Source organism: Culex pipiens, chromosome 2 (assembly GCF_016801865.2).
Source record: "Culex pipiens pallens isolate TS chromosome 2, TS_CPP_V2, whole genome shotgun sequence".
In the NCBI taxonomy this organism is placed as follows: Eukaryota; Metazoa; Arthropoda; class Insecta; order Diptera; family Culicidae; genus Culex; species Culex pipiens.
In genome coordinates, this window is record NC_068938.1 from 28,359,951 (window position 1) to 28,632,822 (window position 272,872).

A 272,872-nucleotide genomic window follows, 5' to 3' on the forward strand; every position below is an offset into this window, starting at 1 on the left:
TATAAAATCACTCGAAAACTGAACTTCTCACCACCTAGACCCACCTTCATGTATACCTATCGACTCAGAATCAAATTCATTCGATCCGTCTTGGGGTCCCATAAGTCGCTATTAAAAATTATGCAGTTTAGTTAAGTACTTCAAAAGTTATGCTTAAAAACGATTGTAACAAAAGTCCGGGAGATTGTAAAAAGGGTGGTTTTGTAAGAAAACCCGGCATGTTATACAAAGGTATTTAAAAGACCTTTCCAACGCGACCAATACATTTGCGATCTGACAACCCTGCGCGCACAAATATTTGACATCTGCTTGAAGTGAAAGGAGAATAAAGATATTTTTAAATAGACTTTTCATGGTTCCTTGGAATTGGACATTGATGATGGACATTTTCATTGGACTGGCCACAACCCGTATTGGTCTGTATTCCCCCGGAGATGTTCCGTTGAGCGGACATTGGCGGCACCGTATGAATATGAGCAATATTGGTGTCAAACTTCACGATTTTAAAAATCACATGTGAATATTACGAAAATGGACATTGTGAGTGGACTGGCGCGAATCCGAATTGGTCCGGGTTCCCCCGGACATGTTCCGTTGGAAGGACATTGGCCGCACCGTATGAATATGGGCAATATTGATGTCAAATTTCACGATTTTTAATATCAAATATGGAAATTACGAAAATTGACATTTGAAACGGACTGGCCACAACCCGGATGGTTCCGGGTTCCCCTGGCGATGTTCCGTTGAAGGGACACTGAAGGCATTTATTTTTTGAATGAATTTAAATCGTGGATTGTGGATGACTGTAGAAAAAATGATTTGAGTTTTTTTTCAACTTCAATATTTGTTATTTATTTATTTGTGCCGATAATGTCCCTTCAACGAAACATACCCCGAGGAACTTGGACTGATGCAGTTTGTGACAAATAAACTTTATATGTTCATTTTCCTAACTTCGATAGGTGATTTTGAAAACCGTGAAGTTTGACACCAACATATTCATATGATACCGCCATATCCCTCTAATGAAACTTCCCCCGGGGAACCCAGAACTACCTGGGTTGTGGCCAGTCCACTAAAAATGTCCATTGTAGTAATTTTCATGTGATTTTGAAAATTGTGAAGTTTGACATCAATATTGCCCATATTCATACGGTGCGGCCAATGTCCTTCCAAAGGAACATCCCTCGGGGAACCTGGAACCATCCGGGCTGTGGCCAGTTCGTTGAAAATGCCCATTTTCGCAATGTTCACATGTGATGTTGAAAATCGTGAAGTTTGACACCAATAATGCCCATATCCATACGGTGCCGCCAATGTCCCTCCAACGGAACATCCCCAGGGTAACCCGGACCAATCCAGGTTGCAGCCAATCCCGTTTTTTCGGAAATGATTACTTCTGGCTTTGAAGATTTTGGCAAATTGGTCATGCCAATAAATAAGAACAAATTTTATTTCGAAACGTCAAAATAAGCTGATACTCACCCCCGGTGGGGTTGGCAGTGACCATATTACTAACCCGTTTTATCAACGACCGGTGTGGGAAGGATGACTAAACTAAAATAATGGCGCTGTGGGTGAACAAAATAGTCACTCAGTCATGTGCGCACCGGTGGAGATGCTCTAAGCAAGCAAAATCTAAGTATAGAAATATGTACAGTCCAGACTCGATTATCCGAAGGCCACAGAAAAAAATCATTTAGGATATTCAAATCTTCAGATATTCGAATCACGAAAAAAATATATTTTTTCTTTGTAATATTTTTGATAGTCGAGCTTAAGTATGACCCCTAACTACGCTGATTGAAAAAAATGCATTTTGATATTTAATAGGCGATCAACTACAGTCCAGACTCGATTATCTCGATTATCTGAAGTTTCAATTATCCGAAGTTTGATTATCCGAAGGTTTGTACGGGTCTTCGGATAATCTTTAAAATAATAAAATGATTTATTTTTAATATTTCGTCACCAACATATTAGCCGCTGTATTCAAATTTGAAAAAAAAAAGTTTTTGTGTACTCATTGAATTAAAATTAGATATAAAGTTTATTTATCTAAACTTAAAAATCTTTCGAAAAATTTATGTATATCATCAAGTCATATTATTAATTTTGAACTCAAAAAAAATGTACAATGTTTTTGATGGTTATCGTCTAGGGTGAATCGGAACTACAGCCTGGATAGGGACAGCAGGTTTTATGTAATCGATCTGTTAATCTTGTTTAACTGTGTCTGTTCTATCCGAAACCAATAAAAAATATCCAAATATTGTATAGTAACAGACTAAAACAGCTGCCCCAATTCGCCTCATGAGTCCTGATTGGCCCAGATGATGGTAATTATTTGTTTTCAATATCGCATTAGTTTACGAAAATATACAGTTGTGCATTTTTTGCGGTAAATAGTCTAAGAAAAAGATTAGTTACGATAGGCACTACTTTTGTTTGAAAATTGGGTATAGAAAATCCAAACAAATATTTTAAAGGTTGGAGTTGTTTTTAAAATGTCCAATTAGACATTTTTTTGCATTTTGGGCGTTTTTCAATACCTCTGACTCAAGGCGGTTCAAAAAAAATAATACCAAGAAAGCAAAACATAAAATTGCTTCTTGGAAACAATAAAACTCCACAGTTTTTTTTATTAAAAAGGTCCTAAAACAATAGAAACCTGGTAATTCAACATTCAATGCAGACTAAATTAAACGTTAAATACTTGCGCTCTCGCTACCGATGAATCATCGGCGATGATAGCTTCGCCATCTATCAGCAAAAGCTCACATTGAAAGCTTCACAACCACCCAACGGTGACGAAAGCTTTTCGTTTCTTTTCCCCCCATTTTCGCCACAAACATTCAAAACAAAACGCTTCCCCCACAAATACAACCACGTTTGCTCCGATGCCGATACGAGGGGGTGTTGTTTGATCTGTTTCACCATAGAAACCGGCTCTGTGAGCGGTTGATTTCGTGTCACTCACCAAAATTTCCACGAGTTCCAGCTTGCACGACGCCCGAAGGCAACTTTCACTGTTGTTGTGGTTGTTTCGGTGGAGACGCATGGTGTGTTACGGGGGACACTCACACACACGCATGACTGTTGCTTCGTCCTGTAGGGTTCTCACAAGAGAGTGGCCTTTCCAAGCTACGTTGGGCGGATTTGCTGACACACGCGTCCCGGCAATTTGCGGCGGCAACTGGTGCCCCGCGGGGTGGAGGGGAGTTTGGGGGACAAAATGTGCCATTATCTCCATGTCCACGAAGCTTGACGTTTCAACGACAGCAGCTCAGTAATTTTTCGTTGGTATTTGTGTGCGGCTCCAATTTTGGGCTCAACTTGGGTTGGTGCGTGTGCGACGACTGTGTCTGTGAGTGAGTTAGGGGGGAACCCTTGTTGGGGGACACATCCAGCACATTTTTGGGGTGGATTCTTCTTTCGGTCTGGTCTGGAAGCTTGGCTCGTGCACTTGTCAGTCTACTTCCAGTTATTGTCTTGGACGGGAGTGAGTCATTGGCGGTTGAGGCCGGATTGACAGCAGGTTGGACGGTTGAGAGAAGTGGAAGGAAGAGCGAGTCCTGCAGGATTTATTTTACGCCAGATTAGAGGCCTACCGTTTTTTACCTCACAAGAAGTGAAAGGAAAAGTGACGACGACTGAATTCACGTGGAAACATTGGAGATTTTTCCTTTTCGCGTATCTGTGTGTGTGAGTGTGGAAGTTTGATTGTTGTGCGATGAAAACAGAGATTTAAGTGTTTTTGAAAAGTAGCTGCAGTCAGCGAGTGAGCGAGCGCAGGAAAAACTTTTTCCTTTTTTGTACAATTTTTGAAGGTGAACTTTAGCGGTGTAGAATTCGCAACGAACGGAAGGACTAGTCAAGGTAATTGTTTTGACGAAGGATTTGCGTTACCACGGAAGCCTTCAATTATGTTGTAAATTGTGCGGAACCGAAAGGAAGCAAAAACGCATAATTTATTCCGCGAAGGAGGGATTAATAATCAATGAAAAATGTGTGTTTGCATTTTGCTTTAATTTCAAACATTTTAACAATCCAGTGGATCTAGTTTATTTAATAAATCTGTTCGATTGGCAGAGTTTTCAATGTTTATATAAACGAGCTCACATCATCTGGACCAGACCCATAGTTTAACCATTCTCTTGATATGCGGTGTCCCATTAGAGATAAAAATTGTAAGAATAATAAAATTCATAGGGAATTACCCTGCCTATTGATATCTTCAATTCTTTAAATAATCCAATCTTAAAAATGTATTATTCTTTAACCTTCAAATTTTTAAATCATTAAATCTTCAAATCTTCAAATCTTCAAATTTTCAAATCTTCAAATCTTCAAATCTTCAAATCTTCAAATCTTCAAATCTTCAAATCTTCAAATCTTCAAATCTTCAAATCTTCAAATCTTCAAATCTTCAAATCTTCAAATCATCAAATCTTCAAATCTTCAAATCTTCAAATCTTCAAATCTTGAAATCTTCAAATCTTCAAATCTTCAAATCTTCAAATCTTCAAATCTTCAAATCTTCAAATCTTCAAATCTTCAAATCTTCAAATTTTCAAATCTTCAAATTTTCAAATCTTCAAATCTTCAAATCTTCAAATCTTCAAATCTTCAAATCTTCAAATCTTCAAATCTTCAAATCTTCAAATTTTCGGGTTTGTTAGTCTTTGAATCTTGAAATCAATCAATCTTGAAGTCTTCAAGTCTTGAAGTCTGAAGAACCTCCTGTTACCAAACATTTATTGAAAAGGAAATAGTTGCAAGGAACACCAAATCTCTATGAACCAGTTATTCACACAAATTGTAAAATTGTTATTTCGGTAAATAAAATGAATTGAATTGAAAACTTATAAAATCACATATTACTTGATTTATGTTAGGAGGAATGTTACCATAAAAAATGCAAAATATAAATGAATATTTTTTTCATTTTTTACTTTATTTCCAATGTTTGGCCTACATATTCAAAATTTGTAAAAGACTTTAAATGCCCTACTTAATTGAAGGGTTAAAAAATTTAATTTTATATAAAATAAATAGTTTTCAATCGATTTTGCATACTTTTTCTATTATTTTAAAGCTATGTATATTTTTTTTGCCTATGTGGCAGTGCGTGGCCGAATGGTTACGCTGTCCGCTTTGTAAGCGGATGATTCTGGGTTCGATTCCCATCTGCTGCAACCTTCCATCGGATGAGGAAGTAAAATGTCGGTCCCGGCCTTGGTTGTTAGGCCGTTAAGTCATTCCAGGTGTAGGAGTCGTCTCCATGCCATAAATACAAACAACACACCAAACCAAACCTACTCCGGTGGAATCGCTGGCGGCGGTTGGACTCGCAATCTGAAGGTCGTCAGTTCAAACACTGGGGTGGAAGGTTCCTTGGAGTAGAAAGAGGTTTGGGTGCTCTCCCCATTCAAGCCTTCGGACTCCTAGGTTCGAGCAGAAACTTGCAATAGAGACCACAAAAGACCCGGGGTCGTTAATGTGGATGGTTTGATTTTTTTTATTTTGATATTTTTTTGCCTCTTGATTTATGGGAATAAATGTTTAAGGGGATAGACGAAAACGAAACTATTGGCACTACGCCCCCCGGGGCATGGCCTTCCTCTAACGTGGGATTTCTGCTCCAGCGCCTCTGACGAGACAGGAGAAACCGGGACCGACGTTTTACTTCACCATCCGATAGAAGCTCAGTGGATAAGGCGGGAATCGAACCCGCGTCTCATAGCATCATCGGGATCGGCAGCCGAAGCCGCTACCCCTGCGCCACGAAACCCACAAGGGGATAGACAAAATATTTAAATAAAATTTGCATTTGCTTTAATACTTATCGGTATTCTGATCCAATCTTTTATTTTCGGAATAAATATCAACTTATTTGCTGAGCCCTCTATATTTTTCATCACAGCATGATAATTTCTTTTGAAACAGCTAATTATTTTTGAAACAGCTAAAACCTTTTGTTTCAACTATTGCTTGTCCAAATGGTATGATATTTATTACAAAAAGGGAAAATATCAGGTCAATTCACATTTTTAAATAACTAAATTTTAATTTTAATGCATGAAATTTGCAGACATTATTATTATATTTTTGAAAAATAATGATTGTTCAACAACAAATCAGCTTAGCTTACAGATATCAGACATTCGTTAAATTAAGATTATTTAATGGAGACGCATTGTGTTTTGTGTTCCATAATTTGATGAAAATTGGCAACAATTTTTTATTGCATACAAAATAAGTATGTCAATGTTGCTTAGGCTTCATCTATAAAGTACGTCACGCTAAAATCAGCCAAAATTTACCCCCCTCCCCCCCCCCCCCCTTTGTCACGCTTTCCCTATACTTATAACACGCAATGTCACACTTTCTCAGACCCCCCCCCCCTCCCCCCCTAGAGCGTGACATACTTTATGGATGATGCCTTGTGTGAATGAAATGGTCCTACCAGCTACAAAATTACGCGATTGAAATGTGATTGTTTTCAAATCACGACGTGTAATTTCTTCAAATGCGATAAAATTCAATCTTCTTTCACGATTCCATTTCCCAAAATCAATCCAATATCTGGCAAAACAGACATTTCAAATATCTTGTCACTCCGACCCACACATTCTCGGTACAGACAATTATTCCAGCTTGATGGACACAAATTTACTGCCATGCTGAGGACGCACAGGTTTTTTGTTTTTCGATTTCCAGGAACGCTTCAGCACTCTCAGACGGTTGTGAATTTCAGTGCTTGAGACAGCACCGAGTAGGTAGTACTTGTTGAAACGGGATTTCAACATCGAGAAGCGCGGGCATAATTTCACATCGAAAGATTCAGCTCAATGATCTGAACGCAATTCAATTTGTATCAAAAGTTGTCATTGAATTATTCATGATTTTGAATGATTGAAAATTTGGTGCTTGAGCATTTTCTACAAGTTTGCTTTGAAGACACTCAACAGAGCAAACATCATAAACCGAGCGTACTTTTTTTCTGGGAAATGTCGATGTAAGATCAATAGAGTGAATCCTCACAAGTGAGGAATATGGCATACATGTTCCATTTCTCAGGGTAACGGGTCGCTTGGAAAGCGTTTCCTCTACCCTTGCAGGTCGAAGATAATCCCACTGGATTGACTGACTGGCGCGCGCGAGGAGCTTGTGTTTTCTTTCACTACACACAGGTTCTTGAAGCAAATAGGTGGCCTTACCCCGCAGCCAGCGAAGAGGATTATCGGAGGATTTCCTTCGTTTTTCTGCCGCTGTAATCCATCAACAGTGACTTTAGCACTTTTCTTTCCATGATGACACTGAAGAGTCGTCAATGTCAACGTCATTGACTTTGAACAAAATTTATCTTAATTTTTTTAGAAAAGGATGATTTGAAATATAATTATAAAGTTGTAGTATATTTGATTGCGTTTCCATTTCCATGAAATATGGATTAAACGATCTTGAAATACTTTGATTTTTGATGTTCAAAACAAAGTTAAGCACTAGGGTGCCCAGAATATGGGATTTTTTTTCAAAACCTCGCTCCACAAGCTGAATATTGTTCCATGAGCTATTTTTGGACTCTGGGCCAAATATGAACAAAATCGGTCATCATTTAACCATTGATACTCGGAGGTGAAGTTTGTATGGGAAAAATCGAAAAAATGTATGGAAACCCCAAGTTTCTTACGGTTTGGTCTGCACGGTGCGCTACTTCCATCCAAATATTCCCAAATGTGAGATTATTATTGAAAATTTAATGCTCTACAATTTTGTAGAACACACCAAAGCTGTAAAACTCGATCCTGAAAAGTTATTATCGATTTAAAAAAGTCATTTTTGTATGAAAATCATTTTTTTCACCATTTTTAGGCTCGGGTATCAATGGGTTAATCTCATCCAATTTCGCTCAAAATTTACACAGATGCTTAAAATACCCCAAAAAACCGTTTTCCGCTTGTGGAGCAGGGGGTCATTTTTTCTGGGCAGCCTATTAAGCACCCATCAACCACCATCAATTCGTCAGCTCAATCCACCACTCTGGCTGTAATGGATTACACCACTCTACCTCGTAGCTTATCGTATACAGTGTAGCACCCTCGAGATCTTTTCACTTCAACCGCCACCGCACCATCAGAACATCACCAGCATCGACCGAGGTGACCTGATTTTACTCCTTTTTTCACCACACCACTTTAGGCGCGATAAGGATAAGCACGTGGGGACAAACAAAAACATACAAACTGAAAGGCTAGTTGCTCCCAAGTGATACATGGCTTGGAGAGGAAGTAGAGGAAAGGAAGAGACAGTACCCTCACGAGTCCTTGTTTGAAGAACTGATCATAATGAACCTGAATGACTAAAAATCGAGAAACAAAACAGAACAAACTTGAAGTGGTGAAGATATTGTCTGGAAGTTAAACAAGAAAATCGGGACACCAAAACCACTACATCAAGAACACTAGCCTGAAGCATTCTCCATTCAGCTCGGTCGATTTCGGATAACCGCCCCCGGGGGACACAAAAACAAGACACGGTTCTGGCAGATAGTAGTGCGCAACGAAGGATAACAAGGGAAGCACTATCACATACACTCACCCACAAACTCACACAGAAAAGCTCATTCAGAATCTAAAAATAGTTCGGAAAAGAAGCCAATCCCCCGCCACGACGAGTGGGGTTGTCTAATTGAGGGGATAATCTGGTAGGCAAAGTTGAACAGGGTCAGACAATGGGAACATAATACGGCAGCTTACCCTAATAAAAGCAAACTAAGAGGGAAGCAGGGTCCTGTTCCTTCATAACCATCAATGTAATTGTCATTGGCCTACCACCCGCCCGCGCAGCTGGTGGGACGTTTGTACAATAAGCGGATCCCCACCAAGATGGAAACCTTTCTGTTGTTTCTGCTGGTTTGGAAAATGAGAAAAATGCCGTGGACATTTCCAGCGGTGACCGTTTCCGGTAATTGAATCCTGGGGGAGCTGGTTCTATTTAGAAACCCTTTTCTATCGCATTTGACCCTCTGCCGCCATTTGTTCGCTAAAATTATTATTTTTCATGTTTCATAATTGAATTTTCAAATTATTCAAGCGTTTTACTCTTTCATAAAAGAAAAAAGCACTGCAAACAATTCAAAACATAAAAAACTGAAAAAAATATATTCAAAATTTTAGGGTTTTTAAGGCTAAAAAGTCTTTTGAAACATTTGCAGGATTTTAAAATTTTGAAAATATTTCTATTAAACAAGCCTAACCCGAAAAACTTCGTCTTTTCCTTTTTTCGTTTGTTGACGTTTATAGCTGTTTTCTTTATTCAGCCTCCTTTGATCAAAATTTGATTATACGTAACTTTTCCCATACAATCGGCAGATTTTCCGGAATCGGTTCCGGAGTAGCCAACGTTGCCACTTTTTGGCGTAAGAACCTTCCTTGGACTTTTACGAACCCAACGCAACAAAAAGCACATTGATAAGACGCTCTGTATTGAACTGATTCGCGTTCGAACAAAACCGTCGAATTTTTATATGTATAGATAAGATACCGGGCAATTTCATAAATGTTTCGTTTTCATCACTGTAAATCCGACAAATGGTTGCCGAGTTATCTCCTTTTGGAAAATGTTTGCTTGGCTGACACTTGGCTGATTTTTTAAACTTTTAGATATTTTTCAAGCCTGTATTTCAGCAATGACCGAGCCTCGTAGCTCAGTGGTAACGCTTCCGCCTCGTAAGCGGTTCAAATCTTCAAATCTTCAAATCTCGAAATTTTTATTTTTCTTGTTTTCAGGAGGTCATTTGAGCATTTTTTGCTTTGAAGTCACATTTGCGAATAGTGGCAACATCTTATTGAAACCATTATTTTCAGTCAAGTAAAAAGAAAAAAAAAGTGGTTTAAACATGTCCTAAGCAAATCTTCAAATTTTCAAATCTTCAAATCTTCAAATCTTCAAATCTTCAAATCTTCAAATCTTCAAATCTTCAAATCTTCAAATCTTCAAATCTTCAAATCTTCAAATCTTCAAATCTTCAAATCTTCAAATCTTGAAATCTTGAAATCTTGAAATCTTGAAATCTTCAAATCTTCAAATCTTCAAATCTTCAAATATTCAAATCTTTAAATCTTCTAATCTTCGAATCTTCAAATCCATCAGATAAAGAACTTAAATTAAATTAGGAAATGTATGTTTATTTACATACAATTGAACGAATCTGGTAGATTTCGCCGAATGTTGTTTTGTTTCACCGAATTACATAAAAAATATATATTTTGTCACTCTTCATGAATACTTGTATGAAGAAGAGGCAAGATAATAATATTATAAAACACTATCTTCTTCAAAAACAAAAGTTTTGCTCATGTATGAATGAATGCAAAAACTCACATAAGTAATTCTTATAATTTGCTTAAAAAATCATTAAATGACAAAAAATAAAAAAAAATGCTCAAGTTTGAAGAAATGCAAAACTCACATGAATAATTCAAATAATGTGACTAAAAAAAGAAAAAAAAGAAATCATATGCTGACAACTATAAGATCTGCTCATGTTTGAAAAAATGTAAAACTCACAGATTATTTCAAATTATAGCTTTAAAACAAAAAATGCAAAAACTTGTAGAAATTGTTAAAAATTAGAAGCTGAAAATTTAAACAAATCCACTTATATTTGAAAGAATGTAGAAACTTACAGAAATGATAATAAATTGTATGCAAAGTTAAAAAAATGCTCATGTTTGAAAAAATAACTGAAAGATTTCTTTAGATCTCAATTAATCACAATTGTTGTTGTATGAAAACGCATAAAGTTGCAAACATAACATACTTAAAAAAACAAAAAAAAATGGCTGACATGAAAATCATATTATTTTTCGAAAAACTGGTTCTGTTTAATGAATTGTTCGTTTATTGAGAGCAAATTTAACCTTCTCGGGGTTTACAAACATATAAAAATATAACTTATTTAAATCTTCTTCTCTATCTCTTCCCCAGATGCACTAACCCTACCATCAACGTCAAATTAGCGGAAAACAACGAAACAAAACCAAACCAAAAACACCAGCCACTGCCCCCGCCAAACGGAAACCGTGTGCCATCAGGGAATTTTAACGCCCCAAAACACCGTACCCACATCAACGGGTCTGTCTGGTGACCTGACAGTCTTCGCGGCTACCAACCCTCTACCTCTACCTTTTTCCCTAATCAGCACATATCAGCGGCCGTCAAAATTGCCACCCCGGCGGCAGCGGCCACCGTCGTTTCGGTGTCGGGACCGATCAAGATGCGGCTGAAAAGCGCCCGGAAAAGCTTTCGCCGCCACAAACACCACCCAGAGTTTCCCCAGCCGAGGTAACTGAAATTATTTATTTTAAAAAAATGAATTGAAATTAAATTTATTTAATTATAAAACAAGCAAGCTGAATTTTAATCGAAAGTGAAGTTAAAAATAAATTTCAATTCATTTTTCAAACATTGAGTCTACTTGGTTCACCGTGTAAGGGAGCAAGGTTTCGTTCGGGTCCAGGTCGTCCAGGAGTTCATGACTCATATCAAATCACGTCAAGTTATTGTCATAAATTTTCCCATAAAGTCAACCAGCTGTGTACAGAACATCGGTAAAAACTCACTTCCTCGATCCGGTTCGGTTGATGTGGGAACGATTTGAAATTGAATAAAATTGCGATGCTACAACAATAACGTCAACGAGAAGGTGATAAAAATAGATAAAAACCAAATGCAATTAAGGTGACCGTAACTCGAAAACGCCGAGGAGGGCTCGTTAAAGTCAGTAGCAATACGAACATGTGGGAAAATTATTATCCCCCCTCCTCATCTGATGATAACGAGTGGCAGCTGTCACAGCCAGTTATTGATTTCAGTGGAGGGGCGATAATCGTCCATTTTACCCCGAACGTCACAGCTGGTTTAGAGCTGAAAGATCTTCCCCGCGGTGTTTATAGCGATAATTAATATCAGCTCGAATTGGTCCATGTTTACACTCCATACAGCTTCGACCTCAATGGTCGACACGATGCGTGGAAATTTGATGCTTTGTTGACATACGTGCGAACGGGAAAAATAAACAAAATTGGTTGGTCCGGAGGGTTTTTTGGGGATTGGTCGAAATTGACCGCGAGTTGATCTATTAAGTTGCTGTTTTGCTGGAATAAGTTGTTGTGGCGAATGATTTAAATGGTGTTTGATTACCGCTGCCGATGGTTGATCATGATTGATGAGTTTTGGTGATTCCATGATGAATTAAGTTGGGTCGAACAATTTCAGTGGAATTTCTATCTCTATTCCATTAAGTGAACCACGTAAAATTTGATAATGAATTAAAACATACTTTATTGCTTGACCTGGTTTTAATAAAAAAAATTATGATTTGGTAAACTTAGTTAACAAAGTGCATAATTTTTCAGGTATAAAAACTAATCTAAAACTGATTAACATATTCAGTTTCTGCAGCAAATCCAGTAGATTTGGAACTGAAAAAAGCTGAATGAAATTCTGTTTTGGATAATTTCCTGTAAATTGACACAGGAACGAGCTCGACTACCGTAAACATTTGTAATTATAGCTCTGGACTCCAGTAACCAAATTTAACCGAACTTCAACTTTTAGAAAAAAAAAGAAATCTTGTTTCTTGACCAATGTTCAATGTTAATAGAATAAATTTCAAACTATTTTTTGATAGTATTTCCCTCCTTTAGAAAAATGTTTTGCATAATAGTGTGAGTTATTCCATTCTTTCAAAACTGAAAAAAATGATACACGGTAAAAAAAATTGGTGATTTTTAATTTCACATTTTGTCCTAAAACTTGATTTGCAAAAACACACTATTTTTAAATTTTTACATTTTTTGATATGTTTTAGTAGAAAGCAAATGCCAACTTTTCAGAAATTTGCAGGTTGTGCAAAAATTCTTTGACTGAGTTATGAATTTTTGAATCAATACTGATTTTTTTTTCAAAATATCGACATATTGGTCACAACAATTTTTCAACTTCATTTTTCGATGTGATATCAAATTTGCAATCATAAAGTACACCCAAAGTTAAAGAACGAGAGGATAGTCCTCACGAAAAGAAACGTGAGGAAAGTGCTATTTTGCGAGAGTATAGTCCTCTCGCGTGTTCATTCGTTCATTGGAACAGTTCATCCTATTGAGCGGCTTATATGGACAAATGACCGCTACTTAATCACCGAACCATGGTGGCCCATACGGCAAAGGCACGGTTCATTATGCCGAAGGTCTTGGGTTCGAGTCTCGGTACCGGTACTTTTTGTTGATAGATGAACTCTTTTTGAAGATGAACCCATGAGTAAAGTACTCTCGGTAGTTTTGGGATTTATCCTCTCAGTCCGCACACAGTACCATTTTACTACCGAATCGTGCTCTTTATCCTCTCGTATGCCGATGTCCAGTTCTGGGTGTACTTTAGTGAAATTTTGATAAACTGGGCCGTTTTCAAGTTAAAGCCATTTTTAGGTAACTTTTTTGAAAATAGTCGCAGTTTTCCAAACATTCAATACTACGCGCTTTTAAAATATTAGTCTTGGTTTAAAAATTTTGAAAGTATTTTTTTCGAAAAGATTCGAAAAGAAATTTCACAAATGTTTCATACTATAACATTGTAAATCGGACCAATAGTTTCTGAGATATCGACATTAGAATATGATGGGTTGTTTGGGTGAGACTTAGATAACATCAATTATTCTGTTTTTAAACACTTGCATGGCAATATCTCAGCAACTTAGGGTCGTATCAACAAAGTTCGAAAAAGCAAAATTAAGAGAATTTTCTCAGCTCTTCAAAAATATATTTTTCAAAAGTCGGCAAACATGTGCACTAATCAAAAAAAAAATTAAAAAGTGCGACTATTTAATAAAAGTGACCTAAAATTGGCTTTGATTTGAAAACGGCGCAGTTCATCGAAAACACTAAAGCACTTTTTGATTGCAAATTTGATTTTACTTCGAAAAATGAAGTGGAAAAATTTTTGCGACCAATATTTCGATTTTTGAAAAAATCAGTATTGATTAAAAAATTCATAACTCTGTCAAAGATTTTTTGCACAACCCAAAAATTTCTGAAAAACATATCAAAAATTTAAATAAAATTAAAAATAGGGTTTTGTTGCAAATCAAGTTTTGAGACAAAAAGTGAAATAAAAAATAACCAAAAATGTTTTAACCGTGTTACATTTTTTTTCATTTTTGTATGGACAACTGCGAAATTTGTATGGAAAATTATATGGACCAACTAATGATGCAAAATAGCTTCTTTGGGCATACCGAAGGCACCAAAAAAGTGTCAGTAGGATTAAAAAATACAAAAAAAATCTTATGACCGAAATTTGAGAGAACTGCTCTTCTGTAAGAAAAAGTCTTACTTCATTTTGTGTCAAAAAAAATCCAAACTATTTTTTCAATAATTTTTTTTTATTTGGTCCTTTTTGGTACAGGAATGGAAGTATGTACCAAAAAGGACCGAATAAAAAAAAATATTGAAAAAAATGTTTGGATTTTTTTTTGGCACAAAATGTAGTCGGACTTTTTCTTACAGAAGAGCAGTTCTCTCAGATTTCGGTCATTAGATTTTTTTTTGTATTTTTTAATCCTACTGAAACTTTTTTGGTGCTTTCGGTATGCCCAAAGAAGCTATTTTGCATCATTAGTTTGTCCATATAATTTTCAATTCCTGATATTTTTCCCAATCTTTCAAACATAAGCTGATTTTTTCCAATCCTCAAAACATACGCAGTTTTTCTGTCGTAACAATTTTTAAAACTTGTTTAGAAAAATCCTGAAGCCTTTTTCTTCAAAAAACCTCCAGATTTCAATAAAAATATATGTGAAATTCACTGAAAACCGTCTAAAACATCATTTATTTACTATTTTTAGTGTTGAAATTTTATTAAAAAAAATTATAAATAAATATTTGCGAAAAAACTATTGAAAAAACTAAAACAAAACATGCAACTTTATCAATCGTTCACACCAAAGAGCTGTTGAAATATCCAAAAAACTGTATTTTAAAAACATAATTTCTCTTCGATTTTCTGATCAATTGGACGAAACAGTTGTTTTGAAATTAGAAAATTCTTTCTAGAGTGTGGCATTTTTTGTCTGCAAACTACACAATAAAAAAATCTTAGTTACCGTTGCGTTTTGACACCCGTTGAGACTGGTCGTCTCATCGGGACCAAGAAAGTCGTCGTGTTTTATTTTGTAGTACCGTTCTCCCAGTGGTGTCTTCGTCCGCCGTCGTAGTATTCGTTTCGTTTCTTGTCCCGGACGTCCCCGCAGTAATGCACAACGTAGGGGACTGGACGATCGGGCCGAATATTGGTGGGGGTGGGGGGTGACTATGGGTCAAAAAACGATACACCTCTCGCATTTTCTTAATAACAAAAACAATTTAAATAACATTGAAAATCTTTCAACGTAAATATGTTCTTAGATAGTTTACTAACATTTTCCCAAAATTTGGTGGATTTTGATGAACACTACCTTAAATGCCAATTGTTTGAAAATTGACCCAATCTCACCCCTTAGAGGGGGTGTCATTGGGTCAAATGAAACTAAAATGATACTCAAATACAACGATATGGTAAAAACAAGTCATCCGACAGTGTTTCTTGTTCGAAGGAATCGTATTGACACGCTACAATGTTTGAAGTGGAGATTTTCAAGCATTTGGGTAGTTTTCGAGCAATTCTAACAAAAATATTAGAAATATGATTTTTCGAGAGGTCATTTTTGGCCAAAAACGTACTCCAACTTTAGACATCTGCCAAAATAACAGGATTTGTTCTAGGAACGAGATTTTTTCAGCGAAGTCATCTTAAGATGTCCCCAACACAACCCTTCCAAAAGAATTCATTTTCATTGAGAAGAACCTGAGAAATGGTAAAATCCGTAAAAAATCACTTTGACCCAATCTCACCCCCCAGACCCAATGTCACCCCCACTGACGGTATATCACATCTAGGAAGAGGTTCATTTTCAATGTCAGAAGAAAATGTTTAATTTTACTCCTGAAAATGTGTAATTTTACTACTTTTCTGATGTAAGGTTACTTTTTCAGTCTAAATTGAGGTAAAACTACATCATGAAATAGGTAATATTCAATTTTTCCAAATTACACCATCCAGATTTACACATTTTTTTACTATGTTTGGACATCTTTGAATGAGCTATAAAGTAAAAAATTTTCTGTCAAGAAAGGTCGCGTAGTTAATTGTTCAAAATTGATTTAAAATGCGTTTTAAAACCTTTGTGGTCATACAAAGGGCCATTATACTCAGAAAAATTAGCTTTATCGTTTTTTTTAAGCTTTATCGTTGTAAGCCATAATATCAGCAATTTAAGATTAATTTAGGACTCAATTGTCGAATTTTGAAATAAATAATTTCGCTTTTTGAAAAATTTCTCATTTGGTTGAATTAAGTTGTACCATCACTTGCAAAATCCACAGTTAAAAAAATTAAAATTTGGAAGGTGATTTAATATTACCTTAATTTAGACTGAAAAGTGGCATTGCAAAGGAAAAGTGGTAAATTTACACATTTTTAGAGGTGAAATTACACTTTTTTTTTCTAACATAAAAGAAGTGCTAGTTTCCAGATGTAATATAAACCATGATTTTTTTTACTGTGTATGAGTTATTTTTCTCTGCAAAGTGAATTGCGCCACATTAGGGTTGTCCCGTTCCATTAAGGCCGCACAAATCTTCCATTAATTAGAACCGGCTCTCCACACACACTCTGTCAGCAGCAATGGGGGTGAAGTTGGTTTCCTCACCACGACCTTCCCAGAATTGGTGTTAATTAAAGCCTTTGCTTGTTATAATTTGAGGAGTTCTCCCGTGTATGTAGAAATGGGGGAAGGGAGACTTCCCCTTTCAGCTTGATGATTAATGGAGGAAAGTTTATGACAAATTTATCTTCTCTAGTCTTGTGTAGGCCACTGGGGTTTCGATTGCACTGTTGTTGTGATGATGTACCAAATAAACTGACCTTAAAATAGGTAATAGGAAACGTCATCCATATCAATTAAAGTGCGCCAACATCGTCGAGGATTCCTCATATTAATTGCTTCAATTTATGGTTTTCATCAATCTTTATTCAAAACAAAGAATACGAAATTTTGGATTATATATTTTGCATACAAAAAAAAGAATCAAAAATAGAATGCACTCGAACGTGCTTATGGGCTGGGTGGTCGTTTCAATTATGTCGTAAAAATAATTTCGATGCATCGTCACGCCACGAATATGAATAAAGTAAGGGAGGATGACCTATCGTGAGCGTCGTGGGTGGGCGGAAAATGTTATATCTCGGTATCTGATAACAGCTGGTTTGGTCGTTTAGGGGGAGCTCGGAAATCAATATAAATTTATCTTACCTTCATTGTGCTGCAAATAGATAATCAAAGAATATGTGATAAAAAAAATGCAAAGATCGAATTTATGTTGACAAAAATACAATCTGATTTTTTTTTACCCTAAATTGCTTTAATGTTATTAAAAAAAAGGTTTTCATTTCAATACGTTTCACTTATTTTTAACTATGCCAAGGTGAATCCATGTTTGCCAAGAGCTATCATTCAAAATTCTGACAGTTGATAATTGCAAAATAATGAAGCACTTTGCAATTTCGTTTGCTTGTGCAGGATACACAATCAACTTGCACGCAGTTTTGTCTGCACGCAATTTCATTTATCGATTTTAAATATCTTTAACATGTTTTCAAGTTGTCATTAAATCAGTCATAGGAATAACTGTTTTCATTTGCTTTAAATTTGATTTTGTAAAAACGAAAAAAATCAATCACCCTTTTCAAAACATAGTACAGATATTGCTCTACATCTCACCCAACGCGAATAATAAACCCCAATTCGCCCCCTTAATCATGTTATATATGGGCAAATAAAGCGCCAAAATCAGTCAAATCAGTCAGGGTGTGAAGAACCATGCAACTCCACTCTCTGTAGTCATGTTAATTCTTTTTTTTTCCTGAAATTTTGAGACTTTAGATAAGTTTCAATTTTATAACTTATCAAACAGATCATCCACAAATACCCAACAAATGCGTATATCACTAAATTCAATTCTCTATTTTTGCCCCATCGTGTGCTGCTGGTCCGTCCTCGAAACGTGTTATAATGAGTCTAAATGATTATGATGTGTTTAAATGGCTTCATTCATACGGACGCATATCCGCACACAACGGAGCGGTTTACCACAGAGCACCACAACAATGAGTGGGTTCTTTTCATTGCGATGAATAGAAAAATGTTGGATTTGTGTGCTCGTGTCACGCAGCTTTCACGACGAGTGCAGATGAAAAAGTAGAGTGAATCGAGTGTTTAACAATCGCTCAAATTGTTAAGTTGAGGGTGGTTAATTTTCATTTAGATAATTTAATGGTTTAATGCTAAAACTATTTGTATTTCAATTTGTGTTCAAATATAAAATAAAATGTTAAAAAAGAAGAATATTTGATGTGGATTGTTTCGGTTGGATGACATCAAAATTAAAATATGATGTTTCACTTCATTGACAACTGACAATTTTTATGAAGATACTAATCCAGCTTAAGTTGTTAGTCCGGCCTCTCATTCAAAAAAAATGTATCAAATAAGTAATATTCAACCTTTCAAAAGACTTTGAAAAATCTATCTAAAATATAAACGTTTTTAAATTAAATGCTTTAAAAAACAAAAATCAGGGTACTTAACTAACTAACTTTATTGACATTCACAGTAAAAAATAATGTAATTTTGGAAGGTTGAATACTACCTCTTTTATGTTGTAATTTTACCTCAATTTAGACTGTGTTAACGCACATAAGAGCATCTGGTGCTTGGTTCGTGGCATAATCGGATCTGGACAGAACTGAAACTCGCGGGTTAAACTAATGCACAGTAATTTGCAATCAAAACTTTATTGCTCTTGGTTTCTGTCGGTTTATTGAACTGTACTGGACGGTAATTAGACAAGAAAACTGTAACTTTCTACATCTTGAGCTGTATTTCAGAACAGGACGGTTCTGTTCTGTCTGATCTGTTCTGTACTGTGTCTCGCGGAGCAATGGCCACTTCTCGAGAAGATTCTTGTGACCAAAGCTGGTAGTTCTAGCGGGAAATTCTATAACAATGCCAAGAACTCATTTGAAGATGCTTAGAATTATTCTGTAGTACTAGATCTAACTAAACTGATACAAATTTACAATCTGAACCTAATGCGTGCGCAAACAGACTGAAAAAGAGAAATTACACCAGAAAAGAGGTTAAATTACACATTTCCAGAGGTAAAATTACACCTTTTTCTGACATAAAAGATGTACCCCTTCCCAGATGTAATATTACCATGATTTTTTTTTCTTTGTTGAATAAGGACATATGAGACCCCAAGATGGTTCAATTGATGAGCAATATACTCAATTTTTGCAGATTTTTGTCACTAAAAAAACAATTGTAAGCCACAGAATCAACATTTCGATGAAAAAATAATAGTTTTGTTTTGCTGTGTTGTACTCTGGAATAATAAAATATTTTTAAAGTGGTTCAATCATTAAACAATTATCATCAACGGAGGAACATGCATTTTAAAAAGTTTTTAGTCGATTGTCTATCTATAAGTCTCTTACCATTAAAGTTTTGATTCCTCGTTTCTTGATCACCGATATTTCAGGAAATAATATGTTTTTTTTATGTTAAACATTAAAAATTTGGTAAAATATTTAGCCCTTAAAAAAAATTGAAAAGCTGGCCCAACATTTAAAAATGTTAAGAATAAGTGTTACCAGTTTTTTCTAAAAAAATATTCTTGACTTTAAAATTATCGAATACATTTGATTGAAAATAGAAAATAAAATAAAAAAGCATTGTTTTCAACATTTAAAATCTTTAGATCGTTACCATTTTCATTTTTTTAACGTGATCAGCGAAATTCAGAAAAAGGTCATGTTTGGGCTTTATCGCAGCGTTTTTTTTTTATTTGGCTCAAACTTTTTGGGGGCCTTCCCTATGACCAAAGAAGCTATTTTGTGTCATTGGTTCACCCATACAAGTCTCCATACAATTTTGGCAGCTGTCCATACAAAAATGGTACGTAAATATTTAAACAGCTGTAACTTTTGAGAGAATTTTCTGATCAACTTGGTGTCTTCGGCAAAGTTGTAGGTATTGTTGAGGACTTTTGAGAAAAAAATAGGTACACGCAGAAAAAATGGCCGATTTTTTAATTAACATTTTTTTTTACAAAAACTCAATTTCCCAATATACGTATTTTATGATTTTCGAGATTTTTTTATATGTTTTAAGGGACAAAAACCGCAACTTTTGAGCTATAGAGAAGTATGGTAAAAAAATCAGCGAGTCATTAATATTGGAAAAAAGTGATTTTTGGAAAAAATCAACATTTTTACCAAAAAAAAAACATTTGACCTCAATTTTTTATGTAAAATTGAATTTGCAATCGAAAAGCACTTTACAGTTTTTTTGATTAAGGGCTCCGTTTTTTAGATAAAGCCATCAAAAGTTTGATTTTACCGAAATATTTACAGTTTTTTGATTTTTAAAAATAGTGACCACGAGTGACCATTTCCGATTTTTTTTTTGTTTGAGAAGTTCAGAAAAATTGCTATGAAATTGTCTAAGAGACATTGATGATTGGACCTCGGGTTGCTGAGATACAGCGGCATAAAAAAAAACCGGAAAATTGAAGTCTCACCCAAACAACCTACCATTTTCTAATGTCGATATCTCAGTAACTAATGTTAAAACATGAAACATTTGTGAAATTTTTCGTTCTCTTCGAAAAAAATATTTTGAATTTGTTGAATCAAGATATTAAAAATGGTTTTTTATATGCTTCTCAAAAAAATATTATTCGATTTAAACATAAAAAAAAGAAAATAGTCTTTTTGGGAAACCAATATTTAGTGACAAAAAGTAATTTAAAAAATCATAAAAAATCGCTGATTATTTTTTTGTGTAGTCCGCATCCGAATCTTATTTCTATCAATGTCACCCCAGTTTACGGTACCCAGAAAGTTTCAGCCAGATAAAAAAATACATAAAAAAAATAAAAAAAGGCTTATTTAGTTAAAATATTTGCATCGGTCCAATAAAAAAAAAACAAATAATTCAAAACTGGAAAAAAAACTTATTAAAAAGCAAAAATATTATTTAAAATTAAAACATCAGAGCAATTTTCTCAGATCTGTATCTGAAGTGTCTCCGGCAATGTTGCAGGTGTAGAATTTTGGAAAAAAGGCACACTTAAACAAAATTATTGATTTTGTTTTTTAACTTCAAAAATCACCAATTTGCATCAAACATAATCATTTATTTTATTTTATGATTTGGCATAAATATGCCATTATTGATTTTTAAGAAGAATTGAAGAAAATTGTTTGCCCAAGTTCAGTGATTTATTCAATATCTTAAAATTATGGAATTATTATTTTTTTTAATTGATTTTTTTATTGAAATGAAGTTTTTTGTTTCTCAAATATATCATATTTTTATACTTCAATTCTAATCAAAATTTGAGATAAGAACTAGCTACTATTAGAAAAAAGAAAATATGTGTTATTCTTAAATCCTAACATTTGAATGGTTTAACATGTGTTTTTTAGATTTTTATTAGATAATTTAATTAAAGCCCCAATTGTGATGTTGAATAATCGGGCTATCCTTATATGAAAATATATTTTCTATTACAATTAAATTTCTCTTTTTTGCTTTATAAGAATAATCTCAAAAGAACTATTTGATTCTAAAATGACCTCATTTTTTAAAATATTTACCCACAATGTTGAAAATTTAATAAATTGCTTAAATCCAATACAGAAAATGTCATTCTTTTTATTATTGGAAATAATTGAAAATGTTAACTGATTTTGCTGCAAAATTAAAAAAAAAATCAGAATTGTTTTTCAAGTGTGTTTTTTTACCGTTAAATATAAAAATTAACATTGGACTTTCGGACCCTATTGATATACCTTGTACCAATCAAGATTTCATAAATTGTGTTCTTTAGACCCGTTTATTTGATGAACAAATCAAGTGTTTTTAAAGGGCCAATAAACATATGAAACACAATAGCTTATAGGACCATTAAAAAAACTATTGAAATATTAGTTACAAAAATATCAGATCAACCCTATTCCACTTCCCCAACACAATGCATTACTCTCTTTTGTATAAAAAGAACCTGCAAAACCCTGCTTTTCATCGACTTAGTGTCGCGCTACTCCTTCCGAGCTCTATAATCCATCCAAATGTGCGTGCGTGCTTGTGTGCCATATCGGTCATTTTCTGGACCGATTTCAAGCCCCCGTGCGTTTGCATGTATTCGGGACAACAAACACTCGGTCCGTCACGGTTCCGGCTTCCCAAGTGTGGTAGTAACCTGCTCGTAGTAGCTGGGGCAGCCAAATGGCCAACACTAGCTGCCGACGGCGGCGGGTGGTCAGTACTCAGAGTCAGTACGACGCGCTCTTCTTCTTCGGGTTGGCGGAGGGTAGTGGTCCTGTCATTGACCTAGGACGTTTATGGTTGATTGTTGAGATGTAGAAGTGTTTAGAGGTCAATGTTAGGTCACCATACCCTATTAGATGTAGACTTTCGGACCAAAACCGAAAATATAGAAAGCAGAAATAAGAAAAGTAAAATCCGTACTCTCGGACGTAATAATAATTCTGGTGAGCACGAACGAAAACGCCACCACTTCGATAGCTGCAGAGGTAGCAATAGCAACAGCAGCAACACAGTGGCGGATGGGAGGATTTTCGTTCGTATAAGCCGTGAATCTGAGAGTTTCAGCGCTGGCGTTCAGTCTGGCGAGAAGCGCGAACCGGTGCAAACATACACCGCCCGGTGTTCTAGTCGTCCGTCGGAGAATCGGTCGCTCGGGTTGACGGATTCAGTTCAGAAAAGGATTCGTGCGAGGTACAACCGGTGGTTTTGACCATCATCTTGATGGACTTCGTCAAAGTCAGTGGGTGATGGATGACTGTTTTGATTGTGATCATCAAAAGAAGGTTTTTTTTCCTTTCGAATAAATCAATCGACTAAAGTTGGTTCAATCGTTCAGTAGTTGAGTGATTTATGGGAAGTTGATACAAGTGAACTTCCGAAGATCTACGTGCCAACCGGTGAAGACTTGCAGAGGACATCGAGTGCATGACTGGCACAAAAAAGTTTCGAAAATTTTACGATCAGCTAAGAGGCGCAGCTCAACGAATATCTGTGAAATGATAAAAAAGATTTTCCTTTTTCTGTCAAAAAAAGTGACCTCCCCCACATTTCATTGAACGAACTGATGCGTGTGTGAATTTTTCTTCAAGTTGTGAAAAGTTGTTTTTTTCTCTTCACCGGGTTTTTATTAATAGATCCTCGTTATACATGGTGGTCACTGTTGTTGTTGGTTTGGTTGGAAGATTCAGTCTGTCGAATGGCAATAACTTTGCCTGAGAGACAGGCGTTTTTTCGCAAATGTTCGAGATATTTTCTTAGAGGGGCAGACGAATTGTGTGACAGAGTTTGGACTCGTTTTAGGTTAGGGATTTCGAGGAGGAAGAAAATCGCAGCAACAACTTTCTTCGCAGAGTTGAAAATGGTCAGGAAGAAAATCGCAAAATTTTACGACCGGAACATTGTTTAATGAAGCGAGGCAGCAGTTTGAGGGAGGAAAAGGAAAAAGTTTGTTTCAGTGGCGTTTTATTGGATATTAATGCGAGACAGATGGAGAGGGGGTCATTTGTTTGGTATCGCGTTTATTATTTTACAATAATACAAATTGCTCAACAAATTTGAGGTTTTGGAATCAGATGAGCAGTTTATTTTTGGTGGAACTGGAAGTGGCACTCAAATTATGGAACAAAAACACCACGCACGATTTTTGTGTTGAATTTCTGGGAACGGTACTCGGGCAGATTCAATTTTTGAATGTACAATGGATTGCCGTGAAAGTTGTGGAAATTTGCTCATTTTGCCTTCCTCACTGAGGTAAGGCTATAATCCTGCTCTAAAATTGAACTTTTTGTTTAAAGCTCGAAAACCCACCTTGATGTATACATATCGACTCAGAATCGAAAACTGAACAAATGTCTGTGTGTATGTGTGTGTGTATGTGTGTGTGTATGTGTGTGTGTATGTGTGTGTATGTGTGTGTGTATGTGTGTGTATGTGTATGTGTGTGTGTATGTGTGTGTGTATGTGTGTGGGTATGTGTGTGTGTATGTGTGTGTGTATGTGACCAATAATGTCACTCAGTTTTCTCAGCACTGGCTGAACCGATTTTGACCAAACCAGTCGCATTCGACTTGGTTTAGGGTCCCATACGGTGCTATTGAATTGTTTGATGTTTCGATAAGTAGTTCAAAAGTTATGTATAAAAATGTGTTTTCGTATATTTTCGGAAGTTGAATAAAAGGCAGTAAACTGAAACAAACATCATCATGCTATACATCGTTAGTTAGGTAATTAAAAGACCTTTCCAACGAATCTATAACATTGAAGATCTGGCAACCCTGTCTCGAGTTCTGACCACTTAAGTGATATTTATGTACTTTTTTGTAGCCGGATCTCACTTAAATGTATGTAAACAATGTCCGAATCCATCATCCGACCCATCGTTGGTTAGGTAATCGAAAGACCTTTCCAACGAGTCTAAAACATTGAAGATCTGGCAACCCTGTCTCAAGCTATGACCACTTAAGTGATATTTATTTACTTTTTTTGTAGCCGGATCTCACTTAAATGTATGTAAACAATGTCCGGATCCATCATCCAACCCATCGTTGGTTAGGTAATCAAAAGACCTTTCCAACGAATCTAAAACATTGAAGATCTGGCAACCCTGTCTGGAGTTCTGACCACTTAAGTGATATTTATGTACTTTTTTGTAGCCGGATCTCACTTAAATGTATGTAAACAATGTCCGGATCCATCATCCGACTCATCGTTGGTTAGGTAATCGAAAGACCTTTCCAACGAGTCTAAAACATTGAAGATCTGGCAACCCTGTCTCGAGTTATGACCACTTAAGTGATATTTATGTACTTTTTTTGTAGCCGAATTTCACTTAAATGTATGTAAACAATGTCCGGATTCATCATTCGACCCACCGATGGTAAGGTTATCGAAAGACCTTTCCAACGAGTCCAAAACATTGAAGATTTGGTAACCCTGTCTCAAGCTATGACCACTTATGATACCACTTATGAGCCCTTGAGTGATATGTGTGTTTTTTGTATTCCGGAACATAACGAAATTAGACGAAATTTGTGTGCAAACCCATCATATCACATATCACCCATTGTTGGAAAAGAGTGAGGAAGGCACCAACCACATAGGTGGATTAAGCTAGTTTTTTAACTTACATTTTCTGACGATTTGAAAAAACCATGGTTTATAGAACGAACTTAAAAAATACTTAAATACATAAATACTTAAATACTTAAATACTTAAATACTTAAATACTTAAATACTTAAATACTTAAATACTTAAATACTTAAATACTTAAATACTTAAACTCTTAAATACTTAAATACTTAAATACTTAAATACTTAAATACTTAAATACTTAAACACTTAAATACTTAAATACTTAAATACTTAAATACTTAAATACTTAAATACTTAAATACTTAAATACTTAAATACTTAAATACTTAAATACTTAAATACTTAAATACTTAAATACTTAAATACTTAAATACTTAAATACTTAAATACTTAAATACTTAAATACTTAAATACTTAAATACTTAAATACTTAAATACTTAAATACTTAAATACTTAAATACTTAAATACTTAAATACTTAAATACTTAAATACTTAAATACTTAAATACTTAAATACTTAAATACTTAAATACTTAAATACTTAAATACTTAAATACTTAAATACTTAAATACTTAAATACTTAAATACTTAAATACTTAAATACTTAAATACTTAAATACTTAAATACTTAAATACTTAAATACTTAAATACTTAAATACTAAATACTTAAATACTTAAATACTTAAATACTTAAATACTTAAATACTTAAATACTTAAATACTTAAATACTTAAATACTTAAATACTTAAATACTTAAATACTTAAATACTTAAATACTTAAATACTTAAATACTTAAATACTTAAATACTTAAATACTTAAATACTTAAATACTTAAATACTTAAATACTTAAATACTTAAATACTTAAATACTTAAATACTTAAATACTTAAATACTTAAATACTTAAATACTTAAATACTTAAATACTTAAATACTTAAATACTTAAATACTTAAATACTTAAATACTTAAATACTTAAATACTCAAATACTTAAATACTTAAATACTTAAATACTTAAATACTTAAATACTTAAATACTTAAATACTTAAATACTTAAATACTTAAATACTTAAATACTTAAATACTTAAATACTTAAATACTTAAATACTTAAATACTTAAATACTAAAATACTTAAATACTAAAATACTTAAATACTTAAATACTAAAATACTTAAATACTTAAATACTTAAATACTTAAATACTTAAATACTTAAATACTTAAATAATTAAATACTTAAATACTTAAATACTTAAATACTTAAATACTTAAATATTTAAATACTTAAATACTTAAATACTTAAATACTTAAATACTTAAATACTTAAATACTTAAATACTTAAATACTTAAATACTTAAATACTTAAATACTTAAATACTTAAATACTTAAATACTTAAATACTTAAATACATAAATACTTAAATACTTAAATACTTAAATACTTAAATACTTAAATACTCAAATATTTTAATACTTTAATACTTAAATAAAAATATGCAAACAAATTTTTTTTCAGAAAAGTTCAAATTTTTATTGAAAATTCAAGTGCAATTATCTGAAATAAATTTAAAAGGCCTTCCCTTGTGTATAGAATCAATTTAAGCATGTTTGGTTTTATTCAAAAATCTATTGAATTTTAGTGAATTTTCGATGTACAAAAACAACAATCTTACATTTTTTGAAAACTTAAAATTGCATATCAACAGTAAGGATATATAACGCGTTTTTCAATAGTTTTTTCATTGAAATGTAGAAATTCTGGCTTGTAATTTCAATTATTTTATTTTTCTTATTATGAAGTCTTTTGAAAAAATATATTTTTTACTCTTTGATTTTCCGGAACAATTTTGAGGGGGGTTTTGTAGCCCTCCCTTTTTAACTTTTATAAATATTTGCAAAGTAATTGGATAAAAATAGTTAATAATTTCTGAGTGTATCTATTTTTTAAGTGTCCTCATAATAACCTACAACTTATTTAGTCTCCTTTTGAATTTTTGATCGCCTTTAAAATTAAAAACAAAAATCATTTTTTTCATCAACGCCATTTTGGCCGCCATCTTGAATTGAAAAATTCTAAATCATTGTTGAGTAGTTTATGGGTCATATTAAACAATCAAATGAAAACAACGAAAGAAATGTTTTTTTTTCCTGTTTCGATTATCAGAAGTGAAATTTTTCCGAGGCCTTCGGACAATCGAGTCCGGACTTTATATACAAAACGATTTTGTATGGACAGCTGTCAAAACTGTTTTTAATTTTGTATGGACGATGCAAATTACCTTCTTTGGTCATAGGGAAAAAACTCCACTTCTAAAAAGTTCAAGCTAAATTTAAAAACACAATAAAAATCCAGTTCGGTTTCAGTGGAGAACTGTTGAAAGCAGCAATCATTTGTTGGCAGCAATCATTTGTTGGTTTTTTGGATAAAATTGTTTCTAAACTTGTACACTCTGGATCTTCCACCACTAGTTTTATTTGTTTTGATTTCTGTTTGATGATTTTTTTTATTCGATATTTCACGACAGATTTCACAGTATTTTTTTTCAAAATTTCCCGAAAATCAAAGTTTTTTAAAATGATAAAATTTACTGACGTTAGTAATTTGAGTATTTTTTCTTAAAGATTCAATATATTTCTCATTCAACGCACAACCATTCACAAATCTCTTTCCTGACTATAATCCTCAACGAAATCCGATTGTTCCGGTGCTGGCGCTCCACCCCGAACGCGGGAATTTATTTTCAATTATCCTTGGTACTTAACCTATAATTTAGTAGCACGTGCTATAGCTTCAAGATGATAGCAAATTATAAGAGAGAGTTTATTGGAGATTTTCTCCCAAGAAGTTTTTGCCTCATCAAAGTAGATTCACGTTCGAAAGCCTATTTATTACCCTTACGTCAATTTTAATGGCTTGTCCAGATACATACTGCACACACAAATCCATCAAAAACGATGGGAAAGGAAGTAAATAAGGAGGCACTATTTTTATGACCATGGCGTCGTCGTCTACAATGGATCATGACGACGACGACGTCAACGTCGTCGATGGATGGGAATACGATGATGGGGGGTCGATTGCAAAAGGTATTTATTTCACTGCCTGGAAAAGTTCATCATGTGTTGAAGGTGTGTGCTGCGCATCAGGTGGGCAAACTGTTGAATGTGGGGTTCGGGGGCTGGGGGTGTGCAAAAGGGGTTAATAGTGTTATTACTTAAAATTCATGTCATTAAGGGGGTGGAGTGTTGAGCGACGTTATCGAGCATTCGGAATCGATGGCTGGCGATCGAGTTGAAGGTTCGCTTCTGTTTGTAAAAGTTTTCCTTGCTCAATCTTTGTTTGTTGATTAATATTTGAAAAGAGTTTAAACAAATTAAAAGTAGAATTCAAATAATATGACTGGTAACTAGTTCAACATTTCAAATATTCAAAAAAAGAACACCCCTTAAAAAAGGTTTCCTTAACATTGACGTGGGTGGTACGATTTCCATCGGGTTCTACCCGGACGAAGGGACTCTCGCTGTACCAGTAATAAACTGGAGCTAGCTGGAAAAGGGCAACCGTTCTCGTCATTTGCAGAGTAAGCATCAACCGAATCGGGAAGAAGTGAGAGCAAATGTAATTAAAATCCGGACCGAAATGTGTGAATAAGTTGACTTTATGGCGAGTGGAAACTAATTAAAAGCAACAAAAAAGTGTCAAAAACCCCCAACTTGCCATGGACGTCCTGGACAAGTTGAACATATTCCGGCGACGCCGTAACGGAACCGGTGCCGCAGACCCGGAACCCGCTCCGGCATCGGCGTCCTCGCCCACGATAGTCCTCTCGCCGGCATCGCCCTCGGCCGGCGAGATTTCGACCTGCTCCAGCGGTGAACCAAGTACGCCCCACGGAACGTTGGGCACGGGGTTGAAGCCCAAGAAGAAGGGCAAACGTAAACGCACCGTTTCCGTCGTTCCCATCAGCGAGGTCACGGAGGCGTCGCTGGAGCTATGGCGAGCGCTTCCGCCCAAGATCCGGCAGGACCCCAGCATGGTGTCGTTCCAGCAGGTCGAGCTCGAGCACGCTCGGTTACATGGTGAGTTGTTAGAGAATAAGTTAGTCATTTTAGCTCTCATTTCTGCATAACCCTTGAAGTGTCTCTTCGTTAGTCATGCACGTTACATTCGCTAATTGGAAATGGTGTCATCTTACCGGTTCTATATTTTAATACTCGTCCTATAGCGTTCTTCAGCCATTCGCTGAAGACGCAGAAGATTATCATCAGCACGACCGACGTTGGAGTTGGAATCGTCAATAAAGTGTGAGACTTGATATCCTTGCTCCGATGAAATGAGTTGCATTACATAGGTTAGGGTAAATGAGACTATTTTTGTCACATTTTTTCAGGAAATTTTCATATTAAACCTTGATTTGATTTAAAATTAAATCAAATGTTTCAATTTTAAATTTGTCGTCATAAGTCTTTTATTGCAATTAAAATGTTTATTAGAAATATCTAAAACAGAACCAAAATCGATCCCCTTACCCTGTCAAAGTAACGGGTGAGAAGCTGAAGAAATTAAATTTATCCAATGCAATGTAGGTCGAGTGTGCTCAAGGGGGGTGCCACTAGCCGATGCATTTTTATGCAATGCGATGGAGCTCTATGCGCAATATGTGCATTTTAAAATATTGTTATCGTGTGTCATCTCACCATGCTGTCTGCTTGGAGGTTCATCTTCTTAAGTGATGCGTTACGAGCTGCTTAGAATAGATACTAGGAGATTTAATCAAATTTTGTTTGGTATTGATGTAATTTTTTATTTAATCAACAAAGCATAGGGACCATCCATAAACCACGTGGACACTTTTTTGGGAATCTCGTCCCCCCCCCTTCGTGGACAATTGTCCATACAAAAAAAAATCTTTTTTGTATGGAGCGTGGACAATCGCCATACCCCCCCCCCCCCCCCCCCTAAAGTGTCCACGTGGTTTACGGATGGTCCCATAGCAGAATAAATTGAAAACATCAATTTAACACCAGAGCAATTCTCTACGAAATCGGTCTTTTTTCTTCAATTTTAATTTTTGTATTTTTTAATCCGGCTGAAACTTTTTTGGTGCCTTCGGTATGCCCAAAGAAGCCATTTTGCATCATTAGTTTGTCCATATAATTTTCCATACAAATTCGGCAGCTGTCCATACAAAAATGATGTATGAAAATTCAAAAATCTGTATCTTTTGAAGGAATTTTTTGATCGATTTGGTGTCTTCGGCAAAGTTGTAGGTATGGATACGGACTACACTGGAAAAAATAATACACGGTAAAAAAAAATTTGGTGATTTTTTTATTTAACTTTTTATCACTAAAACTTGATTTACAAAAAAACACTATTTTTAATTTTTTTTATTTTTTGATATGTTTTAGAAGACATAAAATGCCAACTTTTCAGAAATTTCCAGGTTGTGCAAAAAATCACTGACCGAGTTATGAATTTTTTAATCAATACTGATTTTTTCAAAAAATCGAAATTTTGGTCGTAAAAATTTTTCAACTTCATTTTTCGATGTAAAATCAAATTTGCAATCAAAAAGTACTTTACTAAAATTTTGATAAAGTGCACCGTTTTCAAGTTATAGCCATATTTAAGTGACTTTTTTGAAAATAGTCGCAGTTTTTCATTTTTTTAAATTAGTGCACATGTTTGCCCAGTTTTGAAAAAAATATTTTTGAAAAGCTGAGAAAATTCTCTATATTTTGCTTATTCGGACTATGTTGATACGACCTTTAGTTGCTGAGATATTGCAATGCAAAGGTTTAAAAACAGGAAAATTGATGTTTTCTAAGTTTCACCCAAACAACCCACCATTTTCTATCGTCAATATCTCAGCAACTAATGGTCCGATTTTCAATGTTAATATTTGAAACAATTGTGAAATTTTCCGATCTTTTCGAAAAAAATATTTTTGGAATTTTCAAATCAAGACAAACATTTTAAAAGGGCGTAATATTGAATGTTTGGCCTTTGTGAAATGTTAGTCTTGATTTGAAAATTCCAAAAATATTTTTTTCGAAGAGATCGGAAAATTTCACAAATGTTTCATATATTAACATTGAAAATCGGACCATTAGTTGCTGAGATATTGACGATAGAAAATGGTGGGTTGTTTGGGTGAAACTTAGAAAACATCAATTTTCCTGTTTTTAAACCTTTGCATTGCAATATCTCAGCAACTAAAGGTCGTATCAACAAAGTCCGAATAAGCAAAATATAGAGAATTTTCTCAGCTTTTCAAAAATATTTTTTTCAAAACTGGGCAAACATGTGCACTAATTTAAAAAAATGAAAAACTGCGACTATTTTCAAAAAAGTCACTTAAATATGGCTATAACTTGAAAACGGTGCACTTTATCAAAATTTCAGTAAAGTACTTTTTGATTGCAAATTTGATTTTACATCGAAAAATGAAGTTGAAAAATTTTTACGACCAAAATTTCGATTTTTTGAAAAAATCAGTATTGATTAAAAAATTCATAACTCGGTCAGTGATTTTTTGCACAACCTGGAAATTTCTGAAAAGTTGGCATTTTATGCCTTCTAAAACATATCAAAAAATAAAAAAAATTAAAAATAGTGTTTTTTTGTAAATCAAGTTTTAGTGATAAAAAGTTAAATAAAAAAATCACCAAATTTTTTTTACCGTGTATTATTTTTTTCCAGTGTAGTCCGTATCCATACCTACAACTTTGCCGAAGACACCAAATCGATCAAAAAATTCCTTCAAAAGATACAGATTTTTGAATTTTCATACATCATTTTTGTATGGACAGCTGCCGAATTTGTATGGAAAATTATATGGACAAACTAATGATGCAAAATGGCTTCTTTGGGCATACCGAAGGCACCAAAAAAGTTTCAGTCGGATTAAAAAATACAAAAAAAATCGAATGACCGAAATCCTAGAGAACTGCTCACCACAGAGATATTGAAGATATTAGTTGAAGATCCTTTTTTTAAATTTTGACATTTTTTTGGTTCAGGTGGAATAAAAACTTGAAACCCAATTTTGTTTTTAGACATTTAGATTGTTTCAGCTTTAAGGTGAAGCCGTTGATCATTTTCGAAGAGAATTTATCATCACTATAAAATATTCTGTATTAAATTCAATTTAACGAATTTCAGCACCAAAAGGACTCAGCATGTGCCGGTTGTTGCCTTCTTGAAGCCACTGAAAGAATTTTTGATCTAAATCAAATGTGCTTCAAAATTTATATAATTTTGTGGCACAGTCATTGACGTCTTAGTTGGCAATCATTGATTAATGACGATTTCCATAACTTTACAAGGAATGGGATAATCGTTACCAAAAGGAATCAGCATGTGTAGGGCACTATTCTAAACAACTTGTTGAAAGAATTTTGTTAAAATATTGAAAGCGACGCAAAAATTATATCTTTGAACGAAAAATCATGACAATGATGGAAGTCTTCACGTTAAATAATTTAACTGATTCTGTTTGAAAATAAAATCTTTTTAAAATCATTTTTGAAATTTTGGCTAGGGAAAAATAAACTTGGAATTCAACTTGGTATTTCGTCAGCTGTGTGCTATCTTGTGACAACGACCATTTAGTACTTTTCGAGAAAATCGATTTTTAAAGTTCGATGATAAATATTTATAAAACTATGAATGGTAGAGCCAAACTTTTTGAAGCAATCGGTTCGTATACTATCGCTTAACAAACGCTCCAAGTTTCAACTAATTTGGTTACACCAGTCAAAAGATACAGTAAATTATGTAATCTAAAATCTGAAAAGCACGTGTCACAAGTGTGTTTCGAAAGTAAAATTGTACAAACTAAAATAGACATAAATCAATAGTTTAGAAAATGTGTATCAACATAAATTTGTGAAAAACAAGAAAAAATTTCCACATTTTTCAACACCATGTATGACGTGTCACAAGTGTGCACGATCATTTTGATGATAAATTGGTCCATGTCACAAGTGTGTATTGCGATATCCGGGAAACGGAAGCGAGTTTCCAAAATCGGGTTAAAGCATCTTGTAGTGTTTGTTAAGTATAGCAAAAAGTCATCATTAACTCATTTTCGACCAAAATGGTCTATGTCACAAGATAGCGCACAGCAGACGATTTGTAATAGCATAACCTTTAAATAACATGTCGATCAATTTTTAATGCAAAAAATGGAAAAAAGAGAAGATGGGGTACATTTTACCACAATCGATTATTACTGCAATAAGTAAATTAACTTGTGATCGAAATTTTAGTTTTTTTTTTGAGTACGTTTCAAAATTTTATTTAAATTTATGTATAGCATGATGTTGTAGATGACACCTTTTGACCAATATAGAAACCAAATTTCAAAGTATATCTAATTTCTTTTAGTTTGTGTAACGTAGAGTATGTTGTCAAATCAAATCAAATAAAGAATCCTTAGGTATTTCAAACATGATAATCGAATTTTTATACTTTAAAATTACCCGTATTCTCTCTTGGAACAACTTTGAAGTATTTATTTTCAAGAAACTCGCAGTTTGAGTATAATCCGTAAAATATAGTTTTCAATAATGTACAGTTTAGATTAATAATGTACAGTTTAAGTTTTTAATATGTAACAATAAAAATACTAAGTTTTCTCCTATAATTTCGAAAGTATGTTGAAGACTTTTTATTTTATATTTTCGTCTTTTGCTGAAATTTTGCTTGTGAATTTTCTACTTCAAAAAAGCCATCATTATTTTTTTATGCAAGTATCCGTACAATTATGCGAAGCTGGAGTTTTGAATGTCGGAAATTCTGTATCTTGAGAAGAGATTCTCTGATCAATTTGGTGTCTTCTAGGACTTTAAAAAAATATTTATATGGAAAAAATATCCGATTTTGTTTATTTTGCATTTTAAACTTCCCATTCCCATTTTTTTTATTTGTACAAAAAAATTTGAAATGTTTTACGAGACTAACAAAAAACATCTTTTGAAGCCATAGTGCGTAGTGGGACAAAATCTGGTATAGGAGATATGAGTTTTTGAAAAAATCGTGGATCATATCGAAAATCTGGGCAAAACAATGAGTAATGTTTTTTTAAAAGATAAATCGAATTTGTAATCGAAAAGTACGTAACCAATATTTTGATGAAAAAAATCTTTTCGTTATTTATGCATTTTTGAAATATTTCTTGAAAATAAATTATATTTTTCCTGCAATTTTCTCTCTGGATATTTGAAAATCGTGCAAATAAGTTTTTAATACAAAGCCTCACAAGGCATGCGAATCGCTGAAAATGATTTTTTTAAGTGTCACCCAATTTTTAACTGACTTTTCAATCTCAGAATCTATAGGTCCGTTTTCAATGCTTAAAATAAAACTTTTGTGAAATTTTCTGTTTTCTTGATTTCATTTATTTTTCAATATTTCTAATCAAAAGAACAGAAAATGCTGCAACTGCTTTTGTAATTTTAAACAATTAATTCGATTATTTTTTACAGAACTATGGAAAATATCTTAAATTAATCCAAGACTAATGCAAATTATAAATCTAGTATTAGTCCCCTCTCCTTTCAAAAACTGCCCCAAAAATCAATGGACTTTATTCTTTATCGTAAAACTTCGAATGCATTTTCTTGATTTCAAACTAACAAGCTTGTAGGGCGCAGGTCACCAATTTCATTCAAACAATATTTTTATATATATAGGGCACTTTTGATCTCTTATCATAATTTGAATTTTTTGACCGCGGATCGACCAAAGTCAAAAAACTTTAAATAAAAGATTTTGTTCAAAAATCATTTCTATTTTGCAAGTTTTGGACAGTAGCATAACTGAAACAATGTGTTCAAAGATCTGACTTCAAATTTGATTTTTAACGATTTAGTCGGGGATCGAAAAACTACAAATTAATTAGAAGAAAGTTATGAAATTTATAGGTGGAACCGTAAAATCAATGTATAACTTGCAATTAACAGTGGGAAACAATTGGGTAAATTAAAAAAAACTATTCTGAAATTCCATTCATTGTAATAACCTTAGTTTTAATTTGAAAACTTTTTAGTAAAAAAAAGTCAAGGATCTCCGTTTCTAAACGAAAGTCATTTCAATATAATTTTTCATGAAAATATTTGATTTTTCAAATTATGAAGCTACTAGTTCCAAAATATGTGATTATTCTTCGTCTGTCACAACAATGTCTAAAGCTGTTGAAATCATTGCTAAATTTTAATATTTGTATGATGAGCAGTTATATCATTGCGATTGATTCAATCAACTTAATTGCAAAACACACTTTATATAAGTCGTTCTTAGGCGCCACATCCGAACCATCTCTCTACCTTAGTAAATCGCACCAAAACGCAATTCATCTCATCGTCTGCAACGAAACATACACAATTTATCGCAATCACAAGGAGGATGTGCAATTGAGCGGAAGTGGCTGTGCGGAAATTAGAAGCACAATACGAGAATGGAGATCTGGGTCAAACACTCCAGCAGATGATGATGCAAGTGGGTTGGAAATTGAAAGTGCAAGTGTTGTGGGTGATGGTATGAATGTGGAGACTACTTGCCAAGCAAGGCTAGTGAACTTTGAAGAATTTGCTATTTTTTCTAAGTAAGCTGATTGAGTTTTCCAAATTCAATTTTCGTCTCCCTTTGACCGAAGCAACACGTGTGTCAAGTGAGGAAAATTGAATTGCATTCAAAATAAATCTGATTAAGTTTGAGTGCACCTGAACTCAAAGAGAGTACTCCGTCAGGGGAGATGAAATCTGTTTGCTGTAGAAATAATCTCAATGTAACTTTTGTGCTAAATCAACGATGATTTATATGCGACATCTGATTGCTTTTTTGCTTTACTACGCAATTTAGAGTGATAATAGAGCACATTTTTTGGCAAACCACGCGTGAGTATAATTTGAACTTCCAAGCAGACCGAGGCCATTGTGTGTCAATTTTGGGTTCTCATGACATCCGTTTGTGTCCATTCGTGGCTTTTTGTACTTGTTGGATGGATAAAAAAAAACGCCATCTGACCTGTTCCGGGCAAACATTTACTCTCTGAAGAGTCCCCAAATTCACGAGCATCCTAACAAAGAGAGCACCGAAAATTTCTTTGAATTCAAACCCGCTCGAAAAGGTAATCGAGCGTCTTCTTTGACAACTCTGTCAACAAAATCTCCGAGTAGCCTTTTAAATCTCATTTATGATTCAGTTAGTTGAGCTTGTTGTGTTGTTCTTGGCACGTGCTGGCCCGGCCTTTCGATGGCAGCCACATTGATTGATTCTGTTGACACAATGGCTTTTCGCGTGTTGTGCTGAGGAAACGGGTCAAGATTATTACGGGATAATCGAATTAGGGGGACTTGCAAAGCTGAGCGAGAAGCGCGTTAAGTCATGTTAGGTGTCAAATGGGGACATCGAATTTGACACTTGAGTAATACTTACGCAAAAAGACTTTTCTTTGAATATTTTATTTGAATGAATCTTTGTCCATTCCCAATGTTTAAAGACTGATTTAGTTTTTATTTTTTTTAGTTTTTTATTCATGCAAGTCTCAATACAATTATGCGGGTTAATCATACAAAATAGGCATGTCAATATTCAAAAATCTGTATATTTTGAAGGGATTTTCTGATAAATTTGGTGTCTTCGGCAACGTTATAGGATATGACCAGTTCCTGATTAATATGTTTTTATTTGTCACTTAAAGATAAATCCCAAAATCCATGTTTTTCTAATTTTAGATTTTTTTTTAATCTATTGGGGACTAAAAAAAGCATTATTGGCGTTTGGTGGGAAAAAATGTAGACATAATTTCATGAGAACAGTTGTTTACAATGTTGTCAGAAAAAACACATTTTATTTCAAAATTACGTTTGCAATCTAAAGTGACTTTACATAATTTTGGGTAAAGTGCTATGTGATTAACATTTGCAGGTGTTTTTTTAGATACATCTAAGTCGGTGTTTAATACTGGAAAACAGCTTCTTAAATTTTAATTTTAAACTTTAAAATAGATATTTCGTAAACTATTGGTTTGATTTGCAATGTAAAAAATGATCTTTCGTTATATATTTATTTTAAATTATTATGGTTCTCAGCAACAAAAATCCTATCAACAAATTTATTTTTATTTTTTGTGTGCTTCTCGTTTTTATTAAACTGAATTCAGATATTCCGGAAACTTCTAAAAATCCATGTTTTTTTATTTATTCCTTTAATTTAAAAAAGAAGCGATAAATGTAAACAAAACAATATTTTTAATTATAGAAAATAAGTATTTAAAGAAAAAAAAACAACCACGCTATCATTTTAGAATCACATGTCAAAGAATAGTAAGCTTCTTTTTGATATTTTTTTAGTATTATGATACATTTGCTTCGTTTTGTAGCGCGAGAGATATTTAAAGTCGATCGATATTCAAAATTCAATATTATAAAAAAAAGAGCATTTAAGATTTATTTTACTGAAAATGTGTTTTTAAAAATATTTAAGAAAATTCAAAATTGGTAATTCTATTTGAACTTTGAATTTTATGAATTACCTTAAATCTGAAGGTCACGAAAAAGTCAATAGTTGCTTTACAATTTCTTTAAGAGCTTTGGAGATGTGGTGTTAAATTTCACAAAGAAAAGTAAAAAATTGGGACTGATGAGCTTATGAAATTCAAACATTTCAATATGTTTGATTTCATTTTTCTTTAAAAGCTTTAAGGCTAAGGTCATTTTGATTTCATTTGTCTTCCATAAGTTGTGTTGTCTACGGAACTAGGAGGAGTCATGCTTATATTTATCAGAATCTTTATTTTATTTAAGGGAAAAATTTAACAACCTAAATTGAAATATGAATAATTTCCATTTAATGAATCCTAGGCACCATTACTTTTCACATGAAAATGTCACAAGTTTTGTTGATATACCCTCTACTGCTCAAATTATTATTTTTGGATCATTTTTATTTTTTTCCTTTGTCCAGGAAGTAAAGTTGCTACGAAAAACACTCTACTTCTTTGGTTTAATGTCTTTGCTTATTCTTTTTAAAGTATTTTATACGCATTTATCTTGTCTATTTCTTGTTTGACATTGGTAGTTTTAGGCTTATTCATGATCTCCGATTATATCTTTAGTTTATCAGCTGGTTTCTTAATTTTTTTGCACCTTTTTTATTTTTAGAGTTTTTTTTTACATTTCTTATATGAAACATAAGGTTTCAGTCGCAACAAAGTAAGAGACAACCAAAATTACTACATACTTTTTTACATAAAAAGTATAGGATATTCATTAGAAGTATGACCTCAGAAAAATATTATTACAGAAGTTGTTCGGTAACTGGGCGTTGTTAAACTGGGCTGCTTTTAACTGGGCGCTCGATAACTGGGCAGTAGCCCAGTTAAAATGTAGTCAAACGCCAAAAACCAAAACAAACCGAAATGACCGAGGGGTTAATGGATGCAAAAATTATGTTAAGTAAATAAAAAAAACTTTTTTCAAATTTTTATGTAATTTCAAGTAACAATTAAAGAAATATGAAAATTATGCAATGTAAATAAATTTAATCAACATTTTTTTATATTTCATCATGAAAATAAAATGCATCGGTAGTCCCCTCGTTATTTTTCGTTCAGCCCAGTTAGCGAGCAGCATTCGGTGCTGGGCTACGTTCTCAGCCCAGTTACCGAACAAGTACTGTATTTTGTTCAAAACATTGAAAAAGTCACAATAATCACCAAACTCAAGATTTTGTAACACATCATGAGTTACCCTCTATAGTCCTTTTTAAAATTTCAAAATATTGAATCTGATATTATTTTTATGTTTTTTAACAGGCGATGACCACGAGGACTCCTTCCCGGAGATCCAGCCCATGGAGGACGACGTCGAGGAGGAGGAGGAAGAAGAGGACGAGGACAACGGCAACGAGTTCATCACCATCAACGTGTCCAACGAGCACGGCCAGAGCAAGGAGATCGACCACATCCGGGAAAAGAAGGACATCCCGAAGCCGCACGTGCACCACCTGGCGGGTCACTACATCGGAAACATTACCCCGCCGAAGCACGACGAACTCAACGATACCGGCCAGAACCATTTGGATGAGGATCACCCGTTCCGGAAGTACTCGAAGATCATCTGTCTGTTCATTACGTGGCTGTTGATCATTTCATTCCTGGTGGTAAAGGACGAGAAGGTCGTGCTCGCGAAGCACCTGTCGGTTCCGGTGGGCAAGATCAGGCCGTACATTTTGAAGGATCTGCCGGACAGTACGCGGGTGAAGTTTACGTTTGAGGGGACGTTCCTTAGTACGCCGTTTACCAACATTACGGAGAACTATCTGACGTTTTACTTGCAATCGTTGACTTCCACGCTGGACGGAAATGCGAACGAGTCGTACGCGGAGGGTTCGGTGGCGAACATCAGCGACCCGTGGCACATCCCGATTGTCCATCCGTACCTGTTTGATAGTGCGCCGATTATCAAGAAGCAGCACATGTTCGACATCAGCGACAGTAACTTTGAGCGGATTCATCAGCAGAGCAGTGCGGTGCGGTTGATGGTCAAGAGCAACGTCCGGGCTAGCGTTCCGATCGCGGTCGAGTACGATCAGTCGCCGGTAAATCGGGACATTGGGGTGATCTACGCGGCTTTTGTGCTGATTTTCTTGTACGCGCTGATCATTTGGGAGATTGTGCATCGAACGTTTGCGGCCGTGATCGCTTCGACGCTGGCAATCTCCATTCTGGCCGCGCTGAACGATCGACCTACGATGGAGGATGTCGTGGGTTGGATCGACGTCGAGACGATCCTGTTGCTGTTTTCGATGATGATTCTGGTGGCGATCATGGCCGAGACGGGCATTTTTGACTACCTGGCGGTGTACATCTACAAGGTTTGATGGGTTTCTTGGGGAGATTTTTGGATCGATCTTGAGATTTCTTTTTATTGTAGATCACCAACGGCAAGATTTGGAATCTCATTCACTGTTTGTGTATTTGTACTACGTTGATCTCATCCTTCCTGGACAACGTCACAACCGTACTATTGATGGCTCCCATAACTATAAGGTAATTTTCATTTGATCATTTTGATATCATAAGCTCAATTCGATACCGTTTGCAGGTTATGTGAAGTGATGGACATGAATCCGGTGCCAGTGTTGATGGCAATCACCGTCCACGCCAACATCGGTGGAACGATGACCCCGGTCGGAGATCCACCAAACATCATCATTACGTCAAATCAGTACATTTTGAAACACGTAAGATCGCGTCAAAATGACGTCATCTTCTATACTAACATTCCTCCCCTTTCCCAGGGTGTTACCTTCTTGACGTTCTGCGCCCACATGATGGTCGGCGTGATCATCGTGGTCATCACGACCAACATCCACCTCCGGCTCAAGTACAAAAACATCAACAACCTCAGGATGCACGAACCAAAGGACGTGAAGGAGCTGCGACGAAACATCAAGGTTTGGGAGCGGGCCGCCGGCAAGATCCCACCGTACTCCAAGGATGCCAACATTGTGCGCGAGACGCTCATGAAGAAGGTGCGGCTGCTGCGCCACGAGCTGAAGAAGAAGATGACCAAGGCGTTCGTGCCGGAAGATCTGTACCGATCGACGCTGGAGGAGCTGCAAAAGGAGCATCCCATTAAGAACAAGGGACTGCTGATCAAGTCCGGAGTGGCGTGCGCCTTCATCATTGCGCTGTTCTTCCTGGAGTCGATACCGGAAGTGCGTCGGCTGTCCTCGGGATGGGCCGCACTGCTCGGAGTGATTCTACTGCTGATCATCGCGGACAAGTATTTTTTTTCAATATCTAAGGGTTCGTAAACAATAACTCAAACCTAATCTTTCAACAGAAACGACATGGACGCGGTCCTCTCGCGCGTTGAGTGGCCAACGCTGCTCTTCTTCGCCGCCATGTTCACCCTCATGGAAGCGGTCGAGCGGATGGGTTTCATCGACTGGATCGGCCACGTGACCGAGACGATGATCCTGGGCGTATCGGAAGACTTCCGCCTCGCGATGGCCATCATCCTTATCCTCTGGATCTCGGCCCTTACGTCGGCCTTCGTCGACAGCATCCCCGTAACGGCCATGATGGTCAAGATCGTGGTGGCGCTGTCGGAGAAATCGTCGCTTGGTCTTCCCCTGCAGCCACTGGTTTGGGCGCTGGCCTTTGGCCCCTGTCTTGGAGGTGGGTTCCGATTTGGGCTTGCCGGGGTTCATGCACTCACTATCACTCTTGCAGGTAACGGCACGCTGGTTGGAGCCTCCGCTAACGTCATCTGCGCTGGAATAGCAGAACAGCACGGCTATCGGTTCAGTTTCATGGACTATTTTAAGTGAGTTCCATAAAAACCAACAAACATAACCTCAAAATCATAACCAACAACATTTTATTTTTAGACTGGGATTCCCCATCATGTTGGTGAGTGTGATCGTGACGACCGGATATCTGATAATGGCCCACGTGGTGTTTGCCTGGCACTAGATGCACCACAACAGCAGTTGCTAACTATAAATTTGGAGGCATTTAAAAAAACCATCATCGATCTGAAACAAAGCAAAAATAAACACACGAGTGAAGCATAGCTAAAGCAACGAGTGGTGTAAAGTGACACGCAGTGAGGAACAACCGACAAATTTTTCGGTGTACACGTGGTTTTCAAACAATACCAAAACATCCCTAGGATGAGCGAGCGAGAGCGAGAGAGCGCGAGTTGTTTGTAGTTATATTGGAAGTAATATATATTCATATATTGATAATGTGCTAATCAGTGTTTTTCTGCTAATTCTTCTTCTAGTTAGTTTATCCAAAATCACGAAAAAATAAATCAAAAACAATGTTTCTTCTTTGTTTGTAATTCGCATCTATTTGTAACAAGTATGAGATTTTAGTATGATACGAATAAAGTTATAAAATATGAGAATCCGTCCCAATTATTTTATTCGAAATTTTCCACCATAAAAATCGAGTTCGTTTGTTTTATTCAATAAACGATAATTTTGAAAATAACTTCTTAACATTTCGGCAGACGCAAAAATTTTTTTTCACCATTTGTAAGCGAGGCCGTAAAACGCGACTTCTGAAAGGTTAATTTTCTAGTCATTCTTTAATTACGATATGCCCTACATCATCAAAAATGGTGCTTAAAGGTTCATTACAGCACTCAATAGAGTGCTGAAACAATCAAATTTTCAGAACATGTATGTTTTAGTTTTCATGTTGGAAAAACGCGAACGTCAAATAAACTAAATTTTAGTCATTTTGATCATTATGTCATTTTGAGACTTAGGTCATTTTGGTAATTTTGATGATTTAGGTCATTTTGGTCATTTTGTCATTTTGTCATTTTGTCATTTTGGTCATTTTGGTCATTTTGGTCATTTTGGTCATTTTGGTCATTTTGGTCATTTTGGTCATTTTGGTCATTTTGGTCATTTTGGTCATTTTGGTCATTTTGGTCATTTTGGTCATTTTGGTCATTTTGGTCATTTTGGTCATTTTGGTCATTTTGGTCATTTTGGTCATTTTGGTCATTTTGGTCATTTTGGTCATTTTGGTCATCTTGGTCATTTCGCTCATTTATGTCATTTTGGTCATTTTGGTCGTTTTGGTCATTTTGGTTATTTTTGTCATTTTGGTCATTTTGGTCATTTTGGTAATTTTGGTCATTTTTGTAATTTTGGTCATTTTGGTCATTTTGGTCATTTTGGTCATTTTGGTCATTTTGGTCATTTTGGTCATTTTGGTCATTTTGGTCATTTTGGTCATTTTGGTCATTTTGGTCATTTTGGTCATTTTGGTCATCTTGGTCATTTCGCTCATTTATGTCATTTTGGTCATTTTGGTCGTTTTGGTCATTTAGGTCATTTTGGTCATTTTGGGTATTTTGGGCATTTTGGTCATTTTGGTCATTTTGGTCATTTAGGTCATTTAGGTCATTTAGGTCATTTTGGTCATTTTGGTCATTTTGGTCATTTTGGTCATTTTGGTCATTTTGGTCATTTTGGTCATTTTGGTCATTTTGGTCATTTTGGTCATTTTGGTCATTTTGGTCATTTTGGTCATCTTGGTCATTTCGCTCATTTATGTCATTTTGGTCATTTTGGTCATTTTGGTCATTTTGGTCATTTTGGTCATTTTGGTCATTTTGGTCATTTAGGTCATTTAGGTCATTTAGGTCATTTTGGTCATTTTGGTCATTTTGGTCATTTTGGTCATTTTGGTCATTTTGGTCATTTTGGTCATTTTGGTCATTTTGGTCATTTTGGTCATTTTGGTCATTTTGGTCATTTTGGTCATCTTGGTCATTTCGCTCATTTATGTCATTTTGGTCATTTTGGTCATTTTGGTCATTTTGGTCATTTTGGTCATTTTGGTCATTTTGGTCATTTTGGTCATTTTGGTCATTTTGGTCATTTTGGTCATCTTGGTCATTTCGCTCATTTATGTCATTTTGGTCATTTTGGTCATTTTGGTCATTTTGGTCATTTTGGTCATTTTGGTCATTTTGGTCATTTTGGTCATTTTGGTCAATTTGTTCATTTTTGTCATTTTGGTCATTTTGTTCATTTTTGTCATTTTGGTCATTTTGGTTATTTTGGTCATTTTGGTCATTTTGGTCATTTTGGTCATTTTGGTCATTTTGGTCATTTTGGTCATTTTGGTCATTTTGGTCATTTTGGTCATTTTGGTCATCTTGGTCATTTCGCTCATTTATGTCATTTTGGTCATTTTGGTCGTTTTGGTCATTTTGGTTATTTTTGTCATTTTGGTCATTTTGGTCATTTTGGTAATTTTGGTCATTTTTGTAATTTTGGTCATTTTGGTCATTTTGGTCATTTTGGTCATTTTGGTCATTTTGGTCATTTTGGTCATTTTGGTCATTTTTGTCATTTTGGTCATTTTGGTCATTTTTGTCATTTTGGTCATTTTGGTTATTTTGGTCATTTTGGTCATTTTGGTCATTTTGGTCATTTTGGTCATTTTGGTCATTTTGGTCATTTTGGTCATTTTGGTCATTTTGGTCATTTTGGTCATTTTGGTCATTTTGGTTATTTTGGTCATTTTGGTCATTTTGGTCATTTTGGTCATTTTGGTCATTTTGGTCATTTTGGTCATTTTGGTCATTTTGGTCAATTTGTTCATTTTTGTCATTTTGGTCATTTTGTTCATTTTTGTCATTTTGGTCATTTTGGTCATTTTGGTCATTTTGGTCATTTTGGTCATTTTGGTCATTTTTTTCATTTTTGTCATTTTTGTCATTTTGGTCATTTTGTTCATTTTTGTCATTTTGGTCATTTTGGTCATTTTGGTCATTTTGGTTATTTTTGTCATTTTGGTCATTTTGGTCATTTTGGTAATTTTGGTCATTTTTGTAATTTTGGTCATTTTGGTCATTTTGGTCATTTTGGTCATTTTGGTCATTTTGGTCATTTTGGTCATTTTGGTCATTTTGTTCATTTTTGTCATTTTGGTCATTTTGTTCATTTTTGTCATTTTGGTCATTTTGGTTATTTTGGTCATTTTGGTCATTTTGGTCATTTTGGTCATTTTGGTCATTTTGGTCATTTTGGTCATTTTGGTCATCTTGGTCATTTCGCTCATTTATGTCATTTTGGTCATTTTGGTCATTTTGGTCATTTTGGTCATTTTGGTCATTTTGGTCATTTTGGTCATTTTGGTCATTTTGGTCAATTTGTTCATTTTTGTCATTTTGGTCATTTTGTTCATTTTTGTCATTTTGGTCATTTTGGTTATTTTGGTCATTTTGGTCATTTTGGTCATTTTGGTCATTTTGGTCATTTTGGTCATTTTGGTCATTTTGGTCATTTTGGTCATTTTGGTCATTTTGGTCATCTTGGTCATTTCGCTCATTTATGTCATTTTGGTCATTTTGGTCGTTTTGGTCATTTTGGTTATTTTTGTCATTTTGGTCATTTTGGTCATTTTGGTAATTTTGGTCATTTTTGTAATTTTGGTCATTTTGGTCATTTTGGTCATTTTGGTCATTTTGGTCATTTTGGTCATTTTGGTCATTTTGGTCATTTTGGTCATTTTGGTCATTTTGGTCATTTTGGTCATTTTGGTCATTTTGGTCATCTTGGTCATTTCGCTCATTTATGTCATTTTGGTCATTTTGGTCGTTTTGGTCATTTAGGTCATTTTGGTCATTTTGGGTATTTTGGGCATTTTGGTCATTTTGGTCATTTTGGTCATTTAGGTCATTTAGGTCATTTAGGTCATTTTGGTCATTTTGGTCATTTTGGTCATTTTGGTCATTTTGGTCATTTTGGTCATTTTGGTCATTTTGGTCATTTTGGTCATTTTGGTCATCTTGGTCATTTCGCTCATTTATGTCATTTTGGTCATTTTGGTCGTTTTGGTCATTTTGGTCATTTTGGTCATTTTGGTCATTTTGGTCATTTTGGTCATTTCGCTCATTTATGTCATTTTGGTCATTTCGCTCATTTATGTCATTTTGGTCATTTTGGTCGTTTTGGTCATTTTGGTTATTTTTGTCATTTTGGTCATTTTGGTCATTTTGGTCATTTTGGTAATTTTGGTCATTTTGGTCATTTTAGTCATTTTGGTCATTTTGGTCATTTTGGTCATTTAGGTCATTTTGGTCATTTTGGTTATTTTGGTCATTTTAGTCATATTAGTCATTTTGGTCATTTTGGTCATTTTGGTAATTTTGGTCATTTTGGTCATCTTGGTCATTTCGCTCATTTATGTCATTTTGGTCATTTTGGTCATTTTGGTCATTTTGGTCATTTTGGTCATTTTGGTCATTTTGGTCATTTTGGTCATTTTGGTCATTTTGGTCATTTTGGTCATTTTGGTCATTTTGGTCATTTTGGTCAATTTGTTCATTTTTGTCATTTTGGTCATTTTGTTCATTTTTGTCATTTTGGTCATTTTGGTTATTTTGGTCATTTTGGTCATTTTGGTCATTTTGGTCATTTTGGTCATTTTGGTCATTTTGGTCATTTTGGTCATTTTGGTCATTTTGGTCATTTTGGTCATTTTGGTGATTTAGGTCGTTCATATCATTTTGATCTTTTTGGCCATTTTGGTCATTTAGGTCATTTTGTTCATTTTGGTTATTTTGGTCAATTTGTTCATTTTGGTCATTTTGGTCATTTTGGTCATTTTGATCTTTTTGGTTTTTTTGGTCACTTAGGAGTTTTGATCATTTTGGTAATTTTGGTCATATTTGTCATTTTGGTTATTTTGGTCATTTATGTCATTTATGTAATTTATGTCATTTATGTCATTTGGTCTTTTTGGTCATTTTGGTCATTTTGGTCATTTTGGTCATTTTGGTCATTTTGGTCATTTTGTTCATTTAAGTCATTTTGGTCATTTTGGTCATTTTGGTAATTTAGGTCGTTCATATCATTTTGATCTTTTTGGCCATTTTGGTCATTTAGGTCATTTTGTTCATTTTGGTTATTTTGGTCAATTTGTTCATTTTGGTCATTTTGGTCATTTTGATCTTTTTGGTTTTTTTGGTCACTTAGGAGTTTTGATCATTTTGGTAATTTTGGTCATATTTGTCATTTTGGTTATTTTGGTCATTTATGTCATTTATGTAATTTATGTCATTTATGTCATTTGGTCTTTTTGGTCATTTTGGTCAATTTGTTCATTTTGGTCATTTTGGTCATTTTTGTCATATGGTCATTTTGGTCATTTTGATCTTTTTGGTTTTTTTGGTCACTTAGTAGTTTTGATCATTTTGGTAATTTTGGTCATATTTGTCATTTTGGTCATTTTGGTCATTTATGTCATTTTGGTCAAGTATGTCATTTTGGTCATTTTGGTCATTTTGGTCATTTTGGTCATTTTGGTCATTTTGGTCATTTTGGTCATTTTGTTCATATTGATCATTTTGATCATTATGTTCATTTTGATCATTTTGATCATTTGGTCATGTTGGTCATTTTGATCAGTTTTAGTCAAACCGCAGTGTTTCAAAAAATCGTATCTCTTAATATTGAAAACATCCCTTAACCATTTTTTATATATTATGTAAAATTTTCCTAGGAATCCGATAAAAATTATGTCAGACATACAGTAAGCTGTTTGGTCCCGAGACCTTCAAAACAGCATTTTAAGTTTTCATACGACCTTTTCAAATGTTAGGCTAGATATTTGAAACTTCTGTTAATTTTTCATTAAAAGCCTGTTTAATATCCTTCCATTTGCGTCCAAGACAGCTAAAAACGATTGAAATGGCGCGAAGCTATGATTTTTGGAAAAAAGTGTTTTTTTTTTGCGAAAATCGACGAAAATTGCCATTTTTTACCAACCTGACATGGCGTAGGTCACCCTATTGGCCAAACAATATAAATACGGGTAATATTTCGTCTAAAAAAAACTCCAGAAACATTTTGAACCCAATCGGAGAACTTTGTTTTCGAATCATGCTGTTTTCGAGAGGAAATTGGCATCAAGCAAAAATAAAAAAAAAAAAAAACAAAAAAATAGTCCCTTAGGACACCACGGAATAAATTTCTGTTTGAGAATTTGGAGTGGTATTGAATAGCTCCATCTTCCGGAAAATTTTCCCAAAAAAGTGAAAGAGCTTTTTGCTTATCACAGGAAATGAGTTGAATTTCCAAAACATCACGATTACAAACGTATTCGGAAATCGCCGCTGTATTAGTTCCAATTTCCCTAACCCACACACAAATCAAGCACTCACCCGAACACCAGCGCCAAACCAAGTGAGAATTTTCCAACCATAACCGTTCCCACAATTTTCCAGCCCGCTCACTGCTCACTTTCTCGCCTCATTTTACCTTTTTCCTGTTATGCCTTCACAGCTCACACAGCTGGTTTGAGTTCCTCCGGCCTGGAAAGCTCCGCTCACTCACTCCAGTCGGAAAATCCGACAGACCGACCGACCGACGAGTCTACTCACCAGGCGAATAGCCCCGTTCAATCGGTCGTGTCAGCTGCCCCACGAGTCTGCAGTCTGCAGTCTGGAGCTTCTGTGTCGCGACGCGTCTCGTAACTCGCCCTCTCTGCCTGTCGGTGTGCTTGATTTTCCTTTTGATTTTTTTTTTCCGGGTGGAAAGAGGAAAGAGCGCACGGTCTGTAATTTTTGCTGAAATCTGCTGATTTTTTTTTAGAAAGAAGAAGCTCGCGTATTATCAATTGCTGTCATTTGGCGTGATTTGTTGGGTGCGTGTGTGTTTGTGGACAAGTGGAAAATTTGGACTGGATTTTCCGCCCCGACAGAGGAGTGTCAGTCGCCAGCCCGAAACGAGGACACTCCTGGCGCGACGGGCAGGCAGTAAAAAGCAATGAGTTGTGAGCGTTCCAAAGTTCCAAGTCATCATCAGGACCGCCGGGATCTGTAATCAGGACTTGGCGCTGCTGCTCCACCCAAAAACAGAAGAAAAATGTGCAATTTGTCGGTGGTTTCGGAAGACGACGAGGACGACACGGTCTAGAAGGGGTCGTCACCATCAATCCGCGTTTGAAGTATTCCTCCGGCACAAGTGTCGAGTGAAATACGGTGTTATTTTTGGCCTCCACACCTCGTCTCCAAAAACACATCCATGAAGAAGCACTCAATTTAGGGGGACCCCGCTAATCAACGCCGCAAACGATCGGCGAAAAGTAAGTAATTTCACTCACTCACTCACAACTTTTCCGCCCGCCCATAAATCAATCGTCGGGACACTGGTGGCAGTTGTGTCTGCTGATAAGGGCCCTTATCGGTGCGGCACCCTTCTGATGGAAGCCCTAGCTGGGCCTTCTGTCGACAAGGCTGCGCCCGATAATTGTAACAACGCGAATTGGTTTTTTGCGGTTTAGCGAGTTTGACGACCTCGTCGAATGGCCTTTATCTTTAGGCTTGGGGCTGGGAAATAAAGTAAAAGCGAAACGGTTTTCGGTGGGGGTTTTCCTCAATTTTCCCGACCCTCCCCTGTGGGATGTAATCGTAATTGGTGTAACGCGAATTTCGGTTTTAATTTCCCGCGTGACGCGGTGTTTTTGCCGTGGTTACGAGTTTGAATGGGATTTCTGAACGCGTGGGGATTATGCTGTTTTCTTTGAAATAAATGAGATCTATGATTTAGTTTTTAAGAGAAAAACGACAATAAAATCAATCTCAATCTCGTTTACAGTTTGATGGAAACATTTTGTGAAAACGCTTTTTTTCAGCAAAAAAAGCGATTTGAAAAATAAAAAAAAACATCTGTATAATTTACATGAAAATAATTGCCTCGAGCTGGACTATGACTTCACCCTCTTAATGGGTAACTTTTGTCCCTGATCACGAATCCGAGGTCCGTTTTTTGATATCTCGTGACGGAGGGGCGGTACGACCCCTTCCATTTTTGAACATGTAAAAAAAGAGGTGTTTTTCAATAATTTGCAGCCTGAAACGGTGATGAGATACAAATTTGGTGTCAAATGGACTTCTATGTAAAATTAGACGCCCGATTTAATGACGTACTCAAAATTCCGAAAAACTCGTCTAAAACGTGTTTTTTGCTCAAAAATCACGTTTTAGACGAGTTTTGAGGATGCTATATCTTCTTTCAGGAGCAAGTTAGCACAATACTCTCTTCGGCAAGTTGTAGAGCACATTACAGAGCATTCGAATATGAGTCCGGTTTTGATATAGCATGAAACGTGGATTTGATAAATATCAAAATCCAAAAAAATGGGTTTCTTCATACAAATTTATATGGGAAATTGAAACGCTTTGCGCAAAGTGAGGACTAAGCCAATCGGTCCCAAACTTTGAGGAGTTGTTTAGGGCCCCAAAAGGAACTGAAAAAATGCTGTGCTGGAAAAACGATTTTGATATTACACCCTAATGATGCACTTGCACTATAAACGTGAATATATTCCTTCGTGGTTTTTAAATTCATCAACACAACTCACGTTTTCAAGAATTGTTTTTTTTTTTCGTGAAAATGAGGAACCGAGTAAAGTTTAAAACAGGGGTGCTCAAAGTTTTTGGAAGCCGGGCCAAATTTAAAGCCCAATTGAGCTTGCGGGCCAGATTTACTTAATAATTTTAATTTAAAAGACTGGAAAATACATCTATAAGTTTATTTTTTATTTATTTTTTGAACATTTTCGATGATTACAAATAATAGTTTTGTATTTATATTTCAAAGTGGTGACATGTAAACTGATCTACTTATGTAACGGGGTAATTGTGTCTTTAAATCGAATGTGACTAATGAAAAATCTTTTAGAACTAGAATTTCACTGATAGAAAATGTTTTCAGCAACCGTAAAGTTAAACTGCAGTCATTATTTTCAAAAAAAAAAACGACGAAATTTTTTTTACGAAACAACATTGATTCATCGAAAATTAACAAAAATAAAATTTATTTTTAATAAACCCGAACATGCCCAAATGATTCTGAACGAGGAGGAATTCATTTTTAATTGATTTCCATTGATTTCATTCCTTTTGGATTTTCCATTGATTTTTCGATTTTTTATAAATATTGTTGCTCCTTGTCTTTGAGTCAAATTTTAATAATTGGGGAGGGAAGGGTCGTTCGACAAAAGCCTTGTAAAATATTTAGAATAGCCTCGATCCTCCAATTTCAACATTGTGTCTACCTGAATCAGATGGTAGTCATCAGATTCGTTATCTAACTGTCATGAGTTCGAATCCCGGTTTCTAAATGTAAAGTTAGTTTGAGGATCAGTTCATGAAAGGGTCATTATGAATTTCAAATTAATCTAGAATACTTATATTTTTAGAACAATTACAGGTTTCTACCTAAGTCAAATAAATATTTTCAAAAATGTTTGATGAAAGTTTTCACGTTATTTATTAGTTTCACTCACATTGAACCGTGTGAAATTGTTTTATTTAAAAGCATTTTTTGACAAAATATGTGTGTCCTAAAATGGGGATCAAAATACTGATAATTCTTAGCTTTTTATTAACAAAAAACTAACTTAATCCACCTATGTGGTTGTTGCCTTCCTCACTTTTTACCAACATTTGGTGATATGATGGGTTTGGACACAAATTCTATCTATCTTATATATATATATATATATATATATACAAAATTTCGACGGTTTTGTTCCAACGCGAATCAATTCAACACGGAACGTCCGATCGAGGTGCTCTTTGTTGCGTTGGGTTCGTATGGTAAGTTCGTGAGTCCAAGGAAGGTTCATACGCCAAAAAGTTACAACTTTGGCCACTCTGGAACCGATTCCAGAAAATTTGCAGATTGTATGGGAAAGGTTAAAATCGAATTTTGATCACAGGAAGCTGAAGCAAAAAAGTCGAAAACGTCAACAAACAAAAAAGGCAGAACGAAAATTGTCAGGTAAGGCTTGTTTCTTAATAAAGAATACACAAATGTCACTTTTAAGCGGTCATAACTTGAGACTGAGCGTTGTCAGATCTTCAATGTTTTGGACTCTTTAGAAAGGTCTTTTGATTACCTAACCAACGATTGATCAGAAGATGGATCCGGATGTAGTTTACATACATTTAAGTGAGATCCGGCATTAAAAAAGTACATAAATATCACTTAAGTGGTCATAACTCGAGACAGGGTTGCCAGATCTTCAATGTATTGGACTCATTCGAAAGGTCTTTCGATTACCTATCCAACGATGGGTTGAATGATGGATCCGGATATATTTTACATACATTTAAGTGAGATCCGGCATCTAAAAAGTACATAAATATCACTTAAGTGGTCATAACTCAAGACAGGGTTGCCAGATCTTCAATGTATTGGACTCATTGGAAAGGTCTTTCGATTACCTATCCAACGATGGGTTGAATGATGGATCCGGACATAGTTTACATACATTTAAGTGAGATCCGGCTTCAAAAAAGTACATAAATATCACTTAAGTGGTCATAACTTCAGACAGGGTTGCCAGAAATTCAATGTTAACGACTTGTTGGAAAGGTCTTCCGATAACCTAACCAACGATGGGTCGGGTGATGGGTCTGGACATAGTTTACATGCATTTATGTGAGATCCGATTCGCAACTCTGACACTTTTTTATACGTAACTTTTGAACTACTTATCGGATCTTCAAACAATTCAATAGTGCAGTATGGGGCACCAAACCGGATCGAATGCAACTTATTTGACTCAAATCGGATCAGCCAGTGCCGAGAAAACTTGGCAAGAATTTTGAGCACCAAGGGGAATACGCACACACATACACACACACACAGACATTTGTTCAGTTTTCGATTCTGAGTCGATAGGTATACATGAATATAGGTCTACGAGCTGTTTTTCAAAAGTTCATTTTTCGAGCAGGATTATAGCCTTACCTCAGTGAGGAAGGCAAAAAATGTAAATGAAAAGCATAAAAATGTTTAGAATAAACCTTAATTTAAAAAAAGCATAAAATCACTTTACAAGTGGTCAACGGGCCATTTTACGTGATCATTCAAAATGGGTAAGCGGGCCACAAAAATCACTTCGCGGGCCACGTTTTGCCCGCGGGCCATACTTTGGTCACTCCTGGTTTAAAACCTGATAGAAAAACAAACAAAACAATGAAAAATCAAAAAACAAGCTGAGTTAGCCCAATTGCTTGCTGGCAAATAAGATTCAAACAGGTTTTTGTGCATATTTAGATTAATTATACCTATCTTGGAAACAATTGTAAAATGTGTTATATGTGAGAGAGCTATACCTAGAAACAAGAACTTGCCATACCAAATTTTCAACAGTTTAAAATTTGGATTAAGTTTAATTTATAATGTTTTATTATTGTTGTAATAGTTTTGTAAAGTTTAAGAAAATCGAACAGTTTTATTGCTATTCAAATAATTTTCAGACATATATAATTTTTTGCATTTTGAGTTTTAGAAAGTTTCGATAACATAGCTGTTGAAAAATAGTCCACATCTCTGCTTAGGATAGTAACTTCACACAAGTAATGGATAAACAATGAAATAAATGACGAAAATTTACATGATTAATAAATTAAATTTATCTTTTCATCCTATGTCACATCAGTTCCGTTTCATAATTTTAAACTTTTGTTTTTTTATTTATTTATTTGCGTTTAAGGACCACTTAACTCATAAACTTTTGTAAAAAAAAGTACGGCTTAACCAATAAAACATATTGTAATTTAAACATGAACAAAAAAAATTAAAGCTCAACGCTTGTTTAACAGAAAATGCAGTAAGGGCGTTCAAATAATTTTCAATGTTTATTTCGCACTCTTACATGAAATGGTAAAAAAGGATGTTTTTTTATGTTTTATGTAATTTACAGAACAGTAAAAAGTTGTTTTTCCACGATTTTTTCCTAGATGCTTAGATATTTTGGAAATTATTTATTCAAAATAATCATACTAGTGTAGAATGAAAATTTATAACATTTTTTTTTTCAATGTTGAAAAATGGTTTGCATTTTTTTGTATTTGTATTCGTTTCCCTATTCTTCCTAACTTTTTGATTTTATTGCCCTTTATCTTTTTAAGTCTTTCATTCGATATTCTAAATAAACTTAAAGGTATCCCATTCCATTCAAAATGAACATTTATCGTTAAAAAAGAAATCAAAAGAGATTATTAATGATTGGACATGCTTTTTTTAAGCAAACTTATTTGAGCAATTATTTTTTTTGTCCACTGACTTTTCGAAAACAAAATAAAGAGAAGGAAACAAAACTATTGAAAGCTGCGTTTTTTGTCGCAGTTGTTATTTATTTTTGGACAGATTCGCAGAATATCAGAGGGCAAACAAAAAAAATCCATAACTTCATACTTAAACCCTCTTACGACCATGGTAGCCCCAAAGCACCACCAAATTTCACTTAAAATTAAAATTTCTCGAAAACTGTCAAATGAACTTGAATATTTTTTCTTGCACAGTTTTATTTAGGTTGTCCACTGTTTTTATTTCCAGTTTCATCCAATTTGGAAAAAAAATGTGACAAAAAACTCAATTTTGCACTGAGCGGCAAGAGGTTAAATGTGAACAGAAGTAAATTAGCTGAAAAAAGGTTTCCTTATAATATATTTCCTTGCATACACAGAAAAAAAAATTATGGTAATATTACATCTGGGAAGGGGTACATCTTTTTTGTCAGAAAAAATGAGTAATTTTACCTGTTGTAATGTCACTTTTTCAGTCTAAATTGAGGCAAACTTACATCAGGTAATATTCTACCTTCCAAAATGACACCTTCCAAATTTACACAATTATTTACTGTGTAGTATAACTTTACAGCCCTTAAATCGAAAAGTATTTCTTTTGATTCTGTTCGTTTTGTTAGAGAAAAGTAAGCCGTTTCAGAAATGCAAAAAAGTGATTTTTAGGTATTGCTCAGTTGTAACATATAGTCCTGATTGCTTCAAAAAGATTCATTCATTCGCGATCACAAATCGAACGCGACGCAAAACTGCTCTGACCGTTTCCTACCGTTTGTCACTTCCACACCAATCGCTACTGAACACTCTCTCTTTGATCTTCCTCTCATTCCAATCGTGTAGGTACAGCAAACGGCTCAGAGAGACCGATTGTGCTATGTCGCTCAAAGCTGACTCGAAATAGCCTGCGATCGGCTTTGTTTTGATCATTTATTAAACTGCTTCAAATCAATATTATCACAAATGTGTTGCAATGTATGGTTGCGTGCTCCAGCCGGCAAAGATTCGTTTGGCGATGAGTGAGTGATTTCTGATCTTTGAGCTGAAAATCAAGACTCTTGAATAAAGTTGCTTGAAAAATAATAAATGTAATTTTTTGGAAGTCATCCAAGTTTATTATAATCTTTTATGAAGGTTTTGTAAATTTCACTTGTGTCCTCAAATCAATGCGCAGAGCTGCCAAATCTTTTTGATGTTTCTTGACATAATCATTTTCAGGTTAAGTTTCAAACTGTTATACCAAACATCATAGTTTTCTAAAGGGACGACCTAAAGAAGTGAATTTTTGATCGCAACTTGAAACACACAAAGAAGAAGTTCAAATCAAATCGTTTCTTTATTTTACAAACTGCAAAACCATTCCAACTGAAAACCTCCTTCTCACACCTCCCCGAACATTGATGCCCCTACCATAAATTCATAATGAAAAGCGAAGTCCTCAACGTTGAACTTTATCCGAGGTGATCCTGGCACACAAAGTGCAAAGTCGTCCTTTCCCTTCAGTTCCGAGGCTTCTTTGTTTACCGAAAGCATCCTCCTCCTTTGAACCTGACTCTGCCTGGTTGGTGGTGGTGGTGGTGCAAACAAAGTGCAAATGGCAACACTTGCAGTTTCTGCAGCGTCCCCAACCAGCTGATGGAAGGGAAATTAGGGCATCGCTGCCAGAGTGGGTGGAAAATGGGTGGTGGTGGGTGGGGAAAATCAACTTGTTGTGGAAACGATTTTTCGCCGTTCATCCCTCGCTCTCTCTTCATCGTGTTGTCACTGTCGAGCTGTCCGCTCGAGTGGTTTCTGTATATTCTGTATGCAAAACATTGACACAAACTCATTGGCGCACAGTGGGAAAAATTAAAATGTTTTTTTCAGTGTGTTTTGAAAAAAAAATCCCACTTGATTATTTCATAAAAAAATAAATTTGTTTTCCAAAGAACTAATAATACACTTTGTACTGTGTGCAATGAAGTGAGGTTGGGGCTGGGTGGTTCTGGCCGGAGACATGCCAACCTGACTGAAGGGGCTTTGCGTCGTTCATCCGCAAAAACCAGGACATTGGGGGTGGGCCTCTGACAAGCTGGTGAGTTACCTGCCGTCACACATCACCTGTGAATGTTTACGTGAGTGTGTGTGTGCAACTCGTCGTCACTTTTTGAATGGCATTATTCTATACGCCAATTTGAATAGCGCGGTTATTTTTAGATTTGAATAGCAAAACTTTGTCGGACTAAATAAATCTGCTGCAGGTGTGTTTGTGTGTGAGTGTCGTTGCATTCGGTGGAAACATGTTTTGGCGGTTGGTCGACGACACACACATTCTAGGAAAATAGATGTTTACGACCGGAGACCGGTGGTGACCGGGACGACCGACCCGCCGGCACAGTGGCCATCATCATTTTGAATGCTTTTATGTTAATTTGCTAGAAAATGTATGCCATGAAACCAAGGGAAGGATTCATTTTCATATGATTTGAATTTTTGTCGGAATACTCGCGAAAATGCTTCATTCAGTTGTTTACCATAAACAACCTACAACATTTGCTTGTGTATAATAATCGTAATTCTGCTTAGACTAAAACCTGCATTCATGAAAACATTATTTTGTTACGTAATACAACCTAATTGTGTATTATTATAATTTTATTAGTACTTTATATGTTAAAATGCCAGGACCCGTGGTGTAGGGGTAACCGTGGTTGCCTCTCACCCAGTCGGCCTGGGTTCGATCCCAGAAGGTCCTGGTGGTATTTTCGAGACACGATTTGTCTGATCACGCCTTCCGTCGGACGGGGAAGTAAATGTTGGCTTCGGTCTAACCTAGAGGTTAGGTCGTTAGCTCAGTCCAGGTGTAGGAGTCGTCTCCTTGGGTCCTGTCTCAGTGGAGTCGCTGGTAGGCAGTTGGACCCACAATCCAAAGGTCGTCAGTTCGAATCCCGGGGTGGATGGAAGCTTAGGTGTAAAAAGAGATTTGCAATTGCCTCAACAATCAAGACTTCGAGCACCTAGCTTCGAGTAGGAATCTCGCAATTTCGAGAACGCCAAGGCAATGCTATAGAGCGAATAGTTTGATTTTTTGATGTTTAATACAGATTCTCTGGCTCTTTAAAAAAAAACCTTACTTTTTTGTGCTTTGACTGTAGCGACCAATAAGAAAAGAATCTCCCAATGTTTTCAATGTTTCGAAAGATAGTTGATTTTTCTATATAGAAAGGGCCAGAAAGATTGAATAATATTGTATGGATACAGATCTGTGCTTATATCGTAAAGAAAATTTGGCGTGACTGGTTGACATTAATGGAACTTTTTTTTAATATGGCTAAAAATACAAAGGCAATTTTTTAAGAGAAAAAACCGATTTGAATTTTTTTCTTGCAATTTGAAAATCATCCATGAATTAGCCAAACACTTGGCAAAACATTCTAGTATCGGCTTACTGAAAACAAGTGTTTTTTTTTTTTTTGAAAATTCAATCTTCATTACAAATATTCTATCTAGAGCGTCCAATTTCAGGGTTTTAATTTCCCGGGAAATGGGGAAAGATTTTTTAAATCTCGGAAATTTTTGTAATTTTTCATAAGTAAAAAAGATCCTAAAACTGAGATTTTTCAAGATAAATTTTCACAATTTTGAAATAAAAAGTATTAAAAAGGTAAAGGAATAAGTACGGGCATGCCACTGGCAGAAAACTGCAAAGCAAAAATCATGGACTTTGTTGAAAGTTTTGGCAGTAGCATTATGATTAAAATTTATAATTTCCTAATTTTCAATGAATCTGTGGCTTCAAAGTACAATATATCAAGAAATGCTTGAAAGTGTCACTTTATTATTTAAAAGGGATTCATAAACGTTATAAAATGCTCTACGAAATATGTATTTCTTATTATTTTTAATTTTTGTATTCTTAAATCAGTCTGAAACTTTTTTGGTGCCTTCGGTATGCCCAAAGAAGCCATATTGTATCATTATTTTGTCCCTATATAAGTGCAGCTTTTTTTTTCAAAGTTGGCAAGCTGGGCACTTATTTAAAAAATGAAAAACTGCGACTATTTTCAGTTACCTAAACATAGCTATAACTTGAAAACGGTGCACTTTATCAAAATTTCATTTAAGTACTTTTTGATTGTAAATTTGGTTTTAAATAGAAAAATTATGTTGAAAAATGTTTGTGACCAATATTTCAATTTTTTTACAAATCAGTATTGATTAAAAAAAATCATAACTCGGTCAAAAATTGTTTGCACAGTCTGGAAATTTCTGAAACGTTGGCATTTGATGTCATCTAAAACCATTTAAAAAATAATAAAAAATAGTGATTTTTGCAATTAAAGTTTAAGTTTTCATAAGTGAAGTTAAAAATCACCAAAAAAATTACCGTGTATCATTTTTTGCAGTATAGTCCTAATTCATACCTACAACTTTGCCGAAGACACCAAATCGATTAAAAAATTCCTTCAAAAGATACAGATTTTTGAATTTTCATATATTATTTTTGTATGGTCAGCTGCCAAATTTGTATGGAAAATTATATGGACAAACTAATTATGCAAAATGGCTTCTTTGGGCATACCGAAAACCCCAAAAAAGTTTCAGATGGATTAACAAATACAAAAAAAAATCATCTGACCAAAATCTTGCTTGGGAATTGCTCTGCATAAATTTTTATACGTAAAATATATTTTAGGAAAATATTAGATATTCCACCCTTTCGGTTTTTGAGAAGATTTTCATGGGATCTAATTTATCTTGGATCGTTGGAGTGAGACAGATAGAGTATTTAATGAAATATAAGGCTGGTACAAATATTTTTAAAAGTTTTTGTCACCCCCCCTTCAAAATTGGCCCGAAAAATCAGGGGGCAAAAAAAATATTTTTACAATAAACTTCAAAATTTCAATGAACATTCAAGTGCAACCAACTGAAATCAAATTAAAATACATTCTCCTGCGTTTAAAATCATTTTTAGCATGTTTGGGTTTATTAAAAAATCTTAATATTTTTTGAAAATTTTCGATGCAAAATCTTTTTTTTTTCGATACAATTTTTGTTTTTGTCAGATCTTAGATTTTTTGAAACCTAATGATTACAAAACAACTGAACTAGTGTAAAATGCATTTTAAAACACTTTTTTCATTTAAATGTGAAGACTATGGCTTGTTATTTAAATTTTTATATTTTTTTATTTTTTTGCCCCCCCCCCCCCCCCCCCCTTGACAAAAACTTTTTTAAATATTTGCATCGGCCTAAATACAAACACAAACAAATACTATAAGTTACTAAGTAAATAATAACGGAATGTAAGTACTCATCACACATAAATCAAGGATCTTGAGCTTTTAGGAAATATAGCTAACATAATAATTAATAAACATGATATTTATTAAGAAAAATAATAAAAATTGATTAACATGATATAAATAAAAATCATGACATTGAAAATATGTTAACCAATTTTAAAAAATCTCAATCTTCTTAAAAGAAATAAAAACATTAAAATACTTTCAGGTGTAATTTTATTCTTTATTTTTATAAAAAATAATTGAATGAATTTGACAAAAAAATCAATTTATATATTTAGAATCCGGGAAAACAGAAACAAAATAAGAAAAAAACGGTATTCGAGAAATCTCAGATTTTGACAATCCCAGGAATTCTGCCCAGAGATTTCCAGGATAGACGCACTTATTCTCTAGAAGATATTTTGTATTTTGTAAGGATTTTAAGTGTCCTGGCCTTGAAGGGGGAAGGGTTTAAAAATTTACTCAACAGAACGTTCATGTAGTAGAAATTCTCACCCCCAAAGCGATTTTAAATGTTTGATAATGTATTATTTTAGAGATGAGATATTCCATACTAAAACAACATTTTTTTTAAATGAAAGTTTTGGGTACTAGGGGAGAAAATCGTGGCGTCAGAAATTAACTCAAATCACTCAAAGTTTATTTTGTGAGTGACTTTAACATTTTGGCCTGGTTTGACAGCTACATTGTCCCCAGTTTTCTGTGGGAGAGAAAAGGAGGCGAATACTTTATGAAAATCATACCTGTCAAAATTTCTAGCCTCAATATTTTGTCGCGAAATGCTTAAGCAAAAAAAAGTGAAAACATTTTCCTTTCGAGCTAAAACTACCTTAAACTTAGTTGCCTTAAAAATAAGATAACTTTTTACTCGTAAACCGTATTTTCAAACTTAAAATGAAGTGAAAGGCAAGCATTTTGCAATCAACCGATCTTTTCAAACCTCTTGAAGGCTTCTTAAAAATCCGTACAAAATACAGAAAACTAAGAGTATTACGGGGGGAGCTTCTTGAAAAAGACAATGAATCAAAACTTTCAACATAAAAAATGCAGAAGCGTCATTTAAAGAAAAAAAATTGCTGTTAATGTTCGAATATTTTCTAAATGAATCTGTCCTGTTAAAAGCGCTAACATGTGTACTTGTTATCAAACATCTGTTGACACTTTACACAAGCAGCAAGTTCTCTCGAAAGTACAAATCTTCATTAACACCGCCAAGCTGACATGAGAACATTTTCCCAAAATTCATACATCGCCGCACCCTCACCCCCAAAAAACAGCTGCTCCTCGTTGTGTAAGCCGAAATGGCACTCCGGGGGAAAAGTTTTCCCCGTTTCTAATAACTGGTTCCTATAGACTGGAAGTGTCTGGTTGGCAAAAGATAATGAGAATCAGGTGTCGTCGTACGATAACACTTTTACCCATCGCCACCAGGCGAACACAAAACTAATGAAACTCGAGTGAAATTAACATCCTCGGGTTGAGTTAAATTTAGGTCATACTGTTTGTTTATGGTGGAGCAGAAAAATCGATCAATGTTATCACCTCGGCACCTCCCGGGGTTGATACGTGATGCCTCCCCTTCCTCCTAGAGCCCAGAAACATGAAACAGAACCAGAAAAGTGCACCTCCTAGCCGTGTCTATGCCGGGTAGGTTCAAGGCTTCAAACGGTTTCACCTCGATTCCGGTGTATCTATAACTAGGCTCAGAATAAGGCCAAAGTGCCAAACATGAACATCGCAAACTAAGTGTTTGTGTTCCACCCATTCATGACCGAGCAAACAGACATCGGAAATGAGTTTATTTATCCCCTTCACCCTTCAGGTTGGCCCCCACCCTTATAGTATGTCAGCGTAAAGGGAGAGTTCCCTTGGCCTGTCTGTCCGGAGCATCGCGGGGGCAATTTTCGGGAATTTTCCCTTTCTGGAACCGCCCCGGAAGCTCCCCCCCCGTAATGGACAGGTGAAGAACGCCCGGGAAAACGGTGATGTAGTAGCAATTACGGGGAAAACGCCGACACGTCAGGGTTCAGAGTTATGAATAAAACAGCTGAATGGGAATTTGAGTGGAGGGGGGCGCATTGCGTGTTACTTTAGTAGGATCTCTACTCAATTTCCGGTCGTTGAGAATTCTGCTGTGACGCCATATGTTCGTTTCCAGTACACCAGGCAGGAATGTAATATTTAAGCATTCCTTGGCCGACTCCAGGAACCCCTTTTTTTTCGTCCGGTTATCGTTAGCAAGCAGTGCTTGGGGCTGGTGAACATGTTCTTTTTGGGAGCTTTGATTTCCCTTTTTCAAATCTACAGCCTGTCAGGCACCCACTCTAACTTATGCATCTGGAACACGTTTCCGTTGTAGAGTCAAACTGAGAAGGTTGATTAAAGGACATGAAATTCTTGTTTCAACTTTCAAATCGCTATTGCCTTACAACCTTACACTTTTGCGACCCTGACTGGTTTGACATGTGACATTTCCTTCCTTCCAGATCCTTTGAAAACACACATTCATATTGAAAACATGTGCCACGGCCTTCGGTTGCCCGTGATTTCTTCCTTCCCTCTTTGAAAGGTCTCTGGAGCAGTGACCACGTGCCTTTTGTAAGGATTCACTCCTTTTGCGCTACTCTGCGCGTGGCTTACGTCAGACCTGTGTTACCTGTGCTGTAGATTCATTGACGAGCGCCAGCAGCAGCTGTTACCGAAGCCTTGAACTCGACGTGACAAGCAGCGCCACGATACTATAAGGAAGGACCAAAAATATACTGAACTATTGGGTTTGAGGGAGAAATGACGATGCATTTGTCACACGTGTGCTCGTGATGAATAGTCGTAATGATTATGGCATTTAGTGATTTTGGGATAATTATGGAAATTTAATACAACTTTGTCGGAATAATCAGGAGTTGATGTATGGTTAAAAATTTAAGAAATAATTAATAAAAAAAATCGTTAAGCGTAACATTTGTTTAACTTTGACCAATCAGTCAATTTTTCACGTTTTACTCGTAGCTTTTATAAAATAAATTCATTTTGATTATTTAAGAAAGCTTTGAAGTCTTGTCTGAAGCAGTCAGTATGCAATTGAATGGTAGTTCAGGCAAAAGTTCTTCGATACAATAATAATGGCAACTCCAACAGTCGACTCAAAGTTTTAAAAGAAACTGTACAATAGGTTCACAGATATCAGAACGATTTCAATATTTCTGGTTTGAACTATCTTCTTCACAGGTAGGTAATTGCCTCTCTCCCAATCTACCTCCATCCCAAAAATTACCGTTCACTTCAAACAGTCATGTTTGAACCACCAGCCTCAGCACACCACCTCAGCAGCCATGGACTTCGACCGTCTACCGCTGGAGATGCGACAGCACGTCCTGAACTTTCTACCTGTCCGAGATTTGTTGCAGCAGGCCCTCGTCTGCCGAGCGTGGAACGTCCTCGTTGGAACATTGATCCCGAAGCGCAACGTTGCCGTTCGACTCCACCCGGGCGTAGATCGAGCATTGATGGTCAATTCCGTCCGGAAGTACAACTCGGCGGTGGTTTACTTGGTGGAAGATAGATCAACCAGCGATATGGAGAAGGTTTACGAGTTGATAGATGCTTTTAGGGGGAAGTTCCAGCTGAGCAAGTGGTACATCAAGGTGGGATCGTCGAGCAAACTGGTTGAGTGCTACGAAACGTTTGAGGATGTTTTTCGAAAGTTGTCGGAACTTCACGTTTCCTTCCTGCCGTTTCAACCCATCGATCCTCGAGACAGCTCAACGGCGTTCTATGATCTACACTTGGAAGAGCTTCAGGTTCTGCACTGGGAGGAGCCTCAAGTTTGTGCCTATTACTCAAGGATGCTGAACCAAAATTCTTCACAATTTAACATATTCGCGCCAAAGTTGCAGCGTGCAAAGATTCTGTTCAAGGAAAACTCTTTAAGTCTTGAAGAATCTTCGGGAAGTGAATCGGTGGTTCTTCATGGTTGTGAGAAGCTGACCTCGCTGGAGGTTCGCCTTTGTGACAAACCACTCGATACATTTATGACTCAAAATTTGGAATCCATTCGTCAGCTCAAAATCATAGATGCTATAAGACCTTCACTTGATTGGAACGGAATGTTCAAACAGTTGCAGAAAATCAAAACTTTGAAAATTCATCGTTGCCACATGGATGTGATTGCAGCATGCTTGAAATATTGCAAACTTCTAGAATTTTGTGAAATAATTACCATCGAGAGTAATGATTCGATTTCTAAAATTGCAAAGAACACTTCCAATTGGAAGTATTTGAAGAAACTGACCATCACGGAAGATAAAGGTGTTAGAACTGGAGAAGTTCTCTACGAACCTTGGTGACTTTAGCTCCAGAAAAAATCATCAATAAAGTCAACATTCAAAGATCCCTCTCGATTTATTTAGCTGATGATATCCAAAAACCCAAGTGTTGCGTAACATACTCATTAATATCACCGAATAAACATCAAATCTCATCTCGTCGCACCTCCTCGCCGAAATCATCAGTCAGCAGCTTTGCTTTGTGGCGCTCGTACGTCACAACCCCCGCCACTCGTTGGGAAAACCAATGCGTTTCTACGTAAATAAAAGTGAAAATATTTACCCACCAGCCAGCCACAGTGGCCGAGCTGGCCTCCCCGGTATATAGTTTTTGGATCGGTTCCAGCGCCATCCTGGCGAGCGGGTTGGATTTCGTTTCATTAGTCGCGCCGGGATGATTTTCTTTTTGTGTCTGGACAGAAACGTCTTTGTACGGAGTTTTCAAAGCACGGGGTGGAAAATCATGAGTCTGGCAGCAACTGGTTTACGTTAAATGTGAACTAAATGAGCTTTCTAAGTAGTTTTTCTTATTCATTTGAAATTCCAAACATTTTTTAGAAATGGGTCATTCCAAGTCAACTGGGTACACTTTTGGACTCGACCTTCGCCGATTTGGACCACACTTGGAGAGAACGTTTATCTATCGATAGTTAATAGAAATCCCAAGTTTGGTAACGATTGGACCATCGTCGATGAACGTTCCCTCAAAGTTTGGTCTAAATTGGTGAAGGTTGAGTCCAAAAGTATACTCAGTTGACATGGAATGACACAAATTTTGTATAAGTTCTATGTAAAAAATGCAACAAACAAACAACAAAAACAAAAAATAACAATAAATTGAAAACAATTTTTCAGGGCAATCCAGTTTGATCATTCAGAAGCAGGCCCAAAAGTAGATGTTGACTGTGTAAAATATATTTCTGGAGCAACACGAGAAAAGGGCAGCAAAGCATTCTGACAGTTTAAACTGTTTTGCTAATATTCAAGTTATCTTTAATTTTTTCACAAAACTCGAAGCGTTAAGGAATAGCTGGCTTCCCCAGCTACTTCTCAACACTGCGGGTTTTGTTAAATAGTTACTAGTTGATTCGGAATTTTCCAAATACTTCCAGCTGTCAAAATGCTTATGCGCCCTTTTCAAATGTTACTCCAGATTTGTGCATTTCGACACTGTCGTGCTGACTTGTCGCACGTCGCTTTTTGACATTACGCGAAAAAACGCGTTGTTATGTTTGACCATGAATAAATAAAAACTTCGATTGCTTCTTCGACTGGTATGCAGAATTTGATTAACAAAATAAATAAAAAAGAGAGCACACGTAAACAATAACAAACTCGTTTTGTTTGGTTGACCATTATGTGCATTGTCCTGAAGTTTGTTTGAATTTGGTTGCTGGAGTCCCAAATGTTTACGGTGGTCAAGCTATCACTTGTGTCAAATGCGTTCTGATTGGAAATCCCTTTGCCTTTTGTAGCATTTACATCAATTTTCAAGGTCTGTCAATATATCACGACAAATACACGGTTTTTTTCGGTTTATATTGAATATTGAAATGCCGAGACCGTGGTGTAGCTCAGTGCAGGTGTAGGAGTCGTCTCCCTGGGTCCTGCCTCGGTGGAGTCGCTGGTAGACAGTTGGACTCACAATCCAAAGGTCGTCAGTTCGAATCCCGGGGTGGATGGAAACTAAGGTGTAAAAAGAGGTTTGCAATTGCCTCAACAATCAAGCCTTCGGACACCTAGTTTCGAGTAGGAATCTCGCAATCGAGAACGCCAAGGCAATGCTGTAGAGCGAATAATTTGATTTGATTTTTTGATTGAATATCTCATGATTGAAATCTAATTTTTGGGAGCTGTGTAGGTCATAAGTTGAGGTATTGTGAGCTGCACAAAATAGCGTACTTAACTCAATTTAACCCAAAATGCACGTGCCAGAGCTGAAAATGTCAGGGGTCATGACGCGAAAATCGGCGACGCATACACGAATTTTTCAGATCCATTCACTGACCCATAAAACCGTGACATAAACAAACCCGACTCAGTCGTGAGTGCCCTAGCTCACTGAGCAGCTGCAATACGAGGCAGTAGTCGACCAACGCTCATTCGACGTTGCACGCACACACATAAAGAAACAAGTTTTTACATAAAAAGTTGGTATTTATGCGTGGAAATTAGAGCGTCCAATTTCCCGTCCCGGGAAAAAAAATCCCGGGAATTCCCGGGATTTCCCGAAAAAAAATATTTCCCGTTTCCCGGGAAATTTGTAAATTTCCCGGGAATTCCCGAAATTCAAGCGGAAGTTTACATTTTCCTAACTTCTTGGCACATTTTTTTTTAATGTACAAAAAAAAAATGAAAACACTCAATTTTATTTTATTTAATTCAATTTCATGTTCTTATAACTTATCAGTTCGTCTAAAAATTCACGTCATGGAATATTTCAGATTATATTAGTTTCTGACTTGTTTTCTGAAGCTTTTACAACTGGGATCTTGTTTATTCGTAAAGTAACACAAATTACGATATTTTGGAATGAAAATTAACTATTATAATTCTGGTTAGTTTTTTAAACGAAAATTGTTGTTATATCATCTGAAAATATGGTACCTCTTTTTGCCAAGATCAAAATTAAGTTTTTTTTCACGATTATGTTTACCATGGCCAAATTGAATGAAAATTGAAAAAAATATCATTTGATGTTTCAGAGAGGGTTGTGAAAGAAGAATTTGGTTAATTTGTTAAAATGTGTTTACAGTTTAATATAAAGAATTTACACTAACAGAGCGTAAGCGAAATTAATATGAAACTTTTATTGCTTTGAAAATTCTTTTAGCCGAAGTCATTTTTAAGCTGATCATTATAAAACTACTTCGTATTGTATAGAAGGTGTACAAAAAATGCAAACATATTTAAAAATCTAGCTCCAAATATTTAAAAACTTTGACTTGTGATTTCATAAAAGAAATATTTTTAGTGAAAAGGCAGTTTTAAGGTGAATTCAATGCGTAAGATTTGTTATGGACAAAAAGATTTGTCAACAAATCCATATTTTCTTCATAATTTTTTTTCATTTCAACGTCATCTCAATATTATTCTTTATCATGTTCTCTCAAACTGTTCACAACTCCATAATTAATTGCAAATTTATGGTTTTGAAGCATGGATTGATTTCACTCGCTGTCCAAACACTGTGATTAGAAAAATAATACTGCACAAAAATAAAATGATTTTTTTTTTTGCAACACTGTTGTACGAATTGGAAGCCTATAAATTTAGAAAATGTATATATTTTCTCGAATTATGATCATTAAATTGATATTTTATACAATTTTGTTGAAGAACAATTTTCGATAAATTTGAAATTTCCCGGGAATTCCCGGGATTTCCCGGGAAATTTGTTGAAAATTTCCCGTTTCCCGGGAATTCTGTAACCCCGGGAAATTGGACGCTCTAATATAAGTTATGGTTGTTTTGAGTGTTTTTCACAGTCTAGAACCATTCAATTGTTTAAAAAAAAAAAAAAAAATCAGTTGCAAAGTAACCGCCGACCTTACAAGTCGCATTCTCAACGCCAGTCCGCAGTTTGTGTGCGCGTCGCCGCTTTTTTTAAAATGTGCACCGTAGACAAAAACAGTGTGGTTCTGGACTTTTGTCAACTCCAAAACCAACCAAGCCCAAAGCTTGTAAAAAAATTTCTCGCAGACCTTCAAGTAAACCAAGAAAACTTGCGAGCATTGCAATTATGCAATAGAAGAAAAATAGCCGTGTTGCAGTTCGCCGACTCAGCAATGGCCTCGTCCATCATCGACAAACCTCTGGTATATCAGGGTTGCAAAATCCCGATTTACCTGGACAACAACGCTACGGAAGTTCGTGTGCTTGACCTACCTCTAGGCATAAGCAATGATGACGTAGTCAAAGTGATGAGTAAATACGGCGAAGTTTTGACCATCACCAACGACCGCTGGATTAACTTCTTCCCAGGGATCCCAAATGGAGTTCGGACCCTGCGGATGTTGCTGAAACAGCCAACGCCGAAATTAATCACTGTAAACAATGCTGCTGCAGCAGTGACGATTGTAGGCAAAAAATCGCTTTGCAAACTCAAAGCAAAGAACAAAAAATGTGCGGATTCGAGTAAAAAGGTTAACCAAAAAAGCAGTACACAACCGATTGAACCCGAGCCAAGCAGCAGCAGCAGTAAAAGCAACAATAGTAAACCAGAACAAAATGCAATGGAAACAAGTGAAATCGACGAAGAAGACAACGATGGATTCGAGACCGTGCTTTCTAAGCACACCCGCCGCCGAAATCGCTTACAGGCATATTTGGACGCGGAAGAAGAACTAACAAAAAAACGAAGAGAGATGGCTGCAGAAGAAACAGATGAAGAAGATGAAGATGTCATAAAAGCAAAATATTATAAGAAAAAGTGTTGTGAGATAACTTCTAAATCCCTGGAAGAAGAGGACGAAGATAAACTTGAAGAACTTGATAATTCATTCTTTAAATATTCTGCTAAATATTTGAAACATAGAGAGAAATCGTTAGAAAAAAGGCATGGTAATAATTATTGAAGTGATTTTAAACTCTGTAATATTTCCTCTTTCACTATCCACCTTGAAGAGATGAATGCACAATGGTGTAAAGTCTCTATAATAATAATAAAAAAAAAAAAAAAAATTGTTTAAAAATAGTCAAAATAGTGTTTAGAGGAATTTTACGAATCAGTCATACGGCATGAATTGAGTGAGTGTAGCTCATTTTTTCACGTCTCTCATTCTCCAGCAGCCGACCGGCACGAGTCAGGCAGCAGTGGTTGAACCATTGTTGGAATTCGAGCGAGAAGAAGGAAAGCATTTCTCGCTCGCGAACGAGGGAGAGAACTTGTAGTACATTTCTCTTCTCGCTCGCGCTCGCATTTTCGTTCGCGTTCTCGCTCTCGCCGCGAGCGCTCGCGAGCGCCTCGTGCTAGCCGTTTGCCCCAAGCTAGCAATTTGTTTATCAGGCTTATGAATACAAACCAGGCGATGGTATAGAGGTGTAACTTCAATCGCTGTGTTGTTTTTTTGTTCGTTTCTAAAACGTTCAACTTCTCGCGAACGGGCAATTCTGGCTCGCGAGAAAGCCCGTTCGCGAGCGGAGGAGAGCACGGGCAATTGGTGAGTTTCTCTCGGCAGCTCGAGACTCGCGGCGAGAACTCGAGAGAGAGAAAATTTTCTCGCGAGAGCTCGATAATACCAACACTGGGTTGAACGGACACAGTAGGCTTACAGTCACATGCTAGCAGTAAACTGACATTTTAGTTTGCTTCATGTGTACGCTGGGTTGGAAACATTTTGCAGGCCTGGCACGTGCGACAAGTTAGCACGAAATCAACGATTTGTTCGGTGAACTTTTTTGTAGTTCTGTACCAAGGGAGACTACTAGGCGAGCCAATAAAAACTTTCCAAAAAATATGTTCTAAAATTATTAAAAACCATTAAAATGTTGGTTATACTAATACAGTCCAGACTCAATTGTACGAAGGCCTTGGGAAAATTTCCCTTCAAATAATTGAACTTATTTTTGATTGCCGAGTCCAAGTAAAACCTCTAGACTTTAAAAAAAATCCAGAATTGTTCTTTTAGAAATTCCTTACTAATCTAATCTAATCTAATCAGACCCTAGCGCAGCCAATCTTTCGAAAGGATCCTGGAGAGTGCCTTAGGTTAGATGACGCCTAGCACTCTTCTTGTCATTTATTAACGTTTGTAGTGCGCCATTGCATTAGAAATGCATTGAAACATCACAAGCGTTAAAGCGGCCAGGCCTACTGCGTAAAGCCGTATCGCAGAGATGACTCGTAATTGGGTTGAGTTTGAGCACTGAGTGTTCGAACAACAACACAATTCTGAATCGACAGGGGAGGAAGAAGCGTGGGGACACACCACCATACGCTCCGAGATTTTGACTGTATTCGTTGGAAGCACCATGCTAAGAAGGTTTGGTACTCCGGGGCCCTCTGGGACGGGACATTGTATTTCCACGAATGCCCTGGACACTATTTGCCGTGGTTATAGCGCCACAACTCGCTCTTTGTAACAGTATTCCTAATTCCAGTCCAAGCTCACCAAGTCGTCATGGCCTAGTGGTTAGCATTTTTGCTTACCAATCCAAAGGACGGAGGATCGAACCCCGCTTCGAGCGACTTTGATTTTTCGTTCATATTCATCATTTCAAATTTCTGTGTTCTAAACTTTCTCGTTGGGAGCAGATGGGCATCGAACCCAGAACCATTCGCTTACAAAGCGAACACCGTAACCAGTCAGCCACGGCCGCTCCTGTTCTTTTAGAAATTCCTTACTAAATATATTTATCCATTTCCAAAGGCTTTCTAAAACTTGTGAAACTATTTGGACATTTGAATTAACAAATCTAGAGTTTTTTTAAAGTCCTATAAAATATTGTGTTTCACATGTTATAGAACCTTTTCAATAAAAAAACAACACCCACATGTTCGGAACACTTTTATGATAATTTGTCAATAGCATGCCAAAAGTAGCTTTTCTGTCGAACTTACTATAACCTTCATTTGGACATTATCTTGCTATTTCAATAGTAAAAGTAGTACTTTTTGAACAAAAAACTTCATTCCAAGACTATTTTGTCCAGAGCAGCAAAACACTGCCTCCAAATGGCCTGTTCCATAATTGTGGGATGTTATTGTGCCTCCCACAATTGTGGAACACCTGAATTTAACTGATATTTTCACAAAATGTTATCAAACCATGTATAAAACATCACTAAGCTTGAGTTTTATTGGTTTCAGTGAGTGAAGTCATTATTTGGTAATAAATATGTACTCCTGGAGAGGTCCAAAGTTTGTTTACACTCGTAAGAAAAAAGTGTTCCGAATTTGTGGATTTCAAGGGTCAAAGTAATTCTTCAAAATCTTCATATAAAAGTTAAAATTTGCTGATGTTCGATACAGCATTCGAAAGATCGCAAGAAAAGCTTTCAAATGAAGGTAAAAGCGAATCATTAAGTTCAATTTTCGATTTGCTATGATTTTTTGAACATTGGCCGATCTGGAAACCGTTCCGAATATGTGGGATGACTGTACGATTTTTTACTCAGCAAGAGTTGGTAGCCTTAGGTATGGCCTGATTTTTTTCGAGATATATTTGCATCAATTTATCTGAAATGGCTAAATATGTTTGTTTTTACAGTTACCTGAACATCTAATTTATCTCTAAATCTTGAATCAGAATTGCAACGTTCAATAATATTATTATGGATAGTTTGCTCAGATGCTTTCTCTAAATTTGCTCGTAGAAGGTTTAGATTGCAAGAGTAACTCTTGGTGTCTTCGACAAAGTTGGTTGGATTGACAAACCTAACATATTTTTTAGGAGACAACAAAAAGCGAAAAATATTATTGAAAATTTAGTTTTTTTTTTAAATTAACCCTAGTCATCTAGTTGGCACCCTAATTTACAATAATACCAAAAGTTGACCCTTTACCATTTGCAACATTACTTCTGAAGACACCAATGCACCCAAATTTTACTATTTATTCGGAAAATCAATTTTCGAAGTCGCAAATCCATATCTTGCAAAAGAATTTTCTGATACTTTAGCTTAGTAGTATGCTATTGGGATTATGTTTTGTGTTTTAGTTAATTGATTGTATCTCACCTTAGGCTTTCAAATTTGTTATTTAATCTCTAATTTTTTCAAAACTTAATGTCATTTTGTATCTGGGTCTATTATGCTTATATAATAATTCTAACAAAATATTTGAAACACTATCATGGCTTCATTCCAAACCCACTTCACTACCGTCATCATCGTCTTAGCTTACGAACCGAATATTTACGATTATCATCTTAACCCGGCGTCGTTCTAAAGCCGATGCACCAATATAAACTAACCCGTTTGCTCTCATCGCCGAAATCATCTCAAAATTTCCATCTCATTACTCTACCCAATTGCACACACACATACAAGTTTGTGGTACGCGCCACACACAATTAAAAGCATTAACGAGCGTTAATATTTTGCCTTCGTTTTTTGATTTATATTTCAGATTTCAGAAATAGCCGACGAGCAGGACCGCGACCCGAATCTACCGTCGTACAGGGATCATCGTCACTGCTTCGGCTGCTGCTGGACACACGGTGATCGTCATCTTCAGCCAAGATCGTCACATCGTCTGGGTTGACTTAGTTCGCGCTCGTTTCGGCATCGGTTTGGACACGGCGACGAATTCCACCCCGGGAGTCCTTTTCGCTCGTGAATAGTCGTGTCACGGAATCGCAGGTGGTTTCATTCGAGGGAGAAGTCACGAGGTCGTTTGTTTGTGAAGTGCATGTGTTAAAGTGTCGCTAATTAAGTTTGGAAAAAAAATCAAAGAAGAGCTTAGAAAATCAAGTGCATGGTCGGGGGCTCTTTGGCAGTGGTATTCCTGGCCTTGAATTATTAAAAATATAGAAGAAAAAAATGTAAAGTGAAGAATAAGCAAAGTTTGAAGAAAGCAATCGTCTATTTTGGCTCCAGAAGGGGCCTCGTGTGCGCGCCAAGCGCCTTAAAAGCCAAAGTTCATGTGAGTGTTAGTGTGACAAAGGGTTGTTGTTCCCGAGAGAGAAAGAGTGAGAGAGCACATGGTTCCACTAATTGGATTACAAAGTTGTACAGCAGCGGTGTGTGATCGATTGTGAACTTGCTCTAAACTCTAATCCCGCGCGCATACAATCATGTTAAAAAGTAAGTGGTTTGGTGGAGAAACAGGGGGTGAACGTTGCTAATGAGGACTAAAATAGTAGAATAAGTTAAGTTGATTTTTTGCCTTCTTAATATAACTAAGATAACTAAAGTAGATTCTAATAAGTATTATAGGAAAACTGCTTTGAATCACTTACACATCTAGGCTTTCTTTCTAGTATTTGTGAGATCATCCAACATTTTTCAAATAATTTCATCACATTACGTTTTGACATAATCTTGTCAAACATAACAAAAAAAAATATGTTGATAAGCACGAAACGAAACTGACCTTGCCTAATGGAAGCTAAACACATTATGATATTTTTGTACCGTCTGCTGAAGGTACATTAAATTGTAAGTTGATGTTATTAATGGAACTTAAAATTGTTGTTCAAATATTTCTCAGCATTTATTTAACATTGTACTTTAAACCAAAAAACATATAAGTTAACTAGCCAACATAATTTCTTTGTATAATGGTTGTTGATTGCAAAGAACTGTTCACTTTTCATTCAATTTATATAATTTTTAAAAAAAATCCTCATTGAAAATCAAATATATTGCACTGAAAATGTATAAAAAAAATAATAATATATTAATTTTTGGCACAAGTTGATTCACATACAAATTGATTTGATAATTTATTTGCACATTCAAGAAATTGATTAAATTTTGGGTAATTCTCCGCCAACTCACACAGCAGTTGCCCCGACCCCTCTTCGATTTGCGTGAAACTTTGTCCTAAGGGGTAACTTTTGTCCCTGATCACGAATATGAGGTCCGTTTTTTGATATCTCGTGACGGAGGGGCAGTACGACCCCTTCCATTTTTGAACATGCGAAAAATGGGGTGTTTTCAAATTTGGTGTCAAAGAGACTTTTATGCAAATTTAGACGCTAGATTTAATGGCGTACTCAGAATTCCGAAAAAACGTATTTTTCATCGAAAAAAACACTAAAAAAGTTTTAAAAACTCCGTTACATGACTGTAAAAATTTTTGGAACATGTCATTTTAAAGGAAATTTATTGTACTTTGTGTATATTTTTTGTAATTGTCTGCTCTACACTCTAAAAAATAGCCCTGCAAAGTTAGAAAAAACACGAAATTTTAAAATGAAAATTTTTGTTCTGAATGAAAAAATTACCCTTCTGGGTCAATCACAGACAACAGACGTTTTGGCTGGATCACCACCTTGTGTAAAAACATGCAACGGTTTTATCGAGAATGGCAAGCCGTTTGTGGCGCTGTCGTCGCAGAGGAGATTTGACAACTTTCCCGCGCTGCTACCGAACGTAAACAACAAAATTGAAAAGCACGTGGTTGGGCGTATTCTCATTCTCGTCAAAAGTTGCATGCCTCTTTTATTCGAGAAAATTGATGTGTAGATCAAAAATAGTTTTTGAATGTAGAAAGTATTTATTCCCAGTATTGCTTCGGATAACTTTAAGTTAATTTCAGAGCAAAAAAATAGTTTATTAAAAAAATAGCATCATCGAATCAAGTTGGTGAGAATAAGAATACGGCTCCTGCAAAAACTGTGGTGCAATGCAGTCTACATTCAGGCTTATTCTTGCAAGTGGCAATAGACTACGAGATGGCGATAGTGTATCACCCGCCACGATTTTCAAATTATTTTGTTCTAGCTGCTACGTCTGTTGTCTGTGGGTCAATGTAGATTCGAAAAGTACATTAAATTTCTCTAAAAATGAATTGTGCCAAAAAAATGTACAGTCATGTAACGGAAAATGGCAGAGTTTTTACAACTTTTTTAGTGTTTTTTCGATGAAAAATACGTTTTTTCGGAATTCTGAGTACGCCATTAAATCGAGCTTCTTCTCCGTCACGAGATATCAAAAAACGGACCTCGGATTCGTGATCAGGGACAAAAGTTATCCATTAGGACAAAGTTTCACGCAAATCGAAGAGGGGTCGGGGCAACTTTTCCCGATTTCGTGTGAGTTGGTAGAGAATTACCCTTTTATCAAATGGTGATGAAAGTATTATATGGGAACTTATTTGGAATTCTAAAGGACTGAACTTAGCATTTTTTTCAAGATTTTTAATTATTTTTTTCATTTTTATGAAACTTTGGCAACTGTACACTCTGAGTCTAAACAAACCATGATTTAAAAAAATATTTATTTTTCTTAAGCTTTTAATTTTTGTACCGATCTGTAGTCCCAAACTTTGAAATTTGTATAAAGATCAAATACTCATCAATTGATTGAAAATGCGTTTAACATTGTATAGTTTACCAGTTATTTTGTTTAATGAAAATTTAAATTTCAGCTTAAAATTATTTTTATTGCCCTCTGATATTTTGAGAAAAATTGAAGAGGTGATTAAAATTAGCAATGGTCAAATTTTTAGTCTTTTGTTCTTTTTGAAAAATTTTCATGATAGAAAAACACTTCAGCTAAATAAAAAAAATACCAGAAAATTCCCTTCAATTCTAATTTTTTTTACTTTGTACCATATAAATAGCATTAGAATTTTGTGAAAAATGAGTTTTCCTTAGTGTTGTCTAATTAGTCCTCATTTTTGAACTAGTGATATTTCTGCAACTTTTGATTCGATTCTCAATGTTAATTAATGTTTTCTATTATTGTCCGTTCTTTTTCATAAAAACAACACAAAATACAAACACGAAAAAAGCTCACTTACACAAAACAAGCCATAAGGCGGATTTTTCTCAGCTTTTCCAAATGTTTTTTACAGGGATGCTTTTCCTTCATGAAGTTTTTTTTAAATTGAAAAAAAATTAACATTTTTCGGAACATTTCAATTTGAACTGTACATAACTTGAAAACGGTGCACTTTATCAATAAAATTAAATTTTATAACCAGCTTGCAAAATGTATGCAGCTTTGTATGGAAAAAAAAGTAGCAAGGTTTAAGTTTATTACAGAGATGCAAGGAAAAATCGATTTGCAAAAATGTACAAATTTTAAATTTGATAAATTGGCCTAAAGTCATCACAGAGAAACAAAAAAAAAACAATTTTTGTTTGGCAATGTCAAAAAATCATAAATATTCAATGAAAATAAAAAATAAAGTGTTTAAAAATCGATCTTGATCAAATATGAAGTTAATTAAAGATTTCTAAGAAATCTCGATGATATAATCACATTATTTGTGCAAATTGGGGCAGCAATGAAAGCAAAAATGCTTAGATTTTTATTTATAACGGTTTAATATTGTATGTAAATGAAACGATTTTTTTTTTGCTGAATCAGCAGAAAAAAAAATGTTCAAATTCAAAGTCTTCCATGACATGATGTAGGGTTCACAATAACAATTAAAGTTTCAAAATTATGTAAACTATTGATTTTGATCAGGTGGCGTGGCCCTACAATATGAATTTGCCATGCTTCGAAGCTAGTTAGATTTAATTGCTAATTATTGATACTAGTATAAATGCACTCGAAAGATAACAGCTACTTTGAAAAATTATTAGTTCTTAGGTATATTTTCAAAAGGAATAAAAAGTCCAATCATTTTCAATCGTTTCACTCAAACACCGTTTCATTTTTCTATATATCCCACAGAGTGCACTTTCCTTCCGCAGTAGAGTGGCTGGCTAGTGTGTGTGGTGGAAAACGGAATCCGCACAATCGAAAACCTCAATTGGAAAAGTCAACGCAAAATTCGGAACCCATCGTAACGTCGGCCAGCGCCAAGAAAAGTGGTAGCATCGCAATTGGACTAGTATTGGTTGAATTGAAACAAAAAAACTGCAAATTACTAAAAGAGAGAAAGCAGCAAAATTGTACCCAAAAAATCAAACTCCCTTTTCTGGTTTCCTTCCTTACGACCCTAAATTTTGGTTTTTAAATTTGTTGCCTCGTAGCGTATTCTGAACAGCAGTATTTAGTGTTAAATTTTTGTTTGTATTGTTGCTAATCAAATATTCACGTCATCACAATCGAAAAAAAAAATCGCACATTCTATTGAGATCAAGTGACGTCACCAGGCTCACCTTAATCTTGTATGAGTGACCAAAGTTCGCACAACGCGTCCGACACAATAGAAGATCTTCCCTCTCACTCAAACCAACCGAACCACCAACCATCACCATCCCACACCACCGAAAAGCAATCATCTGACGAGCTTAACACAATAGAAAGCAACCAACACCAACACAGGACGGCGACGCCGGTTGGCCGCGAAAACCCGACGACGACGACGACGGCGGACCCGACGGAGGAGCATTCGCCGAAAATGCCGAAGCACCTGCGGCCACCGACGTCGTCCAATGCGTACGGCCGGATCGGCATGGTGCCGGAATCGGACGACTCCCTGCACAGTCAGGAGCAGGACCCGTGAGTGTTTGATTTGAACTTTGATTTTTTTTTTGTCGTGTTTTTTGTTTGTATCGGTGTGACAACTAACTCAGTAAAATTTGGTAATTTTCTTTGTGTTTTGTGTGTGATAATCTTGCAAAATTTTCTAATGTTTTTTCTAAATTTAATCAGCTGTTGTATATTTATGGAAAATTTACTTTAATGTCAGTGTCCTCTTCTCTGTGTGAATCAAACAAGTGTCGGTGTTGATGTCGATAAGCTAATGTGTTGGGCTTAGTACTTCTATGTTATTCTCAATTGGGCACCATCACCATCACTATTATCACGTAAGCTGCTAGTTGAACACATCATCAGTTCATAAACTATAGTATTGCGGCTATCAGGATTAATTATCATTCTGCTGCGATCGTATCCCGCATTTGCGGAAATCGCAGAGGTCCCTTAGTAGGCTCAATTTTGCCATGTCCGATCAACATGCTTGATTTCATACCTAAATAAGTCACGTGGTTGCAAAAAATCTGAAATAAGCAAAGCATGCTCGGGGTGACATGCTGGTTTTTGGTATCCTGAAATGACACGTGGTCGAAAAATGCGTTGCGCTAATCAAAGTGCGCTTTATAGTCGCAGCCAACCAATAGATCAGAACAGACCGCCGCACATTGCGCAGTAGCCAGACTGACGCTCTCTAGAACCGCAGAATGTTAACTTATCTTGACAAGGATAATACATTGATTGTTATATATAAAGACAACAAATTTACAATCGGATTTTCTAAATCTTTATTTCAGCAAAATTCTAAATCAATTCAATTTAAAAATTGAGTCCTGACATCATTTAAATAAATATTTACCATTAAGAAATTTTTAGTAGACCGCAGAATAAATCTTCCAATAATAAGCTTATTTTGTGTTTTAAAAATGTAAATATTTCGTAAAATTCGTCTTTTTAAATCAATTATGACAGGTTTCCAAACAAAATGCTATGTGTTTTTTGTCTTTTCATTACTATTCGGAGTCTTTTAAGAAATGTTCATCAAACTCCATCTAACATTGTTGCAATTTTTCTATGCTTTTTAAAAACTAAACCATGACCACAATTGATTTTTTTAAACTGTTTTCTAAAAAGAGGATAAATTGTGGCCAAAATCTAATTTTTCAGGTCTACAATCAATCATTATAAAGAATTTTTCCATTTTTAAGATTTATTGCATATGTGTCCTATGTGCATATTAAAAAAAATGAGAAAAACTTGTTCAAGTTTTTTTTATTCCAACCAAAATTAGCAATGAACGTGTTACCGTCCAATAGTCTCACTATCATAAATTGTAAGTAACGATTATTTTTTGGAATTATTATTATTATTATTATTATAATTATTGATTGTCTTAATTTTTTCCTCAATCTGCTGAAAATAGAATCGATTTTGTGTGGATTTTGTATTAATTGGCTGTATACTTTAAGTAAAAAAACACAATTAAGTTCATTTACTTAAAAAAAACCTCAAGGAAATTTGTCCCATCGTTTCACTTCTACGTATAAAAGGCCTTTGGGGTGACTCCATTTTTTTTTTGTATGGATTGAATAGTTCCCATGGAGGAAATTAAAGGAAATTTTGAAAAAGGTATCACGTGGTTTACCGATGACCCCTAATTTTGTCATTTTTTGAATAATATTTTTTTTACTTTTTTACCTTAAAATTAAAATTGCAAACTGGAATGAGCAGGGATGTTTAGATCAAATCCTGCAAGCAAATCCGGTAACTCTGTGTTGTCAAATTTGACAACATTGAAATGTTTCCAAAATCTTCCACATTTTTTTTCGATTTCGTTGCAAATATTTTCAAAACCGTCAACATTTTTCTCATAGCCGAAAAAAAAATTGATTTTGAAAACATTTCAGTGTTGCCAAATTCTACAACAAGGAGTTGCCGGATTTGCTAATAGGATTTCTATCCGTGTACAAAAAGAACAGCAGAATATAATGAATTTGTTTAACCACCACGGAAAAATCACAAAAATCTGAATAAAAATGTTCATCAAACTATGTATCATGAGAAAAGAATTTCTTATCAACTTGGTGTCTTCGGCAAAATTGTAATTTATAGGACTTTTTAGAAAAAAATCCCGATTTTTAGTTTGTTTTTAAATATTACTCAAAGTTGAATTTTAGATGATTAAAAAAGCATCTTTTGCGCTTGAGTTTAGGACGTTGCAAATATTGTAACGGAGTTATGCATTTATAAAAAAATGTATTTTGGGAAATGCATGAAAATATTGTGAAACATTTTTTTTATATGCATTTAAAGATACGAAATCAAATTTACAAAAAAAAAATAAGTTGCGCCGTTTTAAATTTATAGGATTTTTTTTTTCGAAAAAAGTTATTTTTTTTGCATTTAAAAAAAATCCTGAACAAAATGCAGCCCTGCAAAAAGCAATTTCGGAAGATTTCCTACAAATTCTTTTTTTCTTGTTTGTAGAGATACGACCGGCTGCAGCCTCTTAAAGTTAAAATTTTGTAAAAAATGATTTTTTCTCTGTGTCCCTTATTTTTCGATTCGCAAAATTTCGGAAACTAGCGTTTCAATTTTCAATTTAACAAAATGAAACATTTGTAAAATTTTCTGCTTTTTTATAAAAATAAACTTGAAATTAAAAATAAATAAATAAATAAAATTTCAAATTAATCTGAAAACATGATTTTTTTATAATTCTTGAGAACTACTCAACTGGCGGTAAGCAAAAACTGGGCATTTTTCTAGATATTTCTCTCTGATGAAAATTGATTATTTTTTTAAAATTAGACTCTACATTATAAATATTATAAATTGACTTATCAATGATTTGTCTTATTGAAAAGTATTGTTGGATTGTAAATGTCATATTTTTTTTATATTAAGCAACATCACCGTAATAAATTAGTTGATCTACAATGTTTTTTTTTTTTCTGTGAAATACAAGTTGAAATAGCAATGGAACGACTAAATTCGACAAATTCCTTTAAATGATATTGTCAATCTACTTACGATTTATATTAACAAAAGTGGTTCAAACAGGTGTTATTTAAAAATGTTAGAAAATTAAATTTGAATACCTAAACATGCAACAATGTTATTCCACATCGCTTCCAACATCCGCGAGCGAAATGTGATAAATTACTATGCCTGCCTAATTGAATGAACCTTTTTCGTTACAAAGAACGTACCTCCAAAAAGGTTAAGTCCCACTTGACCTGGGCCCCTTTAGCCGCCAACATCGAAAACAAAACCCCCAGCAGCACCAGCTTGGTTGTTGAGCACAATCAATCAACCGTTTTTCAGAAATGCAATTTGTCTAATTCACGTCGAGGAAGCTGAATGCGCGTTTCGACAATTATCGTCAGCGTCAGCTTTGCTGGTTAGAGACGTTTACTGGATAAACCTATAGGAAGACGAGTTAAACTGAATAAATTCATTTGGAATAAATACAACAATATTCCTGTTTAGTTTGAAAAGACACACAATACTGCCTTTTTCAGCGAAGAATCACCCAATGTGATCACTTTCTAAAGTGACAATTTGAGCATCCACCTTGTAACACACGACCGATGGTGCCCAATTAATCTTGTTCGTAATCAGTCACTTGCCGACCAAAAACATCTCGTCGTCGTCGTCGTCATTTCGTAACACGTATCACATTGACGCGCAGAACAAGAACCATCGCATAAGCAAGCATAATCTTCGTAGAAAATTTCCTGATGTGACAGATGATGTTGAGTAATTGAGCGTTAGGGTGGTGCTAAATGATTTTGAAATCCATCTTCCTAAAGAATAAAATTGTTTTCTTTAGCCACCCTAGTAAACTTCCCCTGGAAGCCGTTAAAAGGCTCACACAACACGTCTTATTAGTCAGGAAATTAGAACCGTCAAATTACCTTGTTCGGAACCGTCAGCCAGCCACGAGAAGCTCGATTACATTACGTGAGTTACGTGGAAAACTTGTTACGCAAAAAGTGGCAGACGTTTTTGTTTTGCTCCGTCAACACAACAAGGACTTGGATTTCTTTGAAATTCCAGCGAAAACGTAGGATCTTGTTAGCTCTCGACGGAAATGATTTCGGCGAAAAAAATCGCTGACTTTCCGGTGATAAGCGATACAAATGGCTACTGATTGAATTACTGAACATAATATCTGCCAAATGAATGTGAATTTAAATTATATAAATAAATTTTATTCATTTGTTATCTTAAAATTGATATTTTTAAAATTATTTAAAAATATTAATGTCTTTGTAATAATGGATATCTATGAATTTTGAACTAGATATTTCACAACACTGTCGAAAGTTATGGCCGTTCAAATAAAACTTTTTAAAGCTTTGTTGGGTCAGTAAAAATGCCTTCAGATTCTTTTTTATGAAAAAAATATATAATCCAGCCAAAGAATCATTATGTTTGAGGATCTGGCAACACTGTACTATGATCTGACTTATTACTTATTTATAGACAATGTCGAGCATAGTCAACTGTTTTAACTTCAGGAATCAAAATTCTGTCAATCGATTGATTGGTATTTGAATATATTTTTCTGGATTCACGACAAAAGGTCTTAGGGGAAAATTCTTATTTCTATCGACATTTTGACACCTTTCGAAATTTGATAAAAGTTACATTCAACCTTTTTCCGGTCGAAAAAACAAAAGTCGAATGGAAAAATCCCGAATCTCAAACGGTCAAATGTCAAAAGATTAAATGTCAAAAGGTCGAAAGACATAAGGTAAAATAGACAAAAGACGAAAGAAGACAAACCGTCAAATGGACAAGAAGGTGAAGAGACTAACGGTCGAATGTCGATAATGGATCTGTTCTTATTTTTGTAACATATTTACTTCCGTCATCATGGGTGATATTGGGTCTGGGGGGTGAGATTGGGTCATACAAAAATGCTTAAATTTGTATGATCCAATTTCACCCCCCAGACTCAATGTCACCCCTGATGATGGTAGTTTTATTTTTTTTCATTCTTTCAAGATGAGTATTTTATGAAATAAAAAAAAGTGTAATTTTTTCCATGATCTCAAACATGGCCAGTAGTTTGTCTCAAAAAAGGGCGATTTGGCGGAAACCTTTAGGCTCACCCGGATTTCAATAGGTTTTTGCCTCAGGAACAATGATTTCATACAACGAAAAATTCTCAAAAATGGTTTTGAACTCGCGATTTGCGATTTACTGAAAAATTGTCTGTTTTCATTAAAAATAACACATTTTGATCTAAAACCTTGAACATTGCGTTGAAAAAGCCCCGTATTTCACTTTAAATCATAGTTAAGAGTCTACTAATAAGGTTCTGTATTTATATTAATCCAGGAAGTTGTCATTTTTAATTGGCAGCATGTTAAAGTACTGACATTTTAACGAATTTTTCTCAAAAATCCATCTTTCAAAAATTTAGCACCATCATCTTGTATGTGACAATTTTCTGAACAATTTTGCTTTTTTAAACAATTAGTTTTTGTCACTCCAGTGCCAAGATACTGCTATTTTAGTAAAATAAAAATGGAGAATTTTCAAAATTCCCTATGAAAACTCAATTTAATACTCTCACCACTATTTCAGCTACTGCCACTGTTTGCAAACCTTTTGCATTGTTCTATAACATCAATTTACAAGCAAAATCTATAGTTTCCATTGATTTGACTATGTGACGTAAGTGCCATTACGAAGAAATGCATTGTAAATTAAACTCATTTAGAATAAAAAAAATAACAATTTTTCATGATTTTGATGATTTAAACAATGAACAATTATGTAAGTAATATTTTTCTGGGACACACTATTTGCCAGTTTTTGAACAGTGTTTTAAGTTGACCAAATTCTAATTTTTATGTGATTTTTTCAAACAAATCATTTTTTTGTATTATCTTGTGAGTTTTTTTTTCTGCAACTCTGCCATCTGATATTGTAGATATAATGTTGAATTGGTGAAAATTTAAAATTTACTTAAATATCTGTAAATCACTGAAATGATATATGAGAAAAAATTTCCGATGAATCGTTTAGGTTCAATATCTTGCAACCCTTTCAAGAGATATCTTTGAAATAGATTGCAATTAAAAATGTTTTATTAGTTAGGTAATGTTTTGTTTTAAAGAAGATTTGATCACGTTGATTTTATTCAAAAGAATCTTTGGTATTATGTCCATGAATACAATAATAAAATTGAAGTTGATGGAGGAATACAATTTGAAAATCACGCAAATTAATATTCTATGCTGCATTTGCATGTTTAAACATATCCTCAAATCCCCTAAAATTAACCTCTTCAATTGCGTCATCCCGTTACACAAAAGTCCACGTGTTCCACGTGGCAACCGTTCTCCTCCTTCCTGTAGCTTCTTCAGAACCCTCAAATCTCGTCCCAGGACATCCCGTCCCGTGCCGAATAATTATCCTTTTGCGTGATTGGATTTCCCAAAAAGGGGCCTCGACTAGCCAAAGTCAACGAACCTCTTCAAGTGTCTCTTTCCCAGCAGTCCACAAGGTGATGGCCAAACAGGATCAATATGTCAATCACGTGTCCACGAGGCCACTTGTTCTCGTCCACTTTTTTTTAAAGAAAATAAAATGACCCTCCCCTTCGTAGACGACCCACCATTATTGAATCATGGAATATTTACAAACATCTTCCAACGGCTTGTTCAAAATCAATTTAGCTCGTTTAGTGCTGAAAGGGAGGTCCGCAGCGCGATGTCCTTTTGTGACAACTTGAAGTGACACTCGACGGGGGACTTTCCAGCAGGGGTGCTTTTCTGGGAGGGGTAATTACACTTTTATTGTTAATGGGCGGGTTTCCCCCATTAAATCTAGGGGGAAAAGTTGTGAAATTACAACCGTTAATTATCTGGTCCAGCAGTTTGCTTTTTGAACTGGCGCCAACAAAAAAAACGCCGTTTCATAATCATAACTTTGCTAACAACTTTACAGCAAACTTTTCCGCCCGAAAATGGGTTTCCCCTTGCCGGAAGTCACATTGTCACCGTGGTCGATTACAAAAACTTGAGATACATATCTCGGGAAGTTTTTGGGGTTGGCCTTCAAAACTTTGTGCCAGGGCCAGTGACCAACGCCCCATTCTTCAGGGGGGCGAGGAAAAGAAAGCAAGCATATTTTTTATTGACTTTTCCAATCAACCTTTCCGCTGATAAGATTTCCTTCTTGAAAAGTGAACATCTTTACCCTACGGACCACTGGTGGGAGACTGGTCTTGGTTCAGCACGAACGGTTTTTGGGAAAGGGCCAACCTTACTATTTGAGGAGAAAAGGGGAAGGGTTTGAGGAAAATGGGTTTGTGTTTGCATAAGATAATTTTAAAAGTTTTTGACTGGAATGGATGGAATGGGGAGTTTTCTTGGAAGGATTTGAACGAATTTAGAAATTTTGAGGAATCTATTAATGAGTAAAAGTAATTGAAATTAAACAATTCGCTACATATTCGAAAATCCACTTTTCCTTTTATATTTTTTGTTTGAACAAAACTTATTTAAATCAATTCATTTTCAAAAGCAACCCTTTGCATAATTAGCATTTCCATTCAAATCTCCCTAGAATTTTGCAGTCTATTTGTCGCCCTGAATTATAATTTTTAAACATTATTTTGAATTTTTGAATTTTTTAGATATCTTTAAAGGAACATAAAGAGCATCTATTGAACTAAAATTTAGGATGGTGTGAAACGCTTTTTGAAAAATTAAATGATTTAGGATTTTTTGAAAATATGATGGTTTTGTTTAATATTGAACAAACTGTCATAAGCGTAGAATAACAAAAACGATTTTTCACCACAACATTTTGAAGCGATTTAATAAGCAGCAGTCAGTAAATTGCAAAAAATGACTGCTGAGCCGAAAAACAACCTAAGTTAATGTTAAATTCCAATAATTTTAGGATATAAGAAAAGCTTTTCACACTCATTGTCAACAACAACAAAAAAAAGGCCAACCAACTGTTATTTAATTGTGCTTGAAGCCCTCAGAAAAATCATTTAATCGTATTACAAAAATACTGCCAAATTTAAATTTAAAAAAATATACATTTCGTGATTTATGAAAATGATACTCAGAAGTTACTTTTATTAATGTGACAAATAAAAATAACTGTATTCTTGTTTGCGTTTTCATCGATATTTTTTAGCTATTTTTCTAAAAAATAAAGGAAATTTCCATAATGCTGTTTGCTGTTGCATTTTTTTGTTCTTGAGTACGATTTCGCAAATTATTTAGCGATTTTAAAATTTATTTTTTTGTTTTGGATGAAACTTTGTCCATTCATTCCCTATGTCGAATAAGTACATTTTAATTATATGTTTTTTACATGCAAAACTGCATAGAATATCGGAGGCAAATCATACAGGTACACTGAAAAATGCGTTTTTTTTTGTTTGGCTTTTTATTACATAAAGCTAAATTTAAAAAAAAAAACAATTTTTTAAGCCGCGAACAAAAATTCAATGATAGGGAGATATGGATTTTTGAAAAAATCGAGTTTTAGGAAAATATTGGAAACCTGGACCATATTAAAAATATTTTTAACGCAATTTTTTGGTAAAATGTACCGTTTTCAAGCTCAAGCTATTTTTAAGGTATAAATTTTCAATTAATTTCTTATTTTTTGCATTTAAAAAAAAAACTTCTTGGAAGAAAAGCATATTTAAAAAAAATTATGCTAAGGAAATTTCCTACAACTTTCTCTCAGCAACTTTGAAAATCGGGCTATTAGATTCTTAAATACAGCCCCACAAAGAATTCGAATCTATGAAACTTATTTTTTAAGTGTCAGCTAATTGGCCAGTTATTTTCAACTGACCATATCTCGGAAACTGTAGGTCCGATTATCATTTTGAAAAAATTAAAGCTTTGCGTTTTTTTTTCAAAATAAAATATTGAAAAACATGTATAATTTAGTCTTTAATATGAAATTCTAGACCTTTTAAAAAATATAGCCTAATTTGATTTTTTTAAAGAGCGAATCACTCTGTTGTGTTTAACACTTTCAACAGCAATTTTTTAATTTAAATTTTAGGCAAAATGATCATAACATACAAAATGTACTGTCATTCAAAAAATATATAATGCTCATTGCTATAAAGTTGTGAAACATAGAATTAAACGATTATTGTTTTTCATTTATTTATTTATTTATTCCAAACAAAATTGTGCATCGCATTATGAAGTGAAAATGCTTAATATTTTATTACAAAAAAAGGTTTGCTTCTTTCATGTCTGAAGATTTATTTGTTATCAAGCTCTAATTTTTATTAAATAAGACAATTTTTCTGAGAAAATCCTTGACACACTCAAAAAAACAAAAGAAAAAAAACAGCTTTTCAAAAATTCTAAATTTACGTATTAAGCATGAGCATGAGCATGGTTGACTGCCAATGAGCTGCTACTCCGTTATTGACAGATCAGCTGAAGTTAAACAATGAATCAAAAATGATCAGTGGGAGCCAACCATCCGTTCACTGTTTAACCTCTGAAGATCACTACTTTATTAGTCAATACCGGCGCCCTCCCAAGAAGCCTGCAGTTCAACGAAAGGGAGGAATGTTAGTCCGATAGTTGAAGTTGCAGACTCATCAAGCACATAGTTTTTCGCTATATAGGGGAAATATGCCCATTTTAATCACTCTAAGCCGTTCGACCAATTCTCATCACTTTTGCCATTTTCCGCTATTAAATCAACGTTTTCAGATGTATCAACAATTGATAGTTGCTTGCTCACTTTTGTTTGAGCTATTTATTACTCTGGAACAGTCAAAAACACTTTATAAAAGCTGTAATACATGATCAAAGTGCTGATAGGCCGATAATAGAAATAGGCTGAGAAAGGGTATAGTTCCCCTTCTTGTTGATACCGCTTGAGACCGTTGAATCCACAGCATCTCCTTCAAGCATCACGTGATTATTATTTTTTTGGGTTAGTAGGATAAGGTATTGGCTTTTCGATGCCTCCCGAGCTACGATGCTATGGGGAGGACTTTCATAACAGACCCGTCGGCGAGCCTTCCGAGCAACGATGCTATGGGAAGGTCTTTCTGGTTAACACACAATGTCACTCACACACAATTATTTCACTCCACTATTAATTAATCCAAAATGTCAGTGCGTTTTTCGATCATTATATAGAAATGGCTTTTTCACCATAAAAAATAAAACCTTATTCGAAAAAATTATACACAATTTACCCGACGCCGTGCCTTCCGATCAACGATGATATAGGAAGGGCTTTGAAAATCACAAAACAATTAATTAGGATCACAAAAAAATCACAAAAAAACACCAATTACTCAACGAAAATTACGCTCAAGACACAAATAATTCAGTAAGTCATGCTATTATTCGATTACCACAATCACTCACCCCATACGAACAGCGACACAAAAGCACACATAAAAAATTAACCTGAATAATCACGATTTCGCGTCCCCACTTCCAGCTCACCAATCAAAATTCTAAATTTACGTATTAATAGGTTTAAATTAACTTGATGAGTTCATGTGAGGTCAAAAACTTTGACATAAAAATCAACAACAAATCTCTCCAAACTCAACGCAAACAAACATAATAATTAGAAAAAGTTTTCTCACCCTTTCCCAATCGCTCACGTCTTCTCACAGCAGCGTGGTTTCCTCTTAGTCAGAGACCCCACCCACGCGTGAACCGTGTATCTTGTATCATTTCCCAGCGAAAATGTCTGCTAAAAGGTTGTCATCCTCGTTAAAAGCGAGGGGATCCTGGTTGGTTAGAAGGATACATTCTACGAATCAGCTTTCAGCCAAGCACACAAACACACACGAGCGTGTGTCAAAGTTGGAAACAATTTTCGGTTGTTTGTTTCGGATTAATTTTAATCGACTTTTGAGCAAATTGGATTCCACGTCAATTTGGGGGCGACGACGTCACTTGGCTTTGCAACATCCGTTGATTGTGAACCTCTCGAAAAACTCCCACAAAAACAAAACAATTAAAAATTTATTAACACAGATTAGTTCCATTCATTCAGCAGCATCGTGCTGCACGGGGAGGAGGAGTCCCCCGAGATAGTATCAAATGGAGGAAACCTCGAATGCATTTGTCAATGCAATGCACTGTGTTCGGTGTGTTTATAAATTACATTAATTGGTCGCGCTTTTTCACACTTTGTTTGAGCTGTTCCGACTTGACTGGAAATTAACAACCGCCGTGACTTTGAAGATTAGAATCTTTTCCGATGGGATGATTCTAGGAAGTTGTTTGAAATTGTCTTACTTATAAATTTATATTAAGGAAAAAGTATTATAAACAGTTAGATTCAAGCAAAAGTTAGTCAAGTCTCATTTCATTCTGACTTCTGTTGATGTAATTGATTGATTCTAAAGTCACGTCAAAATCATTATCGGCAACAAAGTAGCAAAAATTCAGTTGGAATATCAATTACCCTGAAAAGGAAGTTAAAATTAAGTGTGATTCTAAAAGGTAGTTTCCACCGTTTGTGCTATTTGCATCGTCAGCAGCGGCAGTACCATTAGTGCTAATAGTCACTTCAATTGCTTTTAATTAATCGCTTCTTGAGGACACGGCTGGCTGGTTGGTCCCTTTGCTGTCGCGCTGGTGCCCATTCGATCTGATAACTCCGGGAATCGACGGGACCATCATCGCTAACGAAGGGACTGTTGGACGTGGCACGGTGGGTTTAATATTCGAAGAAATTGTAGAACCAAATATTTAGAATCAAAATTCAAACATAAAATAATCAACTTATTTAAAAATAGGCAAAACTAATAACAAAATGCTGAATTAAAAAATTTCCACCCACTTTGCCACTTTCCACTCCCTTCCCATTCTAAACCAGCTGCTTGGAAAGTCTGGTCCAAACTGCTAATATCTGGCGAAAGTTGGCGCGCTCGTAAAGATCCCTATCGGAGAATACGACGGCAGCGCTCTTCTGATGGTCGTTTAAGTTTAAAACTTTGAAGCCAGAGGGAGAACTCTCCCTGGCAATTTTACTGCAGTGTGACGTGATTTATGCAGCTTGTTTCAGGTTCAGAACAACATTTTTCCACCGACCAGGAAAAAGAACGCTCTTTTCCATGAATTTGACCGCGTGCCGACAAGGTCACCCCCCCGTCGACCGTCAGTTCGTGATTATTAATCGAGGAAAATTACTGGCTTTTGGTTTTCCACGTCAATGCACGAAAATAAGTGCAGACAATGTTGGTTACGTGCTCTTTTTTGGTGTTATTCGACGCGTGGCGTGACTAAAGTCGAATCAAAGTCAGGAAATGGAGTGAATTTGTGACGTAATCAATCGATTAATTGGTAGTGAGAGGCAAAAGTTTTCTCATTAGCTTAAACGATTATTGGGTTGTTACATTAAATTACAATCCAGGGACAATGTTGACTTTTCCAAAAAAAACTTCCATTTTATTATTTATCACAAAGTTCATTACATTACGCTTCACAATGATTCAGCACAATTTGCTGACCTTAATTTTCATAATTACGAACGGCTTGAAAAGTCCCCCCTTGAAAGGTATTCCATAAATTATTCATGGCTTCTGGTTTTCCATATTCAACGACATGCTCCAGACTTCTTAGTCTGGAAATACCTTCCAAAAAAGCGACCTCTTTCTTTCTCATCCTTCTGGTCTGTCTTTGCTCTTCCCGAAATGACACAGCCACAGCGCGGCTGACCAAGTTTTCAATCAAAAAGTGAAAGAGAACTCCCCCCTGCTCTCTTTCGGTAGACAGCTCGGTGTGACAAATGACGTGACGTGACGTAAAGTTCAGCTTTCTGACGATATCAAACCAACCAGCTGAATGTTGGTTTCATATCCAAGATCGAACATTTAATTTTTTTTTTTTCTCTCAAAACTTCAATCAAAACCACAAAGAAAACTAAACAAACTTATTCTGTGGTGGCGAACGAATGATTAAAGATTACTCGATAAAAAAATGATGCATAGTTAGGATGCGGTTGGGAAGACTTAATTAGTTTTTGGTCACTGGTGGGTGGCTGGTTAAGCAAATCAGTGATTTGCTGCCAACACCACAGTTCACAAACGCCACCGCCACACAAAATCTGCTACCGTGTTAGACCTGCGGCTGGTGCATTGCGGTAGTTCAAGTTCAATAGCCCGAGCAGAGTTGTTTATTGAAAGAAAATAATTGGAAAAATATTAGGACAAAATGTTTGTGGTATCTTTACTGGTTGAAACTTAAAAGTATAAAACGACCTGAAGACTTCCATCTTTGTCATGATTTATTGATTGAAGATACATTTTATTTATGTCATTATGGCGCCATCCTAGAGAAGAAAATATGAAAAACAAGCAATAAATTGAAAAAGTGACTTCAAAACATAGAACTAGAAAGGCAATGTAACGATAGGAGGTGGTAGAAGAGGCCAAATACTACCAAAAACAAAGATAAATGCAAATTAAAATAATAAAACAAGAAAAACACAAAACAAGACAAGTGAAGTTTTACGTCGAACAAAAGTTGCTCAAAATGACCTCACAGGGGGACAAAAATTATTGGGCAGTAGAGAGTAAAGCATTGATTGATCGAGAATACTTTTGATTACAGACCAAACATTATTCAGAGAATTTAATCATTTTGCACAAGAAGCAAATACAAATTAAATTGATATTTATGAAGAGCTTATTAGAGTGATGATGAAATTTCATTATTTGTCTATTGTATAATAAACTCTAACAAAAATGACTTTTTGGCGGGTATTCAGGGGCTTGTTCCGGGGGGAATATTTGTGGAGCAACATTTAAAAAGGACGCATAAGCATTTTGTCAGCTACAACTATTTTGCAAACTCTAAAAAAAAAAACAAGTAACTATTTAACAAACCTCGAAATGTTGAGAGGTAGCTGGGGAGGCTTTTTCACTTCGAGTATTGTGAAAAAGTTTCCTGAAGCTTCAGAAATTTCAAATTAGTTCAAACCGTCAAAATGCTTATCCGCCCTTTTCTCGTGTTGCTCCAGATTTGGGATTTGAACTCAGTATGCCCAACGGAGCAAGCCCCTGAATGCCCGCCAAAAAGTTATTTTAGTTACACTCTCCTAGGGAAACATAAAATATATAATTTTGTGGTTGTTCAGTCGTGTTTTTTCATAGTTTTATATTTTATTCTGCACTTTCCAAATATTCATTGGAGAACAAGCAACCCTGTCATAAAATAAAACCACATAGGCCAGATTTAGAAACTGTCTGGAACAAATGTTTTATGTTAAGATAGAATAAATATGATCTATCCCTTATAAGAAGATTGATATTTGAAAAATATTTGACAAACAATTTAAAATTTGGAAACACGGAAAATGAAAATCAACCAAAATTTAATTACAAGATTGTATAAAATCACCTATCGGTAACCGACGGTAAACAAAAATACCATTGCTTTTTTTTTATTTTACACTTTACCGAAAATCAAACTCTAGGTATGTCAAACGAATAACAATTGAAACGTTTGAATCTCGTTAACGTAAACTAAATTTAATTACCTTAAAATCACGAAATTAATTGCAGTTTTGAGTTTGAAAGAAAAAAAAATTGTAATACGATTTTTTTTAATTAATCTAAAAAAAATACGAAATGGTAAATTTTTGAAAAGTGTCAGTTTCAAAGTATATTTGACCAAAAAAGAAGCAAAATTTAAGATTAAAAGTAAATAGTTCATAATTTTTAGCATTTTAACTAAATTACTAAAACGATATTAAAGATTTTGAATTAAAGGTGCACAGCAACCAAGGAAGCTGTTGAACAGTTCTCTAAATAGTACAACACAATGTGTTTGATTTTTTGATTTATATGAAACTTTATCGATCGGTCGAAATAAGTCATTTTGCACAAATGGTTTTCCATACAAGACACCATATAAATTTGGCTCTGTCCATAGAAAAATGCTGTGTTCAAATTCGAATACATGTATCTTGAATATGAATTTTCTGATCGATTTGGTGTCTTCGGCAAAGGTTTTGATTAGGACAATTCAGAAAAATAGGTACACGGAAAAATTAAGCCATATTTTTTATTAAATTTCTTTAACAAAATCTCAAATTTAACAGATCGATTCCGATATTTTTTAAAAGTTTAAAAAAACAAATAAGTATCTTAAATTCGCCAAAATAAGCTTTTATAAAAATACAAAAGTTCCAAATATTTCCATTTAATCCTCTTTAATGTGTTAGTCTTGATTAAAAAGAAAAAAATAACAAGAGTTTAACTTTTCAATATTCAAAATCGGAACAATAGTTTAAAGATAACATGAATATCGATTGAAAAATAAAGACCAAATTCAAATTCTTTGCAAGGCCAAATCTCAACAATCAAAGGTCGCGTCAACAATGTCTAAAACAGAAAACTGTAGAGAGATGGACGGGGATGGATATTATTCTTTTCTGAAATTTTAACCCAGACAAGTTTTAAGGCCGGGTCCGGTGGTTTAGTGGTTAGCGTGGTAGCCTCCAAACCCCAGTATGGCCTGGGTTCAATCCCAGACGGACCCGGTGGCATTTTTCGAGACGAGATTTGCCTGACCACGCCTTCTATCGGATGGGGAAGTAAAACGTCGGTCCATTTGCGTAAAAAGAGGCTATGGGTGACTCACCACACATAACCTTCGGACGCCTAGAAATGAGCAGAAACTTGCAACAGAGCCCACAAAAGACCCGGGGGTCGTTAAAGTGGATTGCTTTGCTTTTTTTAAGTTTTAAGGGAACACAGCCACCAGGAAAGTTGTTGTCTTTTGATTCCAAAATTGTTGAACTTACGGACCCAATCCTGAAATAGTTTGATAATAAAATTAGACAAATTGTGTTGTAAGTCGATTTGATAGGGGATGCATAAAAATTATATCGATAGTTATAGTAATTTCAAAGGTACTAAAATGTGGGAAATTTCGATACTTTTGAAAAACCACTATTTTTAAAATAAAAATCATAATGCGAAAATCGAAAATTTGTAAAAATCAAATGTTGGTGGAAAAAAACCGGTAATAAGATTTGTTTAACTTTATTTCAGTTTGATACTAACTTAAAACTGACTGATAAGTTTAACTTCATGCTAATGTATAAATCAAATATTAATTATTCTAATTTTACTCGGGTCCCACCAGCGACGCCGGCGAGCTCCGATATCTGATTTACGTGACGTTGGCCACAGGAGCACCGTATATGGGCGTCAATTATTTCAAATAATGGCATCACTTTATTTATTCTCGATTTTTGTGGAAGTCATTCTTCATCGTCGCGTGCTGCGGGGTGTTATTGATTTTTTGTTTGTTTGTCATCACACTCCTCCTGGTTGGTTTTTTGTCGTCAGCTGAGGAGATTCCGTTGCCGTTTGGTGTTTTTTTGATGATTTTGTGATTTATGATGCAGTTGCGATAATGGAAAGTACCTTAAACACGGGTATTCCAAACTTGATTACATGACTTTCATTAAAACACAATGAGCAGTAAAAATTAAATGCACTCTCGATGACCCGTTCCAGACAATTTACAACTTTAAACTACAACCCTAACCCACTCAGTTAAACTGTGACAAATAAACGGTGAAGACGTCACACTCTTAAACTACCACCATAAACTGTCGACTGACTGGCTAGCTGGGCTGAGTGGCCAGAAGAAGCCTTCCCTCGCTTTCAATGACGGTCGAGCTAATTCCATATTCGTGGCGTGGAATCGTTGTAAATTGAGTTCCATCGCGTGAATGCCAATCGAAAGATTCGCCCAAGTTCCTTACTTTCGCTTTCAACAGTGAAGGACGCGCACCTTTTGCTTGTAAATTTATTCTTTGATGGTAGGATGATGAAGATGTTTTTATTTCATTTAGAAATGATACATGGACATCGTTACAAGAATTTTAAACAATCTCTGATATTTTCTAATTAAAAAAACTTACTGTTATCTAAATATAAAAAATATCAAATATTACCTTCTCAAGTCATGCCTTCCTTTCCATAAATCATCCAATTAATGGGAGTTTGTTGCGATTTAAGTACAATTCCTAAGAGAGATCCTTCGTCTTCCTGCCAACCCACCTAACCAAATTTCCTCAGAAATCCCATTAAACTTTGAAATCACGTCCTTCAAGTACATTTTTATGTCCCCGCAATAGGCTCACTCACACACACATACTTGCATGCAAAAGATGTAATAACATTAACGCAAAGTTACCAACAACACCTTGGTGTAAAGTTTCCTCTCAAGTTTAACGGAGCCAACACCGAGGGTAGGCGTAGAAAATAAATCAATCCTTCTTTTTTGTGCCTGGAGCTTTTCGAGTTCTCTGCAGCTTTCCGGAGAAGGGAGGACGTACCTCGTACCATCACAGATGTGCTGAAGGATACGATTTAATGTAAAACGAGAGATGGATGGAGCCTTTTGGAGTTTATTTTTTATATTGATTTTTCTGGAATGATTTTTTAAGGTTCTTTTTTGTTCAAATTCAATGTTAAAACAAACTAATTATGAAACACCTTCGAGCTTAAGTTATCTGGTTATCAAAATATATTAATTAGATATTTAAAAATAGATTTATTTGAAGAAAAAACGTCATTAAAAAATTGCACAATGTCAGCTTTCAATGTTTTTTTTTCTGTCATTTAGTAAAAAAAAATATTTTAACACTGAGACCAACATATTCTTAATATTATTTCTTTACTTTTATGACGTACCGTAAACCGGGGTGACATTGATAGGATTTCAATTTATTTTTGGAATATTTTCCAACTGGTAAGGTTTTTCTCAAGATTATTATTTTTAAAACATGTACTGGGGTAGGCCACACAAGGTCCATGCACCATTTTTGAAAAAAGTTTTTTCAATATTGTTTAAAAAAATAGTTACGTTAAAAATTATTTGTTTGAATTCCGGGGTGACTTTGATACTCATAGTTTTACTTGATAAAATCAGATTTAAGGTGTTCAAACTTTATTTTTTCGTCAAATGTACCATCACTAAGGCTGCTAATAGAGTTTTCAAGGAAAATCAATGATTATATTGAGTTAACTCAGTCTATAAGATTTTTAACAATATAAATAAATACTAATTTCAGGTAAAACTGTTAAAAAATAAAAATTTTGCATTAAATTTGATAAAACTAGTTTTGTTTATCAAATTATCAAAGATTATTGCATTTTCAACTGGATTCGAAACACGAATCAAAAGATTTCACATTTTATAAAAAATGTGTTTAACTGAAAATTCCTGAAAAAACTAGAGATTTTTTTTAACTATGTTTCAAAAACACATAATATTTATTTTGTACAAACTTATATTACCTTCTCCTAGTGGAAATTGTCCAAAGAATCCAAAAATGCATTCAGTTTTCCGATTCAAGATTATGTTCGTTGAGAAAATCTTGACACTTTGAGAAGTTTGAAATAATGCTATTCATCAATTTTTTTTAACGTTAAGGCCGAGGCAAATATTGATAAAAAGGAATATAGAATTCATAATTTTTTTTTAATTTTATGCAATAAAAAGGAAATTAACAGACAATTTTTTTCATCGATAGAAGATTTTTAGATTACTCTCGAGATCTCATTCTCAATTTATTAACTATAAATTATTTTGATCATAGAAGTGAGAAATGCCATGAATCATTTTAAGAATATTGTGATTAATCATGATTGTAAGGAAGCATGAATGAGTACTATTTTTAACTTAAATTAAATATTAGTGCCACGTGAATAATATCAACGAAACAATTCAACTCTATCATTTGGATCGTGTATGGATGGAAGCATGAAAGGATTCAATTTTATTATTTTTTCATTGACCTATTTATTTTAATGTATCAATTTATTTTACCTTATTTATTCATTTCAATCTATCTATTTACTTTAATTTATCTTTGTATGCATCTTATATTTTACATATTTTCCCCCACTTTCCATCTTCTTTTTTTTCTTTCCTTCTTTCAAGTCGCGTAAATAATAATATACCGGTCGTTAAACGAGAATGTCTAACTTGAGTTCATGCGTCGTTTTTACGGATTCGTTCTCCTCTTACTCTGATCTTATTTTTCCGATAATTATAAATATAACGTAAAAGATAAAACTACCTATAACGACTTTGGCTTAAAAATGTACCATTCGTGATAGTGTCACTTTATTATTAACTGCTCGAAACGAAATTTTCAGTTACTATTGTTCGTAATTTTGTCGGTCTCGTAGATCACTATTTTCGGAACATTTCATCATAAAATCCTGCAACACGATGAAATCATTGTAAACCTCACTTTAAAATTTTGATATAATTTAGTCGGAAACCACAAAAAAATACAATTTAATATATTGCTTAAATAGTAAAAGGAGGGAAAAGCCCTTCTCACAGCGTCGTTGCTCGGAAGGCACGCCGACGGGGGAATGAATGATAATTTGGCACCGCGTTCGAATTAAAACTATTTCTAAATCATTGATTGTGTGTCTTACAGCAGCCGGCTGCCTAAGACCTATAAATTTACAACTGATAAACAAATTACTTATGGTCGCATCACCTACCACGGTGAATCCTGACCTCATACCCATCTTACTAACCCCTCAAAACTCATGTGATACTTTGTCGGAGACGCAGTCGATTTGGCGGTCCCATCACTCAAGTATCGGACTAACATTCCCATCCACTTCCCCGTGTCTTACCACTGGTCGTGGCCGGCGTCGGTATTGATCAGCATGATACGGATCTTTGAAAATTGCGAAGGGGTGATGATTGGTTCCTACTTTTCATCTGTGGTCCACGGAGCAATTTTTGGGGGTCCTGGTCAATAACGAAGTAGCAGCTACGGGTAGACACCAATGCTATGCTATGCTATAAATTATTTTGATCATAATTTGTCTTACATTTCGAATTGCTTTACCTGAATATTTTATTGTCATCTAATTTTCTTCTAACCATTATGTTATAGAATTAGAATCATTATTTGATTATTTCTCAAATAAAACACAAAAAAAGGATAATGTCAAATTTAGTTAATATTTATGATTTATTGAAAGTTAAATAAAAATTCAAATATTCAACTATTTTGATGATTTTTTAAAGAATAGAACTTGAACTTTTCGAATATTTATTTTTAAATAATGTTTAAAAAAAATTAACGCTTCTGAAATTTATAATTAATTTATTGAAAGCAATTTAAGAATGTATTTTTTAATATATGTTTCTACTACCAAAACATGAAGAGGCCTTTCTTTTCTGCAAATATTCCAGTTATCTAGTAAAAAAGACTTTTGGTGGCATTGGTTTAGATTGATAACCGTTTCAATAATGTTAATTTTCAAAGGCATATTTTTTCCAGCCCGCAAGCCATGCTTTTATCAACATGTAGTCAAATTTCAACCAAACCTGAAGCTATTTTGTTTAGACATTCGAGAGTTTCGAGTTTCCATCAAATAAACTTTTAGCGAAAATCATACTAAAAAGTTTGCCTGCCCCCGATCAAAGTTCTTCAACATTCATCAATTTCACACCGCCAAAAGCTTCTTAAAACTCAGCCCAAAGCACTCGTTTCTCAAAGTTGATGGTTTCACCGGCAAAGTTTAAGCCAACCACCCCCTCCTACTCGGCAGGGGTCTCTCGCCCAGATCGTATGTCCCAAAACGACGAACCAATAAAAACGCACACTTGATTGCAGCCTGCCACCCTGACGATCGTAAAACGGCTGCGACTTGAAAATGAGTTTTCGCGCCAATTGCGCTGAGATGTTCTTCAAAAAGTTATGACTGCTGGAAGCTTCCTCGGAGAGACCGTGAATTGCAACATTTTCAGCAGGTAATCATGTGGGACGACCTTTTTCCCGGTCGAGATTTTGTGTTCATTTACGAGATAATCTGGCGACTGGCGATCGATAACGCTCTCATTTGAATGAGAAACTTTTTTCTGTGACTGCTCGGAAGTATCCAATGCTACACCTCTAGAGCGAAGCGAGGGAAATCATACCTCACCCTCACAGTACAATAAATCTAGCTGTTTCCACTCAGAAAACCACGCGCGCTGGGTCGCATTTACTAATGAGTACACATCTCACACAGAACGAGAAGAAAAAGCTTCACATCTCCAAGAGTCGCATCTCATATTAATGAACTTTGCTAATTGAATTTGCTGTGAGCCGGAACTCACCGTTGAAGGGGGGTGGTGGAAATATATGGCCGAACCCGAGCCGGTGTATTTCCACCGTATTTTCAGTCTGTACCGACCTGTTCTTCGAGTTTCAGTGTCGTCGCATCGTGTAATGTAATTCTGTAGCATGCTGGCAAAACCCCAATCAGGGGCGACTCTTTATTTAGATCTGAAACGGAGAACACCGAGTTCCCAGCAGCCGTTCGGGTGACAGCAGGTTCTTCACAGCTCTCGCAGCACAAGCAGAAAGCATTATTATTTATGCAAATGATCTGTGTGTAGTGTACACATTTCGTTTTGCATCTCTTACAATTGGTTTGCATTTGCTGCAAAATCCAGATGAATCAACTAAATGAGACTGGTGGGAAGGGGGGAGGTTGACATTTGGAACCAACCCAAGAAAATCGTTTAAAAGTTGCACTTGTCCTCAAATCCACAAGCTGAAGCGATTGAAGAAGATGCAAACAAAGGTGGCAACCGTCACCAGAGAGCTTCTGTATTTCTAGAGGGAAAAGTTCAATGGAAAACATTGGAAAAATGTCAGCTAGTTGGCGTGACAAATCGGTGATCTTGAGCCTTCACTATACAGGCAAAATTGACTCGTTTTATTACATTAAAAAAAATAGTTTTGAATTAGATAAATAAGTTCATTAAACTAAATTCGTCTTTAGTAAACAAGGAAAAGGATTTAAATTAGAACAAGCCAGTAAAGGCTTAACAAAGAGCTACATTTTCAAGCTCTTTTTCCACTTATTGTGTTATGACTGAAAGACAAAAGCTATAAAAAAAACATATTCCTCATCCTTATATGATAACGTGATAAAAAATCAAAATATCGATCAGTTCATATATGGACCAAATGAGTCAGCTGTTTCACTGCAAGTTTATTGAATTCCTTAGCACGCGCCTAAAACAAGCTCCAAGCAAACGCGCGCAACAAGTGGTCGCACAACATCTAAAAAATTCAAAACAGCTTGTCGTGCAACACTAACAATGCGACAAATGACTTCAAAAGTTGTCGCTGACTAATCATCACACGACTCTTAGTGATCGTCATCAACCTCACTCCACCAGCAGCCAGAAGCCAGAGTATCCCTCACGACGATGTGGGTGAGGTGAAGAATGAAGACTAATGATGCTCCACTTCAAATACGTACAGTCCAACGTGCGCGCGCGGCAATTGATGATGATTGGCAGTTACTCGAAGCTGACGACTACCGACTGACTACTGGAAGGGGCGACAATTTTTAACCCGATGACGACAAAACGACTCATCGTCAGCAACGACACGGAGAAGGAGATGGCGCGCATCTTCTCCCTTGAGTTGAGACGCGGTCTTGAGACGAGTGTTGGAATGTAATTTTGGCCTATTGTGGGTTTATTTTTGGTCAATTCAGATCAAAACAGTCCAGACTCGCTGGGGTCGAATATGAAAATTACGTTGATTTTCAATTCCATTTAAAAATTATTCACAACAAATTTTAACTTATTTTTGACAATACTATTTAACCATGCCTTTTTTAAATTTTACAAGATACAATATTTTGCAATTGAAAGTACTTAACAGAAATGTTTATACAATGAAATGTTTTCGAGCTATAAAAAAATGTTTTTTTTTTCGTTTTTATTAGTGTCTCTGTTGATCAAGCTTCAACAAAATTCAACAAATCAAAACATAATTGAAACATCAGAATTATGATCTCTTTTTTATAAAATATTCGTGCATTATCTCATACTATCAAATCATACTTAAATTTACATTTCAACTAAGCCTACAATATGAAATTATTGTTTCTATATAGGTACAAAATTGGCATTTTTGGTAAAATTTAAGCCCAACAAATTGTAATTAAGAAAAATTACTGATTTTGGAAAAGTTGTTCATTTCTTTTTTTTTCAATTGGTTATGATCTAACTAAAAGTTATAACAAATATTTTTAGAAAAAAAAAATTATAGGAAAAAAATCGGAAAATCGACGATTACTTATAATTGGGCTTATTGATTTTTCACGCTCAAAATTTGTTCAAGGTGATTCTAATTCCAAAAACTCAATTTCAAGGAACTTGAATTATCAAAATAAGCTTGAAAATCTTTTAAGAAACATTATGTTAAAATATCAGACATTACTTTTTATACTAAATTTTTTATTATTCAAGCGCATGTTAAATTTCTGTATTGTATTTTTTATAACATTTTGATAACAGTTTTCTCTGCTTTTCTTCTGTTTTACTTTTTTTATATAATAGAATAGTCTTGTCTAGCCAAAATAATAAATTTAACCTGAGTTTTTTTTCAGAACTATGAGGAATTTTTAAAATCCAATAAAATATTATAAAATAAGAATACAATCTGTAACTAAATCTATAAAATTGAAAAATATCGGGGAAAAAAACTCAAATATTATAATGCCTGATTTTTTTGAACTCAAAAATTATTTTTAGCAAAATTCATTTATTTTTGAAAAGACCCAATTTTGATCTTCTTATTATTTTTGTACTTCTAGCTTTAACATAAAATTAGTAGTCAAATTGTTGATATAGCGAATGATAATACGATTAAATTATGTAAGCTAACGAAGAGAAAATGATAACATACTATCGATGCTCCAAGTATAGATCTCTGATTTCTCAATATTTTTCTCTATTCCATTGGAATTCCCAGTACCTTCTAACAGCTTACTTCAATTATTTAGTGATATATCTCGCATCCTCCAACCTCCAATTGACTGAATGTTACTTTTATGAGATCTTTTTTTTTATTATTCGTTCATCCAAAATAAATGAATATACTTGATAAAAAAAAAATCAAAATAATCTTTTAAAAACTAATCACATTACATTTTAAGTCAATTTTGAAAAGTTTTGATTGAAAAACTTTAGTTTTGAGACGCTTTTTAAATGGAAACCTATATAATTAAAATAAATAGTCTTTGCGCACGAAATATTTGTTGAATATTGATATTTTTAAGCTTCATTTTTTAAGGGTTTTCACGGACATTTCCAAATTTCAAGGAATTACGCTTTCAATGAAATCGTGAAAGTTCACTTAACGTATCAAATTAATATTAAATATATTTTATTTATTTAATATTTTAATTAATATATCTAAATCCTGCTACTTTTTAATTGTCATTCTTCTATATTGATTCACTTTATTAAGAAAAAACTTTATCAAATATTATGTTCAATCGTAAAAAGCAATATTTTGTTTGAAATATTTTCTTATTTTCCCAATAGACTTTTCAAAGCTCAGATATATTGAGCCAATATTGAGTTTGAATTTATTGTAATGCAAGTAAAAAATAAAATTAAATCACTTTGATCTATCACACACTTAGATTTTTCTACCGAATTCGGTAGTTGAAAAATCAATAAAGTTCAGATCGGTATTCCATCGGTCAAAATAAACAAAATTTAACCGAAAATCGGTTGTACGATGAACAATAATGAACATCATTACCGAATTCCAGTAAGTTTTTACCGAATTCGGTAGTTTTCAATTTACTGAACTGTTCAGCAGTTGAAAATTCGGCAAACTTTACCGAATTCTGTAAAAAATCTAAGTGTGCACGGTGTGTTTCGTAGTACAAACTTAAGATACACTTAGGTTTTTCTACCGAATTCGGCAAAGTTTACCAAATTTTCAATTGCTGAACAGTTCGGTAAACTGAAAATTACCGAATTCGGTAAAAAACTTACCGAAATTCGGTAATGTAGTTCATTTGTGTTCATCGTACAACTGAAATTCGGTAAAATTTGTTTCATTTTGACAAATGGTTTACCCATTTTAACTTTACCAATTTTTCAACTACCAAATTCGGTAAAACAAAATTTAAGTGTGTTGGCACCACGAAGGGAGGGCTCTTTCTCTAAAAGTATCTTAAAAAAAGTCACTGAAAATCGATAGTTTAATGTACATATTAGGGTGGTCCATATTCGAGTACTCTCTGTATCAAGGATCGACTAAACATTAGTCTAAATTTCTGACCACGGGAACCCCTCTCTGTAAACCCTTGAAATGTGTATGGGGAAATCGTTCAAATGTATTGAGAAAAGCAAGGCAGATCCTTGTTGGGTAAATGTTTGACTCGTTTCAAAAAATAATGGTTTTGTAACTTGTTGCATGAACTTCAACTATAACACTTTTTATAGAAAAAAAAACTTTATTGATATCGAAAGAATTTAAATAAGTTAAATTGTAAAAACAGATTCAAAAGTTTAACCAACATTCTGAAAGGTCCAATCTCCAACAAGCCCAAATTACATCCCCCTCCCCTACCCATAAAACTCTCCGCGCCTGCTACAACAAACCAGTCGTCATCGAGTGAAAGAGTTGTGTAGCGTGCGGTGACTCCATGTAGCAGTCAGTGCAACACACATAGACGACGGCGTTGAACAGCTGCCGCGACCAGAACCTCCAACTCGGCGGCGTGTTTTCATTTTACGCCCGTCCGTCGGTTGGTTGAGCCGCGCGTGGAGTTTCGCACGAAATCGCCAATACACGTCTGCGGGGCGCGATCGCGATCGCGAGTCGTTTGAGTTTTCTTTAATTTTTCGAAATAATTGCGGTGATCCTCTCGACTGGTGAGATTTATTTTTTTGTTTGCTCCGATAGGATGATAATTTTTCCGATGACAAATCCCCGCGTGGTCAACTGGGGCAGAGTGGAAATTTATTAGGTTTTTTTTTTGGTTGCTTCTTCAAGTGGCGCAGAAACGCACGTGGGCCGTTGATAAAACGGTGTGAGTGTTTTAGTGTGCGTAAAGTTTTGTTTTTGGGAGTTTTAAAAATAAATCGAAGGAAAAACACTATTTTTAAACTTCCCGCGTGATAATTATCGTAACCGTTTGGAAAAATGGTTCATGGTGCAGAGTGGTGTTGGTTGCGAACTCGAATAATGCACACACAAATGTGAGTATGTGCGGAAAATAAAGGAAAATCCTGCAAAACGCAGTGGGAGGAAAATTTGTGACGTCAGTAAAGACGAGAGTCTCGCACCAATACAACAATTGCCGGAAGATTTAGCGCAGAGGAAAATCGAAGAAAATGTATGGAAATCTATGTTTACATCGGTGATCTGTACCGGTGTTGCGAGGAAAATGAGCCGCGAAATGCTGCGCGTGGAAAACCGCTGACTGAGCTCTGCTGTGCTGTTGATGTTGTTGGATTTAGGTTTTGACGTGTGATTTCAAGCTGGCCAGGAGCTGGTAATGACACGCGGAAGCATGTTCGAAAATATCTCTCCAACTTCTCGATGATTGATTGATTTTGAACAAGGTCATTTAACGTGTTTTTGATGTGATATTTTGAGATTTTGTTGTGATTTTATATCGATTCATTTGTGAATCGATTATTTTTTATAGTTTTATGCATCTCATTTTAAAAGTCCCATAAGTTTGAGGAAATTATTTTCACAACCTAATACATTTTTTCATTTAAAAACGTTTGTACAAATTAAAAATAACGTTCTCCTTAATTCTTATTTATTTTTATTTTCAAGGAATAAATAAATACAATGAGTTGTATCAAAACAGATTACTTGAACTTGTACTTAACCTACAAGAACAATGAGATACTAGAACAAACGAAAATAATAACAGCTGCTTAAACAGTTTAACATTTGCGATACCATACCGGGCAAAACTTCGGTGGTTAAAAATAAAGCGATGTAATTGAGATTTACAAAACATGCAATTGGAGAAGAACAATTCTGGAGTTTTTTTTTAAAAGGTCCTATAAACATAATTTTAATTTTTTGCTTTTTGGGTGTTTTTAGAACCGCCTTGAGTCAGGGGTGTTCAAAAACACCCAAAAAGCAAAAAATGAAAATTTTGTTTATTGGTCCTTTTAAAAAAAAACTCCAGAATTCTAGAGTTATTTTAAAGGTCGGTTTTCAAAACACCCAGGAAACAAAATCTTAAAATTTTTAAAATTAAGAATTCAAAAATTCAAAAATTCAAAAAAAAATCTAAAATACATCGAGATTTATTTTCCAAAAAAATTCTCGTTATTGATTTTTTTTTCATGATTTATATTTTTTAAATATATACTGAGCTGGGACTGGGCACATTAAAAAAATCAATAATACATTAAAAATAGTTTCGTTAAAACCCTGTTCTTCTCAACAAGGATAATTTTGAAAGTTACTGTGTTTCATTTATATTTCATTCTAAAAGTGAGCAAATTTAATTAATTACATTTTAAGGCATTGTTTAAAACAAAACAAATTTACTTAAAAATTGTTGTTATAAAATTAGAAGATATTTTTGATTTTTATTTCAATTACGCTTAAAACTTGTACTTCTTTATAACATCTGAGTAGTGCTCTACAAATTCGATTTTTTTTTTTGCGATTTAAAATATTCATTTAAATATTGATTAAGATGAAACATTGCCAATGTCAAAAGAAGCAATTTTGCATCATTCGTTTTTCTATACAAATCTCTATACAAATTAGGGGGCTGGAAACACAAAATTTGAGTAACTTGAGAAGGGATTTTCTGATCGATTTGGTGTCTTCTGCAAAGTTTTAGGTTATGATCAGGATTTTTAGGAAAAAAGGTACAAGTACAGAAACAAAAACTCCGATATTATATTTAACTTTTTACCACTAAAAGAGTAAAATTCCAAAAATACGTACTTTTGAATTTTCGAATTTTTAGGCTATGTTTTAGGAGATTAAAAATACATCTTCTGAGCCATAGCGCGTGATGGTGAAAAAATGGAGGAGATATGAATTTTGGAAAAAAAAACATGCTAAATATCAAAAACAAATTATTAGAAGTCATTTTTAGCAAATTCAAATTAAAATCGAACACTGAACAGTGAGTACTTTCCTTTTTTTATAAAATGAAGCGTTTTCAAGTTATATCTTCTTTAATGAGCAGTTCTCTACGGAGTCGGTCTTTTTTCTTTAATTTTAATTTTTGTATTTTTTAATCCGGTGCCTTCGGTATGCCCAAAGAAGCCATTTTGCATCATCACAATTTTCCATACAAAATTTTTGCGACCAATATTTCGGATTTTTTAAAAAATCTGTATTGATTCAAAAAATCATAACTCGGTCAAAGATTTTTTGCCCATTTTTGCCCATTGGAAACTTCTGAAAAGTTGGCATTTGATGTCCTCTAAAACATATCAAAAAATAAAAAAAATTAAAAATAGTGTTTTTTGAAAATCAAGATTTAGTGACAAAAAGTTAAATTAATAATCACCAATTTTTTTTTACCGTGTATCCTTTTTTTCAATGTAGTCCATATCCATACCTACAACTTTGCCGAAGACACCAAATCGATCAAAAAATTCCTTCAAAAGATACAGATTTTTGAATTATCACATATCATTTTTTTTATGGACAGCTGCCAAATTTGTATGGAAAATTATATGGACAAACTAATGATGCAAAATGGCTTCTTTGGGCATACCGAAGGCACCAAAAAAGTTTCGGAATGACTGAAATCTCAGAGAATTGCTCTAATATGATTTTTTTTTGTGCACTTTAAATATACTTCTTATAAAAATTTCCCTAAATTTTATCTCTGGAACTTTGAAAATCATTCAATTATCTACAGCCTCACAAATAGTTCGAATCGATTACAATGATTTTTTCCAAGTAATACCTCATTAGAATGTAATTTCCAACTTACGATATCTCAGAAAATTGGTTGGATTTTCATCTAAAAAAAAATAAACCTTTTCTAAATGTTCTGATATGCTCAATAGAAATATTTGAAAACAAATATGATTAAGTCTACACTCTGAAATTAGTTAAAAACTGTGAAAAATCTATAAACATTTATTTATATTGAAATTATGTTTAACATCGATTGTTTACTATCATTAATTCAGCAATATTATCCAAATTTTAAGGCAATTTGTAGATCTTTTAGATTTAAACTTGTCCAAATCGGTCAAAATGTTTTTTTTTATTAGATGTTCTGTCAATAATCTTTTAAAATTTAATTGATAAACAGAATAAAAATTTCGATCGCAAGTAATCGAGAGCCTACAAATTGATATGAATAATTAAAAAGGGTGCTTTTTATTTCAAATAACCTTCGCTGTTCGCCCTTTCATGCATGGCTTAACAACAATAAGTTGGTGCCAACCAAACCCACCCCAACTCATCGGGAGGTAACTGCATTGTACCCAACAATGTTGATATTGTGGGCAAATTAGTTTATGCAACGTTTTTTTTTTGTTTCCTTTTTATGTATTTTTTGAGATTTTCGGTCCTAACCTGGTCGCAGCATCTAAGAAAACCTAATAAAAAAAGTTCATCACTTGTTTAAAAATTCAGAATTTTTATGTTAAAAGTAAAAAATAGCTTTTGAAAATTGTCTTTAACATTCATTAATAATTGTTATTTTTACTGTTTTATTATCAAAATGTTTTTTTGTTTAAATTTTTATGTAACAAATTATTATAATTTGTTCCATTTGAATTAGATCGAATAATCTAAAAATATCTTCAAAGAAAGAAAAACGAGCAATGGACACTTCAAAAAGCACATGGAAGTTGTTGGAATCTGAGTGCTTCTGTTTACAAACACGCTCATTTACAGTTTCGCAAATGAACTAGGAATTCCTTTTTAGATTTGGATTGTCATATTATAAAGATCAACTTTTTTTTAGAATAACTGGATTTTTATATTCAATTTTTTTAGATTTTCATCATCATATCTTAAAACGAAAAAAAAATTGCTTAAATACAAAAACTTAGAGCAGCAGAATGTTGACAATGATGGTTACATGTTCCAAAAGGTTAATGTGACAAAGTCTGCTGCCTATAGTTCCACAATGAGTCGAGCATTGTAACCAATTTACATAAAGTGTCCTCTACCACGAAACTACAATAAAACTTGACAAAATAAAAAAGTCAAACCAATTTGCAAAACCCGCGCCAAGTCGCCCATAATTTCCGCGCATCGTTTTTCCGGCACCCGCAAGTTGAAGGTCGAGCCATTGGCGTCCGTTTTTTTGCACCGACTTTCAAAAAATGTAAATCCTTCACTCGAACGCGTAGCTTCCCTTGGCAACACTGACTAACTACCCCGCCAACCACCATGTGCGAAATGGATATTTAACAATCAAGCCGCACTTTGGTTTTGTTGGTTTGTTTTTGCGCCGTTGCTGTCTACTCACACACTATGTGGTAGACAAACAGTGCAGCGCAAAAAAAGAGTAAATCATCCATTGATAGTGATGTTACCATCGCACCAAAGAGTGGCCTAACGATTATTGCGGGGGTGCTACAGAAATTATTGGTTGCGATTGACAAAACCAACCGAACGGCGGCTTCAGCAGCGATGACTTATCTATATAAACCGGCCAATTATAGTGGCTGTGACTGACTGGTTTAAGTGGATTGAGTTTCTGCCCCTCGCAGGGTTAAGTTCAGTGACGCGAAAACGTAACTTTGAGCGAATTGCAACTGTCAAAATTGAAAAGAGACTTGCGCTGAGTTCAAGCGACGAACCGAGTCTTCGTTGGGAGCGGTTTTGTAAAATCTTGTTTACTGAAGCGCTGCCAAATGTTTTTCGATACTAGTGCATCGATAGGCCAATTTGTGAGTTCTGCCGAAGCACGTCTGGCCACTTCTTCCGATTCACAATAAGGTTCGGGCAGACGTGCGTGCCGAACTTAATTGCAGTGGGGATATAAATTTGTGAGGAGTATTTTTTAATGCAAGTCATTAGAGACACGTGTGCGTGAAGTCGAATTTTCGTAGAGTAAGCAATTTAAAACATTTTAATGCTAAAAGATTTGAGTTGACAATCTGGGTGGTCCAAAAATAATATTTGATGAAATGTTTGTTTCAAATTTGATTCAAATTCAGCATTTTAGGACCAGTGTGTTGCTTCCAGACCAATTCAGCAAACGTAAATTCTCGTTTATTTGAACAATTGTGAAAACAGCTGCACTTATTTGACAATGAATCAGTCAACTACAGTCTAACGTTTTGTTCTCCGGCTATATTTGGTATTAACCAACTGCGACAATCAGTAACATAAAATTCTACCGTACCATTTTGACGCCGTTGTGAAATCCGCTGAAAAACGCCCTTTTAGAATGTGTTCACGCTTTGAACACCTGGTAAATCTATATAATCAGTTTAATTACACACTACTTTGTTCACATATTTCATGAATGGACAGTTTTACCATGCTCTTGTGAACTCGCGCGCGCGCGCACACACCTAATTGTCCCCACTGAATGCTTTCTAATTATCACCTCAGGGGTGGGCTCGAGTTGTCCCGGGCAAGCTAGGAAGCTTAGTCATAATTTGACTGAATTATCACCGTTAAATAGTGGTTTGGGGTGATTTTCATAAGTGGACTTTAACATATTGCAAGTTGTCAAAGCAGGAACAAGGTTACTTATTGATTTAGAGGTGTTAGATTTTTAAAATCGCAATACGTTGAGGTATTCGTTAAGTCATCGTCCAGCTCAAATATGCGTCGTAAAACGAGATATGCTTTGCAGAATCACGTTTTGACAAGTCTTCATTAATCGGTCAATGAAGCAGAACCGGTCCAGCTAGAACCTCGATTGGCTGCTGGTCTTAAGATTATACCTTTGTTTATGGAACTCTTTGCCCGAGACATTCCTCGACGATGATACATTTCGCAAAAATCGTTGCTTTGATTGTTTGGCGGTGGTATTTCTGGATCTGGAAAATCCCGTGAAATAACCGCTGCTAAAAATAATCTCACCTGAGAGAGCGCACAACACGACACATAACCGGTATTTGCTGGACGAAAGCAAAAAAATACCTCCAAACGATACTTGGAACGGCACACATAAATCATGCAGCTGCAGCAGCTTGCTGCAGGAAGTCCAAATTGTGAAGCACGAAGCCTTTGAGGCCGAGTTCTCGTTAGCAGATCTCGATGTGTCAACGAACCTTGCCTAAAGTATTGGAAGTGGGGGTGGGTCATTTCACCGAAATCCTACCACTAAATCACAAACTTCTTTGGGATTCAAAAATCGGTAAAAACACACTCTTTTGAATGTCTGTTTCCCAAAAAATTACAATTTTATAAGACATTCGATTCGATATAAAGCCATTTCACCGAAACATTTTTTCCTGTTGAACAATAGAGATTTGAACCAGGACTATACGTAACAATTGTTCGGTGAAATGTCCAATTCGATGAAACGACATTCGGTAAGTTCGATTCAATCTCCGAATACCTTAGAAGAAGCCATTTCACCGAATAATTTATTCCTGTTAAATAACAAAGATTAGAATCAGGATAAGTAACGTTTGTTCGGTGAAATGTTCAATTTGATGAAACGACATTCGGCAAGTTCGATTCAATCTCCGAATACCTTAGAAGAAGCCATTTCACCGAATAATTTATTCCTGTTAAATAACAAAGATTAGAATCAGGATAAGTAACGTTTGTTCGGTGAAATGTCCAATTCGATGAAACGACATTCGGCAAGTTCGATTCAATCTCCGAATACCTTAAAAGAAGCCATTTCACCGAATAATTTATTCCTGTTAAATAACAAAGATTAGAATCAGGATAAGTAACGTTTGTTCGGTGAAATGTCCAATTCGATGAAAAGACATTCGGTAAGTTCGATTCAATCTCCGAATACCTTAGAAGACGCCATTTCTCCGAGTAATTTATTCTTGTTAAATAACAAAGAAAATAATCAGGATAAGTAACGTTTGTTCGGTGAAATGTACAATTCGATGAAACGTCATTCGGTAAGTTCGAATCAATCTCCGAATACCTTAAAAGAAGCCATTTCACCGAAACATTCATTCCTGTTGAATACCACAGATTTGAACCATGATTAGACGTAACAATTGTTCGGTGAAATGTCCATTTCGATGAAACGACATTCAGCAAGTCGTTTCAATCCCCACATACCTTAAAATATTAATCTAAAATTGCAGTAATTGCTGGGGCAATAAATTTAATATTTTCAGATTAGATAATTGGACAACTTTTCCGCCGACGACCAGAAAGTCGTCCAATTAGATCTAATATGGAATGCCCAACTCCCTTCTGATTCCGAACGAACCACTCATTAGCAGGTCGTTCAGCGTAGATCCAGCGTTACTCGAATACCCGTTCAAGTGCATCGAGAACACTCGAGAAGGGGAGGCACGTGAAATCCGTGTGACAACACCCTGAACATTATGTCCAATTACGACGCGTGCTAAGGGGATGGGGGGACAGAAGATTTGCTGATTGAGATAACGGGTCATTTCGAGAGACATTTGCATACCGCGACGAGGTGTCTTAATTTGGATTGATGTTCCACTTTTTGGTGGACTTTCACTGGAATAAAATCTTATTAGGTTGAAATCCTGTTCAAAGCAGAATGGCTCATAGTGAGTCCAATCTTGGAGATATTAGCTAATATACTATCATTACCACCAAGAATTACATCAGCTCGCCTCAATTGTCTTCCCCCAGGGGGGAAATTTCCATCAATTGCACTGTTATCAAACCACTCCTTAAAGCACCTAGCTCTCACACACTAGCAAGCCAGTCCAGCCGCGTACACCCACAAATTTAGCAGTGTAGTAGCAGTGACTAGAGCTCAACAGCACCTTAACCAGCGCAATTCCCAGCCACTTGATCACACATATTTGCTTTGATATTTTCGCCAAACCGCGCACGCTCTCGCGCGAATATATATTCCAGTTCTATTACGCGTTTTCAAACTCAGCTCGACATTCACCAACAAGTATCTCTCAAGCCATGCCGGGTCCAGACGTTCCAAACCGGCAGAGTTTTGGAGAGGCCCGCGAAGAAGAAACGGCAGAACCACTCAGTCACTCTATATTGAGCGGTGATAGGGTGACCTTAGAATGCGCGACGACTTGTCGAACTCCTACCTACCTGCTAGCTGGGCACCCTGGCAAGAACACATTAAAATCATATGTGGAATGGCACGTCTCCCGCGAGCCTAGTTTGTAAATATACGCGATGGACTCTGGTCTGGTCCTCTATAAGACACGATCTGCTACAAGAGTCGGGCAAACTGATGCTGCCCCTGGCCTGGCGAACGAGTTTTTTGCTTTGCGAGAGGGCTGCGGTGTTCTGGGTGGTAGAATTTTTGCACACAAATTGAACAATTCACTGGGTACCTGTTCTTCTTCCAAAATTGCTGCCTTTTCTAAGAACAAAGTGTTCAAATCCCATGGTACGATTTTGAAAAACGTACCATGGCATTTGAACACTTTGTTCGTGGTTCCAATTTTCATGAACGCTTGTTCACGATTTTGGGAACTCTTTTATCTCCGAGTACAAAAAAAAAGGCCGGAGAAAGAATCCACGGGATGGATTGGATATCCGTGAATGCCTTGGGTATCTAAATCCAAAGATCCCGAGCAGACGGAAATAACTTTGGAATAACAATTTTTTGATTTTTGAAAATACTAGGCCCATAACATTTTATGTTATTTATAACATGATTTGTTATTCGTCGTTATGATTTTTTGTTATTGGATTGTTATTTTAAAAACAGACTAATAACATTTTGAGTAATTCTTCGAACAAATCTTTGTCATTATTTTTTGTTATTTTAACAACTAATCCGATCAACCCTATAACAGTTGGAGGTATTCTTCCATAACTAATAATGTTATTCCAAAGTTGTTTTGGCTTTCAACCAATATCAGACCAATAACAAATTTTGTTATGATAACATAAACTGTTATTGAACTCTTATGCAAAAATAGATTTTGCAAGAATATTCCATAACACTTTTTGTTATTTTAACAGTGTTTGTTATTAAAATGGTATGACTTTTGTTATTACCGTCTGCCCGAGATACCATAAACCGGGGTGAAATTAGTAACCACAATTAATTTGATAGGCTTTTTGTTTTGTTTCAAATTGGGTCAATTAGACTTAATTCTGGTTTATTTAATACTCGAAAAGTGTCATGTTTTGTAAATGAAAGTAAGAGTGAATTTGAAAATCTTATAGCTATTTTTCACACAACGAGCATATAAAATATTCGGGTCTGATTTGAACAGGACTCGAAAATATTATAAAACTTATGAGCTATTCCAACAGAACAATTTGTATAGTAAATGTTTTTATCTATGAATCGTATTTCAAAAATGGTTTAAATTGCGCATTAATGAAAACTTTTCATTTAAAAGTCTATTTTTTATAAATTTCAAGCAAAACTTATTTATTTAATTGAAAATTAATTAGGCTTTTGCAAATTTTATGCAAAGTTTATGTCTTGGTTAAAGTCGAGAAAATCGAGACTTTTCATGTCACTGAAACGGCCTACTTTTCTCTACCAAAAATAGCAGAATCGAAAAATAATACTTTTCAGTGCTTGTATCGAAAAGAAATACTTTTCAATATTGTTTTGCTTTGAACGCTGAATTGGCATAGTTTGTTTTTATTCAAATGGTGTTTTTTCAGAACAGCAAGAGATAATATATGCAACTTATTTCTTGTTTTCTTAACAATCTAATTAAAATCCTAACTTATAGTTGTTTATACAAAAAGTATCAAAAAGAAGATATTTTTAGCACGAGTTTGACGTAAATTTATCCAACGAGGTTCACCGAGTTCGATAAATACGACGAGTGCTGAAATCGTTCAATAGATTGATAGAAGGTCGAATGGACAAAAGGTCGAATTCCAAAAGGTCGAATGCCAAAAGGTCGAATGCAAAAAAGATCGAATGCCAAAATGTCGAAAGACATCAGGTCGAATTGACAAAAGGTCGAAAGTGAACAAAAGGTCGAATGAACAAAAGGTCAAATGTAAAACAATGAAACAAATAATAATGAGTATAAACTCCTAAAATATTCTTAAAACAAATATTTGCTTGAAAACAAATCCAATGTTATTGTGTAAGATTATCTATGCTTAAAGCAATGTTTTTTTTTTTTCAAGTAAACAGAATAACTTTCAATTAATTTTTTTTAAAGTTTTCCATTCTCTAAAAACATATTAGTTTTTGTTATAATATTACATATTATTTTATTATTTATTGTGACATATCTTATTCTTTATTCTGTCGTAATGTTTTGTGAATTTTTCCAATCTTTTACATATTAGCGATTCTTTTTAAGATGCTTCTTTTAAAATATTATGTATGTTTTTATTTGATTAAAAAAATGGTTGGAATATTTAAGTTACTTTTTCATTATTTCTATTATAAACAGTTCCGAAAAATGAAAAAAATCTTGCTTCTTAAATATTGTTGGAAATTTTCTTATTTTCATCAGATTAGATTTTTAGAAAAAAAAATACTTCAAAATATAGCTGTATATACACAAATTTCGATCGTTATCATATATATTTTTAAAAAAGCCTACTTTTTTTTATTTTTTTTATAATTAGGCTGTTGCAAATATTTTTTAAAGTTTATGTACCTCGACACCTCTAGAGAGGGGGGGGGGGGGCAAAAAAATATAAATATTTAAATTACAAGCCTGTTGAGACCATTTGGATGAAAAAGTGTTTTATGAAGCATTTTACACAAGTCCAGCTGTTTTTCAATCATTACTTTTCAAAATATGTATGCATGGACGGATTTATTTTTTTAAGGGAGTTGAAACATGTTAAATAGGACATGTCAAATTGGTTTCAGTTGACTAAACTTCAATTTCCATAAAAATACTTAAATTTTTTAAATCAAAATTTTTTGCACCCTTATTTTTTGTGCCAACTTTGAAGGTGGAGGAGGGATATAAACTTTGAAAAATATTTGCGACAGCCTTATTGATTATTTGGCAAACAAATCTATTTGTTTATTACATGTTATGGATTAAGGCCTCACTGGAAAATAGGGGCAAGGCCAACATAAAAAATATAAAAAAAGATTATCGTTGAGTTAATTTCTCTTGCAGGACCATTCCTAATTAGATAGTTATTATTTCAGTCTACTGCTTTAGATCAGGTAGATTAAGGAAAATCATAATGTCTCATCTGAGCAATAAAACAAAAAAAAAATGTTTATGACTGCTTTTGTTCACACCAAACACTAAAAAGGATTCGTTTTGTCTCTTAATTTTATTATCTTGAAACACGTAGAGGGTAGTGGATTGCACAGGTACCTTAACGTCTACTGTAATGTATTATTGAAAATGCAATTCCATACGAAAACAGCACGGTACAAAAAATTGCCCAGATTGGGCTCAGATTGGTTTAGGCTTTCCTTGGCTGACATAATTTAAAATTAACCCGTTTTCTGATGGATCATCGGGTAATTTTTCTGGGCTCTCTTACACACACGTTGAACTTTTTATATATTTAAAAAATAGAGCTACTGAAAAAACGGTATCAAGGTCGCATTAAAATTTAGTTTAATTTTCTGACATAGTCAGTGCTACTGTCACTGTATCATTGAGGAAAAAATAGCAAAAATTATTGAAAAAATAAATTTTAAATTAAAATACTTTTCCAATTGTTTCACAAAACCTCCACCATCCGGCACACCGTGCAGCACCATCGCACAGCAGGAACTTAAACAGAATGCTCCAAAGAGCGAGGGCGCGCAAACCTCGCCGGGACGACGGAGTTTAGTTCAGTCCAGTGCAGCACAGCCGTCTCAAAACAAGCTCAAGAGCCAATCAACCAGCCAGCAATCGTTTCGCTGCTGGTATCGTTGGAGTCTTGAACAACGGTTCTTCGCCCCAGGATCATCATCCTCTCTCGCGGGAGAAGTCTCTCTCTCTCTCTCGGTGACCAGCTGATGATCTGAAGAATTTGGGAGTTGGCTCGGGCAGAGATTTGCAAGTCAGCTTCTGCAGAACTGCCGCTGGAAAGTTACCGGCTTGAGGCCTGAAGTTGGTGTGTGCAGACTCTCGCGATAGTCATCAGTGCATAATTCGGTCGTGATCACTTAGTGAAATTGTTACAGTTAGCAACTCTGCGCCACGTAGTTGCACCAAATATGCTAGTTTTAGTTTAAGCCTTGTTCTGCAACGCTTTTTAAGAATGTGATACAAAGTCTGTAGTGTAATTTGTGGTATGTTTCTCATTACTTTATTTTAGTGAATGAAAGTCTATAGAGTGCAAAAAGTTACGCAACAAAAGCTCAGCTATGACAGTAGCGAATCAATAGTGTGAAAACCAATTATTGGAAGAAATTACAAAAAAGTACAAAGCAACGATCACAATCACTCAAAACCTCCTCAAACAAACAAAAATCCTCAACATAAAACCAACTGTTTCTCCCAAATGTTCAACGTGAATCGTCGGTTTCATGAAATTGTACAATCGAACCTATCCTGAATCGTCCCAACAACCAACCAACAACTTCACCACCAACGTCGTCCGGCCGGGCAGAAGCGCTCCGGAAGATCTGTCCCCACTCGCGCTGTAAGATCGGTACCCACTGCGGTGGCTCGCTGGAGATGAAAGTCAAGGCGACCGGCAAGCGGATTTTGCGACGCCGGAAAAGCAGCAAGAAAAGCCTGGAGCATTTCCCCACGCCAAAGTGAGTTTGATTTTTTATTTTGATTTGCCCTGATTTAGCGTGTAAATATGCGGTGATTTCTTCTTCTCGTCATCGTGAGCGGCTGTAGGGTGAAGAGATGTATGTTGGTCAACCTATTTGAAATTATTCAAACAGTATTTTCTAAATAATAAACCAAAGTACACTGTTCTACCCTAGAAGCTGCTGCCAAATGAGCCGTTAAATGCAATTAGCATTAGCCGAGAGTGCTAAACATTCTTGTAATGAAGCATATACGATTAGTGTAGAATGCACGGGAGATTGTAAATAAGATGCACGGTTGATTTATACTGGGGGATTTATGATATTACACTTGGCGATTTATTGAATCGATTTTGTGTTCAAGGTGAAACAAGAGCTAATGGATTGATTACATCAGATGATTAAAATCATAAATTTTATTTTTATTATTGTTCAATTTCTGCTTTTTAATTACCAGTTTGGTTGAAAATCTGGCATTGAATTTATTTCAATTTTAAATGAAGTCACCATTTTTTAGTTTTAGGCCAGCACAAATTTTACTCAAAGTTTTTGTCACTCTAGAGGTAGAGGTAGAGTGACAAAAACTTTGAGTAAAATTTGTGCTGGCCTAAAACTAACATAATGGTGACCTCATTTAAAATTGTAATAAATTCAATGCCAGATTTTCAACCAAACTGGTAAACGTGGTTCCCCGAAGAAAAAACTTGTCTTAACTAATGATTCAAAATTGCTTCTTTTGAGGTCGGGGATTTAAGTACAAATTTTCATCCAAATTAGAAAATGATTATTTAAATATTTCGAAATAATTTGCAAAAATCTGGATTTTAGTTTTAATTGAAAAATTGTAGAAGTGTTCAATCAAAACTTTAGGTTTCAATAATGACTTGATTTGTTTTTTCATTAATTTTTTGGAAAAAAATGGAATGAGGTACAGACAAAAATTTGAAAACAAATTTATGCTGACCGTTATGATTTTAAAATCATTGATGCATTCATTTGGCATTGTTCGAATTAATTGAAAAAAAAAATGATTTTTTGAGATTATTGAGATAAAGATCGGAATCAGAACAGGGGTCTAAACCAAATCCCCAAAACCATACCAGCTGTTCCTTACTAACCTCATAACTAGGCTTAGTGATTTTTCACGCAAATTTCGAGGGACTTGAAAAATGTTAAAACATTTCTGAAAATCCTATGTTTACATCACACAAACTACTTTTTATGCTTCATTATACATTATTCTTCAATAAACTAGAAAAATCTTCACTAAATTTGAATGCGACACAAAAACAAATTCTCCTAAATTTAAAAAAATATCCTTCTGAAACGACTCTATATATATTTTGAAACAAAATGTAAGGCACGCCTATTTTCATTTAGTGAACTGCTCTTTCAATATTTAACTAAGACGGCAAACACGTTTTCGCAAATTTGCTTCAAAGCAAGATTTAACAATCTTGTGCAGTCAAAATGAGTGAAATAAATAGAATTTTCTGCGACATTTAGTCTATTAAACATATTTTTCACGGGTTTTAGCACACTTTTCAAAAACGAAATTAAAAATCAATTTAGAAATATAATTTAGTTTTTAACAAAATCGAAATTTTTATTCTAAATGCGTAAAGAAAACAAAAGAAGTAATAATTTTTAACTTTCACGGGAATCATCCACCCAAATAAAAAAATATCGTTAAAGTTAAACAGGTTAAAAAAATTGATATGTTTTTAAAATGTGATTCCAAAGATAAAAAATACTATTCATTTTAGTTTGAAAAAAACATTTTTTTAGTTTCTTTCAAAACTATACCTTTCAAATTAAATAGCAGCAAAAATTGTAATACAACGAATAAAAATATTACTACATTTAGTCAGTTTCTTAAAAACCAAACAATCTGAACATTTCTTTAATTGGTTCATATATATTCAAGCTATTTAATTAAAAACAAATAAAATTTTATTAAATAGTCTTTTTGGGTGAAATATTTAATCATTTGTTATTTAAAAAAAATGATTTGAGAAAATTGATTTCGAATTTCACGCCAGTTACGAAATCGTCAAAAATCAATAACACTATATTAGTAATTAAACCAGGGTATTCACTCGCTTAATTCTACAGTAGTTCATAAAATTAATTTTAATCCTTTCTGAGTTTGATAAATTATTTTAAGAAAAATTGTTAAATTTTCACACAAACATAAAATTTCACGGGATTTCGCGAGAAAAGCCAAATTTCGCGGATTTCACGCGGTCCGCGAAATCATGAAATTTCACAAACCCTACTCATGTCTCATAGTATCTCGATTGTATGTCAACGTTAGAAAAACAGATTTGGGTCATTCTCTGCCAACCCCTCTTCGTTTTGCGTGATACTTTGTCCTAAGGGGTAATTTTTGTCCCCGATCACAAATTTGCCTTCCATTTTTCGATATCTCGTGACGGAGGGGCGGTACGACCACTTCTATTTAACAACATTCTAAAAAGACGGGTTTTTCAATAATTTGCAGCCTGAAATGGTGATGGTTTGGAAATTTGGGGTCAAAATCGCCAAAAACGAAAAAAAAAAAACAAAATAACTCCTAAAATTATGCCATTTTTTGTTACTCAACTGTAAATTTGGCACAAATTTCCATGAGAAAATTTATTGTGCTTTTCGGATCTGCAATCATTTTTTTTTTTCATTTCGAACTGTATTTTTATTTAAAAAATATCGTTTTTGTGGCTTTAGCAGGGTTATTTTTTAGAGTGTAACAAAACTATAGGGCAGACAATTGTACAAAAATGATGTACAAATGTATGTATGAGTTTTCGCGATTTTACGAAAAAAAAATGAGGTTTATCAAATTTAAAAAGGAATTTGTTGTTTTAAACAACTTTTCCAATTTTCCGATGAATCACTGCAGTCTCTTTATGCAAATGCTCCAAGTTGTAGGCGGGAATCGCTCCCACCTTATCTTAGCGTGACATTTGCAACCGTGACTCACCCCCGCCCAGGTCTTTGGAGCTCCATATCGGAAGTTGAAACGTGCCGCATGCTCAACCGGCGATGACACCCCGGGTCGGTCCAAGTTTTTCCTGGTTGTAAAAAAAACACGATAACCAGACACAATGCTGCTTTTGAGATCGTTGAGAGTACGCGACGGTCAACGAATTGGTCAAGCGAACAACGGGAATGCAGTTTTCACCTGGTATGCGACGAGGTCACGAAGTGTGTTTGCATTGTTCTGCTCCTATGGTCAATTGACGCAAGACCGGCAGGTATGCAAATGTCCAAGTGGGACTACTCTCGGGTGTCCGCGGAATTCTTGGCCGGTTGGTGAGTAAGCGGATCGCTTAGCTCCACCATTGTAATGGCAAATTTAATTAAAATAATTAATCAAACTCTCGTTAAGAGTGCAGCGTAGGGTTGTCTGCATGTTCAATATCTGGAAGGTCACGCCAAGCTGACTTAATTTCCTCAATCCAATCGTGAGACATCCCTAGCGGTTGGACCAGTTCTTGACCAGATTGTAGCGGATCGCACTAAACTGTTTGGGTTCCTCAATCGCCGTCGATTGTGTATGCCTGACACAAATTTACACAGGTATTACAATAAACTGTTCCACACGCTGACTGCCGGGTCTTGATATCGGATGACTAAAGCGGAGAATGATCAATTGCCAATATGATTATCTAATTTATGCAAAAATTAACGACTAGAAATGCACACAAGTGCTGACTTGCGACGGCAGGTCTGTGTTGATCCAGTGATTTATACAGGCCAGATCCAGTCTGGCCGGCTTGTAACAGGTACGCTAATAAAAGGTACAGCCAGAAATTTGCATGTTCTGGAATTACAAAGAGTGGAGTGTAGGTCGGCCAAGTCGGTCTTCCCTGAGTTGATGGATGCACGCCACGCTACGGAGCGCGACTTCAACAAGGAAGCTTGCTTTTCCCTTTTTCAGGGACTCGCGGCACGTTTCTCATAGACAAAGGTGATTCATTCAAGTCGGGTGCAGTTTACAAGATTACGAGTAATGGGTTTTCTATCAGGATGGCACACGAAGGTCTCGAAGGAGCTGGCATGAAGTGGATTTGGGCACGCGATTCTGGAGTAACAAGTTGGTTTTGTTTGGTTGTTTGAAGGGGCAAACTGTTGAAGAAAGTTTCCCACGTGGTTCAATTGCGGTTTATTTAGATTGCACTCATGTTTTCGAGAAGCTTGACTGTTAGCAAATCTCCACGAGTTGTAGTTATTGGCATGGAATTCTGAATCACACCAGTCGTATTTCAATCCCAACTTGAATGTCCAGAAATGTCCACGAAACTCCGCGTGCAATGACGGTGCCATAAACATTCACGATTTAGCATTGCCAACTTTTTCCTGATGCATGCAAATCATCGCCGTCGACCGTGACACTGATTCCGGTGCGCATGAAGGGAACCGGTAGCCAAATGTGGCCACATCAGGCCCACTAATAACCGCTCATAAATATTCGCGCTCGAGAACAAAACAGTGAAGAATAAATGATGAGCATGCTGGCTGGCGTGTAATTCATACGCAAAACCTACGATCTATTAGAAACTGACCATTTTCTGCAAAAGCCATCCCCCGCGCAGCAGGGAGTCCACACTAATTGACGATTGCCTCCGCGTGGCGACCCCAAGGAGATCGCGTGGACGTGCGTAGGCAAAAAAAAAGGTGCCCTCCGTTGAAGACGTCGCCGATTAAGTGATTACGGGCCATTTCTCAGCGATTAATGCTGTTTTTCTGCATTCCAAGCGCGCGTGCTTGAGGACACCCTGGTGCAAAGTGTGTCAATTGCTCGCCACTAGATGTCAGGGTGTGGGGCTCCTTTTGCATAAACTACTGTTGACTACACTCAAGGATCTCTTCACTGGAGAAGACACGCCAAGATTGACAAATCTTGATTGAATATCTTCTGAGAACCCGTGAATTGAAATTTATCTCACTCTAAACAAATATTATTTTGATTAACGGCCACTTGATGGGAAGATATGATCGGTCGCGGAACTTCACAGGCAACTCTGAGACAAAGTCACAATTAAAACTAATTTATCGCGCCATAAACCTGTCACGCGGAGTGACACTAATGGCGTACTTTTCACTAGTCTATAGTCATAGTTCTGCTCTGGACGTCTTGGAAGATCTGAGCGAAGAATATACTCCGCGCGAGGCAGCTCCGATCAAATTCAATCAATTAGCCGGGTGATATGAGGCATCGTCATCGATGGCAACAAATTCCCTGGCGAAGATCGTCGTCAACGTCGTCGAGTCGAGTCAATGGCATTGCATGTTTTTCAATTAACATACACCACACACAGTTCATAACTTTATCGGGCCAATTGATATGGGTTGTGGGCCTCGGCCAAGATATGGTGGTCGACGATCAATTGGTTTATATGTCTCAATTTGCTTTCGCTGATCAAAGCGAGGACAACCGAATTGTTTACATTCTTGATCCCGCTTTCTTGCGGCTTGTTCAGAGATACATAGAGGTGCAATATGTACCACATTTCAAATCGACACTGCTGTTAAGATATTTGACCCTTTCTTTGGTGTGAAACTCTTTTCAAAAGTTTGTGTCGGTCACTAAATCTCCCTGTGTAGAACGGGAAACAGGTCAACTGAGTACACTTTTGGACTCGACCTTCACCGATTTGGACCAAACTTGTAGGGAACGTTCATCTAACGATAGTTATCAGAAATCCCAAGTTTGGAGCTGTTTGGAACACCCCTCTATTTTTGGCACCGCCCTCTTTTTGACGACTTTCTATAAAATTTTTTTTCTTATATAACTTTGCAACTATTTGAGCGAAAGACTTTCTACATATTGCACTTTATAGAAAATTGTCCAAGGAATTCGATAAAAACATAACCTTCAATGCCTCCTGATATTATATTTTAATGTTTTAAGTTTAAAAATTCACTTTTAACCAATTCCTTATATTTTTATTTTTTTTTTTACCTAATCACCATTGTGTTCCCCGAACAATTTTACATAATAATCAATGTAAACCTCAAACTAAAATGAACTATTGCTGAGAAACAACGATTTTCCTGAAAAAAAGTTCGATTTTGCCCAGCGTTCAATCGAAATAAGTTTCCCACATTAAAAGCCGAATTATGCGGGATTCCACCCTTTTTGTTGAAAAGTACACCATGTACTTCCGAGTGCTGCGCAAATTCAAACTTTTTTCAGTACAATCGCTGTTTCTCGCCAATAGTTCATTTTAGTTTGAGGTTTACATTGATTATTATGTAAAATTGTCCGGGGAACACAATGGTGATAAAATGACAAAAATAAAAATATAAAGAATTGGTCGAAGGTGAATTTTTAATCTTAAAATGTTAAAATAAAACAAAAAAAAGTTTGACATTATTTTTTAATGCAAAATTGAATTTGCAATTGAAAAGTACTTTACAGATTTTTTGATAAAGGGCTCCGTTTTCAAGATATAGCCACCAAAAGTTTGTTTTAGCAAAATATTTGCAGTTTTTCAATTTTTAAAAATAATGACCATGAATGACCATTTCCAAAAATATTTTTTTGAAAAGTTCAGCAAATTTGCTATAAAATTGTCTAAGAAACATTGAAGATTGGACCTCGAGTTGCTGAGATAGAGCCACTTTAAGAAAAAGAAATACGAAAATTGAAGTTTTCTAAATCTCACCAAAGCAACCCCATTATTTTCTAATGACGATATTTCAGCAACTAATGGTCCGATTTTTAATGTTAAAACATGAAAGTCGTGAAACATTCGTGAAATTTTCCGATCTTTTCGAAAAAAATATTTTGAAAATTTTGAAATTAAGACTAGCATTTTAAATGGGCGTAATAATCAATGTTTGGCCCTTTTAAAATGTTAGTCTTGATTTAAAAAATTTCAAAATATTTTTTTCGAAAAGATCGGGAAACTTCACGAATGTTTCATGTATCAACATTGAAAATCGGACAATTAGTTGCTGAGATATCGTCATTAGAAAATGGCGGAATGTTTTGGTGAGTTTTAGAAAACTTCAATTTTCGTGTTTCTTTTTCTTAAAGCGGCTCTATCTCAGCAACCCGAGGTCCAATCTTCAATGTCTCTTAGACAATTTCATAGCAAATTTTCTGAACTTTTCAAAAAAATTTTTTTGGACATGGTCACAAATGGTCACTATTTTTCAAAATTGAAAAACTGCAAATATTTTGCTAAAATCAAACTTTCGGTGGCTATATCTAGAAAACGGAGCCCTTTATCAAAAAATCTGTTAAGCACTTTTCGATTGCAAATTCAATTATGCATTAAAAAATAATGTCAAACTTGTTTTTTCATGAAACTTCGATTTTTGCCTTCCTCACGGAGGTAAGGCTATAATCCTGCTCGAAAAATGAACTTTTGAAAAACAGCTCGTAGACCTATATTCATGTATACCTATCGACTCAGAATCGAAAACTGAACAAATGTCTGTGTGTGTGTGTGTGTGTGTGTGTGTGTGTGTGTGTGTGTGTGTATGTGTGTGCGTATTCCCCTTGGTGCTCAAAATTCTTGCCAAGTTTTCTCGGCACTGGCTGATTTGAGTCAAACAAGTTGCATTCGATTTGTTTTGGTGCCCCATACTGCACTATTGAATTGTTTGAAGATCCGATAAGTAGTTCAAAAGTTACTTACAAAAAAGTGTCAGAGTTGCGAATCAGGTGCTGGAATTTTGATGCCGGATCTCACTTATCTATATGAAAACTATGTCCGGATCCATCATCCGACCCATCGTTGGTTAGGTAATCAAAAGACCTTTCCATTGAGTCCAAAACATTGAAGATCTGGCAACCCTGTCTCGAGATATGACCACTTAAATGATATTTATGTACTTTTTTGAAGCCGGATCTCACTTAAATGTATGTAAACTATGTCCGGATCCATCATCCGACCCATCGTTAGTTAGGTTATCAAAAGACCTTTCCAATGAGTCCAAAACATAGAAGATCTGGCAACCCTGTCTCAAGTTATGACCACTTATGTGATATTTATGTAGTTTTTTGAAGCCGGATCTCACTTAAATGCATGTAAACTATGTCCGGATCCATCATCCGACCCATCGTTGGTTAGGTAATCAAAAGACATTTCCAATGAGTCCAAAACATTGAAGATCTGGCAACCCTGTCTCGAGATAAGACCACTTAAGTGATATTTATGTACTTTTTTAAAGCCGGATCTCACTTAAATGTATGCAAACTATGTCCGGATCCATCATTCAACCCATCGTTAGTTAGGTAACCAAAATACCTTTCCAATGAGTCCAAAACATTGAAGATCTGGCAACCCTGTCTCGAGATATGACCACTTAAATGATATTTATGTACTTTTTTGAAGCCGGATCTCACTTAAATGCATGTAAACTGTGTCCGGATCCATCATCCGACTCATCGTTGGTTAGGTAATCAAAAGACCATTCCAATGAGTCCAAAACATTGAAGATCTGGCAACCCTGTCTCGAGATATGACCACTTAAGTGATATTTATGTACTTTTTTGAAGCCGGATCTCACTTAAATGTATGTAAACTATGTCCGGATCCATCATCCGACCCATCGTTAGTTAGGTTATCAAAAGACCTTTCCAATGAGTCCAAAACATTGAAGATCTGGCAACCCTGTCTCGAGGTAAGACCACTTAAGTGATATTGATGTACTTTTTTAAAGGCGGATCTCACTTAAATGTATGTAAACTATGTCCGGATCCATCATCCGACCCATCGTTAGTTAGGTTATCAAAAGACCTTTCCAATGAGTCCAAAACATTGAAGATCTGGCAACCTTGTCTCAAGTTATGACAATTTAAGTGATATTTATGTACTTTTTTTTTAAGCCGGATCTCACTTAAATGCATGTAAACTGTGTCCGGATCCATCATCCGACTCATCGTTGGTTAGGTAATCAAAAGACCATTCCAATGAGTCCAAAACATTGCAGATCTGGCAACCTTGTCTCAAGTTATGACAATTTAAGTGATATTTATGTACTTTTTTGAAGCCGGATCTCACTTAAATGCATGTAAACTGTATCCGGATCCATCATCCGACTCATCGTTGGTTAGGAAAGCAAAAGACCATTCCAATGAGTCCAAAATATTGAAGATCTGGCAACCCTGTCTCGAGATATGACCACTTAAGTGATATTGATGTACTTTTTTGAAGCCGGATCTCACTTAAATGTATGTAAACTATGTCCGGATCCATCATCCGACCCATCGTTAGTTAGGTTATCAAAAGACCTTTCCAATGAGTCCAAAACATTGAAGATCTGGCAACCTTGTCTCAAGTTATGACAATTTAAGTGATATTTATGTACTTTTTTTTAAGCCGGATCTCACTTAAATGCATGTAAACTGTATCCGGATCCATCATCCGACTCATCGTTGGTTAGGTTATCAAAAGACCATTCCAATGAGTCCAAAACATTGTCCCTGTCTCGAGATAAAGTGAGGAAGGCGCCAACCACATAGGTGGATTAAGTTAGTTTTTTTTTCCAAAAATCACTATTTTTTCAAATATTCATAACTCGGCGGCAGATTGTTTGACCATGTTTCTCTATGGCTCAAAAGTTGCGGATTTTTGTCCCCTAAAACATATCAAAAAATCTCGAAAATCAAAAAATATGTATTTTAGGAAATTGAGTTTTAGTGAAAAAAAATGTTGATTAAAAAATCTGCTATTTTTTTTCCGTGTACCTATTTTTTCTCAAAAGTCCTCAATAATACCTACAACTTTGCCCAAGACACCAAATTGATCAGAAAATTCAGTCAAAAGTTACAGCAGTTTGATTATTTACGTACCATTTTTGAATGGACAGCTGCCATAATTGTATGGAGACTTGTATGGGTGAACCAATGACACAAAATAGCTTATTTGGTCATAGGGAAGGCCCCCACAAAATTTGAGCCAAATCAAAAAATATAAATAAAATCCATTTCCGGTTTTGGTAGAGAATTGCTCAACTGCTGCATATCTCTAGAATAAAATTGCTGAAAATTTCGACTCCAACTAATACGCCGAATTCTATTGCTCAAGAATTGTAGACTACATGGCTGCAAAGTCAGAGTTCGATTCGGTTCTAGGGTTTTCTGAGAAGTAGGAATAACCCCAATTCCGGACTCTTAAAAATATTAAAAATATCTGACTCCGACTGCATCCGTAACTGGCAAAAATTGCTGTTAAAAACAAGCCAATTCGGTTCCGGCAACGACTACAACTCTATCTTCGGCATATAAGGATACGGTGAATCCGACTCTAACTCCGAGTCATCGAAAAGCTGCGACTGTTCTGTGTTCGAGATCCACAACTTCCCACTAAACCATCCACGTATCGTCGCCGTCGTGCTAACTTGTCGTACGTGCATTTTGGGCCAAATTAAGTTAAGAACGCCATTTTGTGCAGCTCACAATGCCTCACCTTTTGACCTTCACAGATCCCCAAAATTCGATTTCAATCCTGAGATATTCAACGAAATCCGAAAAAAAATCCTTGCATTTTTGTCACTTCACATACGAAAGTAGGTTCAATCTTGTCGTGCTATATTGTCACTCCCTGAAAATTGATGTAAGTGCGACAACTGGCCAAAGGGATTGCAGGTCAGAACGCGTTTGACGCACGTACAAGTTAGGCTACCGTAAACATTTGTAATTATAACTCGGGACTCCAGCTTCAACCAAACTTCGGGACAATGCACATAATGGTTAGCCAAACAAAACGTGTTTGTTATTGTTTACATTGCGTGCTCTCGTTTCTATTTATTCAAGGACAAACATTAACACGCGTTTTCTCGGAACGTCGAAATGGCGGGTGCGACAAGATAGCACGACGACGTCGAATATTAAACAATGAGCCACAACCCGCTCAGCCTAATCGTCACAGTCTCGCCACACCAGAACTTCCGAGAAACCGCACGCCGAACTTCGACCCGATGGGAAACTGATACTTGGCGCTTGGTTGGCGGTTCACTCCTCCCTCGTGGTTGCGCGGTTGATTCGTCGCAAACATTTGGGCGGTAGGCAATTTAGAAATCACCCAAGCCACTTGAGCAGCTTTGCTCAGCGAGACATCACCGATCGTCGCAGAAACAACACGCGGCTGACCTTACGGTTTAAATGAATAAAGCTCAATTTATGTAGCACTCGTTTGTTAATCTTAGACGATTGTTTTTATTTTTGAGCTCTCGCTGCTGGTAGGACTAAGGTTAGTTGCGGAGACGTTGTTTTTTATGTGGGTCAGCGTGCGTTGTTGTGCGTTGATCAATGGAATTTCTGGTGAGATGGGACAAACACATATTTCTACGGCAATTGATCTTTGGGTGAACTATGTGAAGCCATTACGATTGGTGTTGGAATGAATTGTATGGTTACAAAATTAATTTAGGCTGCCATTAAACCACTTTTTATGGTTTCATCAAATACCTATAAATTTCAATTTATGAGCAAATCTACCTCCATAAAAGATTCCGAGAAGTTCTGCGCAATACGCATGAAACTTTGTAGCAGTGCTGTCTTCCAGCGGAGTGATGTTCCATTAATTCATAAAACTTTGTCTGACAAGCACTTTCCCTCCGTTTTAATTTACAGCCACGTGTGCCCCCAACCAGGCAGTGTCAATCCAGAAGGTTGACACCAATCTACAACCTTGAAAAAGTTGACCCACATTCTTTCCGTGTACCTCCCTAACCATTGCATGCTGACATGCGGAGTGTTGCCCGTTTGGGTCCACAATTCAAATACGATTCCAAGAACCCCTGGTTATTATTATGAAAGCGCAGACGTTTCTTCCTTCCGCTATCCGCGAGATATCGATCAAACATCAACTTTGAACTCCCGGCCGGCCGGACATGCTTGGGAGAGGTGGGAGATATCGGTAGCAGACGTCATGTAGGTACACAGAGTCTGTAATTCTAGCCTTTCCGTTTCCGGTGTTTGTTGTGCCGGGGAGCAGGTTATGCGCTAAACGAGTTTCAGCCAATTAGTGTGTAATTGCTGGATTAAAACTGTTTCGAAGTGTGCACCCAAATGGAAGAGTGTTGTCAATCTGTACAATCAGTACAACACTTTACTGTGTACTTACTAAAGAGAATTTTTCAGATAGTGTCATGGAAATAAACCCAGTTTTTGTTTTCCGCATCCCAATAAGATTTCCAAGAACGACTTAAATTGGATATCAAGCAAATCTCCTGAAGGATATTCATTTCATTCGATTCCTCGAAAGCTTCATCAAGCGCTTCCTTCGAATACACATTCGCAAAACTCTCACATACACGTGTGTGCTACGCTAAATGTTTGTCAATTTCCAAGCTCCCAACAGGGGGTGAACGCTCGAACAGCGAGATGGAATTCAAACTCACCGGACCAGAACCTAGAGTATGTACAGAAATCGGCACGTGCCATTCTGGTGCTGGAGACATCCCTCTGCCGCTTTGGCTGTCATCTTTCTTTATTGGAAGCTCCATGAGCTAAAAACGTGTGTCAGCCATTTCTACTGTGAATTCACGAGAATTTTGGACTGGGGAAATACCCCGAGCATTCCAGCCTCCAAACGACTCAATACTAAAATCAAAAGAAAGATATCAAACATTTCCACGTGACCTTCACCGGCGCAGGGGGGCACCGACATGGGAACGTTGAAAAGTCACACCGGAGGTCACCCAGAGATCACACGTACCCCCTATGGCGAATGAAAATCTTGCTTTCAGGTGCCTTTTTTACCATGGAAGAAGATATTTAGCCGGAAAAGAGGGCCACTTTTTTTCTCTCTGCAGGTTAGTCCTCATGAATTTTTCAAACAAACTCGTACACCCACTCTCACACCCACTTTATGCGGCCAATTTCCGCCGACCCAGAATGCTCACTTTCGCGGGAAAAGGTCGATTTTGGATGACCTTCTCAATCGACTAGACGGGCAATTTAATTCGAGGCGATAGGGGGAGATACCTGAATTTTGGTTGGTTTGAAAAACGTTTACATGGTAATAATGAGATAAACTGATTCCAAGCCAATATCGTTAACCGGAAATTTCTCTCTTACTCTAACATCTAAGGTTTGCTCTACCAGTGAAATGGCCTAATTAAACCGCTTCAGTAGTGCTATCAATTCAGTGAATCGATAGTGAATAACACTTTGATCTTTTGAATGCATCTTTGAAGTGGTTGCTATTTTTAGCGACCATCGGTTACTAACCCTGATCTGCTCAAGGTGACAATAATTTTAAATAAATTTCCAACCCTGCTTTGAAATAACTTTAATAGCCATTAAAAAAACAATTTTAACATTTTTATTCATTTTAGACGAAAATCAGGTTACATTTATTAAAATATTTTCAGATAATTTTAACGAATACAAACTCCTTTGCTACAATTGCTAAAAAAAAGTAAAACCTGTCTCACGAACAGAAAGATCAGGTATCAAATCTCAGTCGGTATTTGCATGAAACTAACACATTTCATTCTGTAAACGTTTAAAATTAAAAAATACCAAAATATTTCCTTGCGTTTTGTTTTATTTTTAGGCTGTTTTTTAAGTCTTGCTAAAATCAGATAAATCATCCGTTGCAAAATACAGATTCTCACACAATTCTAATTTAATTAAAATTTCTGATCAGCAAAGTTGTGGGAGTGGATAAGAAGAATTCGATATCAATTTGTCTATTTATGGTGTTACTTTTAACACAGTCAACAATATTTAAAAAGTTTTAAAAAGTTATAAGTAATAATCATTTTTATTAAAATTTTGAACACAAAAAAATCTAAAATAACACTGTTCAACAAATACCATCTAAAAATATATGCTTGGATATGTAACAGAGTACAAAATATATAATAGAAAACATTTGAGTTATGTTACAATTCTTTCAAACATCAGATAGAAAATTGAAAAAGAGTGCTTCTTTTTGAAGTAAGTTTTCTTAAAAATTACGGGCGGTATAACCCGTTCCATTTTTGAACATTCGAAAAAATAAGTGTTTTTCAATGATTTGCAGCCTGACCTGGTGATGGTTTAGAAATTTGATATCTAAAGAATGGGTTTATGATCGTCTGATCTATTGAAGACCATGGAAAAAGGTCTATGTTACCCCAATTGCCCTCCAATCGTTTTTTTTTATTAACCCTCTACACTCTTACCCCGTCTTCAAACGGGCTTCGATCTAAAAAAAATCGCCAAAAATCCATTTTCAATCAATTTTTGAACTTTAAATTTTTTATTTTTTTTTGAAAATTTATGGGTTGAAAGTTTACCTTGTTTTATGTGACTTTGCCAATGTTTAAAATAAAATCATTTTTTAAGGGGTCAACTTGGGTGTGTTTTTTACAAAAATTTCCTATATTTTCAGTAAAAAGAAGTATGCAGTAATTTTTGTTTGTGTCCCAGACTATGTCTCTACGCATTTTTTACAATTTAAATAATGATGGTGCCATTCTAAAGCAGAAAATGTGAAAAACAGCAAAAAAAATAATTAAAAAGCGACTGAAAAAACGTGAAAAAAATAGATAGGCATAATGTAATTATATTAGATGGTAGAATAGGCCAAATATTACCAAAAAACAAACATAAACTTAACAAAATAAATGCAAATTAAAATACTAAAAATAAAACAAGAAACGCATAAAACAAGAGAAGTAAAGTTTTTCGTAGAACAAAAGTTGCTCAAAATTACCTCCTAAACACGGGAAAAAGAAAAAAAATTCGAAAAAAAAAATTTGGGCAGTACAGGGTTAACCTAGAGAGCCTGAAGCTTATTAGAGAACGGCCATCCATTTGACAGTTCTCGTGCTTCGATTGGTACTTTTGGTTTGGGATGGCCGTTCTCTAATAACCTCTAGGCTCTCTAGGTTAACCCGGTCTAAAATAGGTTGCAAATTTTTTGATCCAAGATAAACGAAATAGTATACTTTTTACGACCACTTTCGTAATCAAATTCATGGATAACCAGCGTATTTATCGATTTTTGAAAACTTTGACCTATGGGAGAGGCCAAAATTACAAAAAAAAAAATAATTGCCTTACTGGGTTTTTGGTGTTTTGTTATAAAGGTCCAATAAACATTTTTATTGCTTTTTGGGTGTTCTTGAACCGGTATTTAAAAATACCCAAAAAGCAAAAGAATAATATGTTTTGTTTATTAGACCTTTATAAATTATCAGAAATCTGAATCTCCAAACTTTCTTAGACGAATCTTTCGGGTATTTTCTGACTTTTCAAAACAACAGAATTGGTAGCTATTTTGCGTCATGTCACCGCGGAAACTTTAAGAATTCTTCTTTCGGCCAATATTTAAATTAACACCTAAAGGTTAAATTCCACTATTAGGATCATTCTGCATCTGCCGTAATCTTCCACTGAAACAGAGCACCTTCCAGAAAGTGGTGGCTTTCCGGCTGAAAGCACCCTCCATTCAAGTACGTTTACCTTCCTGATTAGCAGGTCCCATTCAGGTCTTTATGTGCCATTGTTGAGCCTTTTACTGCTGATTCATTCACGGGGTTCGTCTGCCGACCAACGTGTTAATTAGTCGTGCTAATCATGTCCAATTTGCTTTTTGGAGATTACGGAAAAATCCCAACGCGCCCGCGGCTATTTCTGGAACTCATCAAATGTGCAAATTTTGCGCTCACCGCGCGCGGTTGTTGACCAAAAGTCGGTTACGTGAAGGTCGTGCCGTCACCTACAGCAACGCATGCGATCGGCCGTGGTTTGCAAATACTTTCTACAATCACAGGTCCCGCACGTGACAGGCATCCGTAATTGGCAAGTGTTTTCTCTTTTTGGGTAACATCTCATTGGAGTCAGCGTCTCTCTTGTTTATGTCCAGTAAAAATGACCATGATTTAGTGTGAAATTGAACCCAGTTGACTCAATTTGGGGACGAGCAGCAGCCTCGTCTTTGTTTTTTTAACGGGCTCGTGATTCGATTTTCGTCAATCCGTCGAGTCATTGTTGCCAGATTGTCGGAATTGACGGCCAAGATGGCGGCTGTAATGGCCGAGGTCTGGGCGGCACTTGCTTCACAGGCAAATCAAGAGTAGGAGATTTATTGCGACAGCCCTCTAATCCTGGAGTACGAAATCACCGACATCAGGTCGACCCGAGGTCACGACCAGGCTGAGGGTGAGTCCTCGTGCCGAATGCGGGTGCCACCACCCTTGCGTAGTTACGGTTCAATTGAAATTTATGTCTTTCACTCATCAAAACCACATTCAGGCCGACGTAACGACCCGCGATGGACGATGAAACCGGTGTTGATCTTGGCCACATGCAAAATGGGTCACACGTCGTCGTCCCTCAAGCCATGTCCCTCCATAGTTTCATCTATTAGACCATTAGCGAACCGGAGCAATGAGGGCGATAATGATGGGAACACGTCTTGGAAGCACATCTTGTAAAATGATCCAATTGCGCAGATCATCGCGGGGCGAGCGGCTTGTTCGAAGTCAATTTAGAGAGCTCGGAATCAATTGGCGCGGAGGAATCCTGTTTGGAGGCAGCAACGCGGAATCTACTTTCTTGGCGCGCGGCTAATGGAGATTACTTGCTGCTAGTCGGACACCTGTCTGCCGCACAGGGAGGACGCACACAGCGTATTGATCGGTGGACAACCAGTTCTAACGGAGCATCCACCTGGTTAGTTCTGTGTTGGTGGTGTTCGGACGTGGTATAAATTGTATAAAATATCGATTTATTTTGAATGCGTATTGTGCAATTAATTGGATTGTAAGGATTTCAATTGCAATTACAGGCAGCTTTTGCATTTGAACTAAATGTTATGAGTTCTGCCATAAACCAAGTACAAAAGCATTTGAATATCTCAAATATAATTGAGAGTAATTCTTGCTACCATTGATTTAAATAGAAAATTTTTAACAAGGACATATTTTTTTCCTAAAAATCGTTCACCTTTTTTATAATTTAGGCCAAAGACATATTTTTCCCCGTTTTTGCGAAAATCAATGATAAACGTCATTTTTTAGACCACCCTATTTCGGATCTGAGCACACTAATCGTCAAACAAAAAAAAATATGGGTCTTATTATTTTGGCCAAGGAACTCCGATGCCACATATGAGCCAAATTGTACACAGCAAAAAATTGTGTAAATTTGGATGGTGTAATTTTAGAAGCTTGAATATTACCTCTTTTATAATGTAATTTTACCTCAATTTAGACTGAAAAAGTGACATTACATCAGAATAGTGGTAAAATTACACATTTTCAGAGGCAAAATTACACATTTTTTCTGAAATGAAAGATGATGTACCCCTTCCCAGATGTAATATAACCATGATTTTTTCCTGTGTAGCACTTTTGTTTGGATACTTACTGTTTGACATGGAATCGCTGAACTTTTGAGTTGTTCTAATTAAAAAATAATCCATTTTATATTCAAATTTAAATCACAAACTAACTTAATCCACCTATGTGGTTGAAGCCTTCCTCACTTATTACCAACAATTGCTGATATGATGGAATTGTACAAAAATTTCATCTATTTTTAAGATCCAGAATAAAAAAGTACATAAATATCACTTAAGTGGCCATACCTCGAGACAGGGTTGCCAGATCATCAATGTTTTAAACTTGTTGGAAAGGTCTTTTGATAACCTAACCAACGATGGGTTGAATGGTGGATCCGGACATAGTTTACATACATTTAAGTGAGATCCGGCTTCAAAAAAGTTCATAAATGTCACTTAAGTGGCCATATCTCGAGACAGGGTTGCCAGATCTTCAATGTTTTGGACTCGTTGGAAAGGTCTTTTGATAACCTAACCAACAATGGGTCGGATGGTGGATCCGGACATGGTTTACATACATTTAAGTGAGATCCGGCTTCCAAAAAGTACATAAATATCACTTAAGTGGCCATACCTCGAGACAGGGTTGCCAGATCTTCAATGTTTTGGACTCGTTGGAAAGGTCTTTTGATAACCTAACCAACGATGGGTTGAATGGTGGATCCGGACATAGTTTACATACATTTAAGTGAGATCCGGCTTCAAAAAAGTACATAAATGTCACTTAAGTGGCCATATCTCGAGACAGGGTTGCCAGATCTTCAATGTTTTGGACTCGTTGGAAAGGTCTTTTGATAACCTAACCAACGATAGGTAGGATGGTGGATCCGGACATGTTTTACATACATTTAAGTGAGATCCGGCTTCCAAAAAGTACATAAATATCACTTAAGTGGCCATACCTCGAGACAGGGTTGCCAGATCATCAATGTTTTGAACTCGTTGGAAAGGTCTTTTGATAACCTAACCAACGATGGGTTGAATGGTGGATCCGGACATAGTTTACATACATTTAAGTGAGATCCGGCTTCAAAAAAGTTCATAAATGTCACTTAAGTGGCCATATCTCGAGACAGGGTTGCCAGATCTTCAATGTTTTGGACTCGTTGGAAAGGTCTTTTGATAACCTAACCAACGATGGGTCGGATGGTGGATCCGGACATAGTTTTCATACATTTAAGTGAGATCCGGCTTTCAAAAAGTACATAAATATCACTTAAGTGGCCATACCTCGAGACAGGGTTGCCAGATCTTTAATGTTTTGAACTCGTTGGAAAGGTCTTTTGATAACCTAACCAACGATGGGTCGGATGGTGGATCCGGACATAGTTTACATACATTTAAGTGAGATCCGGCTTCCAAAAAGTACATCAATATCACTTAAGTGGGCATATCTCGAGACAGGGTTGCCAGATCATCAATGTTTTGGACTCGTTGGAAAGGTCTTTTGATAACCTAACCAACGATGGGTCGGATGATGGACCCGGACATGGTTTACATACATTTAAGTGAGATCCGGATATATGTGAAAACACATTTTTATACATAACTTTTGAACTACTTATCGAAACTTCAATCTGTATAAAACTCGATCTATGGGACCCTAAACCAAGTCGAATGCAACAGGTTCGGGTCAAATCGGTTCAGCCAGTGCCGAGAAACATGAGCTAGTTTGTTGGTCACATACATACATACACACACACATACACACACACATACACACACACATACACACACACATACACACAGACATTTGTTCAGTTTTCGATTCTGAGTCGATATGTATACATGAAGGTGGGTCTACGACGTTTTTATACAAAGTTCATTTTTAGAGCAGGATTATAGCCTTACCTCAGTGAGGAAGGCAAAACTTTAAATTCTCAAACCGGATTTCATCTTTTTCATATTTTTGAAAACAAATAGGAAACTTGTGTATCCATGTTTGTCCATTTCCTGATTTTTTTTCTAGTGGTTGAGAAAATTAATAATTGATTGCTGAGATAGATGTGTAGAACATCCATGAAAAATATAATTGATAAAAGTTATATTTCTAAGTTTTTTCAACGATAGCTCGGTAATTAATGGTTAAATTTGAATTCAAGAAAATGTGAAATTTGTCCATCTCTCAAATAATGTTTTTAACTTCAAAATCTAACTTTTTGAAGCGGACATGAATTTAAAATTATGAAAATATGTAGGTCATCGATGTAACAAAATGTTATCAATTTTTAAATGAAAAATAGGACAATTTGGAAAACAGTTGAAAAACTTCACATTTCTCAATTTAAAATTTAAATTGTAGACATTTTTGCAGCTTCCTGAACGAATATTTTCGGACATTGACAAACATGAACCCTATTTCAAAAAATCTGAAATATAGTTATATCACAAAATTTTGATAGCAAGTTGAATTTTGCCTTTAAAATAGATTTTTTTAAATAAACTTTTCATTCCTAAATTCATAATTTTGTAGACACAATTGCTGTCCATACATCTCAGTGCATCAAAAGTTGCTTTTTGCAATTCCGTCGTGAAACTACTTACTTTTCCTGTCATTTTTGAACGACGAAATAGCCTACTTTTCTGTACCAAAAATAACAGAATCGAATAGCAACACTTTTCAAAATAAATGCTGAAAAGTTCTACTTTTCAGCACTCAAATAGGTGCTGAAAAGTTCAACTTTTCAGCACTTGTTTCGAAAAGTAACACTTTTCAACATTTTTTTGATTTAAACGATTTATTGACAAAATACATGAAAATTTGACATAAAATTCCACTCAGTGTGTGTTTTTTGGAATTGCAAAAAAAATGTTGTATGGAACTCGTTGCAAAACTTGATTTTTTCAGCACTCTTCGTATTTATCCAACTCGGTGAACCTCGTTGGATAAATGTACGACTCATGCTGAAAAAATTCTCTTGCAACTTGTTGCATAAACTTCTATTTCAGGCCTTATTTTATGGATATTTTTTTGTGAATTTCGGGTTTTATGCAAAAAAAAATCATGGAAAATTTAATAATTGTTCTGAGACTCAAACTACTTTTTTCTGCATTGTCCTCATCATTACCAGCAACTTTGTTAAAGACACCAAATTGATCAGAAAATCTCTTCCCGAGCTACAGCTAGTATTAACAGCTGCCAAAATTGTATGAAGTCTTGCTGTTTGGCAGGATACCCGAACAATAAAGATGAACCATGCTCTATCCCAGATTTCAATTTTTTGTGCTATAATCAATTTTTGAAGAAAATGGACGTGCCAATCACATTAGTTTTTTTATTAAGGTCATGTATTTTAAAGCTTAGTATTTTAATAGTTTAGAGTTTAAAAACAAAGGGAAAAAAAATAATCAGTTTAATTCCATGTTTTTTGAACAAAATCCTCACTCATCCGTCACTGGTGAATTTTTGCTTGCCAGATTTACCAGAATTTTTATTAACACTTGGCCAGATATTTTAAATTTTGACCTGGCATTTGCATGGACGCACCAATAATGCAAATGCATTCTGTGGTCAGAGGAAAGGTCATTAAAAAGTTTCAACAAAAAAAACATTTGAGATCTATTTCTAGTTTTCGTAAAAATTTGCTCAATATAAAAAAAAAATATTTTGATCGAAATCAGCGAAAAACCTTTAAAAGTTTAAACTTTTTTTCAGGATTCTAGACTTTTTCCGCAATTCATGCCATTTCTCCTCTCAACACAACAGTAACAGAAATGACCTTGACAGCGAATATTTCGAATGACCCAACCGTTCGCCAAAAACATTCCATGAACGTACGTCACGAGCGCTGGAGAGCCAAAAAACATAAAACACAGATCCAACAAAAAAAAACTAGATGGAAAGACATTCTCCACTACGCAGCAGAAACGAGAAGAAAAATGAGCAACAACCAACCACCCACAACAGACCGCCTACTTCACGCACACTAATTTCACTTTCATTCACGTCCCATAAAGCCAAATGAATAAAAACATAAACCCTTGGGATGGCAGGAGAGGAGAAGGCCGTAACTTTTTTGCAGGCCGGCCGCCCGACCGACCGGTCCGTGCCGTATCGTACCGGGCCAGATCTTTCCTTGCTGGGGTGGAAATGTATCACACGGAGCAAAAGGGGGGTTCATTCAACTGTGCTTGGGCAACTTTTTCCATAACTGCCGACTTCCCCATTGGGCCAGTGGGAATTGGGAGGTTTAAAAATAGCATTGGACGGAAATTCAAAAAAATATTATTTTTAAATTTTTTAAAATTATTTTGAAAAAAGGTACCCCTACAATTTTTTTTTAATTTGACTTTTTCAAATAAAACCCTCAAAAAGACGCACCGTTTCATTCAGCGATCGATTCTGTTGCCACCCCATTCACCGGCGGCCCGACCAAAGTGAGAGGGAGAGACCATTAATTGGCAGCTTTGTGTATGTTCTCCAGCAGAGGTAAAAGCTGTTGCCGCGCTGCTGAAAGTGCAAACTCTCTGATTCAGCAGCCATTCGGGCCGATAAGCGCCCGAATGTAGACCGGACTGTTCTGGGGTGACCGTCGCCGCAAAGTCGTTGAAAATCATGGAGAGTGGCTTTTGAGCGAGTTGATAAGCGACAAAACCCCAAGCCAACTAGTCCACGGCTCAGGCATGATTTGCTGACTCTTGCTGGGATGGAGGCTAGGGTGGTTCATGACACGGACATTTTTGGTGTTAGTTTTAAAAATAAATGTTTTGCTTTGTGCTGAGATTTTTTATTTTTGAAATATCTCATGATTCTGTCATATTTTTTTATAATGTGAAAGCGAAACACGATTAAAATTATCAAGCTCATGATCTTTTTTTCATATATTTTATCAACTCGGAAAATTGTGGAAGGAGGAATGAAAAATTCTAACATAAATCAAAGCCTTGGAACTTACTGACAACCAAAACCAATAATGCTAGTCAATGAGAACGAAACAATGAAATAATTCTTGTATTATTTGTTTCAATAAAAACATAAGTTTCAGCGAGGTAATATATATCCGGGTAAAAGATACCAGCAGATCTTTATATTTTAATTTCTAACAATAGAATAAGTTCGATTTAACTTTTTTTTTTGTATTTTCGAATGCATATGGGTAATTCTCTACCAACTCACACGAAATCGGGAAACGTTGCCCCGAACCCTCTTCGATTTGCGTGAAACTTTGTCCTAAGGGGTAACTTTTGTCCCTGATCACGAATTCGAGGTACGTTTTTTTATATCTCGTGACGGAGGGGCGGTACGACCCCTTCCATTTTTGAACATGCGAAAAAAGAGGTGTTTTTCAATAATTTGCAACCTGAAACGGTGATGAGGTAGAAATTTGGTGTCAAAGGGACTTTGATGCAAAATTAGACGACCGATTTGATGGCGTACTCAGAATTCCGAAAAAACGTATTTTTCATCGAAAAAAAACCCTATTTTTTTTAAAAAAATTCTCCCATTTTCCGTTACTGGACTGTAACATTTTTGGAACATGTCATTTTATGGTAAATTTCATGCACTTTTCGAATCTACATTGACCCAGAAGGGTCATTTTTTCATTTAGAGCAAAAATTTTCATTTTTTAAATTTCGTGTTTTTTCTAACTTTGCAGGGTTAATTTTTAGAGTGTAACAATGTTCTACAAAGTTATAGAGCAGACAATTACAAAAAAAAATGATATACAGACATAAGGGGTTTGCTTATAAACATCACGAGTTATCGCGATTTTACGAAAAAAAAGTTCAAAAATGGAAGGGGTCGTACCGCCCCTCCGTCACGAGATATCAAAAAACGTACCTCGGATTCGTGATCAGGGACAAAAGTTACCCCTTAGGACAAACATTCACGCAAATCGAAGAGGGGTCGGGGCAACTGCTGTGTGAGTTGGCGGAGAATTACCCATATTTATTTTCAGATTGTTATTTGTTCTGACAAAACAAAGCGTTAAAAATTTAATTGTCAGAAAAAAATATTTGCTTTTATATCCCAAAAAAAAAAAATATAAACAATTATTAATGACATTGTTTATATTAAAATTTATAAGGGAATAAAACAAATAAAATAATATGTAAAGAACATTTTAAACTTCACTCAATGCTCAGTTCCGAGGTAGTGTGGAGGCAAGGCGATAAATATAATTAAAAAATGAAACAAACCAACTTTTAGTGAATAAATGTCGAATAAAAATAATGATTAAAAAAACAGAAAAATTAAAAAGCTAATATTTTAAAACCTTATTTACTTATAATTCAAATTTAGTTGAACTGATTTAATTGCTATTTTTAATTTATTTTTAATCTTTTCATTGAAACCGGAAAACAATTAGAAATGTTTCTTGGTCTTAAAAATATATTTTTAAATAAATTCCGATTCAAATAAACTAATTCACATACACAGCTAAAAAAGTAGTAATCTAGCTGCGTGTAAAAGGCCCAGGTGTAAAATAAATATTGCATTATTTTATGCAATTTTATGAAATATTACATCCTGAAATATGTAGCCCATCAGTATGGGAAACCTCCTTGACCGAAATGTCAAGCTCATATATGCGTTTATCCTTTCATGTTTACATCGTTCTAATAGCCGAGTGGGCTAAGGCGTCAGTCCTAACTGTTGGTGCTGGGTTTGAATCCCGATAGCTGCAACTTTTTTTGTGTTTGCAAAAATTGTACATGCAGTGTGTAACATTAAGTGTTTATTTTGACGAAGGTGATGTGCATGCTTTTGCATGCGATTTTACCATCGGATTTTTTGCTGTGTAGTTCTTTAAAGTTATCGAAATATTGTCATAATTGAATAGAGATCAATACTCTTCATCCCGTAAAAAAATAAGAGTAAAATATTTTTCATCATTTTTTAATAAATTTTGAAAATATGCAAAAAAAGGCAATTTTTTATAATTTTCCAGAAGATTCATTTGAGTTTTTACAAAATTTAAGCTTTGCTGATGGTAAACCAATTATGCATATGAAAAAGTTTAAAAATCTCTAATAGACATGTTATGATAGCGGATTTAAAACCATTATGAGGGTTTTGCAAATACTGTTTAAAGAATACAACCTTTATTTCCTATAAACATGCAAAAAAAATCAATTAAAATATATCTTTTCCCTTTTTTGCATTTAAGCTCACTTTATTATTATTTTTTGTAAAAGAAAAAAGGGTTTGTCAAAACATTTCTCGCAAAATAGTGGTATTAAATGTATTTTCAAACAAAACTTACTGCTTTCTTCATTCGACAGAAGTAAAGTCACGTTATTAAATAAACAACAACATTCGACAGAAGAAGTCTTAGTTCAAAACCCGGTAAAATTTGACCCGAAATTTTGGTTATTAAAAATAATGGAAAAGTCACATTAAACAAGTCAATGCTATTTGAAGACTCTAAGTAGGCTTAAAAACTGTTTTTTTTTTTTTTTTTTGAGGTTTTATAGATTTTGATCAGTTAAGAGGTGGGGTAAAATCTTAGGGTGTTAAAAAGGTATCTTGACTTGAAATGTATAAATCTTCGATTTTTTCATAAACCTTTGTTTTTTTTTGCATTTTTTACTTGTGAGATTGTCTCATATTTTAGACGAAAAGATACATTAATCAAAAAGCTTAAAGATATGAAAAATATATTATTTAAATTATATGAGGAACGGAAATATTTTTTTAAAGTCTATTTCCACCTATTCGGCATCGTGTTTCGATGATCCGGTGATTATTCGCCGGCGAGTAGTAATATTGTTGAAACCAATAAATCTTTCACGCCAGCCAGAAAATCTGCCACTTCTCTTCTTCCTCAAACGAAAAGACAGTCAAAAATATGTTCCACGGCTCAATTCCCCTGCTTCACGCAAAGAAAAGAAGCGAAATGCTATCTTTAGACCATTTTGGTGGGCTATTTTGAGCCCACCATGCTAAAATCGCTCACCATTTTTATTGGTTGTAATGGGTAACGATGCGGGGGGTGCTTTTGAAATTGTTTCCCCAGATTCTGATCCGAAACTGTTCGGCGAAACATTAGAAATCAATAAAAATGTTAGTGGTAAAACACCATCAGCGATGACGACCATTTTCCGGACCTTTAGCACGCAAATATACTTTATTGTGGAAAATGCCGGTAGTTTTATTGATCCATAAACCGGTAGTAATTCGATAGAGTAAACAACGTGTCGAAATAGTACTTGTTTTGTGCTGAGGTAAATTTATGACAGTTCTGAAAGCCGAAACTCGAAACAAATGGATGAAATTATGTTCGTTTACACTTGTTCACCACCATCAGCGTGTTTGTTATCAAATTTGAACATGGTTTGATGCTTCTCACTTGAGGACCCATTTCCGTCCTATCAAATTAAAATAAAATTGATTTTATTTTTGTCCGCTTATTTTTTAACAAAACTGATAAAAAAATAAATTGATTTCAAGTCAACCCAAAATCAGCTACATTTACCCTAATCTACACGAAACAAGTACAAATACTTCCACGTTGATGATGTTGACGGTTGCCCAAAGTGTGACAAGAAGCAATATCCTAACGCGGGTGTGCTTGAACTAAACGAAGCAGTGATTTTGGGGTGGCAACAAAAATTGAACCTCACCACCAGCGCCATCCGTGCTTGTCGTGTTTACAAGCGATCGTAATGTTGTAAATTGTATGATTGTTCTCGGGCGTCAAAATATTATGATAATGGTCGGGACATTATTAGGGGCGAGGTGCTTTGGAGTGATGGGAAGCCGACAGTTTTGGAGTTTTTCTTTTTCTCTGTCAGATACTTTGTCTTGTCATTTGGATTCCGTTGACAACGACAATGTTTTAACTAAAAAATAATACTTAAAGTTAAGGAATATAGGCCTAGATTACAAATCGTAAATAATAATTCTACTTTAATTACACACCCAGTTTAGCTGCTCGGTCAATTGCGTAAAAATTAAAAGTAACATTACATTTGCAAAACTCCTCCGGACACAGTCATGGGAAATATTGCAAGCAAAGTCAATTGTCACATTCTTGTCTCTTGCTGACTGGCAAAAAGGCAAATATAGCTGCTTCTAGAATGACAATTTCCCCAGTTTTCAACTGAGTTTTCCGCAAAATATTGATCTTTCTCTTGCTCATCAACTGGATGGGGGCGAAATCAACTCTGCTGCCGACAAACCTTTATCACGCGTAGAGCCTTAATTTTACAATCCTTTGTCCAGTTACGAGCGGTTCTCACTTTTGACAGAGTCAATAAAAAAAATCCACCCGTCACTGCGGCAGTAGCTTCCCCTTAATCTCTGCGTTTCCCGTGCTGGGATTAAACGGCGCAGCTTAACTCAAAACTGTCCGTTTAATTATTACGCCCGCGCACAACTCTCGAAAAAGACGCACGTGCTTCCGCCCGGTCGCACGACCTGTTGGTCACTTGTTTTTTGGCTACGCAGATAGAACCTAATCCCGGCCGACCTTCGTCCGTTGGCGTGCCCAGTTAAGAACTAATCCCAGCGGTTATCAATATCTTTCGCAAAATAAAGACGGAAAAAAACGTGGCGTGGCTCTTCCTCGCCAAATTTAAGCCGGAAGATCCGCTCGGATATAGATATGTGGCGGGACAGGTCGTGCCGTCCAATCTGGTGGACACTGCGCCAGTATCGATTCAACCGGCACCTGAAGTGTGTAAAACTGGTGCAGGTTTTAAGGTTAAGTCTCTCGATTGGATCTCGTGATTTGTGGGTGTTGTGAGTGTGTGTGGGAGGATAAATGGACGCCTCTGTAACGTACGTTTACTCGAACGGAATCTGGCGCAAAAGGTGAGAGTCCAACTGATAAGGTTGATGGGGGTGATGCAATTTGATGCAATGGTATTTCGACACTGTTGAGATCGCTCAAGAATGTTCTCATCCTATAGATCAATAACAAGAAAATTGATTTGTTTACAATCAACATTGTTGACTAGAAAAACCTGTTTCGTCTCCATGCAATTATAGCATAGCCAGAGTCAAACTGTGTTGAACAAAATTGCTGAATTAATCATTCTCAGCTGCACTTGAAACAAAACGTCTCCTGATAGTGGCACGCGTTAGAAAAACGTTTCATGTTCAGTTTAATCTTAATCTTATCTTATCGACTAAATCACGACTGTAAAAATATGGTCTGAAATTGAAAACAAGCAGGTTTACTTTATCAGTAAGAACGCTGTAACTAAATGTAACGATAGCCAGGCGATTAATTTGAGATAACTTTGAAAATATTTTCAGAACTGTCCCTTCACAAACCAATTTCTAAATATTTTTCCTTAAAAAAATATGCAATCTCCAAATTTTTAAAAGGTTTTAGCCGAAAAACAAATAAAATTCATTGATAACCAAATCGTATTTTCAGTTCAATCGAAATAAAACAAAGTAACTAAGAGTCTGAATCATTTCTTTTTTTTTTTTTTTGAATACATTTTACTTAAGGGGGTTTCAAAAATACCCAAAAATCAAACATAAGAAAATTTAATATTTTCCTTTTCAAATAAAACTCCAAAATAAAATTAAGCTTTATGAGTTACATGATAACCTATTTTTCAACAACCTTTTATATGATCAAAAAATACAATTGAGCAGTTCTATATGAAATCGATCTTTTTTAATAATTTAGATTTATGAATTTTTAATTCGGCTGAAACTTTTTTGGTGCCTTCGGTATGCCCACAGAAGCCATTTTGCAGCATTAATTTGTCCATATAATTTTCCATACTAATTTGGCAGCTGTCCATACAAAAATGATGTATGAAAATTCAAAAATCTGTATCTTTTGAAGGAATTTTTTGATCGATTTGGTGTCTTCGGCAAAGTTATAGGTATGGATATGGACTACACTGAAGAAAAAAATTCAAATGGTAAATTTTTTTTGAAGATTTTTAATTAGCAAAAAACACATTTTTTTTAGTTTTTGATATGTTTAACATTCAATATTACGCCCTTTTAAAATGTTAGTCTTGGTTTGAAAATTTCGAAAATAGTTTTTTCGAAGAGATCAGAAAATTTCACGAATGTTTCATATTTAAACATTGTAAATCGGACCATTAGTTGCTGGGTTATCGACATTAGAAAATGGTGGGTTGTTTGGGTGAGACTTAGAAAACATCAATTTTCCTGTTTTTAAACCTTTGCTATACCTCAGGGTCGTATCAACAAAGTTCAAAAGAGCAAAATATAGAGAAGTTTCTCAGCTTTTCAAAATATTTTTTTTAAAAGGCAAACATGGGAACTAATTTAAAAAAATTAAAGCTGAGACTATTTTTAAAAAAAGTTATTTAAAAATGGCTATAACCTGAAAACGGTGCACTTTATCAAAATTTCACTTGAGTACTTTTTGAATGCAAATTCAATTTTACATCGAAAAATGAAGTTGAAAAATTTTTGCGGCCAATATTTCGAGTTTTTGAAAAAATAGTAGGGATTCAAAAATTCATAACTCGGTCGACGATTTTTATCCCATTCTGGAAATTCCTAAAAATTTGACATTGTATGTCCTCTAAAACATCAGAAAATGACAAAAATAAAAATAGTGTTTTTTGCAAATCAAGTTTTGGTGACAAAAAGTTAAATAAAAAATCACAAATTTTTCTTTTACCATGTATCATTTTTTTGAGTGTAGTCCTTATCCATACCTACAACTTTGCCGAAGACACCAAATCAAAAAAAATCCTTCAAAAGATACAGATTTTTGAATTTTCATACATCATTTTTGTATGGCCAGCTGCCAAATTTGTATGGAAAATTATATGGACAAACTAATGATGCAAATGGCTTCTTTGGGCATACCGAAGGCACCAAAAAAGTTTCAGCCGGATTAAAAAATACAAGCAAAAATCGAATGACCAAAATCTCAGAGAATTGCTCAATTTGCATCATTAGTTCGGCCATACAAGTTTCCATACAATTTTGGCACCGGTCCATACAAAAAGGCTTTTACAATATTCAGAATTTTCCGATTATTTTGGTGGCTTCAGCAAAGTTGTTGGTATTGCTAAGGATTTCAAAGAAGAAAATAGTTTCACTCCTACATAAAACATCCGTTTTGTTTCAGTTCGACTTTTCACAAATAAAATTTAATCCGCAAAATAACCATTTTAAAAAAAAAATCTCAACTTTAGCACAAGTTGGCTAAAGCTCATGTGGCAGTGTTGCCAATTTTTTCGAAAAAAAATATCATTAGTTTTGAAAAACGTCGACAAAGAATCTTAAAAAAACACTTCAGTCCAGACTCGATTATTCAAAGCCTTGATTATCCGATGTTTCGATTTTCCGAAGTTCGACTGTCCGAAGGTTTGTATGGGACTTCGGATAATCGAATCATGACAACTTTTTTGTATTTTTTTAATTTTCTTATTTTAAACATCAAATTCGAGTTCTGCGACCCCATTTTAGTACAATTTGAATACTTGGTTCCCTTTTAAATAGGAAAATGAATATTTTCAATAGAACAACACCGCCATTTTGGCTGCCATCATGGATTTAAAAATTTCAAATCACTTCAGAGTAGTTTATAGTCTGTTTGTTACAACAAACAAAAAAACAACGTTAAAATATTTTTTTTCATGATTCGATTATCCGAAAATTCGATCAGCCAAAGTGAAATGTATTCAAGGGCTTCGGATAATCGAGTCTGGACTGTATTTAATTTAATTTGTAAGATGTCAAATAAAATTTGAAGTTAAAAAGTACTTCTGTTCATGACTTCTTCAAGTAAAAAAAATAATATCAAATTTTATGTAAAGTACTTATTCATGCAAATAACTTTTTTAACGAAAAACAAATCGAAAAAGTTTTTCGACTTTTTTAACAAGTTTTTTTTTTCAATTATCATGATTTCAAATAATTTTTTAACAACTCATGTAAAACATACCTTATATTTATTTTTATTAATCTAGGTATATTTTTGTTAGAGTGTAAGGCCATTTCAAATATTTTTCAAAGTTTGTATCGCATTTAAACATTAAATTCCTTTAAAAAAATAACAAAGCTTACTCTTCTTTAATGCAGATTCTCTACACCCCGAGCAGACGGAAATAACTTGGGAATAACATTTTTTGATATTGAAAAATACTAGGCCAATAACATTTTATGTTATTTATAACAAGATTTGTTATTCGCCGTTATGTTTTTTTTTGTTATTGGATTGTTATTGTAATAACAGACTAATAACATTTTAAGTTATTCTTCGAACAAATCTTTGTTATTATTTTTTGTTATTTTAACAACTAATCCGATCATCCCAATAACAGTTTGAGGTATTCTTCCATAACAAAAAATGTTATTCTCAAGTTGTTCTGGCTTTCAATCAATATCAGACCAATAACAAATTTTGTTATGATAACATAAACTGTTATTGAACTCTTATGCAAAAATGGATTTTGCAAGAATATTCCATAACACTTTCTGTTATTTTAACAGTATTTGTTATTGAAATAGCATGAATTTAGTTATTACCGTCTGTTCGGGACACCTCTTGCGAAAATCTTCACGGAATTCCCTGCCATTCATAACACATATTATCCCATCATGCGCAATGATCGTGAACGCATCACTCAAGTAGACACTTCTTACGAACTGTCTCCCAGTAAAAACGAGCAAAAAAACCTTCACTTGTTGCTTATCACCTTTCTTCGGTAGATTTTTCTTCTAGAAGATCACTTTCGAATTTCGCCATCCTCGTCTGAAAAAAAAAAAGCCACAATGGTAATGATTTATTCATCGCACTTTTCACGCACGACCGCTAATCGAGTGTGGAAGAGATAGCCCCAACTTACTCACGCAGACACGAGCAAAAAGACGCCCACCACGTGTGGGGCCCCTCAAGCTCACACGTGGCTCCGTGCCGGATATCCCTCTCAAGTGGCAAACGGGGAAAATATTGAACTTTGCAGACTTTTCGGGCTGACAAGGCTCAGGCAGGCAGGCACCGAGGAGTAGGTTGATGATGATTAATGAAGTGGAATTAGGAAGGTTCCACGTGGTGTCAATATGCGCACATGTGGCTTCAAGTTAAACACTGTTTGAAGTGATTGAGGTGCAAGCTTTGTTGAAGTTTTTTGAAGAAATTTTGATTGAAAGTCGATGCGATAGTTAGTCTCTTCGAATAAGATCCAACTCCACGTACCACTATGCAAAGGCAGACATAAAATCAATGTCACTCTATTTTGGTTCGACATGCCACCTTTGGATCAATATCCGCTCCACCTTGAATTCGTTGGTCAGTGCCAGTAGTTACACGTTGACCTGTTTGCCATAGCTGAGTGGTGAGTTCAGTACCATTTTCACGGTGTTTCAATCACTCGGATGTATTTGATACAAAAAAGTATATGAAGGCTTTAAATTTGTGGTTTTTACCTCTCATTTTATAATAAATTTTACAAGATTTTTTCAAAAGTTGTTAAAAACTTCATTTTATACACCGTGGTATTCACCTTTCGATAGCATCTCTCTCAGTTGCTTCATGGGAGTGACCCCTATTAGTGCTTTCATTGCTCATCCGGTCAATCCCGGTTCAGCGGTTTGCCCTTTCCCCTCACGTTGGTGTTCTGGAAATAGTCCGAGTGTTCCCCAGAGTTGGTCGTAGTTAACATGGTTTCGTGTTCTGCGGCAATCAAGGTTTATTACAAGGTTCAATACAAGTTCAACACTCAATTCTATACTTAAAGTAGATTTAATACCAGAAATACTTTCTCAGATTCCAATAAGTTCCCAAAGTGTGCTATTTAAAACACTTTGCTCCAATTAAATTAAAACTGAACTTTAAACGAGGAAAAAGTGTCCCTTCAAGGTAAACCACCTGTTGAGCCCACGCCAACGCGCCGACGGGAACCGGTGCAGGCCCTGCCCAAACTGGTGTAACCGCCCTAACCTGACCTGGTCTGCACTGGTCTGAATTACAACGTCATTCCATGTGGTGCAGTCAAGAGTCGGTATAGCAACAACGACCACCACCACCAGCAGCACTCTGACCGAGAACAACTACGTCGATATGAATTGTTGTTGCCTCTACTTAACTTCGTCATAGTATAATAGTGCGCCAACGAACAACAACAGCAACATCAAAAGCAACACTTGAATCGATGCTGCTCGCGTAGAGGGACTCTCCCGGAGTATGGGTGTATATGCGTCCACTAAAAGTGCGATACCAGCTCACTAAAGTGGACCGGTGTGCAGGCCGGGACACGGAGTGGCCACGCCGGGTTTATTATTAGTAAATTCCAGAGGCGTCCCATAGGTTTACTTTTGCAAACAAATTTTGAAAATTTTCAAATAAAATTATTTTTGTTGCTGCAAACTAAAACAAACATAAATAAACCTTTATTTGACTTTATAAAAAAGAAACTAAAAAACATATTGTAAATCAATTATGAAAACTCAATTAAATAGGTATGCCAGAGTGGATCAATCGGAACGAACGCTAAACTAACAACACAATTCGGCATTTTTGAAGTTGATGTCAGTAAACGCTTAAGTTTCGTTAAGGTATGTTAGATTTGGGCTCCCTGAACATGTACCAATCGACAAAATTGAATTTTAGTGTATATCCTGCCAGTAAATAAAGGTGTAAATTTCGGGTATAAACAGTATCGAGAAATTAAAAGTGAGAGTGTGTGCAACATGGAGTTAAACTTTCTATGAAGTTGCTGTGAAGGTTACCATGGCACTTTGAAAAGTTTAACTCCATGTTGCACGCACACACTCTCACTTTTAATTTCTCGATAGAATAGGATATAACAAAATTGACTTTTTGGCGAGCATTCAGGGGTTTGTTCCGGTGGGCATACTGAGCCCAAATCCCAAATATGAGCTTGATTGGACGTTACAGGAGCTGGTGCTCCGCCCTTCAATTTTAAATGGGATTTAACCCGTAAAAAAGATTTTTTCAAAAATGTCACTTTTTGAGACACTTTGGCCACCAATACGTTTACCAAAAACATCACTGGTGTGTAGGCCAGATCCTTGCGCATCTTTTGGTATGTATAACATTGAAGTTCGGAGCACCCTGGAGCTCGGTACAGACCATCAAAGTTTGTGCATTTTTTCGAAAAATCGGCCCCGGCAAAATCAAATGGCGTCTCGGGCGTCGCGAGGAGCGACGCATATCTTGGTGCCTTCCTCACTCTTTACCAACAATTGGTGATTCGATGGGTTTGGACACAAATTTCATCTAGTTGGAAAGATCTTTCGATTACCTAACCAACGGTGGGTTGGATTATGGATCCGGACATAATTTTAACACATTTAAGTGAGATCCGGCCTCAAAAAAGTACATAAATATCACTTAAGAGGCCATAACTCGAGGCAGGGTTGCCAGATCTTCAAAGTTTTGGACTCGTTGGAAAGGTCTTGCGATTATCTAACCAACAATGTTTAACATGACGATATTTGAATCGATTACCGGTCACTTATCCAACATCCGGATGAATACAAAAACACATTTTTATACATATTTTTTGAACTACATATCGAAATTTTATAAAAATCAATAGGTACGTATGGGACCTTTAATCAAATCAAATGCAATTGTTTTGACTAAAATCGGTTCAGCCAGTGCTGAGAAAACTCAGTGAGAACTTTGGTCACATACACACATACATACACACACAGACATTTGATCGATAGGTAGGGTCTACGAGCTTTCTGTGAAGAGCTCATTTTTAGAGCAGGATTACAGCCTTACCTCAGTGAGGAAGGCAAAAAAATAATATTTTAAAGCATTTTTAAGCTTACACAATTATGTCTGATGATTTCAATAAGTATTTATTGATTTGAATCCTTCATGGTTATGCTTAAAAAAAGTCAGTTATTTTTAAATATTTCATCACTTCAATGTTGTCCGAGAAAAACGCGTTTTAATGTTTAACCTGGAATAAACTAAAATAAAAGCACGCATTGTAAACAATAACAAACATTTTCCTGAGCATTATCCCGAAGTTTAGTTGACTTTGGTTGCTGGAGTTCTGAGTTATTAATAAACATGTTTACAGCAACCAGGAATGTACGTGTGTCAAACGCGTGCTGACTTGAAATCACTTTGGCCAGTTGTCGCACTTACAGCAATTTTTAGGGTGTGTCAAGTTAGAACGACAAGATTGAAATTTCTTTCATATGAAGAGTGATAACAATGCACAGATTTTTTGCAGTTTTTATTGAATATCTCAAGATTGAAATCGAATTTTGGGGATCTGTGAAGGCCGAAAGGTGAGGCATTGTGAGCTGCACAAAATGGCGTTCTTAACTATTTTTTTCCCAGAATGCAAGTTGTCGCACGACAACGACGAGGCTGCACTTTTCCAATTCAAATGAGAAAATGTGTAAGCTTATAAACGGTCCAGTGAGCTAATTTACTAATTTAATTTTAAAGTTTGGAACATCACTCTTTCATTTTTAAAGTTTCTTTAGAAAGGATACTTATATTCCCATGGAAACGCATGGTTTTTCATAAAGTATCACAAATCTATTCTCCTCTCTGGAGCACACGCCTCTGTCCTTTACCAGCTCCACCGCCCGAGAGAGCACGTCAAGTGTTTGTATTGGAAGTCTACAACTCACGACGCTGCGTTCCCTCAGCTGTTTTCCCGAGCTCGCGCGCCGAACGGCCAATATTGCTCTATATTATTTTATTCAGCGTGTTGCTGTTTTTTTTTTTGGCTCGCGCTACCTATTTCGGACAATCAGTGTTGCTATCCTACACCGCACTCATATCGCTGCCTCAGACGATTGTATGTGTGCTGTGCTGTACGTGTGTGTTCGCCAGTCGTCACTTTGACCAGTCAGTCAGTCCGAGTCGGTTGCTGCTCTGTGATGTGTGATAATTTTTTTTAAAGGCACAAATTTACCGATCCCGCCACGGTCAGTCTACTGGCAACGGTCGGTTGGTACGCATGTGCCTTGTTTTTAGTGTCCTCCCTCCCGCGGCTCGAACAGTGGAAGGACCCCCCGAAATCCTTCCCCACCCGTAACGATTGCTTCCACGCGCGCGAGTTCCCAAAAGTTCCAAAAACTTTCAGTTCTCAGTAGATGGTAACGATTGGAAAAGAAGCGTTCGCGAACGCATTTACATACGACTTGGCGACTTGGTCGCCAAGAACCTTCAGATATCTCGCTTGAAGAACTCTGGAATCTGGATTTTCCGGAAAAACTTGTTGAACCGGTTAAGTGGCGGGACTCAAACAGTGTGCTTAACCGCGCTTCAGCCATAAAAGTGTGTGTTGTGTGCTATAAAAAGAATCCATTTCCTCTCTCCCACTCTGCGCTAATTGGCGATTAAAAGAAAAGTCGTTAAAACTAGCAGATGTTGTCGGTTGTGATCGCTTACCGATATCGGAGAGAGATTAGTGAACAAACAGAGCGAAGCTGAGAGAGCAATTGAGAGAAAGTGGCCAAGAATACCGCGCCATAAAGTGTTCAAATAGTTTTTATAGCAAAACCCATAACAAAAAAAAATCGATCCTGTCCAACATTTGGCGGACATCGTGCGACCGCGTGTGACCCCGAGTGTTAAAAATAAAGGGAATTTTTTTCCGACCACCATTCCCCCTGGGTGTACGTGTGTGTTTGTGTGGAAAAGCGGGAGGAAAATCACCCACTCACACACACACACTATCGCATAGCGCAAACAAAACATTTGATAAGAAGAAACCGGTTGGCGCGGAAAAATTGACGCGTCGGCGGCGACGGCAGCCGTCAGTGAACCGCCGCGAGGAAAATCGTCGTGAAAAATGAAAATTGTTTTTTTTTTCGTTGCTTCTCCTCGTTGGCTGCTCCGCACTGTTTCATTCTTTCAGAGCACGATTTATGTGTCACAAAACGGCGTAAAGTTGCTACTCACGCGGTGAGGGTGACTTTTTGAAGAGAACAAATTACGGCGAGTTTCGAAGGTCTACTTTTTTTGCTTCGTGAAAATGACAATAAATTGAATTACTTTGGCGATGCTACTAGAAACAACAAAAAAACACTCTTCGGAGCAAAGTTTTGTGACGAGATGAGTCTAGAAGTTTTGTGCAATGCCACCGTGAACTTGTCAAAACAAATTCTTGTGATCTCCATTTTCGATAGCAGTAAAAACACAAGCCTGCATAGAAAAGTAGAAAAGGACGAATGAAAAAATGCTCCAAATATGAATCGCGATTTTTTTTTTTAGAATATTTTTTGATAAAATAATAATTTCAGGATTTAGTTTGACCTTAACCACACTTAAATTGCATTATATTGAGCTAAATAAAATAAAAACCTTTTGAAAAATGTCATAAAAATACGTGTAAGTGTTTTAATAAACTGTTTTGATGTTGCACTAAACTTTGAATAATATTCGCAACGTTCTAAAGAGAATGAAAAAAAAACTATAGCAGTTCATTTTCTCAAAAAAAAATGAGAAGTTATGCTATATAAATATTTTTAAAAGTTTTTATCCTTTATCTTTTGAATTTATTTAAGATTATAAATAATATATATTAATTATTTTTAAATCTGTGGCTAAAACAAAATCATTGAACAAACTAAAATTGCCCAAATTCATTTTAAAAAAATGACAAACAACTTGCTGGAATTCTTATTTTGATTTTTTTTTTTTTTTTGTGATTCGAACATCCAAACTCTCATACAAACCTTCGGATAATCGAAACTTCGAATAAACAAGTCTGGACTGTATTGTAATAACCTTATGTAATAATTGCTTGTGTTTCCTTATCAGAAACATTACAATTCTATTGGAATTGACCGCCAGCTTTAAAAAAAATATTAAAAAATAAACAAATTATTCGCTCTACAGCATTGATTGTTGAAGCAATTGCAAACCACTTTTTACATCTCACCTTCCATCCACCCCGGGATTCGAACTGAAGACTTTTGGATTGTGAGTCCAACTGCCTACCCGCGACTCCACCGAACCATGACCCAAGGAGACGACTCCTACACCTGGACAACATTTACTTCCCCGTCCGACGGAAGGCGTGATCAGACAAATATCGTCCCGAAAAATGCTACCGGGACCGTCTGGAATCGAACACAAGCCGAATGGGTGAGAGGCAACTAAGCTTACCTCTACACTACGGTCCCTAATATCTATTCTTATAATTTTAAAAATCTTAAAAAAATATGCTCTCCTAAAATTGAAAAAGGGAGAGTAGATCGCTTAGAATTATCTCTGCTATTCAGAAAATTTTGAGCCTTGAGCACGATTTGGAAGCTTCCAACTAACTACGGCTGTCTCATATTATTCCAAAAAAAATCATTCAATTGTGACAACTTACTTTACTTTACTTTTACTGCTCGTACAACCTCCGGGTCATGAGCTGTCTCCAGATGCGCTGCCACTGGACTCGGTCCTGGGCTGCTACTCTCCAATTTCGCTGCGGAACTCCCACACTTTCCAGATCTTCCTCCACTTGGTTCAACCACCTTGCACGTTGCGCCCCCCTCCGCCGCGTTCCAACCGGCTCCGAATTAAACACCAACTTCACCGGATTGATAGTCTGGTTCGGTTGGCGCGCATCCAGCGCGTCCGGCATTCTTGCGACGTGTCCGGCCCACCGGATTCGGCCTGCCTTGGCGACCTTCCGAATACTTGGCTTGCCGTAGAGTTGCGCCAGCTCGTGGTTCATCCTTCTCCTCCATACAGTGTTCTCACGCACGCCGCCAAAGATCGTCCTAAGCACTCGCCGTTCGAAAACTTCAAGCGCTTGCAGGTCCTCCTCGAGCATCGTCCACGTCTCGTGCCCGTAGAGAACGACCGGTCTTATCAGCGTTTCGTACATGGTACACTTTGTACGCCGGGAAAGGTGACCAGACCGTAAGGTCTTGTGGAGTCCGTAGTAGGCACGACTACCGGTGATGATGCGCCTCCGAATTTCTCTGCTGCAGTTGTTGTCCGACGTCACCAACGATCCGAGGTACACAAACTCCTCCACAACCTCGAACTCGTCGCCGTCGATCGTCACGCTCGGTCCTATGCGAGTCCTAAGGGACTCGGTTCCTCCTGCCAGCAGATATTTCGTCTTCGCCACATTCACCTTCAATCCAACCTTATCCGCTTCCCGCTTCAATTCGGTGTACCGCCTGGCCACATCCTCGAACGTTCTGCCGACAATGTCCATGTCGTCGGCGTAGCAGATGAACTGGTTGGACCGGTTGATGATCGTGCCCCGCATGTTGAAGCCCGCCCGCCTCATAACACCTTCAAGCCCAATGTTGAAACAGAGGCCGGAGATACCGTCGCCTTGTCGCAGTCCCTTGCGCGATTCGATCGGGTCGGACATCGCTCCCGAAATCTTCACGCTGCACCGTGCCCCGTCCATCGTCGATTTCACCAGTCTGATCAGCTTCCCGGGAAAGCCGTTCTCGTACATGATCTTCCATAGCTCTTCGCGATCGACCGAGTCGTACGCGGCTTTGAAATCGATGAACAGGTGGTGCGTCGGGATCTGGTACTCGCGACATTTTTGGAGGATTTGGCGTAGCAAAAAGATTTGGTCCGTCGTCGATTTCCCCTCCACGAAACCGGCTTGGTACGTCCCAACGAAATCCTTTGCTCGCTCCGACAGACGACAGAAGATGATCTGAGACAGCACTTTGTAGGCCGCGTTGAGAATAGTGATGGCTCGATAGTTCTCACATTCCAACTTGTCCCCCTTCTTGTAGATCGGGCATATTACTCCCTCTTTCCACTCCTCCGGTAGCTGTTCTGTGTCCCAGACCTTGACTATCAGCCGGTGTAGACAGGCCGCCAGCTTGTCCGGGCCCATCTTGATGAGTTCAGCACCGATACCATCCTTACCCGCTGCTTTGTTGTTCTTCAGCTTCTTGATGGCATCCTTAACCTCCCTCATCGTGGGTGCTGGCTCGTCCTCGCCGTCCACCATACCGCTGACGTCGTTTCCCCCGTCGTCCTGGTACTCCGCCTCTGGGCCGTTCAGGTGCTCGTCGAAGTGCTGCTTCCACCTTTCGATCACCTCACGCTCGTCCGTCAAGATGCCTCCGTCCTTGTCCCGGCACATTTCGGCTCGCGGCATGAAGCCAGTCCGGGATTGACTGAGTTTCTTGTAGAACTTACGCGTTTCGTTGGAGCGATACAGCTGTTCCATGTCCTGGCACTCCAACTCTTCCAGGCGGCGCTTCTTGTCCCGAAAGAGATGGGTTTGCTGTCTTCGCAACTGTTTGTACGACTCCTTGTTCCCACGGGTGTTGTGCAGCAGCCACTTGTCCCGCGCTGCTTTCTTCTCGTCCCAAATCGCCTGACATTCCTCGTCGAACCAGCCGTTCCGTCGAACTCGGTCCACGTACCCGATGGCGCTCGATGCCGCTGCGTTGATGGCTGCTTCCATATGGCTCCAGCAGGCCTCCAGAGGGGCTTCGGCAAGCTCACCCTCGTCAGGCAACGCAGCTTCGAGTTCCCGCGCGTACTGGGTAGCGACCTCAGGATCCTTGAGCCGCTCCAGATTATACCGCTGCGGGCGACGGTACCGGATCTTGTTGACCTCAGACAGGCGTTGGCGCAGCTTTGCCACCACCAGGTAGTGGTCCGAGTCGATGTCCGCGCCACGGTAGGTTCTGACGTCGATTATGTCCGAGAAGTGCCGACCATCGATGAGAACATGGTCGATTTGCGTCTCCGTGTCGTTTGGTGATCTCCAGGTGTACTTGTATAGGGAGGTGTGCTGGAAGAAGGTACTACGTATGGCCATGTTTCGGGAGGTAGCGAAATCGATGAGTCGTAGGCCGTTCTCGTTCGTCTGCTGGTGAGCGCTGAACCTCCCAATAACCGGTCTAAACTCCTCCTCCTGGCCAACTTGAGCGTTCAAGTCGCCGATGACAATCTTGACGTCGTGTTTTGGACACTTCCTGTACTCGCGGTCAAGAAGCTCGTAGAAAGCGTCCTTGTCATCGGCGTCGCTTCCCATGTGCGGGCTGTGCACGTTGATGATGCTCAGGTTGAAGAATCGGCCCTTGATTCTCAACCGGCACATTCTGTCGTTGACTGGCCACCAACCAATCACGCGCTTCGACATTTCGCCCAACACTATAAAAGCTGTCCCCAGCTCGTGTGTATTGCCGCCGCTCCAATACATAGTGTAGTCACCGTACACCCGGTGGTCCTTCCCCGTCCAGCACACCTCCTGCAGCGCCACGACTTCGAGACCGCGGACCCGCAATTCGTTGTGAAGAATGCGGTCGCTCCCATCGAAGTTGAGGGACCTGCAGTTCCACGTCCCGAGTTTCCAATCCCTGGATCCCCGAAAATCGGGTCGGCGATTGGATCGGCTCGCATCTGGAGCTCTCTGCACTACGGTTTTACGGCGGGTGCGTGTAGCCATCACCAACCCCCTGTCTCGCCGGAGGACCGTCGTGCCGGTACTGTTTAGAGTCCCACGCCGACACAGGGACTTTCAATCAGCCGCCCCTAACCTGGGGTACAGACGCTGTTTCGAGCCGCCCCTAACCTGGGGAACAGACGCTCGAGGGGGGGAGGGTCCTAACTCTACCTGCTGTAAGCCGCCCCTAACCTGGAGAACAGACGCTTACCTCGACGATGGAGTAGGACACCGGTTTCCTTGAGCCGCCCCTAACCTGGGGAACAGGCGCTCGAAGAGGGGGGGGGGGGGTTCCAACACCCGCTGCTGTCAGCCGCCCCTGACCTGGGATACAGACGCTAACAGCTTGCGAACACTCGAACTCCTCTTGATTCGAGCCGCCCCTAACCTGGGGAACAGACGCTCTTGGAGGGGGGGGGGGGGGGTTCTTGGTTGCGGCGGAGGAGGACAAGTGACAAGTGCTGCATAAAAAAATTATCTGAAACTAAACTTTCAAGTGAGCAACTTAAGCCCCTTCAAATTATTGACTCTCTCAATCAGTTCAAATACTATCAGTACAAAATCGAAAACATATAAAAATGAATTATACTAGGGGGAGAGGGGGTAATATGCACCCCCTAAGGGAAAACTGTGATTTTTTCTCAACCATTACAGCATTACTGTGGAAGAATTTTGTTCGATGTTCTAAAACAACTATTGTTCTTCGTCATCCATGAGAAAAAAGTCTTAAAAAACTTCAAAATTGTTCGAAAATATCAAATTTCTAAAAACATTTTTCATTCATTTCAAACAACCTTGCGGGGCAATATGCAACGCAACATTGGGGCAAAATGCACAACAACAGCGGGGCAAAATGCACCACAACATGGGGCAAAATGCACCGGGTAAAAGCAGGTTTTACTAGTCACCACTAGATGACACCGTTGTTTTTACAAAGAAGCTTCACAGCGGTGCATTTTGCCCCGACCACGCTTTTTGCAGAAAATTTAATTAAAAATGCATTTTTTGATGTTTTTGGACTCATCTATCTACATAATAGTGAAGATTATGGCAAAAACTATATACCTCAACACTTACAATAACAATACATGCTTTTTATATTGTCCAAAAATCATAATGAAAGTTCAATGAAAATTAGATGAAAACACAACATTTTAAAGTTTTGCAAATAACTTAAGCTGTTTTTATACTACGATGCTCAATTTTTTCCAGCATGGTTTAGCAATGTTAAGCTTCCAATTTCTATGATTTTTTCCCCGAAAAATTCTTCCAAATGCCGAGAAAAGCAGGGGGTGCATTTTGCCCCGGGGGTGCATATTACCCCCTCTCCCCCTAATTCAGACCAATTTGAGACATTTGTACTAAAGCCGAATAACACAGAATTGAAAACGTATTATGCATACAACTTTAAACATTAAAAAACATTTCTTAATTTGATCTCTTTTTCAGTGATATGCTAAGTATGCCTAAGAAATCTTTGTAACCCTAGTAACTAACCTTGTGAAAATTTTGTTTAAATTTTAAAAAGAATGAGGTTAAGAACACAGAAAAAAAATCATGGCAATATTACATTTTGAAAGGGGTACATCTTTAATGTCAGAAAATGTGTAATTTTACCTCTGAAAATGTGTAATTTTACCGCTATTCCGGTGTAATGTCACTTTGTCAGTCTAAAATTGAGGTAAAATTACATAATAGAAGAGGTAATATTCAATCTTCTAAATTTAATTGAAATTGTATGGTTTGACATTAAATATTTTTTGATGTAATTTTACTTCCATTGATGAGGAATAAGGAAAGGACATTTTCAAATCATATTACACATTTTTCTGACATAATATCAGATCAAGTTTTTTTACTATGTACATAATATGGAGAGCATGCTCCAAAAATAATCTTCTTAATTGAGCAATATTAAATAATGCATTTTGATCAAATAGAATTGATGAAGTTTTGTATACAGCTTCCAATTAATTGGGTCACTAAATTTAAAACACAAAACCACATTTCAACTTCATTGATCCATTGCCATCATTGATCCAGTTAAAACATATTATATTATTTTTTGTAAAATTTTAATTAACAGTACCGCAAAAGTGTTTTACTACATAGATTTTTTTTAAACTCAGAATTGTAAAATAACTAGTTTATGATGCATTTTAAACACTTTTTTATTTAAATGTTAAAATTTTTAATTTTTGCATTTCTTACTAAAGAAAGGTATAGGTTTTACTTTAAACCAGGACGTCATTTCCATCTTCGTAAATATGTCGATTCAGCATGAATTTTCATCGGAAAAATCGTCAAAAAATCACACTGCATCGATTTTTGACGCTTTGTCGCCAAGTCGACAAGTTGTCAAGTTGAGCTTCGAATACTGGCGCGAGAATGCTGGCGCATATATTTTGTGGCTCGACTTATACTCATTTTGTAGTAGCTTGCCTACCGATGTTTCCTTCAGTATGTAAGACATCGTGCGCTGGTACGATGAACCAAAACACCAACACAGTCACACAAAGGGCTCGTACCGAAACTAGAAAACCAAAACCGCGGTGTGCGTTGTTGGGAAGCTTGCTATGATCGCATTTGTCATAAAGGCTTGTTTGATTACAAACGTACAAACATATTGTACGATTAAAAATATTCTTGTGGTGAATATTGCGTTTTTTATTTCTTTTGGAAATCATTTCATTCATAATACTCATAATATCATCATAATACTTCGCTTTCATCATAAGACTTGCTTTTGTGCTGACGTTATAAATAAACAAAGTCGATGATATTAATTGAAAGAAGTTCTACCATTGTTATATTCTTTAGTAAGAAAGGCTCTTTCTCACCCCAGGTGGGATTAAATCGGGTTTTTTTAATATATTTTCAAATTGCAACATAGCATAGCGTATCATTGTGTATGATGTAAAAAACAAATTTTCAAAAAATTAAAAAAACAAAAATTAAAAAAGGTACCCATCAAAAATTGCACTATTCAACCCGAGCATCTTCTTCGCCGTTGACAGTTTCCATTCAGCCTCAACTTTCGTGCAAATAAAGCAAACATTCTACACCGATATAACCAAAGAGTGAGCTTTGTTCCACAACAAAGCATATTGTGTGGCGGTGGCATTTTTGTTTGTGTTGTTACTCTATGTTTAGTGTCACGTGGAGTGGCGCTCTCTGAGTAGTTGGGTCGACTCGTGCCCCCCTCCTCCCTTTTCAGTGACAATTGGCAGCTATTTTCCGCTCGTTTTACTTTTTTGATAAATTTGTTTCGGAGAATTTGTTTGGATGCGATTTTAAAATTTTCCTCGTAGAAGTTGTGGTCATCTATTGGATAAAATATGCCACAATAGACTCATTGCACATCATTTATCATAAATTCTCGACAAATAGAGCAGAGCTAGGTTGAAACTGCCGGAATCACGTTCCTTGGCATTGAAATCGTTCCATTCCGGCGTCATTTCCCCTCCGGAGACTAAACTGGAACAACAATGACAGAGTCCGACAGTACGAAGAAAAAACGAGTTCATTAGTTTATTGTGGTTCCAAGATTGTATGGTCTAGGCGTCAAGCCTCGTCACAGGCCAGACTTGAATTGGCTGATGGGTTGCACGCGCGTCTAACCTCTTGATAGACAGGTTGGACAGATTTAATTTGAAATTGAAAAAAAAGCTTCAGATATCGACAAATTTATAATTGAAGAATCGAGCGCATGCCGCCGTCGTCACTGCTGATATGATAAATTAAGCATGTGACAACAGCTGTCTAATGAGAATCAAATCAATCATAGTCGCGGTGGGGGGTGTGGTGGAGGTACCTTAAGGCAAATTGCTTGGGGCTTTAAGTTGTTTGTGGTTGGATTAAAAGGGATTTGTACGAAGGTGTTGACTAAGGTGGGTTAAAGGGACTGAATTAACCTTCATGCAAAATGTCATGTCTAGTTCATAGAGTTCAATGTTCAGCATTGATTTCTGGATACCAAATGATGATGTAAAAAAACACATTAATTTATTTTTGTGTAAAAGATTGGATTTTTTACACAACTGTAAGGTTTCATCATAATTAAAAGCATTGCAATTTTTTTATTTTTTCAAACATCTTAAAAAAAATGACTCATAAATCGTGCTCAAAATTTTTCTTAGCAATTTTCCCTTACTTTTTTCGAAACTCATTAGCGCCAACAATAAACATTCTTACAAAATCAGCTTAAAGATGGATTGAAGTGAAGAAAGAAAAGCAACGTCGCAGAAATTGTGTGAATCCCAGAGTGCAGTGAATTACGACAAACCCAACGCGTTTATTTATATTTTACTCCAATTCCCAACACACTGAGTGCCTTTTTGCAAAATCGCAATTCAAAATTGCGCGAACAGAGTGAAATATGGATCCGAGGTGACCAGACAACTTTTTCTTTAATTTTTGCATCCATCGGTTTGACACAAGCATAACGATTGCATGACATTTTTTTATTTTTTCTGCGTGTATTTTTGCTACTTTCTCTCTTTTTCTGAAAATAATATGACATCAGTGTTTTTTTATAACAAAATGAATCTCTTTTGCAGCTATCACTTTTCTTATGTTGCATGAAAAACCTGTGATAAACTAACTGTGATTTTTCCTGTTCGTGTGTTTGTGTGTGAAACTAACCCAAAAAATAAAACAAGCTACGAAAAACTCGAACGTTTCATTGAATTTAAGACAATCAGTATTAAACAAACAAACGAACGTAACAATGCTCAAACAATCAGTGAAATTCTAAAGAAAACCAAAAAGTTCCATTCGCACGCACACCAAAGTGATCGACGCGCACACCAATACATCACCAAAAACCAACACCAACCAAAAGCCAAAAGCCAAAAAAGCGCCAATAGTCATGCTGGCCAACGGCAAGCACAAGAATGTCGTGTTCAAGCTGCTCAAATTCAATGAAGACGAGGAGAAGAAAGACCTGCAGCGCACCGGCGTCTCGAAGCGTACACTCAGGCCTAACTACTCTATTATCTCTCTCAGTCAGGTGACGGAGGAGTCGCTCGAGGTATGGCGGAAGCTGCCGGCGGTCATCCGGCAGGACCCGAGCCTGGCCTCGTTCCGGCAGGAGCACGAGCGGTTACACGGTGAGTTTCCCCTTCTTTTTTTTCTATTTCTTTGTTTTAAGGTTCCAATTTGATTAGTCGAAACTAAACGTGGAAAAAATAAATGTTTTCCTGATCAAATTCCATATTGCTGAAACTTTAAAAAACCTGGATTTTTTTAATTTACAGAGATTATCACTAAAACGACAAATTTCTATTTAAAATTATGAAAATTTGAGTTTTTGGGAAAAACTATAAATTTTTATCTACTGCAGTTTTTAATGTAAAATCTAATTTGCAATCGAATAGTACTTTGAATAAATTTCGACAAAGTGGACGTTTTCATGATATAGCCACTGATTACAACTAACAATTTGCAGTTTTTTGATTTAAAAAAAATCTATCAAATTCCAATCTTCTTGAGAAAAAATCATTTTGAAATTTGTTTAAATCAAGACTAACATTTCAAAAGGGCGTAATATTGAATAGTGCACAAAACGGCCGATTTTGACTTGACTTAGTTTTAAAAATATCAAAGAATTAACGAAATATTTTTTTTGTCGAAAAATAAAATTTTTGCAGCACTGTACAACGGAATTTCACAAAAAAATAAAATATTCTTTTTCGACCTCAAATAGTTCAGTTCATTAGACTTCTTTTTTCCATTCAAATTTTTCGTTATAATCATGTGAAACAGCTCAAAAGATTGCATTTTAAGCTTTCTTGGACTAAAAAAATAAGAATGATCAAAATTTGTATTTCTGCGCTGTTGGAATATTTTTGAGAGTATATTTTTTTCTACAACCTACAATCAGAAAATTCTTTCTCAAGGTACAGATTTTGTAACATATTCATAGAATTTTCGTATGACCATTCCTCAGATTTGTATTGATCAAAAGATGATAAAAACTTGTTTTTTTGGCCATATTTTGAGCCAAAACAAAAATTACTAATATTTACTATTCATCGAGGCCCCAGAAAATCTAATTTCATGAATAAATAAATATTTGAAATATGTTATACGTTATAAGTTTGTCAAACTGATGTATTGCATATTTCAAAAAATCATGTTTTTGTAACATTTTTAAATGTTGTTGTTTTCAAAAGATCTATATTCAACATTTGTTTTCAGAAAATAATAAAGGGGTAATTCTCTACCAACTCACACGAAATCGGGAAAAGTTGCCCCGACCCCTCTTCGATTTGCGTGAAACTTTATCCTAAGGGGTAACTTTTGTTCCTGATCACGAATCCGAGGTCCGTTTTTTTGATATCTCGTGACGGAGGGGCGGTACGACCCCTTCCATTTTTGAACATGCGAAAAAGAGGTGTTTTTCAATAATTTGCAGCCTGAAACGGTGATGAGATAGAAATTTGGTGTCAAAGGGACTTTTATGTAAAATTAGACGCCCGATTTGATGGCGTACTCAGAATTCCAAAAAACGTATTTTTTATCAAAAAAAAACACTAAAAAAGTTTTAAAAATTCTCCCATTTTCCGTTACTCGACTGTAACAATTTTTGGAACATGTCATTTTATGGGAAATTTAATGTACTTTTCGAATCTACATTGACCCAGAAGGGTCATTTTTCATTTAGAACAAAAAATTTCATTTTAAAATTTCGTGTTTTTTCTAACTTTGCAGGGTTATTTTTTAGAGTGTAACAATGTTCTACAAAGTTGTAGAGCAGACAATTACAAACATTTTGATATATAGACATAAGGGATTTGCTTATAAACATCACGAGTTATCGCGATTTTACAAAAAAAAAAGTTTTGAAAAAGTTACTTTTTGCGTTTCTCTTTGTTTCGTCCTCCGTGTCTGTCGCGGGTGACCATGAACGGCCATGATCGATGACGACCAACTTTTTCAAAACTTTTTTTCGTAAAATCGCGATAACTCGTGATGTTTATAAGCAAACCTCTTATGTCTATATATCAAAATTTTTGTAATTGTCTGCTCTACAACTTTGTACAGCATTGTTACACTCTAAAAAATAACCCTGCAATACGAAATTTTAAAATGAGAAATTTTTGTTCTAAATGAAAAAATGACCCCAATATAGATTCGAAAAGTACATTAAATTTCCCATAAAATTACATGTTCCAAAATTTTTTACAGTCGAGTAACGGAAAATGGGAGAATTTTTAAAACTTTTTTAGTGTTTTTTTCGATGAAAAATACGTTTTTTCGGAATTCTGAGTACGCCATCAAATCGGGCGTATAATTTTACATAAAAGTCCCTTTGACACCAAATTTCTATCTCATCACCGTTTCAGGCTGCAAATTATTGAAAAACACCTCTTTTTTCGCATGTTCAAAAATGGAAGGGGTCGTACCGCCCCTCCGTCACGAGATATCAAAAAAACAGACCTCGGATTCGTGAACAGGAACAAAAGTTACCCCTTAGGACAAAGTTTCACGCAAATCAAAGAGGGGTCGGGGCAACTGCTGTGTGAGTTGGCGGAGAATTACCCAAAGAGATCGCATTTTTTTTTAATATTATTAATGAAAACATTGAATAATTTACACCGAAAAACAGTTTTTTTGTTAACAAACTTTCGATTACTTATCCTCGAAATAATATTGAAACGGCTCACGTATATTGGAAACTAAAAATCATAAATTGAAACTGCATTTTTATTTGTTTTCAGTCGTTTGCTTTTTTGAAAGTTTGAAAGACTAGATTATCCGAAGGCCTCGGAAAAATTTCACTTCGGATAATTGAATGACGAAAAAAATATTTTTTTCGTTGTCTAAACCACTCTAAAATAATTTAGAATTTTTAAATTCAAGATGGCGGCAAAAATGGCGGTGATGCCATATTGAAAAAAATGTTTTTTTTTATTTAAAAGGCAATCAAATATTCAAATTTGGCTAAAATGGGGTCACATAACTTGAATTTGATGTTAAATGTAAGAAAATAAAAAATTAAAAAAAGTTTTTATTGGCTATGATTTGATTATCCGAAGTCCTATACAAACCTTCGAATAATCGAACTTCGGATTGTCGAAACTTCAGATAATCGAGGCTTCGGTTAATCAAGTCTGGACAGTACTACAAAATGTGATTGGTGGTTTAATAGGAAAATACATGAAATTTGAATAAATTAAATTGTTAATATAAATTTGTTTTATATTTATCAATTTCATTTGTTGCTAAATTTTTCGATTTAAATAAAAGTAAGGTATGACGAAATATTTGATGTTTTGAGTGAGAAGCTTATGAGAATTCTCATTAAAATTTTACCAATTTTACCTTCCTGAGAAGACTCGTTAAAATATAAATAGGATTGTAACCGAAGTGTATCTATTAGTTAGGACATGCATTTAAACAATTTATCTGGAATATTGTCTTATCTTTGAACAGAAAAGATCAAGTAAATATTAAATTCAACTAGGCTTAATTAAGCTTCAAAAAGAAATAAATTGTCAATATAAAAATTATCTAAAATTACAATCTAAATGTTCACGAAGTTCATTTTAAAGCGGTAATAATGGTAATATTCATCAGGAAATGGTGACAGATTTTGTGTAAAAAAATGATTAATTTTACCTCAGAAAATGAGGAATTTTCATCACTTTTTGACGAATATTCATCAGGTTCACTTTTTTACACATTTTTTTTGTAATAGAAATAAAAAAAAAGAGGTAATATTCAACCTACCAAATTTTCAACATTCCAAAATTCATCATTTTTTCTGTGATGAGTTAAAATTAAATGAAGCGAATTTATTGAATTTAAATGGCGCCAACCGAATCAAACATGTCTTCTTGAATGTCCCAAGACAAAAAAGGTCCCATAAAAACAATGATTTTCATCGTGTAGACAGCTGAGAGACGTGCAATATCTCTTTCAGTACAGAACCTTCCCAATCTTCTGTGAGTTGTTTTCTGAGTCAGAGCACCTTCAAGTTTTTTTTTTGTTTTCTTTGAAAATCTTTCACTTGAGAAGCCGCTCGGTTGTACTTTATGGGTGCCGGTTTGATGAATATACGACTCCTAAAAATAAAGATCGATTTTGCTTTTCTTCTTTGCCTGAAAAGACGAAAAACCTGCGTGTCCCAAAATTAACATCCCTTTCGATCGCCAGACATCGAGCTCCTAGCGGGGGGCACGTCCAATAGGTCAAGTTCGAAGTATAGGAAAATCATCAATGTTATCGGTGGGGGTCTATTTTTACTGCGCCACTTTGTTGGTGGGGGGAGTGCTGCTGCCTGACAAAACCGATCGCACACTATACGGTCCTGTAGAGACAGGAAGAAAAATGGAAATGGAATTCTATTTTCGAACCTCGACCAGCAGCAGCGGTTTAGCTCGGTTTCATCTTGCATCGTGGCCGATGATGGGTTTGTTTTAGAGCTTGTCTGACTGGCTGTCATAATGAAAATTTGCAAAGTTGTACTATTGATGGTGGGAAACTAAGTTATTTATTGAAATTGACACCTAAGGTTGTAACGTCCTGCAACAAATAACAAAATTCGAATCCTTTTCCTTATCAAAATCTATGCTACTATTTTTCATTACTAGAATATTGGCGATCTTCGCTTTCTCAATATTGCTCTATATATCGATGATTTCTTCAGTCCCTTCAAACTGCATACTTAGATGTTCTTCTTCTCATCATTCTATAAACTGGTATTCTCTACCTCGATGGCTCATTCGCTATTGACAACCAGAGAGTCAACTGTATTAACAACTTTCTACATAAATTCTGTTCCACCCACCTTCGCCGCACATGTTTTCGTGTCAAAAAAGGTCACTCTTGCCAAATTAATCATCATTCCGTCCAAGATATGCAGATCCACGTCACCCCCCGAGGAGATCTGTTTAATTACAGTTTAAAAATATGCCCCACACCCAGATGGCACGAGGCCAAAGATCAGGCTCCCCACAATCTAACTGGGAAGCTTCATATCGACCACTTTATCACAGAGAGCAGAAAAAAAGTGCCATGCCAGTCATTAGCGGCAAATGGAGTTGACTCAGCGAACTCAGCGCACACACGTTTTATGAATGAAAAATTGCGCTCAATTTTCGCTAATTAACGGTTGCGCTTGCGACGACGGCCGTAAAATAGAACCCGAACCTAGACTAAAACCGTTCCGCGACGACGACGACCGGTATTGTCTAGCGTAAAACACTACGTCCACTTTGCCGGTGAATGAGTGGGGCTAAAGTGACCTGAGCGTGGGGTAAAGTGGACTTTTTTGAAAAAAATATTTAATGATGAAATTATGAGTTAGTTCAAACAGTTGTACACACACCTTAAAATGATTATTTTGAAATAATAATAAAATAGTCATTCTGCCCCAGCTTCCCCAAAAACAAGTGACATGTAAAACATCTGAATAGTAGTAGCTTTGAAAAGCGAATTAAAGCAAGCAATTAAACTTCTGCGCAGCGCTTTTGTGTTAAGAACAATAATAAATGGATGTTTAATTGTTTTAACGAAAGATTAAGATAGGTCCACTTGCAGGAAATGCAGTTGTCACGTGGAGGAAATGTAATGAACTGTTAGAAGAGTTAATGTTTCCTGGTTAACTTGTCAAATTATCTTGTCTGACCTTGATATCTGAACAAAATAATGCATTTGTACTAAAAAAAACCTCTTCTTATTTACAAAAAATGACACAAAAATTTCACGCTGTTTAATGACTAATTACAGCATCGATAGAATCGTCACTTCAAACTGCCAAAGGCATTTCGTAGCAGTTGGTCAACCCCATTTGTTCAGCAACCCTGGGGTAGTCTCGGCAGGGTAAAATTGCCAAAACAAAATACCATCGGTTCTGGTCTATGTGTTCGACACTGTAAATATATTTGAAAAATATCGCAAAAATATTGTTTGTACAGTTCATGAGCTACTAAACATGTAAATTGTCTTGATTTTTACGATATCAACATGAGGACAATTTTTTTCACTCGGTGCCAAAATTATGCCAAATATACCACCCAACAATCATAGAAATTTAACCTAGTTAAACGTTCACCAATTTACTTCAATAACACACGGCTTGTCTAAAGGTTATTGTTATAAAACTAGAATGAACCTCGGTAATTCTTTCTGGAGCTTGTTGCGGGGACTGTCCCGAGTCAGGGAAACTGTTTATCGAAAAATTCTATCGGTAAAAATTGATTTTATCTCATTTTGAAGTTTTTATACAATATATTTAAGCTAAAATCATTAAAATGTATTAAATAGATTGCTGAAATTATGATGTTTTTGTTGTTATTTATTCAAAACATCAGTTTCAAGTTCCCTAAACATATCTTCAATATCCTACATCATGGAAAAATGTTTATCTTGGTCGTCAGTTTCGATAATAGCTGCAAAATAGGTTTTTTCCAGTTTTTTTTTCTTTCAAATTCATCTGGAAACATCAACTTTATTCGTGTTTATCAAAACTGTTACGTGGATTTGTAGCTTATTTTCAATTTCAAATTTTCGGGATTCTCTACCCAAAATAGTTTATACATAATTTTTGTTAGGTCATTAGGGTGGTTCAAAGATGACAATTTTGAGATTTTTTTTTAAATCATTTTAACTGAACTCACATGATCATGCGTATTTTTCCTTGAAAGCCTAATTAGTCACTTTTCTTTCACAAACCGGATAACAATAATTGGGTGAAACAATGTCAAGTAATGGTTTTGGAAATACATATATTTTTATTTAATTTTTTCTGCAAAATTGCCATATTATGGCCCATTTTGACGCGGCCGAAACCACCCTAATGACCTAACAAAAATTATGTATAAACTATTTTGGGTAGAGAATCCCGAAAAATTGAAGCCGATTTGAACACTTTAGAGTTTGGTATTGCCGTTTGCGTAGGAAATTGTTGTATTGGAACACCGTAAATACAACATTTTTATTCAACAATACACTTAAGTCACTTAGCAGAATATTGTAAGATGTTCAATAATTTGTCAACATGTTTTTTTACATATAAAAAAAAAAATATCAAAATCCAGCTCAGGAATTTTGATTTGTCATCCTGAAATTAATTTAAATAGTAGTAGGACAAAAAGGGAATAAAAATCACAGAATTTTAAAATTTGTAGTATTATCTCTACACTAAAATTGTTGAAACTTTTCAGAAATTTTATGTAATATCATGTTTATCCTGCAAATTTATTTGCTTATTTGCTACAAATCCACGTAAACAGTTTTGATAAACACGAATAAAGTTGATGTTTCCAGATGAATTAAAAAAAAAAACTAGGAAAAAACCTATTTTGCAGCTATTATCGAAACTGACGACCAAGATAAACATTTTTCCATGATGTAGGATATTGAAGACATGTTTAGGGAACTCGAAACTGATGTTTTGATGAAATAACAACAAAAAACATCATAATTTCAGCAATTTATTTAATACTTTTCATTATTTTAGCTTAAATATATTGTATAAAAACTTCAAAATGAGATAAAATCAATTTTTACCGATAGAATTTTTCGATAAACAGTTTCCCTGACTCGGGACAGTCTCTCCAACAAGCTCCAGAAAGAATTACCGAGGTTCATTCAATTTTTATAAAAATAACCTTTAGACAAGCCGTGAACAAATTTCGCAAATTAAAAATGCCGCAAAAAAAATCAACGCTATTTATTTATTTTCAAAATACTCGATTCTCGAAGACAAACGAATTCATCGCTCCGTCAACCGGTTCGAGATCATCAATAAATCAAAATAAAACAAACAAATCATTCTCACAGCATCAACCCTCCTCCGGAAAATTTTCCAGACTAGTTTCACAGCCGTCATCTTTGCCATGTATTGTTGGCGTGATGATTTTCCCTGCCAAATTAGATAGAGAAAGAAAGGAAAAAAAACTCTTTCTGGTAGTACTGTCAAATCATAGAGCTGAATTCTAGACGACTAAATGGTTTATTTAGTCAAAATTAAAAACTAGATGAAAAAAGTCGCTGAAAATTTGATTTTTAAATGAAAATCTTCGAGGTAGGCCACTCTATGTTCATATACGTTTCAAAAAACAATATTACTTTAACAAAAAATGCTGAATTTAAAAAAACCTTTGTCACTGTAAAATCATATTCAGCATGTCTGGGATTGATCAATATTTTACATTTTTGTGGAAATTCAATGTACAGCACCGCAAAAAGTTTTTTTTCGGTGAAAAAAAAAATTCTCTTCAATACTTGGTTATTTCGAAAACTAATGATTGCAAAACAACTAGGCAGGTGTAAATGCACTTTAAAACACTTTTTTCATTCAAATGTTGAGATCATGGCTTGTTATTTCAATCTTTTCATTTTAGGTTGCTTGTATAAAAAGTTTGAAGGATCATAACTCGTTAGAAATTGTTTTCTTTTTTTTCTTAAAAATAACTCTTTTCTTGTCACCAAATCCAACTCAGTGTTATGAATCAACAATTTTCCAAATTCACTGCGAAACCTGTTCAGCTGAAAATCCCTAATATTCTGATGATACTTTTTAATTCTGTTTCAGTAGCAGCTAAAACTTTTAACTAATAACTTTTTTTAACTGTTCCTAATGTAAAATTGTCCAAAGAACCCGATAATGCTTTCCGTTTTCCACTTCCATGAAAATACAATTCATTTGCTGGTTTTGTTTATTGTTTTATTGATTTAATTGATAATACAAATCCAAAGTTTTGTTTCGAAAGCTCCTATTAACATAGGCAATACAATAGCTGAGCAATAAAAATACAATAGAATTATTTTAGTTATTTTACTAGCTTAAGCTGCAATTGCAATGCAAAAGAAAGAAATTTGTTAATGATTTAAATAAATGACTACACAGAAATTTCCTATGATGATGAACTAATGAATTGTTGTTTGTGCTTTTTTCTGTTATTTATATAACTTAATAAGAAACACATTAAGGAGCGGCCGTGGCTGACTGGTTACGGTGTTCGCTTTCTAAGCGAATGGTCCTGGGTTCGATTCCCATCTGCTCCCAACGAGAAAGTATAGGAAATATTAATTTTGAAACACTGAACATGAACGAAAAATCAAAGTCGCCCGAGTCGGGGTTCGATCCCCCGTCCTTTGGATTGGTAAGCTAAAATGCTAACCACAAGGCCATCACGGCTTGGTGAACGACGCCTGGAATTAGGAATACTGATACTAACAAACTATATACGCGCTGGGTCCTTGTCCATTTGACAAGGGTTCGGAAGTTCTAAATAACGTTTGAACCCGATTGGTGCAAACGTTCTTCAGGGCGGGGCTTGTCGATAAAAGCTGAGGAACCTCGCGCTCGGCTAGCCAGCGTAGAAATGGGTCACCAAAGCTCGGCAGAGCTAACACCTTCCAAATGCCTATGCGAGTTATTTGTATGTATAGAATGAAGATCTAAAAATACATGGAAACAACTCAATTTGTAAGAAGCGACCGCGTGGTCCCGTTTGGTTGGTTGCACACACACACACACACACACACACAACTTAATAAGAAACACATTAATTTTAGCTAATTGCATTAAAAAATTTCTTTAGAATTTCTGGTAAATTTATATTTTATTTAAATCAATCTATCAAGCAATTCTCTGAGACCTCGAGGGATTTTTTTAATTAGCTCAAACCTTGTTAGAACTTCCTCTATGACCAAGGAGACACATTGCATCATTATTTCGTCCATACAATTATACAATACATACATACAATTCAATTTTGGCAGTAGTTTTTACATATTCCACAAAAAAAAACAATTATTGTTATGATTTTTTTTAGCCATAATGACGGTAAAATTTGATTACAATTGCTTTGAAAAAACTATATTTTTCACATTTTTCGATGTGTTAAAAATACACATCGAAATTTCTGTTTAAAGTACGAAAAGCAAATTTTAAAACCATGTTTATTAATGTTGTTCCAAATATGATTGATTTTGTATTAGAGTCCAGACTCGAGTATCCGAAAACCTCGGAAAATTTTCACTTCGGATAATGGAACCACGAAAAAAATGTTCATTGTAGGGGAAATATGCCCATTTTAAGCCTAATAAGCGGTCGTGTTTGAATGATGCTCGATAATCTGGATTGTTCCTTGAAATTCACTAAAACCAAGTACACCAACGAGTAGAGCAACTTTTTGCGAACTTTTCTGTTTATTTTCACTTTTATTAAAGGTTATGCTATTCCTTTTACAAGCATTTAAGAAAGCTATTTCATAAATGCATTCTAATCAGTCGAGTGCATTGGGCCACGCCCATTTTTCTATTTTCAGCTTAGTTCTTTTTTTCTTTCAGCGCTTTTTTGGGTCTGCTTAGTGCTGCCAAAATTTGTGAAAATTTAGGCGAACACTCACGAAAAGTAGCATTTATAGCGAAAGTTTCCTGGCAGCACTTGCTCACTCCAACAGGCGCTGCACCAGCATGTTGGTGGTGTTGGTGGCCACCCTTTGTTCTTTATTTGCCTTCGCTCCTCGCTCGGTTTTCTTCAGCCTTTCCGGTGTTCAAAATTGAAACGTCTTAGCGCGTTTGTTTTTTTGTTGGTGCTTGCTTATTATTTACATTTTTCGGGATTATTTTTCAAGTGAGTGACTAAGTAATGGTCAAAAGAACATGTTGCCGGTAGTTGGAAGCAATTTTATATCTTAAGCGCTTTGAAATCGTTAGCGCAAGTTAAAAGATATTGATGGCGACTTTCGTTAAGCAGTTAACCTCTGATCTTGCGTGTAGATGTGTGTGCCACCAAAATGATGAGAAATGGTCTCGCAAAATAGAAATTATGATCAAAAGTGCATTAAATTTGATCTTTTTGGCCAGTAAATGGCATAAATTTGCGTGCTTACTCGAGGCGGTGCTGTTGCTGGTATGTTTATAGCCTGAAAAGTATTGTTGGAGCTTTAATCGAGCATCAAACTCTTCATATGACGAAGATAGGTGTTTGATTAGAAAGGGTATATTTCCCCTATAATTTTTGATTGTCGAGCTTAGGTATGGCCCCTAAACTACGGTTAAATGATTTAGAATTTTTAAATCCAAGATGGCGTCCAAAATGGCAGTGATGCAATATTGAATAAATGCATTTTATTTTTTAATAGGCAATCAACAACTCAAATTTACCTAACATAGGGTCGTAGAACTCAAATTTTATGTTAAAAACAAGATATTGAAAAAACACGAATTTTTTTTCTTTGTTCTTGATTTGATTATTCGAAGTCCCACAAACTAGCGTTCAATAATCAGATAGCAATTTCTCAGTATCTATTCTTCTGATTTTCATTGTCAAAAAATGAAACAACCGTGAAATTTTTTGATTGTTCAAGTAAAAGTTTTTCGTGTTTTTTTCTTTGTTTTAAAATCATCTCTAACATTTGAAAAAGTTTGAACTTAGTGTTTTTCCCCCTGTTTTTATATTCTATAGTTTTCAATGTTTTTTTCAAATTTAATCTTTTCCATAGATATTAAAAAAATCAAAAAATAAAATGAAGTCTGACATATTTTTTTCCTATTGAAAAAGTGTTATCCTAATTTTGAATAAATTTTTAACTATCACGTTTTTTAAACTGTGAAAAAACCTGTGCACTATCACAACCTTCACTCTATGGCCCCAAACTTGCCACAAAAGTGACGACCCACTCTCTCTCCGGTTGCTGGCGTCACAGGCGCCGCCGCAGACTCCCGCCGATCGCCAGATGGTCCACCCCGGGGTGAAGAGAGTAGAAGAAAAACAGCATAAACGGTGCGGTGGGTGGGGTGAGTTTCCACCATTTGGACCGATTTCGGTACGTGCTAGAAATGCTAAAAAATAATGCTAGGAAAAACCACCAGCCAACGGCGGCAGCAACGTCGGTCACAGCCGACAAGGTCAATGTCGTTCACGGAGAGTGAGAGGAAAATCGGCGAAAAAGTTGTCAATTTCATGGTTCTCGCGTAATCATGAATAATTTAGTATATTTTAGGTTTGTTGTTAAGGTGATGTTTTACTTGTGGTTTCGAGATTTCAGAAATCTTGTCTTTTCTCAGAACACTCTTCCAAAAGATCCAAAAGTACAAAACATCCATGAAATTTATTTGCAAAGGACATTTCAATTGATGAAATGAGCCCCATGGAACTGATTTCTTTCTTCAAGTTATACAATATCCTTATTTTCGCAAATCACAAATTGTCATCAATCTAGCAAAACAATAAAACCAATTCCACAAAGCTCTGCAACGACACACTTATCATTGAAGGCAATAACGCCGCGGTTGGATCAAGCTTATACCCAGCCAGGAAGCTTCAATATCGCCCCGCTAGATGTCGCTATTCTTAGCATAAAAATCAAATAAATTCACCACTTGCCCGGGGGCCGTAATTGCTTTCCCCACCAGAAACTTAGTGGTTAGTGGAGGCACCCCCCAATCACCTTAATGTACAGTATCCAGGAGTGATTTATGACCGTCATCATAAGTTGAGGTTTGGTGAAATTTGAACAGCGAGCCCTCTCTTTCTCTATGCTCGACGTGGCTTATCATCACTTGGGCTGTGAATGAGCATGATTTATAGATAAACTTGGCCGTATCACGATCATCGTCTGAAATTGCAAGATTATTCGCGTATTACAATTCGTTGTAGCAAACTAGAGACGCGAAGAGCAGGAAATTGGCCCATTTTGCTATTTGCTGAACAAATTGATGGGACGTGCTCTCTGTCTTTTCGTTTTCTTTCAATTAGTTTCAAAAACATTGTAGGTAAACACGTTTTTGATAAATTAAAATAAAAAAAAAACATCATAAAGAATCTTTCTCTGCTTTACAACATATTCATCATATATAGCAAAATAGAAACAAGAAAAATAGCTTTGATGTTACCACCTTTTTCGTGTTTTTATTACCTGGAAAACCTGATTTATTGAGCAATGTCATTGTCCACTTCAAATTGACGCGTGCTACCGGAAGCTTTCAAGTCAATATCATTGAACAATTAGGCAATAAATGCAATCAGTATGTAAGCAAAATTCCTAGTGATATGATTCAAATCTAATCTGCAACTTGAGCAACTCTCCCAGAAATCAGCTCTTGTGATTTTTTTTTGTTTTGAGGAAGGTACACAATTGCAATTAAAACCAATATTTCAAATACTTAAAAAAAAATGATTTCAGCTTATTTTTCTCATTTTTTCTTGCCAATTTTAACTTTTTTTTGGTGTTATTGTTTTTATTCGCCGTCCTTCATATAATTCCAAACATTGCCCGATAACGATTCCGACGCTGGCACACAACATATAACACCCGACCGTTCATATCACCCAGCGACTAATCCCTCGTATCAACCCAATTCTCACGTGTTGATGACCGCCGCGGGCCAACCGAGGCCAGGGGCCGGGTCGAACCTTAATCAGTGTGGCCATGAATCATCTCTCGAAATGTGAGTTTGTTGTGAGCGGGTTTATTTTCGGACCGCAGTGGCAATTTTGCCATGTCAGGCCGGGAAGTGTGACAGATTTCGCCTCGAATTAAGACCCTCACTTTGATGTGGTGGCGATGATGATGATGATGGAGTTGGTTGGAAGAACTTGTTGCTCAATCCCGCGGCTTGACTTGATTCCCGCGCGCACAAATGGAAAAGTAAACAGCAAACGAATTTGTCCGCCGTCCCTTGGAAGAGTTCAACTGGCCTGCAACAGGTCGGTTCCTTCAAAGTGTCCGACCAGCATCAGCATCAGTCAAGATGACGACGACGGCGATGAGGGAAGATTATCTTCAATTATTTTATGCAAATATCCACCATGAAACACTTCCGCTCATTATCGCATTGAGCCGGTTCTCGGTTTTATTCTACCGCGGGACAAATGACGACGACGATGCCGACGGCGGCGGTGGAAAGGGTTCATGTCAAGTGGCAATAGAAAGAGAGCATATTAGCCAGGCAAATCTGGCGACAAATGAGTTGAAAAGTTGCGCAAAGCTATTAAAAATTACGACTGAATGTTTGGAGGTTTGGCATGAAAAAGGCATGGAAAAATCTAATCCCGCAATTTTTTTTACAATTTACGTGATTTAGTGAATTTATGAAGAAATGAAGAAAAATATATTAATTTGTCGTGTTACTGAGGCTATATAGAAGATTTTGATTTATAAATATAGATTTTGATTAAGAAATGCTAAGTACAAATCAACATCTCAATTTACCTAATTATGTTCACTATAAAAATAAAAAAAGTAAAAAAAATTAAATTACAGGCCACGGTATCAACATTTGAATGAAAAAAGTGTTTTAAAATGCATTATACACCTGTCCAGTTGTTTTGCAATCATTAATTTCCAAAACTTCTAAGCATAAACGAAAATTTTATTTTTGCGAGAAAAAAAAGTTTTTGCGGTGCATTGTAATTTAATAAAAGTTCAAATTATTTTTAAACGAGCTCAGACATACTAAATACGATTATCAATGCACACGGAGAAAAAAGAGTTCCTAAAATCGTGAACAAGCGTTCATGAAAATTGGAACCACGAACAAAGTGTTCAAATTTCATGGTACGTTTTTCAAAATCGTACCATGGAATTTGAACACTTTGTTCGAGGTTCCCATTTTCATGAACGCTTGTTCAAGATTTTGGGAACTCTTTTTTCTCCGTGCAGAAAAAGGAATTTTAGAGTGCATTTTTTAATTTTTTTTTTGCCCTCTGATTTTTTGGGCCATATTTGAAGGGGGGAGCGACATAAACTTTTAAAAATATTTGCAACGGCCTAAAGTTCTTTCTGTTTTTGAATCCGATGCAACTGATTATTTTTTTAGAATTTCGCATTTTTTTCGCGATTTCTTGTTTTGTATTTTTTTTTATTATTTGGTTAAAACTTTGTTGATGCATTCCCTATATCAAAAGGAGGTATTTTGCATTATGAGTTGTTTCACTTTGTACAAAGATATTCTGAATGATTGATTAGGACCTTCCATAAAAAAACACGATTTATTCTAGTTTTTTTTAAATATTACTATTTATTACTGTGTACATCCATTTCCAAATTTAAAAGCTTTAAGTTCTCTAAAAACTGCTGTCCCTATTCAAACTGTAGTCCCGATTCACCCCAGATTACGGTATCAGAGATATGTTGCGTATTTCAATTACGAAAATTTTGGTACCCTAACATAGGTCATCGCTGAAATTTTTAAGTTATCGCCGTTTTAAAAACTCAGTTTTTATTTTCAAAAAATCGTATCTCAGAGTATCGAAAACATAACTTCACAATTTTTTGATATGTTACGTGAAATTTTCCGAGGAATCCGATAAAAATATTTTCAGACAAAGGCTCTTTGGTCCCGAGACCTTCAAAACAGCATATTAAGTTTTCATACGACCTTTTCACATGTTAAGCTAGATTTTTGAAACTTATAACTGTTTTTCCTAAATAGTCAAACTAATCACCTTTCTTTTGCATCCAAGACAGTAAAAATCGGATGAAATGGCGCGGAGATATGATTTTTTGAAAAAAGTGTTTTTGCGAAAATCGACGAAAATTGCCATTTTTCGGACCACCCTAACACGGCGTAGGTCACCCTAATGGCATAACAAAAAAATACGGGTCTAATTATATCGGCCAAGGAACCCCCAGAAAAATTTTGAGCCCGATCGGAGAACTTTTTTTTCGAATCATGCTGTTTTCGTGGGGAATTGCTGTTTGTATTTTTTAATCCAGCTGAAACTTGTTTGGTGCCTTCGGTATGCCCAAAGAAGCCATTTTGAATAATTAGTTTGTCCATATAATTTTTCATACAAATTTGGCAAAATCTGTATCTTTTGAAGGATTTTTTTGATCGTGTCTTGGGCAAAGTTGTAGGTATGGATAAGGACTACACTGAAAAAAATTATACACGGTAAATTTTTTTGTGATTTTAATTTTACTTTTTGTCACTTAAACTTGATTTGCCAAAAAACACTATTTTTATTTTTTTCTATTTCTGATTTAATTTAGACATAGACATGACATCATATGTCAACTTTTCTGAAATTTCCAAAATGAGCATTTAACATCTTTGACCGAGTTATGATTTTTTGAATCAATACTGATTTTAAAAAAATCGAAATAATAACCGCAAAAATTTTTCAACTTGATTTGTCGATGTAAAAATTGATTTGCAATCAAAAAGTACCAGAGTGAAATTTTGATAAAGTGCACCGTTTTCAAGTTATAGCCATTTTTAGGAATTTTTTTTGAAGATAGTCGCAGTTATTTTTTTTTAATTGATGCCCACCTTTGAAAAAAATCTTTATATTTTGCTGTTTTGAACTTTGCTGATACGACTCTTAGTTGCTGAGATATTGCCATGCAAAAATTAAAAAAAGGAAAATTTATGTTTTCTAAGTTTCACCCAAACAACCCAACATTTTCTAATGTCGCAGTAACAAATGGTCCAATTTTCAATGTTACAATATGAAACATTCCAGAAAAAGGTACAGATTTTTTAATTTTCATTTATCATTTTTGTATGGACAGCTGCCAAATTTGTATGGAAAATTATATGGATACCGAAGGCACCAAAAAAGTTTCAGCCGGATTAAAAAAAAACAAAAAAAATGGAATGACCGAAATCTCAGAGAATTGCTCAAATATAAAAAGCTTCTTAAAGTTTAAATTAGGTTAAAAAATGAGATTTTCTCAATGTCATCTTATAAGCTGTAGTGAAATTACAAGCTCTTTTCAATTTCAATTCGATTTTACTTTTCAATATGATTTTTGAAATTTTGATCGACAAAATTTTAGATTTTTTTCCAAAAATTAGAATTTAAAAAAAATACAATTTTAGTACCAGATGTTGGACTATTCTGGCGCAAAAGATGCATTTTTTAGTCCCGTAACACATATAAAAAATCTCTAAAATGAAGAAAAATAGATTTCAACTTTTATTGATAAAATATTTACATGTCCGCAAAATTGCATGGAAAAAAAAACTAATGATGCAAAATTGCTTCTTTTGACAAAGGACAAAATTTCATTAAAATAAAAAAAAGCGAATTTCTTTCGACCGATTTATATCTTTTTCAAAAAATTGGCAGCACTGCCAAATAGTTTTGTCATTGCCCATGGCTCAAAAATTGTCTTTTTTGATCCACTTAAAAAAATAAAAAAATAAATGTCATTTGATTAGCATTTCATTTTCAACGGACGCTTTATAAAAAAAAATCAATGTTATAAAATGAAACTTTTCTGAAATCTGATCTTCTGATCAAATTTAAAAATTTGGTTCAAAATTTGAAATAAGCAAAATCAACTATTTGTACACCTTTTCATAAGTTAGAACCGAAATTCTTAGCCTTTATTAAATATTTTTTTCGGGAGTGTTTTTCTTTTAAGAAGTATTTTTAAAATTCAAAACACGAAAAGAAATCGAAAATATATACCAAAAAGTCTTTTTGTTTGATTCGATTAATTAAAATGTGTTTTTTCACACTTTCAAAAAAAAACTCTGGAACCAGATTTCCTACTTAAAAGATATCTTTTTTTGTTCCGTCATCAGGGAGCAAACATTTCAATATTTTATATGAAGATCAAATGTAGGTCTCAGCTGCCACTTTTTTATTGGAATATAATTTGTCATTCTTTTCATGTAAGAATACAACTGAAGAAAAAAATCGTCACGCCCGACAGCGTCATCGTTTCCCTCCACGCGGTCAACCACTTGAAGTTTTGTTTGCAAACTCGTTGCGGATATATCACTAGCCGGTTGTTTTAGTCAGCATGGAGGAGGAGAAGGAGGAGGAGGAGTGTTTGCAGTCGGAAGCAGTAAAACACAATTGTTACAATGTTAGAGGTGTGCTGCAATGCATGTGATAGGCGCCCTCGTGGTGATATCTCGCCTCAACAAGCCACTTAGTTCTGCCTGCTACTACTAGGCAGTACTATGGGGGTTGCCCATGACAAATTGGCGATTGACGCCCACCCCTCCGACCATTTTTTCACCTAGTGACTGAGGTGCATGGGAAACAAACACTAAATGCCTGATTCTTATCACACCGAGTTTATTCTTTCCGTACGCATCATAGTTTTTTTTTCGAACAACGTACTTCCTCCTTTGAAGATGTCTAGTTTGTCGATTTTGCTTCCCCCAACTTGTGCCAATTACGGTTGGAAGCTTGAGTGGACATTGCGTGATTGATTGATTTTTCCTCCCCCTCCCAGTGTGACAAGTGTTTGCTTCCGAGAAGTCACCAAGTCAGGTTGGCTTTTCTATCTCTTGATCCATCTTCCGGACCGAGTGGAAGATCCATAATCGACCATCGCGTACTGCAGCACGGAGTTCCCCCTCCGGAACATGACAGCTATGATGAGTTTATGTGGTTCACCGACCTTCAACGCGTTTAGGTGATTGATGACCGCGATGCTTGTGTTGTCCCTGCGTTTGCTCGCAATTTATCCATGGCAGCGATTTGAATGTTGTCCTCAAGTACAAAATCAATGCTAATTTTTTGTTCCCTATCATCTTTCGCAGGTACCGAAGACGATCCGTTGCCCACGGAGGACGATCCGTCGGCGGACGACGGAGATGACGGCAAGGAGTTTATCACAATTAAGGTCACAAATCCGGACTCGAGCGGAGTCACCGACGGAACCGACGGTGTCAAGCGGAGCGCCTCGTCCACGGCGGTAGCACGTGCCAACAAACAGCAGCAGAACGGCGAGAAGAATGGCCCCAACACCACAACCGATGGGGACGTCGAGGAGCCGGAAGTTACGATGCACTCGATGCACGGCCATCCGCACCAGCAGCACGGCAAGGTGTTCACCTACATCAAGCTGACGGCACTGCTGGTGGTGTGGCTCGTCTTCACCGGCTTTCTCATGTCCAAGAACGAAAAGGAGCTGGAACCACGGCAGATGTCGATCCCGGAGAGTAAAGTTAGGAGTAAGTTCAGCGAGAATCCAGCTGTTGACAAATCTTCTAACCCGATTCACTTTTACTCGTTTTAGCATACATTTTGCCGGACGCACCTCCCGGGTCCAGGGTCGGGATCTACCTCAAGGGTTCCTTCCTGAACGACCAGCAGCACAATATGACGACCAACTACGTTTCGGTGAACCTGCAGCTGCTCTACACCGGCAACAGCAACAACAGCTCTGGGAACATGTCCTACGTGCAGGAGCACGACGTGAAGCACGTGGAGGTAAGGTTATTAATACCGTAAACCGGGGTGACTTTGATAGGATTTCAATTTATTTTTGGAATGTTTCCCAACTGGAAAAGTTTTTCTCAAGATTATTATTTTTAAAACATGTACTGGTGTAGGCCACACAAAGTTCATGCACTATTTCTGGAAAAAGTTATTTTTTATAATGTTCAGAAAAATAGTTACGTTAAAAATTCTCATTTCAAATTCCGGGGTGACTTTGATAGTCATAGTTTTTCTTATTAAAATCAGATTATAAGTGCTCAAACGTCATTTTTACGTTAAATGAACCATCACTAAGGTTGATGATATAATTTTCAAGAAAAAAAAACCAATGTTTATATGAAGTGAAATAAGTTTTAAGGCTTTTTAACAAAATACTTATAAATTTTAGGTAAAGTTGTTAAAAAGTCGGAATTTTGCCTGAAATTCGTTAAATCTAGTATTGTTCATAAAATTATCGATTTATATTACATTTTTAACTGAATTCGAAGCACGAATCACAAGTTTTCACATTTCATATGAAATTTGTTCAACTGAAATTGCCTTTAATTTTGGATTTTTTTTAATTATGTTTCAAAAACACATATTATTTAATATTTACAAAATTAGTTTACCTTCTCCTAGTGGAAAATTGTCCAAAGAATCCGAAAATGTATTCCATTTTCCGATTCGAAATCATGTTCATTGAGAAAATCATGACACTTTGAGTAGTTTGAAATAATGCTTTTCATCAACATTTTTTTGAAAATAGTTAACTAACTTTTTAAACCTTTCAAAATGTTATGAAAAGTTCTTCTTGATGTACTTTGAGTACTTCTCTACTCAGTATGGTTCCAAACCATTCCGTACGTATTTAACCCTCTACTGCCCAAATTTTTTTTTCGAAAATATTTATTTTTCCCGTGTTCAGGAGGTCATTTTGAGCAACTTTTGTCCTACGAAAAACTTTACTTCTCTTGTTTTATGTTTTTCTTGTTTTATTTTTAGTATTTTAATTTGCATTTATCTTGTTTAGTTTATGTTTGTTTTTGGTAGTATTTGGCCTATTCTACCATCTAATATAATTACATTTTGCCTTTCTAATTTTTTCACGTTTTTACAGTCATTTTTTCAATTTTTTACATGTTTTTCACATTTTCTGCTATAGAATGGCACCATCATCATTTAAATTGCGAAAAAATGTGTAGGGTTTTATCCCTTATCCCCGAATCCCACTTTCCCGAATCCCATATCCCCGAAAATAATTTCCCCAAAAATTCCACATCCCCGAAAATCATTTCCCCGAAAGTGCCACTTCCCCGAAAATCATTTTCCCGAAAATTCCACATCCCCGAAAATCATTTTCCCGAAAATTCCACATCCCCGAAAATCATTTTCCCGAAAATTCCATATCCCCGAATGTCATTTACCTGAATGGCCATTTTACCGAACTGCCGTTTTCCCGAATTTACATATACCCGAATGGTTACTTCACCAAAATATCATTTTTTCCGAATGATGACCTACATATAAACTAAATTGTTATTTAGGGATTTTTTTAATAAAAGTATGACGTTAATATTTAATTCTCCTACGTGTTTTGTAAGATTAAAAAAAAAACAAATTACCGTAGAAGGCCATTAATAAACCACACTTCAAGAGTGCGGGGTATTGAGATCATCCACGTTCCATAAAAAAAGATTTTTTTTGTAGCGGCCATTTTCAGCAAAGGACAATTTTCCAAAACGGTATCTACGTGGTAAGGATAGAACAGCAACGATAGCTTCATGCGACGACTCGATGCGCAGGATTCAGTTTGTTCTAGATTTTGTTTAACTGAACTAATTTGTCTTTATCAATTTTGGCTGGATGAAGGCTTTGAACAATTATTTTTTATTTTTTTACGTCCAATTCGAGTTCTGCGACCAACACTTTTAATCAAATCTAAATAGTTGATTATTGAATTACAAAAAGCATTTTTTGAATATTTCATCACCGCCATTTTAGATTTAAAATAACTAAATCACTTTAAAGTAGTTTAGGGGCTATACTTAAGCTCGACAGCTGATTTTGGTTGCCAAGGTCCCGAGTAACAATTACAAATTTTTGCGGTAGTCGGGCCTGAACGTGTGTCAAACACGTTCTGACCTGAAATCCCTTTGGCCAGTTGTCGCACTTACATCCATTTGAATATTCAAAATTCAAGTGAAGCTCGGAATTGTTTGAACGTTCAATAGAGTAATCAACGTTCGTTTGTATTGCGTGTACGTACACAAAAATTAAGTGAGGTTAAATTTTGTCTGCCAGCAAAATCAAATGGTGCACTAGTGTGCGTACGCGAAACGTCATAAAGCTCTATTGTGGACATGATACTTTATTGATCGCTACTTCCCCAAACCCGGTCAGGCGGGTATGGCCGTTGTCCAGAACCGAGCGCGGGAAAATGGCCGTTCGGGATTATGGTCATTCGGGAAAATGATTTTCAGGGATGTGGAAAATTAGGGGAAGTGGCCTTTCGGGAAAATGGTTTTTAGGGGAAGTCGCCATTCGGGGATGTAGCCGTTCGGGGAAATGGGTCGCTCGGGGAAATGATTTTCGGGTAAATGACATTTCGGGAAAGTGTCTTTTCGGAGATGTGGCATTCGGGGAAATGTCTCTTCGGGAATGTGGGTTTCGGGGAAATGTCATAGATTCAGTAAAAAACACAGCCAAAGTTGACCCCTAAAAAAATGACATTTTTAAAAACACTGGCTAAGTCACATAAAACAAGTTTAACTCCCAACCCTGAAATTTTTTAGATTGAAGCCCGTCTAGAGGCAGGGTTAGGTTGTAGAGGGTTAATTTGTATTCTTCATTTTGCGGAAAAATCTCAAACCTATCAAAGTCACCCCGGCTATCAAAGTCACCCCGTTTTACGGTATATGAGAATAGCTATCTTTAAATCATGATGTTAAGACTTCAAAAGTTATGCTAACAAAACGATTTTGACTAAAGTTCGCAGGATTGTTTTTGAAAGAAAATCCGGCATGTTTTATAATTTTAGAAAGGTATTTGAAAGACCTTTCCAACGAGTCCAACCATTGAAGATCTCACAACCCTATTTAAAGAAATGAGTGATAAAACATAACGTGTTAAACTTGTTAAAACTTTTCTGGGTTAAAATCACGTTAATCAAAATAACCAACAACATTCTAATTTAGTGACTTACTTTACCCTTTCAGGACTGAATTTTCAAAAAATATTTATATAGTTAATGATGGGAAAATGATTATTTTATCTTGCGAAAATTATAGGCTAGTTCACATTATTCTGATATTTGCGACATAACCCATAATGACCCATCAGGTCTCAAAGGGTTAAATTTCAGGTCCCTTTCACTATTTCTATATTCATGAGAATGAAAAGGTTATTTAAGACAGTAAAAATCCGAATAAATATTGGGTGCATTTGACATAGATTTTCATTACAATATTAAAAAAAAATTATTTTAGTTTATCAAACCACATTTAACTAAAAACAGTAACAAAGTTAAAAAAACTAAAATAAAAATTGAGCCTAATTTTGACGACTATGGTCAGCGTAATATTATGATTCTGTTCATTTTGTTACATTTATTGATTATTAGAAAAGAGTTTCCAGCTTGAGGTTGGCAATGGTTTTTTTGTGGTAAATATTCAAATTATTTAATACAATGTAATTTCAAATATATTTTCCCAATTTTTTGGATTGAGCGTTTTTGTAAGTATAAATAAATTACTATGGATAAAGCCTGATTTTCAGTTATCGGAAAACTAACATATCGAATAAAATCCAATCGTTGTTAGTATGGACAATATTTTATAAATTCAGGGTGACCACTAAAATTCCATTTTCAAATTCCCGACTTTTCAAACAAAAAACTTTCTATAAGAAAAGTCAATATTAACCACCGAAAAAAAATCTCTATGAATTTAAAAAAAATGCAAATGTATGTAAAGAAAACTTCAAAAATGTAATTTCATTATTATGATTCAGAGTAGAAACACAAACAATTAGTCTATGAAAAAATAATCGAAAGTTCAAAAATACTTATAACTTCCATGGTATTTTCTAAATTGACAAACGTATAGTTTTTGATATTTTTGTTTAAGACTGATTAAAACATAATTGCTGTTATTATTCATTCAAAGGATTTAAAAAACAAGTTTCGGAATTCATAAAAGAAAATGTTTTTGCCAAGTTCCCTTTTTAATTTTGTAATTTTTGATATTGGTCTGTTCTTTTTTTCAATGAAAATTCAGTTTGATATGATTTTATGTTTTCCCACTTATTTTAAGCAAAATGTTTGAAAAGACAATTTTTAAAAGAATTTTGCAATAACTCAAAATTTCTTGGATTATTTTTTTTGCAATTTCAATATTTTCTTTATGTTTTCAAAACGTAAATTTTTTTTCAATTTTGGATTTTATTCGATATTTAAGTTTTCCGAAAACTGAAAATCAAGCTTTATCTATGGTAGGTAATTTACCCATACTCACAAAAAAAAGTTCAAGGGCAACATTTGGAAAAATAACATATTTTAAAATACTTAATGAATTTAGTTAAACAATTACAAATATTTACCCAAAAAAAAACCATTGCCAAACTCAAGTTCGAATCCTGTTTCAAATATTCAATTGTGTGACAAAATGAAATAGAATCATAATTCTATTTTTATATTAGTTTTTCATTAAATTTACCTCTGGTTTTATGAACAAAAAATAATAGCGATCATTTGATTCATAAAAAATATTATGAAAATCTGTGTCAAAGACTCCAATATTCATAAAGATTTTGAAGGTCAGCTTTTCCATACTCAACAGCTTTTCCATACTCAAATATATTGAAATAGTGAAAAGAACCTTAAATTTAAAGTAAGTTACTAAAGCAGAAATGAGTGAATTCAATTTGAAAATTGTACAAAATATTACAAAATTATTCAAGAGTTAAAAAATAATTTTCAAACAAGTATGCTCAGAATTCCCGACTTTTTGACAAAAAATCATAAATTCATACAGGTTGGCAATGGTTTTTTGTGGTAAATATTCAAATTATGTAATACAATGTAATTTCAAATATATTTTCCCAATTTTTTGGATTGAGCGTTTTTGTAAGTATAAATAAATTACTGTGGATAAAGCCTGATTTTCAGCTATCGGATAAACTAACATATGGAATTAAATCCAATCGTTGTTAGTATGTTTTACGGTTCAAAAAATATTGAAATTGCAAAAAAACATAAATAATTAATTTGAAAAATAAAATAAAGCAGCTAAATACTCACAACAAGACAAATCAACATTGATTCAAAATTTCAACATCAAAATTTACACTTGGTGAAAACATATTTTTTAACGAATTTCTAGATTTTTTTTTATTTTTTCGAAAGAATAAGAACAGTAATCATGAGCATCATTCAAACGTTCATTGATTTAAAATAAAATTAAAAATCAAATTTCAAATTGAGTTATTTAAAAAAAATCAAAAACTCTACGTTTGCCAATTATAGAAATAAACTGTTAAGCTTTCGGTTATTTTTCAATAACTAATGTTTCTTATTTGAATCAAAACCCAAATGTTTTCTTAGAAATTTGTAGTAAAGTTCTGCTTTTTTTTCTAAAACTTTCAATAAATAGTTTGGATTTTTTAGATCCATTTATATTTTTCTTTTAGATTGTTGATATTCACTTTTTGTAAAGAGTTTATTTTTAAATCATTTTTTTATTTTAGATTAGAAATGGCTATAATTTGAGCTTTTAAAAAAGTCGGGATTTCGAAAATGGGATTTCAGTGGTCACCCTGTTATTTATGCGTTTATAACCAAATATAGACTTTTTAATATTTTAAATTATGGAACGACTGAAAAAACATTTTTTGAAAAAAAAAAAGTTTTCGTAAATTCATTGATATTTTGCAATTTTCGATAGTAGCATAACTGTAATGATGTATAAAGCATTTTGTGATACTTTTCGCCTATTTGTTTTAAAAATCGGGATGAAAATAGTGTAGAATTTACATGTTTTTTTCAATGAATATATCAACTTTACAATAAAAATTCCTCTCATTTTTTTTATATTTTGAAGGACAAAAACATAAAATGAAATTTGCAATGGTCTTAATATGACATAAAATATGCCATACAAATTTTATTTGGAGCCGGAATCGGGTCTAAACATGTTTAAAAAAAATAAATGAAAAGCAAATATGAAATTCAAGAAAACACAAAACAGAGATTGAAGATTGTAGATGAATAATTCACCATGACTTCCTCGTTGCAGAACGTAACGGACGCCTGGCTGGTCCCGATCCCGATGGACGTCTCCGGGCTCGACCAGCTCGACGAGATCTCCCGCAAACACACGTTCGACATCGGCACTGCGAACCACCGCAAGGTGACGGCCGGCAAGGCGGTCATCCGCGTCCGGCTCAGCTCGAACGCGGACACGGACGTGCCTGTACGGTTCACGTACGACCCGACACCGATCGACAAGGAAACGGGCGTCATGTACGCGGCGGTCGTGCTGCTCGGTCTGTACGTACTGATCATCTGGGAGATAGTAAATCGTACGTTTGCGGCGATCATCGCGTCCACGCTCGCGATCGGTGTCCTGGCGGCGATGAACGAGAGGCCCAGTATGCCGAAGTTGATCTCGTGGATTGACGTGGAGACGCTGCTGCTGCTGTTCGGAATGATGATCATGGTGGCGATCCTGTCGGAGACGGGCATCTTTGACTTTTTGGCCGTGTACGCGTACCAGGTGACGAACGGCAAGGTGTGGTCACTGATCAACTGTTTGTGTGTGTTTACGGCGGTGCTGTCGTCGTTCCTGGACAACGTCACTACGGTGCTGCTTATGACACCGGTTACTATACGACTGTGCGAGGTGATGGAGTTAAATCCGGTGCCGGTGTTGATGTCGATGGTTATCTACTCGAACGTCGGAGGCACACTGACACCGGTCGGCGATCCGCCGAATGTCATCATCGCCTCCAACAGCTACATCTCCAAGAATGTGAGTCCTCTGGTTAACCATCTGCAGAATCTTCAGAGCTAATACTTCTGTTTTTAGGGTGTCAACTTCGCGACCTTCACCCTGCACATGGCCATCCCGATCGCGATCGTCATGGTGACGACGTACTTCCAGCTGCGCATGAAGTTCAAGACGATCAACGACCTGCGGTTCACCGAGCCCCAGGACGTGCAGGAGATCCGTCACGAAATTGCCGTGTGGCAGCGTGCCGCCGCATCGCTCTCCTCCTACTCCAAGGACGAAGATCTGGTGCGCGAGACGCTGCTCAAGAAGGTGAACCGGTTGTCGCGCTCGCTCAAGAAAAAGCTGGTCAGCGGGTCCGTACCGGTCGAGAGCTACAAGGCCACGCTGGATGAGCTGAAGAGCAAGGTAGGGACTATCCGTCATTTCTATAAGACGATTCTGATCTAACCAACTCCCTCCAACAGTACCCCATCAGGAACTACGCGCTGCTGGTCAAGTCGGCCGTCACGCTCGTGTTCGTGATCACCTTCTTCTTCCTGCACTCGGCTCCGGATATACAGAAGCTGTCGCTCGGCTGGACTGCCCTGCTCGGAGCGATACTGCTGCTGATCCTAGCCGACAGGTAGGCTTACCTCGCTGATCATAACCCAAAGCTTTACTTAACGCCTTTTTTGAACAATTTGCAGGGAAGATATCGAATCGGTGATCGCCCGCGTCGAGTGGTCGACCCTGCTGTTCTTCGCTGCCTTATTCATCCTGATGGAAGCCCTCGCCGAGCTCGGCCTGATCGAGTGGATCGGAAAGCAGACCGAGAATGTTATTTTATCCGTATCGGAGGAATCTCGTTTAGCTGTTGCCATATTACTCATTCTCTGGGTAGGAGGAATCACCCTAATCCGAGAAACCTTGTACTAAATCAAGTCCTTCTAATTCTCTCCCCAGGTATCTGCATTCGCATCCGCCTTTGTTGACAATATCCCGCTGACCACGATGATGGTCAAGATCGCGATCGGTCTGGCCGAGAACGAGGCGCTCAACCTGCCGCTGAAGCCGCTGGTGTGGGCGCTCGCCCTAGGAGCTTGTTTAGGAGGTCGGTGTTAACAATTGGATTCTTGGAGTGTTTGCATCTAATTTTTATTCTCTATTTCAGGCAACGGTACACTGATTGGTGCCTCCGCCAACGTAGTCTGCGCCGGTGTTGCTGAGCAGCACGGCTATAGGTTTACCTTTATAGAATATTTCAAGTAAGTACAAAGAGTTTGATCAATGATTGATCAATTTCTTGACATTTTTTTCGCATAAACAAATGCAACATTGAGTTTCCATGATTTAGAAAAGATTTTTAAAAACTCATTTACATTCAAAATGGACACCTGGACTAAAATTTTTCACAAGCAATAATTAAAAAAAAATACTTTTTACAAAAACTATATGCTATTTCAAAATTAATTTATTGTTTGATTTGGAAAAAAAACTTATAAAAAGAATATTTAAAAACTCTAATGTACACAAAAATTTAAAAATCCAAAATTTATAAAAAAGCTGATTTTTACTAAGCATACAAGGATTCAATTAGAAACATCGGTGAATCGAATCCTTGAAAAAAATCTAATTTTTATGTTTGAAGTGAAATTTAGCGATCCCACATTAGTTGAATTTAACCTGCAGGTTGCCTAATACATAAAAAATAAAATGTTGCAGTATCCTAATGCCACCATTTTAGCATTCTGAATACACAATCATCTTACTTTTGGTTAGAGACTCAAATTTTGATGAAAACGAGAGTAAAAATTTCATGATTTTATTGTCCGAAGTAAAATTTTGACTAAGCTGCGTACAATCATGTAGATTTTTGTCAATTTAAAGAATTATTTTTTAAAATTTCGAAATTTTTACATTTTCGATTTTTTTAATTTTGAAAATTTATAAATCTTGGGAATTCTGAATCCCTTTTTTATTTCTGGTTATTTTAATTAAATGAATTTTTGGGTTATAGAATTTCAAAATCATAAAATCAAATTTGTTATGTTTTTCTATTTCTTTTTATTTAATTTTTGGAATTACATATTGATGCCGCAAGTTTTAAAATTTTAGAAATCTAGAATTTTGGATTTTTTAAGTTTTTCATGCTTAAATTCTAAATTTGAAATTTTTGAATTTTGTATGTTTTATTTTTTGTTTCATACATTTCAGAATTTTTAAATATTAGGTGAATTATATTTAATGTTTCAATTATTCTCCTAGCTTTAAATTTTAGAATTCTAAATCCTTGTTTTTATTTTTATTTGTTGAATTAATGAAATTAAAAAAAAATGCGACACTAAATTTTTGCCGTAAAATTTAAAATTCGTCTGAACAAAAAACAAATTCAGACTTTCTAATTTTAGATCGGTTACTCTGAGTTTTCAATATGATTATATGAAATACAAATTTATTTAGACGTTTCTATCCAAATTATTCAGATTTTCATCAAAAATTATTGCAAACAAGCACCGCGCAAAAAAAAACGTCAAACACTACTTTACGTTTTGTGCCTCTTCAGCCGCGTTAAGTTCGTAAAGTTCGAAAATGTTACTTTTGCGATGTTACTGAGCGCTTCGTCGCCTTCAATAAGTCAACCTGACTTTGACATTCTGCTTTTGTCACACTAACAACGTTATTTGACTCTCGTCATCAGCAATGCATTCGCGCAGAGCACGTTCCATTGTCCTTCCATCCAAACTGCGTTCACTGCGTTCAAATGATTGCTGTCACCACGCAGCACCACACAGACAAGAAAGAGAAAGAGAGAAAGAGAGAAGGACTATGTGGCTTCGAGCAGCTGCCCTGCCTGAGTGTTGAGTTCGGTTTCGTTCGTTCCACCTTATTGTGCGTGCACTGAAGGTAGCTTCGTTATGGCGATTATGACTAATTTCTTTTTATTCTCAGTACATGTTTCTTTTTTGTTGCTTTTTGTAATTGTAAGAATCTCTTTCTGGAATATCTAAAATTTAGCTTTTATTATATATTGAAATGTATGTCAATATGGAAACAAAAGGTTTTGAATAGTTTTATTAGTGATATTTTTATGTTAATTCTTATTTATATTTAGTAGACAGTAAATAACAAACATTTCTTCCCAACTTCCAGGGTCGGTTTCCCAGTGATGGTCGGCAGTATTATCGTGTCCACTGTCTATCTGATGTTCGCCCACGTGCTCTTCGCCTGGCATTGATCATGCGGTTGCTGCCCGTGCCGCTGCTAAATCGTGCGCTGCCATATTTGAAAGAAAGCAAAGAGGACAGGTCGACCCCGGACGACCCTCCACGTGTGAATGAACAAATGATGTGATATCCTTCCGAAGTCCCGATCAGAGAGCTGTAGCTGAGTAACGTAGCTTTAGAACACGCCCCTACTCTCAAAAAGCACAGAGTGGAATCATTGGTCAATTGAAGTTAAAAAAAAAATGTTAAAAGAAAGGTAATTTAAGCCCGTGTGAACCGTGTAGGTTTAAACAGCTAAGCTAAAAAGGAAAATCCTTGAATATCAGAAGCAAAAACAGGACACGGTTTTGTCTCCCAACCCAGCCAGAAACACCTTGAACACAGGACCGTAACTTCTCATCGCCAACCTTCGTCAACCTGTCCCATTCTCTGATTTTCACTGTTTTGTTGTCTTTTACTCCTTACTCATTGCATGCAGTATGTTACAAGTAATCCTTATCGTTATCGAACTTTGTTTATCTTCTGTTTTGTATTGTATATTTACAAAAATAAAATAAAAGTGTTGAAATTAGTAAAACCAAGCTGTCCGCTGTCAACGTTTTTTTTATTTAGTTAGTTCAAAATAGCTAAAAGTAAACTAGTAAGTTAGACAAAGAGAATAAAAAAAAACAAGTTGTAAGAACCATCTTATTTATAAGCAACATGCGACATTCCACAGCTTCAGTTTATAGAAAGAGAGAGTGAAACTACAAACAAACAAAAATGAGCATGTCTAAAACAATCGAACGATGTGACTAGCAAAAGAGACACGTTATAAAGATTTAGAAGAGGAATTTATTTTTTAGAATTCAAATTAATTGTTAAGCGAACCCGTTTGCAGCACACACACGTACAGAAAAGTCAGCTAAACTAGAACGAATCATCGTGCAAAACGAGGACGATAACTAAAAACTATCCAGAGAACATCACTAATACTAAAACAAAAAAGAGAAACCTAGCTGAGAGCAAACGTTAGCGTTATTTAACTATTCTTAGTCGTAGACTCTCTCTCGTGGAAAAAAAACACACACACAAAACACTCAGTTACAGGCAGTTGAGTCGACTTGTGTTGAAAAATTGTTTAGCCAAAAAATAAGTGCTCTAAATTAGGTTCGAACGCAAAATTCTCAAACTGTAGAGGAATGTTGGTTACATTTTAGAAAAAAAAATAGCTTCCGCTACGCGTACGATTACAATTTCGGTACGCCGCCTCTCCCTCTACTAATACATCTGTACGGTGCAAATTTTCGGGAGAGGATTCACTGGAAGGCGCGAGAGAGGCAGGCGGAACGCGGAGCTAAGCGAGGTGAAGAGAGAGTAAAATCGTTAGAGAGAGAAATAACACAAAATAACGAATGTTGTTGTGGTAGTTCAAAAGGTTGCTGGAGAGAACAAGCGAGAGAGCGAAGGTGATGAAATAGAGAGAATTTATATTTGAATCAATGCAAACAGAAAGATAATAAAATTGAGAAATATTCAATGATGTTTTATTTGGCCAAATATCACAAAAAACTTAATAAAAGAATCAAAACTGAAAATTAAACCTAATTTGTAATCTTAACCCTTTCCCGCCCAGAGCATAATCGAGATTTTTACGTTTTTCTACATTATTCGTAATGGGATCGACCAAATTAGATGAAATCTTATTGGTTATAAGTTAATATTCTATATAAACTAATGCAGGTTGAACCAGGTTAAAAAAACGCATGGTTCAAGAGAAATTTAATTTTGAAACCAAAAATTTGTAGTGCTCTGGAGTAACAATCGGCGTTAGAGGGTTGATAAAAACGTATTGTCCAACAGTGTTTGAATTAAATTATTTACACTTTATTCTAAATGTAATTCTAAATTTCGTATCTTGACATGGAAAATCGGGAAAACTGGCTGAGAAATAGTCCTTTGGAATTTATTTTGTAACACTAAACCTATCTGTGTTGGTTTGGAGCATTTTTTAAGTAAAAAAAATCAATCGGCTCTGGTCCAGGTCAAAGGGAGTGAGAGGAGCAAAAAAAACTAAATTTCAAGCCTGATTTTCTAATGTCAATATCTCAGCAACTAATGGTCCGATTTTCAATGTTAAAATATGAAACATTTGTGAAATTGTTCGATCTTTTCTAAAACAATATTTTCAAGTTTTTAATACCAAAACTAACATTTCAAATGGGCGTAATATTGAATTTTTGGCACTTTTAAAAATTTATCAAAATTTCGATAATATTGAAAAACCGACCATTAGTTGTTGAGATATCGACATTAGAAATAGTGGGTTGTTTGGGTGAGACTTGGAAAACATCAATTTTCCTGGCAGTATCTCAGCAACTAAGGATCGTAAAGACAAAGTTCAAAAAAAGCAAAATATAGTGAATTTTCTCAGCTATTCAAAAATATTTTTTTCAAAAGTGGGCAAACATGGGCACTAGGGTGCCCAGAATATGAGACTTTATCTCAAAACCTCGCTCCACAAGCTAAATATCGTTCCTTGAGCTATTTTAGTACTCTGAGCCAAATATGAGCAAAATCGGTCAACATCGGTCATTGATCCTCGGAAGTGAAGTTTTTATGGGAAAAATCGAAAAAAAATGTATGGAAAACACAATTTTCTTACAGTTTGGTCTGCATGGTGCGCTTCTTCGATCAAAATATTCCCAAAAGTGAGATGGAAATTTAATGCTCTACAACTTTGTAGAACATATCAAAGCTGTAAAACTTGACCCTGAAAAATTATTAGAAATTTTAAAAAAGTCATTTTTATATGAAAAACATTTTTTTCGCCAACTTTAGGCACGGGTATCAATGAGTAAATCTAAACCAATTTCGCTCAAAATTTGCACAGATGCTTAAAATAACCCACAAAACCGTTTTCTGCTTGTGGAGCAGGGGATCATTTTTTTCTGGGCACGCTAATGGGCACTAATTTAAAAAAAAATGAATAACTGCGACCAGCGATGGAATAATCATCATCAAAAGAAAATCTATGGATGCACAGAAAAAAAAATCATGGTAATATTACATCTGAGAAGAGGTACATCTTTTATGTCAGAAAAAAGGTGTAATTTTACCACTTTTCTGGTGTAATGCCACTTTTTCAGTCTAAATTGAGGTAAAATTACATCGTTTAAGAGGTAATATTCAACCTTCCAAAATTACAGCTACATTATTTTTCACTGTGTGTTCATTAAGAGAAAAAATCTAAAAAAATCATCGTCTTGATTGTTCGGCGGAACATCTTTTTCACTACTACACTTGTAACGTCACACGTCGAAAAATGACCTGTCACATTTTGTACACAGAAAAAAATAATGTAAATTTGGAAGCTGTAATTTTGGAAGGTTGAATATTATTTCTTTTATGATGTAATTTTACCTCAATTTAGATTTAAAAAGTTACATTACACCAGGAAAGTGGTGAAATTACACATTTCCAGAGGTAAAATTACACCTTTTTTCTGACATAAAAGATGTACCCCTTCCCAGATGTAATATTACCATGATTTTTTTTTCTGTGTAGATGGGCTATGTGAAATAAATATTTTTGAGTGGTGCTGACAACGAAATTCAAAAAAAAAATCATCAGTAGATTGATTTTCTTGGAGAAGTTCGGGAGCGATTTTCTTTTGCGTGATTTGCCTCCTCTCTCTTTCTCGGGTGAAGAAAGTTCGCAAGCAAAATTAATTTTTTCGCGATTATTCCATCCCTGCGACTATTTTGAAAAAAAAAGTTACCTAAAAATGGCGACAGCTTGCAAACGGTGCACTTTATCAAAATTTCACTAAAGTACTTTTCGATTTCAAATTCGACTTACCTGCATCGAAAAATGAAGTTGAAAATTTGTTGCCACCAGTATTTCGATTTTTTTCAAGAAAATCAGTATTGATTAAAAAAATCATAACTCGGTCAAAGATTTTTTGCCCATTCTGGAAATTTCAGAAAAGTTGGCATATGATGTCCCCTAAAACAAATCAAAAAATAAAAAAATAAAAAATAGTAAAAATCACCAATTTTTTTACCGTGCCATTTTTTTCAGTGTCGTCCTTATCCACACAGAAAAACATATTCCTGTAGATTTACATTATTTATCATGTACCAAAAGGTATCATGATAAATGATGGATATTTACATTAGATTCATCGGAAATTTACATGATTTTCATTGTAAATGTTAGAAATTAAAATATTGCGAAATCGTGTAATTTTCCAATGAAACTAATGGAAATTTACCAAAGCAAAACAATTTTTTTTGCTCCGCTGAATCCAAAATCTGATTCAGTTTTCAGATTCTAGATACAACGGAGCCTGTTTCAGTGGATATTAGCATAACCCTGAGGGTATCTTTCTTTCAAAGAAAGTTCTCTTATTAGAAAACGATACAAAACATTAAGATCATCGAGAGAACTTTGTTTGGCACAGACATACGTTTTGCTTACAGGTTATGTTGTGTGTGTGTGCGTGTTGATCTAATTTTCGATTCGATCGCGTACCTTCTTCGACCGGTGCTTGCGCCTTCTTCAGACTCGGATGCACTCCGCCTTTTCACTATCACTCATAGTGCCGCTACCAACATTCCACGCCGGTTCATGACCGACTTGCCTCCCGGTGATCAAGCGACCAAACCCCACAAACGTCCAATCTTCCGCCGACAGACCGCGTCCACGTGACCGCGTCTTGGAAGAGTTGCCGCTGGATTAGTGCTCTAAATCTGAGAAGGTTCCAGCGGTGCAGAAAAACGGACTCCTAAAAGCGAGAAAGTTTTTTTTGTTAGCACTGAATCACTGGACCGTATTTCTGGTGAACTTACTTTCGTCTCTAGTGCAGTGTGCTTCTTAGTCTTGTCCGCCTGTGGGCTACGGGTTTTGTTCTCGTCGAAGGTGAGCCTGACTGATCCACGTTAGAACTCACCTAGCGGTTCCGATTTTGGTGTCTTTGTGGAGTTTGCCTCCCGACCTGCGGAACGACGTGGCTAGCCTTTTGTCTTGCAGTTTTTTGACACTGCTGAGCCGAACGTTGGTATCCATTTGATATTTGGTGGTTTAGTCCCGCGCGCGATCCGGGTGACTAACCGAGAGCATCCGGACCTTTTTTTGCTGTCTCCATCCTCGTTGGAGCATTCTACGGTGAAAAAACGTTTCCATTAAAACTTGTTATAAACAAAAAGTTTAAAGTATTTTACCTTGTCCGGTTCCAGTCTGAAGTTCTCCCGATCGCCCTTGAACAGGTTCTGCTTTTGGGGCAGAGTGTCCAGCTGCCCATTTGTGCTGCACCAGCTTAGTAGACGTCGTTGTTGCCTTTGTTGTTGATCTCGGCCCGAGCAGTTCCATTGGATCGTCTTACAGCTGATTATTCTGCTTTGCCGATCTTCGTGCTATCAGTCCTCCTCGTCCGGTCCCACCCGCTGCTGCTTTCACTTATAAACCACCCGTTGAAATGCTTGCCGCACGGCCTTCTATCCCGATATCCGTAATAATCCGCGTCAATGTCCTTCATCTCAGCCCACGTCGTCTTCGGCGATGGCGGCGGTTCCTTGTCGAACAGCTCCCGCACCCAAGGCGCTGTCAGAGCACAGGGAGAAAATCCTTCGCCGCACCAAAGAACTTGCACCCGCGATTCCCTCGACGTCGAACATCTTCGGGCCATACCGCCGGTGTGGCCACCCAAGTCAGAAATAGGATTCTTCTAGTGGCGCTTCTTGCGCAGCAACTTTTAATCTCGTCGATCAAATCCCGAATCTGAAACACTCTGCGTTCTAATCTAAGCGATGTCCAGATGTGCTTGGAAATCTCCCGGATGATTTCCAACAGCCACTTCTGCTTCTTGCCCGTTCCGAACTGGTTGGCGGCACGCCACAGGACTAGCGTGGTCATTGCCTTTTCCGCGTTTCGGGTCATTTCTCCTCTAAAACCGCTACTTTTGCACTAAAACATGCAGAAAATCTAAACTTTGTTTTGATGACGGGAGACGCGAACGACATAAAAAATTAAATGTCACTTGGATGGGGCATTGGATTAGGAGGTCGAAATGACATTTTTTGCAATTCCACTGTGAAACTGTCAACTTTTCCTGTCCTTCTGGAAAACCGAAACGGCCTACTTTTCCCTACCAAAAATAACAGAATGGAAAATTAATACCTTTCAATAACAGTGCTGAAAAGTTCTACTTTTCAGCACTGAAATGGGTGCTGAAAAGTTGAACTTTTCAACACTAGTATTGAAAAGTAACATTTTTCAATATTTTTTTGTTTTGAACGATGAATTTAATCAACACATGAATGTTTGACATATAATTCCGCGTTTTTCGAAATTGCAAAAAATGTTGTAAGCAACTCGTTGCAAAACTTGATTTTTTCAGCACTCGTCGTATTTATCCAACTCGGTAAACCTCGTTGGATAAATGTACAACTCGTGCTGAAAAAATCTTCTTTTTGCAACTTGTTGCATAAACTACTATTACCGCACAATTTTGGCCGAAATGCGTTGCAACTTTATACCATTTACACTCTTCTCCAAAACTGCCCAATGATCATGGCTTATTGATATTCTTTAAAGAATTAATCACCCAAATCATTTGAACGTACAATCAACCGAGAAAAGTTAGCGTGAAATGTTGACAAAAGGACCAGCAACCTACAACTAAATGTAATGTGTTTTAGGAAGAAATTAATTAAAAACTTTTGTTCAAACTAAAAACCCGTATACCGACTGCAGTATTAGCATTATGCAAACCAGTACCGAACCGGAAAGGGTCGCGGAAGTGTCATAAGGCGGTTTGCACTGGAACTAAGGGACTTTCGATATCGATATTTAAAAAGTGATTGGATTTGTTCTTACAAAATATGAAAACAAAAGAACTCACCCGTTTTTTTTAAGTGTTACTAGACAGCGTGGCGACTAGGTTAAGGAAGTCGACATCCAGAGGATGTCGTACTTCCGGTACGAGAAATATCAAGAAGGACGGCCAAGAAACTAAATCCGCCCAACAGGAAGATCCCCCTCTTCCGGCAACGGAAAATGATCTTCGATCGGCAACCTGGGAACAAAACGCATTAAGCGACAACATTAAGCGAAAAGTGTTGGATTTCAATAATTTAAAACTACAATACTTGGCTCCCTGGCGACGAATTAAAAGAACACTTCCGTCAGTATTTGAAAAAAAAAAACAACAACAACTTCCGACGACACCTGTTTGTTTTGATTTAGATGAAGATTTTCGCAGAATGCTGACGAAGTACTGAAACTTAAGCTTCCTTTAAGCAAATAGTTGCATAAATGAAAGCACATTCAATAAAACCCATTTTAAAACGACCGCTTCCAAACAACAACACATCAGAACTGTTTTGATTCGATGAGTTGTCACTCAATGAACAGCAGCTGCAGTGGAAATGTACACATGATTCGAATTTACATAGGATAACTTTACATTATTTAAGGATTTACATGATTCAGATATGTGTATAAATGGGAAAATCAATTCCAATTACATGATATTTATCAATGTAATTATTACATGCAAATAGATTTTACATGATTGCTTATTACATCTGATTCAGCATTTTACATATGATTTTAATTTTACATTTCCCAAGTTTACATGTGAAACACTGTTTACATGACATGGAAATTCACATATTTTTTTCTGTGCATACCTACAACTTTGCCCAAGACACCAAATCGATCAAAAAATTCCTTCAAAGGATTTTTTAATTTTCATTTTTGTATGGGCAGCAGCCAAATTTGTATGAAAAAAAATGGCTTTTTTGGGCATACCGAAAGCACCAAAAAAGTTTCAGCCGGATTAATTCATTACCGTCATTTTGGTCGCCATGTTGGATTTATAAATTATAAATCAATTTAGCGCAAGTGAGGGGCCATACTTGTGCCAACCATAAAAAATAAGAAAACAAATGGGCCGACGTTTTACTTCCCCATCCGATAGAAGGGTGGAATCGAACCCGCGCCCCATAGCATCTTAGGGATCGGCAGCCGAAGCGCGAATTTTTCATCAGTTCAAGCAAAACAATGCAAAAGGACCGAAGCCGAAGTGTAAACAAAGAGTCTATCCTGCTCACGCCAGTTGATGTTTACGTTAGAAACGAGCAGGATAGACTCTTTGTTTACACTTCGGCTTCGGTCCTTTTACATTGTTTTGCTAGAGTTTTTCTCCTAAGTTTTTATGGACAATTTTTCTGAGGCCTTCGGATAATGGATTCTGGACCGTATTAGTTTTAAAACTAATTATTTCAGTTTTCTTTGAAAAAAACAAGGTACGTTTTTGATGATCTGAAAGAATGAAAATCTGATAATTTAAAAAATAATCCATAAATACTTCGTCGCTGAGATTGTGTTTTAGGCATATTGATATTAAAGATAAGTTGAAAGCATTTCAGGCAATAAACTTTAAGGAAATAAATCTTTAAAATTTCTATATAAGAAAAGTGTAAATCTGGATTTTTTTTTAAAAAAAAAGGTCTAATAAACAAAATTTTCAGTTTTAGCTTTTTGGGTGTTTTTCAACACCCCTGACTTAAGGCGGTATCAAAAACTAAATTTTCTAATTAAAAAAGTTAAACAGTAACCATTTTTTGCTGACCATCCACCCCACCGTGCAATTTCACAACACGACGCCGACGTTCACCCAACACACCGAAAGGGGAAAAGGGAGCGTCCTGCGCGGAAGTGGGTGGCGTCGTCAGGTGGTTTGTTTACAACCTACGTTTTCATACTATAGAAGTGACGATTATAGTGAACGGTGAGTAATCACCACCGGAGAATTTGTCGATGCATTTACGGATTTGAGCTTCGTCATTGCTAGTGTGTCGGTATGTCCGACAGTGACCGGCTTCCGCCGGAGATCTGGGACCGAATCTTCGATTGTCTTCCGTTCCGCGAGCAACTGGACAAGGCGGTGGTTTGTAGGGCGTGGAACTTGCGGGTCGCTCGGAGGGCTACGGTACTGATCGATGGTCCCGGTTCGCGGGAACATCTTGAGGCGCTGCAGAAATCGCAGAGGAATTACAGGAGCTTCACGATTGAGGTGCTGAAGGAAGAGCGGCACTATCAGGCGACTCGGAAGGTGCTGCATGTTTGCAGGAAGAAGTTTCGAGCGCAGCGGATCCGGTTTGGGTCGGTCACGAGTCGGTTGTTCACTCTGGTTGTTCAGAAGTACTTTGAGTGGGTTGGGACGGTTCAGGTGTTGAGTTTGCAGCTCTGTGACGATGAAGCGTTTCCGGCGGAAGCGCTGTCACGACTGGTTGACCTTCGTGAGCTTCGACTGCTGAACGTGTCTGACACTGCTGTTCCTTGGGGAGGGGTTCTTGGGCAGCTGGACAAGTTGCGGATACTGACCGTGGACGCTGCTTGGCATTACAATGATGAAGCGCTAGGAGAGCTAGTTGAAGCTATAGCTGGATGTGTGAATCTGAGAGAGCTGACGATTCGGTCGCATGATACCGTAGGGTTGGGAAAGCTAGCGGAATCGCTCAGTCTTCTGACGAAGCTAAGCTTGGTACGACTGACCGTTCGTCTGGATGAAAGCGTTCTGAACTTTCCGGCACTGAGGCAGCTCAACCTGGACATTGATTGGTACGAGTTCGACAAGCCTCACCTCGTGATCAACGCCCCTCTGCTGGAGTCACTGCGAATAGCCAAGAAAACGATTCACTTCCTTAAGTTAAGCCAGAAAACGCAGATCTCGTCGCTTGATCTGTTCGGATATAGCATTTCTTCGCCCCATCCGTGCTTCTCCACGGTGCGAGAGCTTACGCTGAGCACGTGGGAACCGGCCAACGCCGAAGCAATCCTCGATGAGATCAACTTCTTTCCAAACGTCGAGAAGCTGGCGATACGTCTGGTTTCGAAAGAGTGCGCTATCCCGGTGCCGGAAGCGGCGACCTTCAAGCACGTTAAGACACTGTATTTGAACAACTTTGTACTCTCGATAAGCTTCTTTGAAGAAATGGCACAAATTAAAATTTTAGAGGTGGGTCAGATAAACTAAACTTCATGCGAAAAATAAACTAATTTTTAACCTTCCAGAACCTCACCATCGAGGAGTGCAACTTCTTCCACAACTGCACCGGCCCACCAGCGGATCTGACCCACCTGAGGCACTTTCGCGTGAAGCGCGTCTCGATGCCGATGGCCGTGGACACGTTCCCCGTCGCGCTCGCCCCAAACCAGCCGCCGGTCGTCGTGGTAGACAAGCTGCGGACGCACCTGTGGCGCAACGATCACTTCAACGTGTTCAGCTCGAAGGAGTTCGGATCTTGAAAAGGATGTCCCAGCAAAGTTTAGCATTTTTTAATTTCTTAAAAATCTCTTGATGTAACAAATCACAAAGTTGTTTTTTCTTCCTGCACTGATTGAATAAAGCAAAGACACTCGCGCAAACATTAAATAAAATCGTAACTAGCTAAAACAGCAGCTCTTTGACGTAGTCCTCGCGACTCTTGATGATTTCCTCGCGCCACTCCGTGGTGCTGAACACGTTCCCGTCCGGAAGGGACAGGATCAACTCCGTCGCGGGGTTGGTCGTGGGAAATACGTCCACGTGCTTTGGCATTTTTACGTTTTGCATGTAAAAATGCTGCAGATTCGCCGAGAAGTAGATCACGTCCTGGGGTTTCAGCGTGAGCGTGCCGTCCTGCAGGATCAGCGTCTAGCGGAACGAGAGCTACGGTCAGTCTAAGGTATCGGAAGGGTTTTCTTTTCTGTTTTACAGCCACACTTGTCAGGTAAGTCTTTCATAGAGAGATATGGTCGAACCAATTCTGCAGCAGTTTTCCAAGGTTTAGAGTCTCTAGCCAATAAGTCAATGTCCCGCGTACTACTTACCCGTATGCTGCTGGACTTGTTGATGCCGCACAGGAACTGATAGTCCAGATCGAAGTTTCTCAAGTGGAGATAGCGCAGCTGGACGAAGCTGATCGCCATGAGGTGACCTCCAAGCCCCACCGGTTGACTCTTGTGGTGCAGCACGATCGTCAGCCGGGTGAGATTCGGAAACTGGTGAATGCACTCCGTAACCAGCAAGTCCTGCCTGTCGCACGGCACGTCCAAATACAAAACCATCAGCGAAGCGAACAACCTCGGCCGCACAAAGTTGATGTACGGCCCGTAGCTAATCATCAGCTTGACGGTGGAGTAGTCGGTCAGCTTGAAGCTGTGTAGATTGGAACCGGTTCCTTTCACCGTCTTCAAATGCGGTGCACTGAGCGTGAGTTCTTCGTGGTGTTCCACCTCCGGCTTGGTGTCGTTGATGTCCAGCACCATCAGGTTGGGAAAGAGCGTGAGTCCCGCGTCGTACGTCCACTTGACGTCAAACAGTCGTAACTGCTTGAGTTTGGGCAGCAATCGGGACAAAACGCTCAGGTTGATTCGATTCTCATTTGCTGTTTGAACGATGAGCGTTTCCAGGTTCGGAAAGTTTCCAAGGAAAGCCTGTGATGTGTCGTTCAACTTGCACCCGGAAATTTCCAACGTTTTCAGCCGTGGCATCGCAAGCCGCGCGTAATCCCACGCAAACGGATTGGTCGAGTTGTACACTCGAAAGCAGTCCAAAGACTCCAACCCATTCGGGCACATACTGCCCAGCACTTCAGGGGCAAACACCCCCAAAGACTTCAAGTTTCTCGTGTCCTCAAACACCAATGGCGAAGAACTCACCTCCGCGCACTCAACAAATGCATCCTCCAACAGCGGCGCTTTAATCCGGAACGACGGCAGCTTCTTACTGCCGCCCTCCGTGTTAAACGTCCACGAAAGCGTCCGCAACCGGGGCAGCTCCAGCACCGTCCCAACTCCGCTCGAATCGATCTGGTTCCAAACCGTAACCGACAGCTGGACCAAACTTCGCACCCAAGACGCGTGCTCGGCCACGAACAGGCCCATCGCGTACGACTGAATTCCGTCCAGGATGAGCTTCCGGAGGAAGAACCTTTGCGCGCACAGCGCGAACCGACTCTGCACGGGTTCGTAGCCCTCGCTGAACTCCACCGAGAAGCAGCAATAGCCGCGGGTCGTTCTTCGAAGGAGGCGCTCGGAAATCAGCTGATCTCCGTACGCCAGGATGAGGTAGGTTTCGCGTAAGGCCAGCTGGTTCCAGCGGCGGCTGATGCGGGTCTTTTCGAGGTGTTCTGAAAGTGTTAAAAGTGTTTTTTAACGCTACAGTAATATTTCATCAAATTTGACTTAATTAGATATTTAGGGATTATTTGAAATTAATCACTTTTGGCCACTCGAACTTTGTCAACGAGACATGTAGTAGAAAACAATGAGCCTATTTTTTGTACCTAGAATTTTTTGCCCTCGAGATTCGAAGCCATGACTTTTAGGTTGCTAGAAGCTGACTCTCTTAGATCTCTTGAGAAAAAAATAATAGAAAATTTGTATGGAATAATAACAAAACTTTTTTATAAAAACAAATTACCCTGAAATCAACGACAATGTGTCTTAAATCATCTAAGCTTAAATTAACTTTAATACGTTACCATTACTGGGCAGGAAGTCGAATATCTTCTGCAGAATTTCCGCCGGCAACGAATCGAGCGACATTGTTGTTTGTAAACACGCGACGATGAACAGTTACTGATGAACAAGCAGTGGTGCCATAATCAGCTTGGATATTCATCATTTTTGTATTTAGTAAATTGTTTTATTATGTTTGTTTTAAATCAATGTGAATTAATTATAATATTATAAAAAAAAAGTATTGCTAAAAACATTCAAAAAATCTTTTTCAAACTCTAATTATTATTCAAACGTCAAGTCTAACATCTGAAAATCTGTGGCAAATTCATCCAAAGAGATGAATCTACGTGCCATAATGAACCTTTTTATTAATTTATTATGTTGAGAAACGTCAAAAAGAACCAGCTGTCTTTTGTTTTTATTTATGTGACTCGTGAAGTGCTTTTTGGAGGTTTTGCTCACAATTTAGCTTGAAATTTGCGATTTTGTGCATTTTATAGTGATTTTAGAACTTTGAAAGTGTTTCCTGATGGGGCAACATTCGGCAAAGGTAAGTAAACTTATTAGAAGCATCGTAACAGATAGTAACATACGACCAGTTAACATAGTTACCTTCGTTGTTGATTGGAAATAAATATTCATTCTTGTTTCAAACCTCAAACCCACTGGACGTGTTTTCTACCCTACTAAAAAAACATTTTTTTTCAGTAAATGATTATAATTATTTTTCCTCAATTTTTCATGTTGCATGAAAATAAAGCTATATAGTTTGAGCATTTCTTTGAGATTTCCAACGACGATAATTTTCGCTTTTTTAATTTGACTAACATTTTTTGATGACTTTCTGACTTTACCACTACAATACAGTATTCCCCTACAACTTTGCCGAAGACTTCAAATTGATCAGAAAATCCTTTCTCAAAATTTCGTAATATTTTCAAAATAGTTGATCGTTTCTGGGAGAAATGCTCTCTTAATAGTTAGGTAACAATGAAAAAATTTTATAGCTAATAACCTGATTATTTATTGTAATAACTTATGCAACTGCTAGTAACTTTGACTTCATTTTTACAAGTTTACGTTTGCATAAAAAAAAATTAAAATATAATAAAATTTAGAACCATAATGTGTCCGATTTCCGATACATTGATTAATGTTGGTGTTAAGATTTTGCTAAGCATAAAAATTTAATAAAATGTTAAAATCAAAATATTATTAGCTAGTGTATTTTTTAAAGAAAAAATAATTCTAATTGAGTTCCTCTTAAAATGGTTCATCTTCAACAGTGCTGAAAAGTGAGTTCAACCAAACAAAAACTAAAAATGGATCTCAACCTGTTTCCAATCGAAATTCTGGAAGAAATACTATCCTGGCTTCCCCTTAACGATGTCCTCAAAGCATCGCTTGTCTGCCACCGATGGAACGGAGCAGCGGGCACGGTAATCGCTCGCAAGTGCTGTCTCCGAATAGATAACTCAATGCTAGCCCATCAGGAGGTTCTATCGAACAGTGGCCGAAACTACTACGCGATCAGTATCAATGCCATGGACAGTTGGGTACAACTCCGGATTATTCTGGACTTGTGCGCTGCGAAATTCACCCCACGCAAGTTCGAGCTCACGGGAATCCTCGAGGACCATCTGGACCGGTTTTACCAAACGTATCGCGACTGGTTCGCCCACATCGAGTGTCTCCAAATCGAACTGGACGATCGCTTCACGGACTATCTGGTGTGCGGCCAAGCGGACTACCGGCTGTGCTTGCCGAAACTGAGGCATTTACGGTGGAGAGAATGTCTGTACGGCGCGGGGGAGAAGACCGTCACAATCGAAGCACCCAACTTGAAATCGGCGATCGTGGAAGATAGCTTAGACGCGACGGCCATTCTGAGACTTCCAACTTGTGATAAGCTGACGGAAATCAAAAGTATGCTGTACACGAAGCATTTCACGGACACGTTTACGGGAACGTTGTCGAGTTTGCGCAAACTTGTGCTCGATTTTGCCAACGAAAACTACGATCTCGGATTTTTTGCCCAGTTACCCAACCTCCGGTGGCTAGAGTTGAGCATATACTTTGGAGAAATGACCTGGAAACATCTGCAGGCCATCTGTGGGTGCGGCTTGCTGGAAAGCTTACGAATCTGTGTAAAAGATTCCGTTAATCGACGTGGTGCGCTCAACTTGGCAACAATTTGTAACGGCTTACCGAAACTCAAGCAGCTGGAATTGGCGGGACTGGATCTGATCTTCTCGGACCCCGTGCGTAGTGAAAACCTCAAAATCCTGAAACTGAAAGATGTCAACTTTTGGGACAGCGAGTGCACGTTAAATCTAACAGCTCCCGCGCTCGAGTCGTTGTCGCTTCCGGTGGGAGTATTGGCGAAGACCTTCCTCGATAAAAACGGCGTCAGCAAACTTTTTGTCGATCTCGGCGCAAGAAACTTGGAGGAAACTTTCAAAATGTACTTGAGCGCGTTCCTGCTACAACACGACACCGTTCGAGAGCTGATCATCCTGAACCCCAACTACAAAAGCAGCATCGTGTTCAACACAATCCCGAAAGACTTTGCACCGCTCATCGAAAAACTTCAACTGCGTACGCTTTGCGTGAGCATCGATTTCTTCCAGCAAATTGCCAAGTGGAAAACTTTAAAGGTTAGTTTTAACTCAAACTTATTTTAAAATGTCTATCTAAAACATTCTTTTTTTCCAAATTCAGCACCTCTCGCTGGTTGGCTGCACGATCGGATGTCACGAGGCGGTGGAAACTGTGCATCTGGACAACGTGACCACGCTTCACGTGGACTGTGTAAAGCTGAGCAATTCCCAGCTGGTGAGGTTCCCCATCACCGTCGCCAGCGGGGCTGAAGAAGCGGAGACGGAGACGACGGTTGTTGGTCATCGGATGGGGCCGACGATGGTGTTTAGGAGTACAAATTTAACCGATTCGGAGATGCGCTTGCCAACGTTTGGCAGTAATGGGATCGATCGTGGTCCGCTGTGAAATAAACAGGTAATTTGAGTGATTTCAAGTGTTGTCTGAAATTTTTGAATGTGAGAAATTCCTTTTTTCTAGAATATAGAATTTCATAAGAATCTTTATTTTATTTATTAAATTTTTGTTTTTATTAAATTCATATACTAATTAATCTCAGACGGTTGTTATCTCTTCATGTTCGGGATTGTAAACAAACAAATGAAGTTCAGCGTGTGAAAATGAACAAGATGAACAAAATCAGCTGTTTGAGTTCACTTTGCGAGCCATAAAATCCAGGTAGCCCTTGTTTTTGGAGGGTGGCAAATGTTGTCAAAATTAATTCGATTATGTGCATTTCGGAGAAGTTTGTTGTGAAGTTGGCTGTAGTTTAGTAGAAATTGTAGCTAGTCGCAAACAAGTATGTCGTTCGAGTGTCTTCCACTGGAAATTCTACAAGCCATTTTGGACTTTTTGACTTTTGAAGAGTTACTGGTACACAGCTTGGTTTGTCGCAGATGGAGCCAGGCAGCGGCCAGCCTCGTTTCCCGAAGAAGCTGGCTCGTGGTCCACGCTCAGCGTGCTCGCACCATTAGAGTGCTGCAAGAAAGCCAGCGAAATTACACCAACGTACTGATTCATCAGCTGAACCAGGGAGAACCTCTGGAATCGGTGTTGGACGTGTGCTCTGGTAAGATTCGACTTCGAAGGCTCAAGATTGACCGAGCTCCAGTCGATACGCTGTACTGGTTTAGTCAACTTTACTCGAGCTGGTTGGAGCACCTGGAGGAAGTCCACATTTCCCTGGATCATCGCTACCTGAAGCAGGACACATGCAGTGGCAAAAGCTACAACATAGCGCTTCCAAAGCTGAAAGCTTTAAACTGGAGTGAAAATCACCTGCGCCGCGGCAACCGAACGGTGACGATCAAAGGACCACGCCTTAGGAAAGTTTCCGTTAACGATAGCTTCGGAAGCAAACTAAACTTAATTCTACCCGACTGTGATACATTAGACACTGTAGAGTGTACTCTGTATAGAAAGAATTTCTCCGATATATTTAAATGCTCGTTCACGCATTTGAACACCTTAATACTGCGGATTTACAACACGGTGCAGAGCGTCGAATTCCTCACCCATCTTAAAAGCCTGAAACGGTTCAGCTTGTCACTAGAGTACGAAAAAGAACTGCTTCCAACCCTATTCGTAGAAACTGTCGACACCATCTGCAAATACAAGCGACTCGAAGCTCTACAGCTGCACGTCATGAACAATGAAAGTACCTTATGCTGCGTCAGCCTATCGCAACTGGCGGAATCACTAGCCCGACTTAAAAAGCTAGAACTTAACAACGTGTGCTTAAAATCCACCAACAAAATCCTCGGCTTCCAGCAGCTTACCCTGCTCAAGTTAACAAACATTGTGTTCAAAAACGACGCCGACTTCCTAGTTCTAGACTACCCAAAACTCCAAAATATCTCCGTTTCCGTATCGCTCCTGCCGAAGCTAATCATCCAAGCGAACAAAGCGAACGACACGCTGTTCGTTAACCTGGACTCGACCAGCTTCGCCAAAGCCGTCGATTTGTATCTGGTTCAGTTTCTGCAACGTACGGACCACATCCGGCGGTTGGTGCTCTTCAAGACGGACTGCTACGACACCTGTACGGACGGGAACGTGCCGCGTGCGACGACGCTGGGCGTGGAGAGCCTCAGCTTGGTTAATTTGAACACGTCGCTCGAGTGTGTCGAGAGTGTGGGGAAGTGTTCGCGGTTGAAGGTGAGTGAAACATGTTTTTTTTTTGCTAAGAATACTCTCTAAATTCGAAAAAATAAGGTCAACGTTAAATTCATTCCAAATTTGTGTATCTTTCCCTTCAAAATTTTCCCCAAAAAAGAAATGGGCCAATTGGGTAATAAAGCCCTATGTCAATTTTTATGTACAACGGTAAAAAACACGATTGAAAACCATTTCTGGTCACTTTTTTTCATTTTAATGCAAAAAAAAAATTGACTAGACACCATTTTTTCGATGGATCAACTATGGTCCCCTAGGAACAAGCTGTCAAGTAGGAGCTTTTCTGTCAAAAAGGACCGCGAGGTCAATTTTTCAAAATTGATTTAAAAATCAATTTTAAACTCTTTGTGGTCGTACAAAGGGTCATTGTACTCAGAAAAATAACCTTTATCGCTGTAAACAATAATATCAGCAATCTAAGCTTCATTTTAGGACCCAATTGAGCCTACTAAGGGACCTCTGCGATTTCCGCAACGGCGGGATACGATCGCAGCGGAATGATAATTAATCCTGATACCCGCAATATTTCGCAACAATCTTAAAAAAATTTGGCACAAAATTAAAAAGATAATTAAAAAAAATCCAATTACAGTGGACTCTCTGGCTGTCGATCTTCTCGATATCAATATTGCTCCATGTACCGATGAATTCTCCAGTCCCTTCAAACTGCATACTTCGATTGTCTTTATTCCTCAATATTTTCTCTTGCTTGAAGGATCTCTTCCTCGACGGTCCCTTGTATTCTATTTGCTTTAAACATCTATTCCGGTTGTCAATAATTTCACTTCTCATGGCTTGCATAGACATTTTTCTTTGAGTAACGAAGCTTTGAAGGGTGTTTGACATTTCTTTGTTTTTGTTTGCTGGACGTTGCCATGATTCTCTCCCATAGCTGGTCAGCAAGAAAAATCAAATTTCAATCGAGTCTTCATTTTGCGTCGTTCTGTAAACTGATGCTTCTCTTCCTCGACGGTCCCTTGGATATTGACAACCAGAGAGTCGACTGTATTACAAATTTAGGACTATAAATATTTAAAAATACAAACACTAGAAAAAATTAAAGACTCAAAAATTTCAAAAATTGTTAGAAATTCCATAATTCAAGAATCTAAAAAAACCATATTGGATTTTTTTTAATTCGAAAATTCAAAAGTTCAGATAATCGAATCACAATTTTTTTTCAAAATGTGGTTCTCTTATCTTGAAATTCTGGAATGTTATCCGCTTCCTGTATCAAAGATTGCGGCATTTTAAAATTCAAGAATTAAAGAATTTAAATTTAGTTAGAATTGTGGATTTTAAAGATTTAAATTATCAGAACTAAACATGATTCGAATTTTATTCAATTTCGATTAGTATTGTTTCAAAGAATTCAACAGTTCTGCTCCAGGATGTAACATTTGGCAACTTCTGAGCTAACATAGAAGAGTGCTTGATTGGCTTCAACTTCCTTTTTTAAGTTATATTTGTTGGTTTCCAAAATTATCAATTATTCACGATTCGCGAAAGCCACGTAATCCGTGAAATTTGCTCTTGACCGTGAAATTTGGTCATTGCCGTGAAATGCCATAAAATTTGGAATATAGTCTCTCATAAGAATTCTCAGTATATTTAAAGGTTCTTTTCTAAACTCAAACACACCACAACATTTTGATGGATGATATTTAAATAATATTTGTAATTTCATAACACATGAACATTTCATTTATTTTAAAAAAATCGAAGAGAATCTTAAATAACGACATTCAAAACTCAAATAAAACATATCGCAAAACGAACAGCTGGAGTTATTTTATTATCAAATCTCTGTAAAAATAATCGGGTCTCCTACGAAAGGCAGAATCTCAAAAGGCCGAATCCCGTAAGGCCGAAATTCAAAAGGCCAAATTACTCGAAAGGCAGAATTCTCATAAGGCCGAATCCCAAAAGGCCGAATGCTCAAAAGGCCGAATCTCATAAGGCAAACCGCGCCCAAAAAGGCGGAAACGCATTCCAAACTTCGTTTGTAATGCGTTTCCGCCTTTTTGGGCGCGGTTTGCTATTATTATTTTTTTAAACCATTGTTATGTAATAAACATTGGTTTCGAAAAAAAGAAGGTATAACTTCCTAGCATTGCTGCTATCTAAATTTTTAAATATTCTATTTATTTGTCGCAAAAAAATAATTGTAATTATTTGAATTCATTTAAGTACTTGGTGACAATGATCAAATTTCGGTTATCGTCACCATAATTCAATCAACAACAAGATTGAAACACTTTTGAAATGCTTTAATTCATTCTACTCTACTCATTTGTATGCATGGTAACAATATGATCGGTAAAGATAAACAGAATGTACTCATTATGTACTTATTTCGCTTAAAATTATAAAAAAGAACACAGTTCATTAGTTTACTGTATCTTTGAACATCATAATCAATGAAAATCGTGAAAATATGAACAAAATTCTTAATTCCATAATCATTCTGCCTTTCGAGACATTCGGCCTTTTGAGACGTTCTGCCTTCTGGGCAAAAGACAAAATTCGGCCTTTTGAATTTCTGCCTTTTGAGATTCTGCCTTTTGAGGCAATCCCAAATAATCATATAATGGTTAACAAGTTGGAGTTCGAAAATTGGTGAAAGATTTGATATTAAAATAAAATTACGTTACAAAAACTGTAATAAATGGAATTTGGTATAAATAATTCAAATACATGATCTGAAAATTCCTATTTTTGATTTATTTAACTTGTGAGAAATATGTCGTTTAGGATGTGTTGCATTTTGGAGATATTTTTGCATATTATTTGATTTATAACTGCACAATGAGCTCTTAAAAATTTGGTGCAGCAAACATTTGATTTCTTGAACTTTTGCTACTTGGTACGGTTTTGTTTTGTTCACAAATATTCTAAAATAATCCAGGTTTTTAAGCGAAGATGGCGTTCGAATGGTGAACGCCCGAAATTTCAAAATCGCGCAGTAGCACCAACATTAGAAAAAAAATGTGGCAATTTTTTAATGGCACACTTTTTCCGTAATGTTGGTACCACTGCGTGATTTTGACATTTCGGGCGTTCACCATTCGAACGCCATCTTCGCTTAAAAACCTCGATACATTTTTCATTAAATTCAAGCAGTTTTCAGAGTACCATAAAATTGGCGTGAATTTCCAATGTGTTAAATCGAACTTTTTTTTTTTTTAAATGATTACTTTCAACAGATTTTAATTGCATATCCGATTTTCTCCCCCTACAGCACCTCTACCTCTCCAAATGCAGCCTCTCGATCCCAAAGGACTCGGATCGAACGCTGATATTAGACAACCTGGACACGTTGGATGTTTTTTGGGTCCAACTGGACGATCGCACGCGAAAACTCTTCCCAATCGTACGCCATCCGGACCAGCAGATCATCGGCGAAGAGGTTTACAGCACGCTGACCGTGTTCAACACCATTCTGCGTTCAACCGCCGATTTCGACCCCCTCGGCTCGATTGATCTCTTCCCACGCTCGGGAGTGTAAATAATCCGTTCACCAAAGTGCTATAAAATTCATTTCTGTTCACGCCAAAGAGAGACGTTTAATAAGACATTAGTCACTGACTGACACATTTAAAATTTACACGCAAAACGGACATTAGGTATAAATTCCTAATTTTTAGGTATAATCGAACCTGACTGCAATAAGGTATTTTATTACTAATCGGCTATTAGTAATAAAATTACTAATAGCGTTTTAGTACGAGAATTCCTATATTTTAGGTATAATTGTAGAACCAAAATACCTTAATTTTAGGTATTTTCTGGAAAAGTGAGGGAACCAAAATTACTAATATTTAGGTATAATCCAAGATGGCGGACCATGGTTATTCCTTATTTCTAGGTATAAATACCTAAATTTGAGGTATTTTCTGGAAAACTGAGAGATCCAAAATTACTGACATTCAGGTATAATCCAAGATGGCGGACCATTATTATTTCTAATTTTTAGGAATAAATACCTAAATTTGAGGTATTTTCAGAAAAAGTGAGGGATCCAAAATTACTAATATTTAGGTATAATCCAAGATGGCGGACCATGATTATTCCTTATTTCTAGGTATATATACCTAAATTTGAGGTATTTTCTGGAAAAGGGAGGGATCCAAAATTACTGATATTTAGGTATAATCCAAGATGGCGGACCATGATTATTCCTTATTTCTAGGTATAAATACCTAAATTTGAGGTATTTTCTGGAAAAGTGAGGGATCCAAAATTACTGATATTCAGGTATAATCCAAGATGGTGGACCATTATTATTCCTAATTTTTAGGAATAAATACCTAAATTTGAGGTATTTTCTGGAAAAGTGAGGGATCTAAAATTACTGATATTTAGGTATAATCCAAGATGGCGGACCATGATTATTCCTTATTTCTAGGTATAAATACCTAAATTTGAGGTGTTTTCTGGAAAAGTGAGGGATCCAAAATTACTGACATTCAGGTATAATCCAAGATGGCGGACCATTATTATTCCTAATTTTTAAGAATAAATACCTAAATTTGAGGTATTTTCAGAAAAAGTGAGGGATCCAAAATTACTGATATTTAGGTATAATCCAAGATGGCGGACCATGATTATTCCTTATTTCTAGGTATAAATACCTAAATTTGAGGTGTTTTCTGGAAAAGTGAGGGATCCAAAATTACTGACATTCAGGTATAATCCAAGATGGCGGACCATTATTATTCCTAATTTTTAAGAATAAATACCTAAATTTGAGGTATTTTCAGAAAAAGTGAGGGATCCAAAATTACTAATATTCAGGTATAATCCAAGATGGCGGACCATTATTATTCCTAATTTTTAGGAATAAATACCTAAATTTGAGGTATTTTCAGAAAAAATGAGGGATCCAAAATTACTGATATTCAGGTATAATCAAAGATGGCGGACCATGATTATTCCAAATTTTTAGGTATAAAAACCTAAATTTGAGGTATTTTCTGGAAAAGTGAGGGATCCAAAATTACTGATAATCAGGTATAATCAAAGATGGCGGACCATGATTATTCCTTATTTCTAGGCATAAATACCTAAATTTGAGGTATTTTCTAGAAAAGTGAGGGATCGAAAATTAATTATACTTAAGAATTATCAAAGATCAAATTAGGTATTATCCAAGAGATATGCAGGCAGAAGAAAACAATGGTTTATATGATATTAATATTTTTATTTATATCAAACACAACTATTTCATAAATGTTCTCACCTAAAAATAAATATTAAAATTTAAATTATATTTTATTTTTTCAATGTATCTATATTTTTAATATTAAATTTATCTTTTTTATATGTATTTTGGTTTTTTTATGTTTTGATATTTAATATTTTAATATTTTAATATTTTAATATTTTGATATTTTAATATTTTAATATTTTAATATTTTAATATTTAATATTTTAATATTTAAATATTTTAATATTTTAATGTTTTAATATTTTAATATTTTAATATTTTAATATTTTAATATTTTAATATTTCAATATTTTAATATTTTAATATTTTAATATTTTAATATTTTAATGTTTTAATATTTTAATATTTTAATATTTTAATATTTTAATATTTTAATATTTTAATATTTTAATATTTTAATATTTTAATATTTTAATATTTTAATATTTTAATATTTTAATATTTTAATATTTTAATATTTTAATATTTTAATATTTTAATATTTTAATATTTTAATATTTTAATATTTTAATATTTTAATATATTAATTTTTTAATATTTTAATATTTCAATATTTTAATATTTTAATATTTTAATATTTTAATATTTTAATATTTTAATATTTTAATATTTTAATATTTTAATATTTTAATATTTTTATATTTCAATATTTCAATATTTTAATATTTCAATATTTCAAATTTTAAATTAGGTATTTTCCAAGAGCTATGCAGGCAGAAGAAAAACAAAATTTTAAATGATATTAATATTTTTATTTACACAAAACACAACTTTTGCATAAATGTACTTACCTAAAATAAATATTTAATGATTTGAATATTTTAACATTCTAATTTTGTATAGAGCAATTCCAGCTCAAATCAGGAATTTTTCTGGTACTTTTGTACAAGACCCTCTCCGATTTCAATGAAACTTTGTAGACATGTTATCCTAGGCCTATATAAGCCATTTTTGTGTATATGGAGCCAATAGTACTCGAAAATAACATTTGAGAAGGGTGTATGGTATTTAAATATTTTTGCATTTTGTAATTTAAAAATTACTGTATCTCGAAGCCGTATCAAAAAGTGGTCAAAGGCAAACTTGTAGGAAATTGGACGGGCTTTCTGAAAAAAATACACTGAAACAATAATACACGCCACATCTATGAGATTTTTTGATTTTTAAGTCTAAAACTTAAATTTAAAGGTGATATCACGATTTTTTTTCGTTCAAAATTTTTGAGGAAATAGCCTAAAATGTTACCAAAGACTGACGAAAAATGCAGGATGGTATGTCTCTCCTAAAAAAATACAAAAATCATTTACTAAAACTGTTTTTTTGAAAAGTGGTCTAAACGTCAAAATTTTTGAAAACCGGTAGTGGGAATCGATTCTCCAGACAATTTGACATAAAAGTCTCTATATTGACCATTGTCCTAAGTCCAATCCTTGGGAAGATACAGCGGTTTTTAAAATAAAAATGTTGAAAAAACGGGTTTTTTGGTGGTTTTTGACAATTTCTATATGACAGACTTGGTTTTTCAGTCTCGAAAATATTTTTACCGGAAAGCTCGTCCAATTTCCCATAAGATTGTCTTTGACAGCTTTTTGATTTATATCGTTTTTATATTTACGTTAGCAAATTTACTATCCTGGTTTCTACCACACTGAAAAAAATATTCTATTTTCAGTTATTAGCAATGTAATAAAGCTTATATCTGTAAGCCCATACATCCAATTGAAAAGTGGTCAAAGACAATCTTATGGGAAATTGGACGAGCTTTCCGGTAAAAATATTTTCGAGACTGAAAAACCAAGTCTGTCATATAGAAATTGTCAAAAACCACAAAAAAACCCGTTTTTTCAACATTTTTATTTTTAAAACCGCTGTATCTTCCCAAGGATTGGACTTAGGACAATGGTCAATATAGAGACTTTTATGTCAAATTGTCTGGAGAATCGATTCCCACTACCGGTTTTCAAAAATTTTGACGTTTAGACCACTTTTCAAAAAAACAGTTTTAGTAAATGATTTTTGTATTTTTTTAGGAGAGACATACCATCCTGCATTTTTCGTCAGTCTTTTGGTAACACTTTAGGTTATTTCCTCAAAAATTTAGAACGAAAAAAAATCGTGACATCACCTTTAAATTTAAGTTTTAGACTTAAAAATCAAAAAATCTCATAGATGTGGCGTGTATTTTTGTTTCAGTGTATTTTTTTCAGAAAGCCCGTCCAATTTCCTACAAGTTTGTCTTTGACCACTTTTTGATACGACGCAATGGCTTCGAGATACAGTAATTTTTAAATTACAAAATGCAAAAATATTTAAATACCATACACCCTTCTCAAATGTTATTTTCGAGTACTATTGGCTCCATATACACAAAAATGGCTTATATAGGCCTAGGATAACATGTCTACAAAGTTTCATTAAAATCGGAGAGGGTCGGGTACAAAAGTACCAGAAAAATTCCTGATTTGAGCTGGAATTGCTCTATAATATAGAGATATCTACGTGCGCATGTATTGCGTGTACATACACGAAAAAGATTGAGGTTAAATTTTGTCCGGCCAGCCAAATCAAATGGTGCGCTAGTGTGTGTACGCGAAACGTCATAAAGCTCTATTATGTAATATGTTAGTTCCTAGGGGCAGGACAACTTGGTCGATAGACTAACAATAGTTCGTTGATATATTAATATTTCGTCAATACTTTAACGCAACCTCACCTGGTTATGTACATCCTTGATCCACCACCACTGTCATATAGAAATGTCAAATCAAATGTCAAAACATGGCAAACAATTTTTGCGGTGAAGATTCTCATGGAGATTCTGGAGGAAAATTAAGCAGCGGCCGGAATTGGACAGATCTGGAGCAACATTTGAAAGGGGCGGTACGACATTGCTATTACGGCCTTTCATTACACGGGTTTGAATGGGACGAAAGGCCGTAAGAGCAATGTCGTACCGCCCCTTTCAAATGTTGCTCCAGAGATTATCTTTAGCGCGGACCTTGTTCCGACGACCAGGATTGGTCAAGTTACAACTCAAAAGAATAGAAATAATCATTTGTTTTAGGAAAACTAGAAAACTTAGAGCCGGAGTACACTTGGAGGACATAACCTAACCACTCCTGTGTACCAGAAGGGCACCGGCAAGATATCATTCTACAGCACAAAGGGGCAAAAAGTAAAAGCAGTATTACACAACCTAGACCCAAACTCGAGGACCAAAAAGTAAAATATGCCGTGTTTCCTATTTCGGGTAGAGAGCAGAACCTAAACAATATGAGCAACCGGCATTGCACATTTTTAATTGTCTTCGTCCAGCTCGCACAAAAAATAAGTCATAACCATGTCCATGGTCGCTACGACCCACTAGGAAATCTTACAAAAGTCCTGTCCACCGGTAATTTAGCCTCCGTCTCCTCTACCTCAAACCACATCACAGAGCAACGATGGTCAAGAACAATCATTTCCTTTCGCCTATGACATTGAAATCTCCCCCCGTTCGTATTTCACCATACCCGATCAAAACAAATCCGATCACCAAATGTGGCCAAATTAAACCATTTAGCGCGGCGGGATGAAAACAAATAGCACCGAGAACGGTTACCATCTTCTTCCACCACGCAAGAGAAGAAAATTGAACATAATCATGGTAGATCCACATCGTTGGAGAAAGAACCCGGAAAGTCATTCCAGCTGTTGACATAACCTATTCCTCCTCCTCCTCGAGCCACACCGGATGGTAACGATTGATCTAAGTGAATCTTCTACCTATATCTGCCGCCCTGAAACCTCTTCCCGTTTGAGCTCCGTCAAACCCGGTCCGAAACATCAAATTCTTAAATGTGGCGGAAGCTTGCTAAGGCCTGATTTGGCAAATCTGCGACTGGACAGGACTTCTTCTTCAAATCAAATTCCGAACAGTATGCTTGTGAAATTTTCTGCGCCACAATTGTTGTTGTTTTTGTCTGTCAACTGTCAACCAAGGTGTGCAAATGTAGGTCATACCATTTTTCGTCAATAAATTAACTAGTAGATCAACGACAACGTTAATATATTGACGATATATAATTATTTTGACTTTGTACACCCCCTAGGTTAGTTCTTTAATATTTCAATATTTATTTATTTTAAATATCTTTGATTATTTTAATATTTTAATTTTTTTACAACTTCAACATTTTAATCTTTAAATATTTGGAATTGTAGAATATAAGATTTTTTGGAGTTTTATAATGTTTGGAATTAGAGATTTTTAAAATTTTCTCTCTCTCCCCTCTTTTTCTATTTTCTCGCTCTTCCTGTTCCCTGCTATCTCTCTCTTCCCTTCCTCTCAATTCAACTTTTTCTCTTTCTCTCCTACCCTCTCTCCCTTTCTTTCTCTCCCATATTTTCTCACCTCTCTCTTTCCCACTTTCTCTCTACCTCTCCTACTCTCTCTCCCTCTCCTACTATCTCTCCCTCTCCTACTATCTCTCCCTCTCCTACTATCTCTCCCTCTCCTACTATCTCTCCATCTCCTACTATCTCTCCATCTCCTACTCTCTCTCCAACTATATCTCTTATCTCTCTCTTTCTTCATCTTTGCCCCTCTCACTCCCACTTTCTCTCTCTCTTACTTTCTATGTCTCTCTTCCTCTACCCTCACCCTATACGCATACATACACACACCCGCAACGTCCGCAACAAACGCATACATACACACACCCGCAACGTCCAACCAAATCACAAAAAGATAAAAATTGGTTCGTTAAACTCAAACTCGATACAATTTTTCATTCACACAATCGCCACGGTCGCACAATCCCCACGGTTGGGGTCCGTTTATACTTCCCCTTTCCAGCTCTTCCGAAAATATCCGTCCCGAGATCCGTCCTCCAGAGCACGAGAGGGAAGAGGCGACTTTTTTAATTCCGCCGGGAGTTGAAGGTTCCGTCCTCCACCTCCTCCTCTTCCACAAGCACGCGAGCCACACTTCCTCTAACAAGGATGCTCCGGGTTCCGTTCTCCGTGCAGAACCGGAGAATCACTTTTCTTCCTGCACAAAACTTACCTTGCCAAAGTTCCTAAGTTTTCAGCAGCACTGCGGAACACCAACTCACAGCCACGAAATTATTTTGTTTTGACTTGTCAAAACGTGAATCGCAATTTTAGAACTAAAAAAAATACTAAAATTTAGGAATTTTTAAGAAGTACTTTAGTGTTCTAAAAAAATCCTAAATTTTAGGAAGAAAAAAATACTAATTTTTAGGTATAATTTGACAAGCTAGAACATAAGTTCAAAAAATACTAAAAATTAGGAATTTATACCTAATGTCCGTTTTGCGTGTAGTTTGATTTGAAAAGGAAGAGTCTTCGAAATGTCCTACGAGCTGCTGCCGCTCGAGGTGCTGGAGCAGATTCTGGACAATGTGAAATTTTCCGATTTGCAGAATGCGGCGCTCGTGTGTCGTCAGTGGTGCCTCGCGGCGGAAGTGTTGATCCTGCGGAAGTCCTGCCTCACGGTGCACGATTCGCTGGGCGGAAGTCAGCTGGAGGGGTTGCGGCAGATTGGCCGGAACCATGTCACGATCTGTTTGCGGGAGTTGAACATGTGGGAGGAGATACGGCCCGCGCTGGACGTCTGCCGGCAGAAGTTTCGTCCCCGGTCGATCCGGATCAGTGGCATTTTGGCGGACCATTTGAATCGGTTCTATTGCGAGTATCGGGATTGGGTTCAGGATGTGGAGCAGGTTCGCGTTTCGCTGGACGATCGGTTCGTGTACTACTTTGAGGAACTGCCGGCCAAGTATGTGTTGAATTTTCCGAAAGCTAAGTACTTGAACTGGTACGAGTGCTTGTACGGTGCTGGAGAGAAGACCGTCACGCTGAATGCTCCAAATCTTCAGGAAGTCGTAATAGATGACAGTTTGGACGACACTTCGGTGCTGAAACTTCCTGGCTGTACGAAAATCGACAAACTCAACTGCACGTTCTACACTAAGAAGATGGAAGACATATTCGACAGTCCGTTCTCAAATCTTGTCCAACTCTGGCTGTGCATCTACAACGAACTGGAAAGCGTGGCGTTCCTCGACAATCTGTACAACCTGGTCAAACTCAACCTCTCCATCACGTACAGTAAAAACCACATGCGCGAGCTATCCTGGAAGGTCTCCGAGTCCATCTGCAAATGCCACCAGCTTAAGCACCTCCAGTACATCATCATCTACGACATTTCCCCCAATTGTACAGTTAACCTATCGAAAATAGCGCAGAACCTCGTCAACCTGCAGTCCCTGGACCTCGGCAACCTCTTCATCGAACTGACCGACCAGGTGCTCCGCTTCCCGTCCCTCAAAACGATGAAGCTGGACGGGGTAGACTTCGCCAACCAGTCCGCCAGCATCCGCTTGGACGCCCCAGCCCTCCGATCGCTCTCAATATCCGCGCGCCACCTTCGCCGCATTCACTGCATCAACGAGAGTCTCCTGCGCCAGCTGGACGCCGACCTGGAAACCCTCAAGCTCGAGGAAGCCTTCCTCGCGCACGTGGTTCCATTTCTGCAGCGATTCTCCAATGTGCGCGAGCTGACCGTCGCCAACCACAACCACCACGAGAAAAACGCCGACGATAGCTTTCCGCCCACGGTGCACCTCACGGTGGATAAGCTTTGCTTCTGCAACGTCGGCATTCGGCTGGAGTGCTTCCGGACGGTGGCCGCGTGGAGCGGCTTGAAGGTAGAAACACAAATAGTTTTTTACAATTCTTCAGAAAGTTTCAAACCACCCTCATTTTTTAGGAGCTGCACCTGGACAACTGCTTCATCGGAACCGGCGAAGAGGAGGAATCGGTGGTACTTACCAATGTGAGGCAAATGCGCGTGTCCCGCGTGCAGCTTTCGGATCCCGTGAGCAAGGAGTTTCCGATTGTGCTGCGGGGGAGCGAACCGGTGCCGTTCGATGATTACGACTCGGAGATTTACTTCAGCAATTGTTGAGGGGTTTTTGGGCGGGATGAGAAGTTTTTATTTATACTTGTTTGCAAGATTTAATTATTCAAGCAAACTCTAGCATTTCAGTTGATTGACAATTGATAAAATTTACAAGTGCATATAATATTTAAACTGAAAAGTTAAATTAACTCGGTGACATAAATTTAAGTTAAAAATATATTATTTAGTCTGATCAATCAGACATTCAATTGGAAAAACAATCGTTTTTGTTGAAAATTGAGAAAATTGGTCATCATTAGATGATAACAGTTCTGAAGACCAAACTGACCAACATGAATCGAATATTTAATTCTCTACTCTATTTTGATTAACGTTTATCCTATGAGAGATGCTTTCGATTTTATTTTATGGATCTTTGAAATAAATGAAATCCCTATCAAACCCACCGTGTCAACCCGAACGACGCCGTTTGTTTACCAAAAATGAACTCCTTGAGGGGGGTGGCGTTCATTCGGCCAGTGATGCCAGTCATCCATTCGGAATCAATTTTTATGGCAAAGTGGGTGGGAGAAGTCGACGCCAACATTTCAAAAAGCATCATGTACACACCATGCGTTTTGAGAAAAACGCATTTGAATGTTGAGCATCCATTTTCAATTCCCATTTTAATATAAAAGCAAAATAAGATGTTCTAATAATAACAAACGATGAAAAACGTTGCTTTTATTGATACTTGATCATCCAAATTCAATAAAACATCATTTCCGTAATTTTATTTGAGTAAAACAAACATAACTCCTTTTGAAATCAACAACGTCGATATCACCCTGCTGTCATTGAGGGGGGCGCTTTGTTATGATTCGTTTTTCTTCGCCGAATGTACATGGCGCTTTGTTCATGTAGCTTTTTTTCCGTCACGAGGTTCATGTAGTCTTTTGTTTGACAGGTTGACAGGGCTATATAAACAGGGGCTGCTGATGGCAGAGATTTTGTTTATGTTACTTTATTTAAAATCATGATTAAACAGACTTTACTGAAGTAACTTTTGCTCATTTTTGGTGGAGAGGTAGTTTATTAGGAGTACTTTCAGAATATGCAATAACCCAGAAAGTGTCAAAATGTACATGATGCCTTTTGAAATGTTACCGTCGAAGTGTCAACCCAAATGCAGAGTTGACATCACCGTTCGCCACTTGTAAATAATTCAATTAAAAACAAAGAACCAACTCTGCTGGCAGCAAGTCGACTGTGCGGAAGCAGCTTAAGTAGCTTCCACTAGCTGTGGTGTTTAATCTAGTTGTGTGTGATGATAGTTTTCGCCTTGTGATAGTTGAGAGTATTGCGTGCTACGAAGAAAGTCATCGTCAATTCGAAAAGTAAGTGTTTTATTGTAATACAAATAGGAACACAACATTTACAATTCAATTTAATTTTAGTGCGTTCCGCCATCGTCGGACACCGTGTCTCGGTGGAGACCCTGAATGTGGCCACGAGTGGGGGTGGGTCCGTCGAGGACGATCCGGACAGCACGGTGGAGGCTTTCGAGCAAAGTACGTTGACCATTAAAGCCAATGTCCAGCAAGGTAGTGGTGCTCTACTCTTCTACTGTGAAACATAATAGTTTTGCCTGTTTTGTTGTTTTGTTCTGTGAGTCCGCTTGAGAGTGGTTTGAGTCATAGCGCTTGTTGCAGTTTTTTTTCCTGCTGTTGCACCTGGTGCTTATTTTTTACCTCCATCGTATTGAATTGATTGAGTCATGAGACTTGATGGTTTTCAGGGTGTTTGTGCGGTACCCTCTCTGCTGTTTACCCGTGTCGAAGTAGGTTTTAGAGTCAGCACAAAGCTAATATTGTGGTGTGGTTCTGTTTTTGTTGTTGTGCATGTGTGTTAGTTGCAGTACTTTGATAAGCCGCCCCTATCGAATGAAAATTGATAGATCTATAATATGACCTAATTGCTGCTTATTAGATTAAGCTGTAATCGTACTGTAATAATGTAAACCAGCATAGTTTAGTAATAGATAATAGTAGTCTAGTGGGATTATTCGATGAACTCCTTCATTATATTGTGCGTTAAAATTATATTCAGTTGTTTCGTTTAAATTTTGAATGAAATTGATGTTAACTTAAATCTAACCGTCCAGCGTGTACCGTCTGTGTATTTTTGGATGCGTTGTATGGGAACTCGTGCATGGAGAAATCCGAACAGGTTGGCGGCTGCTTGGGAGGATTTTCAGTGCGCGCTAGATTTTCATTGAGAGCTCCATGGATACGAATGCGCTTGGCTGTTCCATGATTCCAAGGCGATTTGGCGTGTTCGCTCAAATATTTTAGTAAAACTTTTTTAATTGTTATACAGTCGACTCTCTGGTTGTCAATATCCAAGGGACCGTCGAGGAAGAGAATCATCAGTTTACAGAACGATGCAAAATGAAGACTCGATTGAAAATATGTTTTTCTTGATACCCAGCTATGGGAGAGAATCATGGCAACGTCCAGCAAACAAAAACAAGCTAATGTCAAACACCCTTCAAAGCTTCGTTTCGCAAAGAAAAATGTCTATGCAAGCCATGAGATAGTGAAAATATTGACAACCGGAAGAGATTTTTAAAGCAAACAGAATCCAAGGGATCGTCGAGGAAGAGATCCTTCAAGCAAGAGAAAATATCGAGGAATAAAGACAATCGAAGTATGCAGTTTGAAGGGACTGAAGAATTCATCGATAGATGAAGAATTATTGATATCGAGAAGATCGAGAGCCAGAGAGTCGACTGTAAATAGTAGAACGGCATGTTGCTTCCAAAAAGCGTTTTTATCTTAAATAAAGTAATAAATAGCTCTGTTAAAAGTGAGCAAGCAAGTTCATCGAAAGATTTGCAAAATAATTTGGAAGAAAATATTGATCCTTGCACTGTAACTTGGATTTAGCCCGCACTTTTTTCTCGCACTTTTGACGACAAGAGTTCAAAAAGCTAGGCAACCACGTTTTGTTTATTTACATTTCCAGTCGCAGTTTCCACCAAACAGAACTTTTAGCACTTTAAAAGTGCGATTGACAGGTGAAAACGAACGAGCAACCTCGGCTCGCTTTGATCGTTTTTGAGGAAAATTTAAATTTCCCAAGGCAGTTTGACAAGTCGCAATAGTGCGATCGATAGCAATAATATAGTGCGAAGTCCAAGTTAGTGGGAATTGCGCAATAGAACGAAATCTTTTAACCTACCAAGCATACAATAATTTCCTTTACATGTTACTTGTACAAAAACAAAAATCAAAACAAAGCTTAAATAGTTATCGAGGTTTTTAAGCGAAGATGGCGTTCGAATGGTGAACGTCCGAAATGTCAAAATCGCGCAGCAGCACCAACATTAGAAATAAAATGTGGCTGTCATGCCATTGGACACTTTCTTCGTAATGTTGGTACCACTGCGTGATTTTGACATTTCGGGCGTTCACCTTTCGTACGCCATTTTCGCTTAAAAACCTGGATACTGTCTACTTGGTTTGAATTCTTGAGTTTTGATCGTTCAAATTTTTTTTCGGAAAATTTTACAAAGTTATGTTTTTTTTTATTTTATGGATTTGTATTGAGATATGAGATGCAGTAAAATAACAAAAAATCTCAGATTTTTTATACTTAACCATGTCAATTATTTTTTATTTGTGGCTATCAATTCAAAATTTGTTATATGCTTAAAAAGCCCATTTTGAAAATCAATGCAAAAATAAAGGTTAAACGAGTTTTTGTTAAATGAAAAATTTAATTTTTATCGATATTATTTTTTTTCCTTCTAGTTTTTTAGGGAAATTTTGAAGAGAAACGAAAAATACAATTTTTTATGGCCTAATTGTTTTAGTCAGGAAACTAGAGCACATGATTCAGGATTAGAATGGTCAACATCCGGAATGTTTGCTTAGTGAGATTAGAAAATAATGAATAGTCTTTGCTCTAATCTAATCCAATGGAACATAAGCAAAGTCATTCTAAAGAAAATTCCAGGGAAAAACTTGTGGTTGTATTACGCCTCATGTTTTGATTTAGTTTTTTTTATTTACAAATCAAGCTTATTATAAAAAAACTACAATGTAAAAAGCATTACAATTTTACACTTCTTAAAGAAAAATCATTGCTGTAATTTGAAAACGTTACTATTTCAATAAAAATTATGTGATCAACAATATTGCTAAATCATCTAATTTCTCTTTATTATGTATAAAAGATATTGCCTTCCTCACCTTACTGAGGGAAGGCTATAAAATCACTCGAAAAATGAACTTCTTAATTCGACCTCGTAGACCCACCTTCACGTGTACATATCGCCTCAGAATCATGTTCTGAGCAAATGTCTGTGTGGATGTGTGTAGGTGGGTGGACAAAAAAATTGTCACTCGATTATCTCCGGACTGGATGAACGGATTTTGACCGTATTAGTCGCATTCGATCCGTCTTAGGGTCCCATAGGTCTCTATTTAAAATCAGCAGGTTTAGTTAAGTACTTCAAAAGTTATGCAAAAAAAACGATTTTGGCGTATGTCCGGAAGATTGTAAAAAGGGTGGTTTTTGCAAGAAACCCTATCATGTTATACATTTTCAGAAAGGTATTAAAAAGACCTTTCCAATGTGTGTGTGTGTGTGTGTGATCCAATCCAATACCCGCTAACCGGTAGCGAAATTATGGGAAAGTATAATTTGTATCAGACTTTGTATATGCCGAATGCTGATACAACTTATCTCAGTCCCGGGTATTAGGTGGTGATAGCCCTCGCGCTGCTTCCAACGACCCATTTCAGAATGGCAGAGATCCTAGCGGCCCAATTCCGAGGTCGTTGGGCATTGTTCGGCCCCGCCTTAACATAGAAGCAAGCACCAGATAGATCCTTGATCTATCTTAAGACTCCCAATCCCTTCAGGCAAATCAGGGATCAGAGCGTATATAATATGAGAAGAATACAACATGTTTTATAACTTTTAGATGGCCGACTCGTTAGAGTCCCAGACCATCAATCCAAAGGTGTGAGTTCGAATCCCACCTGATTCTGTTTCGTTTTTGTTCATATTCAAAGTTCCAATTCCTGATTCCAAATTTCAAAGGTACCGACCGGGATTTGATCCCTGAACCTTCTGCTTGTGAGGCAGAAGCCGTAACCATTAAGCCACGGAGCCGGTGTATTAAAAAGACCTTTCCAATGAGCCCAAAACATTGAAGATCTGACAACCCTATCAAAAGTTATTAGCACTTAAGTGTTATTTATACACTTTTTGGAGGCCGGATCTCAGATATTTTAGTAAAAATGAAGTCCGGGTCCATAATGCGACCCATCGTTAGTTAGATAATCGAAAGACCTTTCAAATGAGCCAAAAACATCAAGGATCTGACAGCCCTATCAAAAGTTATTAGCACTTAAGTGTTATTTATACACTTTTTGGAGGCCGGATCTCAGATATTTCAATGAAAATGATGTCCGGGTCCATAATGCGACCCATCGTTAGTTAGATAATCGAAAGACCATTCAAATGAGCCTAAAACATCAAGTATCTAACAACCCTATCAAAAGTTATTGGCACTTAAGTGTTATTTATATACTTTTTGGAGGCCGGATCTCAGATATTTTAGTAAAAATGAAGTCCGGGTCCATAATGCGACCCATCGTTAGTTAGATAATCGAAAGACCTTTCAAATGAGCCAAAAACATCAAGGATCTGACAACCCTATCAAAAGTTATCAGCACTTAAGTGTTATTTATACACTTTTTGGAGGCCGGATTTCAGATATTTTAGTAAAAATGAAGTCCGGGTCCATAATGCGACCCATCGTTAGTTAGATAATCGAAAGACCTTTCAAATGAGCCAAAAACATCAAGGATCTGACAACCCTATCAAAAGTTATCAGCACTTAAGTGTTATTTATACACTTTTTGGAGGCCGGATCTCAGATATTTCAATGAAAATGATTTCTGGGTCCATCATGCGACCCATCGTTAGTTAGATAATCGAAAGACCATTCAAATGAGCCTAAAACATCAAGTATCTAACAACCCTATCAAAAGTTATTGGCACTTAAGTGTTATTTATATACTTTTTGGAGGCCGGATCTCAGATATTGTGATAAAAATATTGTCTGAATCTTCCATGTGAACTATCGTTGGATAGGTTTTTTTATCAGACCTTGCCGATGAGCCAGAAAAATTGAAGGTCTGCGAACCCTATCAAAAGAAATGAGTAATAAAGTTGATTTGTTAAACATGTTAAGGGAATGTTGCTATTTTTACTGAATGTATTGACTTTATGAATGTGAGGAAGGCACCAACCACCTAAAGGTGGATTAAGTAACTTTTTTTTTAAATATAATTGAGCTAAATAACTTGAAAATTACTGAAAAGATTGTTTGAACAGGTAAACATTTTGGCCACGCGTCGCCTCTAGTTTCTTTTTTTCGAATTTTGAATGCTATACCAAGTCTGTTTTCACTATAAATTTACAATCAATCATCTGCTGCAATGAACAATATCGTCAAAAATAACTTTTAAATTTGCCTTGCATTTTATTACTACTGCGCAAAAATGCCAGTTTCATAATATTATTCCGCGGCATTTCACGGTTTTTTCCTACACGCAAAATCCAGATAACACAGATCTGTGTAAAATTTGACACAGATCGCCCAAAACCTGGAATACACAGAATCTGTGTAAAAGCCTTGTACACAGATCTGTGTTCAGCCGTTGTCTGTCAAATCTGTGTAATTTTTCAACCATCAATCTGTGTAAAATTTTACACAGATCTGGGTAATTTTTATCGCACCTGGTTTTTTGCCGTTTTTATAATTAAACACGATTTTCTATTGATTTTTAAAATAAAACATCATTTATTCTCGTTTATTGACCTAATACTAGACCTAATAAATATACTAACAAAATATTTTTGGCCACATTTGATGCACTTTTGCCCGTTTTGTGACTGTCGATTATCGTAATTTTTGGGCTAGAGTTGGCTTCTCCCGATTAGCGACGAAAACAACATAACAATGACGACGAGGATGACGTCGTAAAGTGCCACCCAAGCTGGCTTCCGGAACCTGTGGCCACTTTTACTTTTACCAACAAGAATATTCCGGAAACTAAGAAAGAAAAATCAAGGTTAGGTTAGGTATTCAGAGTTTCTAGAAACATTCTTACCAGGTTCCACAAACAATCATTTCATTGGGTACTGGTTAAAGTTTGGAAGATGGCCAAAGTCTGAAATAGTAAACTAATTTCAAATAAAGAAATAACTCAATTAGAGAAATAAAACTTACCAGCTTGACGAAGAACTTTAATGGCGCCTGATAAAAAATGACAACTGTTTTTTACACAGATTTGAAAGAACGGCTTTTCAAAAATCTGTGTATTTTTTTACACAGATCTGTGTAAAAAAATTACTCAGATTATGAAAGCTAGAACTGAACAACAATCTGTGTAATTTTTTTACACAGATCTGTGTTATCTGGATTTTGCGTGTAAATTCGCGAAAAATTACTAGGCCTATAAGGCATTCTAGTCAGAAATTTACTAACACATTCAAAGTATGTTTACATTACAGCTGGACGTTTGTTTGCATCAGGTTTCCTATCTCTTTCTAGCAAAAGTTTTTTGTCCGGCGACTTCTAACTGGATTTTTTGACTGATAGCTCGATATGTCAGACAACATACTTCGCAGGGCTGTGACAGCTCGAGCTCGATGATTGTTTGCATCAGGACACCGTGACGAGAAGTTCTTAATTTTTGGGTTAAATTATATTTTTTCACTGGGCCTAGAAAGCCTTATTCATACCGCTTAATATGATTTGTATGAGTAGTTTCGGAATACGTGTTTGCTAAATCCTAGCAATTATAACAAGCATACTTTTTTCATTAGTTTCGTTTTGTAGTAATATACTTGATTATACTTATTTCGAAATTGCTTACAAAATGAACTAATTAACTCTTGTTTGATATTTAATAATCAATAATATTTTCCAGGCATCTGGCAACGTCCGTCCCGTCGCCCACTGCCAACCGGTGGCAACGTCGAGCTGTGCTTCGAAATCCCGTTCGCCCGTGTGCTTCCGTCAGACCCCGCTCCATCCTCCGATGGCGATGCTGCTGGCTCTTCCGGAACGGCTGCCACCGCCGTCGCCGTTACCACCTCCTCCACGGCCAGTGGCAAAAAATACGTCATCTACGACGTGAACGTGCGCTTGGACGGACCGGAACCGGATCCCCACCCGACGAGCATCGAGCGCCGTTACACGCACTTTTTGCGACTTTACGACGGCCTGCGGAAGCAATGTCCGCAGCTGCTGCAGGGCGTGGCCTTTCCGAAGAAGGTGCTGATGGGGAATTTTAGCGCGGAGCTGATCGGCGAACGGAGTGCGGCCTTCGAGAGCTTCCTGGACTACATTGTGACGGTGCCTTCGCTGCGTGAATCGGAGCATTTTCTAGAATTTTTACAGGGCGACGAGCTGCGGCGGGCCTGCCAGCTGCTGGACGAGCGCCGGAACGAGTTTGCGGTGCCACTGTTGGAGAGCACGTTCCGCATTTTGAACAAGATCTTCCTGGACAAGTCCAAGTGTGTGCTGTTGCTGCTGTGCCGGCTGGTGGCCGCCTGTACGACCTCGCCCATTCCGCACCCGGAGTCGGAAAAGTGGGCCGAGTTGGCGCTGCGGCGGTACGAGCACGTGTGCGACACGGATCTGCTGGTGCTGTACATTCCACTGCTGCAGACGTGTCTTCATTTGTGGTGAGATTCATAGTTTTAAAAATTGAGGAAGCTAAACTATTCAAGATTCACAAAACATTCCAGGTGGCAACGGGGTCGCGATCGGTCGCTGCTCGAGGAACGCCTCGACGAAATGGGCAAGAAGGGCATCAAAGTGAAGGGAGGGCCGACGCTGGCCCAGGCCATCCATGCGCTTGAGCCGCGAGCGGAGACTACGTGAAAGAAGGAGGGATCGTGACCATGACCGTGTGACAAGCAATAACAAAAAAACTGGATGCATTACCAAAATTGTGCACTGAAAAGTCGTTTATTAGTTTGATAAGGATAAGGTTTTTCTTCCGTTTACGAAAACTCGATTTTTGTGTTTGATGTGCCTCTCGCGTGTCGGATAAGCTCTATTCGGTGTTTTGGCTGGTCCGGAAATGACGTTGATTCGCGGAGAATTTATATGTTGAAATATATGTTAAAATAATTAGTTTAGTTATCTTTATGTGATTTTTTTTCGTAAAACGTGTCATCACAATACAATAAATTATTCATCAAATAACATAACCTACTAAACAGAACATCAAATAAACGTTGCTTCAGCTCTCAGAAAAAATAAAAAACAACGCCATGATTGCAAATAGCAGTTTGTATGACAAGCAGGTCCACAGCATGTGCTGGCTCGATTGTTATCATATCAATTTTTAAATGCAATTGTAGTTTGTAGTATTTGGTAATATATGCATAACGGTACAAATAAACTGAATTGAATGTGTTTTCAATGTTTTATATCACAGAAGTCTTTCAAAACCTCATGCTTTTTTTTTTTTTTTTTTTTTCATAAAATTATTTTTATTAGGTCCTTTTCGGTACTGGGACCTGGTTAGGACCGAGTCGGCTTTTGTAATTACATTTGGCTTAATAATTACAGAGGATCTTGTGTGTAAATGTTAGTGGGAGGGGAGCCGATTACCCGCGGCCTACTCGGGGTTAGTAGGGAAGGGATTGATGTTAAAGACAAAGCGTGGGAAGGGAAGGGGGATTGTGTGGGGGTCTTGGTTGGCTCTGCTGGCCTTTGCGTTTTGTCCTCAGCCGCAACTCGGTGTCCAGCTGCTGGGGCGTTCTTGCTTTGCTTCCGGTGCAATCCAGAAACGACGGCTTTGTGCGAAGGCGAGTTATACTAAACCTCATGCTTCTAGGTTAACGATAATTGAAACATAAAGCAGTTTCATTTAGTTTTTTTTTTTTGCCAGATTACGTATTATAAAATCTTCTTAATTTTTTTTAAGGGAACACATAACATATTTTAAATCAGAATTCAGGATGAAATATAAGCTTATGCAACAAGTTTCATAACAGAGTTGGATAAATACGACAAATGCTGAAAAATCCTAGTTTTATTTCATCACCGCTATTTTGCCGCCATCTTGGATTACTTTAGAGTAGTTGAAAGGTCATACTAAAGCTAAACAATTAAAAATAAGGCAGCGAAAAAAAAATATTTTTTTTCGTGATTCGATTATCCGAAGTGAAATTTTGCCAAGGACTTCGGATAATCGAGTCTGTACTGTAGTTCCATAAAAAAAACTTTTCCCAAAGGAGTTGCAGATTTTTTAAGAGCTTCCTATTATTTTGGGCAGTTTGTTACTAGTAACTTACTACAGAAGAACAGTTCATGGGTTTACAGTTGTCAAAATATTTGTATGCCTTTTTTTTCTTTTCTGATCTTATTTTTTTATAAATTGACTGAAAATTTTATATTAAAAAAAGTTTTTCTAAATTTCAAACGATTTTTTGGAGCATTTATTGAAGGCAATGGAATCTCTTCAAATTGTGGGAAACTTTCTTAGTCGGTCTACGTAATTTTAATATTTTTTTTGTAGCAGAATGTGTTTCCTAATTCTTTTAAGACTGTGGGAAAATTTTGTTTAATTTTTACAAGATCGTAAATTTTGCATCAACATTACTTTTCAAAACAATTGCATTGAATAAGAGCTTTCAAAGCAGATTTTTTCAAATTGTTCAAAAATTAAAATTATTCTAATATTGGCATTTTGCTGGTATTGCGGAGGTTTGGTAATACCAAAATTTGGAATTTCGTTTAGTCATAATATTTGACTGCAGTGGCGGTGAGGTTTGCCGTGGAGCAATTCCAGCCCAAAACTAGATTTTGCCTTCCTCACTTTACTGAGGAAAGGCTATAAAATCACTCGAAAAACGAACTTTTTAGTTAGACTTCCTAGACCTACCTTAATTTGTACATATCGACTCAGAATCACCAGCTGAGAAAATGTCTGTGTGTTTGGCTGTATGTAGACATGTGTACCAAATCAATGTCACTGGAATATCTTGTCACAGGCTCAACCGATTTTGGCAGGAATGGTTTTAATCGATCCGTCTTAACGTCCCCTAAGTTGCTATTTAAATTCATGCAGTTTTCTCATGTATTTAAAAAGTTATGTTAAAAAAAAAAACTGTTTCATATTAAATTAAAATTATGGTAAAAAGGGTGGGTTTTTCATAAAACCCTCACATGTTCTATATTTATAGAAAGCATATGAGAAGACCTTTCTTGTGGATTAAGAATTTTCAAGATCTGACTTACCTATCTAAAATTACAAGCAGTTTAAAAAATGGTCTGAATTTACATAACCTCAAATCCAGAGTTTTTTTTGAAAAGGACCTATAAGCTATTGTCTTTCATATGTTTATAGGACCTAATCAAAAAAAACTCTAGAAATGATCCCTTCTGATCGCCACGAAAAAAGCCTTGTAGAGGGATGCCATTTTCCTGAAAGGTGGTGTCTGTATAATCTTAACAAAAAGTCTGTAGGAAGTCTGTTTTTTTTTTTTACTCGTCACTTATTTTTATTAGGACCTCTTAGGTGCTGCCATAAACCATGTGGACACTTTAGGGGATTGTAATCACTCTATAAATGAGAGGAAGGCATAAACCACCTAAAGGTGGATTAAGTTACGTTTTTTTGGTACTTTTTACCTCGACCCTCTGGACCCTCTCCGATTCCAAAAAATGCAAAAAAAACCTAAACAAATGGCTAAAACCTTTGTTTTTCATTTTTTTTTTAATTTTTAAATCCTCTGTATCTCTACATGGATTGGAATTCGGATAATCAATATCGAGACTTAATTGTAAAATTGTATAGAGAATCGATCCCCGTGATCGGAAATGGAAATTTTGACGTTATGACCACTTTTGAAAAAGAAAAAACAGTTAAATAAATGATTTTTGTTTTTTTCCTAGGAGAGACATTATGAGACAGAGAGGCACACAAATAATTCTAAATTTTCAAATCAGGCTTATTTTTTTAAGAGGTCTACAAATAGATAATAATAATTACATAATTCAAACAGAATTATATTTTTTTTTGAAATATATTCATTGAAAAATCAGCAAATTTCGCAAAAGTTTTATTTTAACTTTAAAAATCGGATCTATTGGAAACTATTGTTTCCGAAATATCGTCAGTTGAAAATTACAGACTAATTAGGTGACACTAAGAAAAAATATTTTTTATCGGTTCGAATTCGAATTCGAAAAAAAAAGCAAAGCAATCCACTTTAACGACCCCCGGGTCTTTTGTGTGCTCAGTTGCAAGTTTCTGCTCATTTCTAGGCGTCCGAAGGTTATGTGTGGTGAGTCACCCATAGCCTCTTTTACGCAAATGGACCGACGTTTTACTTCCCCATCCGATAGAAGGCGTGATCAGGCAAATCTCGTCTCGAAAAATGCCACCGGGTCCGTCTGGGATTGAACCCAGGCCATACTGGGGTTTAGAGGCTACCACGCTAACCACTAAACCACCGAACCCGGCATCGAATTCGAATTGAGGCTGAATTTAAGAAACTAATTGTCTGATTTTAAAATCCTCAAAGTAATGTTTTGCAAAAACATTTTTTACGGGGGTGCTTTTTTATAAAAGTCTTTTTTATAATGCAAAAAAACGAACAGAAATCTTTATTTTTTACTTAAAAGTAGCTGTTTCTTGAAAACGGTACACTTTATCAAAAAAATAAATTGTCCATGTTTTCGATACTTAGCTGCTGAACGCTGATGATGACACCGAGATTCACCGGCTGAAGGACCGAACTGCCCTCATCCAACACAGCATCGAGGAGCAACACCGTTTCGCGCTGGAGAAGACCGAGATCCTGGACCAACATCGAGCCAAACCTGCCCTGGAAATTCTAGAAATGTGTCATATTTTCACTACGCATCAAACTGTCAACAAAAGGAGTGATGTTGAAGGTTTGAGTTCGATTTATGGTGGAATTTTGCATTTGGTAAAAACGAAGAAACGAAAGCCAAAACCAAAACAAAACACGAATGTCAGGGAAGAAGAGCAGGATTAGTACTGTTCATCTAGATAACATCCAGCAGTACCCACACGACCTTGCATGCAAGTTGCATGCAAAGTTTTGTCTGTCTAGTTTTTCTATTTGTCGGTTAGTCTTGAGGTGATATTGCTCCGTGTTCGTTGTTGATCGAAGATCTAGCTGTTTTGGCGCTCCAGAACAGTAATTATGTTAGTTTTTTCCACTTTTTGCAACTATCTAAACACATTTTCTGGTCATGTTCACAGCACCTTTTGATGCTACCTTCCCTGACAAATGCAGCTTTAGCTGAAAAGCCCCCGGACATGAAAACTGTATTTTCTGTAAGATTTGTATTATTGTGACTTGATGATTTTCGTATTGCTATGTTTTTGTTAATGTCCCTACAGAATCCCCTGAAGAAGACCGCATATCGCGTCGAAACGTCGGAATAAAGAAAAAACTACAAGTTTTTGAATTTGTCTCTGACTGCTGAGCCGAAAAACAACCTAATTGTGTAATACAGTCGAGAACAACGCTTCACTTAAAATAACAACTGAAAAATTGCTTTTTTTACATACAATATGCAGGAACAAAGTTTTATCCAAATAAAAATATAAAAGGAATATTAGATTTGCGAAAATACACAGAATTTATCTAATGCCTTGACTAATGTAGTTTTATTGACTAACCCTTTCAGGCTTGTTGGGTCATATATGACCCAAAAATCAGAATTTCCAAAACTTGCCTATAATTTCGTATGCCGATGCCCAGTTCAAATGATTCAAAAAAAAATACTTTTCGTTTTTATCGTTATCATTGCTTTGTTCTATCAATTTCCTCTATAAAATAACTGAATGACTGGCACGAGAGGGCAATAAAGAGAAAAATATCTAATCCGATGAAAAGCTTATCACTTTCGGGGTTGCAGTATCAACGCAAAATTAAGCCTCAATTCGACTGGACGGATTTGCTGCCATGGTGCTTACTCAACGTTGCACATTTTGCCTTGGCGTCAGTCACAAAGTCAGTGTTCTACCTCCTTCAACAAATTTAAGGTTCTATTCCTACCTCATGCAACGACTGCCCAGCCGTCTGCAGTTCGTCTATACGTTACGTTCTGATTATTCTCAACGGCTGGGCAATGTTTCGTTTCCACCTCGATATGCCATCTATTAATACCTTGAACTTGATTTGATTTCCTGCCCCTGCCAGCTAGAGTATCACGATTGAACATTTTTTCGCACTTCCACAAAGTGGGCACGTTTTGGCTCACCCACCTGTTGCTCTACCAGCTTCGACCTGAAATCAATCACGACCGACCGAATGCCATTAGCACTCTTCGTCTATGTCGTCTATGCTATAAGTTGAGGCATAAATGGGGAAGGAAAGTTAAACGACTCATAACGACGTTAGAAAAGTTTAATTTTGCCAATTGTGTCCCTGATACTGGCTGCCGGTTCCGGAGTTTCTCGTGCGTGTAGGGGTGTTAGAATTGATACAAAATTTAAGAAGAAGTTGATTTTGTCTCATTGTGTACAATTTTATTTTGCGATTCTAGACATAAATGTAAAAATTGAAATTTGGTTAAAAAACATTCCAAAAACACATTTTCTGAAAAAAAACTGTATTTTATCGGGTGGAAATAAATCATGGAAGTAGCACATCCCTATCAACCCACCAGCAGATTTTCCGGTTCAACTTTTGCGCTATCTTTCCTCGATGGGGATCCTCCGTTTGCTTGGGGAAAGCGTTGATAACGAACCTTGAAGGAGCATCCTTTCCTGGCCACTACACTCGTTTCATTCACAAAAGACGCAAATCTAGCACCATAGAAAGGAAATTGTGTTGACTCAGTTTACCCTGCGGGAGGGTTCAAATCATGCTGTTGTTGTGTACAATTTTAGACAAATTTCCGGTTGACCTAGCAAGAACAACTTGTTGAATGCTGACGTTTCAAATTGAATTTGAGAATCAGTCAACTCAACATTTCCACAAAATTCAACTTTTCCCACATTGTAGCAGCGAAATCATTTCCATTATTTACACAACGTTTCGTTTGTGGAGAAAAAAGAAACGGATAATCCGTCCCACTGCTGCCATCATCAACTCCTCATTCAACAAGTGGTCTGCTTCCGGTTTCCTCTGCCCTCGCCTTTCCTTTACAGAACACGAAGAAATGCTCCAAGAAAGCATTATTCCTTGCGCCCGCATGCTACTACTCAACATTGTCGTTGCCACTCTGGGGAAAACGAAGGAAAAATCGTCTTTCTGGGGGTGGGATGCTGCGTAGAGAACTTGAATCAGCAAAGCTAGCAGGAAGAATGGCGCGATAAAAGCTTTTCTTTGCCTTCGCCTCGTGCGTTTCGTATGATGTCAGTGATTTATTCTACGGTTCGTGAAGGTGGTTGAATTGCAATGTGGGCTCTTCTAGGGGGTATAAAGAGGGTGAATTAATGTCTATCTGAAGTGCGATTCGTTTTCAAGTGTTTTTCGGAGGAGATAACAGAAGTCGATAAATGCGTTTGAGGAACACTTCAGTAGTTTTTGTTTCATTTAGTTGATTTGTAGTAGATAAGATGTTAGTTGTAATGTTTTGGGAAAGAGGATTATGAAATACTCGTACCCCTACAAATTTCCTAAAACGGTATTTAAATTAACTACTTATATCCAAAATGATTTGAATTTTCAACTAATCGATCCCTTAAAAATCACCAAGCAATTAGCCTAATTACCCAAATCGCTTGAAACTCAAGCCACATTGTCTTTCATTCACGAACCTCACCCCAACCCCTAACCGCCAGCTCCACAGAACAACGATATAAACACTTGAGCGGGATTTCTGATTTTATCCCTCATTTCCACTTCATTCATATGTATTATGTGTGCTCGTGCCCTCCACCCCCCTCAACTCAAACTGACTGACTTACTGAATAACTACCCTCTGGAGGGATGAAAGCTTTTCCGATTCACACCCCAGACCCAAACCCTCCCCCACCCATTCTGACCGTGAAGACCTACATCGTCGTGGACATTGAGATGTGGTTTAGTGGTGGTATTGTTGTTGTGGTTTGTTCGTGAATTCTCGCAGAAATCAAAGTGATTCTCCCTCTCGCACAGTGTATGAAGTAAGTGCACTTAACACACTGGGAGTGTCGGGCGAAAATAAATATTTTTTACTATTGAGTAAATGCAGATATCAATACATGAAAAAGTTATTTTTAATGCTGAACTGGGAAATTTCGTTACAAAAAAAAAAATGTAGGGGAGTTTGGGGTAATATGGACAGTGGGGGTAATTTGGACACCCCTTTAAAAATCACGTTTTCTTCGGATATAAAGTGAAAACGGCAATTTAAGTGATAAGGCTAGTACTAGTAATGGCCTAGGAGTATGGACAAACCAAAAAAGTTGAAATAGGTTAAGTAGTTTTGGTATAATATGTAAAAGTTTTCAAAGGCCGGTTGGCACTGCCTTAAATTCTAATATTTGAAGGTTAGGAAATAAGGTTTTGCAGAGGTTATTTGGCAAAAAAAGTGGACATTTATTGTTTAAGGGGATTGCTTGGACGATGCCTGAGATATGTACGTATAAAAATTGTGCATTTTATCCATTTTTATCATCAAAAATTGCAATTTATGATAGAAAATGCTATGGGGGTAATTTGGACATGGCTTGTGGGGTAATTTGGACATACCTGAAAGTCTACCTGTCAGGCAACAAAAAAGTAACTTTCATGGTAGGATGAGTTTTTAATGGGATTTAGATAAATTTAGATTAACTTAATATGTCAAAACAATCAAAAAGGAATGTGAGGAATGACCACTTTCACAAAACCCCTATTTTTTAATTTAGATAAATTGATTCCAATATTCGAATTGATGAAAATCTGATTACTGTACATTTGGCGTTCAACAAGACTCTAATGTTGATTGCTTTTAATTGATTTCTTTGACATTTCTAATTTCTATGCTGGTTTACAATAATATTTAAATTTGAAGGGCTACAGAACGAAAAATTTAAAAATAAATGATATTTTCAGGCTAATAAATTCTATATAAAGATTGATTTATATAAACATAAACGATACCTTAATCACTAAAAACTATACTTGTGCCTAATCCAGAATCAATGTTTAAATCATTTCAGTATTAATGATTAAATTATGTATACTACACTGAACTATTTGTTATCTTCCTATTGAATTATAGTTCTATCACAAAATCATTATTTAAACCTTTGATGAAATATTGTGAGCAAAACAAATACTTCAAATATAAAGCAATTACAAAACCAGGTTGAAGGATAAAAAACATGCTCAAAAAATCAAATGTTAAACTTATTCTTCAACATGTGTCCAAATTACCCCACAAAAGGTGTTCACATTACCCCACAAGGTATGTCCATATTACCCCACAAGGCATGTCCAAATTACCCCACAAGGCATGTCCAAATTACCCCATAGGGGTGTTCATATTACCCCCACACAAAAATGTGGGGGTAATTTGGACACCTTTTAATTTTTGCGATAAAAATGGGGTTTTCATCAAAATTTATCGAAATGAATGACATTTTTCCATCAAATATGGTCTCTATTATCCTCTGGTGTCATCCACATTCCTTTAAAATATCCATACAGCTCGTGACAGAGCAATTTCCTTAGGGTGTCCAAATTACCCCACACTCCCCTAGATGTTTATCTGAAAAAGTCCTATAAATATCGGAATGATGTTGACAACATTGCTGAGAAGCAATTATTTCAAGACAAGGTCAATAAACATATTTTACATTCAGACATTTATAATAATCTCTAGGAGGCAAAAAACGTGCCTAAACATGATTTACAATGCAAAAGCATCAAAAACTTTAGTTAACTGATTAGAACAATATCTGCAAACGAATAACAATAACTATTCATCAAATTGGGGTAAATTTAACTAGTCTATGATTTAACATTCATGGATTTTTCAAAAGGATAACTGAAATTATGTTTTAAGCGTTTTGGGTTTATCTTGCTTGAGCATTTTAAAAATTAGGCTTGAAATTTTAATCTCACATCAAAATTTGGGACAATTTTATTAAAAAAAAGTGGAATGGCCTTACAAATTATGTAATAGTATATTGATTAAAATGTATCCAACTGCTCTAAAATTATGATTAAAAATATGGAAAATATATACAAAAAGTAGAGTGCGTTTGCGGTTCTGTTGTTGCATAGATTTTTTTGTAAGTTGGATACCCACATATTTTTTCAATTTCCCTTAGATTGTAATCAATGTTTAAGTGAAATAAATCTGGGAAAGATCAAATATTTTTAGGTGTAATTTGTTTCCTTGTTATTTCCTCCGAGAAATGTTCTGTTTTTTTTGTGCTTTCTTTTATTTGTGAATGCTTTGCATAGGGTAAATTCTCGTATGTTTGGCAGGTTAAGCACTCGCTCCTAACTCCATCCAATTTGTTGATTTTCACTATTTAAACAACTATTTTTGCAAATCTTTTGATAGAATATTGCTTGCTCACTTCTTATTGAACTATTTATCACTCGATTTCAGTTGAAAACGCTTTTAATTAGCTGTAATTGAATGTCAAACTGCTGATATGTCAACATTAGAGGCACGCTGGAATTAGATGCTGTTCCCCTAATATGTCTTGAGATTCGGATGTAACTAGCCTGATTTTATTTTACTGGGATCTTAGAAGATATCAAGCATTGGATCTATGAAAAATTTAAGCAGGGTGGTTCTCTACGATTTCACAAATCGACTTTTCTTTGTATTTTTTGATTTGGATAAAACGTTGGCCATGCATTCCCCATGTCAAAAGAAGTCATTTTGCGTCATTAGTTTTTCCATACAAGTATCCTTACAATTTTGGGGGCTGATCATACTAAATGGGTATGTAAATGTATGAAAGTCTGTATGAGAAGGGATTTTCTGAGCGATTTGGTTGTTGTTGTTGATTTTATTAGGGAAATGAGCAAAATGACACCAAGTCTTCGGCAAAATGGCAAATGGAATGATTAGGACTTTTCGGAAAAGTATCAGTTTTTTTCTTTATTTTTTTTAAATTCTACTTTTTATCACTATAAGTTGAATTCCCAAAATAAGCTTTTTTAATATTTTTTTTATTTGTTTCAGGGGACTAAAAAAGACATCTTCTGAGCCATTTGGTCCGTTTTTAAATGTAAAAAATTGAAACTTTTATTAATTTTTCTGATCTCTTCAATTTCTAAATTTTAAAATCAAGCTTTGTTTTAGAAAAGGTTTACAAAGGAAAATTTTCCTATTTTCATAGTTTAGAGCAAATTATACAATTAAAGTAATATTTTTAAAGAAAAGATCAGATCAGAAAATTATGCAGATTTATTTTTTTTAACATTGATAATCGAACCAGCAGTTATGATCAGTTTAAAATTACAGGCTAATTAGGTGACACTTAGAAAAAATCATTTTCATCATTTCGAATTCTTTGTGAGCGATTTTCCGTATCCGTAAAAAAAGTTTTCAAAATTCCAGAGAGAAAATTGCAGAATTTTTTTTAAGATCTTCAAAAACTATTTTTTCAGATGTGCTTTTCTTTCAAGAAGTATTTTAAAAATTCAAAAAAACAATGAAAAAATAATAAGTTATACTCAAACGTAAATAAAACTTGAAACCATTTTGTATGACCAGCCCCCACAATTTTATGTAGACATGTATGGAAAAACTAATGATGCAAAATGACCATTGTCATAGGAAATGCATGCACAAAGTTTCATCCAAATCAAAAATTAAATAATTAAAAAATCGCGAAAAAGTTTGACATAGGAAATGCATGCACAAAGTTCATCCAAATCAAAAATTAAAAATAAAAAAAAAACGCTAAAAAGTTTGCGAAATCGTAGAGAACTACTCAACACAATAACTATTTTTTTTATGGAACCGGTTTAACCCTTTGAGGCCTGAATTTTCAAAAAAAATATTTTTTTAGTTAATGATGGGATAATGATCCTGAGGACCATACGAAAATTATAGGCTACTTTAGAGAATTTTGAATTTTTCGGTCATATATGACCCATCCGGCCAGAAAGGGTTTTTTTTAAAGAATGATACACTCAAACCCCGTTGGTTTGCACCAACTGTTGTCAAACGAACGGGGTCACTTTTTAGTTTGACACCCCTTTTACACGGAGTTCACACACACACTACCAAACGTTTGTTTTGATAGTGTGCATGAGCGCCGTGTAAAAAGTGACAGTTCGTCACTTTTTAGTTTGACTTTGACCAACCAACGGGGTACAAACTAAAAAAGTGTCAAACGAAAAAGTGACCAACCACCGGGGGTTGAGTGTACCGGCGAAGATTTTTTTATAATTCGAAGTAATCGTTGCATATGTTTTTACTACAGAACAGAAAGACATAAAAAAGTAAAAAAGGTTTGAACAAAATATTGTGAATTATCTACGTAACATTGACCTAAAAGTTAATCTCATTTTTTAAAATCAATCATATCTTTGCATATCATTCATCAATTTAAATTTATTTTCTAAACTGTGAATTGAATTTAGAGAATTATGTGCTTGTTTAGTTTTTTAAGACATTGAGATAAAATCCAACTTTGGCTTGAACAAGTTTTTAAAACATTTAAAAGTTATGATTTTCAAATATCTTTTGTTCTTGTTTTATAAAGAGAAAAAAATCTATATCTATCTAGCAATCATGTGTTCCAACAATTTGATTTTGATTTTTTACGTATATTGTTATCTGATAACACTGAATTATTTTTTAATTTCTTGTGATATTGAGATGCGAAGAATGCAAAACTTTTCTAAGAATCAATTTTTAACACAAAAAATCAATCTGTATAAATAAATGCATTGTAATATTTTATGTGCTTAAGGGGAGAACAAGAATTACTTCGGGGTCAGTGCTGCGAATTTTGTGAAACCATTTAAATCAAGGAATAATAACTTTAAAAACACCCTTATTTTTATAAGTAAAGTTGAATTTTATTGAAAAGTAATGAAATTGATTTCGCGTAAGGTAAAGCTGCGCTTTCCTATTTTTGTCAATTCATTGATTTTTTTTCAAAGTTTTGTCCATTTCTAAATTTTTTGTTTGGATAAATTTAGGGAATTGACTGTAAATTTGCCTAAAAAAAAGTTTAAACTAATTTAAAGATGAATTTAAAAAAGATTTTAGATTCTGAAATTCAATATTTCAATCAGATAAACAAGAAAAACATAAAAAAAAGCGTTGATGTTAAATTTACCATGAATCTAAAAAAACTTTTATCGATTGATTATTAACGCTTCTAGAAACGATTGAAAAATATAGACAACATCAGCCAGCAAAAAACATCTTTCTAACAGGTTTGTAACTAATAGGTCTACAACTAATAGATCCGAAATTTAAATTAAATTTCACTGTCTGCAACATGCACCTGATGTGACTAATAATCCCAAAACTCGCCAACACCTCATTAACACCAACCCCATCGTAAAATCCCACCGTGCCATTCTCTCTCATTCAACATATTGCAAATTCTCGCTCTCTCTCTCGGGTTTTCGCTCAGCGCGCGCGCTCCAACTTCTCCACTGGCCTCCGCCAGCAAGTTCTTAGTGAACGGAGTAGAGGTACAACAGCGGCGTGTGTGTTGAAGTCGACAATCGACAACTTTAAAAGCCTGTCACGGCCAGATTCTGCTTTCAGTAGCATAGAAACGGCGCGATCGAAAGCAACTCCGGAATCCGCGTGTGAGTGTGAGTGACAAAAAGCTCTCTTGTTGGTGCTTTTGCAGGTTTCCGGTGCACGACCTGTTGAACTTCCGGACGTGGTGTGTGGTGCCGCCGGCCCAGGTCAAGTGTGGAGAATCGGTCAAGTGTGACAGGAACGGTTATTGTGACAAAAGACCGTTTGGAAAGTGCTTTAAACTTTTCGGATTTGAACCAGTTTGCAGAGTTGAAAATTGTAAGTGTTTCACCATCACGGTACAGTGAATTGTGGTTGGTGTGGATCAAGGACTTGCTGGGGCTTGTGAGGAATTCTGAACAGAAAACGGGTTGTTTGTAGAAAAACCTGACCAGAATGTGTGTCCTTCAACTAGCATTAACTAGAGTGAATGTTCGTTAAATTTTGGTGGAGGTGGTGGTGTTGGCCTAGAACGGAAATTAACTTGTGGTTACTTCGAAAAGCGGTTTATTTTTTTCGGAACGATAACGAACAAGTGTCGAAGCTTCAGTTACAAATTTGCATGCTCTGAAATGGATGCTGATAGCAAGAAGACGATATTGTAATTGAATTACGCTCCATAGTGCTTTGCATAATAACTCAATTAACAGTGATTGAAGGAGCAAAAGTTAAATTGATTGCTCTTATCATATTCAGTGAAACAGATTGAATATTTGTTTATAGAATTTCAGCATGTTTAAAATGCACAACATTCACACTTGCATCTGTTCGATCCGTCGGCACTTACTGATACAGTTTTAAAGCAATCTTTGCTGTGTTTTCTGAAATGTTTGTTATTATATTCCTGCAAAATTCCATTTAATGTGGGCCAAGATTAGATATAAGAAAATAAATCTAAACATTGAGCTCCATATAGACCTGAGATTGGGAAGAATACTGTTAAAAAATACGATTTGACGAAATCTCAAAATCAAAAAACATAATTTATATAAAAACATCATAAAGAAGAGTTCGTTCTAAGACAGAAATAAAAATTTACGAAGACTTAGGGTACAATTTATTGTACCAAATTATTTTCCCCAAACAAAAAAAAACAACCGAAAAAAACTGAATGCGTTTCTGAAGGCTTTCCCAAACTCAAATAAACAAAAAAATATTCTAATTTTTTATTATGAGAGTTTTTTTTTTAAATATATGAACATTAGTGCGACAAGAAAATTTTTTTTTGGATAATCGTAAGAGATACCCCCTGGCTTTATTCTTAAGGTAAAAATAAAAAAAAACCGTGCCAATTTTGATCCAAATCGATTATGGTTTAAGAGTCGCTTTTTATCATTTAAGTTTGTATGTAAATTCGAAAAAAAAAAGTTTGAGGAAAGCAAAAAATAAAATTCCTCCAAAAGGTGGCGTTAAATGAGTCGGATCACTGTCGAGTGTGAGATTCTTATGTAAAATTTTATGACAAACAATTTTGTCGAAGTCCGCAAAACGGTCCGACTTAACCCTGACGAGTTATTAGCGATATAAAAAAGACGTTTTTGTATGAAAAGATTTTTGTTCACCAACTTTTGAGGTGTAGAAAACAATATTTGTGATTTTTGTAATTCTATCGATACTACGGAGCATAGGATAAAACATTGTACAGGATCAGTAATTGTTTGGATAAGGCTAAAGAATATACTCAATGTAAAATTAAAAATTATGATCGATGATCCTGAAGAAATATTAGCAACCGATATTGATAGTAAGGATAGTAGATTGAAGTCAGCACTTTTGGCAGCACAATCTTTGCGAGATACACGATGGAACAACAAAAAACTTGTTAAAAAACACTTTTGTAATTTTCTAAACATACTTTGAGGTTATGGACAGATTGTATATTTTGGATTTTCAATAAACAACAGTTGATTTGAAAAAAAAAAACTTCAACGACAAAAAGCGACCCTTAACCGATTTCGATCATTATTTTAACAGTTACTTGGCTTAAGGAGTGAGATTTGTTTAATCTCAAATAAATAATTAGGAAAATGTTATTTTATTAATTCGTGTTACCTTGAAAATTAAATACAAAAAAAAATCTCTGAAACAAGAGCTACGTTTTTACTGAATATCATTGCACATCAACCAGAATCTCGTGCACGGAGATTTGTGTGGCAAACATTTTAGTATCCTCGATAACGTCATGATTCGAATTCCCGGACGCTCCGAAACCCGGACACCTAATCTTGTTTTATCAATTATTTGGATATAAGTTCGCATTATAAATGTAAAAAATGGGTTATTTGATGAATTCTAACATCAACTTTCATTTAAAGTTTGTTTGAACGCTGTAGTTAATGTCAAAACAATTAAATAAAATAAAATTATAAGATTGCCAAAAATGCGAAACATTTCACGTGAAATATTTCATCGGCGTCCGAAGCAAAGCAGAAATTTATGGTTTTGATTTCCATAAATTCAAGCAAATTTTTATATAAAATATCGATTGTTTTGATGATAACAGCTTATTTGAGACCTAAAGAATGCCATTCACTAACATTTCAGTCCAAATTTGTGCGATTCATTAGCAAAAACGAGTGCCCGGAATTCGAAGCAAAAGTGTCCGGATTTCGAATCAGCTTTTATCAGTGTCCGGGATTCGAAGCACAACAAGTCATTTCAATTTTCAAATTCTGATCAAAAATGTTTGAAAAGACATATTTTGCATGCATTCTCTTAAAACTGACTGTTAATACTACATCCTGATGATATTTCTAGATTAAATTTCAAAACAACCTATCCCTCATGGGTTTCCTATGCAGATAGGGCCTTTTGAAAGATTTATCGAGATTTCTTCATTTCCAACTTATTACATGATTTTTTGTCAGCTATAACAAAAATGATATGCTACTAAGCAAGCTTCCCATGCGCCAGTTCCAACGCACACCGCGGGTTTGGTTTTCTAGCTTCGGTACGTGCCTGAACCCATTTGTGTATTGGTATCTTGGTACATCGTACCAGCGCACCACGACACTCTCGGCTCGCCCTATCGGTTTTGTGTCTGGCACTCACCCATGGCATGAACCCAGCGTGCCGTGGTACGTGTCGTGGTATTGAACCCGTTTTGTACCGCCAGCGCGTACCACGACACGTACCTCGGCTCGTAACGAGTGAAGCACCTTGGCTCATATACCGGGTTCATGCCATGGGTGAGTGCCAGACACAAAACCGACGCGGCGAACCGAGAGTGTCGTGGTGCGCTGGTACGATGAACCAAAATACCCTCAGTTCGTGTGAGTCGGGTACGGGTGTAAACCGAACAAAGCAGGTGCAAAGCAAACCCGAGGTGCAAGCGAACCGCATGTACCGCACGGTGCAGGGAAGCTTGCTACTAAGTGTCCGGATTTCGAATCATGACGTTACTTCAAGAAATATCAATTAGTTTTTCCATCTCCTGGATTAAAAAATAATTTTATTGTACAACTTGGAGCGTGGACAATCGCTGAACCCCATGGTTTCCAAGTGGTTTACTGCCCATGTTCACATAAATGTCCCATATGCAAAAACAGCAAGCTGAGAAAAACGCACTTGAAGTTTGTCCCACACATAAGGCTACGTGTTAAGTTTTTGTGAAAAAACTGGATCTCCTCCTGATTTCTAGAACAAAGTACTGGATGTTATAGGCTTTTCTGAAAGAGCACACGATTTTGAAGCAAACTACATCATTGACTAAAAAACGATGAAAATGCATATGGCACATTTATGCGATCATGGGCAGTTTATGGATTAGCAAATTCTTTACTTTCTGACATAATTTGTTTAAACTACGAAGTGACATGATTAAATAAATAAAAAAATATGCATTTTAAGTTTCAAGCTTCTTGTTAGTAATCTTTAATTTTATGATAAAACTAAAACAAAAAGATGCCTCTGTGCTCTCTTGTACTAAGCTTCCTGGATTCCCTGTCTTGTTAGCATAAGGGAGCACAGAGGCATCGACATTAAGAATTGAAAAAAATGCTCACAAAATAACATCTATTCTAGGTAGTTTACTTTCAATTCGAAAAGTTTTTTTTTTTTTCAAAGAATAAGCAGGTTTTTTTGCACCAAAATATTGAAGAAATATTCTTGGAAATATTTGTAATGACCTTGTGTGTACATAAGGCAGCTGATGATCAGTTTTATAGCAAAGATCACATGTTACACCTAAAGATATACAAACTCACACACTAACTCGATCCATTGTTCTCGCAAACGTTCTACTGAACAGCCATCTAGCGATCTCAGTTCAATTCTGTAATTTGGCTGGTCCACTCGTTTTGTTGTATCTTTTTTTTGTTCATATTTAAAGCCAAAATTCTACCGTTTCCCACTTCCTGATCACTATCAGCACTATAAACAGGTATACAAACCACTTTAACCCGCTTACTTACTAATCTCGCAAGCATCCTACTAACTGGGACATGGAAACTAACAGGTTTGAGGCCCCTCCGGTGGTGAGTGATTCTGGTTGACTAACCCTTTGCTCTGTTCTAACCTTAAATTTTATTTCATTTCCAAATTTGATTGATTCTTTCAATTTCATTTATTTCGTAACAGGTCGAAATGCAGGCTCCGGAATTCAAGGACTTTGCCAAGGAGATGGTGGACTACATCGCCAACTATCTGGAAAATATCCGCGACAGGTAGGTTTCCCAGTGAGTCAACAGAGCTCTCCGAAATCGGGCATGCAAGAAAGAAAGGGATCTGCAAGAGTAGCCAAACTGCAGCCCGAAAGTTGCAGAACCGGTTGACCGAGCGGGGGATTTTTTTTCGGAAGGCAATTTGAGTGTAGAAGAGACACAGTGTTGGACTTTTTTTTGGGGGATTTATATAATGGTTTGAAAATTTAATTATCATTAGTTTTTGGCTAGAATTGATTAGAGGGGACTCCCATGTGTAGGAGTAGGAATTAGAAACAGATGCATTTTGGCATGACAATTAGAACAATAAATTCCTTTGTTGGAGCTTATGTGACTGATCTTGAATGTTTGCGGTTGTTCTAGAAGTTTGTTTTTGTCATAAATATTTGTGATTTTTTTCGATTGCTTGTTTAATATTTAAAGCATGTTTGAAAAAAGTATTATGTTTAAAGAATGTTAAGTGTGAGACCACTCCATACTTTAGAATATTTCAACAAACAATAAGAAGCCTTTTCAATTTTTACAGTTTTCTTCTACTACATTTCAATAACTTTTACTACAATTTTACCTAATTTCCTTCATTTCCATGCGTCGCCACGGTGTGTTTCCTAGAACAAAATTAAATAAAAAAAAATTGGCAGCTTTTATAATTGGCACCATGAAAAAAGGATTCTTTCCCAACATTTTGCGGGTTCCATCAAAATATTTCGCCGAAAAATCTAGAAAAACTTAATTTTATTTGAAGTTTTATTTTTAAATTTTGTAAGACTTTCTACAGAAAACTTCAAATTCCTCATGAATATGCCTTGAGAGAATCTAAATTATATATTTGAACATTATTTGACCTCAAATAAAAAGTTTCCATACCAAATTTGCCAGATTTCTAGCTTCCTTTGAAATAACCCCAAAACTAAAGCTGGAAATCCCATTATGCCCGTTTAGAGATAGAGATATGCTATCCAACATTTCTGGATTTAATTCCGGCGGTGAAGAACACCGCCTACTAATTTTTTTTTATGATTCTGATAACCTAACTTTTTCATCCAAATTTGATATGATTTTATATATTTAAAAAAAAATGATTATCAACATTACAAATACACGGTGTTCATTGTTTGAATAGGGATTAAATCTAGGATTTTTGAAAAGGTCACTTTTTACTTGACAAAATTGGATATATCTCTGCTTATATTGAATCGAAATTGATAATTTTTTAGGGATTTTTTTTCAAGAAACTGTTCTCCACAATGTGATGGATTCAAAAATGTTTTAACCCTCTACTGCCCAATTTTTTCGAATTTTTTTATTTTTCCCGTTTTTAAGAGGTCATTTTGAACGACGTTTGTTCTACGAAAAACTTTACTTCTCTTGTTTTATGCTTTTGTTGTTTTATTTTTAGTATTTTAATTTGCATTTATCTTGTTTAGTTTATGTTTGTTTTTGGTAGTTTTTTGCCTATCTAATATTTTTTACGATTTAAAAGAGGCATAGGACACTACCAAAATTACTGCATACTTCTTTTTACTTAAAATATAGAAAGTGTTAGTTACCCAAAGTTGACGAATAAAAAAAAATAACATTTTTAAAAACATTGGATAAGTTACATAAAACAAGTTAAATTTCCAACCTTAAAATTTTCTAAAATTATAAGAGTTCTTCTTTCCAATGCTTTTTAAAGATCAAAAATTAGTCGAAAATTTTATTTTCGACGATTTTTTTAGATCGAAACCCGTTTAGAGGCGGGGTTAGGTTGTAGAGCGTTAAAATTACATGGTTTAATATGGCAGAGAATTGAAAAATAATTTTTGGAACCTTTTGGGAAATGAACAGATAACTTCATCATCCCGGTACAAGAATCGAACTCATGACCTCTGGATTGGAAACCCAGCACGCCGCTAGTCGAAACCCATCCCCTACCGGTCAGTATTCCCAGTGAGCATATTTACTTTAATTTTTTTAATGGATTTTAGTGTTATTTCAAAGAAAGCTAGAAATCAGGCAAATTTGGTTCGGAAACTATTTGAGGTCGAATATTAGTCAAATATGTAATTACGAGTCCCTCAAGGCATATTAATATTTAAGACATTTGATAGATCTGCACGTGAATCCATCGATTTTCAGTGACTTTTAATTTTATTAAAAAATCTTATTATAGTGCTATTGAATTTAAATAAGATTGTCATTTCTTCTTGATTTGCCAATGCTTGAAAAAAAAAACACTTTATGCGTTCTTGGCCTATTCTAAATTTAAATCAAAATAAACCAAATTAACACACTTCTTCAGTCTCATCAAATTTGAGATCGCTGAAAAAACTAAAATTTGACCTAAAAATAAAAAGATTTTTTTCATGAATAGATTACCTAAAGTTTCTCTAGAAACCTTAATATAATCAAATCTTCAGATAATCGGGGTTTCGGATAATCGAGTACAGACTGTTAATTGCCTCTCACCCAGTCGGCCTAGGTTCGATCCCAGAAGGTCCCGGTGGCAAATTTTGAGACGAGATTTGTCGGATCACGCCTTCCGTCGGACAGGGAAGTAAATGTTGGTCCCGGTCTAACCTAGAGGTTAGGTCGTTAGCTCAGTCCAGGTGTAGGAGTCGTCTCCCTGGGTCCTGCCTCGGTGGAGTCGCTGGTAGGCAGTTGGACTAACATTCCAGAGGTCATCTGTTCGAATCCCGAGGTGGATGGAAGCTTAGGTGTAAAAAGAGGTTTGCAATTGCCTCAACAATCAAGCCTTCGGACGCCTAGTTTCGGGTAGGAATCTCGCAATCGAGAACGCCAAGGCAATGCTGTTGAGCGAATAATTTGATTTTGATTTTTGACTGTTAATTGCACAGTTTTTTGTCCTTGTTTGTGAAAAGATATTTATATTCATATTTTTATACTACAACTACAATATTGATTATTCTAGAAATTCCTGATACGTTTAGTGATAAAATTGAGGTAAATAGGTTGTAAATTAACTGAGATACAGCTATTGGATGTTAAATTTCTGAATGAAACTACTTGCGATGCTGAGTGATAAACATTGCAATTTCCCAGAATGATAAATTCCAAGTATGTACGCGTTTCAATCAACTCTTGCTACTAACCTCCGCACTGGCACTTGCCAGCACCAATTTACAATTTAACCAATTTGCACCTCGCAACACAATTATGAATCAGTTCTACATAGTTATGCCCGGCAGAGTCGGAGGGGAGAGTCAGTACACTGCACTTGACCCAGACACTGCAAAATCAGCTACAAGCAGTTGTAGGTTAAATGTTTTGCGTGTGAGCCAGACGAGACTCCTCAGTACGGGCCGTCTAGACCTTAAACTAGAGTTGTTGCGTTCCAAAACACCCGATGCATACTCTGCCCCGAATACTAAACACCCTGCTTTAAGGCCTCTAACGCTAAAATTAGACTTTTAGTGCCGCTGTTTAGACCCCGTTTTTGGCTTAAAGCCAACAACGTTGGGCAAGATTTCTCTGAGGCTCAAGAACAGGCTTGCTAGAAGGTCCGCAGAACTCTCGGCAGTGTTTAATACCTTCGACAGCTACAGCATGCCTCAAGGTTCACGTCGTGATCATTCGTCATGACCAGTCACTGTTCAAGTTGGTGGAGATTTTGCACAGCAACAACAAAAAAGAGACAAATTCACACCTCCTACACGTTGCCGACTCGGAGTTGTCCAGCAAAAACGTCGCGATCACGCTGTGGGAACAGGTGTTCGTGTGGTTGATAAATCGATTCCTCAAGTTTAGTCTCCAGAACAGGCTCCACAGGCAGGCATTCTAGCCGGTTCAAGGTTCTCGAATCAGAATCTCTTGTTCGTGAACAAGTTCTTGACGTTCACGATCAGCAGATCAGAGCAGGATTTATTTGTTTTAAAACTAATGTATTCGCCAACTAATCCACTTACGATCTACAATCGCGTTGTGTCGTAAGTCGCTGGCGAGATTTCACTGACCTAGCCCAGCTTAGAGACGCGGCGATGTCGTGCGGTAGTAACGAATGCGTACTGGTTTAGATTTCAAGTTCAAGATCAAACATTGCACGAGCTAACTCCGTTGGCATGACTACTAACGCGGAACGCAGCTAATAAACTTCTGAAGGGGGCAATTGATTGACTGGGGTAGCATTAAGGTGAAACCTGTTTCGGCTTCCGATGTATGCGGCAAACCGGTACGGATCAGCAGCTAATTGGTCGGGGAATGTGCGTCATGTGCGTTCAGGGGATTCCATACGGGCGTATTATGGTGACTCTTGAGGGGGGATTTCCACTTGATCGTGTTTGTCAAGCTAGACAGTTGAATGGATATCTTCAATTTCTATTTGATGGTTTTAACCCTTTCAGGCTTGATGGTTTGGTAATCGAAATTCAAACCAGTCAAATTTAAGTTTTTTAAGGTCATCGGTTCTAAACTTTTTGTAGGTTGGTACGTCAATTCGTGACTGTAGATTTTAATAATTTGAGTTCATGCAATCTTTTGTTTAAATTTATCGGTTCTACCAGCTAAGTCACAGTTAATTAATTTACGACAATCAAGCAATTGCCCAAAAAAATTGTTTCCGTTTCTTTTCAAACGAAGTGTGATGCAATTCCACTCAAAAAACTCCTTTCATTTCTGTCCTTGTCCAAAGTGGTGCCGGTACAGTGATCTTGAACGTGACTTGTATCATTTTGCGATCGATTTCTTTTTGATCGCTTCTTCCGCTAGATCGCTATCATGCACTTCTTGGCAACCTCTAATTCAGTGTTTCTCAACCGGTGAGGAATTCCCCCCTGGGGGGGAATTCGGTCTTTCTAGGGGGGGAATGAGGATTCCATAAAAATTCAATGGCTTTAAAAGAATTTGAAAAAAAAACACTAAAAAACATTATTTGACAATTCTATGCATCTTTCAGTTTCTTTGATTTTTAAAAGTTTAAGTTTTTGTGAAGTTACACATTTACTGAAACAATACATATAGATTTTTTCAATATTTCTCATGCATTTGTTTTTTTTGGACACGATTTAAAGTTGGGTTTTCATTTTTTTTTTCATTTTTGGGAATACAATTTATAAAAATTGCTGTGAATTTTTGCAACCTTCAAGCTTAGGAAAAAAAACGTTATTTTCAAGTAATATTTTGATGAGTTTTTGTCTATTAGAAACATTCCTGGCATTTTTTTTTCAATTATCATTATTTTTTAAAATGGATCAGATTATCAGCAGAACACTGAATTACATATTAAAGAACAGTAGTTTAGTGGAAATAAACAGAAACAAATTTAATAAAACTGTCATAAAATATTTATTTTGAGTTTTATTTAATTGAATATGCAGTTAAAGCTAAAGAATTGTCTGTACATCACTTTATTTCGTAGTTTACACTTTAATTTGTTATGAAAATTGTGATCTTTATGTAAACATCTAAAATTTGTGATTATATTTATGCATTAAAACCAGTTGAAACCAGTAACTTCAAAATACTGGTAGGAGGGGGGGGGGGGGAATTGAGTTCTTGAAAATAAGCCAAGGGGGGAATGGAACGTAAAAGGTTGAGAAACACTGCTCTAATTAAGCCATGATCTTGAGCTAATTTGTCACGACGTTCTCCTTTTTCGCAGACGCGTTCTTCCGGAGGTCCAACCGGGCTACCTGCGCCCGCTGATCCCGGCGGAGGCTCCCGAGAAGCCCGAGAGCTGGCAGGACGTGATGGCGGACATCGAGCGCGTCATCATGCCCGGTGTGACCCACTGGCACAGCCCCAAGTTCCACGCGTACTTCCCGACCGCCAACTCGTACCCGGCGATCGTCGCCGACATGCTGAGCGGTGCCATCGCGTGCATCGGATTCACTTGGGTAGGTTTTGGTGGGGTCACCTTGTAATTAGTAATTAAAGTGATTGGTTTATTTTTGTTTGTAGATTGCCAGCCCGGCTTGTACCGAGTTGGAGGTCGAGATGCTCAACTGGCTGGGAAAGATGTTGGGTCTGCCGGAGGAATTCCTGGCCTGTTCCGGAGGTCAGGCTGGTGGTGTGATTCAGGGAACTGCCAGCGAGGCTACGCTGGTGGCTCTGCTCGGCGCTAAGGCCAAGGCCATCAAGCGCGCCCAGGAAGAACATCCCGAGTGGGATGAGAACACGATCGTCTCCAAGCTGGTTGGATACACTTCAAGTGAGTAAAGTGGTGGTACATTTTGTCAGTCCAAAATTAAACAAGCATCTCCTTCCCATCAGACCAATCCCACTCATCCGTTGAGCGAGCTGGACTCCTCGGAGGTGTTAAGCTGCGCTCGCTGAAGGCCGACTCGAACCTGCAACTGCGAGGTGAAACGCTGGAGGCGGCCATCAAGCAGGACTTGGCCGACGGACTGCTTCCGTTCTACGCCGTGTGCACCCTGGGAACGACCAACACGTGTGCGTTCGATCGTCTCGACGAGCTCGGTCCAGTCGGCAACAAGTACAACGTCTGGATCCACGTGGACGCTGCGTACGCCGGGTCGGCCTTCGTCTGTCCCGAGTACCGTCCGCTGATGAAGGGAATCGAAACGGCCGATTCGTTCAACTTTAACCCCCACAAGTGGATGCTGGTCAACTTTGACTGCAGTGCCATGTGGCTCAAGGAGCCGTACTGGATCGTCAACGCGTTCAACGTCGACCCGCTCTACCTGAAGCACGACATGCAGGGATCCGCTCCGGACTACCGTCACTGGCAAATCCCGTTGGGTCGTCGTTTCCGTGCCCTCAAGCTGTGGTTCGTGCTCCGGCTGTACGGAGTTGAGAACATCCAGGCCCACATCCGTCGCCACTGCGCCTTCGCCAAGCAGTTCGAAGCCCTGTGCGTTGCGGATGAGCGCTTCGAGATCTTCAGCACTGTTCAAATGGGACTGGCTTGCTTTAGACTGAAGGGAACCAACGAGCTGAACGAAGCACTGCTCAAGCGCATCAACGGACGTGGTAAGATTCATCTGGTGCCATCGAAGGTTAACGATACGTACTTCCTACGTATGGCGGTTTGTTCCCGATTTACCGAGGCCGCTGACATAGATTACTCGTGGAAGGAGGTGGCCGCCTCCGCCGACGAGCTGCTGGCCGAAAAGAAGTGAATCATCAGTTCCTGAAAAACGTATTAAAATCTCTCTCTTGTTCAACGCCCCACTAGTAATATTGAAACACGCATTGTCATGTCATGTTCACTTGTAAAAGTATATTTTTGTTTGTTTTATTATTGTTGTAAAAAAAAGCGGGACCATAACATACGAAGGCATTTGAAACCATCCTTCCAGTGTACATAGAACTTAGTTACAATGAATCGTATACTCATTGTTGTTTTTAAAAATGTCCCTAAATGTTACTTGAATGTTGGCTATAAAATATGAATGAATAAAGTAAATTATTATGCTCAAAACGTGTGTTTGTTTCAAATTCTTCGAAAAACTAAAAACTAAAAACTAAAAACTAAAAACTAAAAACTAAAAACTAAAAACTAAAAACTAAAAACTAAAAACTAAAAACTAAAAAAAAAAATTGAAAACAAAATCTGACTTTTAATTGCTTCTGGACTACAGTCCAGTTATCAAACAATCACTGTTTTGTTTTACCAGTAAAACTTGAATAAAAACTTGCATCAAACATGATGCGAAATATTTCACCCATTTCAACTATTGCAGCCTGGCAAGTTTTCAATTTCATTCGTATTGTTAGATTGATGATTCTGGTGGATTTCTTTTGAAACATTTACAACTGCACAAATTTTGTGACACATGTTAGGCTGACATTTAGCAAAAGAGAGTCAATCCGTGCCAAAGTTTTTGCTGGCATGGTTTGACTTATGAAACATTTCAAAAAACATAAACATTATTAGCAACTGAAAAAAAAAAACTCTCATTTGGTAAATAAATAAACAATTAAATCATCCGTTAACGACATGCACATTATTGTGGCCTTTTATTTAGCCACAGCCCAAAATCGTTAACGTTTTCTTAAATTGAGCGGTAAGTGAATAATGAGAGAAATGTTTCCTCGACCAGGATTTGATATGAAATGTTTCATCAGCCAGCATTACAAAACCATGCCGATCAAAAGTTTGGCGCGATTCGACATTGCTGTGACGGATGTTGGACCGACATAAGCAATAAAATTAAATCTAGATCACTCTACATAGAACCTTTTAAAAAATTAAGCGAGACATCTGATAAAAATGCATTTTTTTAACTGATTACAATTGCACATCATAAAAATATTCTAAAAAATAATAACATTTGATTTTTGGATATTTTTTAAACTAAATCAATTATTTTATGACTAGAGTTTTTTAAAGGTCCTATAAATTAAATTTTACTTGAGATAAGCGAAAACGTTGTCTTTTTCGAGACGTTGAAATGAAACGCAATGCTAAAATTCTTTAAATTTATAAATGATATGTAATCCAAAATGGCGGCCATTTTGGCTGCGATGGAATCTTAATATATAAGAAAATAAAACAGATAAAAAATATTGTTTAATTCGATAATCAACAGTCATTTATAATTTTGATAACTGCTTACAGAACCTTCTTTTATCAAAGGTTGGGTTTCTGATAGCGGAAAATGCAATATTCCAAGAAGGAGTTGAAAAAATATAAATTTGAAAAAGCTTTTCATGCTGTTGTTGTTGATTTTATTAGGGGAACTTTAAACTATGGGTCATTCGCTCCCGTGAAAAGCTTTTAATATATTGACTAATTTAATTTAATTTGAAAATCTAATCTTATTTTCCGTAACATAAGAATTCAAAAAAAAAAATATAAAAATGGTTCTTTTTGGAAAATACGTAACTTATCTTTTTAAAAACTCTGTTCAATAAGCAAAATTACATTAAAAATATTATGGAAATATGTTCAAAAATTGATAATCAGTTTTTTTTCCTCTAAATTCCCAGGTGGAAATACTTTACTTTATGAGAAACACTAATTTAAAACTAAGTGACTGAATTCATTACAGCACCGTGGCATTGATTTCACCACATTATGAAATTCAGTTCTTTTACATGTAGGACAACATAAGTAGAAAGATAAATAAAAATTTTGGAATTGTAGCATTTTTGTCTACTAAGTCAAGTAATCTAAATAAAAAAATACCTTTCAACAACCTGCAAAAGACACTGAACCCATTTGTTTCAACAACAACAACAGAAAAAAATCTCTCTCCATCACTCTCGGCTGCTTAAAGCTTCTCTCTTCTACACCATCAGCCAGCAATTGAATTAAGCTTTTCCCCTGAGCAGACAACTCCATTCAGATGAAAAATCGCCCGTGATTTCCTTTCGCCACCCCCAACCAGAGAATCAGATACCCTTTGGTTCGTTTTGGTCCAGCTTGTCAGCAATGTTTCAGCTCGAACGTATGTGGACTTTAAACATAAGTTCGATTATGTGTTTTATTTTAGTTTATTCAAATAAAGATTCCAAATGATTCAATTTCAAATTTTGTTTCATAAGCCATTTGTGGTTATGAATTAATTGAAAATTTAAAATATACCATCTTTCCAGCATGTTTTGAAATTTCAAGTCAGTTTCCCCAAGTTTAAGGTTCAGTTTGTACCAACCTTTACATGATGCAACAATCCCTGCTTGTTGTGTCAGCCCTCAACTTGGCGTCGTGTTTGTTTTGTACCTTCGTACCTTCATCAACACTTTTCACGGTTGTTAAAAAATTAACAAAATTTAGCTTGCAGCGCAAAAACATAATAATTGATGAGAGTGAGAGAAATGGTATTTGAGCTCATAAATGCATATAAATGGCCAGTTGCCAGAAGCAGAAAAGCTGGGAATAACCACCCTGAAAGTTTCAATCCAGCCAGATGGGGGGTAACAAGGGCAACCGACTGGAAACATCAGCTCAGTATCGACACCTGAAAAAAATCGGGGAAAACCCCGTTAAATTATTTAAATGCGTGCCATTTTCCAAAATGGCTCTCGATAACTCCGGGGCAAAACGGCGTTGTGAAATCCGTCAGTGAGGATGGTGTTTCCACGTGGGATTTGCAGCAAAGTGCATTCTGTTTTGGCAAGAGTTGCACCGTATTGGGCTGTTTGTGAGTCCCATGAGGGAAGACCATTCCCAAAGAGGACAGTGGAGCGAGGGTGTGAATTATTGAAGGGCTTTTAACGAACATTTAGGTACCGAACTTTTTTCGACTTATTTCCAGCCTTAAAAATTGGGCAACCAGTTTCTAACCCGGAAATGCTTCAACTGTGTGCAATAGCCGTAGAAAGTTTCAACACTCAATGAGCTTCATTGGGAACCCCTTTTGACCCCAAAGCTGCAATTATCTCACGTGTTATCCCACGTCACAGGTCAACGGTGAAGATCGCCCAAAAATCTCCACTCTCGTACATAACGACCCGTCTCGAAAGCTTCCCATGTCCCCTCAATTATTCAATTCCATCCGATAACTGGTTTTGTTGAGGTACTTGAAAGATATCGGCGGGCCAACAAAAGTGCATCTTGAATAAGCTTCTTACGTGCTAAACGAACCACGATAAGTAATTTGACCAAATTATCCTCTGTTCAGCATATATTTACTCTCACGATGCTCAGCTTCCGAAAGTGTCCATTGAGATTTCTTGGTTAAATTTACTTCTCCAGACACTCAGCACCTCGTTAAAAGATCGTAAATAAATAAAAGTAAAACCAATAAAAACGACGAAAAAAACATGCACCAAGTCACGCGAGAGTATCATAATAAGCATTTTTTTTCTTTCTCCAAAATTTAAAGTTTGCGGTCCACCGACTGACTTGCACTTTCCACTGCTGTCCGACTGACTTCGATTAATTAATTAGGCTACCTTGTCGTCGAGGGACAGTATCAAAGTGAGACTTTATTATATGTTCTTCCGGTGAAATTGGGACGCTGTTAACGCGACGGTTTGGGTTTAGTTTTTTTTTTGTTCGGCTCGTTATGCAACAGTTATTAAATAATTATTACCAACTGATCAGTATACTATTAGGGTGGTTCATAGTAAAAAAAAAACATATTATGTTTTTTATATGTTTAACAACATTGTATCGAAATAGAAGTTTATGCCACAAGTTGCATAAAAAAAATTTCTACACGAATCGTACAAGATTTGCTGAATTCGATAAATATCGCGTTTTGGTTTACGAAAGAATTGCAAAAAAAATGTTTCAATTACATTTTTGCAATTCCGTCGTGAAACTACTTACTTTTCCTGTCATTCTTGAACGACAAAATAGCCTACTTTTCTGTACCAAAAATAACAGAATCGAATAGCAACACATTTCAAAATAAATGCTGAAAAGTTCTACTTTTCAGCACTCAAATGGGTGCTGAAAAGTTGAATTTTTTAGCACTTGTTTCGAAAAGTAACACTTTTCAACATTTTTTGATTTAAACGATTTATTGACAAATTACATGAAAATTTGACATAAAATTTCACTCAATGTGTGTTTTTTGGAATTGCAAAAAATGTTGTATGGAACTCGTTGCAAAACTTGATGTTTTCAGCACTCTTCATATTTATCCAACTCGGTGAACCTCGTTGGATAAATGTACGACTCGTGCTGAAAAAATCCTCTTTTTGCAACTTGTTGCATAAACTACTATTTCCGTTACAGAATTTCATAATTCGAAGTTCATACAAATATTATTCGATGTTTTGTTGTTGGCTTCAAAAATTAAAGGCAAACAAATTTTTTCAGTGTTTAGTTTTTAGTTTTTAGTTTTTAGTTTTTAATTTTTATTTTTTAATTTTTAATTTTTAGTTTTTAGTTTTTAGTTTTTAGTTTTTAGTTTTTAGTTTTTAGTTTTTAGTTTTTAGTTTTTAGTTTTTAGTTTTTAGTTTTTAGTTTTTAGTTTTTAGTTTTTAGTTTTTAGTTTTTAGTTTTTAGTTTTTAGTTTTTAGTTTTTAGTTTTTAGTTTTTAGTTTTTAGTTTTTAGTTTTTAGTTTTTAGTTTTTAGTTTTTAGTTTTTAGTTTTTAGTTTTTAGTTTTTAGTTTTTAGTTTTTAGTTTTAGTTTTTAGTTTTTAGTTTTTAGTTTTTAGTTTTTAGTTTTTAGTTTTTAGTTTTTAGTTTTTAGTTTTTAGTTTTTAGTTTTTAGTTTTTAGTTTTTAGTTTTTAGTTTTTAGTTTTTAGTTTTTAGTTTTTAGTTTTTAGTTTTTAGTTTTTAGTTTTTAGTTTTTAGTTTTTAGTTTTTAGTTTTTAGTTTTTAGTTTTTAGTTTTTAGTTTTTAGTTTTTAGTTTTAGTTTTAGTTTTTAGTTTTTAGTTTTTAGTTTTTAGTTTTTAGTTTTTAGTTTTTAGTTTTTAGTTTTTAGTTTTTAGTTTTTAGTTTTTAGTTTTTAGTTTTTAGTTTTTAGTTTTTAGTTTTTAGTTTTTAGTTTTTAGTTTTTAGTTTTTAGTTTAGTTTTTAGTTTTTAGTTTTTAGTTTTTAGTTTTTAGTTTTTAGTTTTTAGTTTTTAGTTTTTAGTTTTTAGTTTTTAGTTTTTAGTTTTTAGTTTTTAGTTTTTAGTTTTTAGTTTTTAGTTTTTAGTTTTTTAGTTTTTAGTTTTTAGTTTTTAGTTTTTAGTTTTTAGTTTTTAGTTTTTAGTTTTTAGTTTTTAGTTTTTAGTTTTTAGTTTTTAGTTTTTAGTTTTTAGTTTTTAGTTTTTAGTTTTTAGTTTTTAGTTTTTAGTTTTTAGTTTTTTAGTTTTTAGTTTTTAGTTTTTAGTTTTTAGTTTTTAGTTTTTAGTTTTTAGTTTTTAGTTTTTAGTTTTTAGTTTTTAGTTTTTAGTTTTTAGTTTTTTAGTTTTTAGTTTTAGTTTTTAGTTTGTTTTAGTTTTTAGTTTTTAGTTTTTTAGTTTTTAGTTTTTAGTTTTTAGTTTTTAGTTTTTAGTTTTTAGTTTTTAGTTTTTAGTTTTTAGTTTTTAGTTTTTAGTTTTTAGTTTTTAGTTTTTAGTTTTTAGTTTTTAGTTTTTAGTTTTTAGTTTTTTGTTTTTAGTTTTTAGTTTTTAGTTTTTAGTTTTTAGTTTTTAGTTTTTAGTTTTTAGTTTTTAGTTTTTAGTTTTTAGTTTTTAGTTTTTAGTTTTTAGTTTTTAGTTTTTAGTTTTTAGTTTTTAGTTTTTAGTTTTTGGGTAATTCTCCGCCAACTCACACAGCAGTTGCCCCGACCCCTCTTCGATTTGCGTGAAACTTTGTCCTAAGGGGTAACTTTTGTCCCTGATCACGAATCCGAGGTCCGTTTTTTGATATCTCGTGACGGAGGGGCGGTACGACCCCTTCCATTTTTGAACATGTGAAAAAAGAGGTGTTTTTCAATAATTTGCAGCCTGAAACGGTGATGAGATAGAAATTTGGTGTCAAAGGGACTTTTATGTAAAATTAGACGCCCGATTTGATGGCGTACTCAGAATTCCGAAAAAACGTATTTTTCATCGAAAAAAACACTAAAAAAGTTTTAAAAATTCTCCCATTTTCCGTTACTCGACTGTAAAAAATTTTGGAACATGTCATTTTATGGGAAATTTAATGTACTTTTCGAATCTACATTGTCCCAGAAGGGTCATTTTTTCATTTAGAACAAAATTTTTCATTTTAAAATTTCGTTTTTTTTCTAACTTTGCAGGGTTATTTTTTAGAGTGTAACAATGTTCTACAAAGTTGTAGAGCAGACAATTACAAAAATTTTGATATATAGACATAAGGGGTTTGCTAATAAACATCACGAGTTATTGCGATTTTACGAAAAAAAAGTTTTGAAAAAGTTGGTCGTCATCGATCATGGCCATTCATGGTCACCCGCGACAGACACGGACGACGAAACAAAGAGAAACGCAAAAAGTAACTTTTTCAAAACTTTTTTTCGTAAAATCGCGATAACTCGTGATGTTTATTAGCAAACCCCTTATGTCTATGTATCAAAATTTTTGTAATTGTCTGCTCTACAACTTTGTAAAACATTGTTACACTCTAAAAAATAACCCTGCAAAGTTAGAAAAAACACGAAATTTTAAAATGAAAAATTTTGTTCTAAATGAAAAAATGACCCTTCTGGGACAATGTAGATTCGAAAAGTACATTAAATTTCCCATAAAATGACATGTTCCAAAATTTTTTACAGTCGAGTAACGGAAAATGGGAGAATTTTTAAAACTTTTTTAGTGTTTTTTTCGATGAAAAATACGTTTTTTCGGAATTCTGAGTACGCCATCAAATCGGGCGTCTAATTTTACATAAAAGTCCCTTTGACACCAAATTTCTATCTCATCACCGTTTCAGGCTGCAAATTATTGAAAAACACCTCATTTTTCGCATGTTCAAAAATGGAAGGGGTCGTACCGCCCCTCCGTCACGAGATATCAAAAAACGGACCTCGGATTCGTGATCAGGGACAAAAGTTACCCCTTAGGACAAAGTTTCACGCAAATCGAAGAGGGGTCGGGGCAACTTTTCCCGATTTCGTGTGAGTTGGTAGAGAATTACCCTTTTAGTTTTTAGTTTTTAGTTTTTAGTTTTTAGTTTTTAGTTTTTAGTTTTTAGTTTTTAGTTTTTAGTTTTTAGTTTTTAGTTTTTAGTTTTTAGTTTTTAGTTTTTAGTTTTTAGTTTTTAGTTTTTAGTTTTTAGTTTTTAGTTTTTAGTTTTTAGTTTTTAGTTTTTAGTTTTTAGTTTTTAGTTTTTAGTTTTAGTTTTGAGTTTTGAGTTTTTAGTTTTTAGTTTTTAGTTTTTAGTTTTTAGTTTTTAGTTTTTAGTTTTTAGTTTTTAGTTTTTAGTTTTTAGTTTTTAGTTTTTAGTTTTTAGTTTTTAGTTTTTAGTTTTTAGTTTTTAGTTTTTAGTTTTTAGTTTTTAGTTTTGAGTTTTTAGTTTTTAGTTTTTAGTTTTTAGTTTTTAGTTTTTAGTTTTTAGTTTTTAGTTTTTAGTTTTTAGTTTTTAGTTTTTAGTTTTTAGTTTTTAGTTTTTAGTTTTTAGTTTTTAGTTTTTAGTTTTTAGTTTTTAGTTTTTAGTTTTTAGTTTTAGTTTTAGTTTTTAGTTTTTTAGTTTTTAGTTTTTAGTTTTTAGTTTTTTAGTTTTTAGTTTTTAGTTTTTAGTTTTTAGTTTTTAGTTTTTAGTTTTTAGTTTTTAGTTTTTAGTTTTTAGTTTTTAGTTTTTAGTTTTTAGTTTTTAGTTTTTAGTTTTTAGTTTTTAGTTTTTAGTTTTTAGTTTTTAGTTTTTAGTTTTTTAGTTTTTAGTTTTTAGTTTTTAGTTTTTAGTTTTTAGTTTTTAGTTTTTAGTTTTTAGTTTTTAGTTTTTAGTTTTTAGTTTTTAGTTTTTAGTTTTTAGTTTTTAGTTTTTAGTTTTTAGTTTTTAGTTTTTAGTTTTTAGTTTTTAGTTTTTTGTTTTTAGTTTTTAGTTTTTAGTTTTTAGTTTTTAGTTTTTAGTTTTTAGTTTTTAGTTTTTAGTTTTTAGTTTTTAGTTTTTAGTTTTTAGTTTTTAGTTTTTAGTTTTTAGTTTTTAGTTTTTAGTTTTTAGTTTTTAGTTTTTAGTTTTTAGTTTTTAGTTTTTAGTTTTTAGTTTTTAGTTTAGTTTTTAGTTTTTAGTTTTTAGTTTTTAGTTTTTAGTTTTTAGTTTTTAGTTTTTAGTTTTTAGTTTTTAGTTTTTAGTTTTTAGTTTTTAGTTTTTAGTTTTTAGTTTTTAGTTTTTAGTTTTTAGTTTTTAGTTTTTAGTTTTTAGTTTTTAGTTTTTATTTTTTAGTTTTTAGTTTTTAGTTTCAGTTAGATTTTACATTGGTAACCTTGATATTGGTTGTTGGTATTCCATTTGAGCTCAAAATAAATACGAATTAATTTTCATGAACCACCCTACCGACCCCTCAAAAATCTGTTATCACCTCCCAAATTCAATGACGTCGGCGACTACAACAGCAGACAACGACGACGACGACGGCGGTCACCACTTGTCTGGGGAATCCTCTCTCTGTGGCGAGGCCGCGCCACCATAATTGCATCACCCAGGTCTTGGCAGGTCCGCCGCCACTCAGGACCTGGGCGGTTGGCCACTTGAGGACACAACGCTGAAAGTTGCGCCGCTTCTACTCAACGCAACGGTCAACATCTTAATTATTGGCTGAAGATGGCCAGGCATTGTTTGCATATCATCTCTTCTTGGGTCAGTCTTGGGATGCTGCGGGAGACGTTATTTACCTGTCGCGACCGGCCGAGATGCGTCGAGTCCCTTCCGGTCACCGTCTTGTAACCTGCGTGGTCGATGAAGCCTTTTTTATGGCCGCGTCCGAGCGCGCGCAGATCTTATGCGTTGAGATGTTATGAAGAGGTGGCGGTTGGCGGAGTGGCTTGGGTTTATTATGTTTTTTTTTTCGGGGATCCAGCTGAACCTGCGGCGCATGGCAAGGCATGTTGTGGTGGTCAGCAGTTCTTTGCATAAATAAGCCTCGACCGTGGCTGCTTTCGCTCAGTTGACGGTCGAGTTCGGTTGCGTGAGCGCGTTAAGGTGGCAAGTATTGTTTAGTCGAGATGGTGGTGCAGTACCCGGTGGATTAACCTGAAGGAAAACTCTCGTTTGTGGATTAAAGCGAAAACTGTGAAAAAAGGACTTTGATAAAAATTTGCTCAAAAAGGACTTTGAAGTTTCTGTAGTGAACTGTGTAAAGTGAAAAACAAAAAAACACAAGGATCCAGCATGGCGAATATGGACGTTAACGAGTTCCGGGAGTTTGGGAAGGCGGCCATCGACTGGGTTGCGGACTATCTGGAGAACGTTCGGGATAGGTACGAGTTTTTGAAAACCAGTACGAGCATTTAAAAAATGCTGAATAAGCAGTACTTGATGTGTTCAACAAAGTGTGGTTCAATATTGACAACATAGTCCATAATGGTGTTGCAGGGTCTAGGCTAAAGTTTTTTAGGCAACATTAAGTTGAGCAAGTGATTTTCATACTTAGTGGACTCAAGAATAAGAAGGTGTTTGTGATGTGTTTTATACAGGTTATTTCTTTTTTTGGACTTGAAAGAGCTATTTTCACAAATTGTGAAATTGTGTAACTGATTTTTGCACAAACATAATTATATCAGGAGTTTGTTCTGAATGTATAATGTTCAATACATGTTATGTGAAAAATCAAACAATTACATTTAAGAACACAGAAAATTTAAAAAAAAAATCGGTAAAAACTCACATTCTGTTTATTTTATAGAAAAAGTGAAGATTATTTCTCGCTTTTTTTCAAAAGGTCCTATGTACATAGGAAACCCATGGCGCATTAGTTGTTTTGAAAAAGTAATCTAGATTTGTAAAAAATATGTTTGGAGATACAATCTAATTGTAGGTTGATTACTAAACAACGGTGCATTTAACCCATATTTGTGTAGAGTTAGTTAACACCTTGGAATGAGGCAATACAATGGTTTCACCACACAAAGTTTTCAAAATAGGTGAACATAATTTTGGAAATCGTGGAATTCCTGGAAGATCAAGAAAATATAAAAAAGGTTAACTTTTAATAAACTGTATTACCGTCATCTGAGGGCGAATCGGGACTACAGTCTTAAGAGGCAGTATTTGTAGATTCTGCTCGGTTTGTTCTAGAGGTCGTATCGATGTGCTCCGATTTGGATGAAACTTTCAGCGTTTGTTTGTCTATGCATGAGATGAACTCATGTCAAATATGAGCCCTCTACGACAAAGGGAAGTGGGGTATAACGGGCATTGAAGTTTGAGGTCCAAAACACATGAAAAATCTCAAAATTGCTCGCATTTCCGTAAAACTTCATCAATTCCAACTCTCTTAGATGCATTCGAAAGGTCTTTCGAAGCCCTTCAAAATGTGCTATAGACATCCAGGATTGGTTTAACTTTTTCTCATAGCTTTTGCAAATTACTGTTAAAAATGGATTTTTTTAAAACCTTAATAACTTTTTGCAACAGCCTCCAACACCCATACTCCCATAGGTCAAAAGATAGGTAATTACATGGACTATAAGCCAACGGTATTAACTTTTTGGCCAATCGCAGTTTTTCTCATAGTTTTACGATTTTTCTAGAACAAACATTTTACAACGTTAGTTTTTGCCATGTAGGCCAAGAAGACGGCACTTTTTGGTCTCAATTTTGTCATATTCGGAATCCTCGGTCAATTTCACGTAAGTTAGAAGTATTGGAGTTGTAATTTTGATTTAAAAAATAATTAAATAAAACATTTTTGAAAAAAGAAATAGATCTTATTTACCCTATGATCAATACGTCAAATGCTGTACCAAGTAGGCGAAAACTTGTTTTACCCCTAATCCGACAAAATTCTAAATAATATTGTAATTAATTCTAAATGGCATTTTTTCCAATCAAATTCAAAATTTCAACACCTCAATCTAATGTAAAATTTTCTGAGGATTCCGAATATGACAAAATTGAGACCAAAAAGTGCCGTCTTCTTGGCCTACAGGGCAAAAACTAACGTTGTAAAATGTTTGTTCTAGAAAAATCGTAAAACTATGAGAAAAACTGCGATTGGCCAAAAAGTTAATACCGTAGGCTTATAGTCCATGTAATTACCTATCTTTTGACCTATGGGAGTATGGGTGTTGGAGGCTGTTGCAAAAAGTTATTAAGGTTTTAAAAAAATCCATTTTTAACAGTAATTTGCAAAAGCTATGAGAAAAAGTCAAACCAATCCTGGATGTCTATAGCACATTTTGAAGGGCTTCGAAAGACCTTTCGAATGCATCTAAGAGAGTTGGAATTGATGACGTTTTACAGAAATGCGAGCAATTTTAAGATTTTTCATGTTTTTTGAACCTCAAACTTCAATGCCCGTTATACCCCACTTCCCTTTGTCGTAGAGGGCTCATACTTGGCATGAGTTCATCTCATGTATAGACAAACAAACCCTGAAAGTTTCATCCAAATCGGAGCACCTCGATACGACCTGTTTCACATCGGTGAAAAACTCGCTCTTAATAGGGACAGCAACAAATTTTATATGACCACTAGGGTGCCTAGAAAAAATGACCCCCTGCTCCACAAGCGGAAAACGGTTTTTTGGGTTGGCGAAAAAATTGTTTTTCATACATAAATGACTTTTTTAAATCGCTTATAACTTTTCAGGATCGAGTTTTACAGCTTTGGTATGTTCTACAAAGTTGTAGAGCATTAAATTTTCAATAAGAATCTCACTTTTGGGAATATTTGGATGGAAGTAGCGCACCGTGCTGACCAAACCGTAAGAAACTTGAGTTTTCCATACATTTTTTCGATTTTTTCCATACAAACTTCACCTCCGAGTATCAATGGGTAAATGATGTCCGATTTTGCTCATATTTGGCCCAGAGTCCTAAAATAGGTCAAGGAACAATATTCGGCTTGTGGAGCGAGGTTTTGAAAAAAAGTCCCATATTCTGGGCACCCTAATGACCACTGTTTAACAGTGCACATCAACCAGAGCTTTTGCACCAAGATTTTTGTTACAGATATTTTGGTATCTTCAAAATTACGGGAGCGATTAATATAAATTTTTCATTAATTCCCCAAAGTACTAGCAACAAGATAATTTACAAAAAAAAGTTTGACTATTTAAACTATCAGATTGTTACATAAGTTTGTCAATTTTTGAATGAGACAACTTGCTTGGTTGCTGTGCACTCTTAAGTCGCCATTTTGTGAGCAGGAATGTGCAACATATCAATTTCATTAAATATTGTTTTGAAATTCAATTGTATTTAATTTTAACTAAATTAAAAATTTCAAAATACCTACCAGCTTAAAACAAACATTTTTTTAAGTTTTGAGAAAACTGAGGCATCTGAAAATATCACGGATTTATAAATTTCCGCTTTAGCACACAGTGTGTTTCCTAGAACAAACTGAAGATAAAAAATTCGGCTAGTCTGATATTTGGCTCCATGAAAGAAGGACTCTTCCCCGACATTTTGCCGGGTCCGGCGAAATATTTCGTCGGGGGTCTAGAGCAACTTTTTTTCAAAATTTTTTTTTCGATTTTATAGGATTTTTCTTCAGAAAAATCGATAGAAATCGATGGGTTCATGTTCATATCCATCAAATTTCTTATGAATGTGCCTCAAGCGTCTCAAAATTACATATTTGACCTCAAATCAAAAATTTCCAATCCAAATTTACCAGATTTCTAGCTTTCCCCCCAACATCCAAGCTAGAAACCTCAAAACGACCAAATAAAAATCTTTTCTTTGTACAATTTGTCATAAAAATACAGCAACAGATTGCCCGGATACAAATTCGAGCTTAAACCATTGCTAAACTTAGAGTATTTCATTTAAAAGCTATTTATTACCGAAAAGGTTCCCAAAATTATTTTTTCAATCCTCTGCCATACAACACTAAAATGATTTAAAACATTTTCAAATCAATCACATTGTAAAGAACAATTTTCTGAACAATGTCCATAAAAAAGTATCAATTTTGGTTCAATATAAGCAGATTTATACCCAATTTCGTTAAATAAAAAGTGACTTTCTCCAAAATTTCTGGATTAAATTCCCATTCAAACGATGAACACCGCCTACTGTGTTTTTTATGATTCTAACAAAATAATTTCAATAAATTTCATCAAAATTTATATAAGTTTTATGTTTCAGCAAAATGTTTTCATCCTTAAAAATATCATATTAGGCAGTGTTCATCGATTGAATGGGAATTAAATCCAGAAATTTTGGAAAATTCACTTTTTATTTTACGAAATTGAGATATCTCTGCTTGTACTGATCCAAAATCGATACTTTGTTCAGAAAATTGTTCTCTACAATGTGATTGATTCAAAAATATGGATTTCTAAAAAATTCAAAAAAATGTCGGAAAAGAGCCCTTTTTCATGGAGCCAAATATCAGACTTGCCGAATTTTTTATCTTAATGTTTTTGGAAAAATACACCGTGAGCAATTTTACCGCGAAATATGCCCTGGATTGTCTAATGATGGACGCACTGCGTTCAAGTCCTGGAATTTTTTTATTTTTAAAAGGGTTGTAATTGAGAAGGTGTCGGAGCCGGATTCAGTGATGAGGCTACTTTAGAGACAGGAGTGTAGCCAGTATTTTGGTTCGGGGGGCTGGAAGAAGAAATTTTCTTCTTCTTTTCTTCTTATTCCCTCTCTTCCATATGTCTTCCATATGTGATTTGGCTCATTCTCAACAACTGTGTACAGGAGTTGTTGTTAGAGTCGAAGTGGGCCTTTTTGAAGAATTGGAGTCGGAGTCGAATATTCGAAGTCGCAAAATGTTCTAAAACCGGAGTCGGTGTCGTTTGAAAAGCATCCCGACTATGCAGCTAAACTGTTTTATTGATTCAAAATGGGATTTTTAGTCCTCGAGTAATCTTCTGATAAATTGAAGCTAAATCAAAAATATAAAAAAATAATGCTTCACAAAAAAAAATCGATTCCAAAAAGCATTATTGTTATCAAAATTTACTAAACTTCTTTTTCTCTTTCAACCCCCGACAGAGAGGTCCTGCCCTCGGTGGAGCCCGGCTATTTGCATAACATGATCCCGTCTGAGATTCCCGAGCACGGTGATCACTGGAAGTCCATCATGGAGGACTTCAAGCGGTGCATTCTTCCCGGCATAACCCACTGGCAGTCACCAAACTTCCACGCCTTTTACCCCTCACAAACCTCGTACTCGTCGATCGTGGGTGAAACGCTGGCCGCTGGGCTGGGCGTCGTTGGATTTAGCTGGGTAGGACTGAAATTTTGATGTTTTATGAATGCTTTGAGTAAACTGATTTTGTTTTTGTAGATTTGCAGTCCCGCTTGTACCGAGCTGGAGGTGATCATGATGAACTGGTTGGGCCAGCTGTTGAATCTACCCAAGTGTTTCTTGAACTGCGACGATGGCAACGGTGGAGGTATCATCCAGGGATCGGCCAGTGAGTCGATCTTCGTGGCCGTGTTGGTAGCTCGCGAGCAAGCCGTTCGTCGGTTGAAGGTGGAACATCCAGAGCTAACGGAAGCGGAGATTCGAGGTCGCATGGTAGCTTACACCAGTGATCAGAGCAACAGTGCCGTGGAAAAGTCCGGAATCTTGGGTGCGATCAAGATGCGTTTGCTGCCGGCGAATGACGATTGTGTGCTGCGAGGAAGTACGCTGATCAAGGCGGTTGAGGAAGACAAGGCCAATGGACTGTTTCCGGTGATTATGGTTGCTACGCTGGGAACGACCGGAACTTGCGCGTACGATAAGCTAGAAGAGATTGGACCGTACTGTAATGAGAACAATATCTGGCTTCACATCGATGCTGCGTACGCGGGAGCTTCATTCTGTCTGCCGGAGTACGCCTGGATCAAGAAGGGACTTGAGGCGGCCGATTCGCTCAACTTCAACCTGCACAAGTGGCTATTCGTGAACTTTGACTGTTGTGCGATGTGGTTCAAGGATGCCAACAGAATCACCGATGCGTTCAGCGTGGATCGGATCTACCTGCAGCACAAGTATCAGGGACAGAGCAAAGCCCCGGACTATCGCCACTGGCAGATCCAGCTCGGTAGACGATTCCGTTCGCTGAAGGTTTGGGTCACCCTCAAGACCATGGGAGCAGAGAAGATCCGAGAGCTGATCCGATTCCACATTAGCTTGGCACAAAAGCTCGAGGCTTACGCTCGGGCTGATGATCGGTTTGAGGTGACTTCCTCCACCCTGGCACTGGTGTGCTTCCGTCTCAAGGGAGAGGACGCTCTGTCAAAGCAGCTGCTCGAAAACATCACCAAGCGCAAGAAGATCTACATGATTCCGGCAACCTTCCAGGGCAAGTTTATCCTGCGATTCATGATCGGTGGAATCGATCCTCAGCCGGCAGATATTGATTATGCCTGGAACGAGATCAAAACACAAACAGATGTGCTGCTGGGAGTTGACGAAAATGGTAACGATGTCTCCGTTAAAGATATAATTAAGCAGGAGATGTTTGAAAAGGAGAAGCCCATCGGAATGATTACAGAATCCCTGAATGGGCTTGTGTTGGCTAATGAAAAGGCAAAGTAGTGAACTAAATGTTACTTTTTAAGTTAGTGTTATTTCCCATGACAATTTGTTTAAGATTTTTACTTAGACATAAGATTATCAAATAAATAGTTGAATCATTTTTACCAAACTACAAAAAAATGTCTTCCTCGGAAGTTTGAAGAAGTTCAGAAAACCTACAGTACGACCGTAACTAAAACCAAACAAACACGTCCATTTGAATTCGATCAACAAACGGCACCTTATTGATTCGAAAATCCGTTAATGCAACAACAACATCCTCCTAGCATCGTTCAACAGCTTCCAACGTCAGCCTATGAGCATCAGTCCATCCAGTCCGTCATTCGTCAGTCGGTTCTGAGTCGGAGGTGTTTGCCAACTCGTATTACCTCACCACCCGCTCTATGCAAACGAGGGGGGGGGGGGGGATAATGGACGATAGGAATGTGCTGCAGAATGGAAACGGAACGTTCCCATTGCTGAAATGTAAAGAAAAGCATTCATTGCGCTTTTTCCAGTTTTCACTCAGCCATCAAGGCGGACGATAGTTGGACAGGTTCTGGCTGGTTGTTGGTGATGGTATCGAGCACAGAACGGTTCCAGCAGGGTGACTAGTTGAAAATATATTTATTTTTATTTTTTTTTATAGAAAAAATATTGTTTTGAAATGAATTACGGATTATATAAAAAAAAAACAGATATTTAAATTCAATTCAAATCGTATAAGTATTCCGTTTCAAATGCAACAACTAACAATGATGAGGAAAAATACATATTTCGGCACACTAAGCTGAGCGACCTATTCTCATCGTGGTAGCAGTTTTCCACAGTCAAAAACTATTTGGAAAAATACTTTGAAAAATAGTTGTTTGAATCATTAATTCAAGGCCAATGATTCAAAAACATGTTATCTGAGAATCAATAGAATATCAGTTTTTATTTTTTATTTTTCAAAAAAGTTCATCTGAAATAATCAAGAAGACAGAAAGTGAAACATAGATTTGAATTTAAAAAAAGATGTCAAAATATGAAATACACTCGTATTAAATTTGTGCCGATTTGTTCTGAATTTTGAAATGTATTTTTTTTACAAATTACATTACATAATTATCTTCTAGGTTAATGAGACCGTAATCAAATTTATATTTGGAAATTTACACCATATTTTTCGTGTGGCCCTTTACAAGTGTTTTTTGTTTTGTTTTTATTTAATTTTGACGAGCATATTGATATAAAAATTGCACTTTTAATACAATATTGATGAAGTCACGATTAGGAATAAGGCTACCAACTGTTGCTGAGCCAAAATCCGTGTTTTCACGAAAACATTTCTAGAGTTTTTATTGGAAAGGTCCTATAAATACAAGCACAACACAAGGTTTTTACCAGCCAACATTTGATCTTTTATTTAATAAATATGTTTTGTAAGGAATTCGAATAGAACAATCAATTTTGAACTGAGGAAAACCCGGAAAATTATGCAAACGGAATCGACGTAACACATTATAATGTGGCCCTCTTAAACCTTGCGGTTTCGTCAACGGATCCACAGGCGTGTATCATTCTTTTTGCGACAAGACTCCGCCTCCCGGGTCTCCTATGTGTGAAGGTATGGCACGGGTAGAGGGCACCGAATTCCCTATATTACACTTAGATTTTTTTTTTGCGCCTGCCTCCAGATTCGAACCAGCGACCTCTGGATTGTAAGTCCAGTGCGCGGTCCGATTGATCCACATAGGCAGACGATTATGCAAGTTATCCCTTTAAACTGACTGTTAAATAAAAATATCTAATTAGAGAAAGCTTTGGCCCAAACAAAAAAGCAATGAATTTTTTTTTAAGTTGTTAAAATTCCGAACAAATCCGTATTATGCGAAAAATTCCGTACAAAAATTCCGGCCTGTTAAAAATCCGTGGAGAAGGTCGAAAATCCGTACGGTAAGGAAAAAATCCGTACAGTTGGTAGCCTTAGGAATGCAGAATATAATTTTCTAAAAATTGTTTTTTATTCTGTAATTTCTGACTTTTCAATGCACCTTCTATTTTATAAGAAGGGATTTTTAAGGGTGCACAACAACCAAGGAAGTTGTAGTCTTCTTATTCCAAATTGAAAAATTTGTGGAGAATAGTTAATTTTTGTTGTAAATTATCTTTTAGCCAGGACTTAAGGGGATATATTAAACCTTTTATCGATAGTTCCTGTAATTTTGAAGATATTAAAATACCTGTATCAAAAATCTTGGTGCAAAAGATTTTTTTTATCATGTATTTTAAAGTTAGTGTTACAAACAAAACAATGCCTAGAATTTACCTCAATATTTTGATTAGGGCGCAAAGTTGCCGAATTTTTAATTTTACGTTTACCAACAATAACATAAAAATCGAAATTTTTCTGTTATTCATTCCACCACATTTGACACATTCTCCAGCGACAAAAACGACACCTTTAAGGGTGATAGGTCAAACATTTTAAATACTTAGGGGAGAGTGGGGAGACTTGATCCCCTTTTTTGTATCGCACATAACTCTGTCAATTCCTCACAAAACTATGAACTTTTTGCATGAATTGAAAGCTTAAACATTCAACTATGTTTGGCTGATAAGGGTACTTCATCAGATAAACTCTTCGAATCATGCCAAGCGTTTTAAAAAAATATTTTAAACCGGCATTTTCAAAATGTTGGGGGTAATTTGATCCCCCTTTCAACATTTTGAAGAAATTGTGAGCAAAATGTTTCTTATTCATCCAAACTTTTAATTTTCTATAAGTAACACAATTTCACATTAAACCTGTACGTTTGTGTTCAAAATAAAACAAGTTTAGCATGTAAAATATTTAAAAACTTAAAATTTTCTTTTTTAGACCAAAATTGGGCATGTTTACAAAAGCTGGTAATTTTTGTTTACAAAACTTTTGAAAAATGGTTCAAACTGCAGTAAGTTATGTACAACTATATTAAAGGAAACTATGTACGAAAACCCAGCCCAATTATTTAATCTTGAGGCTGATTTCAGTGACTGTAAAAATGCAGGGATCAAGTCTCCCTAAACGCACTTTTTTAAACAATTGATTGTAAAAATAGTATGACGATAAATTCAACGTCAAATGCGTAAGGGTTTTGGAGTTGATATGTTTATCAAACAATTCATGTATAAAAAATATTGTTTTGAATAATTTTTGAGTGTTTTCTATACTTATCAAAACAAAGAAAAAAGATCTCTTGGAAGTTTTTTGCAGCACTTCTTAGAAAAATGTGTGTAACTCAATCTAAACATTTTTTAAATTTTTTCTTTGTTTTCTATAATGAGTTTTAGTCAATTTCGCACAACTTTCTAGAACAAAGCTAATTGTTTTACCCACATGCTGAAGAGATACAGGCTTGGGATCAAGTCTCCCCTGGGATCAAGTCTCCCCACTCTCCCCTATTCGTTGTTTGTTGATCGCAGCTGAAACAATGATAAATGTTTATCATAACAAAAACATGAATTGTAAATTTGTATGAAACCAAAAAAGGTCGAAATTCCACTGTTTCTCATTCCGTTGCAACGTCACGGAGAGATCGATGTGGCTAATGAAAAGTGACTTAATAATAGTTTTCCATAGTTGTGATGATTTTTTTTTTATAAAATAATACATTGCATCGCCACCATGCTCTTCTGTCTACAACGTAAGCTGCCCCGTCAGACCACCGACCGTTTGGTTGGAAGTGTATGAATGATAAGACTTTAGTGGCGGCAAAAAAGGTTGCTCGAAATGAGGTGGGTGGAAGTTTGCGAAAGGGTGGCACGTTGTTAACGCATCTGGCTCTCCTCACATTCACACAGCACTTTCCAGCATCAGCATCGGTGATGGTGTTATTGTTTATCCAAACTTGTGTGTGGGTGGTTTCAGCATATCAC

General features: G+C 36.1%; 9 protein-coding genes and 1 pseudogene across 22 annotated transcripts; 8 read left to right on the top strand and 2 right to left on the bottom strand.

Moving 5' to 3' along the window:
- Window positions 1-3,481: 3,481 nt before the first annotated feature.
- LOC120415543 (P protein-like) lies at window positions 3,482-42,323 on the top strand. 4 transcript variants are annotated; one of them, XM_039577114.2, is made up of 10 exons: window positions 3,482-3,882; window positions 10,999-11,355; window positions 29,356-29,468; window positions 39,215-40,275; window positions 40,335-40,450; window positions 40,506-40,644; window positions 40,702-41,189; window positions 41,250-41,587; window positions 41,642-41,735; window positions 41,800-42,323. In XM_039577114.2, the coding sequence occupies exons 2-10, from the start codon at window positions 11,288-11,290 to the stop codon at window positions 41,882-41,884; spliced, it is 2,502 nt and encodes an 833-aa protein (XP_039433048.1). In that variant the 5' UTR covers window positions 3,482-3,882; window positions 10,999-11,287; the 3' UTR covers window positions 41,885-42,323. The 4 variants fall into 4 exon arrangements, with proteins under 4 accessions (XP_039433048.1, XP_039433045.1, XP_039433047.1 ...); XM_039577111.2 differs by lacking the exons at window positions 3,482-3,882; window positions 10,999-11,355 and adding an exon at window positions 22,828-23,067 and having other exon boundaries at window positions 28,969-29,468; XM_039577113.2 differs by lacking the exons at window positions 3,482-3,882; window positions 10,999-11,355 and adding an exon at window positions 22,828-23,020 and having other exon boundaries at window positions 28,969-29,468.
- A 6,189-nt stretch (window positions 42,324-48,512) lies between these two features.
- LOC120415578 (P protein) lies at window positions 48,513-191,763 on the top strand. Of its 6 annotated transcripts, XM_039577161.2 has the most exons (13): window positions 48,513-49,033; window positions 71,735-72,411; window positions 75,961-76,734; window positions 160,903-161,006; window positions 179,371-179,784; window positions 179,850-180,043; window positions 186,325-187,059; window positions 187,117-187,446; window positions 187,506-187,663; window positions 187,728-187,917; window positions 187,984-188,131; window positions 188,192-188,285; window positions 190,171-191,763. In XM_039577161.2, the coding sequence occupies exons 3-13, from the start codon at window positions 76,403-76,405 to the stop codon at window positions 190,253-190,255; spliced, it is 2,784 nt and encodes a 927-aa protein (XP_039433095.1). In that variant the 5' UTR covers window positions 48,513-49,033; window positions 71,735-72,411; window positions 75,961-76,402; the 3' UTR covers window positions 190,256-191,763. The 6 variants fall into 6 exon arrangements, with proteins under 6 accessions (XP_039433095.1, XP_052565059.1, XP_039433097.1 ...); XM_052709099.1 differs by lacking the exons at window positions 48,513-49,033; window positions 75,961-76,734 and adding an exon at window positions 114,865-115,309; XM_039577163.1 differs by lacking the exons at window positions 48,513-49,033; window positions 75,961-76,734 and adding an exon at window positions 115,159-115,309.
- Window positions 191,764-195,244: 3,481 nt separating this feature from the next.
- Window positions 195,245-196,297, bottom strand: LOC120415519 (pre-mRNA-splicing factor ISY1 homolog; annotated as a pseudogene).
- Window positions 196,298-198,928: 2,631 nt separating this feature from the next.
- On the top strand, window positions 198,929-200,678 carry LOC120415528 (uncharacterized). Its single transcript, XM_039577085.2, has 2 exons — window positions 198,929-200,250; window positions 200,307-200,678. Exons 1-2 carry the CDS (start codon window positions 199,093-199,095, stop codon window positions 200,538-200,540), a joined length of 1,392 nt encoding a protein of 463 aa, XP_039433019.1. The 5' UTR covers window positions 198,929-199,092; the 3' UTR covers window positions 200,541-200,678.
- LOC120415525 (uncharacterized) lies at window positions 200,556-202,912 on the bottom strand. The gene is made up of 3 exons (XM_039577083.2): window positions 202,760-202,912; window positions 201,105-202,405; window positions 200,556-200,928 (listed from the first exon to the last, which is right to left on the bottom strand). Exons 1-3 carry the CDS (start codon window positions 202,821-202,823, stop codon window positions 200,683-200,685), a joined length of 1,611 nt encoding a protein of 536 aa, XP_039433017.1. The 5' UTR covers window positions 202,824-202,912; the 3' UTR covers window positions 200,556-200,682.
- A 218-nt stretch (window positions 202,913-203,130) lies between these two features.
- On the top strand, window positions 203,131-211,391 carry LOC120415524 (uncharacterized). Of its 2 annotated transcripts, XM_039577082.2 has the most exons (4): window positions 203,131-203,289; window positions 204,026-205,396; window positions 205,461-205,754; window positions 210,754-210,861. In XM_039577082.2, exons 2-3 carry the CDS (start codon window positions 204,062-204,064, stop codon window positions 205,743-205,745), a joined length of 1,620 nt encoding a protein of 539 aa, XP_039433016.1. In that variant the 5' UTR covers window positions 203,131-203,289; window positions 204,026-204,061; the 3' UTR covers window positions 205,746-205,754; window positions 210,754-210,861. The 2 variants fall into 2 exon arrangements, with proteins under 2 accessions (XP_039433016.1, XP_039433015.1); XM_039577081.2 differs by lacking the exons at window positions 203,131-203,289; window positions 204,026-205,396; window positions 205,461-205,754 and adding an exon at window positions 205,926-207,494 and having other exon boundaries at window positions 210,754-211,391.
- Window positions 211,392-217,738: 6,347 nt separating this feature from the next.
- Window positions 217,739-219,770, top strand: LOC120415527 (uncharacterized). Its single transcript, XM_039577084.2, has 2 exons — window positions 217,739-219,455; window positions 219,518-219,770. The coding sequence occupies exons 1-2, from the start codon at window positions 218,097-218,099 to the stop codon at window positions 219,713-219,715; spliced, it is 1,557 nt and encodes a 518-aa protein (XP_039433018.1). The 5' UTR covers window positions 217,739-218,096; the 3' UTR covers window positions 219,716-219,770.
- Window positions 219,771-220,860: 1,090 nt separating this feature from the next.
- Window positions 220,861-229,150, top strand: LOC120415568 (sorting nexin-21). Of its 3 annotated transcripts, none has more exons than XM_039577146.2 (4): window positions 220,861-221,046; window positions 221,107-221,256; window positions 227,665-228,424; window positions 228,488-229,150. In XM_039577146.2, coding segments are annotated over exons 1-4 (1,047 nt in total). In that variant the 5' UTR covers window positions 220,861-221,045; the 3' UTR covers window positions 228,624-229,150. The 3 variants fall into 3 exon arrangements, with proteins under 3 accessions (XP_039433080.1, XP_039433081.1, XP_039433082.1); XM_039577147.2 differs by having other exon boundaries at window positions 220,863-221,046; window positions 221,107-221,253; XM_039577148.2 differs by having other exon boundaries at window positions 220,867-221,046; window positions 221,107-221,220.
- Window positions 229,151-241,402: 12,252 nt separating this feature from the next.
- LOC120415536 (aromatic-L-amino-acid decarboxylase-like) lies at window positions 241,403-253,430 on the top strand. 3 transcript variants are annotated; one of them, XM_039577097.2, is made up of 6 exons: window positions 241,403-241,667; window positions 245,813-245,863; window positions 245,967-246,052; window positions 251,649-251,883; window positions 251,948-252,197; window positions 252,260-253,430. In XM_039577097.2, the coding sequence occupies exons 2-6, from the start codon at window positions 245,831-245,833 to the stop codon at window positions 253,126-253,128; spliced, it is 1,473 nt and encodes a 490-aa protein (XP_039433031.1). In that variant the 5' UTR covers window positions 241,403-241,667; window positions 245,813-245,830; the 3' UTR covers window positions 253,129-253,430. The 3 variants fall into 3 exon arrangements, with proteins under 3 accessions (XP_039433031.1, XP_039433032.1, XP_039433033.1); XM_039577098.2 differs by lacking the exon at window positions 245,813-245,863; XM_039577099.2 differs by lacking the exons at window positions 241,403-241,667; window positions 245,813-245,863 and adding an exon at window positions 245,617-245,769.
- A 9,009-nt stretch (window positions 253,431-262,439) lies between these two features.
- On the top strand, window positions 262,440-269,091 carry LOC120415581 (3,4-dihydroxyphenylacetaldehyde synthase). Its single transcript, XM_039577166.2, has 3 exons — window positions 262,440-262,758; window positions 267,457-267,691; window positions 267,752-269,091. Exons 1-3 carry the CDS (start codon window positions 262,670-262,672, stop codon window positions 268,991-268,993), a joined length of 1,566 nt encoding a protein of 521 aa, XP_039433100.2. The 5' UTR covers window positions 262,440-262,669; the 3' UTR covers window positions 268,994-269,091.
- Window positions 269,092-272,872: the final 3,781 nt, after the last annotated feature.

Excerpts from the sequence above, each read along its gene's own strand:
- LOC120415543 (XM_039577111.2), top strand. The coding sequence starts at position 29,108 with ATGGACGTCCTGGACAAGTTGAACATATTCCGGCGACGCCGTAACGGA. Across the intron at positions 41,190-41,249 it reads CTGCTGATCATCGCGGACAA|AAACGACATGGACGCGGTCC; the intron begins GTATTTTTTTTC and ends ATCTTTCAACAG. Across the intron at positions 41,588-41,641 it reads CTTTGGCCCCTGTCTTGGAG|GTAACGGCACGCTGGTTGGA; the intron begins GTGGGTTCCGAT and ends TCACTCTTGCAG.
- LOC120415578 (XM_039577161.2), top strand. The coding sequence starts at position 76,403 with ATGAGTGACCAAAGTTCGCACAACGCGTCCGACACAATAGAAGATCTT. Across the intron at positions 187,060-187,116 it reads ACAGCTACATCTCCAAGAAT|GGTGTCAACTTCGCGACCTT; the intron begins GTGAGTCCTCTG and ends TTCTGTTTTTAG. Across the intron at positions 187,447-187,505 it reads TGGATGAGCTGAAGAGCAAG|TACCCCATCAGGAACTACGC; the intron begins GTAGGGACTATC and ends TCCCTCCAACAG.
- LOC120415528 (XM_039577085.2), top strand. The coding sequence starts at position 199,093 with ATGTCCGACAGTGACCGGCTTCCGCCGGAGATCTGGGACCGAATCTTC. Across the intron at positions 200,251-200,306 it reads CACAAATTAAAATTTTAGAG|AACCTCACCATCGAGGAGTG; the intron begins GTGGGTCAGATA and ends TTAACCTTCCAG.
- LOC120415525 (XM_039577083.2), bottom strand. The coding sequence starts at position 202,823 with ATGTCGCTCGATTCGTTGCCGGCGGAAATTCTGCAGAAGATATTCGAC. Across the intron at positions 202,406-202,759 it reads CGACTTCCTGCCCAGTAATG|AACACCTCGAAAAGACCCGC; the intron begins GTAACGTATTAA and ends TAACACTTTCAG. Across the intron at positions 200,929-201,104 it reads ACAAGTCCAGCAGCATACGG|ACGCTGATCCTGCAGGACGG; the intron begins GTAAGTAGTACG and ends TCGTTCCGCTAG.
- LOC120415524 (XM_039577081.2), top strand. The coding sequence starts at position 206,139 with ATGTCGTTCGAGTGTCTTCCACTGGAAATTCTACAAGCCATTTTGGAC. Across the intron at positions 207,495-210,753 it reads GGAAGTGTTCGCGGTTGAAG|CACCTCTACCTCTCCAAATG; the intron begins GTGAGTGAAACA and ends CTCCCCCTACAG.
- LOC120415527 (XM_039577084.2), top strand. The coding sequence starts at position 218,097 with ATGTCCTACGAGCTGCTGCCGCTCGAGGTGCTGGAGCAGATTCTGGAC. Across the intron at positions 219,456-219,517 it reads CCGCGTGGAGCGGCTTGAAG|GAGCTGCACCTGGACAACTG; the intron begins GTAGAAACACAA and ends CTCATTTTTTAG.
- LOC120415568 (XM_039577146.2), top strand. Across the intron at positions 221,257-227,664 it reads AGCCAATGTCCAGCAAGGTA|GCATCTGGCAACGTCCGTCC; the intron begins GTGGTGCTCTAC and ends AATATTTTCCAG. Across the intron at positions 228,425-228,487 it reads CAGACGTGTCTTCATTTGTG|GTGGCAACGGGGTCGCGATC; the intron begins GTGAGATTCATA and ends AAAACATTCCAG.
- LOC120415536 (XM_039577097.2), top strand. The coding sequence starts at position 245,831 with ATGGAAACTAACAGGTTTGAGGCCCCTCCGGTG. Across the intron at positions 246,053-251,648 it reads CTGGAAAATATCCGCGACAG|ACGCGTTCTTCCGGAGGTCC; the intron begins GTAGGTTTCCCA and ends CCTTTTTCGCAG. Across the intron at positions 251,884-251,947 it reads CGTGCATCGGATTCACTTGG|ATTGCCAGCCCGGCTTGTAC; the intron begins GTAGGTTTTGGT and ends TTTTGTTTGTAG.
- LOC120415581 (XM_039577166.2), top strand. The coding sequence starts at position 262,670 with ATGGCGAATATGGACGTTAACGAGTTCCGGGAGTTTGGGAAGGCGGCC. Across the intron at positions 262,759-267,456 it reads CTGGAGAACGTTCGGGATAG|AGAGGTCCTGCCCTCGGTGG; the intron begins GTACGAGTTTTT and ends AACCCCCGACAG. Across the intron at positions 267,692-267,751 it reads GCGTCGTTGGATTTAGCTGG|ATTTGCAGTCCCGCTTGTAC; the intron begins GTAGGACTGAAA and ends TTGTTTTTGTAG.